Source organism: Panthera tigris, chromosome C1 (assembly GCF_018350195.1).
Source record: "Panthera tigris isolate Pti1 chromosome C1, P.tigris_Pti1_mat1.1, whole genome shotgun sequence".
NCBI lineage: Eukaryota > Metazoa > Chordata > Mammalia > Carnivora > Felidae > Panthera > Panthera tigris.
Window position 1 is genome coordinate 186,357,840 of NC_056667.1, and position 285,784 is coordinate 186,643,623.

General features: G+C 39.9%; 4 protein-coding genes, 6 non-coding genes and 2 pseudogenes across 12 annotated transcripts; 10 read left to right on the forward strand and 2 right to left on the reverse strand.

Annotated features, from left to right (window-relative positions):
* The first annotated feature begins 28,242 nt into the window (after window positions 1–28,242).
* KIAA2012 (KIAA2012 ortholog) lies at window positions 28,243–138,382 on the forward strand. Its single transcript, XM_042995081.1, has 25 exons — window positions 28,243–28,655; window positions 30,063–30,347; window positions 45,671–45,830; window positions 47,791–47,946; window positions 51,798–51,937; window positions 52,997–53,180; window positions 53,801–53,943; window positions 56,695–56,863; window positions 57,630–57,779; window positions 60,811–60,981; window positions 63,792–63,902; window positions 75,161–75,229; window positions 83,907–83,983; window positions 98,243–98,380; window positions 107,077–107,149; window positions 122,089–122,179; window positions 125,058–125,214; window positions 127,222–127,336; window positions 128,757–129,094; window positions 131,031–131,230; window positions 131,848–132,020; window positions 132,824–133,043; window positions 135,329–135,486; window positions 135,910–135,946; window positions 138,297–138,382. The coding sequence occupies exons 1-23, from the start codon at window positions 28,572–28,574 to the stop codon at window positions 135,465–135,467; spliced, it is 3,543 nt and encodes a 1,180-aa protein (XP_042851015.1). The 5' UTR covers window positions 28,243–28,571; the 3' UTR covers window positions 135,468–135,486; window positions 135,910–135,946; window positions 138,297–138,382.
* Window positions 105,314–105,420, forward strand: LOC122241669. Its single transcript, XR_006221908.1, has one exon. It is a non-coding gene; the product is annotated as a U6 spliceosomal RNA (small nuclear RNA).
* Window positions 138,065–166,484, reverse strand: SUMO1 (small ubiquitin like modifier 1). Its single transcript, XM_007089983.3, has 5 exons — window positions 166,329–166,484; window positions 152,109–152,183; window positions 148,110–148,187; window positions 145,505–145,576; window positions 138,065–138,919 (listed from the first exon to the last, which is right to left on the reverse strand). Exons 1-5 carry the CDS (start codon window positions 166,338–166,340, stop codon window positions 138,851–138,853), a joined length of 306 nt encoding a protein of 101 aa, XP_007090045.1. The 5' UTR covers window positions 166,341–166,484; the 3' UTR covers window positions 138,065–138,850.
* On the forward strand, window positions 156,847–157,449 carry LOC107180353 (60S ribosomal protein L21-like). The gene has a single exon (XM_042995080.1). It carries the CDS (start codon window positions 156,930–156,932, stop codon window positions 157,410–157,412), a length of 483 nt encoding a protein of 160 aa, XP_042851014.1. The 5' UTR covers window positions 156,847–156,929; the 3' UTR covers window positions 157,413–157,449.
* A 17,465-nt stretch (window positions 166,485–183,949) lies between the features above and the next one.
* On the reverse strand, window positions 183,950–184,100 carry LOC122241575 (annotated as a pseudogene).
* A 2,907-nt stretch (window positions 184,101–187,007) lies between these two features.
* Window positions 187,008–187,139, forward strand: LOC122241759. Its single transcript, XR_006221982.1, has one exon. It is a non-coding gene; the product is annotated as a small nucleolar RNA SNORA18 (small nucleolar RNA).
* Window positions 187,140–196,027: 8,888 nt separating this feature from the next.
* Window positions 196,028–229,841, forward strand: NOP58 (NOP58 ribonucleoprotein). 3 transcript variants are annotated; one of them, XM_007089981.3, is made up of 15 exons: window positions 196,028–196,275; window positions 203,952–204,028; window positions 206,286–206,338; window positions 210,972–211,093; window positions 213,291–213,427; window positions 217,061–217,125; window positions 218,345–218,479; window positions 219,555–219,700; window positions 220,630–220,756; window positions 222,134–222,297; window positions 223,821–223,955; window positions 224,148–224,209; window positions 225,909–226,042; window positions 228,866–229,038; window positions 229,467–229,841. In XM_007089981.3, exons 1-15 carry the CDS (start codon window positions 196,231–196,233, stop codon window positions 229,515–229,517), a joined length of 1,626 nt encoding a protein of 541 aa, XP_007090043.1. In that variant the 5' UTR covers window positions 196,028–196,230; the 3' UTR covers window positions 229,518–229,841. The 3 variants fall into 3 exon arrangements, with proteins under 3 accessions (XP_007090043.1, XP_042851016.1, XP_007090044.1); XM_042995082.1 differs by lacking the exon at window positions 218,345–218,479; XM_007089982.2 differs by lacking the exons at window positions 196,028–196,275; window positions 203,952–204,028; window positions 206,286–206,338 and adding an exon at window positions 206,570–206,660.
* On the forward strand, window positions 204,578–204,666 carry LOC122241767. Its single transcript, XR_006221990.1, has one exon. It is a non-coding gene; the product is annotated as a small nucleolar RNA SNORD70 (small nucleolar RNA).
* LOC122241768 lies at window positions 206,439–206,525 on the forward strand. Its single transcript, XR_006221991.1, has one exon. It is a non-coding gene; the product is annotated as a small nucleolar RNA SNORD70 (small nucleolar RNA).
* Window positions 219,756–219,837, forward strand: LOC122241775. The gene has a single exon (XR_006221998.1). It is a non-coding gene; the product is annotated as a small nucleolar RNA SNORD11B (small nucleolar RNA).
* On the forward strand, window positions 220,906–220,989 carry LOC122241774. Its single transcript, XR_006221997.1, has one exon. It is a non-coding gene; the product is annotated as a small nucleolar RNA SNORD11 (small nucleolar RNA).
* A 34,096-nt stretch (window positions 229,842–263,937) lies between the features above and the next one.
* On the forward strand, window positions 263,938–264,514 carry LOC122240971 (annotated as a pseudogene).
* The last annotated feature ends 21,270 nt before the right edge of the window (window positions 264,515–285,784 follow it).

A 285,784-nucleotide genomic window follows, 5' to 3' on the forward strand; every position in this document is an offset into this window, starting at 1 on the left:
AAACAATTTTTTAAGTGCTCTTGATAAAAAATAGTGATATTAGAAATTCTTTGGGGAGAACTATAAGAGGACAGCAGCTGTAGGTTTGAGCCCTGTAATTATACTGGGAAATTCTCTTCTAACTCTCCCATCTTTAATTTCACTGAAAAGGCAAATGGCTATTTATAGATGGTATATTTTTATATATGTATATGTGGGTGGTGAATAAGGTCTACAGGGCTCCAGGAAATCCTAGAGGAGACCACAAGCACACCAATGTGGACTTAATTCATAGGCCTATTCTCTTTTTCTCTTATTTCACCCTTAGTGGCATTAAACTGATTTCATAAAACTTGCTTCTTCAACTGTTTTCAATTTGTGACATTTTTTACATCTGAATCTGTATTCCTCACATTTCATACAAAAATAAACTAGTTAAAAGGGCACCATTAAAATGTCCAGTGTTTTGGGGCACCTGGGTGGCTCAGTCAGTTAAGTGTCCAACTTCAGCTCAGGTCATGATCTCACTGCTCGTGAGTTCGAGCCCCATGTCAGGCTCTGTGCTGACAGCTCACAGCTCGGAGCCTGGAGCCTGCTTCAGATTCTGTCTCCGTCTCTCTGCCCCTTCCCCACTCGCTCTCTGTCTCTTTCTCTCTCAAATATAAATAAAACATTAAAAAATAATAAAGCAAAATGTCCAGTCTTTGATAACCACACATTGTATCTCTTATTCTCTTTGGTTGGAAAAAAAAGCTCAGTCACTTGTGATTTTCTCAATCAGTACAAAAGTGGTAGAAAAAAGGAAGTTTGTCTAAGACAATGATGGTTTACTATAAGTGATCCAGTTCAAGAAGTACTGCTCAAGAAGTCACTATATAAAAGGTGCTCTGATGGGACTGGAGGGGGACTAGAGGGACACAGATAAAAGTAAGAAAGACAGTCTACCTGGAATAACTTGTGACATAATTCATGGTGAGTAGGGTGTTTCCCAAGGAGGAATAAGCAACTAATTACATTTCTAGACAGAACTTGGTAAGTGTCATTATAGAGGTTCAAGTGCTGTTTGGAATAATATTTACTTGACATATGGTGGCATTTACTACTTTTTAAAAGCTGCTTTCACATTCATTATTTGACTATCCTCATAATTACTATAAGAACCCTTCAATATATAATCATTCCTACCTTATTTTATTTTTTAATTGATGTTCAAAGTACTGTAGTTATATGACAGAGATGTTTTTACTTATTTATTATTTTTTTAAGTTTATTTATTTATTTTGAGAGAACATGCAAGCCAGGAAAGGGCAGAGAGAGAGGGAGAGAGAGAGAATCCCAAACAGGCTCTGCTCAGCATGGAGCCCAATGCAGGGCTCAATCTCACAAACCATGAGATCATGACGAGGGGCCAAATCAAGAGTCAGACGCTTAACCCACTGAGCCACTTAAGCACCCCTGAGATTTTTTTTTATTAAACTAATCTCTACACCCAATGTAGGGCTCGAACTCACAACCCCAAGATCAAGAGTCACATGCTTCACTGTCTGAGCCAGCCAGGAACCCCCATAATAATTCCTATTTTAAAGATGAAGAAGCTGAGGGGCTCAGTGAGGTGAAGTGACACCTGAGGAGAAAGGAATCATTCTCATGTGTGCTCAGATTCTGAACTCAGTGCACTTTCTATAATATGCCACACAACCTGTCCTGAAAAGTGCTATGGAAGTTCAGTGGTAGGAATGACCATTTAATTGCAGGGGCAGGAGGGTGTCCAGCAAGAATGCATTTCCCAAGAACCCAGATTATGTGATCCATAATTTGTGCACTCTTATATTGGTTTCTTCACCTCTGTGGGTCTTGCTTTCCTCATCTGGTGAGGGTAACTTGTGAGACAAAGGTCTTCCTCCAGCATCCTGTGATTCCAAGCAGCCGGGAGGAAGTATGAACTGGCCCACCCCTTTGTGGATCATCCATAGCTGGTTTGAAATCCCTGTTTTGTTTTGTTTTCTTGTGTTTTTTTCCTGTGGGCCAGTATGTCTTACTTTCTAGCCAACCAAGCCAGTGTGTGCTCTGTGAAGGAAAATGAGGATTACATTGACCTTCAAAAGCCCAACTCAAAAAGTAAAATCATTATTGTATTACTATATACTGAAGTCAAAATGTAAGTTTTGGAGTTGTCTAGTCTCTTGAACTGGCTACTGTGTCATTCCTTGCTCTTCTTCATTAGCAATTGCATTCTGCCATCTGATAATTCATCTTCCTCAATACCAAAGGGATGTTATTGCATGGAATCTTGGTTTCTCTCAAAGACCATGTCTTTATCACAACCAGGTTGGCTGCAGTCTTGTTATCCTGGAATTGCCGTTGCTGGGTGTTTCAGTGCCAAATCAACATTTTATGTGGCTGAAATAATAGGACAGAGGCTCTTGATTTGGATCAGTTACACTCAGCCAAAAACTTGAATGCTTCTCCAGGTCATTGTCCCTAAAGTCTTTTTCAGAAGACTTCAAACTAACAAAATTAAATGAAAGCTATTGTGAGGAATTCAAATGTACTTTAGCTGGGGAGTCTGCTTCACTCTGCAAAGTCCTTTTAGGGAGCTCAAGTCCACCTCTTTTGCATTTCACTTCCTTTAATGCTTCACACCTGCAAATCTCTTTATGTATCTTGACTCTGGCATCAGATTCAGCTTGGACCATCAGAAGTGATCTCTGAGAGATGGGCATTTCAGGAGCAAGAAAGGGCATTTAGGAAGCAGAAACAAAGGCAGGGGAAGATAAAGTTCCATACAGTCCATGATGAAAACAAGCTGCTCAAATGATCTTGGTGAGACAACAACCTAACACTACTCACCTTTGGAAAACTTGTTCCCCAAACTTCAGCTTGGCCTTGCAGAGGCCAATTCAATCAGAGGGAAAATCATCTTGGGGAGGGTATGACAGGACAGGGAGCAGGAAATATAGTACCAACAATGAAAGTTTGTATGGCATAACGTAGCCCCAATTATATTTTTTAATTTCCAAAGAAAAATAAATGGCATGTAGGATTTAGTTCCAGTTTCCAGATCTGGGATAGCTGGAAGGAGAGATGGGTGGCAGCTGGTCCCTGAGGTATAGCAGATGTAGGGAACAAGTCCTGGAGCTAAAATCATGAGTTTCTTCAGTGCCAGCAAATTGTTTCTTGAGGAACTAGGACGTGCCAGGTGCTGTGTTAGGCCTTGGGTATAGCACACTGACTTCTGGAAGGTGTTGTCCTTTGTTGAACCTTTGCCAGAGGTAAGCACACACTCCTGACCTCACTTATTTCCCACACCAGCCTCACAAATGGAGATTGAACCAAAACACCATCTTTTGTGTTACAGATTATCTTTCTCTCCATGATCCTAAAGTACTAACAACAAATGAGGAGCAGTATCTTTATTTTTACTTTTATTTTTTTGAGTAGCAGTATCTTGATCACATTCTGAAGATGGGAAATCAGTGAGGCTAAACACAGCCTGTTCAGTGTCATGAGTAATCACAGGCCAGGCCACACTGAAAGTTCCACCCAGGTCTCCCAAAGATTCTGACTCTGGCCATCTTTTCCACAAAGCAGTATGCTTTGAAGATGTGGTATGGCCAGCGGGAGAGAGACGTAAGAGGGAGAGGGGAGTGACAAGTGATTTGGACCAGCTTTGTGAAAGGGAGCGTGACTGTACAAATATGTTGCCAACAACAGTGAAGATTGGCCCTTCTTACTGTGTTAATGATCATTACCTTTATAACTGCTAACATTTATTAAGCATTGACATTATGCTAAGGTCTGAGTATGATATAGTATGGTGGTTTTAATCTACACAAAGTCTTAACCATAGTACTTGGCATCTAACAGAGGTCAGTACACGTCAGTACTATTGTTATTAATATATAATTATTTCATTTATTCTTCACAACAATCCTAGGAGGTAGGTATCATTATTCCTCATTTTACATACAAGGAAACTTGGGCTCTGAAAGGTGAGCCACAGACCAGCAAATTGGCTATAGCTTGTGCCCCTAATCACCATGCTATAAATATTTATTGAGGCCTTAATGTCTTCCATTCTCTATTATTCTTTTTAATTTAACCCAGAATTGAAGAAAGAATAAGTGAAGAAAATATTTCACATCAGGACTGGATGGAATTAAGGAGGGCATTTTCAGTGCTAGTCCCCAGAAAATTTGGGGGTTTTATTTTTGTTTTTTAAGTGAGAAGCAGAAGACTCATAAATGCTGTTTAAATTCTAGAAGGCTGGGTGCTCCCTGTTCTTGCATATGCTTCCACATTGGGGTTCAAGGGCCTGGCATCAAGAATGAGCCTGAGAAGTACTTCCCAGAAATCACCAGAAACCATTTGGAAGGTTGGACTAAGAGTCCCTCCAGAGATTTCCTCCATTGCTATGGCTTCTGCCCTTGCTCATTCTAGCCTGAGGATCAGGACACAGACTTAGTGAGAAGGTTTATGCTGCTTACAAACCAAGAGCCCACTGAACAAGAGCATGAGAACAACAAACCTTAGCAGCATGGAAACCCTCTTTCTAAAGGTCTATTGGAAGAATCACAAGAATCTTCACAGTATTATTATCATATATACCATAGCAGTATTATCATAATGAAATGATAAGATGATAGCTATCCTTTAATGAGTGCTTACAATGGGCAAGTTCTGTGTTAAGCCCTTACATCAACTCACTTAATCCATACATTATAAGGTGGAAATTACTCTCATTCTCATTTTACAGACTCTTAATATGGAATTCTGGAATCAACCTGAGCATTAGCATTGAACATGAGCTCAAAAGAGAGCGTGTTCAAGCACCCCACTCTAAATACCCTTTTATTATCCACACTTTACAGAAGGAACAACTGAGGCACAGAGAATTTAGATGGCCCTTAAGGTTATGGAATGGGGAATAATTTAGGTCTACCTCCCATTGGAGTGCTCTTTAACAAACAGGAAATGATTTTGGGGAAAGAGTGAAAACAATTCCAGAGAACACAGTTAAGTTTCTCTTCTTTCTACCACTGGCTCCAGGAACTGTGAATTTTGAAGGCAACACTCTTTTTGTTGTTGTTCTTTTAAAAAAACAAAAAGCAAACAAAAACCCTCAAGAGATAATTTCACAAGTTCCAACAACAACAGCAAATCCAGTGCGTTTGCAGAGAAAGAAGTGAAACATTGCCTCTCTCATGATGCGTTTTTGCAGGCTTGCAACATTTGCCAGCAAGATAACTGGATTTCCAAAAGAGGGAAGGGTCCAATCACAGGAGACTTTATAGCAGAAACAGGTAAATAAGCAACTCAAAAGGTTTTGCCAGTACAACTGTTTGCTAATCTGCTAATTAAGGCCTGTGAGTTAGATATGATGGGGATATAGAGTCCATTCTTTAGTTTATGGGCCTAGGTGAGCTTTACGTTGCTTAGAAATTATGGATTTCTTTCATAAAAGAAATGAAAGGTTGGTGGTGGTGGTGGCGGCTGCAGTGGTGTGTGTGTGTATGTGTGTATGCAGACTATTTTAAATAAAAGGGGTCTTGTGTGTATGAGACGGTTCAGACTGGTCTTTGATGATCTAAAGGAAGGCAGACTTAAGGAGAAAAAAACCTAAATGTTAAGGTGAGATCTTTTTTCATTTAATTTGTTTTTAGAAAACTGTATCTCACATGTACATCTCCCCTCTTTGTCTCTCTCTTTCTCTATCCTTCACGATTAACATTGAAATACCATAGTTATAGCTGCATATCCCATTGTTAACTTCTGGGTTTCATTCCATGAGGCTTGACATAGATGTCAAATGGATGCCACTTGACACCCTTGCACAAAGACACATACCAGCCTAAAAGGAAACTATGTAATTTTTAGCAGAATTCATTCTAAGGATGATTTGTTGCCATTTTCATCACCATTTGCACTTAGCATTTCCAAGGAATTAAATTTGTAAATAGCACACTTTTTTAGGGGAGAGTCAGTCAGTGCTGTAATACTTGGCCTGCAGTGCTCTCAGCTTCTAGCATAGCATGCATTTGCCAGTGCTCCCTGTAGCATTCCTGAAAAGCCAAATGGCTTGATAAAGTCAAAGGAACCCCAGAAAATGAGAACAAATGTTTCAAACCAAACCATCCTCTCAAGTCACAAGGAAGTTTCATTTTACTGTTAGTACAAGTGAGTGACAAAAAAGAAGGTTAAAAAATAAACTTTCAAGTTCTCCATTCAGGTCCTGCTTAGGGGATCTCCCCCTATAAAAGTGGATTCTTACTTTATTTAAGGTGGGAATCTATTTCACTGTAAGAGTTAAATGGAACAGCAAGGAAATTCCGTTAGTTCATCTCTGATGAGAGAAAGGCAACCGACAATTCCTCTATTCATTAAGTGGCTTTTGGTCCACAAGTTGTACAAAATGTTTACTTCAGATAACTTAAGTCTCCTTTCAGTTCACACCACCACTATTATATATTTATAACTGCTCCGTGTTTGTCTCTCAGGATTCCCCAAATCTGTCCAAGCAGTTCAAGTGGCTACCGAAAAAAATCTAAATGCAGTCTTTGCTGTCCAATCAGAATGCTGTCTCAACTGCCTTTTCTTATTTTTAAATTAAAAAAACACAATTTTCTGTTCGTCAGAACACACCAGGTTTGGGCTCTGCTTGTGAATGGAAATACTCAAGTTTTGGGGCACCTCGTTGGCTCAGTTGGTAGAGAATGCAACTTTTGATCTCAGGGTCTTGAGTTCAATCCCCACATTGGGCACAGACATTACCTTAAACAAACAAACAAACAAAAATAACTGCTCTTTAAATAAAAAAATAAATACTCAATAGTTTCTACCTCCAAGGCACTTACAGCGTGTATAGAGGTAAAATTATTGTGTCTCTTACCCTCCTGTCCTGGACACTTGATTTAAAAAATGAAAGAAAGAAAAAAATAATAAAAAAAAATAAAAAATAAAAAATAAAAAATGAAAGAAAGGGTTAGCCTTTTGCATAGTATCAGACTTCAAGAAAAATTAGAATGGAGCTAGCTAGCTTCATTCTCCTTGGGGACACTTCTTTTAACCCAGAGATCTTTCTTACCTGTCACTCTGAACCAAGAAAAAGGAAACACAAAGATGGAATGCATTTAAAAAAAAAAAAAAAAAAGGAGAAAGAAAAAAGAAAAAGATCAAAGGGAAAACCCAGCAAAGAAAGAGAGAGAGCAAGATACCAAGAGAAAATTCTGAACACAGCACTGCTTCTGAGCCCCTGACACCTTGATTCAGTCATTCCTTCTACAAATATTAGTTGACTTTCTATTGTTATTCTCATTTCCTGTATCCCAGAGTTATAATAAATGGTAACATTGAGGGTTTTGATGCACTAGGCACATATGTAGAGTGTACTAAGCACTGTGCACTTCTTATCTGATTCTCTCCAAACTCTCTGAGATAGATACTATTATTCCCATTTCCCTAAAGCTGAGCTATAGGGAAGTTAAGTAACTTGCCAAAGATCCCTTTATTTCTACACTGTATGCATTTTTCTCTTTCTGCTTTCTGCTTTTTTCCCCCCCAACCCTGAGTGCTGAATTGTGAGTATCCATAGAATCAACTGTTTCTTTGAAATATCACTAAAACTGTGATTAACTTCTCTTGGGATTGTGAAATACATTTATTCCAAGTCATGTGTTACTTATTAGCAGGGAATTAGACCCTGCTTTTCCATGATCTATGTTTAATGACTTCATCCCACACGAGAGGGTATCACAGGAGGATCATGGTCACCAGTGGGGAAGCTTATACACTTGAGGAGCCAAAGTGGGTTTGATTTAGCTCACCTCATTGTGTTCTTACATAAAAGGGGTTGCAGGGGAGCCCAATAAGAGCCCCCCACCGGGGCAAAGTGACTCAAGAATTACAATATCCAAGTCCAGATGACCCATTTAATGTACTCCTCAAGTGTTCGCCCTGTGTCCAGTCTCTAAACTCTCCCTGAAGATGAGAAATTTGAGAAATAACGACAGATTCTCTAAGAAGTTTGAGAGTTGTTTGGAAAAGATGAGTTAATTGCTCCCTCCAAGCATGAAAAAGTCACCACTGTTATTCTGGTTTGGGGAAATAACTTCAGCTCACTTGTTGAGTGCATAGTGCTAAAATGGTCAAGGGACACAAGAATGTCTCACAGCCAACCTAGGCTGTCACCTCCCAGCTTGAGATGTCCCTTTTCCCAACCAAGGCATCCTGGAATGTTTAAAAGTCCACCCACCAACACTGCTGTTAGAATAAGCAAAGCAGGCATCTCTCTATCAGAGAGCCAGTTACTGTAGCTCCCTCTATGGGACTTGCCTCATAGAACAGAGGGTGATTACAAGCGAAATCATGCTCCCCTGGAGTTGTCAGGCTTCCCCTACAGCCCAACAGGCTCTGGGCATTTAAGAAGCATCGTGGACCCCTAAGACAAGGTCAGTGGTTTGAGATCCAACAGCTGGTGCTATATATTTTCCTCAGCCAGCAACTGCAATTTATCCTTGGCTCTGTCCTCTCCCTTAACCCCTCTAGTTGGCCAATTAACTTGGATTCTAGTTCTTCCCCATGACTACCATTTCTTGCTTAGATCATGGTAATAGCCCCCTAACTGGTCTCCCTACCTGCATTTTGGTCCCTCCTCCAATTCATCTCCACCCTGTGCCAGAAGAAATCATGGTACATGTAACTATGACTGTCTCTTCCTCACTTAAGACCATAAGCAAAGCATGCAAGTCCTTCCATGATTTCTGCCTACCTCTTCAGCTCATCTCCCAACATTCCTGCTCTGCAGAGAGTACTCTGGTAATGTTGATCTGTTCACAGTTGCCCTACATACTCATGTCACAAATTCATTTTTTGAGGAAAGAGAGAATTTGTAGCTATTTTGACCACAGAAAGTTAATCAAGCTCTGTAGTGGATGAACTCCAGCTCTCTTGCTCCCTGCAAAAATAGACAGGAATGTGGGCTCAGAAGAAAATCAAAGTGAAGGCCTAGATACCTCCATAATCACCCTGGGACATTCCTACACCACCCTGGGACAACTAAAGGAATCCCAACAAGAAAGAACACTACTGGGGGAACCACCAAGGCTGACTGAGTCGGCTCAGTCAGTTGAGCGTCTGACTTTGGCTGAAGTCACGATCTCACGGTCAGTCAAGCCCCGTGTGGGGCTCTGTGCTGACAGCTCAGCACCTGGAGCCTGCTTCAGATTCTGTGTCTCCCTCTCTCTCTCTGCCCCTCCCCCAGTCATGCTCTGTCTCTCTCTCTGTCAAAAATAAACAACAACAACAAAAAAAAACATTTAAAAAAAAAAAAAGAAGGAAGATTACTGGACTAAATAAATAAATAAAAATAAAATAAAATAAAAAAAGAGCATTAAGTATTATTACACCTAGGCAGTGATTTTTCTTATATTTACCTTCTAGTGCCCAGCACAATATCTAGTACCTGGAGATGCTCAGTGTATTGTGTTGATAGTATCCATCCAAAGTTCATGTCCTTCCCAGAACCTCAGAATGCAAACTTATTTGGAAATAAGGTTATTGCAGATGTAGTTAATTAAGTTAAAATGAGGTCATATGAGAATAGGGTGGGCTTTTAATCCAATATGATTGTTGTCCTTACAAGAAGAGATAGAAAGACACTCCAGGAGAATGCCATGTGATGACAGAGGCAGAAATTGGCCTGGTGTGTCTACAAAGCAAGGAAATCCACAGATTGCTGGCAACCACCAGAAGCTAGAGGAGGCAAGGAAGTGTCTTCCACCAGAAACTTCAGAAAAAGCATGGTATTATTGGTACCTTTTTTAAAACTTCTAGCCTCCAGAACTGAGAGAGAATAAATTTCTGTTGTTTTAAGCCACCTTGTGTGTGGTAATTTGTTACACCAACCCTAGGAAAATAGTATACTCAGTGAATAAGTCTGTTGGATAAATAAATACAAGAATAAATGAATGGGTCACATCTGGAAAATTATTTGGAGCCAAATAATGTATTAGCACCCTTAGAGATATGATTTGTATGTTATCAGCCAAAATCTATTCCCATTGCCCCATGACCCTATAACTAGATTAGAGCTGAATGCATAGTTGGAACTCCAAAATACTAGTCTTTCTCTAGACTGGCTACAATACCTTGCTATAGCTAGAGAACAAAACTAAGAACCCAGAGTTCAAGGAATCACAGATCCTTTTGAAAATCTGATGGAAACTATGGGCTGAGTCCCCAGAAAAATGCAAGTGCATTCATATATGCCCAAGACTTCAGGCAATTTCCTCCTACCTCCCCAAACTCATTGAACCAAGATTTGAGAATTCCTAAATTAGAAGATACAGGTAGAATGTTTAGGAATTTTCACCAATTTTTTGGACACATGGAAAACAGAGAAAGGCAAGTTCCCTGTTTACGCCATGCCATGGGGTGTCTGGGTGGCTCAGTCGGTTAAGCGTCTGACTTCAGCTCAGGTCATGATTTCCCCATTTGTGGGTTCAAGCCCCACATTAGGCTCTGTGCTAACAGCTCAGAGCCTGGAGCCTGCTTCAGATTCTGTGTCTCCCACTCTCTCTGCCCCTCCCCCACTCATGCTCTGTCTCTCTCTCTCTCAAAAATGAATAAATGTTAAAAACAATCTAATAAATTAGGTCATGCCAAATCAAGAGGCTCCCATTACTTGGAATGGGTTCAGATGGCTCGTCTAAGAGTCATAATGGACCACAGGAGAGCAACCTGGCCTGGAAATGTAGGGACCTGAATTCCATTAATTTAATGGAATTCATTTAATTCTTTTATTCTTTCTGTCTTCCATTCACACCCATACCACTAAAATAAGGTTGCTTTTAGGGTCAAAGGACAGGTTAATGAGATAATGTTGGTAAAGCACTTTGCCCTCAGGAAAATGTTGCTTTGTAAACATGAGATATTATTAGACTTTATCAAACTTCAGCCCAGCCAGCAGTGGCCCAGACAGTGGTGAGTCCTCTTTTTTATTTACTGTTTGGCCAAATTGGGTTCTTTCTCTAAGGCAGACAGTGTATGAGGTCTCCTGATGGCTGGTATAGAGGACCCTGATAAGTGGACCCTATCACCTCCCCTTGAACAGTGCAAACAGATCATTTGACTACATTTGATCAAAGTCCCCATCCTTTACTAAAAGGCCCAAATCTCTTTGTGCATACATATTAAAGCAATAATCTTTAGGGAATTCTTCCTTTCCTGTGTGTGTTAATTTCAATGTGAATTATTCAAATATATCAACAAGAAAATAAATCTTATTTCATGTTTGGTGGTTGTGATTTTTTAATTACTTCTTAGGAATGATTTCATAGAACTTCCCCCTTTATTTCTGCTGTTCTTGGCCAATGTGAAAAAGGAGAAAAACATGATGATCACTGGTTTCAAAGACATTGGTTTTAGAACTTATTAAAAGTAACAAAAAGAAAAGAGTAATTTCTATAATTAGCAAATTGTAGTCAAACTTAAATGTTTCAGACTAACATTTTCTAGCCTCCCAAAAAAAAGGGGGGGGAAGAAGAAAAGAAAGGAATTGCTTGAGTTCTATGGAAATTTGTTTTAAAAAAATCTCAAGGGAGCTTTTTTCATCATCAGAATTGACAAGGACAGAATGAACTGAGAAAAACCTAAAATGACAGCAGTAATTTTCATCAACATGAAGATGACATAGAATCTTAACTCAGACCCTTAAGAAATCCCACTACAAAGGAAAAAGAGTTCTCCCACAATTACCCACTCCTCATGCACACATACTAAGGGTACCTGACAGATGACATTAGCCAGTGCTCTGCATTTGGTCAAATACCATTTCACCAAATTGCACCAGTCAGACTTATTAACCATAAGGATGAACTTGCAAAGAGATTGTTGAATCCTAATGATAGAGTATGAGAATCTTCTCTTCTTCCATTCCTCCTCCCTCTCCATCTCCCTCCCTCCTTCCTATTATGTACCAGGTACTGTGCTAAGTAAAGGTTAATGACGTACATTCTACTACCTATAAGATCAGTATTTAAATCATTTAGATTGCAGATCTTGCAACTTTTGGATAGATAGAGATTTACCTTGGGAAGAGGAAATTGTGTTTGGTGTGGCGGGGGACTGGGGGAGTGGAGGAGCAAGAGAAGGATAATTTCTAAGAATGGTTGCCTTTGGAAGGTCCTATTTGAGACACAAGTTTGAAAGGTGAAATTATTTTCTACTGCTAATATTCTCACCATTTTGCTTCCTCCCCTTTTCTCTCCAGTAAATCAAATATTTACCAGTTACTCAGCACTATCTTAAATGACCCCCCAACCTATGATACATGATCTATGTGTATCCGGGATACATGTATTTATATTACAGGCAGTAAAGGCATGGTAGTCTCCAAACTTTGCCTCTCAGAATACTGTGTCCTAAGAACATTTATGCCTCATCAAAAAGGAGGAAGAATGAATGAAAGAGAACCCCAGTAGGTTTTAGAAAAAGTATACATGAAAGTTGTTTAAATACATATTTAAATTTGCTAAAAATAGCTCTGATTGCAGGAGAAAATTAATTAAAGTAGACGAAAAGCTTCTAATCAGATTTATGCTATCTGATCCTGTAATTAGACCTGGCTTTTAGGCCATCCTAATAAGTTTATTTGAAAAGGAAGAGAGATCATTGTTTATTGGAATGGCAATAATTTGGGTTTCTTTAATTGACTCCTGGTGTGAATACGTTGATGCCTGCTGTTCTCTAAGAGGCAGCATGGAAAGTTTCCAGGAAAAGTTCACATTCCAGGGGCGGCTTTGGAATCTACTTTCCACTGCAACCCAAGTCTGCCATTGGGGCTTGAATTCGTCCCAACAAAATGCCAACTTTCAAAGGCAGCCTCACCAGGCAGCAATCATCATGGCTGTGCCAGGGGGCTGGATAAGGAGCCCAGTTTTGAGCTGGGCCATCAAGGTAATAGAGCGCATTTCCGAAATCTTACCTTCCCTATGTCCAAAGCACTAAAAAGCACAAAGGGTGTCAAAGGCTGTGACTTCAGGAGCCAACAGTCAGGATTTGTAGACAGCATTAACATTCTGACATTGTCAGCCACAAAAGAGCTGCAATGAAGGGGGAGAGAGGAGTACTAGATCTTTCTCCTCCCAGAGCTCCCAAATTCCCAAAAGCAGTTTTGTCAGTTGCCTGCTAGAAATGAGTACATTCCATAGGAAATTAATAAGGTGCAAAATAAAAATAATCCATGACTCATTTGAAAGCAGAATGCATTTTGAAGCCTCTCACTACTTTAAGTGCTAGTAAATCGATGTTTTCTTTATAGGGCGTTTTGGTCAGAAAGAAGGTAGAGACCCCTGGGTGGCTCTGTTGGTTAAGTGTCCGACTTTGGCTCAGGTCATGATCTCACAGCTCATGAGTTCAAGCCCCACATCGGGCTCTGTGCTGACAGCTCAGAGCCAGGAGCCTGCTTAGGATTCTGTGTCTCCCTTGCCTGCTTGTGCTCTGTCTCTCTCTCTCTCTCAAAAATAAATAAAGATTAGAAAAAAATTTTTTCAATAAAAATTTTTTTTAAAAAGAAAGAAGGTAGAGAAGAGAGGTCCTGAAAGAGGAAGAGGGGATTTCAAATCTTGGTTTGACCCTGAAGACCTAACAGATGACCAACTCTCTATACATGATCATAATGGCAACTCTCCTCCCTTCTTCTAAGAACATCCAGCATGCAACCCCACCATGTTGGTATAGCACTAATCATGGCCCTTTCCCTGACCCAGTCCCCGTGAACATAGTTAATCATTTGAAGGTAGGCATCTGATCCAAGCTGGGTCACATTGAGCTTTTCCCAAGGAATTAGAACTGGAGCTAAAGAAGAAGTCAGTCTCTCTCTGGGTCTCTGGGCTGTGGGATGTAAAGTCCAAGAGCCATTAAATGCCATCTCACTGGCTTCAGAAATGAAAGGCAGAGTAGCATACCAGTACCATTAAGGTCCCTGATTCTGCTTGTTCCTGAGATGTAGCTCAATGTCATCACCATCATACTAGTTAACCCTTTTGCTTAATCTAATTTGCATTGGGTTTCTGTCCTTTGTAACCAAAAGAGTCCTGACCAATAAAACACACCTTTCTGTTTAAAAAAACAAATGTTTAAAGAAATAATTAGAATAAGAAAATAATTAGGATGTCTTTCTAATAATCTTCTAGGTCTTCTTCCTCTTCTCCTCAGGATTTTCCTGATTTTTACTGCCTAAAATGTCTCTTATCTCGGAGAATATCTGATAGTGCCAACTTCTAAAGCATAGTGGTAACTGGGAAAGAGGTGGGAAATAAAGCAAATGAAAGAGTAGATCTGAAATGCATTGAGGACACCTACCTGGCACCTCCAGAAGGACTGGGTCCAAGTCCTCCAAGAAGCAGACACGAAGACAGGATTAGATATGCAAGAGATTTATTAGGAAAAACACCTGTGAGGGAAAATGGGGAGGGAGCCAGGAGAAATGTCAGACTGGGGACAGGTCTGACCTTGTGAAGGAGAGGGGTAAAGGAGGAAAGTTAAGATGGAAGTATCTTAGACTATTTTGCAGTTTTAAGAAATTCTTTTTTTTTTAATGTTTATTTATTTTTGAGAGAGAGAGAGTGGGGGGAAAGGGCAGAGAAAGCGAGGGGGGAGGACAGAGGATCTGAAGCAGGCTCTGTGCTAAGAGCAGAGAGCTCGATGCAGGACTCGAACTCACAAACTGTGAGATCATGACCTGACCCTAAGTTGGACACTTAACCAACTGAGCCACCCAGGCACCCCAGTCCTAAAATATTCTTTAAAGGTTTGGCAAGGCGGGGGCGTCTGGCTGGCTAAGTTGATAAAGCATGCGACTCTCGATCTAGAGATCATAAGTTCAAGCCCCATGTTGGGCATAGAGCCTATCTGGAAAAAAAAAAAAAAGTTCGGCAAGGCAGCCAGGGAGTCCTTGAGACAAAGTTACCCACCGGAGGAGTCTCCCATCTGCAGTGTCTCCCAAGAACAAGCCTGCCCGCTACAGTATTGCTGTCATACTCAGTCATCAGCTAGGAGCAGCCTGTGGGAAGCTTGGAAGCAGGACAACTGCAGTGATGGATTTCAGAGCAGGCAACTGGGGCCCTCAGTCAATTATGCTCTGCACAGTTGGAGATCTGAGAGGTACTTTTTCATGGTCACCATGGTCTGCCTCTTCTCTCCACAGGGCCTCATTCAGCACCTATTTCTTCAATATCCACTTGAATGCCACCCGCTCCTCTGCCCTGATTTATACAAGCAGAAGTATTCTATTCCTCTGGATTCCCACAGCATTTGCTCCATCCTTCTCTTACACAACCTAATACTTTCTACCTTCTGTTACTCTCTTGCAATACTTTCTATTTTATATTGTGAGTGATATATGCGGCCCACCCAGATACAACTAACCCCTGTAAGCCACTATTCTATTAGGGGACCAAAGTGGGAGTAGAGGCTGCTTACTTTATTTGCCTACTCTGGGCACTCTAATTTTGACCTGAATACTCAGAGTTTACCTCATTTAGGCAGTTGCTTTATTCCCTCTAGTCTCAGACTCGTATTTGTTCACATCTTAACATTTCTAAAATTGGGAGGCCACTTAGAACTTATGTTAAAAGAAATTTGCCACCTGCTGGCAGGAGAGTAAGTTGAGACAGAGCTGTTACTGTCTGCCCATGGGAGGACTTAGCACGGCATATTTACAATAAGTGAAGCAAATATTTATTGCTGAAGGCATGACTACACTTTCATGTTTTCTAGCAAAACAACAGCCAAGCACTCCAGAGGACCCTAGAAGAGGATTGCCGGTTTACACAATGGGCATAGTAATTACATACAATAAAAACTGACAGACATCTCAGGAGAAATAGCAGAATTTTTAAAGTTAAGTTGGTATGATTAACTCATTCATCACAAAATGATTCTCAGGCACCAAATATTTTTTAGAACCTTCTTTATAACTTTCACAAGAAGCTGTTTACCTTGTAGAAAGGGTTAATTTAATTAACAGTAGAACAAAATTATGAATTTAACTAAATAGGGAATACAAATGAAACCCTGGTATTCTACAATATAGCTAACAATTAGACTGCCTAAGCCTACATTTGCTAAGAAAGTCAAGATCACTAGGCCAGGTGATAAAAAGCAGAGGATCCTCATGATGCTATCTATGCACAACTGTCAATGGTCACAAAGGATTCAGAAGAATCCATAGGCTGAATCTGAAAGAGGTTTGTTCTTGGGGTGCCTGGCACAGTTGGTAAAGCATGTGACTCTGGTCTCAGGGTTGTGAGTTCAAGCCCCATGTTGGGTGTGGAGATTACTTAAAAGTAAAACTTTCAAGGGTGTCTGGATGGCTCAGCTGGTTAAGCTTCCAACTCTTAATTTCAGCTCAGGTCATGATCCCTGGGTTGTGGGATTGAGCCCTGCATCAGGCTCTACAATAAGCACGGGGTCTGCTTAAGACTCTCTCTCAGAGTGCGTAGGTGGCTCAGTCAGTTAAGCATCCAACTTTGGCTCAGGTCATGGTCTCATGGTTCATGGGTTCGAGCCCTGTGTCAGGCTCTGTGCTGGTCAGCTCAGAGCCTGGAGCCTGCTTCAGCTTCTGTGTGTGTCTCTCCCTCTGCCCTTCCCCCACTCGCACTCTGTCTCTCAAAAAAATGAATAAATGTAAAATAAAAATTTAAAAAAAGACTCTCTCTGGCTCTCTCTCTCTCCCTCTCCATCCCTCTCCCCTGCTCTGCTCTGTCTCTTTCTAAAAAAACTAAAAAACAAAACAAAACAAAAAAACACTTTAAGAAAAAAGTGAAGAAGTTTTTCTCAAACATTGAGTGAGGTACTGAAAAAGAATGTACAAATAAGTGTTATATTTATAGTAGTCTTTTCCCCCTTAAAACCTGTTATTATATTATCAGTGTATCTAAAAATGTATGGCATCTCGAACTTGAGGAACTAGGGTTACTATAATAACAATGGAATAGTTCTTCAACTTTTGACTTTAGGTTGATGCCAAAATGATTTGTTAAGAATGACTAAATGCAAACGCTGTAATAAGAATTCTGTACAGTTTAAATATTAAGTTGGCAAAGCTCAGTACCAATGGTCGTCAATTTGCTGGTTCAATTTACAATGGTTCAACTTCAATGTTTCAACTTTATGATGATGTGAAAACAAGGTACACTCAACAGAAAGTGTGCTTAAAATTTTTAATTTTGATCTTTTCCCAGGCTGGTGATATGCACTATGATATTCTCTCATGATGTCTGGGCAGCAGCGAGCTGTAGCTCCCCATCAGACCATGATCAGGAGGGTAAACAACTGATATGCCAACCACCATTCTCCACCCATACAACCATTCTGTTTTTTCACTTCCATTTCATTATTCAATAAAATTTCTTGAGATATTCAATGCTTTATTGTAAAATAGGCTTCGTGTTAGATGATTTTGCCCAGATTTAGGCTTATGTAAGTGTTCTGAGCATGTTTAAGGTAGGCTGGGCCAACTGGTGATGTTCAGTAGGTTAGATATGTTAGCTGCATTTTTAACTTATAAAATTTTCAACTTACAATGAGTCTATTGGGACTTAACCTCATCGTAAGTTGAGGAAGATCTGTATATGCATCACAATTCACTCTCCCTCCATTGCCTATGGGAGACATAACTAATCAGCCATGGAACTCCTTTTTGCTAGGCCACAACTCTGCAGAATTATTCTCAATCAAGTGTTCTAGGAAGCCACTACCAACTGATTGGATTTAGTACCGAATAAAAAACCTGTTTGCCATCCCTATGTTCTTATATGGAATTATCTCCAAAGAATATACAAGGGGTTCTGACACCAGTCTCCTCTCTCTCCACCCTGAGAGATTAGTGAAAGCTTACAATAGCATGGCCAAAGAACCATTTGCGGTTCAGCTTGGAATCTTCTTGCAGGTTCTAGAATCTATAGACCTAGTGTCCCACATTGTTTTAAGCCACCCCACCCTGTTACTAATCACAAAAAGTTGTGATTTTCTTCCTTAAAATATGCCCTACAATGCTTGCTGCCTGTTCTGCTAACTAATGAAAATGGCAGTGTGGTACTTCATAAAATTTAACACTCTCACCAAGTGTTCTGTGTCTTAATTCTCTTGGTCTTTAATCAGAGTGTGCGATCCTCTGTTAGGAAGGATAAGAATCACTTCCTGCTTAGAACTGAAGCTGAAAATGTATCCCTTATTTCAGGGTAGCTTGAAATTTTTTGTGTTATACCATCAAGCTCCCCCTGGGGAAAAGCAACTCAGGGTATTACTATTTAATCATGCCAAGCCCAGTAACATATAGGCTTATTGGAGCATGTCTTATTTTCTCTTGCTAGGCTGTGAGCCTCCTGAGCCCAGGGACTGTACTATTTATGTATCCCAATTATACCATCTTATATCAAAACATTCATATAGAAGGTGCTCAATAATTTTTTTCAGAAAGGGGCTCAAAGGGGAGAGAATTCTTTTACAGTACTGGGTTACATCTCCATTGTAATCTGTTGTGACTCTTGGATCTGAGGAAGGATTAAAAGAATTTTGTTTCTATAAATATTAACCTCCTCATCTCCATCCCCAAGAATCCCTGATATTCAAGGAATTCCTCAGCCTAAAAAATAAATAACCTTTCATTTGCTTCATCTATGGTTCTCAATGCTGGCTGAACATTAGACTCACCTGTAGAGCTCCTAAAAATCATAGTACCAGGGCCCTAGCTCAGAATAATTTAAGCAGATTCTGTGGGGGTGAGGGCACTGGCACATCATCTCTCCTAGTTTGTGCAACAGCCCCACAGGATAGGTGCTATTATTCCCATTTTCCAGGTGAGAAAACTGAGGGTCTGGGAGGGTAGGAATTTTCCCATTACACATCTAATAGGAGATAGAACAAGACTGGTCCCCAAATAGCTCCCAAATGTGTGATGTTTTTGATAAGTGCCCTCCTTAACATATTTTAACAACATGTGAGGTAGTGCCACTGAAAGCCCTTGCCCAGCTAAGCTGTGGACAAGCTGGCATCAGATACAGAGAGCCATTCATCCACACACAGCAGCAGGAGAGGACCTTCACTTGCCCAAGCAGAGCAGGCACAAACCTTAACTGTCTCTGAATTGTGAACTGTCCTGTTACATCTCAGCACCATGACCAGGATGACTGTTTTCTCTTGAGAAACCATAAAGTTAGGGCAGCACAAATACTAGGGCTGGATGGCCAGCCAAAAGTCAACATCTTTTGTAAATATTCTTGAAGTTTGAACATTTTTAGTTCCTGAATGATGCTGCTATGTATTTAGATTTCAGTGAGTGTAAGTGCATGGGATAAGGTTTGATTTTTAACAAGATAAGATGATTTAAATGGATTGATATGGGTAAACCAAAAGTGAGAACAGCTTGCCTTCTTTCTCATCCCTACTTCGGTACTTTCACTTGATATATTCCCTAGACAAAACAAGAAAACTCAAAGCAACTCTCAAGAAGACTAAAGAATTTCCTCTAAGAATGCCCATCTTTATTAAAGAATTTAATAAACTTTTTTCCCCCAAATGTTTCACAAATGGCTACTTTTTTCTGCTATTCTGAAGCTACTGAGACATCTTGGGGTGGGCAGAGTCGCCGCCAGACTCCCCGGGTTATAGTGGAGGCAAACTTCTTTCCCCAGCTTGTGGCTGACTGGGGACAAGCCTTCCACAATATGGATTTCGTTGTTTGAACTCCCTCAGCTCAGCAACGCCCCTTGTCAGAGCACAGAGCCTATAGTTATATCACAGATCAGCCCAGGAAACAGCTAGTCATGAATCACAGAGGCTCATGGATTTCTGCCGAACAAAGAACTTCAGCTCTGGGAAACTTTCTGGCTCAGACTTTCTCTCTCTCCCAGTGGTAAAGCAGGTAATTTCCAACCATCCTGTAGAAAACCAGTGCAAGGATCACACAAGGCAGGTGTATTCAACCCAGCCATGGCTTTATCTTCTCACAACCACAAATGCTATTTTTCATACCAGCTGCATCCCAAACCCTGAGTTAAGATGGTGATTAGTGGTGGTGGTGGGCGTCTCAGTAGGAGCTTTCTTAAGAAGAAAGGGCTTTGATTGAGCCAATGAAAGCTGTTGCCAGGGAACCAGATGCCATGAACAGGCCACTCCAGCAGCGCAAGAATACAAACCGGGAGTGCTGGACTGAGCATTAAGTGTACTTGGCAGCCGAGTCCTACAAGGCCTGTTAACCCTTTGTGCACCTATGTCTAGACAGTGAATCAGGAGAAGGATTATTGTAAAATCTTAAAAGCCACTCCTGCTCTCAGTATCTCCCATTGGAAGGCATTATTGCAAAGATGTCCTCCCTGCTTGACTAACAACTCCTCCGGGACACCTGCTTTAGAGTAGGTTGGCATCAGAGGTGGGCATGACCGAGGGCTGGCTATGAGCATGAGGTTCTACAGACGGCACTGCTCATATCTGACCACACTTGTTACATATGACACGATCCAACTTGTGATAGAGTTTTATCTGGTCTTTTGGCCCCTGGGGAAGGAATTCTGCTGCCTCAGGTGAGTCTGTTCTGTGAGATGAGAAGGAAATACTTCTCTTCTTCCTTAAATGTATACTTACAGAGTAAGCTGCTAGAAGCTGGCAGCCTCTTCCCCATTTTAAGCCTGTTGCTTGGAGGAGCGTGGGCACAGGCTGGCTCTCAGGAAAATGGGGGAGCAGGCAAAGCTGCTGTGGATGGATCTCCCAACCTACCTCCCAAGGGATGCTGTCCTCAGTCTTGCCCCACTTTTTCTCCCGTTTTCCCTCATTCTTCCCCCATCCATCCCAAATTCAGACATCCACTCTGGGTCCCATTCCTACACAGTGTGGTTAATTCAATCTCTACAGAGGGACTTGCATTTTAACTCCATTCTCAGGAAGACCTGACTTTCCCAAAGGAAACTATAAAAATTGAATAACAGGCAGGGAGGTCATCTGTGGGCTAGGGGCTCATGGGTTCACAAGATGACCTGTAGCAGTGCCTGGGCCTTGAGATGAAAGTTTTCCCGAACCCAGGCTCCCTGATGCCCTTTCCTCTTCCTCAGACTGTCAGTCCCAGCTTCCTGGGGCTGAGGGTGGGGACGATAAATCTGGACATCAAAACTTTACCACTGTGGGCAAATGGTGGGAAGAGAATTTGTGTATAGCTTGGGTTACACAATACATATGTCCCTGAAAAAAATATATGGTTTATACATCAAATTAATATTTCTCTAAAATTATTAGCAGATAGCTTACAATTTTTACTCTGTGGTGGTTAGAAAGTATAAAAATTATTCTCATCACAGAGTTTAGAGAGTGAGCTGGAAGCCAGGTGACTGAGTAGTGTCTGTGCAGCCCAACAACTTAGACTTATTGTCTACTCCACATGAGACTCCTTACCATGAGGAAATGACTTGCAGAACATCATTTTGTACAGTAAAACCTCACTACTATGTGCTAATGGTGGAGAGAGAATTCATGTGTATTCTAAATTATGGAATGGAATTTTTGTTAAACGATAATTTCTATGTATTGAGCACATACTATATGCCAGACACTGCACTCAGTGCCTTACATAAATCATCTATTTGTTAATTGAATAAACACCATCATAACAATACTTGATGAGAATCAAAAGAAGAAATTTTCCTACAACCATACTAATGACATTGATAAAATATTTTATCTTCTTATTCTAATGTTCAAATTATCAGAATTCATATAGTTTCGATGAATGGCATCTCCTCTGAGATTATCCCTTTAGAATTAAAATCACCGCTACTCTCATCACCCTCCACAGGTTGGTTCCTATGAAGGTTTGTTACTTTTGTCCCCAGTGACTGAGCTGCTAGCCAGAACAGTGATTGATTTTCCCCATGTTATGAAAGATCCAAAAATGTGTGATTTTTGTTTCATCTCCAACTTACTATCTCCCCACCATAAATTTAAAAGCTTCAATTACTGTGAGTGCTCCTACTAATAAAATGAAGCCCTGAGCAAAAGCATAGTTAAGTATTTTAGACTCTCAAAGCAAACCCTTTAGAAAGATCTAAAATAAATAGATCTTCAGTCCCCTTCCTTCTGAACTAGGCAGGCCATGGGGTCATAATTTATACATAAAGAGAGAAAGGAAGCAGGAAGTCATCAGTTTCTCCCTTGCTATGATTCTTGAATATTCTTTATTGCCTTTTGTATTTTCTTCTTTCAAACCTGGCCTGCACCACATGAGAAATTAGCCCCAGCCTCTGAGCAAGCCAAGTAACTTATCCTCAGCAGGTCTGTGCTTCTTCCAACAAACTTACAGGGCTGTATCTTACACACTGATTCTCTTCGTGCTCTTTTGGCGCTTGAATACCAAGTTTTTGTTGGTCAGTCTTTGTCCTATAGCTCTAAGCTTTGTACTCTAGGCAAACTATAGCCTATTAAAACAGGCTTTGACCTAATTATCTTATTTTGTGTGTCTTTCCTACTGGCCCAAAGATCATTGCACACCTCTCTGGGCATATGAAAAAGCAAGCAACAAATTTTATGCAGCTCCTACGATATGTAAGGGTGCTATGGAAAGTACTAACAACCATAAGACATAGTCCTTACCTTCCAAAGACTTACAATCTAGTTGAAAGTACAAAACACAAGCAAATGGAGACTTAACAATGCAAGGCGACGCTGATTGGCATCTACATAGCCTATATTTAAAAAAATCCTTTGTTTTCACTTTCTCTACAACTTGTCTTTGGTGCTTGTGGTAAATAACTATGGATGACTCTATCAACCTTCATTCTACTTTCCCTCTAGAACAAGAGGTCAAAAAGCTGAAAATGTGATTTCCAAGACTGTCCTGTAACTAGATTTTCAAGGTAAAGTGAGAAGAAGCAAGGTTGGGGAGATAGGAGTGTTTTGAGGCCTTCACAGAGCCAGACACAGATATGGTGTCCAGTCACCAGCTTTGTATCTGAAGAGGGCATTGTGGTGACCTCAGTCATAGCAGCTTCCTGACTGCTGGATTTTAACCATGATGTAGCTTCTCAGGAATAGTTGCTACTACTCTGTTGCAGAAATGGGATGAACAACAGGCTGAGATGAGGACTGAATTTGGACAAGATTCCACTTCACCTCTGGTTTGCTCTGTGGCTTTGTGCAAATCATTTAATCTCTCTGTGCACTGGTCTTTCCTCTTTGGGTAACAAGGGCAACATCAATGACTCTTCTTGTAGGCTGCCCCTGCAGGTGATTACAATTCCTGGAAAACACTATCATACTGCCCTTTAAAGGGGAATGAGGATCCTGACACTATCCCACAGGCCACTTTCCTAGAATGGCATCCACTTACCCTGAGCACTTTGGAGCAAGGACAAATTCCTGGATGCAGTGGGGACATGGCCATTGAATAACATCTCTTTTCTTTGTTTCATGTGGTTTCTATTTATTTACAGAGTGCCATGGTTATTCATGATGCTTTACAAACCATAAAAACAAGGTCTCCACCCTATAGAATTTACAGTGTAATTTAAACAGACATGCTGCATGGGCTGACAGGTCAGGCATGCCAGGAGATGGTGTTGGTGTTATATAACATGGGTGTGGAGGGTTTCTTCTTGAGTTATAAATACTTTCCAGTTACAAGGGCCTTTCATCTGAGATTCCCAAGCACTTTAGAATAGCAATAACCTCGATTGCTTTCTAAATGCACTTTCCATAAACTGCTGTGGGGACTGAGTAAATGCTTTTAAACATCTATTAATTGATCTGTACATCTGTTCATTGTCCATATTAAACAGCATGGATGTAAACATGACAGTTTAGGAGAAGTCTGCTTGGGGTTGTGGTCTGACTGCTCACAGATTACAACCCCAAAGAGGCCTGGAGCCTTGTCACAGTGTTGGGAGAGCCAGATGGGCACCTGGGTATTTTGCTCACTCAAACTAGGCTCAGCGAGGTCACTTCCTGGAGTTTGCCACATATGGGTGAATTAACAATTCAAAGTCAGTGGAAGAATTTCCACTGGAGAAACTTGGAGTCATTTCTTGGCTGACAGTAGTGGTTCTTATTTGGGTCCCAGATAATCTGTCCCTTCCCTCTTGTGCTCCTTACTCTCTTCCCTGAGCAATGGCATTTTCAAAACAGCAATATTTGTATTTTACTGCAGTTGATACAGAGTTTCACCCTCTGTGTTTCACTCAAAGTTCATTTAGCAAGTGATTAATCCTGACAATTTGACTACTTCATTCAAGTCCAAGAGAAAGTTGGCCTGGGCTACAAGGTCCTGCAAGTTCACCTGGAAGTTTATGAGATAAGCATCCCTCATCCTATCCACCCTTTATACTTTACTCAGAGTTATCTTTCTACAACCCAGATGGAATCCCATCACCCTTCTGCTGTAAAAAACCTACCCAAATGAAGTATGTCAATTATTTATCAATGAAAATGGACAAATAAATAAATTAAAAGAAAAAAAAAAGAAAAGAAATCAATTCTACTGGAATTCACCCACTTAAGCCTACAGTGAAAAGAACCATGTTTAGTCCCCACTACAAACAACACAGCATAGAAGTGGCTAAATAAAGGAATGTTTGAGACAACAAACTCTATAGTACTTTACACAGTCTTTTGTTAAAGAACAAGCAGAACTAGTGTCATACAGATTACTCTGAACTACTATGTTTTATGATATATTCCATGTAATTTAATTTTCAGCAGTGGATTGGGGCTGTTCCTTCCTTTGAAATTCAAAATAAATCTCATTATGAACCTGTGAGGAAAACAAACTTCAAGTCTGAAGTTCTATAAAAACATGAAGGTTAGGAAATGACATGTTTTAATGACCAAAATGTTTGAAATGATACTACTAAAAATAAGCAATCTAATTCTGAATCCTGTAACTTTCTATGTTTTGCTGATTTTACCTCAAAATCCTTCACATCAATTCTTTTTGTCCTTCTCCCACTCTTACATCTCATAAAATAATAAACAAACAAACCTGAAGAATAAAGCCCAAAGTGCCTTAGCAGGGCACATGTGGCCTCCATGACCTTAGTCTGCTGGCCTGTTTTTCCAGCTTCATCTCTGTCCACATGACCCGTGGCTTTGGCTACACCAAAGAAGTTGCCCCTTCTCCAGAGATCTCAAACTTTCCTGTCCATGCCTCCTGCAATATCCTCTTTCATCTTCCCTCCTTGCCATATACTGCTGTCCATTAAAGGCCACTTTTAATATCCCTCCTCTTTGTAGCCTTCTATATATATATATATATATATATATATATATTTTTTTTTTTTTTAAGCTTTATTTATTTATTTTGAGAGACACAGAGACAGTATGAGCACGGGAGCGGCAGAGAGAGAGGGAGAGAGAGAATCTCAAGCAGGCTCCACATTGCCAGCGCAGAGCCCAACGTGGGGCTCGAACTCATGAAACCATGAGATCATGACCTGAGCTGAAACTGAGAGTCAGACGCTTAACCAACTGAGGCACCTAGGCGCCCCTCTTCATAGCTTTCTATGAAGGCCCACCACACATCCCCTCCCCACCTCTTTTCCTGGAGCACCTACTTATCTCCATCTCCATGATCATATCTGTCACATCGCCTTTCAGGTGCTGGTTCATATATGCCTGTCTTTTCACCCTTCTGGGAGCTTCTTGAGGGCAGGGACCATATATAGTAATATATGTCAATTATATTATATATATAATTACATATTAATATATATATAATTAATATATCTTGCTCAGTAAAGTTTTGTTGAGGGTCCTTTTTGCACTTCAAAGGGGCAGAGAGGGAGTAACTGTAGCTTAAGACCCCTGTAAACGGGGGCGCTTGGGTGGCTCAGTCAGTTGAGCATCCAACTTCAGCTCAGGTCATGATCTCACGGTTCGTGAGTTCAAGCCCTGCTTGGAATTCTCTATCTCTCTGCCCCTTCCCCTACTTGGACTCTCTCTCAAAATAAATAAATAAACTTAAAAAAAAAAAAAAAGAGACCCTTGTAAACTATTTGGAACCCTCATTTTGTAGAATTTGTCTTACCTGATGTGGGGAGTTCACTCCAAAATAATTATGACCAATTGGTCTTCAGATTATAAAATGATAAATTCCATTTTTTGTTTTCTTTTCTTTTTTTAGATTTTAATTGTGGTAAAACAGACATAACATGAAATTTATCATTTTGATCATTTTTAAGTGTACCATTCAGCAACATTAAATACATCCATGTTGTTTTACAATTATCACCGCTACCTATCTCCAGACCTTTTTCATCTTCCCACACTGAAACTCTGTACCCATTAAACACTAACTTTCTATTCCTTCCTCCTACTTTCCCTGGAAAACACCATTCTACCTTTTGTCTCTATGAATTTGACTACTCTAAGTACCTCGTATAATTGTAATCATGTAATATTAGTCCCTTGATGACTGGCTTATTTCACTTAGCATAATATCTTCAAGTTTCTTCTGTACTATATCATGTGTCCAAATTTCTTTGCTTTTAAAGGCTGAACAATATTCCATTATATATGTCATATTTTGTTCATTCCTCTGTCGATGAATACTTGAATTGTTTCCATATTTTGGCTACTATGAGTAAGACTGCTATAAACATGGGTATTTAAATATCTATTTGAATTTCTGCTTTCATTTCTTTTGGATTATACAGCCAGAAGTAAAATTGCTAGATAATATGGTAATTCTGTGTTTAATTTTTTGAGGAATTGCCATACTATTTTCCACAGTGGCTGCACCATTTCACATTCTCACCAATAGTGCACAAGGGTCCCAATTTCTTCGTGTCCTCACTAACATATTTATTTTCTGTTCTGTTTTGTTTTTTAGCAATAGCCATTCTAATGTGTAGTGAAGTGGCATCCACTGTGGTTTTGACTATATTCAGTTTGGGGCCTCTGCATCCAGTGTCTTAATTTTCCATGATAAACGCAATCTAACCATATAGCATGACCTGTACTTCTTCCTCATGAGACTTGAGCCTGCCTCCTGGGAAAGTTGCCACTACAGAGGAAGATCTAAAAGGTAGCAGGGCCCATAAGGGCACCTGAGTGGCTCAATTGGTTAAATGTCCAACTCAGGTCATGATCTTCCAGTTCACAAGTTTGAGCCCTGCATCAGGTTCTGAGCTATGCTGACAGACAGCTCAGAGCCTGGATCCTGCTTCAGATTCTATGTCTCCCTCTCTCTCTGCCCCTTCCCTGCTCTCTCTCTCTGTCTCTCTGTCTCTCTCTCTCAAAAATAAATAAAACATTTTTAAAAAACCTTTTTTTTTTTTTTTTTTTAAAGGTAACGGGGCCTATAGCCTGTTGTACTTCTTCACACAGGTCAGCAGGGGGCACTCTCACAAGGCTGCCCTGGAGGTTCAGCTGACAAATGACAGGGCAGTTTGCTTTTCCAGGCCAAAGCAAGGTCCTAGATCACCAGCAAGAGTCCTTTGGTTTCTTGACGCTCTTCCCCCGTCCTGTCCTCATAGTGTCAGCATCAAGGAGAACCAAGCAGCCCAGACTATAGCCATGTTTCTCAAAGGAAGTGCTACTGGTATGCAGAGTGGGAAAATTCTGCATCATGTAGGACAATCCTACACACTGCAGAACATTTAGCATCTCAGGCCCCTGCCTGCTAAATGCCAGCAGTGGTTCCCAGTCATTGGTATAACCAAATGCCCCTCCCCCACCTACATCTCCCAAGTAACCCCCTCTGGAGATTGCAAGTTGCCCAAGTGAGATATGCAAAGGAATCTGGAGATTTCCGGTATCTGAACTCAAAGCAACAACTACCATAAAAAGGCTTCATGTCCAGTTGAGTAATGCTGGAGCTTAGCCAAGGAAAACGTCACAGGTTGCTTTAGGTGACCTAGATGACTCCCCTGAGTCTGTTAATGGTTAGTTGACAGTGTAAGGCTTGCATACCAGGAGAAAGGGAAAGACACTTTCTAAAAGCAAGATGAGTACTATAACCAAAAAAATATCCCAATATCGCCCCTACTCCTGCAATCAAGACTTGAAATCTGAGCCTAGTCCCTTAAACCTTCCCCTCCCCCCTCCCCCCCCCCCCCCCCCCCCCCCCCCACCTCAGTGTGTGAGCACTGCCCTCAGCAGTCTCTGCCTTGTCTAGGCTGGTTTAAGAGACTTCACTTCCCTGTGCTGCCATAGCAACCAGGAAACAACCTCTGCTCACAATGAGAAGGATGGTGCCATGGCCCAGATCTGTAGATGCACAAAGCCGGTAACAGAGCAACAGGACCAAGGGACAACAAGGGCACAGGCAAAGAGAAGAGAGAGGTTGCCCAGAGAGTAGACAATCCAGAGCTTGAAGAGTCTGAGTTTGCAGTTTATTTTTTTCTCCCGACAAAGACACACACTGTCTAAACTGTGTGGCTGGTTGTTATTAAGAAGCTGCTGTACGAAGGAAAAATGTATTTAATAAAAGGCCCAGTGTTTGTGGTCTTCTAGGGCTCACTGCTGAGCTCAGGAAATCTTGAGGTGTGACCAGTTTTCAGCCTTCAAAACCAAGATGAACTGCCCTTGAGAAGGGTGGTCAGGAGGGAAACATGTTCACGCTCTCTCTACTGAGCCGGGGACATGGGAAGTTGGTCCAGAATAAACAGAAGCTAGAAGTCTATTTTGAACCAGAGGTAAGTCTTACAGCTGAATAAAGGCATATTTTGGGGGCGGGAAAGGAATGCTCTATTTTTCCATTTGGGGCTGAGCCATGTGTGTTTTGGTTCCGTTTGTTAGTGAGGTGGTGGGGGTCACTGGTAGACTTCCCTTCCTTGGCAAAACTCAAGAAAATAAGAAAGTTTGCTTGCACATCAATATTGCCACTGGGACCATCTTCCTTCCCCTTGGACACTAACTTACAGTCTCATTTGCTTTAGACTGAAGGAGATTCCAGATTGTCTAGAATTCAGATGGTTTGGTTCAAGATCAGAATTTCCATGTGGGTTCTAGGCAAGTTGATGGCTGTTTGGTTTTGAGAAGTTGTCCTCTGTGATTGAAATGTTGCGTATGTTCATGCCATTTCAATGGCTTCCTTGAACTGTCTGAAATTCAACCCAGAGGACTCATACTTAACATAGGCCAAAAAAAATTTTTTTCTAAACAATAAAAATAAATCTCATTTTAGAAGATTTTAAAGAGGTGGCAAAATTCCCTTGTACTGGAATTTTATTTCATTGAATCCTGCCAGGAATAAGAAATCCAGTGGGGTTCTTTGAAAATTTTTGGATCATACAGAGATTTCCATTGTCTTGGTAGTTTGTCATGATATTTGACCTTTGCTATGTTAAAAGACATATAAAGTTTCAAAGGACCTCTGTAGCCAGCAGCATTCACTTACTTACAAGATATGCAACTACTTTATAGGGTCCTAAATAGCCAAATTAGGTAATGTTACATAGCATCTGGAATGTATAGAAATTCTCCCTGTGTACAGTCGAAGTGATGGTTGGAACGGTTTTCCCCTATTTAAACGGCCAGCTAGTCCAGCTCTAATTTCAAAGTTATCTGCTGCCCTTGATGATTCTGGCTACTTATTTGCATACTAGGAAATTTTAACTGGCCTGTAGCCTACACTCTACCCTATTTAAGACTCCAAGCATGAATGGCTCTCCTGAATGCTGCAGAGGGTAAAACAGAACAGAACTCTGCTCTGGGTTCTACTAATTCTGAGGTGTGGAGAATAAAACCAGTTGCTAAGAAGAGTGGTTGTGTTCTGTGACACCATGGAAGCATTCAGAGAAAATCAGTCACTAAAAAAATGTCGGGGTGCCTGGGTGGCTCAGTCAGTTGAGCGTCTGACTTCAGCTCAGATCATGATCTTGTGGTTTGTGAGTTTGAGCTCCAGAACTGGCTCGCTGCTGTCAGCACAGAGCCCACTTGGATCCTCTGTGCCCCCTTTCTTTGCCTCTCTCCTGCTTGCACTCTCTCAAAAAAAAACATTTTTTAAAAATAATTTAAAAAACTAAAAGATGTCAAATATCTTGCACAAGTAGTATTGCTACAAAGGGGCCTTGGATCAAGGTGGTTTCTTTCCATTGCAGGATTACTTGAACTGGAAGTCCCCAGAAGATTATGTCCTGGTCAGCAAACCGCAGGATGACGGCATTGCCAACCAGCACACCTGGAGCCTCTTTCTTCCTAAAACATTCAGTACTAGAAAAGGAGCCCTGATCCTCTACTCAGAAGGTTTAGCCTTATCAGCATGGACACCCGAAGGGAGGAGAAAAGGCCCCTACCGCTCCAAAGGCCACAGGAAGAGGCTGGGTTTTGAACTGCACACACTCCAGGACCTCAAAGAAGCCATCCTGGCATACGGAAGGGGACAGGTAGGCAGAACAGTCCTGGGTTTGGGGAAGATGCTGGCCTGTGGGTCTAGAAATCCAGTTGTAGCTTTGGCTATAATTTCCCAGACCCTAGAAAAGGTATAAAACACTTGGATCTCCATTTCTTCATCTCTATAATGGGATTGTACTCTTGGCCTCATCTGCCTCACTCAGTTGTCAAAAGGCTTAAATGAGATAATGTATGTGAAAAGGCTCTGAAAGGATAAAGGGCTATATTACCATCATTTTGTATTTTCCTTTCCGTTAGAGTAATACAAAGTCCTTTTCAGCTTCAGACAGATCCAGGCCAGCAGACATTTCATCAGAATCCTTGAAATCCTGTCTCATAGCCACAAGCATCATCATCATACCTCTGATGTTTTTGGCTTTGTGGAAATGAGAAGGAGAACATTTTAAATATTTACCTTGAGCCCTTCAGCATCTGCAGAAGTTAATGAGTTTTTCCATTCTGAATTTAATGTTAAGGGAAAATCCCTGTGCTCATTTTTCTGATTCATATGTTCTAACGTCTTATGAGATGTCCACATGGCCCCTGCTTTATATAACTGCATGCATCAGCCCTTTGGCAAGGCCATGTGAGAGTCTAGGAAGATGTATCACTTTATACAATTCTAGGTCATAGATGCTGGGTCACTCCCTAGTTGGTTTTTTTTTTTTTTTTTAAGTTTATTTTTTGAGAGAGAAAGAAAGTAAGAGATTGAGAGTTGGGGAGGGGCAGAGAGGGAGAGAGAATCCCAAGCAGGCTCTGTGCTGTCAGCACAGAACCAGACATGTGGCTTGAACTCACGAACCTCGAGATCCTGACCTGAGCGGAAATCAAGCCTTGGTCGCTTAACTGACTGAGCTACCCAGGCACCCCCACTCCCTAGCTTAAAAGTCTGCTGGCTTCTCATTCCCCACAGGATAAAGTCATTGGCTACCTATACCAGGCTCTTCACGCTGACTTTCTCTTCCATATCCAGCCACATCTACCCCTTGTTCTTACCACCACCTGAACTGTGAACCTGAGACCCTACCCATATGAATAGCTTACCATTCCCCAAATACTCTGTGCCCTTTCCTGACTCTATGCTTTTGTATCTGCTTCTCCTGCTCCTGCTTACCCTTCAAAATATGACTCAGATGTCATTTCCTCAGTGACGTTTTCTCCACTTCTCTAGGCAGAGATATCCCATTGCTCCCTCCTCTGTGAACATTCCCATACAATCATGCATTGCCATTTATCACTTTGTCCATCTGTCACCATCTCCTTGAGGGCAGGGACCATGTCTAAATCATTTCCTGAAAATAGTGAGTACCCATAAATGTTTGTGGAATGAATAAATCGATCATGTAGGATACTTCCAGTGTTTCTTACATCATCTCCCAGTATCAGTATTGGGCAACTTATCACCTACCCCACCCTAGGCAGAGCTTCCAAAAGGAAAGATTCCTCTGCTCCTTTCCTTCTTTCAAAATACAGAAAAGTATTGTATGAGAAGTATTTTATTTAATCTTCACAGTGACTCTGTGACATATGGTTTTTCTTGCCCCCTTTCATAAATGAGGGAACTGAGGGTCAGAGGAGTTAAGTGACCTGGCCAAGGTCTCAGAGCTAGTAAATGACAGAGCCAGAATTCAAACCTAGGATTGCTGACCCCTCCAGGGCAGGCATGCTTTGCACTTGTGCCCTATTGTCCATGGACTTGGAAGGGCCTCCAGATGTCACTGTGCCAGGACTTGGCCTGTTTGCCCTCACATTCATTCCTCACCTTTAACTTACTTTGCTCTACACAAAAGTAGGGTTGACCACAGACTATATATAATTCCACAAACATCTGTGTCAACTGGCTTCTAATTGAATTTGCCAGTGGGAGACACTGGAAGGAGACTGGAGAGAGAGAAGAGAAAAGCCAAGATATTTCTCCCCTTCCATTCTATCTGCAGGTGGTGAGGAACACTTGCATCACCTCTGTGGTCCAGCTCCCAACAGACAGGCCCAGTGTGACTCTTCACCAGGTTCCTCCAGCTGACCCTACCTGTTCCTCCCTCTGTCCTTGAGCCCAGGGATGGTGCTGGTTTCCTGATGTTACAAATCTCAGTGTTGCTTCACCATATTTCTGGCTTCTGAGCTCTCTAATCACCGGTGCAACCAAACTCCCTGAATTAAATTTTTGCTGTGTTTAAATACTTGAGTGGTTTCTGTTTTCCTGGTTGGACCCTGCTGTATAGGCCAACTTATTGTCAAGAGTAAGAATACCTTCCACAGCTTTCAGACACTTGTCAATATGGCTTAAATATTTCAGGCAGCAGGGATATTTTTACTCTGTAAAGTAGAAGAGTCTATTTGGGGATGGCTTCATTTGGGTTAGACTTGGGCTCAGTGAAAAAGGGAAGTTCCTGTCTTCCTGTGGTACCCACTTAACCAGATATATAACACACACCTGTAACGAAACAGAACACTGTATTCTACCACCAAATGGGTAGAAGAGAAATGGTGTGAAGAAATCAGAAAGAAAAGAACTAGTTACAGTGTAGAAATTTAAGATTAAAGGACATTGGGGCACCTGGGTGGCTCAGTCAGTTAAGCGTCTGACTTCGCTCAGGTCATGATTTCCCTATTTGTGGGTTCGAGCCCCGCATCAGGCTCTGTGCTGACAGCTCAGAGCCTGGAGCATGCTTTGGATTCTGTCTCCCTCTCTCTCTCTGCCTCTTCCCTGCTCATGCTCTGTCTCTCTCTCTCTCTCCCTCTCTCTCAAAAATAGATAAACATTAAAAAAAAAGATTAAAAGTCATTGTAGGTTGAAATAGGAGGAGCAACCTGAAGGGATTTGGGATTAAAGAAAATGAACAGCTTGGAAGAGGAGAGCTTTGTGAACTGTAGACCACCATCTGATTATGAAAACTACAGACTGGCAAGAAGCTTTTAAAATCTTAATATCCGGTGCTGGGAAGACTCTGGGGAAATAAGCCATCTCATACATTAGGAACACACATTCACAAGACTTTCTGAAGGGCATTTTGGCAAAAGCCTATATAATACTCTGATTTAGCATTCTACTTTTAGGAATTTGCCTTAGGAAATAATCAGAGATGTGCCCAAAGATTTATGCACAAGAATGTTTACTACAGGTTATTTATTACTATACAAAGCATTGAAAATAATAAACATCCAACAATGAAACATCAATTAAATAAATTATAGTACAGTCATATAATGGATTTGGGGTTGGGCAATAAAATCATGTAGTAGTCATGAAGAACATGAGAAAATATCCACAGTATGTTTTTAAGTCAGGTTACAAAGTAATATTCATATAATAAAAACACCAAAGTTCTTTAACATTTTTTGGGTATTTACTATGTTCCTGCCACTGCTTTAAGTACTTTTTGTATGTAACTCATGTATGCTTCCCATAAGTCCTGAGGGTAGGTACCATTATTATCCCATTTTAGAGGTGAGGAAATTAAAGCACAGAGAGTTTGAGTCATTCACTTAAGATTATACAGTCATGTAGATAATTGCACCAGAATTCAAGACTAGCAATAATAGAAAACATCATCTCTCTAATGTAATTCCAATTTTTAAAAATTAGTTATATAAGCAGAGGGATACATGTCAAATTTTAATGATGGGTGGTGGAATTAAAAGTCATATTTTTATTCATACATGCATTTTTACCAAACATTAATTTTTTAAGTCATGGAATTTTATGAAGTCATGGTATTTTAAAAATTAAATTTAAATCTATGGGTAATCTTTCATGTTTATGTGGATTCCCTGTACATATGTAATTAAATCAGATTTCCTCCTGTTAAAAAAATGAATAAAAAAAATTTTTTTGAGTAAAAATCTATGACTTTGAAGGAAGTAGACAGTGACAGAGAGTGAGGTTGACCCTCAAGAGCCAGATGAGATCAGGTAGGGAAATGAGGTAGGGAAATGAGATAGAAATAGTACTGTAATTTAGGCCCACCAATCACCACACTATCTGTTCCTCAGGGTCAGTATTTCCTTGTCAAAATAGTATATAGTTGAAGAGTTAAAAACACCACACTCAAAAGAACCAAAATGGGGGTGGGAGGGAAGGGGAGATAGTTGACAGAGTAGGACTGCTTACAGAAGGATCTATACTGGCTGAACTGTGAATCAGGAAACCTGCAAAATTCCAGCTCATTCAGACCTCATTCAGAGCCCATCACAGGGAGGTGCAATTAAGTTTTTAAAGCATCTCACATTATCTCCAGTTCCATATATGGACCTAATGACATTCAGTGGCAGTATGTCTGGGTTTTATAGCTCAACATACACTTATTCTTTAAATTTCTTTTTTTTTTTTTTTTGCTTTTTTTTTTGAGAGAGAGAGAGCACTTGTGGGGGAGGTTGAGAGGGAGAGAGAGAGAGAGAGAGAGAGAGAAAGAGAGAGAGAGAGAGGAGAGAGAGAGAGAGAGAGAGAGAGAGAGAGAGAGAGAGAGAGAGAATCTTAAGCAGGCTCCACACCCAGTGTAGAGCCCAATGCTGGGCTTGATCTCATGACCGTGAGACCATGACCTGAGCTGAAATCAAGAGTCTGATACTTAACCAACTGAGCCACTGAGGTGCCCCTTCTCTTTAATTTTCTTGATGGCCCAACTCTTAATGAGCAAAGATAAGTGCTAAATCAAGAGATTAGATGTCAGAGTTCTCACACTTCTAGATACACACAATATGTTGCTTTGTTTTTCAAAGAAAATATTGTAAAAACATTCCTAAAGTGATAATCATTTTTCCCAAGGGCTTTAATTCATTCAGCCTCTCAGTATTTAGAAATCAAATAGTGGGGCATCTGGATGGCTCAGATGGTTAAGCATCTGACTATTGGTATCAGCTCAGGTCATGATCTCATGATTTCATAAGTTGGAGCCCTGAGTCGGGCTCTCTCTCTCCCTCTCTCTCTGCCCTTCCTCTGTCTCTCTCAAAATAAATAAATAAAACTTAAAAAAAATTTTTTCAGAAATCATATAGCTATAAAACCTAAACAACCATAGTTTGGGGTAGTAGGGTAGTATCTAAATGATAGTAATAATGATGCTCTTGAAACATAGCAGAAGCAAAGCATAGAGAAAGTACTTCTCAAATCATCAGAAATATTAAATAATTTTCACATTATTTTAGTATTTCATATTTTTTAAATGTTTTTTTTAATTTTTATTTGGTTACAAAGAGTGTGTTTGTCTTTTTTTTTTTTTAACGTTTTAATTATTTTTGAGAGAGTGCAAATGGGGGAGGGGCAGAGAGAGAGGGGGACAGAGTATCCAAAGCAGTCTCTGCACTGATAGCAGTAAGCCTGATGTGGGGCTTAAACTCACAACCTGGAGATCAAGAGTCACATGCTCTACCAACAGAGTCAGCCAGGTGCCCCCAGTATTTCTTATTATATTTTTAGAATTTTGTAAATCTGGCGATATTTTTTAAATATCCAACAATGGAACATTGATTAAATAGTGTGTTAAAAATAATTTGTTTCAAAAGTTCAATTCACAGAGCATCCCATATCTCTGTCTCATTGAGGGATAAATAGGATTTAGATTACTATAGTTGATTTCAACCAAGGATATATTGCTTCTGCCATCTTCCTTATACATGAAGATATGTTTAAGAGTAACATCAAATTTGTTCCACTTTCAGTATATCCTTATGCATTCTACACTGCCTAATTTTTCTCCACATCTCAATACTGAATGCTCCTAACTCTTCATTTGGTGTTTTCAGCCAATGTCCAAGCCATGAAGGCATCTTCAGGCTACTATTTTTCAAGTAATATTGTGAGAAATATATTTTTCTGTTCTAAACATAATGATTCATCATACAAAATAGAAAAATATAGAAAAGTAGGAAGAATAATAAATTACTTTTTGAACCAAAGATCAGGAAGAAGAAGTTCCCTTTGCAATAACCTGCTACTTGTTCAATGGTGTTCCTAAAAAGTGATCAGAGCTCGAATGGTTATCAACAAACTGTCAAGTAGGCACCAAAAGCAGTGAAGGGGAGACAGAGTGATTTGACTGTACTCCTTCTGCAGAGTGTCCTCCATCTGAGCAGCTCCTGAGTAGTTGTACTTAGGAAAGATCAAGAGCAAATCATGGTTCAGCCATGATAATGAAGTCAAAGGTATTATCAATATCAATAACAGCCAGCACTTATTGAGTGCTTAATGTATGCCAGGCATTTTATCTACATAACCACACTCAATTTGCACAAGCCTATGATCTGGGTCTAGTTTTACCCCCTTTTTGTAGGAGGAAACACTGGGGCTTGAAGTTAATTAACTTGCCCGAAGAAGTTACACATCTAAGGGGTGGAGCTAGGCTTAGAACCGAAACAACAGATTCCAAAGCCTCACTCCTAACTCCCAGAGGGCCTCATTTTGAAGATTCCATATGCTCCAGAGAAAAGAATTATCTCTCTTGCTTTAACAGCCTTTTTAAAAAAGAGATCTGGCTCTTCCAGGGGTGCCTGGGTGGCTCAGTTGGTTAAGTATCTGTTGATTTCGGCTCAGGTCATGATCTCACAGTTCATGAGTTCCAGCCTTACATCAGGCTCTGCACTGACAGCACAGAGCCTGCCTGGGATTCTGTCTCTCCTCTGTCTCTGCCCCTACCCCGCTTGCTCACTCTCTCTCGCTCTCGCTCTCTCAAAATAAACAAAAATAAACTTAAAAAAAAAAAAGAGAGGGGCACCTGGATGGCTCAGTCGGTTAAGTATCCAACTTCTGCTCAGTCATGATATCCTGGTTCATGAGTTTAAGCCCCATGTGGGCTCTGTGCCGACAGCTCAGAGCCTGGAGCCTGCTTCAGATTCTGTCTCTCTCTCTCTCTCTCTCTCTCTCTCTGCCCCTATTCCATTCATGCTCTGTCTCTCTCTCTCTCAAAAACAAGTAAGCATTAAAACAAATTTTTTTAAAAAAGAGAGAGAGACCTGGGTCTTCCAAAACATGCCTTAAAACCATTTACAATTCTAGGAAAGCAAGTCAGATTTTCATCAAATTAATCCGGATTATAGGTAATATGTTCATAGTTAGCCATATATATGATCCAGTAGACTTCTATTTTTCTAGGCTTTATGTACTTCATCCACTGATTCCCATGTATACTAGATTGAGAATATTTATAATGGCCAACACATAACACTATTATATCCATCACTATTCTAAGTACTTTATGCTTACTATCTCATTTAATCCTCACAACAACTTTATGAGGGGTGTACTTTTTCATTGCTATAAAATAGGCATAACATAAAATTTACCATTCAATTTTAAATATACAGTTCAATGGCAGTAAGTACATTCACATCATTGTACAACCATTACTACCATCCATCTCCAAAACTTTGTTTTTAACATTTTATTTTTAAGTAATCTCTACACCCAACATGCACTCGAACTTACAACCTAGAGATCAACAATTGCATGCTCCACTGACTGAGCCAGCTGGCACCCCCAGAACTTTCTTTATCTTGCAAAACTGCACCCATTAAACAATAACTCCCTATTTCCCCCTCCCCACCAGCTACTGGCAACCATCATTCTACTTTTTGTCTCTATGAATTTGACTAAGTACCTCATCTGAATGGAATCATACAGTAGTTATGCTTTTAGTATTTTGTGACTGGCTTATTTCACTTAGCATAATGTCTTCAAGGTTCATTCACGTTGTAGCATGTATCAGAATTTCATTTTTTTAAAGCCGAATAATAGTCCTCTATGTATATGCCATGTTTTGTTTATCCATTCATCAGTTAATAGACATTTAGATTGCATCCATATTTGGGCTATTGTGAACAAGGTTGCTATACACATGGGTGTACAAATACCTATCTGTTTGGGGAGTCTGGCTGGCTCAGTTGGTGGAGCATGCAACTCTTGGTCTCAGGGTTGTAAGTTTGAGCCCTACATTGAATGTAGAGATTACTTAAAAATAAAATCTCAAAAAATATATATCTCTCAGTTCATGTCCCTGCTTTCAACTCCTTAGGGTATATACCCAGAAGTAGAATTGCTGGATCATATGGTAATTTTACTTTTAATTTTTTGAGGAATTGCCGTATTGTTTTCCATAGATACAGCTGCATCATTTTACATTCCCATCAGCCATGCACAAGTGTTCCAATTTCCTCACAACCTCACTGATACTTTTTATATTCTGGGTTGTTTTTTGTTTTGTTTTTTTTTTTTAATAAGAACCATCTTAACAGGTGTGAAGTGGCCTTTCATTGTGGTTTTGATTTGCATTTTCTTAATGATAAGACACATTAAGCATCTTTTCATGTCCTTATTGGCCACGGGTATATCTTCATTGGAGAACTGTCTATTCAAGTCCTTTGTCCATTCTTAAAATAAGGCTGTTTTGTTTTGTTTGTTTTTGAGTTGCAGGAGTTCTTTATATATTCTGAATATTAATCCCTTATCAGATATAGAATTTGCAAATAATTTCTCCCATTCTCTGGGTTGCCTTTTCACTCTGCTGATGGTATTCTTTGATGCACAAGTTGCATCATATTCAAGAAATTATTTCCAAATCTGATGTCATGAAACTTTTCTCCTGTGTTTTCTTTTAATGTTTATTTATTTTTGAGAGAGAGAGACAGAGAGAGACAGACAGAAACAGAGTGCAAACTGGGCAGGGACAGAGTGAGACACACACACACAGAATCCCAAGCAGGCTCCAGGCTCTGAGCTGTCAGCACAGAGCCCAACACGGGGCTCAAGCCCACAAACTGTGAGATCATGACCTGAGGCGAGGTTGACGCTTAACCGACTGAGCTACCCAGGCACCCCTCTCCTATGTTTTTTTCAAGAGTTTTATAATTTTAGCTTTTTTTTTTTTAATTTTTTTAACATTTATTTATTTTTGAGACAGAGAATCAGAGCATGAACAGGGGAGGGTCAGAGAGAGGGAGACACAGAATCCGAAGCAGGCTCCAGGCTCCAAGCTGTCAGCACAGAGCCCGACACGGGGCTCAAACTCACGGAGCGCGAGGTCATGACCTGAGCCGAAGTCGGTGGCTTAACCGACTGAGCCACCTAGGCGCCACCTATAATTTTAGCTTTTATACTCAGGTCTTTGAGTTAGTTTTTGTGGATCCTGTGAGGTAATGGTCCAACTTCATTTTTTTGCATGTAGGGTATATACTTTTATCATCCTCATTTGACAGTTTCTTAACTGAGGCAGAGATGGGTCAAGTAATTTCCCCAAAGTCACACAGCTAGTAATCCTGGTGGAACCAGGATTCAAATCCAAGCAGACTGAGCTCTTATAAGAACTAAAGCTTAATTTTTGCTGGTTTTGATTCTAGTTGTTGCACCTTTGCATTTGTGACATATGGCTGGTCAAATCTTTGATGCTAAATTGTTTGGCCAAGAATCAAGCCCTGTTACAACATTGCAACTTTGGAAAAATTCAGATGGCTTTACGATTCTCTTTTTAATGGCTTGATATCCAGGAACATATCATCACCAAAGACATATGGGAGAGAGATAGTATCATTTGCATAGAATCACAGAAATTAAACCTGCAGAGAAAACAACTGACTGAGAATGGTAGTGTTTACACAAAGCTGATTGAAGTCAGGCTGGAGGTGGAGAAGACTTCCCAGGCACAGCTGCAAGTGGCTGAACATCTCTCCCTTCCCATCCCACCCCGACTTCTACTCCAGTTGCATTTACCTGGCATCTCCAAGGCTGGCTCCAGTCACACCTGCACAGGTGCAACAACAGTGGGTGGTCACCCTCTGTTTTAAAGTTTGGCCTTTGGGGCACCTGGATAGCTCAGTGGTTTCAGAGCCTGACTTTGACTCAGGTCATGATCTCACCAATGATGAGTTCAAGCCCCACGTCAGGCTCTGTGCTAACGGTGTGGAGCCTGCTTTGGATGCTCTGTCTCCCTCTATGTCCCCCCGCCCCCGTTCTCACTTGCTCGCTCTCTCTCTCTCTCTAAAACAAATAGACATTTGGGTGCCTGGGTGGCTCAGTTTGGTTAAGTGTCTGACTTCAGCTTAGGTCATGATCTCACGGTTTTTGAGTTTGAGCCCCGCGTGGGGCTCTGTGCTGACAGCTCAGAGCCTGGAGCCCGCTTCAGATTCTGTGTCTCCCTCTAACTCTGCCCCTCCCTCACTCATGTTCACACACACTCTCTCTCTCTCTCTTAAAAGTAAATAAACATTAACATTTTTTTAATAAACAAACAAACAAATAAATAAATAAATAAATACTTTTGAAGTTTTATTTATTTTTTAACATCTTGACTAGTTATTAACTAGTCAGTGCCTAGAACAGTACCTGACATATGGCAGATGCTCAACAAATAGTTGTCAGATGAATATATTAGTTGCCAGGGTGTGTCAGGGAGAGGCCATAGCCTGTACCCAGTAAGGGTGGGCAATCTGGTCAAGGACCAGATTAGAGTGACCACAGTGGTATCTTGGAGGAGGGGGAATTTGAGCTGAGTCTTGTGGTAAAAATAAGTGTAGAGTAACTATCCAGTTATAGGTAAGTGAAGGCATAGAGGGAAGACAGTCAGGGAAATTAGACAGGAATGGCTCTTAGCTGGAAAAAGAGGGTGGAGTCAAGTTGTACAGGGCTTTGCCTGCCAGTCCTGGGATTTCTGGACTTTTCTCTTCATCCCTCTGTCGACTTCTGCACACAAAGACTGGCCACCATCTGTGGTAAGAAAGCAGCTGGCTGTCCAGGCCTTTCTTGCTTTCCTGGGGAACCTGGAACCCTGCCACCCCATATCTGCTGAGCAGGAACACAGCCTGCACCAGCTCCTTCCATTCTCTGCAAACCCTCACCTACCATCATTGGGTCCAGGGTGGACATGACAGCCAGTGCAGGGATGGGGACAGGTGCTGGGGTCCCCTTTTCTCCTCTGCACATGGAAGACCGGTGAGCACTGGGAACATGGCTGGCCAGAGAAAGTCCCTTGTTAGAGGAAGCACTCTAGTGGAGTGTAGATAACAGGCCACTCCGCAACTAATTACTCATTTCAGAAGAAACCAGAAGCTGGAGTTGATTGGCAAAGCCAAGGCAGACCTGAAAAGTTTGAAAACATCACAGCCAGCCTCCTGCTGTCACTCATTTCCCTGTTCCAGAAATTCCCTTCCCGGCTCCCTTCTGTCTCCTTTTAGGTTTTATAGTAACTTCTGGCAGTTAGAGGTCCAGAACAATGTTGGAGAAGGAACTGAGATTATACATATGAGAGGAGGGTGGGTGCAATAAAACAAATTAATTTTTAACATGTTTTCCATTTATTAATATAATCCAACCACTGCTGATTTTTTAAAGTATATTTATTCATCTTTGAGAGCAAGTGAGCAAGTGCATGTGAGTGGGGGAGGGCCAGAGAGGGATAGGGAGAGAGAGAGAGAGAAAGCAGGCTCCACACTGCCAGCACAGAGCCCAACACAGGGCTCAATCCCACAGACCTCGAGAACATGACCTGAGCTGAAACCAAGAGTAGGACGCTTAACTGACTGAGCCTCCCAGGCACCCCTATTTTAAAAAAGGAAGAAGAAAAAAACTAGCTGTAATCTTATGCCCAACATTCTATTACCACTGTTATTAGAATCTTAATATATTTTCTTCTAGTCTTTCCACCATGATTATATACTTTTAAAATATATTTTTATAAGATTATAATTGTACTTTACATTCTCCCTTGTATCTTGATTTTTTCTACTTAACATATTGTTTCACACCTTGGACTCCCATACCAAGTACTAACCAGGCCTGACTCTGCTTAGCTTCCGAAAGCAGATGAGATCGGATGCGTTCAGGGTGGTATGGCCATAGACTCCACACCTTGGAAATGAGTGAATAGATTCAACCCTGACTTGTCTTCTTGGTAGCCCTAAGCAAGCCCTGGGCCTCTCTCACTGCATCAGTTTATCCAATAAGATGTGAAATTTACCAACCAACTTCACAGGCATGATTTGAGAAACTATTAAGAAAAACCAGAAAACTATAAAAAATTTAAAGAAACTGTACTAGACAAAATTATGACTCTCAAAGTTGTTTATGTCTTAATCCCTGGAACATATGAATATATTAGGTTAAATGACAAAAGGAAATTAAGGTTGCAGATGGAATTAAGGTTGCTAATAAAATGGTCTTAAAACAAAGATATTATCCTGGATTATCAGGGCTGGCTCAGTATATGCACAAGGTGGAAGAAGGAATCAAAGGGAGAACCAGGAGAGAGCAGCATGAGAAGGACTTAGCCCAACTTTGTTAGCTTTGAAGATGGAAGAAGGGGTCACAAGCAAGGAGCCTCTAAAAACTGGAAAATGCCAAGAAACAGATTATCCACTAGAGCATCCACAGAAAATAGGGCCCTGTCAACACCTTGATGTTAGCCCAGTGAGATCTATTTTAAACTTCTGACTTCCTGAACTATAAGATCATAAATTTTTATTGTTTAAACCCACTAAGTATATGGTAATTTGTTAAAGCAGCAATAGGAAACTAATACAGAGGCAAGATCGGCTTTCAAACTACAGGCAAAAATGTATCTAAATACCCCAAATTCCAGGACAAAGGATTTTCTAACTCTTCTTGGCAACACCCTGACCCATTTAGCAAACTTCCCAGTAAAGCTCCAGAACCAAGCTGATAACTTCAAAAATACTTATGAAAGAGAAACAATAAGGGGCTCTTGTCCAGATCAACATGTGCATCATGCCATCTACATAGGGCCCACAGACTCTCAGAGGAGGCTCAGTCTTGTGGCAGAGAGAAGTCATTTGAAGCAAAGATTTACACGGAGGAAATGAAGTTCCAATTCACCCAGAAAGATCTAATGGCTCCATATTCCAGGGCTTACCACAGTGCCTGGCACAAAGATGGTGCTCAGTAAAGACGACTACATGACCAAATGAAAAAATGGAATGAGAGAGAACTTGAATCAGTTTGCCTCAGGACTGCCTGATCCTGGGCAGGGACAAGATGGAAGGCCAGTTTGCAGCCCTGCATGAAAATCCCGACATAATCATTGCCACCCCTGGGTGCTTGGTGTATGTGGCTATGGAGATGAACCTGAAGCTGCAGAGCGTGGAGTATGCAGCGTTCGATGAGGCAGACAGGCTCTTCGAGATGGGGTTTGCCAAGCAGCGGCAGGAAATCATCCGCTGCCTTCCTGGGGGCCACCAGACGGTCCTGTTCTCGGCCGTGCTGCCCAAACTGCTGGTGGGGTTTCCCCGGGCGGGCCTCACGGAGCCCGTGCTCATCCGGCTCAGTGTGGACGCCAAATTCAACGAGCAGCTCAAGACCTCCTTCTTCCTTGTGCGCAAGGACACCAGAGCCACCGTGCTGCTCCACCTGCTGCACACAGTCGTGAAGCCCCAGGACCAGACGGTGGTGCTTGTGGCCACGAAGCACCACATGAAGTACCTCAGCGAGCTGCTGAGGACCCAGGGGGTGAGTTGTGCCCACATCTACAGTGCCCAGGACCAGACGGCCCGCAAGATCAACCTCTCCAAGCTCACCCATGGCAAGTGCTCCATCCTTATCGTGATGGACCTGGCAGCCCATGGCCTGGACATTCCGCTGCTGGACAATGTCATCGACTACAGCTTCCCTGCCAAGGGCAAGGAAGGGCATTGCCCTCCCTATAATCCTTCTCTTTCTTATCCTCTGGAAAAAGCCTCAAGATGTATGTGGGACTGAATTTTTCAGGGTCTTTTTGCACTTGAAGTACCTGCCACATAAAATGTTCAGACATCAGAGACCAGTTGATGCTTTGTGTTTGGTTCCAAACATTCATTTAATTTACAAATTCCTAAAGAGGACAACCAATTGAGTAATTAGCCATGCTTTCTTTTCTCTGTTACTCAAATTATTTTGTTAGTTATCAATCTTATTTGTCCCTTTTTCTCCAGTGCCTGACATATTGTTTCATGCACTGTATGGGTGAATGAATGAATGAATGAATGTCCTGGATACCTGTTTCTCTCTTCCCAGCAGAGATATTCCTTTATCCTATGGCCTTTGGCTTCCCAGCTCTCTCTTTAGCTGAAGAAGAGTCTCTGGTGGTCTTGAATGCTCAGCTACAGCTGTGGGCTGTCTTTCTGTGGCATTTTGATCTCCTGAATACATCAGAACTGGAGCAAACCAGAGCAAGAACCCAAATCCTAAGGCCTTCCTCTCCACATCAGGCACGTTCTATATTTCCATCACATTTTTTTTCTTTTTTCCTACTTTTTAAAATTTAAACATAAGCCTTCTTTGATAAATTTTGGCAGGATACAGCAAAGTAGCTCAGGCCACTGGCTTACTGACCTCACCTGACAAAGGTGATTACCTGATGGGTGGGGAGAAATTGACCAGGAAGTGGCATGAGGGATCTTTCTGGGCTATATTTTTGTTTTGTGTGATGGTTACAGAGGTGTATACAATTGTCAGATTTTATTAAACTGAACATTTTAGCCCTGTGCATGTTATTGTATCTTAATTATGCCTGTTTTTAAAAAATTCTTTAAGAGAAGGACTCAAATCACAAACTGCTCATCAGTCAAGAATGTCATGATTGATTGGTGATGTCTATCACAGACAAGGGGGAGGAGGATAGATGTCAACACAAGTCCTCATGTTTGCTATTCTTGTGCTTAACTGATCATAGTTAGAGAGTTTCTGCATCATTTAAGTAGTTATAGTATTAACTCATCCACATTAAAGGATTATAATGAGGTGAAAGTTCTCTGTAGAATATATATCCCCGGCCAAGTGTAAGATGTTCTTATTCACATTTATTCCACATGATGTCTTACACAGTGGAACTGACTTTGGCAGGTAGGTTCCCAGAAAATTCTCCTGGGCTGAAATGAAATGCAGCAGAGCCAGATATTTTCAAAACGCAAGGCTTCCCGTTAACATGAACATAGTTTGTCTGTTCCATTATTCATATTACAAACATTAAATGCTGATGCTGACTTGTTGAGCTGACTTTCCCATTGCCCTACAGGGCCACTTTTTAAGGTGCTAAAATTCTTTCCACAGGCTGAACTAAGTAATGTGTTTTCTTTTGAAGCTCTTTATTCTTTTCTGATGCTTTGTCTCAAGATGGGGTCTGGAATTTCTCATTTCTCCTTCTCCTTCCAACTGAAAATCTACAGGGGCCTTTCAGAGCTTTGCTCTGTGGGCTCTTGGTTTATGTCTGTTGGCTGAGGCATCTGTGCCTTTAGGCACCTTCCAGGAGTCTCCCAGTGTACTGATGAGGATTGTGCTAACCAGCCTGTATCACTGGGAGGCTCAGGGCTCAGCAGCCATGCTATTTCCATGGTGTCCCCACAGAGGGAGCAGGACAGAACCTGGCAACCATACCTCCACTTCCGAAGCCAACCAGAGAGCCAGGCCCAACGGCAGATGCAGCCTGGATATTCAGCCAAGAGATACCTCCGAGGCCTCTTGCAGACATGGCCCCCTGACACAATGTACAGGCTCCAATGTGCAGGTCAGTGGGGCGGTGGGAGGACATACATCCTGAGCTGCCCTGCCTTCTGGTGTGAGAGTCTTTTTTCCATCAAGTCCTGAAACATCAGAATTTAGGTCCAATTTTGTGTTAAGGCAAAGGTGCTCAAGCTTGGGAGCTGAGAGCCTCTATCATACCTTTTACCTTTTGTCCTCCCCAACATTTGCAGAGGAACATACAGCCTGAAGTTTTGCCTTCTCTCTAGCTCCCCTTAGGACCTTCACACTGTACATCCTAAGCAGAATTTTCTTCCCAACCTTCTCTACTCAGAGACTTCAGATCCTCCAATCAATCCCTCTCTTTTACAAGATAAAGAAAAGAGGCCCAGGGGACAAAATAATTTGTCCAAAGTCATTCAGCCAAAAGCAGAGCTGGGACCAGAAGGCAGATCTCCTCATACCGCCAGCTCCACATTCACCCCAATATTCCCTAGTTCCCATTCTGAGGTGATCCCAGATCCTCCAGGAAGTAGAAATGTTAGGCTTCCTCCTCTTAAAGATGGCAGCTCTCCAGCATCATCCACTTAGGAGATGGACACCCTTCTGCTGAACAGAGACCCCAAATGCACTCTGTAAAGGCTTAAAAATGAAAACAGGAAACTACTGGGGATTCAAATTGCCAGAGATTTAGCAAATAAACAGAGACCCACACAGATAGACACACACACACAGAGTAAAACTTGCAACATTTGGTACATATTTCTGCTAAAAAAGTATTCATTGTTTATCTGAAACTCAATTTTAACTGGACATCCCATATTTTATTTGGCAAACCTACTGGGGATGAGAGGAGTGAGAAGTAGGATTTGCCAGTGCCCACTGCATGTTTGCCATTTCTTCAGCACAAACAGGACCACAAGAAGACTGACTTTCTTCTTACTTTATAGGTTTACCTTGGAAAAGGAGAGAAAACAACTATTTCCCCAATGAGTGATGACTTGAAGGAAGATGAGGTGTGGGCTTGTCCAGTAGGTTTTACCTTCATGGCAGGCCCAGCATTGCAGGCAGTTCCATTTATTTAACACTTGTGAGAAAGAGCCTCTTAACTAAAGATATGTTTATCTTTGGGTGGGGCAGAGGACAGAGCAGACCACTGCCCCAGAGCCTGGCCCCAACATCTTCAAGGACAATAACTCCTCTTAAGATAAGAAAATGTTTCCTCGAGTTGGGGGAACAATAGCAATACTGCGGTATGAGATCACTGGCCCAATGACCTTGGCTACCCCTTCCATCACATCTCAGAGCTCATTACCTTTATAATCCCAGTATGTTCTTTGGTCCCATATTTCTACCCCAATGATAACCCCTCCACACCCTTCAGACCCACATTTTCTACAAATGCTTCTCTGACAACTCTAGCCAATATTGAGCTCCTTATTTTCTGACCTTATATCACAGCAACATTTGGGGCCAAACAATTGAACGCAGAAGAGCTTCATCTCTCCAACAGACTATTAGTGCCTTTAAAAGAGGCCTATGTCTGGTTCTTCTGTGTCTATCCCACTGCCTAGCAGTGGTAGCCCCCAATAAATAATTGTAGAATGACTGAATGGAGAATCATGGGGCCTACGTAGCAAGTAGGATACATCCAGTAAAAACCATTAGATTCTCCCCCTGAAGCAGGAGAAGCCTTTTACCCAAACCCAAAGAAGCAGCCATGTTTCTTCCACCAGGGAGACCCAGTTCTTGGGAATGGTGAAGTGGAAGAAACACATATGTGGCACAGGACCAGAAGCATGAAAGACACTGAACAGAGAACCCTCTATGGGTTCTATCTGATTTTTAATCCCTCCCATCTACTAACTGTCTTCTCTAATGGGCAATGTCCAAGGCCAAGACTAGTGCAAGTGGGGAATTTTATAGTTATCTCCAAGACCTCTGGACCGGTGACCACTCTTTCTACCAATAACTCCTGGCCAATAACTCTTACCAATACTCTTCAGGATACATCAAGGATTCTGTGCTGCTCCAGGACAGTCAACTTAATGTACCAAAGAATCTCAGGCCACAACAGGATCTTTCAGGTGTACCCCCGAAATACCATCTCTTGCCTGTCTTCCCTTCATTTTGGATTCAACAAGGAAAATCTTTTGAACAAGGTACATGTTGATTTTATGACCAGATCTCAAATATTTGAATTTTTAACACTTTAAAATGGAGTTCACCAAAATAAGTTCTAGGGATCCTGGGTTTCATTGTATTTAGAGTCTAGACCAGCATTATCCAAACATACTTCCTGCAATGATAAATTGTTCTATAATACGTGCTATCCAATTAGCCATTAGCCACATGCAGCTATTGAACACTTGAAATGTAGGTAGTGTGACTGTGAAACTGAGGTTTAAAATTTTACCTCCTTACAACTAACATACATCTAAACAGCCACATGTGGCTATTGACTACTGTATTAAACAGTGCAAGTCTAGACTCTAGATTTTAGATGATTTCTTAAGCCTATTCTACTCTAATATTCTTTAATTCTATGGTTTTGTGGCAATGTTATAAGAAAAAATTCAGGCTTTGGAGCAATGCTGTCCTTTCTCTTACTAAATGTAAGATCTTGAGTAAGTCACTTAACCTCTTTGAACTTCTGTTTACTCGTCTCTGTAATGAACATGATGAGACTTGCCTCATTAGTGTACAAAAAATTATTGTGAATTGTCTGTAAGTTGTTCAGTACTATGAAAATTTTACTTATCAGTAATATTCTTGGGAACTTGCAGCATTAAGAGAGCCAGAAATTGCCTTTACTAAGGAGAAATAGGAAAAGATGACTGGGTAGCACTAATGGACAAAGAATAAGGCATTGTCTAATGCCAGGGTTTTTGAGAAAAGAGAAGGTAAGAACAAGAGACTAACATCATATGAAGCTAATTTTTCTGAAATGAAGAAGTACTTTTCCAGAAATTATGGTAGTGCCTACCTGAGCCCTGTTCTTGGAAAAAGATCTGGCCAGGACAAGTAGACTATCTGGTCTATCAAATGAATGGAGAAGAATGTGGCAGGTTCTCAGAGCCTGGTGCCATTAAACATTCCTGCCATACACCACCCTTAAGACTTGACTCTGGAACCATGGAATTTTGGTCATAACCTTGTCCACATGTAGCTCATCTATAGGAAATATGCTGGTCAGGCAATTATATTTCTCTTTGTAAATTAATACACTGGTTTATAGAGTCACTCTACACTTTGCTAATGTGGGTCAAAATCCAGACCAATTGATTCTGGGACACTGAAGAGATCAGGTTTCTGGGCCACCCATGTCCTGGGAATGGGTCCTTCCCCAGGTAGCACCCAATTTTGACATTGCCTTATGCACTCTGCAAAATCCTACTGTCTCCAGTTAATATCCTTAGACTTTGATGCCCTAGGGTCTATAAAAAAAATTTTTTTAACGTTTATTTATTTTTGAGACAGAGAGAGACAGAGCACGAACAGGGGAGGGCCAGAGAGAGAGGGACACACAGAATCTGAAACAGGCTCCAGGCTCTGAGCTGTGAGCACAGAGCCCGACGCGGGGCTCGAACCCACAGACCGTGAGATCATGACCTGAGCTGACATCGGATGCTTAACTGACCGAGCCACCCAGGCGCCCCCCTAGGGTCTATAAATACTGGACAGGGGACTGCAGTACTTTAATTCTGGGAGTGGATCAACACTACACACCTAAGGGATCAAGCAATTTCCTTAATTAATCCCATATGCCAAGGAGTTGTAATAAGCAGGAAGAAAACAGAGGACATATAGAATTATAATTAAACATGTGGCCATTAGCACCAGATCTCAAGCCATGTGACCTCTCTGGGCTTCAGTTTCCTCACTTATAAAATGGAGATGACCACACCCACCTTCACCTCATAGGGTTGGATGTTGGAGTTAAATGGCATAGAGTAGTATCTGGCACATAGTAAGTGCTCAATAAATGTTAGTTCTAGACCTCCCTGCCTTGTGTTTTCAAGCATAATTACTAACTAATTGCAATGCTCAAATGCTCAAAATCGCAAGGATCAAAAATCAATTTGTAAAGAAGTAAAAACAGCTCAGAGGCTGTAACTTGAATGCTGACTGTTTTATTGGTTTTAACTTCATCTCCCCTTGGCTTCCCTCTCTTTTCCACTTTATTTGGAAAAGTAGGAAAATCCCAGCTGCAAATCTAAGATTCTTCCAACAATGTGATATTGGTCACATCACTAATGCTCCCTGCATCCTTAGTTTGCTCATCCGTAAAATGGAGTAATGGTATTCCACCCTCTCTGTGTTGTTGTTAAAAATCACAAAAGAGGTAAAATAATAATAATAATAATAATAATAATAATAATAAGGCTAAGACCTCTAAATTGTTACCCAAATTCACATTATTTGGATAATCTGGATTCATATTTTGAGACAGAGAGACCAAGTTTTGTGGTCTTATTTCAACAACTGAAATTCCAATACCTTCCTTGCACACCTGTTTCTATTAAGCATAAGTAAATGAGCCAGAGATGATGTTTATTGAGAAAAATCTTGGTTTCCCTTGCATAGATTGAGTCATATATTCAACATCACCTAGAATACAGCCAAAGGGAAGGATGCTTCTCCATATCCCCCTACCTACAGTGCCCTCTGCCCCAGTTTAGACAGTTTACCATATAAGCGAGTGGCCACTTGGCCAGAGTTTCACTTCCCCTACTCTCAGAAATATATTTGGTTCCAGATGAATTGGACCAGGAAGAATGGACCTGAAGTCTGGCTTGGCTCCAAAGGATCATTCTAGAACACACAAGAAGGTCTTTAGTGCCACACTCTGTATGGACTTGAGGTCCTCTTGGGGGCAGACCTAATGTGGCCCTGGGCCTCCTCAGATTGAGAGGTCCCAGGGCTCATGAGGCTTCCTTGGGCCACTAAAACCTGAGCGGACCCCTCTAAACATGAGCCTGAGTCTGCCTCTGTTGCACCAACATTCTCAGCTTTGGCTCAGACCCCAGAGAAGCTCTCAGGAGCCAATGGTCAGAGGAAGGAGAGTTGGAGGGAGGGAGTAGCCTACTGAGTGGGCATTTGGTCTTTGACCCACTGACACTAAGGATGGGAATGATGTAAGGGAATGACAAGGGTTGGGGGTAAAGAGGGAAGGTTAAGGCTGGCTGGGAGCCTCCAGAAGTCTAGAGTTCCAACATATACAGGGCCCCTGAAAGGCTTCCAGAGCCCCTGGTTGAAAGTCAGCCCCACATTGTTCTATGCAGAGGCATGCCAAGAGTAGAGGTGTTGCTAAAACAGCTCCAACAAGGAAGGTTTGCCAGATCGTTTCAGCAATAAATCTACCTTGAGTAAGTGATGAAAATAGCTGCAGGACCCTTTACCCCATCGATGAAAGATTTGTTAACTATGCTGGAGTCATCTGTTGACTCAGATCCTTCCTGAGGGTTGCACAGACAGGGTAAGTTCAGAGAGCTGAGCAGCCGTCCATCACAGTGCATTCAGCAAAGGCTTTTCCACAAGTAAACAACCAGCAGACAGCCCAGGAAATCAAGTGCTTCAGACTGAACATCTCAATGACAACAGAGCAGGACTGCTGGTCAGCCCACCATAATCACACCACTGTTACCCTCCAGTCCCTCACACTTTGCAAAGGGCCAGCATGTTCATTCTTTGAGTGCCAGACAACTTTGTAAGGAAGCAAAGGCAAAAGAAATCAGTATCCCCATTTTACAGAGGAGGAAACTGAGTCCAAGAAATGAAGACTCAATCCTGAGCCTCCTGGATCCCAGTGAAGTTCTGTTCTATAGACCTGGCTATAAGCCAACCTCCATATAAGCACAAGCAGAAATGCAGAAACAAGAAAGGAAGGGGAACAAAGACCTTGATCAACACTTTTGCTCAGAGGAGCAAGAAGGGAGGCAGTTTGGAAGCAGCTAACAGTACCATGCCCATCTCTGGCTTTACACAGCTGATGCACTGTTCACCTTTGCAGGTCAGCAGGGCCTGGATGAAGGGGAAGCTGGGACTGGTGGACGCATGGACGAGGGCTATGTAGCCAAGAATCACAGCCAGGGGATTCACTTGCTGCCACTCAGGAAGCAGCCATGCCAGGAAGATGAAACCCAGGCAGAGGTACCATTTCTAATAGGCTCCCCTGTGTCATTGTTCTTCTTGACTCCAGAGGGGATACTCCCTCCCTTCACCATCCAGAGAAGGGAAGAGTACTTCAAGCCTATTGACTACGGTTTTCCAAAGGATCACATGTGGAACACTGCCAGCTGCTCAATGAAAAAAAGAATTTTGTGGGATTATACATTTGGGAAACGCTGCATACCATATCCTCCTCCCAGAGAGTCACAGGACACATTTGAATATAAACCATTTGGGGAAGTTCTATAGGTGAAGTAGCTGGTTTAACTTTAACACATGGTTTTCCAAATTTCTTTAACCACAGAGTCTCCCTACACTCTTTGCCCCATCTAGGCAACTGGAGTCTTCTAGACAAGAGCTCTTGGCCTTACAGTTGGAAAAGCCTTGGTTTGAATCCCGGATATGACTAGTTGTGGTGAGCCTGATAAAGAAACGTAACTGACTGAGCCTGAATTACTTATTTTGTAAAATGGAGCTGTTATCATACATACTCACTAGCTACCATGAGGATTAAATCCCTTAAAATGTAAAAATGCTTTCTAAACTCTAAGGTGTGTGTGTGTGTGTGTGTGCGCGCGCGCGCGTGTAAGATGACAGTGGTTCAGAGCAATATAGACAACACATGCTCCTATCTTCAAGCTCAGTTGACTTACAAGAAGGTCACTGTGAGCTGGAAAGGGGGAGAAGAGAGGTGCCACATGGCAGAAGGGCAAAGGGAGAGACCTTTTACAATGCATAGAGATAAGGATCATAGAGCTTCGTTTTTTAAATTTTTTTTCAGGAAAGCACTATATGAAAGAAAAAGAAAGTACTATATGTCAGGCATGGTTAAAGGTCATTCCTCCTCTATGAATAGTAAAATGTTTTATTATAACAAACAACATTAGAGATCTTGCTATTACAACCATGTTTTTCTTCCTAGGCTGCAAAGGAGATTTCTTCCTTGGAACTACAGTCTAGCGCAAGGTCTGACTGTTAAAGGAACCTGCTCTATTCCTTTACAAAGCCTGTTTACAGGAATGTGTATCTGTCATTCCCCAGGACACATCAATAGAGAATCACCCTCGTATACACACTTCAAAGGAGAGCCACAATGAAAAAATACAGCAAACCTCCAGAAGGGCCTTTGGGCATGCCTGCATCGATCATTCTTGGCTCCTGAGTGACAAATCCCACATTACATTCTATGGAGGGGCCTTCCCCAATAGAAAGGCAGATCTCAGCGGTAAGAAGCCAAACATCTTGCTTGTTAATATGGGTAACCCTAATCATGCAGAGTTCATTTAAGAACACTGAGGCATGCTGAGCATCACTCCCTCATGTCTTTTATCTTAGAAAGTAACAAAGTCCAGTCGAAGGTGGCAACAAGACTGACAACCCCCTTTTTTGCCTAGTACTCAAGCGCACGCATACTGCAATTAGACCGCCTGGGTTTAACCCCACTTTCCAGTTGTGATCTTAGGCAAGTTATTTGATCTTGCTGAGGCTCAGTTTCCTCACCTGTAGATTGGGGATAAGAATAATCCCTTCATAAGACTATTGTGGGGATTAAGTGAGTTATTGCACATAAAATACTTTGTATAATTCTTTTCCTATATTTAGTACTTAGTATGTGTTAACTGCTACTATTATTATCATTCTCTCCATCACCTGACTTGCCAGCAAGAACCCAACCCAGGTAATGAGATTAGGACTCCCTGAACCTGCCTCAGCCAAAGCCATGGCTGTCTCAGTGCCTGTCCTTGCCTCTATTCCTATTAACCCCAAAGTGATAGAAGTTGAAAGTCAACTGTCTGTCCACATACCTGCAACTAATAAGTTCTCATTCCCATCCTATTTCTACAGACAGACAAGAGAATATAAAACTCCACAAGGGCAGAAGCAGTCACTTGTTACAGGAGCCTCCTGCTGAAAGATGCCTTTTCCCTCCTATAGCACCTGCCACTGGCTCAGAGAAAAACACAGCTGGGGAAGTGAAGAAGAAAAAGGTTGTGTGTATGTGTGTGTGTGTGCATGTGCACATGTGCATGCATGCTTGCTCTTAAAAGATTAATCTCAATCTAGCAATGAGACAACTAAAAGGGATGTCTCAGAGAACTGGCCCTACTTGCTATTGAGCTCATCATGTGCAGCTAGAATAAAGCTGTAGTAATTTACTAAATGTTGAAAATGGTGCACTACAAGGAGTTTCAGCTGCCCCAGTTCTACCTTAAAGCATATGATATTACCGCACTCTGGTGGCAGCAGAGTCCTTTGTGCTATTAAGGGGTTGGGGGTTATCTGTAACGGACGGAATTTGAGCTTATAAGCAGTTGACCCACTTCAAACTCAAAATGCTAGAGATCTTGAATTTAGCAATGGATTTGCTTGAGGATCTGTCACCTTTGAAAATGTACAGTAAATATGGCAAGTTTATCAACCTTTTCAAAAGTCAAGTACACCATTTCCCCCGAGAATGTTCCTAGTTGTCTCTGGCATCATCCTGCCTTGCAATTCTATGTGGGTCTTCCATGGTTTGGAGGTACCTGTGCTGAGCAGGAACAAGTGGGGACTCTGGAATGCTCTGCCTGTAGCAGTTGCATGAACTCAAGCCCTCTGAGCTGCAGTGACCTCATCTGTGCACACAGATAATAATGCCCACCTCACAGGGCTGATGGAAGGATGAAATGAGTTGATGCATTTTTGTGAAAGTATCTTGTCTTGGATTGGGAACTATAGCAATGTTAGTTCATTGTGGGGACTCATGTCCTCTGAAGTGACACTGGAGGAGCCATGGGCATTCCAGGTGGTCTTGGTGTCGATGAGGGAGGTTATTTTCAGTCTGTTCAGGATTTTCTCAGATTTCCTGTATCTAACCTGATCTAAACCTTCCCATCCATACCAGAAAGGCCTCTGTCTTCCCCAGTTCCTTTTGAACCAGGGTAAACAGTAGGCCTGATCTGCCAGAGTCACTGCATGCCTAAGGAAAGCCCTTGATTTCATACCCCAGGTCAGCCCAGAACCAAGGCAGGCTCAGAAGACAGGAGTCCTTTCCTTCAACCCTTGTATATGGTTTAGCAGAGGAAGGCAGTATTTTCCACTATATTAAAACTCTATATAAAGTTTTAATTGGAATAAAGAAATTAAGGCTTGGCTTGTCAGCATACCTCACACAAATCATTTGGATTTCCACATAGATTTCTCAATGCAAACCTTGTCAAACAAAATGCACAAGGTCAGTATTCAGAAAAGGGCAGTTGGTGGGCAGCTGACACCTAGACAGTTAAGGTCTCTAGGAACATAAAGATCCTATGTGCATACACTTGGTTAATCATTTTCTTAATGTCTCAAAATTTTAAATATCATCCTGCATATACTTGGTTGAATTTCCTTCCTCATCCAACTCTAAACGTGTAGGGTGTTTGCGTGTGTTTCTGATCATTGTTTTCTCTTTGAACACACACACAAAATGAAAAACAGTTTTCTTTTTCCTCCTGTGAAATTGAACTCCTTGAAACCCAGAACACGTATACATTTCACAGAGCCAAATTCATATGTTAAAAGCTGCAAACTAAAAGGAGGAATTTTCAGCAACTTTTTAAAAAAAATTGTTAAATGTTTATTTATTTTTGAGAGAGAGAGAGAGAGAGAGACAGACAGAGTGTGAATGGAGGAGGGGCAGAGAGATGGAGACACAGAATTCAAAGGAGGCTCCAGGCTCCAAGCTGTCAGCACAGAGCCCACCACAGGGCTCGAACTCATGAACTGTGAGATCATGACCTGAGCTGAAGTCAGACACAACTGACTGAACTACCCAGGCTCCCCTCAGTAACTTTTGAGTAACTGGAAAGAGGAGACCCTAAGTACTACTACCCTCAATGTCTCATTCTCTCTCTCTCCCTGTCTCTCTTTCTCTCTGAACACACACACACACACACACACACACACACACACACACACACGTTGGGGTTTTTTGGACACAAAAAATTGGGCTAAAGTTACCACTGATTCTGTCACATGGTGATTCATTTTCAGCTATGTTTCTATTGCAGAAATGTGAAGATACCTAGATATTCTTCAAGTGGCAAGACTATACCTAATGAGAGAAGAGCCTACTCTCAAAGAAATATCCCATGAAAAATTCTAATCCCAAACATTATTGTAACTACGTGTAATTAGCTCATTCTATACTCACAGGTAGCAAGTATGATTACTCCCATTTTACAGAAAAAGAAATTGAGGCTTAAAGAGTTTACATAAAGTAAGCAAATACAAATGCATATTCCTACTTTCTGCTCTTTGTAACCTAAAATGTTGCACAGTCAGTGTTCTGTGCCTTGCTTTTTTCCCTTAGCAACACACACAGGGATTCCTCACTTTCCATACACAGAAATCTCAGCTATATCATTCCAACCCGGCTTAGTTTCCTCGGCTGCAAGACAAAGAAAGACTACATTTTGTCTTGAAGGCTGTCGAATTTATCATGTTTATACATCTCAGAGGAATCAAAGGATGGATTAAGGGAGGGGCATTTCCCAGTTCCCAAGAAGCAAAGCGGCACCACTCTGATCATACAGCCAGCTCCCCGGTTAGTCGGTTGGTCGGCTTTACTTCTCAGCCATGGGTACTGAAGCTACATCACACCCAGCAGCACCTGGTGCTAGAGATACAAGAAGATACAGTGTTGTTTGTCCTCTGCAAGCAGCAGTTTTTAAATACCTGCCATGTTGGGTTTCGTTTTGTTTTCAAATTTTCTCCAGGTGCCAAAGGCTTTGAAACTACCTCCCATCTCAGAAGAACCACCCAGAGTCCTGAACCCCCTGAGGAGTCCATTTAAAGCCAATGAACCTCCAGCAGAACTCTTTATCTTCCCAGTGGAGATTCATTTCCACACCCAACATCCCTCAAAAGAAAAGTCACACAGAAGAGGTAGATCACCTGTGTTTAGGTGTTCCTGAGGGAACTCAGGCAGGCACTTGGATGTGGGTCTCCCTAATGTAAATGTCTCCTAAATCATGGTTTACCCTCCTCAGAGTCATCATCTTCAGAGAACATTTTTTAAAGGAAGAAAAAGGGTAAAATCTAGAAGTCGATGCCTTCTGGTCATATTCACATGTCCCCATATGGTAGTAAAGATGGCCTCCTGCATGGGTTGGTTTTTTTTCTTTTTTTTAAGTTTATTTTTTTGAGAGAGAGAAAGAGAGTGAGAGAGTGCACACAAGGGGGAAGGGTCAGAGAGAGAGAGAGACAGAACCCCAAGCAGACACTGCACACTGTCAGCACGGAGCCAGACATGGGGCTCAAAACCACAAACCGCGATATTGTGACCTGAGCCAAAATCAAGAGTTGGATGCTTAACCAACTAAACCCTGGCCTCCTGCATTTTCATGCTAATCTCTTATCTGTTAACCCCACTAGAAAGGATATGCCCCTTAAAAGCTCTTGCAAAAGTACCAGAATTGCCTCTAATTGGCCAGGCTTGAGTTGCATGCCCAACCTAGACCCAATCATTGCAGCTAAGACAATGAAGTGTGCTCATTAGCCAGTCACACGCCCATCCCCAGAGTCAGGGAATGGACACAGCTCCACCCAAACCACATAGTGTGAGCAGGGGAGAGATGGGTCCCCAAAAAGAAGAGACAGTTGGCAAAAACCACAGACATCTACAAAACTTGGCTTTCTCCTTGTCTCCTAGGTGCTCCACACCCTGAGTCAGGACCAGAAACAGAAGAAAAGGTCAGGGCTTTCCGGAAACCTCCCATGAAGCATGCATCCCTAGAAAAGCCAAGGGAGTTAACAGTGCATCTCCCAGTGGACACGGGCAGGGACATGCTCTCACCTCAAGGTAGCTATTCATTCCCTCCAGTATCCCACAGGACTCTCACCCTGAAAGGAAACAAGGCAAGACACACAAGGAACCTCAGCCATGAAGAAGGAGGCTGGAAGGGAAGCTAGTTGCTCCCCTGCCACTCGAAAATGGCTTAGTTCAGGCAGCAGCTGTCTTCACCAAAGTGCTATCATAAGACCAACTTAGTGTCTAGTTCATGCAACTTACTCACTGAATCATCCCCCTACTAACAGTTTCTGGTTGCAGATGTAAAACAGCACCAGACTTACTAAAACTTTGCTGCATGCTTTATAGTTTATCTTATGTTTTTAGCCAATGAAATTCCATTTCTAATCAATTTAAGAATATTTATTTATTCATTAAAAGTCATAATATCAATAAAAGACTTCAATTTTTCAAGACATCACATGGACATTTGAAACTATACATATGAGTATACCTAAGGGAATCTTTTATGTGTTGATAGGTTGGAAGTAATGGGTCATATTTGGAAAGCCCCTCATTTTCACAAAACCGAACGTCCTTTCCAATGGGCAAGATGACTGTATGATAAATGTTGAGTGGTCTCTGACGAGTGCTAATGAAAAGTAAAAGGATGAGCATTCATATTTATGGAGTTCTTCCTCTGTGCCAGTTACCATCCTTAGTTTATCTCATTTACTCCTCACAACAACCTTACCCTCATTTCAGAGATCAGAAAACTGAAGGCCTGAGAGATAAGTAACTTGTTTGAGGTCACACAATTACAAGTGGCCTAGCTGGGATAGGAGCTCAGGCCTTCTGATGCCAGAATCTGTCTTCCTACCCATTACACTGTCTTTCAGAATAAACAATACAATGAGCAGGTCAGAACATTCTTGAGATGTTTCAATATTGAAAGCTTCCTTTGATTATTGGGGAAAGAGCTCATTTACTCTATCTCTTAAGTGAGAGTTAATCATCCTAAAGATTCTGAAGTTTCCTTAAAAAAAAAAAAATCTAGATGTGGGCAAGGGTTGTTCTGTGTGCAAACAGGTAGGAAAGCAGCTTTCCACCTGTGGGTCACAACGTCAGGTGCACAGTCTGAGCCACTGAGATCAGTGGCAATATTGGTAAATTTCATCTTTGATATTGCTCACCTCACACTGCTCTCCACTTGTTTTGAGCTGCCATGTTCACCAGGTATCTAGAGCTTGTGCATCGTCTGCCGCCCTACCAGAGGGAACCTGGTCTGAGAAGTCCCTGATACGTTGGTGTGAGTTAGTTCAGTATGTGACCCAACCTAGTGGTAGAAGCATAAAGAAGAGTCTAAAAAGGCAAGATTTCCATGACAATCTTTTTTACAAGGTTCCTAGGACAAGGGTGTTTAAAGCTGCTAAGCAGAACTGCCCCATTGCTAGAGGTTGCACATACCCATTTACTTGCTTAGCCCTGGATAATCTCACCTCTAGTATCATAAAAATAAAACAAGATTTTATATATGCATATACACCATATATTTTTTTTTGATGAACCACCTGAGATTAAATTGCAGACTTTGTATATTTCTTCCTTAGCAGCACATATTTCCTGAGAGCAATGAGTTTCTCATTCATAGACACAATGTAATTACCACACTCAAGAAAATTAACATTGATGCAATATTATTTTTTTTTGTTTTAATTTTTTTTTTTTAATGTTTACTCACCTTTGAGAGAGAGAGACAGACAGAGCACAAGCAGGGGAGGGGCAGAGAGACAGGGAGACACAGAATCAGAAGCAGGCTCCAGGCTCTGAGCTGTCAGCCCAGAGCCTGACACAGGGCTCAAACCCACAATCCATGAGATCATGACCTGAGCCGAAGTCAGGCTCTCAACTGACTGAGCCACCCAGGTGCCCCGCAACATTACTTTCTAATACATAGTCCATATTCAAATTTTCCTAATTATACCAGTAATGTTCCTTATAGTTTTTCCCCCCCCAAGCAATCCAGGACTCTACTCAGGATCATGTATTGTATTTAATTGTCCCATGTCTTTAGAATCTTGTTCTTCATGACATTTGACATTTTTGAAGAGGATAGACTAGTTGCTTTTCAGATTGCTCTCAATTTTGATTTGTCTGTTTCCTTGTGATTAGATTCAGATGCAACATTTTTGGCAAGAAGAGTATGTAAGTGACAATACATCCTTCCCAGCAATCACATCAAAAGACACAAAATATCCCTTCATATTTATTTCATTTGTTATAATTTGTTTTATTATAGGGGATGTTAAATTTCACTATTTAGTTAAAGGTGGTGTCTACTAGATTTCTCCATTATAAAGATACATTTTCCCTTTGTAATAAATAAGTAGCCTATGATACTTTGAAATTGTGTGTGAAGCCAGCTTTGAAACACAACAGCAACAGTGTTAAACGTGAAATAAAGACCACTCTCTGAGATTAAGACAAGGTCTCAATCACTTAGATTACTGGGTTTCACCCTTCCTAGAATAGTCCCTACTGATTTTGAAAAAGAGCTGGAGGAAGAGAACAGAAGTGAAGGGAATGATGTGCTTTGTGTAGCATTATCATCAATCCCATTACCCTCTATCATCTGGAAGGTGTTACTTTGTACTTTATAACCTTGAGGAACCAAGTGATCATTGGTTCTGCGTAGAAAAATTGCTTTGTGGTTGAAACTCTGTAATCAACAATCCCATGAGCCCCAAGATGGGGGCTTTCTAATTTGAGATTTTGGTCTAGAAGGTTCTCATAGCCTCTCTAGCCTTTTTTCTATCTCAGGAGCCTGTGAACAAGATGAGAACAATAACCACTGCTCGGGTCCTCCCAGTGCTTACAGGCTCCCCAACTGAAGGGCCACTGTTCTAGCTAGCCACTTTGGCCATGGGAGACACCTGGCCTCCACTCCTTAGCAGGGCTAGAAAAGAGGGACAAACTTAAGAACAACTGGAATAAACCAGCCTAAGCACAAGGAGCTATCAACCAAGTCAAAAAAAAAGGTTCTTTCTCCTTCTTGCCGATTCAGAAATTCTCACTTGTGCTTTTTCTCCTTTTGCTCTGGAAGGTGATGATGCCCCACCCCAAAATATGACCCCACCAATGTCCCTGATTAAAGGAATAAAAAGTCCAGAGAGCCAGAGGGGCCGGGACAGCCCCAGGACATCAGGCTGCAACAGCTCCACAGGCCCCATGGACGTGAGAAGGGCCAAGGGGACACTCCCAGCAGAAGGACAAGGTAATCACTTCTGGGGTATACAGATGCTCCCCACCCCCACCCCCACCCAGCTTGTCTGTGGCTCTTGGCTCATTTAAATCATCTGCCAGGGCCACACAGCAGCTGTGATGTAAGCTGTTTGAAAGCCACCCCATTGAAAAGAGGAAATGAGCAGTGTTTCCAACAATGTCTGGGATTAATGTTCACCATGCATATTCCTAAAGAGTCAGTACATGTTTTAAGGGTTTGCTGCACCAACATGCACTGCCAAGCTGTTCTGTGCTCTCCTCACTTCTGGCAGCAGTATGTAATGACACAGCTCCCTGTGCTCATCAGGGAGACACGCTACTGGATTTACCAGGATATTCAACACCCTCCCTGGGGCAAGGGAGCCTGGTGACATGACCCTGCCAACAGGAAGAGTCCCCTGAGAGAAGCTGCCCTCCAGCCTGAGGCCTGTTCACAGAGAAAGAAGGACCCTGGGTTTCTACTGAAGGGTGAGGCAGAGCAAATCCACATCCTCTATGACTTAGGCCCACTTAAAGTTCTTATCCTTAAGGGCTAACAGTCTAGGAGGAGACTAAGATGCTTATACAAGAGCAATAATGCAGAGACAGTGCAGCAATAGCTTCCACGGGGGGCTTTGATCTAAAAGCAGCTCATAAAGCAAAAATTGCCCAGAGTCCAAATTACCCGAGAGTCCCTTAGGGAGGTGCCATGCTGGACACTTTCTAGACCATTTTCTAGAAAGTGCAGCCCAGCCAGCTATTCCTCCTTCATGGGAGTGTTGGGCTGCTTTCTCTGGCTGAGCCCCAGATGAAGGAGATCAGTGTGTGTTTGGGTGCCAGACAATGTGAAGAAAGTATCTCTGTTAACAGCAGAATCACACTCAGGGCTGCAAGAAACTCACTCTCTGAGAGGCACATGGGAACTGAGAACCACAAAGACAGCAAGTATGGCATCTTTCATTTTCATCTCATGCCACTCAGGGACAGGATGCCTCACTGTTTAAGTCTCTGACTCCCTCCCTCCTTCCCCCAAGCATGTATAGTTGAAACCTTGTAAGCATAAATTAAATACATAGATCAGTAACTCCTTTATGTGTTTGCAGCTTCCCTAACACTGCAATGGTCAAAATCAAACTCCTCTCTTTCACTACCTCTCTATCTCTTTCTCCAAAGATGTCATTTTCACTTATAAACTATTTCTGTAAGGAATCTTTCTCCTACAACACTCTCCCCTTTTATACTTGCATGGCAGTGATCCTCTATTAAATTTGATACAAATGAACCAAACTTTGGGTACAGTCATGTCAGTAACAAGGGTGTTCTAGGAGGTTGCATAGCCCAAGACAAATCACAGCAAACACACACACACACACACACACACACACACACACACACACACACACACTTGGACATTTTTATAAAGGGAGTATCTGATTAGAATGGGGGCACCTGGGTGGCTCAGTTGGTTGAGTGTCAGATTTCAGTTCAGGTCAGGATCTCACAGTTTATGAGTTCAAGCCCAGCATCAGGCTCTGTGTTGACAGCTCACAGCCTGGAGTCTGCTTTGGATTCTGTGTCTCCCTCTCTCTCTGCCCCTCCCCTGCTCATTCTCTGTCTCTCCCTCCCTCTCAAAAACAAATAAACACTAAAAAAAAAAAAAAAAGAAAAAATGAATACCAGGGCCATGACTATGATAAGAATGCAGCCTAAAGCCCCAAGTGTGTTGGCTAAGTGTGTGTAAATGAATGTGTATATGAGAACACATGTGTGTATGAGGGTATGTGTATACTTATATGCCTACATGAGTGCTTGTGTGTATATATGTGTGTGTGTGATTATGCAGGCATGCATGCCTGAGGACAAGTGTGCATGTATTGATGTGTGTCCTTGTTCATGCACGGTACATGTGTACATGCGTGCACACATGCATGTGTGGTTGTGCATGCATGCGTGTGCACACTTGCTTTGCATATATATGTGTGTGCACACCTGTAATTAGATGTGTGTGCACATCTGTAAATGTGTGTGTTTCTGTGTGTGCATCTTATGCCTGTGTGTGTGTATGTGTGTGTCCTTGTAAGCATCCATGTGGCCAGTGGCCGGCTCTCCTCCTGACCCCTGTGCCACAGTGATAGGGAAGGGAAGGTTATAGAAACACCTTCAACTCTTCTAAGCAACAGAGGGAAATACAGCTTCCTTCTTCTCAGTGGCCTGAGGACCTGGAGTCACTGAGCAGTCCCAGCATTGATCCATAGGGTAGGCTGTACTGCAGAGCCCGGCAGAGAGACATGTGATGGAAAAGGGAAGCAGAGGCTGAAATCACATAGCCCTGTGCCCAGGGGCTGGGCTACACACCACCCTAGCCTTGCCAATATAGGGCTGCTTGAGCAAATCCACATCCTCTATGACTTAGGCCCACTTAAAGTTCTTATCCTTAAGGGCTAACAGTCTAGGAGGAGACTAAGATGCTTATACAAGAGCAATAATGCAGAGACAGTGCAGCAATAGCTTCCACGGGGAGCTTTGATCTAAAAGCAGCTCATAAAGCAAAAATTGCCCAGAGTCCAAATGTGAGACCCCTTTGCCAGAGTCTCACAAAGGCATGACATAGGCTAGTGGCAGTCCCACACTGACCTCCAGAAAGCAGGACGTAAATGCTGGCCCTGCTCTGCCAAATCCCAGGAGTAGGGCTGACCCTGCACTCTGGCAAGCACCTGAGCACACTAGCATCTGCCTGCTGGGGATTCGGGGAGCACAGTCCAGGTGAAGCCTGCCTCCCCTGCACTGGGGCTAACATTGTCCATGCTTGTGTTTATTTTCAAGAAGATTCCAAAGACCCCACACCGGGACACTTCTTGCTGGGTCCAGATGGAGAAAACATCTGCCTATCCCTCCCCAGGCCTACTGAAACCAAGGAGCCTCTTTCAAGTAAAGGTAAGATGCTACACCGCAGGCCAGCCTCACTTTTATATGGAAAGATTTTACCTGTAGCTTCCAAAACTTCCCAGCAGCAGAGACATCGTTAAAAACAGATGCAAGTCAGCCAGTTTCTCCCCTCTCACTGACACAGAGGTGCTTCTGTAGCTCAGACACAATAACCCAATGTTTGCATGACAAGTTTACTCTTGCTGGAGCATCTGGAGAGGGAAGTTCCTGTGGAATGGCTTGGAGGAGGTCTAATGTGCTGTGTTGATGCCTTGATGAGAATGATAAAGCCCTTTTGGTAATTGCCCAAACTAAACACTGCCTTTTCTCTTCTTTCCAGCCACCTTCCAGAGGTGGAGATGGTTAATTGGTAATCCAATCAGGTATCCTTGTTATGTGCGTTGGTTCATTGCTGCAAATCATTTGGCTTCTGACAGATATCAAAGCAGTTTCCAAAAACCCTCTGGCACATTACCTTTTTGGAGAAGAGATGCTGGCTCTGGGCAATAGCCATTTTGCAAAGGGAAAAAAAAAAATGAAGTCAGAGGGTGATGAGTATCAACCACCCAGGAACCATCATGATGTGTATGTGTGAGACGTATGCCCAGCAGGCCTCTTGATGAGGGAGATTAAAATCTGTACTCATTTGGTGAGTTATGTCACCACTGGCTTAATAAAAAGAGCATGGATTCAAAGCCAGGAGATTTGAGTAGCCCTGGCTTGTCCTCTGCCTCCATCTACATGTCAGATGACTTTGGGTCAGTCCCTCCCAGTGTTCAAGGTCCCTCATCCAAAATGAGAAGATCAACTCCTCTACCTCCAGCAGCTAGGAAGTTTCTTGACTATTGCTGCAGTTTACATATTGCATCTATTGCTTGGAAATAGATGATTAGTACATGGGTTTCCAGAAACTAGAATGCATTCAATTCCAAATTCAGTGTTAAAGAACTTTCATCACCACTTGGGTTATTGCATGATATAAGTATAAAAATAACTTGGATCTGTATTGGCAGAAGCAGCATTTGGACAGGTGGAGGCCACTGTCAGTGTGACACAGCTGGTACAACAACTGGAGAGCAAATATGATTCTGTTCACCTGCCACACATTTGTCCACTCCGTTCTAGGAGAAATAGCTCCCCTTTTGGTAAAGCAAAAGCCAGAAGCAGAAAAGGAAATATTTAGGCTTTAAGTTCGTTGTCACATTGTCAGTATGATGTTTCAGTCATTTTGGTATTCCCAGCACCTAACATCGTCCCTAACACATACATAGCAGGATCACAATCAATTTTCATTGAAAAGTCTTTCAATAATGTCCACACAAAAGGAGGAAAGAGATATGAAACTTATGCTGAATAAATGGAGACTTGTCTGCCATCTTGTGCTAGTTCCATGAACAATACATTTAATCCTCTCAAGCCTAAAGGCATTCACGGTAAGCTTGTTGAATGAATCAATCCATCAGTCAGTCAGTCACTGGCCTCTTGCCAGCCTTTCCTCCACATACAATTGGTGGACCTTTAGCCCTGATGGTGATTGGAATGTGTCCTGGAAGACAAGGCAGAACCTGAAACCCACATCTCCCTACGGGGGGCCCATAGAACAGGTCTAGCCTTTGGAGAGTCTCTGTGAATAGGAAAGATTTTGTTGCTGTTGTTTTGTTTCATTTCATTTTGAGAAGGAGTATACTAAAAAAAATGTCCAACTCTTGCAAAGGACTTGCTCCAATTACACCAAACTCTTTGTAGCTCAGTTTGTTCAGATCCATCTCTACCATCCTCCCCTCCCTATCCTTCCAGTCTCGTCTCCCATCACATTCAGGCCCACGCTTTCCTCATCTCTCCGATGGCCCAGACATTCAGGCTTCCTTCTCTTATGCCCCTCCCAGCCTTTGCCCAATTGTTCACAAATATTGAGAATTGTTTTAAGTTCCAGGCAAAGGCTCATCTTTTCTGGGACAGTTTTCTTAATAAATCCACCTCCTCTCTTATAACTGCCTCAGCCCATTCCTCTCTCTCAATCCCAGTTTTGTGATTATTGTTTTTAATATGCATCTGTTTTCTGTTTAGCTCCTCAAATATATTACATGAGTCCCAGAGAACCTCTTATCTTTATCACATGTCCAAGAAATACTTGCTGATTGATTTGAATACCCCAGGTACCACAAAGGAAAGTTCTTTGGGGATCACGTTGGGTTGTTGTTGTTGTTGTTGTTGTTGTTGTTGTTGTTAATTTTTTAAAAATCTTGAGTAAAGGAGACAATATGATCTGTCTGATCTTTCTGAGACTCTCAGACTCTGTCAACATCTATTTGGAAATACATTCTTAGGCAATTAGATCATGATATCTTGCTTTCAGAGAGCATAGAGAAATGGATATAAACCTTCAGAAGAAAAAAAAAAGATGTGAAGGCTAGAGATGGAATTTGACACTCTTGGTTATGTTGGGATATTGCAACACTTAGAAAATGCAAAGTCTTAAGAAAGGAAAAGTTCACTTGGAAGGATATAAGTCAAAGCAGTGGCTGTGCTCTCTGCATTGCTTATCCTTGAGTCAGATCCTTCACCTATGTTCCCAGTAATGGTGGCCACAAGAGAAGTTTTCTAAGTTTTTTCATTGCAAGAAGTTCAAGGATGTCTGTGCCAGTGATTCAGGTTGAGACTTCAGGTCCCATGTAAATTTAAATTTTATTTAATGTTTGTTTGTTTGTTTGTTTGTTTGTTTAGAGCGAGGAGGGGCAGAGAGAGGGAGGAAAAGAGAGAAACCCCAAGCAGGCTCCATGCTGTAAGCAAGAACCTGCCACAGGGCTCAATCTCACGAACCATGAGATCATGACCTGAGCTGAAATCAAGAGTCAGACACTTAACCAACTGAGCCACCCATATGCCCCCTTGTAAATTTAAATTCTTGATCTCTTTCAGAGTTTCCAGTTAGCACTTGTTCTTGTCCTAAATGGATTTTTACCCCAAATATGTTCTTTATGTTTTGGTCATTTATTTTATTATTTTTTTAATGTTTATTTATTTGTGTGTGTGTGTGTGTGTGTGTGTGTGTGTGTGTGTGTGTGAGAGAGAGAGAGAGAGAGAGAGACAGAGAGAGAGACAGAGAGAGAGAGAGAGAGAGCATGAGAAGGGGAGGGGCAGAGAGAGAGAGAGAGAGAGGGACATAGAGGATCCAAAGCAGGCTCTGCACTGTGAGTGCAGAGTCCAATTCAGGGCTCAAACTCCTGAACCACGAGATCATGACCTGAGCTGAAATTGAGAGTTGGCTGCTTAACTGACTGAGCAACCCAGGCACCCCTGTTTTGGTCATTTAATTAGCATCCTTCTTCTTACAACTTTTTCTTGGTTCTTGGTATGGTGGTTTTAAAATATGTCCACAAATTCTCTGACACTTGTTCCTCCAAAAGGGAGAAACTAATACTCCTTCCCTTGAGTATAGATGGGACATAGTGGCTCATTTCTAATAAATGTAGAATATGACAGAATTGACCCAGACTGAGCCTGGGTCATAAAAGGCACTGTGGCTTCCTCCTGGCTCTTTCTCTTGGATTCCTCACTCTGGGGAAAGCCAACCATCATGTCTGTCATGAGGCTACTCAAGCAACTTTGTGGAGAGGTCCATATGGCAAGGAAGTAACACCTCCTGCCAGCAGCTAGAATAAACTTTCCAGGCTTATGGGTAAACTAGCTTGAGAGGAGATGCTCCAGCCCCAGTGAAACCTTCAGATGACCACCCTGCCTGACATTGTGACTACAGCCTCACAAGAAACTCTGCACTAGAATCACACACCAAAGCCACTCCCAGATTCCCACAGAAACTGTGCAAGATATAATAAAGGTTTCTTGTTCTTAGGTCAGTAGATTTGGCGATAGTTTTAGCAATAGATCATATACTTCGTGTCACTTCCTGGTGATCTGCAATTTGGTAAACAGAAACATGTAGGGTCTGAAGAATATTCCAGCTGGTCTCAAAACACTGATTATTTAGAAGCAAACATACTAAACGGTTGACTTTTTCTTTGCTTTCCCCATTTGGCATCTGTGATAATGCTGGTTGTGGCAACCCATGGGTAAAAGAATACGATTTTCATTGAGTAGTCTTTCTCTTAACAACTGGTGCCTTGGACGCCTGGGTGGCTCAGTCGGTTAAAGCGTCCGACTTCAGCTCAGGTCACGATCTCGCGGTCCGTGAGTTCGAGCCCCGCGTCGGGCTCTGGGCTGACGGCTCAGAGCCTGGAGCCTGCTTCTGATTCTGTGTCTCCCTCTCTCTCTGCCCCTCCCCTGTTCATGCTGTGTCTCTCTCTGTCTCAAAAATAAATAAATGTTAAAAAAATAATTAAAAAAAAAAAAACTGGTGCCTTAAAGATGACAGGAGAGTTAAAGGAGGAAAAGTCCGTTGGGGTGCCTGGGTGGCTCAGTCAGTTGAGTGTCTGACTTTGTCTCAGGTCGTGATCTCACGGTTCAAGGATTTAAACTCTACATTGGGCTTTGCACTGACAGTGCAGAGTCTACTTCAGATTCTCTCTCTCTCTCTCTCTCTCTCTCTCTGCCCCTTCCCCCACCTCTCTCTAAAATAAATAAACATTGAATTAAAAAAAAAAAATAAAGGAGGAAAAGTCCTTTAGACAAAATAGTGTTCAGGGTAAAAAGAAAGAACTCCAGACTAAGGGTCCAAAGTCTTGGGGTTTATGCTCAGCTCTACCACCTGCAATTTCTGTGATCATGGCCAAGTAATTTCACTGCTGTGGACTTCAGCTTCCTCATATGGGAAAAGAGTAGATGGAATTAGATCCAATCCTCCCAGACTATGTCCCATAGAACTCCAATTCCTCAGAAGATTAACAGGCATTATGTAAAAAACAAAAGATTCTGAGGTCAAATAAGTGTGGAAACCAGTGAGCTAAATTAGCTAAGCAGATTTCTTACTGCAGGACTTCACAAGGCCTCTAATATGCTAACGTGAATTACTGCTCTTTCAGATGAGGATATGCATTGTTGCCCAAACTTATTTGACCACTTAATTATTTATTGTTTTCAGCAAAGCACATGTGGATCTAAGTCATTTTTGGAACACTTTGGAAAATGCTAAACTGATGCTTTCTAAGGTTCCTTCCAGCTATAACGTTGTATGTTACTAAATATGCCCTTTTCCCAAGGAGACTCTCTTGGTGGGGCATTTCTGCTGTCTAAATCCTGAAGCAGGATCTCAGCCATTCAATAATTCACAACTGTTCTTATTCTCATTTTCCAAACATCACTTCTAATCATAAGGTCCACAATCCATCCATCTGAGTGAGAAGTAGAGGAAAGTAAGAAGCAGCCAGTGTGCAAATTTTGGACTGATTGCAAATTTTGCCCAATCAGTGTTTGTTAATAACCCATAAGAAATAATGTTGCCAGTTCTAATAATCTCAGGTCAATTGAAATATAGGAAAATGTGACTGGATATGGTCACTTGGCACCTAGCACTGTCTTCCAGTGGGCCTTCCTGTATTGCAGAGGCAAGGATAAAAACACTTCCTGGATAACCTTTGCCATCAGGAGGCTACACGCAAATTGGGTTCTGCCAAAGAGCTGCTCTAGCAAGAGCCATGGAGGGCAGAAGCAAGGCAGAAGCTTTGGGCTACTTGTGCTGACAAGCAAGCTTATGAAGACTGAGGTAGTTGCTACAGCAACTTTATAAGCACCAAGTTCTGTATAGTAACTCCATTCCTTTTTAAAATACATGGTGGTTTCTGTTCTCCACTAAGCCCTGACCAACATACTCTCCTTACAGAAATTATGGGAGATTCCCATGAGGCTCAGCATGGAGCTAATTTGGGTCTGTCACATAGACCACACAGCAGGCTGTGATAGCTGTGCTTATTCCTGGACTTCATAGAGAAGTAGGGTTCTTTCCCTCATCACAGTGAGGCCAGCAAAGCCCCAGCAGCCCACACTGGAAGGTGTTCTGATAGCCACCAGCAGAGAGCCACTAAAAAAATACTAGGAAGCCTCCTTTCCTTTGACAAAAACCTCTCATGATTCCTATAAGCACAAAAATTCCCCTACCTCATATTTGGCTAAAAATGTGTCATCACCACTTTATGCCTCCCAAAGAAGAAAAATGTCAAAAATAATAGTTCTCTCTGAATCTGTTGGAAATTATTTTTTTAAGGAAAAAAATCAATAATGAAGTATTGAAGAATATTTAGTTCCTCTTTATTTTTTTGCATATGATGATACTTACATTTTTTAGAAAGCCCATGAAATTATGAATTCTACCTCCCTTACATTTGTTCTATTTCGGAGAACCCCAGAGTTAAGACGGAATGGAGGCATGACCTTCATCATCATTTAAGCAGAGGAAGCGCTTATCAAATAGACTTGCTGAGGACACTAGTAAATTATATGGATAACGGCAAAGCTGTCTGGTTGAAGTGGGGTTGGTCTATGTCCCCCCCAACTTCTCCACAGCTCAGCTAATTCTTCCCCTCCTAAGATTGTTCCTGGGTAGGGGGTCTATACAGAGCCACTAGAGGTATGAGACCACAGTTTGCAAACTCTCTCATTCTATAGATAAGGACACTGAGGCCCAGGAAAGTATGGTGATTTGCCCAAAGTCACACAGCTTCTATGTGGCAAATCTAAGGCTCAAATCCAGATCTTCCTGCACCCACTCAGGTCAAAGCTCTTCCTACTAAATCATATTTACCTCCAGTCCTTCTTGTCCAAGTTTCCAGGCTTCAACGACTAGCTGAATTCCCACCTTCTTTGTGACGGCTTACCTGATGTCATGCTAATTGCCGATTTCTTAGATTCCACTAATTCTTACTGCCTGGGCCTCTCACCAGGCACTTCATCACTTCCTTTACCATTTTTACTTTTTATCTTCTTTCCTCAAGATTTAAAACTCCTATGGGTTAATCCCCTTTATCTACTTCTGAATATCCCAGAAAATACCATGGGCACTCCTGGAATACTGCCCATAAATAATGGTTGAAACTGTGAGTAGCAGAGACTTTAATTGTTCACCAATATCCATTCTTTCATTATTCCTTTTATTAAAAGCATCCAGGGGCACCTGAGTGGCTCAGCCCGTTGAGCATCTGACTCTTCATCATGCCTCAGTTCATGATCTCACAGTTCATGGGCTCGAGCCCCTTGTCGGGATTTGTACTGACAGTGCAGAGCCTGCTTGGGATTCTCTCTCTCCCTCTCTCTCTGCTCCTCCCCCACTCACACACGTGTGTGTATGTGCATTCTTTCTCTCTCCCTCTCTCAAAATAAATAAATACACATTTAAAAGCATCCAAATTTAGCTGAATATATGGCTGCTGGCTAGAAATTACGTTTTTCCAGCCTCTCTTGCAACCAAGTATGGCCATGTGATTAAGTTGTGGTTAATGAAATGTGAATAGAAGTAACGTGTGCAACTTCCAGGTTATTTTCTTAAAAAGGACACTGCTTGCCTTCCTCTTTACCAAAGGAGGTTGGTCTTCTTTCCCCTTGGACTCGGCTGAGGTGGTAAAACAGCTCAACCAGGTAGAAGAGGGCAATAGTCGATGAGAAAATGGAGCCATAAGATATAAGAAACATCAGTGCTCAGATAACTTCATGAAGCAAAGCCACCCTGATCTGCCCACCTACCTCTCAACTCTTATCAGAAAGATAAATAAATGTTTATCTTTTAGAGTCTCTTGTCACAGCAGCTCACCATGTTCCTTAGCTAAAATAATGTGACTATAATAACATCTGCCATCCCAAACCATAAGAGACTCTTAAAAACAGAGAACAAACTGAGGGTTGCTGGAAGGGAGGTAGGCAGGGGGATGGGCTAAATGGGTGATGGGTATTAAGGAAGGCACTTGTGATGAGCACTGGGCATTATATGTAAGTGATGAATCACTAAATTCTACTCCTGAAATCATTATTACACTATATGTTAACTAACTTGGACTTAAATAAAAATTAAAAATAAAAAAAAGTTCATGCTACCCAAAAAAAGGATTATTCTCAAATGTGTTCCCAATTCCAGTCCTCAGAATGATACTGAAATACATGATAAAGTGTGTTTCCTTGTTAGCATAAAAAAATATCTGCCATCCCAGTTCCCACTTGGTAACATATTGCAGTACATCTTGTAAAGTATTAAGTAAACTTCTTATATAAAATATTATTGGACCTAAAAGAGAGAAGACCCATTACATGTGTGTTTAACTCCTATAATAAAATGTGAATGCCTATCATATGCAAGGGACAGAGAAAGAGGTTGATATTGAGTGCAAACATTCTCAGGCACTGTATCACCGGTGTCATCTCATTCCATCAGCCAGTAATCCCATGAAGTGAGTATTTTCATTCACATATCAGTGTGGGGAAACAAACACGGGAGCCTAACTCCCCTGTGCACTTTGATTTCACCCTGTAAGCAGTGAGCTTATTCATTCCCAGGCATCCCTATCCCAGAGCTTGCACTCTCTCATCCTGTTTCCAAGGCTCAGCATCTGTGGCTACTGCCCAGCAGGGCCTCACAGCCCATGTGAGGACAGACTCACAAGGAATGAACTCCACCACAAGACAGAATGGCAGGAGTGCTGCATTAGAGGCCTAACCAACACGATTCAGGGGTGCTCAAGGAAGGAGTGATCAATTCTAACCTAGAGCATCCAGGGGCTCCAGGGAGGGATTTTTGCAGAGAAATTCCATTTGCACTAACCTTTGAGAAATTAGTAAAAGTGGATAAACAGTGCAGAGAGAAAGACATGACCAGCTGAGGGACCAGCATGAACAAAGACAGGAAAGTAGAATATGTGTAGAAAATGACAAGCGGCCATGTGTATGGATTGTGAGGGGCTTTGCGGGAAGAGACGGGGCTGAAAGTCAGGCCAGGGCCAGAGCAGAGACCTTGTGTTCCAGGATAAAGCTATCGATGATGCTTTTTAGGCAACAAGGAATCACAGATGTTTGAGGAGGGGTGTCATGTAACCCAGTGCGTGTGCCAGCATGAAGGAACAGGCAAGAGAAAAGGCTGAGCGCTCAGGCTACTGCAGAGCCATCCAGGCAACAGCTGATGAGGGCCTGAACAGAAGGCAGTGCACAGACATGGGGGATGCTGCCTGGATGTGGGGACGTGCACCAGCTCTCTAACTCTGAGCAGCCAGTGACAAGCCTGATTACTAGAGTCTCTTTACAAAACTAGCTACAATCTTCATCTCCAATTTTCCACTCAAATTACCTTTTTTCTGTTTTCACTTTCAGTTAAGAGGGTTTCTTTGGAGGCTGTGGGTGGGGAGCGGGAGGGGGATGTATTACACTTAAGATAAAGCAACAGTTAAGGCCCTGGAGCCCATCACCCCCACAGCAGCACACACAGGGCCACAGCTCTCTCTTGAGTGGCATTCAGTTCCAGCCACGTCCCTCATTTTTAAAAAAATTTTTTTTTGATGTTTACATTTATTTTTGAAGGAAAGAGAGACAGAGCATGAGGGGGGAGGGGCAGAGAGAGAGGGAGATACAGAATCCGAAGCAGGATCCAGGCTCTGAGCTGTCAGCACAGAGCCCCACGCCCGGCTCAAACCTGTAAACCACGAGATCATGACCTGAGCGGAAGTCGGAGGCTTAACCGACTGAGCCACCCAGGTGCCCCTCCACTCCCCTCATTGTAAGTTACACTCCCCACCAACACACATACAAAATAAATTTCAGTGTCACACACCTCTCAGCTTGTCAGTGTGCAGTGTGCCTGTTTTCTGGCTTATGTGCTCTTGGGGAAATGGTTGAGCTTCCTAGCAGACAACAATGGTATACAGTAAGAGTCCTAAGGAAAACCCTCAGAGCAAATTTCTTGGGAGCTGTAAGGCAAAGGGTGAGGCGGTAAGCAGTGATGGAAAGTGTGTGTATAACCCTGTACCCTCTTACCCCCACACACAGCGAGGTTTCTCTTTCATGATTGTTTTAGCCTCTTTTTCCTTTCCAACCACCGACCACTCAATTCTTTGAGGGAAAATTAACATTCATTATGCAATTTATCTCTCTCCTTTTAATCCGGAGTGTCTGTCTCCAAGGTCCCTACTCAATAATTAATGTTTGTTCTCATTTCCCATTCTCCAGAGCATCTATTCTTGAACTGTAGGGTCAACAATTAACACTAATTATGGCTTTTCCTCTCTCCAGTGTTGGTTCTCAGAATCCCAAGTTGCCCTGCTCAGCCTAAGTTGTGTGTGTGTGTGCGGCTGTGTGTGTGTACTCGAGAGGTGGAAAAACACCAAGGAACAGGCTTTTCCAAGCCCACCACAGTTTAGCAAATCAATAAAAACAAACATTCTTTTTCGGCACCCTCTCTAGTTTATTATCAGCAATGAGACAAAGAAGCATAAATACATACATACATATATAAATATATTTGGAAATGAGTCTGGAGGGGGACGGTTAGAAGATTTCAAAATACTTTCCAGTTGGAATTTTCTAGGATTCCTTCTGACTTTTTCCTCCATATTGTTATCTCCTCAATATCACAAACCCACCCTGCCCCACCCCCCAAATTTCCCATTAAAAACTGTTCTTCCATTTCAGATCCACTTAGTTGACCCCTTTGCAATCCATTACCACCACCACCCCTTAATTTTCCTTCTCTGGTCTGTCATCCAAATTCTCCTCATCCATTAAAACAGCATTGCTTCAACGAGTTTTCATTTTGACTGACAAGGACAGCCAGAAGAATAATTTTTGCCCAAGGTAACTTTAAGAGATTGCAAAAAAAAAGAATCATGAGGGCTGTGCAAAAGCCTGTCTGTCTTCTTGGCTGGAATCAGATGGGTTAGAATCCCCCCCGACTCCCCTGGTCCAACCCTTGTATTTGCACTACAGCTGCAGGCTGGGGCTCCTCACGCTTGTCTGTCATCCCCCCATTGCTGCACGCTCTGGGGCCCCATAGCACATCTGCTGTTCAAATCTGGGCATCTCCTCACAGCATGTGTCAAGCATTAACTGTTTCATGCTCTTGCTCTATAAAAAGTTTTCCTCTCAGAATTTCAGCATCATGGTCCCTACAGGATTTCACTCTTAAACATCTTCAATAAAAGTATTATTTTCTTCAGCACTTTTTAAATCCCAGATCAACCTTCTCTCCATGATAGCACCAACAGATTTTTTTAAACCCTTCAGTTTATTATGATGAGGCTTAAGCATCAAAGCCTCCACTTGGTTTTCCCTTGTCTTGAGGTAAGAAAAATAGCTTTTTTCAAGACTTTTTCACACTCACAGGTAAAACCCTTATTGTTTTTCAGCCTATGAATCTATCAATTCAAATACCAGCCATGAAAAGGAGGGGTCTAGTATTCAACACCTCCTAAAAGGTAAGCTTTTCCTCTAAAAAGGTCACTTTTAGGGGCACCTGGGTGGCTGAGTTGGTTAAACATCCAACTTCAGCTCAGGTCATGATCTCACGGTTTGTGAGTTCAAGCCCCATATCAGGCTCTGTGCTGACAGCTCAGAGCCTGGAGCCAGCTTCAGATTCTGTGTCCCCTTTCTCTCTGCCCCACCTCTGCTCGCGCTCTGTCTCTCTTCTCTCTCTCAAAAATAAATAAACTTAAAAAAAAAAAGGTCAGGGAGCCTGGGTGGCTTAGTCGGTTAAGTGTCCAACTTCAGCTCAGGTCATGATCTCACGGTTCATGAGTTTGAGGCCCGCCTAAGGCTCTGTGCTGACAGCTCAGAGCCTGGAACCTGCTTTGGATTCTGTGTCTCCCTCTTTCTTTGCCCCTACCCCGCTCATGCTGTCTCTCTCTTTCTCTCAAAAATAAATAAATGTTAAAAACAATTTTTTAAAAAAGGTCACCTCTACTTCTCCTCTATGTCATTTGACTCCCATACATATTATTTGATACTGAGACCTCCAGAAACACACAATTTCTCCCCAAATATAGCAATAAGTAGGAAAGAGGATTCACTTCTTGGAGAGCCTGGGAAATGTGGTGTCCTCATGAGTTATGCATGGGCAGCACTGTGTGCTGTGGTCTGAGTGTAAATCCTAGGGGAGAAGAGAAGCTGAACCAAGTGCTTGTACTTGGTTGGCCCAGGAAGGGAAATCCGCAAGGATGCCCTGTGGGTTCTGCAGGTCACACACTGCACAATTCACATTATGATGAGGTAGACATTGCCCCTCGCATTGTGCTCAGCCTGCACAACTACAAATGAGGAAACTTTGAAAAATGCTCCCAGGCATGGTTTTGGTTTTTTTTTTTTTTTTTTTTTTTGGTTTTTTGTTTTTTTTTAAGAGAGAGAGAGGGTGCAAGTGAACGAGGGGCAGAGAGAGAGAGAACCCCAGGAGGGACAAAGAGAGAGAATCGGGGCTTAAGCATACAAACTGTGAGATCATGACTTAAGCCGAAGTCAGATGCTTAATGACTCAGCCACCTAGGCCCCCACTCAGGCATGTTTTCTAAATGGAGGACTGAAGCCAGCACTACCTCTTCCAAGCTTCCTTTCACACTTCACTCCCCCCCATGCAGAAAGAAGCCAAAACGAGAAGTGTAGGCTGACTTTGCAGTTCATCCTCCACCTACCACCATTGCTTCAGACCAGGGGTAAAGGATGATTATGTAGAGACCACCTCTCTCTCCCCAAAATTGTCTTTGATTAATAGAGAAATGTGTATGGTCTTCCTCACTGCTTATTTGGGGACAGGCAGCAATGAATCTCCAATGAAGGACCTGCTATAGTGACAGGAAGCAATGCCACGGATGGTGTGCTGGAGCCAGAGCTGGGGGGAGGGAATTGGTTTTGCCAGACACCACAAGACTAAAAGGAGAGAAGGCCCAATCATATGCTTGCCAATCCCAAAATCTGTAAGCAGAGAATACTTGAGAGCCTGGCTCTCTGCATTACCCCTCCTGCCATTCTCCTTGGATGGACATGCTGACCATGGTAGGAAGTTTCAGCGTCAGCTCTGTTCATTCTCACTTATTAGTTGGAACTGGGCCAGAGCAGCTCTTAATAGGAGCTCTCTGGTGAATGATGATGGTGATGGTGGAGATGATAGGTACCACTGTTGTCTCTCTTTGATATGCCAAGCATTGTGCTGAATGCTTTACATTCATTATTTCACTTCATCCTCACACCAATGATAGGAGGTAAATTCTATCATTATCTTCATTTTTCATCTAGGACAATGTGGCTCAGAGAGGTTAAGTGACTTGCCTAAGGTCACACACTAAATGGAGAAGCTGTGATTGGAAGCCAAGAACCCTTCCTTTTTTACCATGATGCAGGGGTAGTGGCGATATCAATCTAAATAGGCATGTTGCCATCTGACAGTATGGAGAGTTTAGGAAATTACTGACCTAACAACTCCTATAAATAAATGGTTTTTGTTACACATCCTTTTATTCCTCCAATTTCCCTTACTCAGCATCAGACACCCTTTTGTGGGTAACAGTGAAAATGATTTACAACTTTCAGAGACATGGGGAGGACAGAAGCTGAATAAAAGCAGGAATAGGTTGGGAGAACCAAACTCTTGAGACAGATTTTCAAGTAAGATAGGCCATTTACAGAGTAGCTCTCCAGACCAGAATCATTCTTCCTCATACGGCCAAAAATGTTATAATTTCATTTCACTCTACTATTGAAAATCTTACTAGGCTCACTTTGAATTCACAAGTATTCTCTTATAAGGTTGACACTTCTGAGAAGCTATCGTCATTTACACTTTAGTAAAAATTTATTTGATCAGATGGCTGTCCTCTTGTAACCTAGCTGAGAACAGCTGCTCTGAAGGACTAAAAATTCTGACAGGGGTTAAAACAGAGGTGGGTAATTTGAAGGTAAAGAGTGTTTTAAGAATTGAAACATTCCTAACTGGTGGGTTGCCCTGGAGAGCTTGGATGAACAGAAGGACATTAGCTATATGAGGAGAAGGCCCAAAAAGAAAAGTACAGAAAGGGAAATAGTAGAGTGCCAAAGACAAATTTAGACTATTTCAGAATTGCTCCATGGCAAGCTTTATATCCATGAAAGGGAAAGAAAACTTATTTCCTCTCTTCTCTACTCCTAGTAACTAAAAGACCTTAGGCTAATGCAAATCTCTTTCTTATTTCCAAGCTTTTGAACATGCTGTTGCCTCTGCCTGGAATACAATTCCTCATCTCCTCCTATCTCCTGTCACTTTTAAAAACTGTGGTAAAATACATACAACCTAAAATTTACCACCTTAATGATTTTTACATGTGCCATTCACATTGTTAAGTAGATTCACATTGTTGTGCAACCAATCTCCAGAACTCTTTTCTTCTTGCAAAACTGAAATGCTATACCCATTAAATAACAACTCTCCATTCCAATGGGACTGCAGATATAAGCACCTCTTTCAGGGCTTAGATGTAGGAACCATATTTGTTCCTTTGATTTGCTCAATGACCTTAACCAACAATTCTTGCATCTCTTTATGCGTGACATTCCCCATTTGCTTTTAAGTAAATGGATATAACACTACTTTGAAAATACTTGATACTCCCTGGAATTGAGTTCAAAGAGCAATTTAAGACATCTATTCATTGGAATCACCTGTAGATCTTTCACAACTTTTTTTTTTTCTTTTTGGTCATTTGGTTTTAATGAATATTTTCAGGAAAAAATGATATGATTCTAAAAAATTATGTAGATGGTGGAACTTGGGTATTTGTGGACTGGAAATTCAGTTTCAACTATTGCAAATGACTTCACAAATCAGGGACACATACACTATGTCATCTTACAGAGGCATGAAGTCAAATCATAGACATTTTGAAGCTGGAAAACAGAAGACCATCACTAAGCTAGTGAGTGAACCTAGCCCTCCTCTGAGTACCCACATCTCACTGCTGTGATCCATGTTTATTATAACACCTGCAATTACTCTTGAGAAGTTATTTTTCAAAAAGAACACTGATTTTTTCATATAAATATTTTTAATGGCCCGAAAAAGAAGGCCAGCTCCTTGGGCTGGTAATGAACGTAAGAGAAAGTAAAGTGGTTTAACATTTTGATGATTCTCTGCCAAGAAAACAGTTTTATAAATCACTCTAATGCTTTATTTATAGACTCATTAAGAGCTTGAAAAACTCCCCCTCATTTTTCATTTATACTTTAGTTTTATTGGGGATATGATATACACTAGGGGTATTCACAAAACTAAGGATTCTTGAAATTCATGGAATGTGTCCCTCCCAGGTAGCCAGAATCTGCTATTCACTTAGTGTATAATATGCACAAGGGATCAGGGCCTTGCTCAAGCAGTGAAGTGGTGCTTAGCACAATGCATTTTAAGGCTGGTGTGGATTTTAATGTGTGTGTGTGTGTGTGTGTGTGTGTGTGTGTGTGTGTGTGTGTATCAGTTATATTTCTCAACCTATAAAGTTTATAATATGTTTTCTTCTGTCAGAATGATCAAAAAATTGTAACTTTCCTTAACTAGTAATCCATAAATACTCTTTCCTGTTTCACCACTCTTCAGACATTTGTGCTATAAAGAAGCATGAGGCTTTTCTTTAGGATTTTTTGCCTCCTAGCTTCTCTCTTGCTTCTTTCAGTCATCTCCCTGTGGCCTATGGATTTTCGTTTGCTGTTTTCTTAGTTCTCTACAATTCCTTATTTGAAAAATAATGAAGACATGAGCATTGGACCATGTCCAACAGAAAGAATTAGTGAATCTGTTTTACAAAGCACATAAGCTTGCTTATTCATTTATTCATTCAACAAACACTAATCGATCATCTCCTAATGCCATATACTGTATTAGGCACAAGAATAGAATTGAGAGACAAGTCTATTCCTTAGTGTCATCCATAGTAGTAACGTGTGGTGAGAGCTATGAATACTCAGAGCTAACTCAGCCTGAAGCTTGAGAAGGCTTTTAGAGTAAGAGAGCACTTAAGCTGAGTTTCTAAGGATATACATAGGAACCAGCCAAGTGGAGAAGAGTTAAGGCTGCTCCAGGGAAAGGGACCACATTAAGGTTAGAGAACATGGTGACATGGGAGAAATGTAAGCAGCTTATAATGACTGGCCCTCAGGGTACATGTAGGGAAGGGAATGGGGAGAAATGCAGTTAGCTAGTGGGGTAGGCAGAAGCCAGATCATAAAAAGCCATAGCAGCAACTAAGAAATTTTCCCAAAGACTGTGAGATCCCATTTAAACAGGAATTGGTATAACCAGATTTTTATTTTAGAGAAACGACTCTTCCAGCTATCTAAAAAAACAATTGAAGGCGGAAGGGTTAGAGGCTAGACCAGATGTCTATTCTTGTTTGAGAGTGAGTGACCAAGAACAGTATCTTCTACAGAATTAAGATCACCACATGAACCGAAATGACCCCTTTGTGTGTAGCTCCACCTTTAGCCTTTTTTGTTAATTCCCTTCTTCCTCACAGTCTTCCACCACAGGTATCCTTATTAATCCTACGGTGTACCTTGACCGGAGGGTTTCTCATGTAGTTGATATTTTGTTGCCATACAACTTATATTTAAATCCCATCATCTAGCTTGTCTTCCATTTGGGGCGTGGTAAACTGCCATGTACCTTTCAACCTCTCCATAAAAAATAATTCATGAACTTTTGAGAGAAGTTGGTATTCCCAAAGCTAAAGCCAAACCCTTGAGACTGAGCTAGACTTGATCTAAGAAGAAAGAAGTAAGTAAAAGGACTGTTATTTCAACTTGGAAGAAAAATATTGCCCTTGCATTTACTAGGCATTTCCATATTTACATTCAGACTGACTTATATCTTCTAGATGAGTCTACTTGGCTCCTTTAATAGATCTCCCTGCGGTATGTCCTTAGCTTGGAGATTTTCTCAGGTCTTTAGTAACTGTTTGATATGCCCATCTCACCCTCCTCTTCATCCAAGAAGATTTAAAGTAAAAATGTGTAGCATAAATAACGTCTTAAATCTTATCCCAAGAATTTGATAGTGACAATACCAAGAGGCCATCTTGGGTCTTGGTTTCCTGCACTAAACAAGCAGATCAAGATTTATTATAGCATGTCCAACACTCCATAGGTCATAGACATCTTGAGTCATATCATATAAAATAAGTATTTTTAGATATCATTTTTAAGGAAAGGTCATAGCGCTATGTAAAGGAACCAGAATTACCCTTCCTTTTATGGTTTAATCTATACTGGGAAGATTTTTTTTAATTAATCTGGAATTTGCCTTTGCATTTTCCATCTTTGACCAAAAACACAAAACCATGAAGGTACAAAGGCTGACTTTTAAGACTTCTCCCACTGGCTTCGGCTGGGCTCAGCAGGTCCAAGTGCAAAGCTGTGAGAAGGCAAAAGTGCTTTCTGAGATCTGCTTGGCAGTGGATATATCCCCTCTCCAATGAGGAACCACTGCAAATTATGAAGAAAGTGTCATGGGAGCATACTAAGGATCAAAGAGTAATCATGCCTTAGAAATGGCATGTGTGAGAAAAGGCCCTACACATATTTGAAGAGGCTCCTACCAGCACCTCCAAAAGCTACTGCCCTTGTAACCACAGAATGTTTGGCCACGTGGAGTCTGCAAGTCTCTTGTTCTTTCCAAGCCCTGACACACAACCATGAAGGAGCCAGGTGGCCCGGTTTGCCTGATAAGATGACTTTTTGGTTTGGTCTCTATTCTGATACCAGATGAGGCCCACCAGAGTATCCCATACCAAGGAAAATAGGTTTTCTGAAACAATGGGAATAAATGATTATATTTCATTTTTATCAAAACAATGAATAATGATAACTTCAGTATTAAACATCATTAACATAAGTTTAAACAGAAGGAAATTTTAAGGCACCCTATTCCACGCTAGAATCAGATACTCTTTCCTGCTTTTGAGTGTTTGGTGAAGGATCCCATGATTTGAAGAAGGCAGAAGATTTTGGGATGAGACCCCATCTAGCAAGGGTCATCTCTGAAACTGCCTGATTATCTGGTGGGAATGCTATCTCCTTGCTAAAAGCCTGTGGTTAGATTAATGCTAGCAGTTGAAAATCTGCTCTGGCCTGATGGTGGGCAGCCAGAGAAGGAATGTGTTTTCTGTTTATCTCTTTAGTGGCAGAAATATTCATCACAGAAAGACTCCGAGCTCCCAGTTTCAGGCAGGCCTAGAAGTTGTGCAGTCTGTAGTCTGTGAATGTACACACCAGCTCAGAATGATGAGAAAGAGCCAGGCCTGTGTTCACAGCCAGTTGCCTGCATTGGTTGATGGGTCAGTCAGTTCCTTCAGCTTGATAACAGGGGTAGATCCTGCCTCATTGTTCAGAGAGGAAGTTTTACCACCCCCATTGCTTTATCTCCCAGGAATGTAGTTTGAGCTGTGTCTCCTCCTTGACAGCTTGGACCTCAGTAAATTATCAGGGTCTTGACCCAAGAGATGGAGAAGTCCTAAGCGATTTTTTTTAGTCTCCTATCTAAAAATGTGTTTACATTTCTTGAACTCTGGCTGACTGATTCATTCTCCTGGTGTTGCAAGAACTTTCTTTATGCATTAGAATTTATAAGTTTCATTTCTAAGAAGCCCAAAGTTCCTTCCAAGCCACAGTGAAGTGAACCTCATCTCAATGCAATTCTGCTGGGCTGGGTTTGTCCAGAGGATGGATCACAGCCAAGCAGCTGTGATGTGGCAAGCACAAGTCAGGCTAATGGAGGGAGTGTGATGTGGAGGGAAAAGTATTAGATGCTATGTTGGGAGATCTGGGTTCAGGTTCTGGTCTTAAACTGTTTCAAGGAACAGCCTTAAGCCAATCTCATGAAGCCACTCTCTGGACCTCAGTTCCCCCAGCTGTTTTAAAAAAGGAATGTTTTAAATCTGTCCTAAAGCCATTTCAAACCAGAAGAACAGGACAGCTGAAAAACAACAGAAAAGGAAAGGTTGGCCCACAAGGAATGAGTAGAGGTTTCAGGTCAAAGAGACAAAGATGCCACAGGCTCTTAAAAGTAACAAGCATGGAAATAAGTTTTTGTTGGACACTCAACCCACACTAGAGACTAAAACCCTTGTTAGTGGAGCCATGTGCTTAGCCAAATCTGTTCCCCAAATAAACATTCCTTTATAAATATTAAATTTACTTTCTTAGGGATAAAAAGAAAAGCAAAATAAATTCTATCCTTTTGCAGCACGGGGTTTGAGTCTTGGGCTCAAATCCTTACTCAAACCCTCACTAGTGGTACAACCTTAGGTAGATTAGTTTACCTTTCAAGCCTCAGCTTCCACACCTGTGGAAAGCAGTGATAACTCAACCATGGAGGAAAGCCACACAGATTAACATCGTCTTCGAGGCACCTGCTTTATGGAAAGTTCCATGATCTCCCACCAGCCCTACTTTGGCCTTTGCCTTTGTTTGCTTTATGTTTCCACTTCTTTTCTTTTTTTTACTTTTTTTAGTGTTTACTTATTTTTGATAGAGAGAGAGGGAGACCCAAAATCCAAAGCAGGCTCCAGGCTCTGAGCTGTCAGCATAGAGCACAATGCGGGGCTTGAACCCACGAACCAGGAGATAATGACCTGAGCTGAGGAAAGACACTTAACCAAATGAGCCACCCAGGCGCCCCTTTATGTTTCCACTTCTGTTGCCCCTCCACATTATGAGGGAAAAGGGAAATCTCTGATCCCTCTATCCAGAAGGTTGCAGAAGCATTTTCTTACTTCAGTGAAGTACAATCATACAAAATTTATATTCAACAGTATCAGCAGATTTTTTTCATCAATATTTCCTTTTTAATTTCAGCTGTATCTGAATTTTAGTAGCACAAAGAATTTACTTTTGTTCTTTTAAAAAGCAACCAAAACAAGAAAAATAGAAATTTGAGTGTAAGTTCTCAACACTATACTTAACATGGTATTTATACTGTGCTTATAGTGGGTCCGGGTGTCGTTTAGTGAGTAAATATGAATGCCATAGGTGTATGTGTGTTTATAACCCTATATACATGAACTAGGTGTGTTTGTATATAGTATATATAAAAATTAATGAGACCTAGATCTGACAGCTTTGATCCTTTTCTGATTTTCACCATAGCAAACAATGAATCCAGAACCTATCTTCACACAAATCTTAATGAAACCTCACCTTTGACCCAAAAGCCAGAGAAGCAGGTACAGTATTGACTCTGAATGAGCATGAGACTGGGAGGCTGGACTATTGGTTTCTTGCCTCAGCTTGCTGTGTGACCCTGGGTAAGAGGCTTCACTTCTCTGGGCCTCATTTGCCTCATCAGTAAAATGAGACAAATGGACTATAAAATCACAGAGGTTCCTTGGAATGTCTTAACTCAGCTTGGACTGTTTTGTGTGGCTCTTCGTGTGCCTGAATAAGTTGAATAGGCCTTTCCCTGACTTCTACAAAGCCAAAAAGGGAAGAGGGAAATACAGAAAGGCAATAGCCACTCAGACTCTGTACTAAAGGGCCCATTTTTTCCCATCCAATTCTCATTCCTAATGGGGAGGGGGGAAAAAATAACAATCAAGAAAAAAATGTAAGGCTACTGTGAAAAAAGGAGAAATAGGTTTCATCTGGATGGGTCAGAAACGTCTATTGGTGTTTCAAGGACATACATTCATAAGTATTTATCAGTTTGTTACTTCATTTGAAGCTTTGAGGCTGGACTGTCTTCAAATTCACTCTAGAGAGACAACTCAGGAGGAATTCCTGGAGCTATACCCAGGGTCTCAGAGAACCTGAGGCAGAAACAGCACAGTTCCAGGGCACGCTCAGGTCTCTCGACCTGCTGGGCCACAGCCTGGGCAGACAGAGGGGTGCATGATCTCTATTTCTCCCTTATCTCCAACTTCCTGCCACAGTCTGGCTTTCTCCTCTTTCCTCACATTTATTAAAAAACAATAATAATAAAAGTAGTTTTAGTTTCATGTGTGTGCCTAGCTGGGTTCTGAGAAAGGACCTGAACTCTCACTGTTAGAACCCCGGGCTGGGTCAGGCCTCCACTGAGGTAAAACACAGCTGAGCTGACCCTTCCTGCTACTGAGGAAACACTGAACCAACGTTTGCATTTTTTTTTTTTTTACATGCCTGCTTTGAAGACAGCCTTTATGAGGGATCTAGAAGGTTTTCTTTTTTAAGACAGTCTGTAACCAAGGAAAATATACCCTGCTATATTTTGATAATTCCACAATTCCAAAGGCCTTGCAGATGCCTCACTTACCCGAAACGCACTCCAAATTCACACAGCTCCCCTGGTTGTATTTCAGGAGACCTAATATCTCCAGCAATAAAACAGTGGCTCAGTCACGTCAGATGAAGCCCTACACTGAATTATTAGCCTTGCAGTCAGAAAGAGGAACACCAGGCCGAGGGTCTTAAACCCTAATCCTGGGTTTCCCCGGAGAAGCTGTGGCAAACCAGGTTACTGAGAACCTCGTGTGCCTTTTTTGTGAAAGGAGGGCCGTTCCTCCCAACGGAACAGGTTGGTTTGTTCAAGTCACAGTGGTCTTACTTCCTTTAGAAGTAGCCCCCAAGAGGAAAGCCATTCGAGGAAAAGCCTAGGGAGCCCCACCAGCCCCTAAACACAGAGAAAATAGCAGGGGGCGGGGGAGACTGAGGAAGGTGGAGGCTGCTCCCATGCCTCCCACCCCCTTACTTCTTGAGGCTAATGGCCCTTTATTAGATTAATCACTGACTTCAATTTTAACTACTTCCTCAACCTACTCCATGTAAATGACTAATTTCATGTTTACTATAAAGCATCTGGAAAGGATTTAGAAACAAATTTCTGCCCAGCAGATTTCAGTTACGTACCTTGATGGGCCGCTGGCAAATCCAGTGGATTCCTTGCAGGGTTGCCTTCCCACTCTGAAGCAGGCTAGGATAGCACACAAAATTGATCTTTATCAGCATCAGCAGTTTCTACTTTTCTTTCCTTCCCATTAATTTCTCACTGACTCGCCCTCTCCCTCCCCTCACTGGGGTCTGACCTTATTAGGAGTTCAGTCACATAAAGCACTTTTACTTTTTATCATTGAGCTAGCTGTGAGGAAAGAAAGAGAGAAAGAAAAAACCCAGAGGTGGAATATATGGGCATCCCCATGTCTCCACGAGAAGTCACAGACCTAGACGTGGAAAACAGTTTCTGACTCGTGGGTGAGAGGAAAAGCCAGCCGTGACCGGGTTCGTGGATTTAGCCCCTGGGCGCGGGAGGCTGCCTCCGGGCGCCCCCTAGCGGCTGCATTTGAAGCCTCGAAGGCTCGTGTGCGTCTGTTCCGTGGAACCGAGCGGGAAAGACTGGGGCTCCGGCCTCCCACACGCGGGGTGGCAAATTGCGCGACTAGGTCCTGAGCCGCCCCTTCCACAGCCGGCCAAGGATCAGGGCCTCGAGGCAAATCTACAAGTAGAAATCGGAGTAGCAACGACATCAACAACTTCCTGGGAGTTGGAGGAGGGGGTTAAGCGGAAAGAGGGGGAAGAAACGACAAGGGGGAAATGTGCAGATGAAAAGAGCAGTGAAAAAAGAAAAAGGAGACAAGCAGACATGTTTCAACTCCAAGCTCCCATTTCCTCTTTCAAATGAACGGCCTCCCCACTGTGAACAGAATCAAGTATTTATGAAGGCATTTTTTGCATATTAATGGCTGCACACGGAGCATTGCCAGTTCTGAAGTCCTAAAGGTATGATGCCCTTTTTTTAATGCAGGTCCTTCAAACTCCTCGCAGAATTTGGTATTCTCCTTCACATATATTTTCCTTTCTGCCTTGTGGCTCCTCCTCGGGTCTTTCATTTGATTAAGAGAAATGAGTTTCCACTACCGTCAGCGACCGAGCACTGCTCTTACCTCGGTGGCTGACATCAATCGCGAGAGAAGCTTCTCCTCTTCCCCAGGGCCTCTCTGTATAGAGGCTGCAGGTTGGGTGAGGTGACCAGCACCTAAAAAGAGTATTAAAATTGTAAATGAAAATACCAGCAGGAAACGTTAACATATCTATGCTGGAGGGGCAGAAAAAGCAAAACTGAAAAAAAGAAAAGTTTTTTAAAAATTGTGTTAACTACAACAGCATTGCTATCTATACTTGATAAAGATTACATTAAATGTTAAAAGGAAAACATTGAGAACCAGTTAGAAAAATAAGTAAAAGACATAAACAATTTATATCAAAAATAATAGCAATAGAAAACAAGTATGGAAGATACTTATCCTGAGTAGCAATTTAAATGCAGATTGAGGGAAACTGGAGGTACCATTTTATATTTGAGATGTATGCCTCCTCTCACTTTTTTTTTAATATTTTAAAGTTTATGTATTTATTTTGAGAGAGAGAGGAGAGAGAGAATCCCAAGCAGGCTCTGCGAAGCCCAACAGGGGACTCGATCTCACCAAATGTGAGATCATGACCTGAGCCAAAATCAAGTGTCAGAAGTTTAATAGACTGATCATCCTGGTGCCCCAAAGTTTTTTTTTAAGTTTGTTTGTTTTTTTGTTTGTTTGTTTGTTTGCTTTTAAGTAATCTCTACCCCCAAAGTGGGGCTCCAACTCAACTTCAAAATCAAGAGTCACATGCTCTTCCAACTGAGCCAGCCAGGTAGTCCATCCTCCCACTTTTTTTTTTTTTTTTAATGGCAACACCCAGTACTATGTTTTGGTAAAACTGGTACACTTATACACTTCTGGTGAGTTGCAATTTGGTTCAATCCAGTTGTAAAGCAAAATGGCAGGCAATATAACTTGTGAAGCATGATAAAATTTTGCTACTCATTTATTCAGTACTTCTGACTCCCAGGAATTTATCTGAAGGAAATAATTCAGCTGAAAAAAGGAGTGAAGATGTCCACTGCAGGATTATCTATAATAAGGAAAAATTGGAAACAGCCTCATAGTCCAACATCAAAGAAATGATTACATTAATTATGACATATCCCTCTCGGTGAAAGGTTTAATTCATTCATTAAAAATGATACTTGTTCATACTAGAAACTGTAATTTAATACTAACAGTTTAACACAAGGTTTCTCAACCTCCACCCCATCAACACTTTGGGCCAGATATTCTTTGTCACGGGGAGCTTTCCTATGGGTTGTAGGATGTTAAGCAGCATCCCTAGCCTTTACCCAGTGGATGCCAATAGCACAATCTCTCAGTTGTGACAACAAAAAATGTGTCCAGACCTTGCCAAAGTCCCCTGTAGGGGAAAATCACCCCTAGTTGAGAGCTATGGATTAAATTTTAAAAGTGGAAATCAATGTAATTATTAACTAGAACTGCAACCATGCAAAAAAATAGAAAATTTTCCTGGAGAAATTCAGTGCCATGCCTTTGGGAATGAGTAACAAAAAGTAGGGAGTAAAGCCTACTTCTCTGGACAGGGAGATGCAGACAGCTAATTCTCTTAGAAATCAGTGCTGGGCCCAATCTCAGTTATTAGCTTCAAAAATATCTCCAAGAAGGACGCCTAGTGACATCTTCAATCTGCAAGGAAAAGACTTGCAAATAATGCATGCAAAAAATTTCTGTCATGATAATTTGAAATTAGGGCCGTGTTGAGTTGAGGTTTTTTTAGTTTGTCTTATTTTTCACTATTATTCATTTTTCTTTCAAAATCCTCCCTGTAAGAAGGAAAAATGAATCAAGAAGAAAGCTAGTTTTATTCACATCTGGCTTTAAATGATCTAGGAGTCACAGTAAACAACAAGTATACAGAAAGCTAAACAAGAAGCAATATCATAGTGCCATTATTTTTTAACTACTGTTAAAATTATTTAGTTTTTACTAAATTGTTGGAGAGGGTCACCAGAATTCTTCTTCTAAGGATCTCAACCCCTTTTCACTGTTTTATCCCACTGACCCTAGACTTTGGGGGACAATGAATTTACCTCTTTTTCTGAAAAGTTTGGATCTCAAACTATGAAACTCTATTGTCCACACAGATCCATCTATGTAAGCTTGGAGCAAGAAGGGTCCTTGGCCCAGCGGTTTATAGAGCTATCAGGGCAGAGAGGTTGTCAGTAAAGAGTATCAAAGTACAAGCTCAAACCTTAATTAGATTTCCCAAGAATCATTGCATCTCTTTGTTTAAAATAAGAAAGAAACTACCTCACCAGTTTTCTCATTGTCAATTTTCTCCCTTTGTTAAGGAAAGCAAACATCCTTTCTTGCATGCTTTATCTTGGGTTTTGTTGCTTTGTGGGGATTAGAACTTTGGTAGTGTCCTAAAAATCCTGTTAAACTGGAATTATGTCCTTTTTTCCCATTTCTCATAGCCACTTCTATTTCAACCTGTATTATCTCTTAAGTTCAGGTTTCATGAATTTACAAGAGTATGAATTCATATTTGATCTTAGGTGTCCTAAATTTACTTCTTGGGGATTTCAAAGAGTAGCCTGTAATTCTAGCACACTAAGATTTAGGTTGAATAAACCTATGTTTACCCCATCTGTTTCCTTGGTGGTTTGACAGATGGTGTTCATATCCCCTTTCAGCCTTCCTCTTGCAGGACAAAACACACACATACACACACACACACACACACACACACACACACAGACACACACACAACCCACCTGTAGACACGCTAACTTTTTGTACAAACGGGTACAAAGATAACCTTTTGTTTTAATATCCTTCTGAGCCATATCCTGCTTTCTATTGAATTTTTTGGCTATTATCTAAAAGAACAAGATACTAATCTTTAAAGACAGATGCCCCCCACCCACCACTTCTGCCTTGTTCATCTGTGTATCCCTTGTGTTTAACACAGTTCTTGGCACATGGTAGCTACTGGGAAAAAACTGACCATCTTTAGTTGACATTAAGGACCATGTTCTGGGTAAAAAAGCCATAATCCTCCAAATAGGATTTGAAGAATTGCACTTGTTTTATTTCCAGTGATAATGATACGGAAGTTCAGCTGACATTTCTCTAACAACTCACACAATCTCCAGACACTTCCTGCTGTTGGTTGGCACAATTTGGTATTTCAATCTCTGGGTCACGTGCAGATTGAAGATGTCACCAGCCATCTCCTTCTTGGAGATCTTTTTGAGGCTGATAAGTAAGTTTGGGCCTAGCACTGATTTCTAAGAGAATTAGCTGTCCTCATCTCCCCATCCAGAGAAGTGGGCTTTGCTCCCTACCTTTTGTTACTCATTTCCAAACGCCTGGTACAGAATTTTTCCAGGTTCCATGCTGGTCCCCTCTCCCTCTTCTTTCCCTCCTCTCCTCCTTTCTCCCTCCCTGGATTTGTAAATAGTTTTGGTTGTGAAGCTTGATTCAAAGGTTTTTTGAAGATCTAAGCAAACTTCAACTTCTGGTTCAACCTCATCCACAGGATTATTTTGTCAGCCCCAAATTCCATTGACAATTTAAGGATAATTTACTGAGAGGGGTTTGTTTTTAATTACAAAACCAGGCTTTTATTACTTGAATTTTCACTGTGACTGTCATTTATTCCAGGACATCTGTATTTATTAATCTATTGGCTGCTAGTTCCAACTAGACACATGATATGTGCCTAGTTGATTTCTTTTCCTTTTTATTATGGAAAATTTCAAACACATGCAAAAGTAGAGGGGCTAGTATAATGAACCTCCATTATATTATAAGTATCTACAGTTATCTCCCCATTATCTTGAGAGGGTCTTTTTAGATGGTAATTACAGCCAATGTTTTTGAGGTTTACTATGTGCAGGGTTTAGGATTATCTCCTTTAATCCTTACAACATCCCTATGAGGTAGGTATGGGTATTATCCCCATTTTACAGATGAGGAAACAGATGTCACAACAGACAGAATCCCATTCAACATGTGACCTGCACTTGTAAAGAAGCCTGCTGGTTTGGGAATCCCACAAAGCTGCATTTAGATCCCTGCTTCTTGCATCCTGGCTGTGTGGTTTCAGGAAGGTATTTAACCTCTCAGAGGCTCAATTTCCTCATCAGTAAAGGATAAAAATATGTCCCTCATGGGGTCATGACAAGAATTAGATGAAACAACATATGGAAAGGGATTAACACAATGTTTGTCACTAAGTAATCCCATAATTTACAATAGTAATTATTATTCCATTGCCCTGCTCTCTGCTTGAAAGCCATTATAAAACAGAAGTTGGGGAGTTTATATATCTAAGGGGTCAGATGTGGAAAAGGAGAAGCTTGAAAAGCAGGAATAATTTAAAGCACTGTGAGCCAGTCTACCTAACCATTTTCCCCCACCCCCCATTACACCCAACCACCAAGCCCAAATATCCCCCCAACCAAGTATCCATGCTGTCTGGATTTTGTTTCACTGCTTACAGGTCTACCTATCAGAGATTCCTTTGGGTTTCTCATATCTCATTGTGATTTTTTTTTAATTGTTTCCTGTCTTGCACCCAAGGAAGCACAGCTGAAGGCCTGGGACAGGGGGGAGGCAGAGAATTTTGGCACCAGGAGCACTGGATCCAGCAGTGCTGCCCAGGAAAACTTAGAAGTCAGAGGACAGGAGGACCCAAAGGAAAGGAAGGGGCAGGAAAGAAAGAGAAAGGAGATTTTTGTTTCTCTTCTTCCAGTCCTCTGCCATCCCAGCACTACCAGGGCTACTTCAGCTTTTTAGTCCAGCTAAATTATGGGTTAGATAAACTTCAGTGGGCCAGTGTAGAAATCAAAGCAACATTGGCATCATTTCTTTTTCTAGTGAAAATCGGCTGATTTTAAATGACCTATTACAGTGGAATCAGTTTGCAAGTTGAGATTCCCTGTCTCTCGGTTGTCTGTCAGATTGGAAAAGTCACACCAGATCCAATGTAAAAAGGAAGTCACACAGTTTGGGGTTAAAGTGTTGGGTTAGAAGCAGGTAGGGACTCGTTCAGATTTCCCACTCTGCATCCCTCCACCTCCCGTCTCCCAGTCGAAAATAGGATGTCATCTCTCAATCACAGGCACAGTTACAGCCTGAAGACAGCCAGACACCCCCTCACAGAAAAAGCTAGTTTCTACCTCCCCTGGGGCAAAAGAGATCACTATTTTGGCTTAAAATTTTTCTCCTCCAGCTCCTGCTAAGCCAGATAAACAATGATTCTGTTGTGTCAACAAAGCACTTAATTAAACTGAAGACAATATCAATTAGAACTGATGGATAAGATTTACTTCCAGATAGTAAAAGCCCTGGAATTAAGGTGTCCTGGGTTTCATTATTCAAATGCTCCCTGAGTGGAACATTATTCAAATGCCCCATTTTATAGGTAGGGAAACTGAGGCATAGAAAGCTTAACGAAATGACAGAAGTCAATAAATGAGCTTCTCACAAAAGCTAAGACTGGAGATTGCAGTGTTTCTCTTCCTAATCTAAGTTTGCTAGCTATGAGGCTAATTTGTTAAACACTCAGGAGGATGTCAAATCCTTTTCATAGAGTTGAGGCATAAAAAAGTAGATAGAGACCAAAATTTGTGACAGGAGGAAAAATAAGAAGGCTCTTCTCTGGTTTCCAACCAAACTGTCTCTCTACCATGCCTCCTTGCACAGCCCTCCTAAAACTGTCCACTCAGCACATCTCACCAGCAGCAAATTGCCTTTAGAACACAAAACACAGGCCAGGATGTCAAGTGGCCAAGATGAACAGGATGAACCCAAGTGACAGGCACAGGGACCACAGGGCAGACTTGTGATGAGTGGAACCACACCATGGCTTGGGGTCCTTTCTCCTCAGAAAGAGCCTATGCAGGCAAATGGGGTTTTGAATTGAGATCCTGGTGTTCCGTTGGGCCTCCTAAAGACTAGAGGTCTTCTGTTTCTCCAGGCCGGGGAAACCTAGATTGAGACAAGTTCTCAGAGGAGGACCTAGGGTGGCTGGGGTGGCTGACCTTGCACAGGCAGGGTCTCCTCCCAGTTACCCTGAGTTGATAGTGTATACAAAGCCCCTGGGCCACTGAGATCCCACCCCAGGCAGCCCAGTCATAGGGAGCCCTATAGAGCTACATTCCCTTCTTAGCCCCCACTGTGTCCCCATTCCTACTGCATCCTTTTAGTTCCACAGGCTTCCATGGGCAAGAAATAATAGGGCCTGAGAAGGCCAAGTGCTGGGGAACTGGCCAGACCCTTCAGACCCCAGGCAAGAGTGACCCTTTCCAGGATTTGGTCCCCACCCCCCCAGCAGGGAGCATGGTGAGGGGGAAGTTCAGAATCCTAGTCCTCCTCACCCCTCCCCACCCCCAGTGACTAAATCTCTCAGATCTATTCATCCCCGCTGGGATTCAGAGTCCCCCAACCCCCAGGAAAGTGGAAGGACAGACTCTCAGCCAAGGAGGGGGGCCTGGTGGTCCAAAGGAGAGACTCGCTCTTTTCCTTTTGTTTGCTCACAGGAGGGGACAAATGCCCTGTGTGCACAGAGGTTTGATGTGACAACTTGATAGACCACATAAGGGTTTCAGCAAAGGCCTCCCGACCCTGCTCTCCATGCATTAAGATAATGATGGGGTGTGTGCCCCAGTACATTTCAGATCTTGGCTACAAAGGCCTTCCTTCCTTCTGTTTTCTTCCTCCAGCTCAGCTTGCCCACAGGTTCCCAGAGACTCTTGGCAGCTTTCTCTCAGGCAGAATGAAGTTGTGAGCTGCGTGGGAGGCAGTTAGACAGCGAGAGTGTTGCAGCCTTCTTAATGAGGGACAATAGCTCCTCTTGGAGCCATTAAGCCACAGCTACAGAGATGGGGAACCCCAATTAGAAAGGAGTGGGAGAAGTAAAGAGGAGGGTCTGAGAGACGCCTGCAGGACAGATCTATATCTTTGGGGCTCTGTGGGCCCCATGGGTAGAGATATAGCTGACTGGGTTTAGGATCTGCTTTCCTTCTTAAGGTTAAACAATCCAGTGACTACAGAGCCAACCCTCGGTGGTGACCCTTCAAAATACACAAATTGAAAAGAGGAGGCAAAATTACCAGAGAGAAGGGTTTTTCTTTAAGTTTGTGGCTCAGAGATTATAAGAGTAAGAAAGAAAGGAAATTATATTTATTTAATGGACATCCTCTGTAAGTTTTGCTACATTATGTATGTGAGCATATGGATATTTGTATTACAGCCGATAGCTCTCTTTTGTTCTGGCCTTCAACTGAATCACATTATGTTTACAGCAAGATAATAATCCTGGATTTTCCATGGCTCACTCTGTCAGAGTATAAGATTAGCTCTCGAATTCATTAACAGCCATCTCCTTTTAAATGTCAGATAACTTTTTAAATGCCAAGTACTTACGCAACACCTTCTGTGCAATTCAAATCAGCTTTACCAAATTAACTCATTAATCTTTATTGTTTCACTTACTGACGAGAAAGGCTTCCAGGTGTTTTTAGCAGAACATGAAAATATTAAGGTAGTTACAATACAATATAGGTGGGTTTTGATTTTCTGCTAAACATTGACCCTTCCACTGGTTTTGTAATCATTCCCAGCAAAGCATCCATGTAAAAGAAACATAAAAGCCTCAGACATCTCTCCTTTCTTCTAATTCCCCCATTTTCCTTCCCTTCTATTTTTCCTTGTGTTTTCTTCCCCTTTCTACCTCTTCAGATACCTTGACTCCTGTCTGCTATTTATCCTGCTGCCTTTGCTCTCAAAATAGCCCAAGAGCTGCAAGTGTCAATTATGATGGTTCTCCCACCCAGAAACAGAAGGGCGCCTTGCAGGATCAGGGATGGAGCTCAAAGGGCTGCTTAGAACAGGCCTAGAAATCAGGAATTTCACTGTCCTTTCATAGAACCCCTACCTGGTTTTACCTCTGAATAATCAGATACAGGCTGCACTGACTGCTAAAGATAGATCCTTCCAGAGTTGTCTTCTTCTTGTCCCCCAGTTTTCTGTTCAAGTCACCCTGGAAAGGTTTTCCCTCATCACCCAAAGGCAAGTCCCACCCCTCCCCATCAACTTCCATCTTATCCCATTTCACTGTCTTCATAGACTTATCTAAAATCATCCAGCTTGAGGGTCCTGGGTGGCTCAGTTGGTTGAGCGTCCGGCTTCAGGTCAGGTCATGATCTTGTGGTTCGTGAGTTCAAGGCCCGTATCAGACTTGCTGCTGTCAGTGCACAGCCCATTTCGGATCCTTTGTCCCCCTTTCTCTGCCCTTCCCTCACTCATTGTCTCTCTCTGTCTCTCTGTCTTTCTCTCAAAAATAAAAATAATTAAAAATAATAAAAACAAATAAAATAAAATAAAATCATCCAACTTATGTATGTGTTTGTTTGCCTGGCACATACAATATCACCAAATAAATATCAGTTTAATGAATAAATGAAAAACCATCCCAACACATGGCTTTGTCGCCTGATTTTAACTTTCTGACTTTTTCTCTTCTTCTCACCACCTCCCAGAATCCTCTTTATATATTCAATCTTTTCTTTCCTCCAAACCCCCAAACCCCCTTTCACTATCATTTATTTGTTAGAACAGTTGAATGTAATAAGCAAAAACAGTTCTTCACATTCCAGTGACTAGAGAGCCTTCACTGAAGACATTCCACCAAGCTAGAATTCATGGCCCCTAATGTTAAAGAGGTGAGCCATACAGTTGGGAGAATTGTTTTATCACAAAATTTATGGTCAGATAATTTGGAGGGCCTTTTCTCAAAGCCTCTCAACTGCCCACTCTTCAATCTGAGCTCCACATAAGGAGTTAAAATAAAGGGTCTGACTCTTGATTTCAGCTCAGGTCATGATCTCATGATCTCACGATTTGTGAGACTGAGCCCTGCATCAGGCTCTGCACTGACAGCATGGAGCCTGCTTGGGATTCTCTCTCTCCCTCTCTACCCCTTCCCTGCTTGCATGCATGCACGTGTGTATGCTCTTTCTCTCTCTCAAGATGAATAAATAAATAAACATTTAAAAAGAAAGATTTACAGGTCAGATGATTTGGAGGGACTTTTTTTTTATTTTGTTTATGTTTATTTTTGAGAGAGAGAGACAGAGCATGAATGGGGGAGGGGCAGAGAGGGAGACACAGAATATGAAGCAGGCTCCAGGCTCAGAGCTGTCAGCAAAGAGCCCAACATGGGGCTCAAACTCATGAACCACACCAACATGACCTGAGCTGAATGAAGTTGGACGCTCAACCAACTGAGCCACCCAGGTGCCCCTTGGAAGGACTTTTCTCAAAGCCTCTCAACTCCCCACTCTTCAACCTGAGCCCCACATAAGGAGTTAAAGTAATTCTAACCATTGGAACTCGCTGTGAGTATGCTTTTGTCTTCTGGGCTAACACAAAAACCTTCTCTGGAAGATAATGGAGAAGTTTCCCTCAAATCAGTATTGTCTGATTTCTATTATTCCACCCAGTGATTCATGCATGATTTTGGAAGCTAGAAAGCTTCAAATTTTTTGTGTGATTCTAGCTCAGACCAAATGTTTTCATTTGATCTAGAAACAGGGAGGGGCTATCTTACTCCAAGAAGCTAATCAGATATATGACTGAGATGACAAAAAATTGGATATGTAACTGTCCAGGAAAGTCTTTATCTCTAGCCATATTTCAAAACAAAGGAAATGGGTGGGGGCGTGCATCAAAATGATGGCTGCTTGTGGGGGCCCAACAGTTAATTCATCATTAATACTTTAAAGTAATATAAATGTTATAGGAGGGGGAGTTTATAATGGCCCAGAGAGACAGACATCTGAGATTTAGTCTACTAGAAAATATGGAAATGATCAAATCCACACCCAGGGTGATCTCATGGCACACTAGTGACCCCAGCAAGTCAGCCCTAAAGAATAACAAATAACTTTCTTCTTTGTGAAGGAGGAGCCAGTGCTATGCAGAGGATGGGCCTCTGGAGGTCAGCACGGACTTCCTGTTAACGATGTTCTCACTGGCTCTACCCATTGTAATTGAATTGAGCTATAACATGTAGCTTGCGCCCAATGTGATTGTTACTCTTTTGTTCAGCAAATGTGTATCAAGTATCTGTTTGTTTCCATACCCTGTGCTAGGCACTACTGTTACCTAGAAACAGCACAGTCATGGTTCTTGCCCTCATGGAGCTTGTAGTCTAGTGGGGAGGGGAGTTGGCTGCACAGCATGAGCATCATTGTGGGCAATGAGGGAAGTGCTCAGTGCTCTGGATGTCACGGAAGGTACATGGGACAAGCAAGCCAGACCGGAAGGATGAGGAGGAACCCAAAGGGAGGAATGCGTTCCCAGGAGGGGGAAGGACAGTCTCCAGGAACTGACCTTGGAAAGGTCAGTATTGATGGTAGTTGTTTGCACTTGCTATTCCCACAGTGAAGTAAACAGTTCCTGCAGAGAGCCCCACAGAACCTTCCCTGACCTTCTTCAGAGCTTTGCTCAAAAATCACTTTCTTATGGGGCCTTCCTGCTTAAAATTGCAGCCTACACTGCCATCCCAGCTACTCCTTACTCCCCTCTCTGTTTTATTCTTCTCCAAGTCACAAATCACTGGCAGACATAACTTATGTTCCACTTACTTGTTATCTCTTCCCTCTCAATGAAATCTATGTGCAGTTTTCATGGGGCTGGAGACTTGTTTGCTTCTTGCACTGCTGTATCTGCTCTACTGGGCATAGAAAAGGCACTCAATAAATATTTCTTGAATGACTGAATGAGGCAGGAGAGATAGTCCAGGGCCAGGCAAGAAGGGTCTTATAAGCTTTTTAAGTGGGTTGGCCTTCATGCTGAGGGCAAGGGCCTTTGAATGTTTTAAGCAGAGTGGTATGGTCCACTTTGCATCTTGGAAAGATCAACCAGGTTGCAGTATGGAGCATGGGCTGGAAAGTGACATCAGATCAAACTTTGTTGTGTTCTGAATCATGACATCATTTTCATGTTGTGGTAACAGGAGAGAGAACATGGCCCGAGACATTGGAGAGGCCCTAGTCCCCTGTATTAGCCCATTCTTCCTTCCTTGTTGCTAGATTTGTCCAAATCACTCCTCCTAACACATCAAATACATTTTAAGGTTGCAAATAAACTGGAGTATTGCTATAACTTTATCTGCAAGGTAGATTTGATAACCATTTGTGGAAGCTATATGGAGTCTGGGGCACACGGTAATTACCAGCTGCATAGCTTTGGGCTAATTACGTTAAATAACTCTCAGAGCCTGCAGTTCCTCATCTGTGAAATGGGAATACCAAGAACTGCCTCACAGGGTTGTTATGAGGATTCAATAAAATGATTACAATCCTGAAACACAGGAAGGTCCTTTTTTCCACTTTCCTATTACACTGACCCCAGGTATGAATTAATAACCAGTCTTGGATTATCCTCTCTATATATATGGGTCCCCTGTGTCTTCAATGATAAAAATAGGTGTTATGACTAGTGTTCCAACGATGAAAAATTACTTTCTATAAATATTTGGGGATTTAGACTAGCTCTTGTCGCACTGTAAATCATTCCTATGAAAGTTGGGCTTTCTGCTTCTCTTCACAGGGAGCCCAGCAGTCCTTGGAGGCAGCAGCTCAGAAGAGAGGAGAGCCTCAAAGTTGTATAAATAAAGGGCTGATATGTTCAAACAGAAAAGAATTTTACACACGCAAGCTGCACATCGACATGACGCCGTTCCTGAAGGTGATCTCACACTGAGAAGACGAGGAGTTTTATAGACACATACACAGGCATCCCAGTTAATACATTTCTGCATGGTACAAAAACAGCTTCAGAAGTCCCTCAGAGTTCCTGCTTTATCAGAAAGGACAGAAAATAGGCAGTTTGTAGCAGATGAAGGAAGAACAAATTAGGACGGTAATCACAGCCAGCCATCGGGGACAAATCAGTTGGGTGTCTGGTTTGGGTGGTGGGGGACAAAAAAAAGAGACGAGAAAGGACAACCTTGAACTACCTCATAAAACAAACAAATATAATTCATTTTATCTTGACAGTAGCTAAAATAATTGTTACTGTTTTATCACTGTAACTGAGTAGAGCTGGTATTCTGACTGGAGAAGACTTATTTTTGGTAACTATTTACAAGTCAACTGCATATCCTCTTTGGATGTCTGACCTTATTGTCTGTTCTCTGAGAGTTCATTATTCTCCTAAGCTCAGTTTCATATCTAGTTAAGGGTACTGAGAGTTGCTATGGTGGGGATGTCATTTGTCCACCTTTGCAATACTCTGTCCTGCCCCAGCATCTAACACAGTGCCTGGCACATGGAAGGTGCTCCCTAAATGCTCCATAAATTGACTGCCTTCTTATCCAACAGCCCTCTAGCTTAGGGTTCTCTTCTTACCCATTGTTTGCCCCCCTCAGAGCTAAATGGACTGGAAATAAATGATCAGGGAGTAAAAGAAACTGATCAGGAACAAAGCAAGCCTTGGCTTAGAAGGATCTCAGATCCTTTATACTACCCTAGAGAACAACATCCCAGGCCCTTGATAGTGATGAGGAAAGACAGAAACAGAGGAGAGGAAACCAAATATATGTAGGTTCGTGATGGTGGCACTATTCAATGCTATAGACTGTCAGAGACTTCAAGGGTCATGAGGGTCACCCTCATAACCTCAGCTAATCCAGAGTTCTCAGGTTACATCTTCTCTGGGCTACTCCAATCCCAGCCAGAACTGACAATGTGGGGCTTTGATGAAGAGTGATGTATTTGCCCCAAATCTGTCTCACTCTGTGGCTGGGCTCTGCTTTCTTCTGTTTCCTCTTAGATAGGCTCTTTCCCCATGTAGCAAGAGGACTATTGACTTCTCTTTCTAGATCATTCTGGAACTGAATCTTATTGACCCAAGTTGGGTCACATGCCCATGCCCAAATGAATCACTGTGGCCAGGAAATTGGAATACACTAACTGACTCAGCTTGAGGCTACAGGGACTAAAAGTGGGGAGAGGAAGAATGTTTCAAAAAAGAAAACAGGGTCCTTATAACCAGAATAAGGAAGAATGATTCTGGGCAGGAAAAAAAATGCTACAAGTATTCAAAACAATTACTTTGATTCATTTCTTATTATATTAGTTTCTAGGGCCACCAAACAAAGTACCACAGACTGGGTAGCTTAAACAATAGAATTTATTTTCTCACAGTTCTGGAAGCCAGAAGTCTGAGATCTAGGTGTTAGCAGGATTGGTTTCTTCTGAGACCTTCCTATTTGGTTTGTAGATGGTCATCTTTTCCCTGTGTCTTCACATGGCCCTCCCTCTGTGTGTGTGTCTGTGTCCTAATCACCTCTTCCTCTGAGGACACCAGTAATATTGGATTAGAGCCCACCCTAATGATGAATGCATCTCATTTTATGTTAAAAAAAAAATTTTAATGTTTATTTATTTTTAAGAGAGAGAGACAGAGTGTGAGCAGGGGAGGGGCAGAGAAAGAGGGAGACACAGAATCCAAAGCAGACTTCAGGCTCTGAGCTGTCAGCGCGGAGCCAAACGTGGGGCTCGAACCCACAAACCATGAGATCATGACCTGAGCCAAAGTCAGATGCTTAACCTACTGAGCAACCCAGGCATCCCTGTTTTTAAAGACCGTATCTCCAAATGCATTCACAGTCTGAGGTACTGATGGTGGACTTCAATATACAAATGTTGGAGGAACACAATAGAGCCCAAAACACCTACACTAATGAAACTATTCTTTTTTTCCTTAGCATCAGTTTAGTTCTCCCTTTAAGGCCTAAAGAATTCTGGTTGGTACTTTCCAGGATGAGGTATCATCAGTATCATCACTATTCATTCCATCTATAGTGAGCATCTACTGCTACTCTGTGCCTGACCCTTTCTGGGCATTTGGAATACATCAGCAAACAAAACAGACCGAGATCCTTGTCCTGCCCCAGGCAACACGTATAGTATGTTCAAAGGTGATAATTACTATGGAAATGAGATAAGTATATTTAGGGAACATCTGGTAACTGCAGAATTCAGAGTATAGAATTTATAATAATTGTTTTGTGTATTTAATGTCCACAGTGCTTTTGTGGTACACTTTTTGTTCAGTAATGTTGGTACCATGTTACCAAGGGAAGGGGATGATCATCCCTAAGGTCCACTTTCTGATCCACCCTTTTTAAGACTAACAGAAATTATAACTCAGTCTGCTTCTACAGGGGACTTATAGGGACTCACTAGGCTTTCTGACTCCCAAACTGTCCTTGCCCAAAAGAGCACACCCTTTCTTGCAAATGTTCAGTGTTAAAACTCTCCTTAGGTAGACTTTTTTTTTTTTTGACATGGTAGCTACTAGATTCTTAGGGGTTGCCTTCTAGAAAAGGACAAATCTCAGGGCTTGTATAGAAAAGGATGGTGAATTCAAACAGAAAGTTCTGTCCTCAGTATCTTGAGCTTTATAGAAACCAATTCATTCTACACATGTCATTTGTGTATTTCCTGTCAATCCACACGACATTTCATTCACTTTTCCTGGTGCCTGTAGGAAGCATTGCACATTTCAGGGGATAAGGGTGGGAGATAAAAATATCGAGGCTGAAAAGGGAAATGGAAAGAGATGCAAATAATCATAATTGCTAACATTACTGAGCACTTTCTCTGTGCCAGACTCTGTTCTAAGTTTTACATGCAAGAACTCATTTAATTCACAAAACGAATCTAGGAAATAAGTAACATTATCCCATTTTACAGGTAAGAAAACTAAGGCATTGAGAGGTTAAGTAACTTCCCAAATGTCATACAGTTGGTAAATGACAGGAACAAGATAAAGACAGCCCATCTCCAGAGCCCATGTTTTCAACCATCTGCCACAAAGCCTCACTGCAGACGCCAAATGAGTGACAGTCATTTCTGTGACTGTGCTTCCTTTTTAGTAAAATGGAAATCATAATACTGGGACCTCCATACCCATCTCTCAATGGTGAGGCAAGGGTCACATGAAACAATAATTTTGAAAGAATGTTCACACCTACAAGAGATTCAACTCATAAAGGAGAAATGAATAAACATTCATTGACTCCTGCTTAGGACCAGGGCCCTCACATATTGGAAATTTATTTAATATTCCTACCCCTTTCCTGGTGAGTGTATAGATTCCAGCTGTACAGATGAGGAAATTGGGGACTGATAAAATGAGACAATAATCAGTGACATGGCTGCCAGCAGAGAGAACTGGGATTCAAAGCCATAAAACCCACAATACGTGATGTTGATGAGGTCTATCTACTACATTCCTATGAAAATTTAATTATACATCTTTGTTTTGGCTTCAGAACCTAGGAGAGGAACAGAGATTTAATAATATATTTTAATCTTAACACAAGATACCTTATGATTTTCATAAATTGGTTTTCTTTATTAAAGAAAATGTGTGGGGTCTTTTTTTAAATTTTTTTTCTTTATTTAAAAAAAAATTTTTTTTAACGTCTATTTATTTTTGAGACAGAAAGAGACAGAGCATGAACGGGGAGGGTCAGAGAGAGGGAGACACAGAATCTGAAACAGGCTCCAGGCTCTGAGCTGTCAGCACAGAGCCCGACGCGGGGCTCGAACGGACCACGAGATCATGACCTGAGCCGAAGTCGGCTGCTTAACCGACTGAGCCACCCAGGTGCCCCTAAATTTTTTTCTTTAAATGTTTATTGGTTTATGAGAGAAAGAGACAGAGCATGAGTGGGGGAGGGGCAGAGAAAGAGGGAGACATAGAATCCAAAGCAGGCTCTGGGCCCTGAACTGTCAGCACAGAGCCTGACGTTGGCCTCAAACCCACAAGACGAGATCGAGATCGTAACCTGAGCTGAAGTCAGACATTTAACTAACTGAGGCACCCAGGCGCCCCCATGTGGGATCTTTTAATGCATAAGAAAAGTTGTACTGCCTTGAAGTTAAAACTCTTAAAGGAGATACTGATTTTCTTCCATTATTAAGGAGGTCATTTAGATGTATGTATTGTGGTATGTTACACAGACTTTCTAAATGTATTTTCCTAAACAGGCCTTTTAAGAACTCTGTATGTATTTATTATTACTCCATTTCAAAGGTGGAGAGAGTGAGTTTCAGTGATAGGTCATGCGGCTGGCTCCTGGCCCACAGGACCCCCACCTCTGACTCCAGCATCCCATGCTCCTCCAGTCCCCTGGCAGCTCCTCATGAAAGCCTGCTGTGAGCCTAGAAGTACCATGCTCAGACGGGGTGCTGTGCATGAGGGTAGTGGGCAAGACCAGAGGAAGATTCTCCAAGGAGAGATGAGAACTTCAGGTCACCTGGCCGAGCCCCTGTCAGTTGAAGCAATTGAGGCTCAGGGTTTAAGTAACTTGCATGATCTGTAAGGCATGATGTGTAGGAGTCAGGGCTTCCAGGGCAGGCAGTCCGACTCCAGGACCTGCACCCCAGCCACTCAGGCAGCTGTGTCTCATGTCTGGTTTCAGTGCTGCAGTTTGTGTTTACAAAGTGTTTGTTACTATCCCCACCCACCCACAGCCCTATAATACCATACTGCTGCCAGTGCTCTTTCTAAATACAGCTCAGTCATATCACCGGTTTGCTTGAAATTCCTTACCATGTCCCCATTGGCCTTCTGGTTAGATCCTGGCATCAAAGATGTATTTCTTTTATAAATAGGAAAATATAACAAATCAATTTTTTTTAACTCCATACTGCAACCGGCAAAACCTGGCCCCTGTCTAATTCACACTGTCCGTGCACTGCAGCCACCCCAAACTGCCCCCTGACCAGCACATGCCTCTTCCTCTGCCAGGAACTGCCCTACCTCCCTTTCTCTGCAAGACTTAGCACCATGTCCCCTGGTAAACAAACATTCCCCAGACTAATTTAGCTTCACCTTCTGTGAGGTCCTGCAGAAACCTGTCATAATCTGTCACAACATTTATCACCCAGCATTGTAATGCTGAGGTTTTATATCATTTCTCCACAAGCCAGCAAGCTGCTTGCGAATAGATCTTTCATCCTGGTGCCCCCAGTGCCTAGCACATGACCTGGCACACAACAGACACTCAATAAATGTTCATGGGCTGAAGGAACAGATGAAGAGCAAATGACTTGGCCAGAATAACTGAGCTAGGATTGAATTTTCAGTCCTTCAGCTTCTTTGGCACACTCACCAAGTGTCATTACACTTGTTTCAATGTTTCAATCATTCAGTTTAGTCATTGCACTTGTAGTTCATATTAAAAATGACAGATTGTGGGGTGCCTGGGTGGCTCAGTCCGGGAAGCATCCAACTCTTCCAGATGAGGTCACGATCTCACGGCTCCTGAAATGGAGCCCCGCGTCCAGCTGTACGCTCAGTGCGAAGCCTGCTTGGGATTCTCTCTTTCCCTCTCTCTCTACCACTACCCCCACCTCACCCTGTGCTGTCTCTCTCTCTCTCTCTCTCTCAAAATAAATAAACTTAAAAAAAAATGACAGGGGCACCTGGGTGTGTCAGTCGATTGGGTGTTTGACTTCAGCTCAGGTCATGATCTATGTCATGGTTCATGAGCCCCACATCAGGCTGGCTTCTGTCAGCACAGAACCCACTTCAGATCTTCTGTCCCCATTGCTCTCTGCCCCTCCCCCGCTCACATGGGCATGCGCACGTGCTCTCTTTCTCTCTCTCTCAAAAATGAATAAACATTTAGGGAAAAAATGACAGGTTGCATTTTGTTTAGTTTTAGGTGTTGTGTGTGTGTGTGTGTATTTAAGTGGGCTTCACACCCAGCATGGGGGCTCAAACTCATGAGCCTGAGATCAAGTACTGGGTTGGGATCAAGAGTTGGTGCTTAACTAACTGAGCCACCCAGGCACCCCTGTAAAGAGATTGTTTTTAACAGTTGTGTAGTATTCCATTGTATGAATTACCATAATGTATTTGACTAGTCCTCAATTGGTAGGACTTTTAGGTGGTTTCAGTCTGTTGCAGTGAATAACCTTAGGTATAAGTCCTTTCTCATGTGTGTTCATATATCTAAAACATGACAGGTTTTTTTTTTATAGTTTTCTAAGCAACAGACAGAATTTCAAATTAAGACTACTTCTTGGGGCACCTGGGTGGCTATCGGTTAAGCGTACAACTTCGGCTCAGGTCATGATCTCACGGTGTGTGAGTTCGAGCCCCGCGTCGGGCTTTGTGCTGACAGCTCAGAGCCTGGAGCCTGCTTCAGAAAAAAACAATTTTTAAATTAAAAAAAATTAAAAAGACTATTTCTTTTTCTAATAGGGATGTGCCAGAAGATTCTTTCAAAGTCCCTGACTCTCTCTGCCTCCATCTCCCCATCTGTAAAATGAGAAGAATATTTCTTGCCCCTGAAGGCTCATAGCTACATATTAAGACTGAAGGTTTATCCTTCTTGCCTTTGAAATTCTTCCAAAGGAGCAAGCTTGTTTCTCCCTTTTAATCCAGTTTCCTGTTAGATAAATAGGGCATGTCTTTCCGTTTATCTTTTTTCTACTCTTATAACTTAGCAGTTTACTATGACTGAGGTGGGTTTTCCTGCTGTAATTTTTCAAAAACCTTTCCATTTATTTAGGGATGATTTTTTTTTCTTTACTGCACCAAGGCCAAATCCTGTTTGTCTCCAAAATGAGAAATAACAAAAGAAAGAAAATTACTTTGCTCACTTTAGCAGCACATATACTAAAATTGGAGCAATACAGAGAAGATTAGTGTGGCCCCTGCATGAGGATGCTATGCACATTCCTGAGCATTCAATATTTTCTTGTATACCTGAAACTAATATAACACTATGTTGACTAACTGGAATTAAAATAAAAACTTAAGGGGAGCCCGGCTGGCTCAGTTGGAAGAGCATGAGACTCTTGATCTCAGAGTCGTGAGTTTGAGCCCCATGTTGAGTATAGAAATTACGAAAAAAAATAAACTTAAAAAAAATTTTTTAGAAACTTATCATAATAAAAGCAAAAAAGGAAGGAAGGAAGGAAGAGAAAGAAAGAAAATCACTTACCTGCTCTAGCTCTTTTATGTCAGAATCTCATTGGCTACAAACGGTAAGCTAACAAGTGAAAAATACACAGGGTAAAAAGCTATAGGGTGAGAAGAGAATGTCAAACAAATTAGATTAATTGTCTCTTTCCAGAGCAGCTTGGGTATTTGATAATTAAGTGGAAAAACTGATTGTCACTAAAGGTAGAGGAACTTTAGTCCTAGGAGAAACTTCCAGGGCTCTCCATATCCAATTCCTTCTTTGTAGCTGAAATGAAGCTAGGGATTCAGCAGAGATCCACGTGACAAAGACCAAGAGCTGACTTCATCAGATACATGTGGCTTTACTTAAGTCTTTGACTCTACCTGTCACATCACTTTGGCTACCAACGAGTTTCTCTTCTAATCTCTAGAGGAGATCAGTGACTCTCAATCCTGGCTACATGTTGGAATCACCCAAGAAACTTTAAAAATGCCCTAGTTCCAGGGGCGCCTGGGTGGCTCAGTCAGTTGAGTGTCCGACTTCAGCTCAGGTCATCATCTCACAATTCATGGGGTCAAGCCCTGTGCCAGGCTCTGTGCTGACAGCTCAGAGCCTGGAGCCTGCTTCAGATTCTGTCTCCCTCTCTCTCTGCCCCTTCCCTGCTCATGTTCTGTCTCTCTCTGTCTCTCAAAAATAAATGTTAAAAAAAAATTTTTTAAATACACTAGTTCCAGAAAGTCTGATTTTATTGTTTGGGGGTAAATATTAGATATCATACCTTTTAAATAATTCTAACTCATAGCCAGGGTTGTGAACCACTATTATGGAAATTTCTAGATGGTGGATTGCAAGCAATTTGTATGACTGAGAGAAAGAAGGAAGAGGGGATTCAATGTGATAAGAAACCTAATCCGTGGCAACCTTGGAAACTCCACAAAAGGCCAATCTGACCCTTTTGCTTCCTTGCCTTACACCTTCAGTCCTTTCCATTTGTTCGAGATAAGACCAAAGCCCTTAATCTGCCTTCAAGTCCTTGGGAGTCTGATTCAACCCACCCTTCCTATTCTTTCTGCCTCTGCTCTCATCACATCAGTCATCCATCAAGTCCCTGGAGGTACCTTGCTTCCTTCTCCAGTTGGTCTGTGCCTGTGGCATTCTTCTCCCCACCCCCTCCCCCCAGTTAACGCCAGGCATGGAACACTGTACATGTGGATGGGACAAGCCTCCCACAAGAGAAATACAACTAAGACCTCCATAATGCTCAACAGTGCAGCTAAGCCCACCTGGCTCTTTAGGGCTGTTCACACTGGTACTAGACTTCTTGGACACTGAAGTTAAAATAAGTTGACAAAGAAGGAGAAGAACTGGATTTCCAAAGGGCATAGACAATAGGAGTGTTTGCCTTTATTTTGTCTTATGTACTTTTTTTTATTGTGTATTAACCTAATAGGAAAATGGAGATGAAATGGACTATCATGAAGAACCAGGAGGACCCCTCAGAGAAAATCATCAAGACACCCAAGGTAGAGACAGCCAGGTTGGGTTTTAAATCTTATCACAACAATCATCTGATGAGGTTTGCATTGGTTCAAAGATGTTAATGGGGAATGACCCTTCCATTTCCTCTCAGCCTGGAAGTCAGAAAACAGACCAATGTGCTGAGTTCAGACTCTGATTGTTCTTACTTAATGCATCACAAACCAACTGATGACGATAACATGCTTTTATATTTTTGGACTTACTGAAAGGTTTCTTTCCTGCCAGAGGCCACAGATTGATGGAAGAGAGTGGAGACTCTGGGGTATCACAAAAAGGTCACATAGGCACTTCCACTTTTCTGTTCCTCCTGCCCACAGGGGCGTGGATATGCAGGTGCAGGAGCTGAGGCTCCCTGGCTAGAGGGTTAGTATTCCAACGATGGTGGGGGGCAGTATCTTTAGAGACACAGACCCTGCTGCCCACCACCCTGGGTGGTCAGGCTGTTTGAGTGTGGCTTCCTCCAAAAATCATGCTGCATTTAATAATGATGATTCTAGGAAACATTGGGCCCAGAACTGGGCTTTTTGGCATAGTTCATATTCCCAGACCCTGAGCTAGACTCTAATCTCTTCCCTGGGGGTACCTGTACATGCTGTGTGATACTGCAGTTGGGTAGGCCCAGGTACCAGAACTGTTCTTTATCCTCACTGCATCTTGCAGGAATGGAAATAGATAAGTGAGAGACACTTGTGTTCTCAAGGAGTGGATGCAGTGCCAGCCAGAAAGAATTGCTTATTGTTTGCTGTACAAAGGCATCCAGCAGAGAGAGCAAATAGGGGCCTGTGCTCTGCCCCCTAAGCCATGCACCCCAGGACTGGGGGTATCCATGCAGAGGGGGCTCCTTTCCCCCTTCTACCGGCCCTTCTACTGGGGTGGCTTTCTTGAATTCACATAAGGTGCTCTATATAGGCTAGCAACAGCAGCTCTGTTCAGCTGAGTGGAGAACGTGGGCGCTGCAGTTGGACTACTGCCTTAACCCCTCTGTGCCTCAGTGTCCTTAACTGAGGCTGAAAACAGTATTCCCCTCCTAAGGTTGCATGAGAAATAAATGAAATAATTCATATACAGTAACACTTTAACGAATACTGTATTATTATTTTTTTAAGTTTATTGATTTATTTTGAGAGAGAAAAACAGTCAGAAAGGGGCAGAGAGAGGGGGAGAGAGAGAGACTCCCAAGCAGGCTCTGCACTGTCAGTAGAGAGCTCAATGTGGGGCTTGAGCTCACGAATCTGAGATCATGACCTAAGCTGAAATCAAGAGTCAACCACTTAACCAACCGAGCCACCCAGGTACCCTAATACTGTATTATTCTTGACTTGGATATCATAATGATTAAATGTCTACCCTCTCAGGGTCACAGTTTTCCAGCCTTGAAATGACACCATGACTCTTCCTATCTCCTCTAGACCCCATGAGATGAGGAGACCATGAGAGCTCACTAGAAATAAAAGTGCAAAGTCATGGATTTGGAATTTCACCTTAAATTTGATATTTTTCTGTTTACATATTTTACTGTTTCTTTCATTTGATATTCTAAACAAAAATAATTTTATACTCATTTAAAAAGATTTCACTGCTGGGTATGTGGGTGGCCCAGTTGGTTAAGTATCTGACTTCAGCTCAGGTCATGATCTTCAGCTCAGGTTCATGAGTTTGAGCCCTGCTTCGGGTGAGCAAGAGCCCTGCTTCAGGTGAGCCCTGCCTCACTCCCTCTCCCCCTCTCTCTCTTGCTGCCCCTGGCTCACTTGTGCCCTTTCCATCTCAAAAATAGAATAATAAAATAAAAGATTTTCAGACAATAAAATATTATGATAGCCCAATCTCTGGGTTTGGTCAAGCTTTTAAGCAGAGTTCTTGCTAAAATAAGTCTCCTGCCCCCTCCATTTTCAAAGCTGAGTGACAGTAACCAGGGAAACAATGCTCCAGTCTTCAGACCTTCCATATCATAAGTCACATATGCAGAATGTGAACACTGAGAAGGCTCCAAGTGCAATGGGGGTTTTTGGCAGTGCAGAACATGGCCAAATCTAAGCAATGACCACGTCAGTCGAAACGGTTTTCCTTTCTCATGACAGAGGAACAGGCTTCGGCTGAGTTCCACAAAGGTTATCCAGACAGTCTTTAATGCAGTGAAATATCACTGCAGAAAATTAAAGAAGGCATTTGCCTGTCCTGAATGATAAATGCTAATGTTTAAAAAAAGATTTCAAATCTTTGTAGGAAGAAAAGAGAGCTTGCCAAGGAATTTTTTTTTTTAACTATTTAAGGATCGATTTTCCCCATATAGGCCTTACATCTAATTGCCAAGATTTTATTCTCTACTACTCTAAATTAAGTAGTGATCTTCATGTTTAAATTATGAGCAGTGAGCCAGTGCCATATCTACCAAGAATACCTTGCATCTTACACTTGGTGAAATTACTGCATGCAAGTTTTCACCAGACAAATCAAATTGGCAACCTCCAAATCAAATCGGGTTTGGAAAATTGCTCATGTTAAATACAAAACTTTCCTTTCCACCTCTTTTCCCCAACCCCTCAGTCCAAAAAAAGAATAAAATTTCAGGTCTTGTTTATTTCCTAGGCCAGTTGTTCTCAAACTTCAGTGTGCATCAGAACCCCCTGAAAGTCTGGTTAAAATAAATTTGGGGTCCTGCCCCTAGAGTTTCTAACTAGATCTGGGTTGAAGTCATCTGTAAAACGGAGGTGCCAATACTACTTACCTCATGAGATGGCTGTGAGATAAAGGAGTTAATACATGTAATGTGCTTATGAGAGTGCCTAGCACAGAGAAAGTGCTCACTATGGGTTAGCTATCAGTCTATTTCTTAAAAACCTTAATTTAGTAGCCGTAAGTCTTGTCTCCTTGTCAGGAGAGACTTGTTCTAAGTTGATAACATGATGATTACTTTCTAGGTCAATCTCAATGATGGGGGCTTGAACTTGGCAAGACTGGTTGAGTCCTTTGTGTAAGTCCTTCTTTTACTTAAGTCCACATGTGGACAGCAGACCCAGTCTGAACAAAGCAGCCTTGCCAGCCTCTGCCTTCTGTGAAAGGCTATGTGCAATAGTGATGTAACCCCTTACAATGTGGCAGAATTTGAGATACTCTTAGAAAGAGTGAGAGATTTGAGGAGGCCTGCATGAGATACAGGGGGTCCCTAATGAGTAGCCTGAAACAATGGGGGGAAAAGACAAAAGGCAGGTCTTACAGAAACCCTTAGAAACCAGTGAGCCATTTCTATTCTACTAGGGAAAAATAGGCCCGGAGCATTATTGCTTTATTGAAGAGATGGGTATGCAGTACTTAGGATATTGATGCAACTGTTCTAACAAAGACCAAGATAAAGTGACTTCAAATAAGATGGAAGGTTTATTTCTCTCTCTCGGAAAAGTCCAAGCTGGCAGACAAGAGGTAGGACAGCCCTCCCCCGGGTTCCTTCTCTCTGCCATCCCCTTTGCCATTACCCTTCTCTACATCTTAAAGCTGGCTCAGCATCTCCTCATCCTGAGGACAGGAGAGAAAACATCAGTGTTGGGCCCACAGCTGCCTTGTAGGAGCATAAATCCCATTGGTCCACTTAGCTGTAGGGAGGTTTGAAGGCCTTTCCTCAGGGGCAGTTCCTGGCTCCAGGAATAAACAGCTCCAGAAGGAGCAGATATAATGACTGCCCAACTTGTGCAATGAACTAAGGAGTAGCCAGTGTTGCAAAAAATTTCCCTTAAAGCTGTGGGAAAAATAGATCAGAAGTGTGTGCCCAGAAGTTGAGACAGTGCCCCTGCCCCAGAATCTACAACCTGGAAAGTGGCACCCCTGTACAGGGCTGCCACCTGAGGTCAGTCAAGACCCCTTGCTCCCCGATTTGCTCTATATGAAGCCTACACAGTCACTGCACACTGCCAGTACTGGGTTCAGAATTATCTGCTAGTTCCTAGCAGCCTAGATGACCTCCACACTCTGTTATTGCTCTATCTTTCCTTCTGAAAAGTATTTCAAAGTCCTCCTCCATGGCAAGCAGTTGTACATCCTTAAGAATGTTTCTAGATCAGGGCGCCTGGGTGGCTCAGTCAGTTGAGCGTCGACTTCGGCTCAGGTCATGATCTCATGGTTTGTGGGTTCAAGCCCCATGTCAGGCTCTGTGCCGACAGCTCAGAGCCGGGAGCCTGCTTCAGATTCTGTGTGTCCCTCTCTCTGTGCCTCTCCCCCACTTGTGCTCTCTATCTCTCTCTCAAAAATAAATAAAATGTAAAAAAAAAAAAAAAAAAAAAAAAAAAAAAAATGTTTCTGGCTCACTCCACTTAACCCAAAATGGAAACCCCGGGGAAGTCCCAAAATCCCAGAACACAGCTGTTGCCCCTTGATCCTGAAAATTCTCTTCACCTTCCAGGAAGTAAAATTTATTTCTAACTTGAGACCCAAATTCATCAAGACCAAAAAGCAGTTGAACCTACAGATAAAGACAACGTAAGAAAGGCAATTTATAGACCAATCTCACTTATGATCCAAGATGCAAGACTCCTAAATAAAATATAGCCAATCAAATCATTAAGCTTACATTTAAATATGTAATATTTTATATAAATATACAAATATACATATAGTGTGTGTGTGTGTGTGTGTGTGTGTGTGTGTGTGTATACATATACCATGACTGAATTTGGTTTATCCCAGGAATTCAAAGATGGTCTAACATGTGAGAGTCTGTTTATGTAATTCACGTCAAGAGGTTAAAGGAGAAAAACCTTAGGGTCATCCCAATAGATACAAAATGAAAAATAACTTTATGATATCCACCCATTCATAATTTAAAATTATCAAACTGGGAACAGAGGAAGACTTCCTGATTTTAATAAAGAGTGTCTATCAAAAATCTGAAGTACGCATCACACTTTAATGGTAGAACTTTAAAAGCATCCTCTTTAGAGAAAGAACTAGGATAAGGACGCCCTCTGTCATTGCTTCTATTTCAACATTGTAGTAGCACAGTAGGGAAACCAAAAGAAAGGAAAAGGAAAAGGACAGAAAGGAGGAAATGACACTGTCATTATTCCCAGACAATAGCATTATATGGAAAATCCAAGGGCCTCTACAGACAAGCTATTAAAAGACAAAAAGTCAGCAAGATTACTAAATATAGATCAAAACATAAAAATCAATTGTGGAAAAAAAGAAAGTGTCAAAACATAAAGTACAATTTATAATGCAATTGTAAGATAATTGTTATTATGAAAACCCCCAAACATACACAAAGATCAGCATAGGAATTCCACATATCCATATCCTGGCCAATACTGTTCACCCACATCCCTGACTCCTTCCTCCCTCTCTTCCATATTATTTTGAAACAAATTTTCCAGCCTCATGTCATTTTATGTATACACACTTGAGTATCTATCTCTAAAAAACAAGAAAAGACACTTTGGGGCACTTGGGTAGCTCAGTCAGTTGAGCGTCTGTCTCAATTTCGGCTCAGGTCATGATCTCATGGTTCATGAGTTAGAACTCCATGTGGGGCTCTGTGCTCACTGCTTGGAGCCTGCTTGGGATTCTCTCTCTCCCTCTCTCTCTGCTCCTCCCCTGCTCATACTCTCTTTCTCTCAAAATAAATAAATACCCTTAAAAAAAAAGACATTTGACATAACCGTAATACTACTATTGCACCTAAAAATTAGAACTATTCTTTAATATAATTGAATATTCAGTTTTTTTAATGCTGTAACTGTCTCCCAATTATTATAATTGTTTCAGAGTTTGTTTGTTTGTGATTGGTTGGTGTGGCCTTCAAGTCTCCTTTAATTTATTGGCTCCCTTTCATTTCTTTTCTTAACTCTCTTAGTTTATTTTTAGGAAATTGAGTCACTTGCCCTATAGAGTTTCCCACAATCTAGATTTTGCTGATTGCTTCCTCATGGTGTAGTTTTACGTGCTTCTCTGTCTTCTATACTCCCTGTAAGTTAGTACTTGGATCTAGAGATTGATCAGATTCAGGTTTGGTTTTTCCTTTTGGAAGACCATTTCATGGAGGGCATTGAGCTCTTCCACCAGGAGACATCGTGTCACTTCATGGTGCCCATGGCTTCAGATACATTCATTCATTACAAGCTGCAAAATAGTGATACTGAAATTCTATCATTCTTTTTCCACTTATTACTTGGAAAACTTCTACCAAAAATAAAACCAAAACAACTTTTCCTCTTCTATTAGTTATCCACTGGTACAGTTTATACAGGAAGGTAGGATAAATGTAATTTTTAAATATATATCTGTATAGATAGAGGTACATATATCCTACAAATAAATGTAAAAAAAGATATGTGAGACTTTCTTGAAGAAATTACAAAATCTTGTTAAATAAAAATAGACTGAAATAAATATAACATTCTATATAATGTTGTATGTAATGTTTATAAACAGGAAGGTTGAAAATTCTCCCTAACTTAATCTATAAATTCAATGCAGTTACAATTTTTTTTTAAATCCCCAATCAGGTTTTGGTGGAACATGATAAGTTGATCCCAAAATTCATAAAGGGGCCAAAAATAACCAATAGAATTTTGAAGAAAAACAAAGAGGCCAAATACTAAAATATCAAAAATATTAAATATCAAAAATCACTTTAAGGCCATATGATATTGGCTTAGGGACAGACAGAATAGAGAATCCAGAAATAAATGCACCCATATATGGAAACAACATATGGCAAAAGTGTAAAGAATGAGCTATTTCTCAGTATATAACTTTGAGATAAATGGTTATCCAATTTTTAAATCTTCATCTCACATCAGGTGTGTTTCTTGAAAAAGCAAAAAAATTTTTTTTAATATTTTCTTTTTAAGTTATCTCTATACCCAACTTGGGGCCTGAACTCACAACCCCAAGATCAAGAGTCTCATGCTCTTCTGACTTAACCAGCCAGGCTTTTTTCTGAAAAAGCAAAAATTTTAAACTTTTTAGAAGAAATATAGAAGAATATCTTTATGAATTTGAGAAAGGAAAAAATTTCCTACCCCTGAATCAAAACATAAGCCATAAAGAAAATTACTGACAAATCAGGTTATATTAAAATGTAAAGTTTTTGACAAGACAGCAAAAACAAAGTTAAAAGACAAATCACAGGGGTGCCTGGCTGGCTTAATTGGCAGAGCAAGCAACTCTTGCTCTTGGGGTTGTAAGTTTGAGCCCCATGTTGGGTATAGAGATTATTTTTTAAAAATAATAAAATCTTTTGGGGCACCTGGGTGGCTCAGTCGGTTATGCGTCCAACTTCGGCTCAGGTCATGATCTCACGGTTCATGGGTTCAAGCCCCACATCAGACTCTGTGCTGACAGCTCAGAGCCTGGAGCCTCCTTCAGATTCTGTGTTCCCCCCCTTTCTCTCTCTGCCCCACCCCTTTTGTGCTCTGTCTCTCTTTGTCTTTCAAAAATGAATAAACATTTAAAAATAACATAAAATAATAATAATTTTTAAAAATCTTTTAAAAAGAAAAAAAAGACAAATCACAGACTATAAGACAATATCTTATAGCGCATAAAACCAATAAAATATTGGTATCCAAAATGTGGCAAGAACCGCTGCAAATAGAGAAGGAAAAGACAATCAACCCCAATGAAAATGGCTGAGATATGACTAGGCAATTAACAGATGAGGAAGCCTAAATAAATGGTCATGTGAAGAAGTCAACTTGCTGCTAATCAGGAAAATTGAAATTACAACAAAAAGAGATACCATTTCAGGTATATATCAGATTAACAAAAATTTAAAAGTCTGCAAACACCCATTTTTGATGAGGATACAGAGTTTTAGAAATTCAGAGCAATTTGGAAATATCCAATAAATTGAAGATACACATACCCTGCAACTCAACAATTTTATTCCCATGTATACCTCAGAGAAACTCTTTTATATATGAAAAGTGACTCACTCAAGAAGGTTCATTACAGCATTGTAATCACAAAAAGTTGGAAATAATCAAAACAGCCATTGGCAACAAAATGGATAACTAAATTGTGGTATGTTTATACAATGGAATAGTGTCAATAACTTAAAATAAATGAATGGAAACTACATGTATCATCATGAATTAATCACTAAAATGTTAAACAAAATAAGTTGTAAAATATATAATGATTTAATGTATAAAATAGTATATGTTGTTTTTTAAGTTTTATTTATTTTGAGAGAGAGAGAGCACAAGTGGGGTAGGGGCAGAGAGGGAGGGAGAGAGAGAATCCCAAGCAGGTTCCGAGCTGCCAGCACAGAACCTGATATGGGGCGCATACCCATGAAGCTGTGAGATCCTGACCTGAGCTGAAACCCAGAGTCAGACATTTAACTGACTGAGCTACCCAGGTGCCCCTGTTATTTATAAGTGTATTTATATGTGGCAAAGATATAAACATATGCCTGAGGACACTGTAGGAAAAGAAAAACTGTTCCTTGACCCTCTTAGGGTCTCCTGGCTGGGCCTAAAAAATTAAACTGACACAGATTTAAGAGGAGAAAAGCACACAAATTTATTTAATATAAATTTTATGTGACATAGGAGACTTCATAAGGAAATGGGGACCCAAAGAAATGGTTAAGCCTGAGTGTGTGTGTGTGTGTGTGTGTTTTGTTTTTTTTAAGATTTTTTAGTTTTTAAGTTATCTCCACACCCAACATGGGGCTTGAACTCACAACCCCAAGATCAAGAGTTGCATGTTCCACAGACTGAGCCAACAGGCACCCCAAGCCTGAGTGTTTTTATACGAGGTTTGATGAAGAGTGGAAAGTTGTGGGATAATGTGATATTACTTAAAGGGAATGGGCTAAGGAAGGATAATAATTTGGGAGAAACTGAGCAAGGCCTGTTTGTTTGGATTCCTCTTGAAGTTTCTCCATCTTCAGAGATAAGGATGCCTCTTTCCTCTAGGTGGCACTTCTGGTGGGCACCTCTCAAATGAGGCTCTTAGAAGGGGGTGCTTCAGGGGGAGAAAGGGGTGGTGGTCAGAGAATCCTTCCTTCACCTGCCGTTTTTCAAATTCCTTCAGCTTGAAATATTTAATATGTGAAGGTGCCATATTTGGAGTAGTGTGTTCAATGGACAAATACCAAATTTAAGAAAACGGTTACCACTGGGAGAGAGTGACAGAAATGAGATCAAATGTTATACAATGAAGTCTTGGACTGTATCTGAAATGTTTTATTTCTTTAGAAAAAAATGTGAATCAGATATGGCAAAATGTTAAGATTTCACAAAGCTAGGTGGTACTCATATATAGTATTTTTTCTATACTCTGCATTCTTAAAATATTTTACAGATTTTTTTAAAGCAGTTAAAAGTTGTAAATTATTATTCAAAGCACTGGCTTAGTTTATCCCAATATTTCCTAAATATCAGATTATTTTATTGGGGAGTGAGGGGAGCTCGTTTCTATGATCCACCTCCCAGAATTTTCAATTCTCGTCAATACGGTGAAATTACACTAATGTAGAAACTCAGCTTTTGGTCAATACAAATGCGCCCTCTGCTGGTCCTGTGGTGCCCTGTCCCAGAGTTCAAAACAGCTATAATGAACCATGAATGTCCAGTGAAACAGCTTTTACAGCCATGTTAGGGAATGAAACTCCCACAGAATTTCTTTTATCACGAAGATACTTAATTCACCTCCAACTCTCTGTAACATTACATATGATCCAAAACAAAATAAATTCCAAGTAACCACCCCAATCAACCTTCCCAGTTTCCCCAACCACCCTGTACATTAACAATTTTGTCCCCACTGCTATTTCTGGAGGTTGATGTGTGAGATGCTATCCTTAAAGTTTGGGAATGGCAGAAGAAAACCCAAACTACAAAGGTGCTCTGGCTGAGAAGGAGTGGGGGTGTCATGGACAACTTTGAATGCTGAAAAATGGATTAACTATCATATTAAGGAGATGATTGATGGTAGGATGACAGGTGAATTTTTTCTTTTCCAATCTTTCTTTAAAGTTATAACCCCTTTACATAAAGAAAAATGAGGAAAAATAAATGAATTCATGCAGGAATCTACTGCTCAAAGAGAAATAGGGATTGAACATTAGAGTCTACCTTTTGAAAAGTTTTTATTTTGTGTTAATATCCATCTTCCCCAATAAAATTTAAGCTCCCTGAGACCAGGGGCAGGTAGGGGGGTGTCTGTCCAACTCCCCACTCTATTTCCAGCATCTAACACAATTCCCAGCATGTAGTCAATATTTAATAAGCATGTGATAAATGAAGAAATAGATGACCATTTTTCTCAGAGTGTTAAATCAGTACAAATTTTGGGGGGAATGATCTGGCAGTCAACATTATGCCTTAAAGACTGTATATCCTTTAATAATCATAGATGTGAACAAAGAGTAGGTCTTTTAATAATCAAAACATTCCTTTCAATGAAATGTTATGCAAAGTTCTTTATAATTATAAAAACTTTGAAACAATCTGAATTTTACAAGTTACATGTCTGGTTAAGGTATGGTACATCTGTACAATGAAATGCTATGCTGTTTATTATGATAATTTTTAAGAATATTTATATGGGAAATTCTAATAACATAAAAGTAAATTAAAATTATACATATATTTAATTTTATTAAAATGAGTGTATATGTAGATGGATTAATTTTTTTTAATGTTTATTTATTCTTGAGATAGAGAGAGACACAGAATGTGAGCAGGGGAGGGGCAGAGAGAGAGGGAGACAAAGAATCTGAAGCCAGCTCCAGGCTCCAAGCTGTCAGCGCAGAGCCCAATGCGGAGCTCGAACCCACAAACCGTGAGATCACAACCTGAGCCAAAGTCAGCCGCCCAACTGACTGAGCCACCCAGGCACCCCAGATAGATAGATTATATATGCATGAAAGTGTATACGCCAAAATATTTGCATTAATTGTATGTGAGTAGAGTGATCATGGGTGAGGTGTTTTGGTTCTTGTTTGTTTTTACCAAGTGCCAACACTGTTTAGGCACTTTATTTGTATTAACATTTTTTCTTAAGTTTTTTTTAAGCAGATTTATTGAGGGATAATTGATATACGATAAATTACACTTATTTAAATTTTATGATTAGATAAGTTTTTTAAAGTGTTAAATAATACTTTTTTTTTCCTGTAAAGATTTTAATGCAGTCAACTTTCCTTTTTCTTAGGCTTTAATGATGTGTAATTATTTGGTAAGGTATAAAATTATTCAGCCAATAGATTTTCTTTCATTGAAATACTAAATATTGCTATGATTTGGGGGTGGTTCCTAGTTTTATTGAGATATAATTGACAAATAGCATTGTATTAGTTTAAGGTGTACAACATGATTTATGTGTATGTTGCAAAATGATTACCACAGTAACTTCAATTCACATCCATCACCACACACAGTTACAATTGTTTATTCTTATGATGAGAACTTTTAAGATCCACTAGGTAAGTTTTGACATATGTATATACCCATGAAACCATCATTATAGTCCAGATAAAACATTCATCTTTCCCATACGTTTCCTCATGCCTCCTCCAACTCCAGCCTCCCTTGTCCCCAGCCTCCCAGTGTCCCCCATTGATATGCTTTCTGTCACTATAGATTAGTTTGCATTTTTAGAATTTTCTATAAATGAAGTCATACTATATATACCTTTTTTGGGTCTGGTTTCTTTCATTCCATGTAATTCTTTTGAGATTCATCCATAGTGCTGAGTTAATTAATGCTTCATTTCTACTTACTGCTAAGTAATATTGCTTTGTATGTATACACCAGTTTGCTTATCCATTCACCTGTTGATGAACATTTGGGCTGTTTCAAGTTTTTGACTATCACCAATAAAGCTGCTATGAACATTTGTGTACAAGTCCTTATATGGACATATGCTTTCATTCCTCTTTTTTTTTTAAGTTTGCTTATTTATTTAAGGAACCTCTACACCAATCATGGGGCTCAAACTCACAACCCCGAGATCAAGAGTCACATACTCTTCCAACTGAGCCAGCCAGGTGCCCCTCATTCCTCGTGAGTAGGATACCCAGGAGTGTAATGGTTGGATGATATATATATAACATTTAATTTTTTAAGAAACTGGCAAACTGGGGTACCTTGGTGGCTCAGTAGGCTAAGTGCCCAACTCCTGATTTTTGGCTCAGGTTATGATCTCATGGCTCATGGGATTGAGCCCCATGTCAGGCTCTGTGCTGGCAGTACAGAACCTGCTTGGGATTCTCTCTCTCCCTCTAACTCTTTACCCCTCCCCCAGTCACACTCTCTTTCAAAATAAATAAATAAACATTAAAAAGAAAAAAGAAACTGCCAAACTACTTTCCTAAGTCACTGTTCCATCTTACATTCCAACTAGCAGTAAATGAGAGTTCTAGTTCCTTTGCCTCTTTGTCAATACTAAGTAGAGTCAGTCATTTTAGTCATTCTAATAATTATGTGTTGATTGTGAGTTATTTTTTCTTCCTTGTGCTTCTGTTTTTCAAATTTTCTGCAATGAAATATATCTTTCATAATAAAAATATTGTTTAAAGTGAAATAAAAGGTAGCCTAGTCCAATATGAAGTCTTAGTCTGAGGACTCTTCTCATTTTAAAGGAGTTACCCAGGGGTGCCTAGGTGGCTCAGTCGATTGAGTGTCTGACTCTTGATTTAGGCTCAGGTCATGATCCCAGGGTCATGAGCTTGAGCCCAGTGTCAAGCTCCATGCTGAGCATGGAGCCTGCTTGGGATTCTCTCTCTCTCTCTCTCTCTCTCTCTCTCTCTCTCTCTCTCTTTCTCTCTCTCTCTCTTTCTCTCTCTCTCTCTCTCTCTTTCTCTCTCTCTCTCTTTCTCTCTTTCTCTTCTCTCTCTTTCTCTTCTCTCTCTATCTCTCTCTTTCTCTCTTTCTCTCTCTCTCTCTCTCTCTCTCTCTCTCTCTCTCTCTCGCCCCCCCCCCAAAATAAAAAATAAAGAGCTACCCAGTTTGGTCTTGAGAGAGTCCAGCAAAGAGTGATAGCTGTGTAGCCTGAGTAAGCCTTCCTTATAGGGTAACATTTGTTTTTCATTTTTTTATTTTAATTAAAATTTTTAAAATTGAGAGAAAATAGATATGTAGCATTATATTAGTTTCAGGTATACAACATAATAATTTGATATTTGTATACACCACAAAGTGATCACAATAAGTCTAGTTATCAACAATCATCATACAGTTACAAAAAATTTTTTTCCTTGTGATGAGAACTTTTAAGATTTACTCTTTGCAACTTTCAAATGTGCTAAATATTATTGACTATAGTCACCATGCTTTACATTATGTCCCCATGACTTATTTATATTGTATATCTAAGGTTTTTTTAAGTTTATTTATTTTGAGAGAAAGAGAGACAGAAATAGAGAGCAAGCAGGGGAAGGCAGAGAGAGAGGGAATGAGAGAGAATCCCAAGTAGGCTCTACACTGTCAATGCGTAGAGCTCAACGCAGTGCTTGAACCCATGAACCATATCATGACCTGAGCCAAAATCTGGAGTCCTGATGCTCAAATGACTGAGCCACCCAAGCGCCCCTATATATATAAGTTTTTACTGCTTGATCCCCTTCACCTATTTCTCTCAGTTCCCAACCCTCTTCCCTGCTGGCAACCACGAATCTGTTCCCTGTATCTATGAGTTTTGTTTTGTTTGTTCGTTTAGGTTTTTTTTTTTTTTAGATTCCACATATAAATGAAATCAGGCAGTATTTGTTTTTCTCTGACTTATTTCATTTAGCATAATACCCTCAAGGGCCATCGATGTAGTTTCAAATGGTAGGATTTCCTTCTTTTTTATGGCTTTTTTTGTATATATACCACATCTTCTTTATCCATTCATCCATCAATGGACACTTAGATCGTTTCCATATTTGGCTATTGTAAATAAGGCTGCAATGAATGTAGGGCATATATCTTTTTGAATTAATGTTTTCATTTTCTTTGGATAAATACTCAGAAGTTAAGTTGTATGTAGTTGAAGAAGCTACATACTGTTTCCCATAGAAGCTGCACTAATTTACATTCCTACCAACAGAGCACAAGGGTTCCTTTTTCCCCACATCCTTGTCAGTACTTATTTCTTGTCTTTTTGATACTAACCATTCTAACAGGTAGGAGGTGATATCTCACTGAATAGCATTTCCCTCATAATTAGTGATGTTGAACATCTTTTCATGTGCCTGTTAGCCATCTGTATGTCTTCTTTGGAAAATGTCTGTTTAGATTATCTGCCTATTTTTTAATTGGATTGTTTGGTTTTTTTGCTATTGAGTTGTAATGTTTGGGGTTTTTTAAGCAATTTCATTTTCAATGTTATAATCACACTAGGATTTTAAGAAAAAATTTAAACACATATAAACTTCCTAATCTATTATTTTCTTTTTGTTTTCTCTTCCAGCCCTTATTCATTTACATACATATTTTATAGAGTTCTACCACAATATTCTATATTTTACATTTTTACTTCTTTATGTCATGTTTTCCATGTTGCTTATCTTTTAAACCATAATTTTAAATGTCAAATTAATGCATCATAAATTGCTTCCCCAATCTCCCATTGTTGGGTTGTTTCTAATTTTTCATTATTAATAACAAAGTTATAAAAACTTTGTACAAAAAGCTTGTTCTTTTGAATTATTTCTTCATGATAAATATCCAGGAGTAAGATTCCTGATCAAAGACTAGAACATTTTTCTGGTTCTTGGTACATACTGTCGTAGCACTTTTCCAAAGGGTCTACTAATTTTAATGTCACTTGCCTTGTGCCAGCACTGGTTTGTGCAGGATTTGCTAATTTTCTAGGCATAACATACTTTATTGTGCTAATTTGCATGTCATTGACTACTAACCAGGTAGACATTTTCCCATGTCTGGGATTGTTGTCTATTGTCTTTGGCTGTTAAGGATCCTCTTTGTCTTCACAGACCAGGAGCTGAGGAATATGAACCTTGACCCTCCTAGTGCTTCCCTGGATAATCACATCCAGACCTTCGAGTCAGATACTGTCCAAAAGACGTAAGTGTTCGAAGCTGTAATGATATGGACTGCTCTACTTTTATTTCACTTTTTTCTTTTTTCTTTTTAAAGTAATCTCAACGCCCAATATGGGGCTCAAACTCATGACCCTGAAATCAAGAGTTGCCTGCTTTACTGACTGAGCCAGCCAGAGACCCCTCATTTTTGTTTTTAATTAATTTCATTTCTGTTTTTTCTAACCATGAAGATTCTCAGGCTAACTGCATTCCCTAACAGCCAGAATTGTTGTCTAAGAAACGGATTCTTGGGGAGAATTATATTGTGACATGTTTCCTACATAAGCCATATTCTTTGGCTGGGTGGGTGAAAAGTGAAGTTTAACAGTGCGGAAACAGCTTTCTCCATTTGTCTACATAACTGGGATGGATCTACAGACATGCCTAGTAAGGTGATTTCTGTCAATTCAACTTGGTTTCTCCTCTACACATTCACTCCGCTTTGGGTAAAATAAATAATAGTTAAAAATACTAAAACTAATTGCTAACATGTAGTAAGTGCTTCCTATGTGCTCACTATGTCCTTCCAATGAGCTCACTAACCAGCAGCTCGGCCAGTCAGCTCCAGTCACTTCACCTAAACCTCATTTGGCAGTGGCAGCTGGAACTATAGCCTATTGTGACCTCCCATGAGCATCAGTGACTTGACAACCTGACCTCACCTGCCTCTTGATGTAGGTGTCCCCTCCTGAGTCAAAAAGGATTTATGATCCCTAGGAACAAAGAAAGAAAGGCACTTGATGGGGGGAGGCAGCTATCTGAAAAATTCCAGTTTTCAACTTTTATACCTCAGTTTCTTCCACAATGGATTTAAATGGCTTACAACAACCTCATCAGCAAAAAAAAAAAAAAAAAAACAAAAAACAAAAAACAAAAACAAAACAAAAAAAAAGCCAAAGTGAGATAACCAAAAAGAAAAAAAATCTTTAATCCAGAGGAAAAGAAAAAAGAATATCAACACCCAACAAAAGTAATTAGAGTCATTGTGACTAAAGATCAGACTTCCAGATTTGATACAGAGATTCCTGAATGTAAAAACAAAAAAAGAAGGAGGAGGAGGAGGAGAAGTAGTAGTAGTAGTAGTAGTAACACAGGTTTGTGGTTCTCATTTGCAGCATACCTGTTCCTCAAAGGAAATAAAGATTTTCCTAGCACTAAATTCTAAAGGATACACCTTCTGTGGGTTTTTATAGAGTGACATTGAATGATTTAAAGACCCATGTGTTTACAGGAAATTCCATTTACCTCATGCAACAAATATTTCTCAAGTTTCTATAGTAAGACCCTGTACTAGCACAGCACAATGAACAAAATATTGATTTGGCTAAAAAATAAAATGCCCAGAACCAGGCTTGGCACACAGTAGCTGCTGCTGCAGCTGTTACTGAAACCACATAGCTATTTCTTAGTGACCTTTTTACCCAGAGGACATAAGTCAGTTATCCTCAAGGCAGATAGTCAGTGACTGCAATTCTACAAGGGATCACACAAACACAGCACATGACCTTTTGGTGGCTAGATTTGACCAAGAATAGAATTAAAAAAAAAAAAAAGAATGGAATTCAGAGGGCATAAAAGAATGGATGGATAGTTGCATGTTCCTAAGACTATTTTTTAATCAAATTTTATGTATGTATGTATTTATTTATTTTTCAGGAATAGAATTTAGTGATTCATCATTTATATATAACAACCAATGCTCATCCCAACCAGTGTCCTCCTTAATGCCCCTTGCCCTTCCCCCAACCGACACCCCACCAACAACCATAAGTTTGTTCTGTGTATTTGGGAGTCTCTCATGGTTTGTTTCCCTCTCTGTTTTTATATTATCTTCCCTTCCCTTATGTTTATCTATTTTGTATCTTAAATTCCACATATGAATGAAATCATATGATATTTGTCTTTCTCTGACTTATTTTGCTTAGCATAATACACTCTAGTTCCATCCACATTGTTGCAAATGGCAAGATTTCATTCTTTTTGATTGCCAAGTAGTTTTCCATTGTGTATGTATGTATGTATATACATATACATCTGTATATACACGACATCTTCTTTATCCATTCATCAGTCAATGGACATTTGTGCTCTTCCCATACTTTGACTATTGTCAATAGTGCTACTATAAACACTGGGGTGCGTGTGCCTCTTTGAATCACCATTTTTGTATCCTTTGGATAAATACCTAGTAGTACAATTGCTGGGTAGTAGGGTAGTTCTATTTTTAATTTTTTTGAGGGACATCCATACTGTTTTCCAAAGTGGCTGCACCAGTTTGCATTGCCACCAGCAGTGCAAAAGTGTTCCCCTTTCTCTGCATCCTCACCAACATCTGTTGCCTAAGTTGCTAATTTTAGCCATTCTGACAGGTTTCAGGTGCTATCTCATAGTGGTTTTGATTTGTGTTTCCCTGATGATGAATGATGTTTAACATTTTTTCATGTGTCTGTTAGCCATTTGGATGTCTTTTTTTTGAAAAGTGTCTGTTCATGCCTAAGACTCTTTCTTAAAGGTCATGTATTTTTCAGCTAAGCCTTTGATAGAAGAAATTTCAGTTAGATAACCCTATGTCATTCAATTAAAGGCATAGATATGCAACCACAGGGAGACAAACTATTTCTTCTGCTCCCTAAATTGAGGATTAAGCTGGAGAGAACCCCAAAAATGAAGACTCAAATTTCTAATCTCCCTTACTCAGGGATGTGTTGAGAAAAAGAGGGTTGACCAAGTGTGTAAAATGCTCAACACAGTGCCACAGAAACAATGTTTGTTCACTTTTCCTTTTCCTTGTCCACTAGTTTTGTGGGGTTTGTTTTGTTTTGTTTTTTAGTTTGGTCCTGTTGTTTTGCTCTTTCTTAAAGTGGCAGAGATTATGATGTACATCATCTACAAAGAAGACTCCCAGGACATGAGTCCCTAGAGAGGTTGGGTCCTAAAGACACATCTCTTCTTCCAAGAGGAAGAGAAGAGAAAACTGAACCAAGATCATTCAACCACCAGGCACTAGCCAACATAAATGTAAGTGTAAACACCTAGCAGCTTGGTCCAAAAGCCCTGCCTGGATGTTGCTCTCATTAGGGGTATCATGGACAGTTGTATGTATTGCTTAGTATATACACAAGGGTACCTACAATGGGGGCAAGTGAGAGCTGAAATCCATTCTGTGGTTAACAAACCATGCCCTGAACCCCAGCATTGGGCTGCATCCTTCTGAAGGGTGGGGTGCCCATTTCTAATTTTACAAAGGTGCTAATAGAAAACTTCAGGTTTCCTACACACACCACTTCTGACACCAGATGTATGGAGTCTTTTTCCACATCGATCAATTCTCCAGCTCAAAGGACACCAATTGGGTATCCAGTCCTTTTTTTGCATGGGGGAAGGGATGTCTGTCCTACAATTCAATTCTGACACTACCTGGAGTTAGCACAGACCCCACAGGTTAAGGGTAAGCTCAGTCCTACAAGACTGCTCCAACTTCAGACACTAGTCACAAGTCCCAGGTTGTCACCTGTACTTCTGACCAACAAGCTATAAATAGAGGGTTCCCACAACCCCTTCTTCAGCTTTGACAATTTGTTAGAATGGCTCACAAAACTCAGAAAAACATTTACTTACTATAATTGATTTATTACAAAAGATATTTTTTTAAACACTTTTAAGTAATTTCTACACCCAACTTGGGGCTTGAACTTACAACCCCAAGATCAAGAGTTGCACGTTCCACTGACTAAACCAGGCAGATGCCTCTCACAAAGGGTATTTTAAAGGATACAAAGGAACAACCAGATGAAGAGATACATAGGGCAAGGTCCCAAAAGCAGGCGCTTCACTCTCCATGGAGTTTGAAGTGTGCCACTCTCCTAGCATGTGGATGTGTTCACCAACTCAGAAGCCATCCAAACTCCTTTGCTTCAGGTTTTCATGGAGGCTTCATTACATAGCCATTGACTGATAAAAGCATTGGCAGATGGTACTTAACTCAACCTCTAGTCTTTTCTCCCTCCTCTGAGGTTGGGAATGTTGAGCTGAAAGCTCCAAACCTCTAATAACATGGTTGGTTCCCCTAGCAACCAGCAACCCCCCACCTTAGGTGCTTTCCAAAATCATCTCATTAATACAATCTCAGGTGTGGTTGAAAGGGGTTTGTTAGTGGGGCGCCTGGGTGGCTTGGTCGGTTAAGCATCCGACTTCGGCTCAGGTCATGATCTTACGGTCTGTGAATTCGAGCCCCGCGTCGGGCTCTGTGCTGACAGCTCAGAGCTTGGAGCCTGTTTCAGATTCTGTGTCTCCCTCTCTCTCTGCCCCTCCCCTGTTCATGTTCTGTCTCTCTCTGTCCCCAAAATAAATAAACATTAAAAAAAATTTTTTTTTAAAAAAGGGGTTTGTTAGTGAATAACAAAAGCCACTCTTTTCACATTTATGCTCCAGAAATTACAATGGTCTTAGGAATTCTGTGCCAGGGACTGGGGATGAAGACAAATATATATTTCTTATGTCAAAATATCACAGGTACTAAGGTACCCATTCTGCCATCCTCTCTTTGGAGGAATCTCCATTGTTATCCCAGCCCATAGGGAAAGGTAAAGACTGACATGGCTGTGGTCATCTGCTTGAGAAACTTCTGGAAAGTTAGCAAATGATGCAAGAGTGAATAAAGCTGGCTTTGATTTAAACTAGTTAAACATTAATTGTAGCAATAGCAATCTATCAAAGTTGAAAAGTGCTTCACTTTGATCCACCTCTGTAGATCGTGATTTAGCATCCAAGAAGGGGACAATCATAAAGTGTATTCTGTTCCTCTTTCCTCCTATGACATTATACCTAGCAGTTTTAAATGAAAGGCTGAACCTTAGGATCTCCTCACCAGCTCCATTCTAAGACTTGCTCTCCAGCTTCACGTGGAACCCAGAAATTCCATTCTAAGCCATTCTGTCTTGTTCAACATAATCACCCTTTGGTGGGTTTTTTGTTTGTTTGTTTCCTACTCATATCATGGTCCTTTCCTTAATTTTTCACCTTTAGGAGATGGAGTTGATTGGCAAAGACAAGAGAAAGAAAAGAACCAAGACAGACAAGTCCAAGGCACCCCAAGGGGAGAGAGAAGGAAAGGTCCACAGGAAAGCAGAGGCTTCTGTTGGTAAGGGAGTGTGCTCTTGAGGAATGACCCGGGAAAAACACCTAATGGGAGCTGAGAGGTGTCACAGAGAATCATCATGAATCTAATGAGACAAACTACCTAATTTTGAGTCTTTTTTTTTAATATATGAAATTTATTGTCAAATTGGTTTCCATACAACACCCAGTGCTCATCCCAAAAGATGCCTTCTTCAATGCCCATCACCTACCCTCTCCTCCCTCCCACCCCCCATCAACCCTCAGTTTGTTCTCAGTTTTTAAGAGTCTCTTATGCTTTGGCTCTCCTGTCTTTTTGACTACCTTGGCCAAGACAGTATTGCAGACTTTCTTCATGTGAGTATCTTAGGAGATAGAGAAGAGGAGAGAGGAAACCAGGGTTACCCAGAGACCTGTGATCAAGAGAGGAAATAACAATAGCACCTATTTACTGAATACCCACTGTACTAAGAGTGCTGCATATATGACATTATGAAATCCTTAAAACATCTCCATAAAGTAAGTGCTATTACTATATCATGTAGTGGTTGAGGCTTGACAGAGATTGAGTGGCTTGCATAACACCAAACAGATCAAACAGTAAAGTGGTGGATCCAAATACATGCTCTTGCCATGGTCTGTATGAACTAATAACTGTACCATAATTTGAGAATTGGGCAGTGAAAGCATTGGGAAGGGGAAGGATAAAACAAGCTCTGAATTATTACCCCAGTTACCATTTTTCTTCTTGGTTCCCTGTGTTGCACCTTACTAGAAATTTATATTCCCATGCTTCTGAAAACTTTCTTTAGCCTAAAATTTACACCTGTTCTTTCCTGGCCACATGATTCAGAAGACAAATCAAAGGTTGTCAGAAAGGATGACACTGGATCATCTCCTAGGCTCAATCTATTTTTGAGATTTACTTTTTAAAGTCTTGCTGACTTTACATAGTTGTAGCCCATAACTTGGTTTGCATTGGCAGGACTGGGAAAAAGAAATACTTGCAGTCCCCAGAGGTGAATTGAGGAAGAGTTCTTAGAGTATGGAAGGCTTAAGCTTTGCCAGGTTACAAAGCTACAACCTCAAGCCAGACTCTTGAGACAGGACTTTCCATCTGTATCTGTAGTTTTTCCTCTGGAGAGTCTTGCCTCTACCATAGGTCAGGGTGAAACAACTTTTTTAGTAACAAGACTATTGAATTACAGTTGATCCACATAGGATAAGGCAGTTTCTCAAAGGGTGGTCTGTGCACTACCCTTCTCAAAACACTTGGAGTGCTTGTGAAAATGCAGGTTCCTACAGAGTCCGACTCTAGGAGTGGGGCTTAGTAATCTGCACCCCAGGTAATTCCATTGCACACTAAAGTCTAAAAGCTACTGAAAAGGATACAGAGATCACATTTACTTAGCTACACTTCTGTCTCCCCAATTATTCTCCTCCAGGAAAGTCAAAGGAATCAAAGACTGAAAAGAAATCAGGGCTAATTCCCAAAGAAAGGAATCCAAGAACCAAAAGGAAAAGGATACGGAAGGAAAGGAATCTGGAAATAGCAGCAGAACTGAGTGGGCCTGATATTATTAACTCTAAGGAAATAGAAGACACTTCAGATAGAGGTTTCTCTCCTTCTAGTTCTCTTGTAGAGGACCCTTGGCTTTCCGCCAAGTATGATGCTCCGGAGAGCCAAGTGTCTATAGATGGAAGATCATCACCCATGCAGACTATACCTGTCACTAGAAATACGGAATCTAAAGAAGAAAGAAGCTATGATGACCCTTACAAGGTGAGGTCCAATATTCTCAGCTTGGCCAGAGAGATTTCTGTTCTCACTCGTACAACTGCAGATGTGGGAAAAACAGCCCCAAATCATATTGCAGTTGTTGAAACAGCAGTACTACATAATGGTTTTATTTGTTCTACTTTGATACCTTCTGACCCTTTAAGAAGCCAGAGCTGATCCAAGACACAATTTGTCAAAGCCCCTCTGAAATGATGCATTCTGTGAGGCCCCCAAACTGCCACAGCATATACTCATCCCTTAAAGAGCAGGAAGTTGGCACAGGCCTCACAGTCACAGGGAAAGGTGGGTTCGGGCCATCAGAGCCAAGTACACGCATATCCCTGACTTGGCCTGGAACTAAATCTTTGCCTGCCTCCCAAAGGCTATGGAAATTTCTCCTTTCCTGATTTGCTTTTCTGTGGCACACAGCTGTGCCACAGGCAGTTTATACACACATGTCTGTCTTTACAAGGTGCTTTGGCATATAAAAGTAATTTTGTCCCAGGAGCCTTGATTCTAATGTAAGGTATTTAAGAGAAAAACTGAGTCAGTGTAAGGAATATTACCCTTGAAAATCCCTGCAATGAATCAAAAATAATACCATACAGATACATCTCTCAATAAGATCAACCCAACCAATTTTTCCTCTGCTCTTGGGATAAATCACAGTTTTTCCCACTGAGATGAAGGTGCCAAACTGCATTTAGAGGTCTTGTTGTAGGGGGGAAGAGAGTATCTTTAGACACTACAATTATACCCACAGCTAAACCACTATGGTTGAACTCACATAAGTTACATGTGTGTATGGTACAACTCTGCTGAATCTCATTTAATCTTTACAGCCACACTTGTGAGCCAGATGTAGTTATCCCCATTTCAGAGACCTAGAAACTGAGGCTTGGAGATAAGAGACCATTTCCAGAAGCCACACAACCATAAAATGATAGAGCCAAGACTTAAACCCAGGTCCTTTGGCTCTAAAATCAGCGTTCTTGTCAGTTTTAAATCATTATATTTTTCTTTATTTTATAATCCATGGTCTTCCAAAAAGGATTTCAGAAAGATCTTGACTTTATAGTTCCCAATATTCCCAGCTGCCTGGACTATGGAATTCTGCTCTACACCACAGATGAAAATTTTAAGCTGTGGGTAGAACATTCCTGAGCCTGCCAGAGAATCAGAATTTCTTAGCTTTATCGTTAATCCATAGTACTGTTCTGCCTCTGCACAGGCTAAAAAGCCAGGAAGTTTCACCCCAAGTTGGATACACCGAGCTCCCATAGAAGAGTTGCATTCAAAATTGCCCTTATGGCTTCTGACTGTGGCAGGGACGATAGGGAGAAAAAGAAAGCTAAAACACTCTTCACATAAACCGAGGGAACCTTTCACTGAGAAAGTGGGTTTGCATGGGATTAAATGTAAGTCTAACACATTTATATCTAAAACCGTCCCTGGTAAGATAGCCTTTATCTAGAACCTGTGGGTCCCAGGCCTGGCTTCACTAGGATCACCTGAGAAGCTTTTTAAAACCAAGGCCTCCCACCTAGATATTCCCATTGAATTGGTGGGTGGGGCCTTGGCCTCAAGTAATTTTTAAAAGCTCCTTACGTGTCTATAAAGTGCAGCTAGCGTTGAACTCCAGACATACGATGTGTCAGACATTATTTTGGCACTTTCACTAATTCAATTAATCCCAGTAACAGCCCCAAGAAGAAGACAATGTCAGGGAAATTAAGTTGTGACCTCCAAATCCTGAAGCAAGTAAGAAACTTGGACCCAGGCCAGTCAGACCCCAGAGCCCAAGCCAGAGGCTGCGGTCTGTGGGGAAAGCACTCAATGACTCCATCTCTGATGAGAGACAACGTACCCGGTGGGGTGGAGGAGGGCTCACCCTTGAGACACGCTCTCCCTTTCACTAAAGAGCACTCTGGTTCCACAGACCCTCCTCGCCAAGAGAGAGCAAGAAGCTTCCAGGGACAGGCTGCGAGCAGAGAGGGCTGAGATAAGACGCCTGGAGGTGGAGAGGAAGAGAAGGGAGCAGGAAGAGCAGAGGCAGCTCTTGCAGGAGCAGCTGGAGAGGGCAGAGAAGATGAAGGAGGAGCTGGAGCTGGAGCAACGTGCCCGTGCGGAGGAGATCCGGTGGGTGGAGCAGCGGGAGGCTGTGGCCACCCCAGGAGGCAGCAGGAAGAGGCCGGGGTTAACCTCCACCAGGGACAGAGTTGGTTCTGAGGCTAATGCCCGGTAGTAAAACAGCACATCTCATTTTCCTCTGTCGTCAGTTATCCTAGGAACAACCTGGCCCAAAGATCAGGTGTGGTGTCCTGACCATTAGAGTCTTCCTGGGAGGGCTTGGTGACGCAGCCCAGCAAACGTTTGTTGAGCCCCTACGACTGTCTGCCTTGCGCTAGATTCTCTCAGAGGCATTGACTCATCTAATTTAATATTCTTCTGTGAGACTGGAGTTTCAAGACTCATCTTGTAAGAATGGAAAATGAAGCTCTGGGAACTTAAGTCCCCTACCCCCAGAGCACAGGGCTGTCTGGTGAAACTTCAGGCTTCTGGTTCCGGGCTGGTTGTGCTCTTGCTTCTGCTCTTTACTCAGGCTTCCCTTAGAAACCCCACTGTCCTCTGAATGCGATGCTCCGTGTGGCCTGTAGCTGCAGGGCCTCCACCAGGGGCACTGCCTGCCAGCTAGTCTCGCAAGGTTGCCCCCGTGCTTTCCGCCATTTCCCTGACCATCTTGTGGGTTTTCTCAGGCTGAGGAAACAGAGACTCGAAGAAGAACGGCAGCGGCAGGAGGAGGAGGAGAGGAAGCAGCAGCTTCAGTTGCAAGTGGCCCAGGAGAGACTCCGGCAGCAACAGGACAAGTTCCGGAGGAAACTGCAAGAACTGCAGAGAAAAAAGCAGCAGGAGGAAGCCGAGAGGGCTGGTGAGGGACGTTCTGGAGGAATCTGCATCTCCTGTCTATCTGGGGCAGAAGTATTTTTATCCCACTGTGGGTGTTCACTTGAATCTCCCCAGAGTTATTCCTATCTAGGCCTAGTGTGTGAAGCACTCTAAATGTATAAGCTATTTTTTTTTCAAAGTGATTAATATGTGTGACTGCAGTGAGTTGAGCTAGAAGATCAAACTAAGACAGACTCACTTGTGGAAATGACTCTTGGGTCCCGCTCCCAATTCAGTCATCTCCCAAACTGGGATTCTGCCCCTCCCATTGCCCTTTCAGCATTGCTCAGGAGGTGCCTAAATTGGAGACATAGCCCTGCCCCTTGCTTCTTTCCCTAGCAGATAGAAACAAAACATCCGGATAGCTTCAGGGCAGGCTTTCAGGTGCTTAAATGTAGAATCTCTACTGCCTCACTTTTGAGGAAGTAGAAGGAACGTCAGTAGAGGACACTCTTTATAGGCTGGTCAGTCCAGCTGAGTAAGCACCCGGATTCTCCAGACCCCGATCTGACGCCCTTCTCCAATGATCTGCATACCACCTGTGAGCACCCCAGGCTCTGGAAAATTCTCCCCTAAGGTTTTGTACTAATTGCACAGTGTAGGTGCTTGACACTTAAGGACTCTTAAATTTATAATTTAACCCCAATATGATCCCCACAGAGGATCTGGCAGCCTGCTGGCAGGTAGGCAGCACAATCTCACGGGGAGTCCCTGGGAATCAGTGAGAGAACTGTTTTCTCCAGTAATGAGACCCCTGATGAGCCTACCCCCTTTTCTATTCTGCAGAGGCTGAGAAGCAAAGGCAGAGGGAATTGGAAATACAGTTAGCAGAAGAACAAAAACGCCTGATGGAAATGGCTGAAGAAGAACGCCTAGAATACCAGCGGAGGAAACAGGAAGCAGAAGAGAAGGCTCAGCAGGAAGCAGAGGAGAGAAGGCAAAGGGAAGAGGAAGCAGCAAGGCTGGCCCTGGAGGAAGCTATGAAACAGGTGCAGGAACAAGCCAGGTAGGGGCTATTTGGGCAACAGTTGCCATAAGGGGATTGTTTCAAGGTCTTGATTCCCTGGTGCTAGTACTACACTTGCACTGCCTTTGGACAAGTGAAGTTCTCCCACTTTCCATAAGCATGTTTTGGAAGAGCTAAAAAACAAAAGGCTCTTTTGCTGCAAATGTCACAGAATTGCTTCATGGCTTATATAACTTGTATTGAAGCTGAGAGTTTAGATTTCATCTATCTCAGCCCTCTGGTTTACAGATGAGAAAACTGAGTCCCGAAGAAGGGAAGGATCTTGATCAAGGCCCAATAGTGTTAGAGGCAGTACCAGGACCACATCTTAGACCCCTGATTCTGAACCACTGTCCTTGGTATTTTTTGGTTACCTATTGTAACCACTGGGAATTCAGGAGTGAGCAAGACAGATGTCTCTTCTCCCATGGCATTTATATTCTAGTGCTGGGGCAGGGAGACAAATAAATAAAAATAAAGATTTTTTTTAGCCAGTAACAGATGCTATACAGAAAACATTTTAAACATGTGATAGGATTGCAGGAGGCTTAGGTTAGATTGGTCAGCCAGGGCAAAACTTCTCAGAAAAAGTGGATATAAGGTGAGACCTGAATGACAAGGAGTTAGCCACATAAACATCTGGAAGAAAAATATTCTACAGGCAAACAGTAAGCGCAAAGGTTCAAAGGAAGGAGACTGGCATGTTGGAAGAATAAAAGAAAGTCAGTATGGCTGGAATGAAGTGAACAAGGCACAAAGAATACTTTCAGATGAGGTCATATTAGTAAGCTAAGACCAGATCTCATGAGAGCCTTGTTAGGAGAAATAGCACAGAATTAGTTAGTTCTCAAAGGCCAATGACATTTTCCCCCTTTTCTCTAAAAATAGTAATGATCATTTCATCATCTTTGATAATAGAATTTCTTGAGAAATGTGGTTTCAACTTTTTTTTAAGAAAGAACTTTTTTGTTTACTTTTTTAAAATATTAGAGAGAGGGCATGTGTACAAGGGGGGTTAGGGGCAGAGAGAGAGGGAGAGAGAGAATCCCAAGCAGGCTCTGCACTGTCAGCACAGAGCCCAACACATGGCTGATCTCATGAGCTGTGAAATCATGACCTGAGCTGAAATCAAGAAGTGGACGTTTAACCAACTGAGCCACCCAGGCGCCCCTCAACTGACTTTTTAAATTTTTTTTTTTAACGTTTTATTAATTTTTGGGACAGAGAGAGACAGAGCATGAACGGGGGAGGGGCAGAGAGAGAGGGAGACACAGAATCAGAAGCAGGCTCCAGGCTCTGAGCCATCAGCCCAGAGCCCGACGCGGGGCTTGAACTCACCGACCGCGAGATCATGACCTGAGCTGAATTCAGACGCCCAACTGACTGAGCCACCCAGGCGCCCCTCAACTGACTCTTTAAAAACTAGGTCTTCTATAGTTGCTTTCTCTTGTATTTCTACTCCTTAGTGAAAGCAACAAATAGACATCCCCCTTTAGAACTATCAAAATTGAAGGGCAAAGAAGCACAACACAGAAAACCATGTGAGTCCAATCTTGACTGTAAACAGTTTACTCCCTGGAATGTATTTTCTACAACTTAAGCTGAATGTAAACTCTTTAAGGGACCAAAAAGAGAAGGCAGCCAGAACAATTCTATTTTGAGGTTTTCCACCTAACCTGAGTTGTTCCTCTCCTGGACTTTACTCAGATGTTTTTTTGTTGTTTTCCAGCTGTTGTGTGAACTACAAAACAGATCGTTAGAGAAGTCTTGATTCAATTTCAAAATTATGTATTCCATGTATCACAGCAGCAGGACTGGGTTCTTAAGTATTGAGACCAAAAGCAAGCGAAACAATGTTGTAAGGCTAGTCCAAGTAGCTGAAAGCAGGAAACCTAGTGACTAAAGTGGTGTGTGAGGGGTAGAGTCTCACTCCACCAAGGGTTAGAACTTGATCCCAGCTGGCTTTACTTCATCTTCACTTCTGTGACTTTGGCCCAGGTACTTTTAACTTCTCTGGTCTGTTTCATCTCTAAAGCAAGGGAGTTCCTTCCAACAAGACAAGTTTAAGAACTTTGAGTTTGCCCTTTCCTTTAACTTTCCCAGAAGGTTCATGAAACTCTAAACCTCATGTGTAAAGTTACTAAATGAATAGAGTATAATCTTCCACTAAAATGAAAGATCAGTAGTCTGATGGTTGCTCAAATCAAAAGTTTTTCTACTGGCTTATAGGGACTATTTCTAAGATGTTTAATCATACTGGGATTGTGGGTGGGTTGTCTCCCTAGGCAAAAAGCTGCTTTGAAGAAACATCTTCAGTTCCACCAAGAACTCTCTAAGGAAGCCAGTGGCCTACAGTGGACACAGAACATTTCCAGATCATGGGTGTTCTCTTACTTCCAATTCCTACAAATACCCAAACCTTAAGGCTAGAAGAAACTTAAAAGTAAGTTGGGAGGTGGTGACAGAAAAAGAGAAACTTCTGTAATGAAGTTGCATTTCATTTGGTTCACCTCAACCCACACCTAGCTTCACTCTAGGACCTCCATTCCCACCACCCTTCCCCACCACACATAATTAAAGTCTTCACTCACCTAAATCCATTATGTTCTGTAGAACCCCATAAATCCAGAAACTTTAGTGCCTAAAACTGCCCAATAATTTCATTTGTTTGAATTTCAGCAAATTCAGTTTAATTTCAGTTAGTAAAACACTAACATCATCTTAGGATAGTCAAAGTATTTGATTTCACAATGTGTCTGAAAGAGTTGATAAAATGGAAATTCCATAATGCAAATAATTCTGAATAGGTTAAGGAGTTAATTCATATATACATACTCTTTATAAGGCAAAATCACATCTATTTCAGGCTAAACATCTAAAATATGCTGCCTGTTGAAAACAAGGTAAGCACTTGATAAATGTTCATCATTTGAGTAAAATTAGCTGTTTTGTGAGGGTATTCTCACTTCCTCAAAGTATAGATTCTAGAGCTGCACTGGTTTGTAAGTAGCCACATGTAACTATTTCAATGTTAAAACATTCAATTTTCCATTCACAATAGCCACATTTCAAGTGCTCAATAGCCACATGTAGCTACTGGCTACCTTACTGGACAGTACAGATGTAGAACATTTCCATCATCATAGAAAGTTCTACGGGACAGCACCATTCTAGACTCTTGATAATTAACAAATCTTGAGGGTCTGTTTCTGTGCCTTTAAGATCCAACCACTCACATAATTTCCCCATTTTTAAAATCATATTGACACTATTAAGGAATAGACTTAATTTTTAACATCTCTTTAAATATCAGTAAGTAGTATCTGTCATAGAATTATCATCAAAAGGTATGAAAGATCATTACAAGATCTATAAAAGGATGTTAGAGCAAGCAGTATCTGAACCAGAATTTTCCCACAATTTCCTTTGGCCCTACTCTGTATCTGTCTGCAACTGAAAAAGTATTTACAGATGATTCCCTCAAATTTCTCACCAATGCTTGTAAAGTATTTACTCACTATAGGAACTGTATTTCTACAATCCTGATGTCAAGCTTAATTTCAAGTCTGTATTGCTGACTTGCTGTATTGCTTTATGTAAAAAATAAATTAAATGGCCAAAACACTATCAATCATAGTAATTTTAAGTATGTCACAAAATTTCTCAAAATTGTCCATCCTACTTGCACATTCATTCATTCATTCGAGTCATTCAGTAATACTTAAGCAGATGAGAAAGGAGCATGTCAAATAATACAAGAACAGAAGAAAGAACACTCAAGGAAAACATCCTTGTGGGGGAAATTCCCATTACTGACTTTATTTTCTACCTTCTTTTACAAATTGAGGATGTTGCAGTCAAGCACCAGGTAGAGCAGCTACACTAAATGTTATTCAAAGTCCCTTCCAAATCTGATATTCTATTAAACTGTCGCTATGAAAGTCCTATTTTATCAGCACTACTACACCAGATAAGCACATATCAGTAAGTTAACCATAGCAGAATGCAATGCATTTTAGAAGAATCTGATAAACTAAAAATAAGATTATTTCCCCAGTACCTAAGCTCCACCACCTAAATGCTGAGAACCTTCAGAGATGCAAACAAAATTAAGACACCAAACTATATACTTACACATTCTGGATAGCTCAAATAGCCTTATCAAGTTTGTTACTCAGGGCTGACAGAAATATGCAATTCAATGAGGATTTTCCAGAAATGGGCCTAATTCCTAGTCACTATTTAAATGCCAGGTGACAGTCTAAAGGCTCTATTTTACCTAGACTATATACGTATAACACAAGTAATTTTTCAGCTAGGGTCAGACTTAGGAATTTTAAGGCAAGCCAACTATTTCTCAACAGGTGACTTGAGTAGGGTTATATAAGCTGTAACAATTTTTATAAAATGTACTAGAGACAGGTTTCACCTGTTCTTCTAAAGTACTCAGATGACTATTCTATCTAGGATGACATGAAATTAAATTATGTGTATGCATACATATACTAAATTCTGTGATTCATTAGAGTTAAAAGGTTATGCTCTCTAATAGGAACTAATTTGGTACTTTAGTTTTACAGAGATTAAATATTTAAGATATAAAGAAATAAAAGGAAAATATAAACAAAGTATACCAAACTTTAACTAAGCAGAGAACATTTTGTAAATTGTTAAAGGAAAAACTTAAAATTATCAATATAAATCAATTAATAATTTTTGGCATGCCCATTTATCCAATATGATTGGGTAACTAGATCATATATATGCACCATACAAGAATACCAAGTTTTTAAAAAAAACAGAACACTGAGTATTTAAGAAGGTAGTGTGGCCTTAATTAAATCCTTGATTCAAAGGCACTTCAGTAACTTTCAGTGCTTCAAAGTCATGATCATCATCACTGTACAGTACTGAAAAATTTATTTGTACCACGTACAAACAATAATTTCCAGTATTATGCAAAAAAGACCTTATGTTTTAAGCATTTTCTTTTTTCTTTCTATACAATTAAAAATAAAATGAACATTAGTACGGTTTTTACAAATATTTTGTTTATTTTAATGAAGCTGGTACAGACAATGTCCATTTAAAACCCATATCCCAGGCCAAAAAGTACAAATAAAATCAAAAAGAGCAGTGTTCTGTTGAATACACTTCTGCATGAATAACTTTATTAACTGCTAATGAAAATTAGAACTTTTCTGGGATCTTCTGACAAGACTTTTCTTTTATCTTAAAATGCTTTCTCTTCAGTGAAGCCATCTTTGGAGTTAGTCATTACTCTCACGATCTCTGTCATCTCGACTCCAGCCTGCTATTTCTCTTCTTTTGGTCCAGACCCTCAAATTTTAAAAGAAGCTTCAAGTTAAGGAAAAGTCATTTTTCCACAGTTCAGTTCTCTGAAAAACTTCCATCTCCCACTGAAAGTCATAGTCCAGGAGTGAAGCAATCACATACTAGAACTTCAGGGCCAAATGGAAAGTCATTATGAACACTCGCATTGGTCGATCTTATTTATCACAAGCCTGAAAATGCACAGTCCTGGAAAAGGTGGTGGCCTCTCTGTGCACACATGTAATTTTTTTAAAAAGGAGAGGGTGATATGAAGGGGGCTGAGGTTTGATCACCAAAAATCAGCACAATGAAAACAAGTGATAATGAATAATGGGCACTAGAATTCAAATTACCAGATGTTTTAAAGAGATGGGGTGCCAGTTTTCATTTTCGTTTTGAACACCACATTACAAAAGAACTATTTTTAAAAATAAAAAAGGATTGAGGGTAAAGAAAAAAAATAAAAAGAATATCTAAATCGTTGAATGACCCCCTGTTTGTTCCTGATAAACTTCAATCACATCTTCTTCCTCCATTCCCAGCTGTAAAAGAGGGGGAAAAATATGTTAGAATACAAAAGCACTATTTTTTAACTGGCGGCAATTATGTGGCCACTGTTTTACTGTTTTAAAGTGCAAAAAAATGCTGAAGTGATCCACAGTTACCCTGTTCTAAGATTAAGAATCTGGGTTTCCTTTTTTTTTTTTTTTTTAATGTTTATTCATTTTTGAGAGAGAGAGAGAGAGAGAGAGAGAGAGAGAGAAGGTGGGGGAGGGACAGAGAGAGGGGGAGACACAGAATCCGAAGCAGGCTCCAGGCTCTGAGCTGTCAGCACAGAGCCTGACACGGAGCTTGAACCCACAAACCATGAGATCATTACCTAAGCTGAAGTCAGAAGCTTAACCAACTGAGCCACCCAGGCACCCCAAATCTGGGTTTCCTTTAATATAAAGAACATAGAGGTATATCTGTCCTCCTGATTCTATGAAGTCATTCATCTGACCCAGCTGAGCCAAATTCACCTCCTAATTTACTTAGCATATAAAGTGTGTTTTTTAAAAGTACCTCAAAAAGAGCTTCAAATCTAATGAAACATGTATTTAAGTTTAAGCAACAGTTTGATAGTGTGTATTTTCTAAAACATCATTTTTTACTTCTAGATGTAATTACCTTATAGAATCTCTTTCATTTATTTCAAAAAAACCTGATCTCACTTTGAAATATATGTGGTTTTAGTTAGAAAAATACTACATAAAGATTCATTTCTAAGTAGTTTGCTTTGTCATCTACAATTCCTTCTGGCATATAACTATTAGTTTTTGGTAGTGACCACTCTCAATATAGAAACGTTATCCATACATCTACTGTTACTTGATAACTCCAATTTTATACGCTAGATTTGTCAGCCTAGCCCTTCTCAATTCTTAAAGAAAAAAAAGGGAATCCTTCAAAATGCCTTTTACAGAACACTAATAAGCAAAGTAGAGGCAATTATTGTGTGGTTGTTTGTTTTTAATGTGTTTATAAGCACTGAAATATTCTGGAATTTTTTCATAAAGACATTAACATGGTTGCCTCTGAGAAATGGGAATGTAGAGATATTCAGAGATATTCAGAGTGGTAATTACTTCCCACTTTATATACTTCGGTATTTTGTTTTATTACTTTTAACTATGATTATTCTTTATTTTAAAAAAGAGTACATAAAGGGGCATGGTGTCATATAGAAACCTAAGTATGACCCTCAGTGAGGGTAAAGGACCATGAATCTGTTGATTCTGTTGTGCCATCAGGGTTCAGAAGCACTGTAACAGGCACACTGAAAACAAAAACTAGCCATTGTTTCCACTAAACTACAGTGGATCACAAAAGCAAATGAAAAATAAAGGAAAGTCTAAGATCAGTGAGAAAAGTTATAGGTGACATTTTTGGTGCAGAATTACAAAATATGAAAAGATACTCTAAGAAATCTAAAAATAAAACAGACATGGGGGCACCTGAATGGTTCAGTCGGTTGAGTGTCCAACTTGATTTCGGCTCAGGTCATGATCTCACAGTTCCTCCATTCAAGCCCTGCACAGGGCTCTGTGCTGAGAGCAAAACATGCTTGTGATTCTCTCTGCCCCTCCCCCACTCTCTTTCTCTCTCAAAATAAATAAACTTAAAAAAAAACTAGACATGGATTTAGGACTTTTTAAGTGATTCAGGCTGGCTCTAGTGTTATGGATATCTTGGTTGTGGTCTATTTATGAATGTTAAAATAATTATTAAAGATGCTGGGGCGCCTGGGTGGTTCAGCTGGGTAAGCCTCTGACTTCAGCTCAGGTCATGATCTTGCAGTTTATGGGTTCAAGCCCTGCGTCAGGCTCTGTGCTGACAGCTCAGACCCTGTAGCCTGCTTCGGATTCTGTGTCTCCCTCTCTCTCTACCCGTCCCCTGTTCACTGTCTCTCTCTCAAAAATAAATAAACACTAAAAAAAAAAGATGCTATTAAAACAATTTTATTTATTATTTAAAGATTTTTTAAAGTAATCTCCACACCCAAAGTGGGGCTCGAACCACAACCCCAAGATCAAGAGTTGCATGCCACTGACTGAGCCAGTCAAGTGCCCCAAACTAAATTTTAATTGCACATATAGCCCGATAAATAACAGCAAGGAATAAAATGCCAAACATTACAAGATGCCTTTAAGTCAGGAAGGTAGCAAATATCCTTCATCTATGGAAAATAGGAAGCAATCAGCTTCAAGAAGTTAGGGGATTACTCCCTAAATACCTATTGTCTCACTCTGCCCCATTATGCTTCTGAAAAGATAATCTCATAATAATAGCGAGGAATGAGTCACTAAAATGTAGTAAATATCTACTGTGTTGAAGAGATTATGTCAAATTAGGACAGGGAAAATACAAGATGAGTATTTTATATCTTATTGTGCCAGACATTAAGAAAGTACTCAAGGGGCACCTGGCTGGTTCAGTCGGTGGAGCATGAGACTCAATTGCAGGATTGTGAATTCAAGCCCCACATTAGGTGCAGAAATTACTTTAAAAAGAAAATCTTAAAAAAAAAAAAAAAAAAAAAAAAGAAAAAGGAAGAAAGAAGGTACTCAATAAAGTAGGTAGATATTAAACCAGGAAAAAGTTTGATGACAAAGAGGATATTCATGTAGTTTCAAAGTATGTCCCCACAAATTACAACAGGAAAAGTAACAACTACATTGTAAAGAAAAACAAAACAGTTAAACTGAGTGATAAAAAAAAACATTATCAATAAGGGACTTCATGTATTCCAAATGCTATACCCTAAGAAAGACACATCACCATTTACGTAGTATTCCAGCCCAAAATACATAACTTAAATGTTAGTCATAAGGAAACCAGTCCAAATTGAGGGACTTTCTAGAAAATAACTGGTTTGTATCTTTTTAACAATGTAAACGTCATGAAAGACAAAGATAGATTGAGGAACTGTTCCAAATTAAAGATGATTCAAGAGACACCTAAATAAAATATCTTGATACTGAACTGGATCCTGTGATAGAGAAAATTTGTTATAGAAGACATAATTGGGACAAATGACAAAATCAGGTTGTAAAGTATTCTAACAGTTGTAAGTGTCCTGAATTTGATTAAGAGTACTGTGGTTATGTAAAGGAGTATACTTGTTCTTAAGAACTACACACTAAAATATTAAGTAGTAAATGACCATGGTGTATGCAACCTAACTCCCACATGGTTCTGGTAATAAATACACACACATATACATGGGCGAGAGAAATAATTAAGTAAAGGTAGAAAATGTTAAAAATAAGCCAATCTAGGTGGAAGCAAGTATAATTTTTAGTACTATTCTTGCAAGTTCTCTGTAAGATGAAAATCATTTCAAAATAATAACTTGAAAAAAGATGGAGACATGTTAAAAAGAATACAGACACCAACTTGAAGGGGCCCACAATGGCTGCTATCTAAAGAATATTCTCAGAGTTTCAATATCTCCCCACAAATTACTTACTAATTAAAAAGGAAAATGGTAGGGGTGCCTATGTGGCTCAGTTGGTTGGGTGTCTGACTCTTGATTTCGGCTCAAGTCATGATCCCAGGGTTGTGGGATTGAGCCCCACACCGGGCTCTGCACTGAGCGTGGGGCCTGCTTAAGATTCTTTCTCCCTCTTCCCCTCTTCCCTGCTCATACTCTCTCAAGAAAAACTTAAATTTAAAAAATACAAAAAATAAGATAAGAAGGAAAGTGGTAACTTTACAATGAACAAATCTGGCAGTTACCACCTTAACTAAAGTTGACCAAAGTTAATGTTACCGTAACAGGACAAATGGACATCACCTACCTCCTGATGTGATTGATACACTCAGAAGTACATAATAGCTTCACTCTGTGCTGCTCCTACCAAAAATGCAAAACTGCATCTAATCATGAAGAAACATCAGACAAACCAAAATTGAAGGACATTCTAAAACATGGCCTGAACTCTAAAAAATGTCTGTCTGAGGGGCATCTGGGTGGCTCAGTCGGTTAAGCATCCAACTTCGGCTCAGGTCAGGATCTCACAGTTTGTGAGTTTGAGCCCCTTGTCAGGTTGTGCTGACAGCTCAGAGCCTGGAGCATGCTCCAGATTCTGTGTTTCCCTCTCTCTCTCTGCCCCTCCCCCACTCACACTCTCACTGTCTCTCGAAAATAAACATTAAAAAAAAATTAATAAAATAAAAAATGTCCATCTGATGAAAAAGAGGGTAATAACTAGTTAGAATATACTAATCCCCTAATAAGGGATCCTAGGTCAAGTTTTTTTTAAAAAGGCTATAAAGGACCTCACTGGGATAAATGGCAAAATCTGACTATTCTGATTGCATACTTGATAACAGTATTGTATCAATGTCAAATCTCCCATATTTGATCATTTAACTGTGGCTCTTAGGAGGGAACACTAAAATATTCAGGAGTAAAGGGTCATGATATCTACAAAATTAATCTCAAATAATCCATCAATGATAATATGTAATATAGAGAAACTGATCAAGCAAATGCATCACAGTATTAATAATTGATGAATCTAATGAGAAGGTTATACGGGAGAATATTATACTAGTCTTATAACAATTCCAAGTTTGAAATATTTTCAAAATAAAAAACTAATAGGGGCATCTAGGTGGCTCAGTCAGTTCAGCGTCAAACTCTTGATTTCAGCTCAGGTCATTATCTCAGGGCCATGGGATCAAGCCCCACGTCAAGCTCCGTGATGAGCATGGAACCTGGTTGAGACTCTCTCTCCCTCTCTTCTCCTCTCTCTCCCCCTCCCTCTACTCCACTCACACTCTAAAATTAAAAAAAAAAAAAAATTAGTAATAACCATATATTGTTCCCACTATCAGAAATATCAGAAATGTTATTTTGTATTTGGAGGGGGAAATCTGTATAAATGTAAATAGATGTTGGGAATGAAAGCTGGTGCAGCCACTCTGGAAAGCAGTATGGAGGTTCGTCAAAAAACTAAAAATAGAACTACCCTATGACCCAGCAATTGCACTACTAGGCATTTATCCACGGGATACAGGTGTGGTGTTTCGAAGGGACACATGCACCCCCATGTTTATAGCAGCACTATGGACAATAGCCAAAGTATGGAAAGAGCCCAAATGGCCACTGATGGATGAATGGACAAAGAAGATGTGGTATACATATACAATGGAGTATTACTCAGCCATCAAAAAGAATGAAATCTTGCCATTTGCAACTACATGGATGGAACTGGAGGGTATTATGCTAAGTGAAATTAGAGAAAGACAAAAATCATATGACTTCACTCATATGAGGACTTTAGGAGACAAAACAGATGAACAGAAGGGAAGGGAAATAAAAATAATATAAAAACAGGGAGGGGGACAAAACATAAGAAACTCATAAATATGGAGAACAAACTGAGGGTTACTGGAGGGGTTTGTGGGAGGGGGGATGGGCTAAATGGGTAAGGGGCATTAAGGAATCTACTCCTGAAATCATTGTTGCACTATATACTAATTTGGATGTAAATTTAAAAAAATAAAAAATTAAATTAAAAAAAATAATAAATAAATAAATGGATGTGCACATTCACAATCTCTCTCATACTTTATTATTTTCAGATGCTTCTAAGGGAAGGGGGGTATATAAAAAAGAAAAGAGACCATACAATGAAACAAACGAATACACAGAAGCATTAAAAACATAAATCAAGATGACAGAGCCAAATATATTAATATACACTAAGCTTTTGTATTAAGTTCTCAAAATGGGCCAAAGATCAAAGATCAAACTTGAACCATTAAGGTCACCAGCACCATGAAAGTGTACCAGAAATCTACCAAATTTGAGGAACACCTATTCCTCTTCAAAACAATGTACGTGCCTTATGATGATTTCAGTACTCAATTCCCACTTGCCACCTCTTTTTTTTCTAAACATTTTTTTTTTTTAATTTATCTATTTTGAGAGAGAGAGCATGCAAGCATGGGGTGGGGGGGGGGGGTGGGGGGGTGGTGAGGAGACAGACTCCCAAGCAGGTTCCACACTGTCAGTGCAGAGTTCGATGTGAGGCTCCAACTCACAAACCATTAGATCATGACCTGAGCTGATCAAGAGTTGGACGCTTTTAGCTGACTGGGCCACCCAGGCACCCCTCACCTCTTTTTTTTTTTTTTTTTTTTTAAGATTTTGTTTTTAAGTAATCTCTATACCCAATGTAGAGCTCGAATCTTGCATGCTGTACTGACTAAGCCACCCAGGCGCCCCTCCACCTCTCTTTTTATTGGCAATTTTTAAGGCAATATATGGGAAGTTCAACCCAAAAGACTATCTTTCTCTCTGACAAATCATATACCACTTAAATCAGAAAATATTCAAGAAAGGATAGTTTAATACCAGTGAACCAATGATTCAATGCAGAATTTAACATTTTGGGGGAACACCTGGGTGACTCAGTCAATTGAGCATCTGACTCTTCATCTCAGCTCAGGTCTTGATATCAGGGTTTTGAGTTCAAGACTCACACGGCTCCACACTGGGTGTGGAGCCTGCTTAAAAAAAAAAAAGGAAAGAATTTAACATTTTTTTCACCCAAAGAAGAAATTATACTCACTTCTTTTGGAGTGTGATTATCAGCAATTCTCTGACCTTCAAAGAGAAACCTGAGTGAATTCATTGGAACTCCCTAAAAAGGTAAAAACAAAAAAACAAAAACAAAAACAAAACCATATATATATATATATATATACACACACACACAACACACACACAAATCTTAAAAGAGATAGTAGGAACTTTGATGCACAAAAAGCAAACATGAGAGCTTCAACAGAATACACTGAACGTAAAGCATATCTATCCTATCATAATTACCATTTATTGAGTACCACCTATTTGCTGGGCCCTCCCTATACCAAGTATTTCACATACATAATCATGTTCATCACAACAATCCTGGAAGGTAGGTATTATCACCTTATATTCACTTTATAGGTAGGGAATCTAAGGCATGGTAAGGTCATACAGGCCAGATACCAATTTAAGGCCCATCTGTTCTTAAACCTGTGCTCTTAACCACTATTCTATAGTTTCCTCTAAAACCTGTATGCTAACATAAAAGATAAAATCAGAAATTGGATAAGCACTCTCACTAGTTTCCACCTATACAATCAAAATTAGTTTTAAGCAGATTAAATCACATATATATGGTAAAGCACAGTAGCTAGCCAAGTAAGCTACAGTAAACCTGTGATGACACAGACAGCACTATAACTATCAACTATTCAACAAAAAGAGCTAAAAGCAAAGAAATGACTCATTTAAAGAAAAACTGCTTCACTAGTAAGTATAAATCAAGAATCATTTTAGTCTAAAAATAGAAAAATTAAAACTATCTTCCAAGCAGTATATACATAAATATATGAGACCCTGCAAACTTATCCTTCATTTGATTTTAAATTCTTTCTAGGCTTATATAAAATAATAAACATAACTGACAAGGGCAAAATATTCTTTGTTTTAATTACAGAATCTTTTAAAAAACATTATCTTGTGCTGAAGTCAAAAAGAAACCAGTCTATAACATCAAAATTGAAAAATGACTCAATAATTACTTTATATACTTTTCAATCTCTATTGCATGTTACATACTTCAGAAAAATTAAGTTTCCTGTTCCTTGTATATCAGTAAATACAAGAAAAAATTATCAAGCCTCTTTGCACGAAGCATAAAAACTTTTCTGAAGACTGTAAAGTATACTCTGAAGCATAAATAGGAAAGTTAAACCCCCAAACCCACCATCTTCAATCTTGGATCAAAGTTTAGCTTTCACTTTAGCACTGTGATTTACCTCTTTACTTTGCATTGTTCTTCCTCAGTAACCAACTCCATCATCTATAGATGGGGTGAAAAGACTAGCTGTTGTGAGGATTAAAAGGCAATGTCTTTAAGGACCAAGCATAGTGCACTTAACATATGTTCTTTCCCCTGTGAACATCTCCATTTTAGCTCCCAGCAATATTATTAAAATGTGAACTAGCTGAGCGCCAATTAATCAGATTTTAGTGAGTTTAACCACTAACATCAAAAACAAAGAAATATTTGTTTTACTCACCCTAACACCTAAGTGATCTCTTTTCTTCTGGCAAAATGATTTTTATGTTGGTTACAAATTTGAACTATAAAAAGCAAGGTTTCTAAACATAAAACCTATAATACCTAAGTTAATATCATGTAATATAATTATTAAAATCTTGGTTGTCTCCTATAAATACTAATTACAATTACATTTTCTATATTATTGATAATAATGATTAACATTCATTGGGCATTTTTAAGCATGTTAACAGCTTTATGTAGGTTATCTTCATGAGATAGGTACTACTATAATGTTCCCATTCTACTGAGGGAGAAACAAGGCACATAACTTGTCTAAGATCCCACAGTCAGACAGTAGTAGAGCCTGAATTTGAATCCAGGCAGGTTAAAGAATTATTGATTTAATAATCGAGCTCATGAAGGCCAGGATCTGAGAATTTATATTAATAAATAAGCCTTCTTTATGATTTAAAAACATTTTTTAATGTTTATTTATTTTTTGAGATAGAGCATGAGCAGGGGAAGAGAGACGAGACACAGAATCTAAAGCAGGTTCCAAGCTCTGAGTTGTGAGCACAGAGCCCAACGCAGGGCTCAAACTCACGAACCATGAGATCATGATCTGAGCTGATGTTGGACGCTTAACCAACTGAGCCACCCAGGTGCCCCTGATTTTTTTACAGGAGAGAAAATTCCTTCATGTTGAAAATACATAATGTAATTAGCAGTAACCTGTAGTACTATATATAAAGATAATAAACTAATAATACTAGTACTTACATTTAACATATGGCTACCTTGGTTAAAAACAAGGAAATTTCATAGTGATCACCAAAAATTACTTGCCTTTACTGTTACATACACTGGTAAGCCATTAAAATAGAAATATTCATATAGCTATTATTACAACTCCGAATCACTTTTCAAAACAGTTCCACAAACCTTATGAATTTAAATTCTGAAATGGGCCACAATGGGGAAAAAGGCAATTAAGGTATAGTTTTTTCCTTTGGCTGCTAATGGTGAAAATAATAAAAGATCATTTTTCTTTTAACAACCTTTCTTACAAGAAAAATTAATGACATATAAAACATTGTATCTTATATCATTACATACAAACCTGTCTTTGACAGTATGATTCTTTGAGTTTCTTGAGATGTGTTGTCATTTTCACTTTGAAGTGAATCTCACTGCTATCCTAAGGAGATGAAAGAACAATAATTATCCCTTTGTGTAAACTATTTGCTTTGCTTGAAAAAAATTATTTAATTATACATATAGTACAAATAGAAACATAAACCCTGTCACTTTCCCACCGAAATACTCTTTTTAAAATACATGAATATATATATATACGTGTATATATATATGTATATATATATATATATATGTATATATATATACATACATACATATTCTTTTTAACATTCCTAACAGGGTTTATTAGAATACTCTAAGCATCCTCAAAGTTACTTAATGTCCATTTCAAAAGAAATTTACAGTCTGTCCTGGATGTTAAAATTAGCAGTATAAATAAAAACATGTATATCAAAGAATGTATTCCTTCATAGTTACATGTCTATTCTATTTTCAAAATAAAGAGAAGTTAAACTATCACAAACACCCAAAAGCAACTCAAAACAAAAAGTACCCCCCCAACAACTGAAGCACTGTTGAAGGTGGTCAAACCTATAAGAGAAGCATATACCATAAAATAACAGACAAGAAATTCATTTCTGTCACAAAGTCACCCCAGAGTCTGGTTTCTCTCACATAAGTAACATGAATAAGAACCTGAGTGAGTCAAAGTAATTTATGGCACCAGGTTCTTTTCTTCTACCCAGACTGCCAAACAAACCATCAGGCAACCATCCAAAAAAAAAAACAAAACAAAACAAAAAACAAACAAACAAAAAAACCCAATACTGGGGGGTGCTTAGGTGGCTCAGTTGTTGAGCATCTGATTCATCATTTAGGCTCAGGTCATGATCTCAGGGTCATGGATTTCGCTTAGCGTAATACCCTCCAGTTCCACCCATGTAGTTGCAAATGACAAGATTTCATTCTTTTTGATTGCAGAGTAATACTCCATTGTGTATGTATGCCCATCTTTATCCATTCATCCTCGATGGGCATTTGGGCTCTTGCCATACTTAGGCTAATGTCGATAGCACTGCTATGAACATTGGGGTGCATGTGCCCCTTCAAAACAGCACACCTGTATCCCTTGGATAAATACCTAGTAGTGCAATTGCAGGGTCGTAGAGTAGTTCTATTTTTAATTTTTTGAGGAACCTCCATACTGTTTTTCAGAGTGGCTACACCAGTTTGCATTCCCATAAATCAATAATTCTTAAAAGTGTAATTCATGGCATAGAACATATAGATCAATGTTAGAATAAACTGACAGCCCAAAAATAAAGCTACATATATCTATAGTCAAATGATTTTTTGCAAGGATGCCAACCAACTCAATGGGAAAACGATCGACTTTTCAAACAGTAGTTTGGGACAAATGGATAGCCACATGCAAAAAAAAAAAAAAAAAAAAAGTTAGAATCTACCTCAAACTAACACAAAAAGTACTCAAAATCATCAAAAACTTAATGTTAAGAACTAAAACCATAAAAATTTTAGAAAAATCTACAGATATAAATCTCTGTGACCCTGGATTAGGCAACAGTTTCTTAGATACAACTCCAAAATCACAGCAAGAAAAGAAAAAATAAATTCAATTAATCAAAATTAAAAACTGTTGGGGCGCTTGGGTGGCTCAGTCTGATGAGCATCTGACTTCGGTTCAGGTCATGATCTCACAGTCTGTGAGTTTGAGTCCCACGGTGGGCTCTGGGCTGACAGCTCAGAGCCTGGAACCTGCTTCGGATTCTGTGTCCCTCTCTCGCTCTGCCCCTCTCTCGCTCTGCCCCTCCCTCGCTCATGCTCTGTCTCTCACTCAAGCATAAAAAATTTAAAAAATTTTTCTAAAAATGGAAAAAAGATCTGAATAGACATTTCTTCAAAGAGGATGTACAAATGGCCAATAAGAACATGAAAAGATGCTGAACATCATTAGCCATCAGGGAACTACAAAACAAAAGCACAATGAGGGGCGCCTGGCTGTCAGAAGAGCATGCAACTCTTGTTCTCGGGGTCGTGAGTTCGAACCCCATGTTGGGTATTGAGATTACCTACCTACATACATACATACATAGTGCCACACCACTTCACACACACCTGGATGACTATAATTAAAAAAAGATAAGAGCAAGCATTGACCAGAATATGGAGAAAGCAGACCTTCACACAATGCTGTTGCTGGGAATGTAAAATGGTAAAGCCACTGCTGAAGACAGTTTGGCAATTCCTCAAAAAGTTAAATAAAGTCTGGAATATTAGACCCAGTAATTCCACACCTAGATACATACCCAAGAGAGTCAAACACATCCCTCCACACAAAAACTTATACATGGATGTTCAGAGCAAAATTATTCAGAATAACCAAAATGAGGAAATAAAACAGCCCAAATGTCCCTTAACAAATGAATGGATAACAAACTGGTATATTCATACAAAGAAATATTATTCAGCAATAAAAAGGAATAAAACACTGATTCATGCTGCAACTTGGATGAACTTTGAAAATATATTAAATGAAAGAAACCAGTCACAAAAGGCCACATATCATGTGATTCCATTTATATGAAATGTCCAAAACAGGCAAATCCATAAAAACAAAAAATAGATCAGTGGTTGCTAGAGGCTGGCAGGGGAGAGGATAGGGAATAGTGCTAATGAGTAGAGTATGTCTTTTGGGGATGATGAAAATGTTCTGGAACTAAATAGTGGTAATGGTGCACAGCATATCCTTGTGGAATATATAAAGGCCACTGAATCATACATGTAAAAATGGCGAGTACTGGTATGCCCAGCTGGCTCAGTTGGTAGAGCATACAACTCTTGATCTTGGGGTTGTAGGTTCAAGCCCCACATCGGGTGGAGATTACCTAAAAAAATAAAATCTTAAAAAATAATAAAATAAATGGTGATTTTTATGGTACACAAATTAAATATTAATTAAAAATTTTTTAAATAAGGGACACCTGGGTGGCTCAGTCAGTTAAGCATCCAACTGTTGATCTCCACTCAGATCATGAACTCACATCAGGCTCTGCACTGCCAGACTGAGCCTGCTTGGGATTTTGTCTCTCCCTCACTCTGCCCCTTCCTCACTTGTGCACTCGTGCTCTCTCTCTCTCAAAACAGATTAACTTTAAAAAAAATTCATAAAAATTATCAGTTAAGATAATCACAGAAAATGGGGAAAGGATATGAACAAAGAATATAAACATAGTAGGTCAGTAGTAGCCTAATGCTACATCACAATGCCTACATCACTTACCTCACTTCATCTCATCTTGTAGGCATTTTATCATCTCATATCATCACAAGGGTGAATATAGTACAGTAAGATATTTTGAGAGAGAGATCACATTCACATGACTTATTACAATATACAGTTATAATTGTTCTATTTTATTATTACTGTTGCTAATCTCTTACTGAGCCTAATTTACAAATTAAACTTTACCAGAGGTGTGGATGTACAGGAAAAAACATAGTACAAATAGAACTATCCACGGTTTCAAGGATTCAATGAAGGTCTTGGAAAATACTGCCGCAGGTAAGGGGGAACTACTATATGAAGATTCATTCCTCCAACAATTTTCGACTAACCTTAATTATCAGTTAACATCTCAAGAAAGGTCAATAAAGATACAGTCTGGGGAAAAGATATGCCAGGAAAGAGAAAGGGGTCAGTAAAAGGACTAGTGAGAGGCCCTTTTACGGATGGCCCTAGCTTTATCACTCAATAGTATTTACTATATTTGCCACTGAAGCATGCTAACCAAGAAAAGTTTTTTATTTGGAGAAATTAAGATAATCTAAATCTGCCTAGCAGATCAATAGAACAGTATGAGCCTCTTCTACCTCCCACAACAGATGCATGTATAGTAAATGAAAATGCCATTTTTAAATAATTTGCCTTACTGAAATCATTTTTTATGTATCAGAAATTACTTACTTTAGAGAGTTAAAGGAGAAAAATAATGAAACTCACCTGTCCAATGACTTTGAGTTTAATGTATTCTCCTTCCTTCTTATCCCCCAAGTCCTCAGTTGAAGGTTTTGCCTCCTGAAAGAAAAGTATATTCAAAGATAAAGTTCCTATATGCTATTGTAATTACTTACTTATGAATACCCATTACTTTCACTGAGTATAAAATCTGTACTTGAGAATAAAAACAGCATTTATTTTCTCCGCCACACCAATTAAGCAAAAAACCTAACTCAATTACTGTTTCAAATACCAGTGTTCCAGAAGTCAAAATACAGGTCTCTTATTTGACAATAAATTTCATATAACAATAAAAAAAAGATTAAAAAATTTGACAATAAATTTCATATAATAAAAAAAGATAAAAAAAAATAGAGGTCTCTTATTGTGATATCTATAGTGATACGTCTAAGACCCCACCATGCATAGGAATCACCTGAGGGACTTTTTAAACAACTGCTGGGCCCCACTCCCAGCTTTTTATTCAGTAGGTGAGGGATAGGGCTGTAACTACATTTCTAACAAGTTACCACTTGGTGCTAATTCTGCTGGGCAGAGGACAACCTACCCTACAGTCAACTCCTATTAGAAGTTCATTCTCCATCAACCAAACATTCTGAACCCAAGATTCTCTTTTCAGAGCCTATCAGAGAAGTTAACTATTCCAATTGCAAAACTATACTAAAAAACATAAATTAATCATATTAGTATAAGCAAGGTCTATTTAGAAAGGAAAATCAAACAGCATATTGGTCTAATGTACTCTAGGATCAAAACAAATCAATTTTATATCTATTATTTTAGACTATCTGAAGCAGTCTATCCAATTTTAAAACATTAGGCTTGGCTGAAAAAGCTTAGGGTAGTAAGTGGAATAAGAAAAAAGTATAGAGTAGGTAGGAAAAAGAAAGAGGAGACAAAATTTGAAGAGAGTAAAGAGGGTTATAAAATAATTTCTAATTAAGGGATATTGAAAAGAAAATGAAGTTAACAGAATAAACTAGTTAAAACAATTTCATCATGAAGTATCTAAGAAAAGCCATTTTACTAAAGGAGGTAGCTTGGAAAATTTCACTAAATAGTACATTAAAAGTAGCTTTCCTGGGGCACCTGGGTGGCTCAGTCGGTTAAGTGTCCGACTTCGGCTCAGGTCATGATCTCACGGTTTGTGAGTTCGAGCCCCGCATCAGGCTCTTTGCTGACAGCTTGGAGCCTGGAGCCTGCTTCGAATTCTGGTACCTCCCTCTCTCTCTGCCCCTCCCCTGCTCATACTCTGTCTGTCTCTCAAAAATAAATGTTTAAAAAAATTTTTTTTCTAAACAAAAAAAAAAGTAGCTTTCCTGTTTACCTTAGTTTGGCCACCAAATCAGCCACTTATTTACACATATGCTCTTCTGTTAAATATATAACAATTTCTGTTAATCCACACTTGATAAGAATATAACCAACCATATTATATTGTACAAGTAAAATAACAGGGCCATATTACCTGTGTACCTCATGCCAGAAACTTAAAACTAAAACTCTTCAACATTCAAAATTTAACAGAACATTTTAAACTAGAAGTAGCTTTTAACTTTAAGATACAGGCTAGAGTCCAAGGAAATGCTTAGACAACAGAATTGACTTCGTTAGTGTAAGTCCTTGCCTGTTTTTCATTCTGCAGTGCTTTCAACATTTGCTGACTACTGCATATTATGGCAACAGACAAAATGAACCTTCTTTAGTGAGACAGTCTTTCACCTGAAAACTAGAAGACTGTCTTCAAATACAGTCACATCACCACATTTCTATGAATTTATATTCATAGTTAACAGCTGCTTCTTCTTTAAGTATCTAGAGAGGGTTAGGACAGCTTATTCCACACAGTGAAGAGCAATGAAGCGGAGTTCTCTTTAACTGGGAGGAAAAGGGGTGTTAGGAAGCGTTGTTTGAATTAATACAAAGGAGCATCGCCACTCCCAGCAGCAATCCATCAGTACAATGGGAGTGATTTTGCTCCAGTTTTCTTAGCTAAGATGGCTACAGAGGCTACTCAAGGAAAGACAAAAGAGTTCTTTCCCCTCCTCCAATCCCTCCTCCACATTGTTTTTCTCAACTACAGCTTCTCTAATTGGATAACTACTCCTATCAAAAAGCATTAATAGCTCCCAGTTCTTTAAGGCCTAGAACCAAACTCCACACCTCCAAATTCAGTTTCCATTACCATACTCAATTCTCATTTTTCTACCACTTTCTTTACAAACCTGAGGATATGGTTAAATTGGACTATTTGCTGTTTCCTGAAAAGTCTATCAGCATTCTTCCACCTTCAACCCCTGTTTCCACTACCTAGAATATACCTCCTCCCCTCAACTTTTCCTGAAATCACCTCAAAGAAATCCATCCCACATGTCATTTGAAGTCCAGTATTAAAAAACTCTGGGGGTGCCTGGGTGGCTCAGTTGGTTAAGCGTCCAACTTCAGCTCAGGTCATGATCTCATGGTTTGTGAGTTCAAGCCCCGCAATGGGCTCTGTGCTGACAGCTCGGAGCCTGGAGCCTGCTTTGTCTCCCTCTCTCTCTGCTTCTCCCCTGCTCGTGCTCTGTCTCTCAAAAACAAATAAATACATTTTTAAAAACTCTAACAGGGCGCCTCGGTGGCTCAGTAGGTTGATCATCTGACTCTTGATTTCGGCTCAGGTCATGATCCCAGGGTCATGGGATCGAGCTCTGTGTCAGGCTCTGCACTGAGTAGGGAGCCTACTGGAAGTTCTCTCTTCCCCCAGCTCCCAATCTCTCTCTAAAATAAAAAATAAATAAAACAAAATTCTTCCAGGAGATTAAAAAAGCAAAACAAAACAAAAACTCTTCCAGGAGCCACAGCACCCCCCTAACCTTCCAACTAGGATTAATATTTTCCTTTATGTTCCTATCTGGAATTTATTCTTACCTTTCATGGCATTTATTTTCACTTTTAAAATACTCCTTTCTCTAAACACCTGGGTGTCTCAGTTGGTTAAGTGTCCAATTTCAGCTCAGGTCATGATCTCACAGTTCGTGAGTTCAAGCCCTGCGTCAGGCTCTGTGCTGACAGCTTGGAGCCTGGAGTCTGCTTCGGATTCTGTGTCTCCCTCTCTCTGCCCCTCCTGTGTTCACGCTCTGTCTCTCTCTCAAAAATAAACAAACATTTAAAAAAATTAAAAATAAAATACTCCCTTCTTGACTATCTTCTCTAGTTGTTGTCCTCATCTTTTTCTTTAAGCTTCTTACAAGAATAGTCAGCATTAACTGTCTCCACTTTCACCCTTGAACTCACAAAATCTGGTTTATATTTCACCATTCCACTTGATAATGCTCTCATCAAGGTTACTAGTTCAACTCCTTATTGCTGAATTTATTGGACAATTTCAAATCTCATTTTTAACAGTAACAGAATAGACACTTAATGATTTCTTCCCTGAAAACTCTCGACCTTTGGCCTCCAAGATTCCATTCTCTCCTTATCTTGGCTATTTCCTTAAATGCTGGGAGTCTCCTCTGGATTCCAGGTCCTCAATCTTCTGCCTTCTCTCTTGGGTGACCCATGATTCCAACTACCTCTCAGATCCTAATGACTCACAGTCATCCTCTCCAACCTGACTTTTCTGAGTTTTTCATTCATTTATCCAAATGCTTGAGTATCTCCACTTTAGATGTCCCATGGGTACCCAAATGTAAGTACCTAAAACTGAATGCATTATTTCCAACTCCTCTGTAAATTTTAACTCCTCTTCCTGAAAACCACATTAAAAAAACAAAACAAAACAAATTTCCTCCTGGACTCTCAATTACAAAAAACGGTTACCATACACTCAACTGTCCAAAACAGAAACTCAGGTGTCATCTTTAGCTAGACTTCCTCTCTTAAATCTCACACTTAATCATCCATCCTTCTGACAATGTTATTATCCCTTAGTGGCTCTCAAGTTTATTCTTCTCTCCATTCCACTGCCTTATTTCAGGTATTCATTGTTGTTCCTTAATATTACTGCAACAGATCTCCCCAGTCTTGCTCCCTTCAATTCTCCAACTACCACCAGAGCCACCTCTCTAAAATGCAATACTATCTGCCCATAATCTTCAGGCAGAATCTTAAATTCAAACTTCTTAGCTGACATACACTGGTACTTCATGTACTGGTCCCAGCTAGCAATCCAGCCTTAATCTCCTATCTCTCTTGCTAATAATATCCTTTGCTCCAGCCATATTGATCTACAATCCCTTACACATATCACCTCTACCTTATCTTCATCATATCTATACCTGTTAATCACCTCTGCTTAGAAGCCCTTTCTTACCCTATTTTCCTTTCACTCAGGCATCACTTCCTACAAACTGATTTCTCTAATCACCCTCTTAAACATCCCCATGCTTACTTTTATCTATTATAACCACATGTTGGCCTATTTGTATCTTCTACCAGATTGAGTTCCTCACTGGCTTACTTTATTTCTGATCATGCACAGTGGCTGGTTCTTTGAAGATATTCAATATTCTTGTTAAATAAGTTAATGTTTTCTGTGACAGTTTTGTATGTCTTGACTTCCCTACAAGTTTACAAGGAGAGGACCCAAGTTTTTTCATCTTTATAATTTCTGTAATGCCAGGCAAATACTAGGCTACTTAATGCTGTTGAATCAAAGAGACAACATTATTTTCTGTATCACCCCACAAAATCTTACTAAATCCTTTCAGTTTTTTATAGTCACAGTTGGAAATACAAGATAATTCACTTCAACTGCATAAGAACATGTGAACAGCCTTCCTTTCGGCCGGAACCGCCATCTTCCAGTAATTCACCAAAATGACCAACACAAACGGAAAGAGGAGAGGTACTCGCTATATGTTCTCTAGGCCTTTTAGAAAACATGGAGTTGTTCCTTTGGCAACATACATGCAAATCTACAAGAAAGGTGATATTGTGGACATCAAGGGAATGGGCACTGTTCAAAAAGGAATGCCCCACAAATGTTACCATAGCAAAACCGGAAGAGTCTACAGTGTTACCCAGCATGCTGTTGGCATTGTTGTAAACAAACAAGTTAAGGGCAAGATTCTTGCTAAGAGAATTAATGTACGTATCGAGCACATTAAGCACTCAAAGAGCCGAGACAGCTTCCTGAAGCGTGTGAAGGAAAATGATCAGAAAAACAAGGAAGCCAAGGAGAAAGGTACTTGGGTTCAACTGAAGCGCCAGCCTGCCCCACAAAGAGAAGCACACTTTGTGAGAACCAATGGAAAGGAGCCTGAGCTATTGGAACCCATTCCCTATGAATTCATGGTGTGATAAATGTAAAAAAAATAAAAGACATCAAGACTGTAAAAAAAAAAAAAAAAAAAGAACACGTGAACAATCAGGATATGAAATTTCCAAAAATAAGTTACCACTTTCCCTAGTCACTACATTTTGGTGATCTCTTCCCAACTCTGAAGCACTATGGCAATATCATCTATACCACTTGTTTAATAGCCTCATGCTTGCTTAATGCAGTCATCCAGCTTTTCATATACTATCTTTTTTTCTTTTGACAAACTAGTCTGAAAAATGAGAAGATCTTGGCCAAAAAAGGCCAATGATCATTTCCAGTGATCTCAGTGTCTTTTGTATGTCTTCTTTCCTTCTGTCCCCTGTGAAAAAGCAGCCAATACAGAATGGTATGGCACACTAGCTACAAAACAGTGAAAGCATTCAGCACTGGCTCTGGGACACTAGGTCATCAGAGAAAAGAGACTCCCAGAGAGGGCTGGTTGATTCGGCTGGAAAGGATACACAGCCCTAGAACAGAAGAAACAGGTAAATGGAAAGAAAAGTAAATATACGTACAAGATCAAAGAAAGGAACTAAAAACCTCTAAATTTTCAGGTTTGTGTCATCCAGAGCCTGAATCATGGTAACTGGAATGATAAAGGAATTTACCACGTTACAGGCACTATCAACTTTTCTTTCCAAGCCATAGAGGGAATAGCTTGTAAATAGAAGATGGTTGGATTTGGAAAGAGAATTAGGCTGGAAAGAATGAAAAACACAACAAATGTACAAAATCCATTTACAAACGTACAAAATTCATGAGAATTTTACTGTGCCATTTCAAAGTCGAAAGAACAAGAACTCTGCTTAGGGGCACTGGCAATCTGTATGTTTACAATTTAATCACATGAAAGGACATCACACTTAACTACCTCCCATCTGTCAATGACCCTTCCAGCTACACAAGAGTTGTTCATTCTTCTGAAAGGAGGTGGGGAGATTCTGGGGAAACCCCAAAACAAAGAATATATTTACTCTTATTTGAGGACATTAACAAATCTGCTCATTTTTTAAGGTGTGATAACTATTATCACATATCAGATACATACTGAAATATTTATGATGAAATTATACACCTGGGATTGTCTTCAGACTATGAAGGAGTAGATTAGAGCAATGTAATGTAGATGAAATAAAATAGGCCAGGAGATGGGTATATGGATATAATTACATACATATTAAAGTTTTCCATAAAACCTTTCACAGAAAATGCAATCACTCAAAGTATCAAAAAATCTGTTAACCACAGGTCTGACTAGAATTCTTCAGTTTATTTCATTTTATTTCCTAACGAAAAAAATTCAACATAGCTCAAGTTGTAAATTCTCTTACACCCATTATTAAAAGATATAAAACCCAAAATACAATAACATCAGCCCCCTCCTATTTCAATGGATTTACCACAATTCTAAAAACACAAAATAAACATACATTTTCAGATTCATGCTGTGTGTTCAAACTTAAGACACAGTACTGGAAATCTGGAATGGAACCAACCAGACCTAGCTCCATAACCTCAACATTTAAGTCAAGCTGTCCGGACACTGGATCTTCTGCAAATTTACATTCAACTCTAGAACGGTGGTTAAACACTAGATGTGCAACTTACCAAGAACTAAAAATTGTAATTGAAAATCACATTGGTTGTGCAAACCACTCTTTGAGCCTAGACTACGGACCTACACAAAGCTTGGAACAAACTGGCTTGACTGTATACAAAAGTACCAGCAAACACATTTAGAGGTTGGCAGACATTGTTAATTACCTATCCAATATCCCTTTTCTCCATTTTCCTTACAAAGGGAAGCCTAGGTATGCCCAGCCAAAAAGCATATTTCTCAGCTTCTATTACGGCCACATGACACAGTGCCAGCCAATGAGATAAAAAACACTGACAGATTTGTTGTTGGCGCATACTTTTTCCCTTTGCTCCATCTCTTTCTCCTACCTGGAACAAATACACAAAGTAACTTCTCTGTGCCCACAGGAGACAGGCATGAGGGTGAAAACATCTGTTATGGATGGGGGAGAAAAGAGTACGAAGGCATTGTGGAGCTGCCTTACCAGCCCTGAACTACTTAGGTCTAGACTTCCTTTTTTTTTTTTTTTTTTTTTTTTTTGAGAGACAGAATGTGTGAGTGGGGGAGAGGTAAGGGGCAGAGGGAAAGAGAGGATCCTAAACAGGCTCCACACTCAGCACAGAGCCCAACGTGGGGCTCAATCCCACGACCCTGAAATCGTGACCTGAGCTGAAATCAAGAGTCACTTAACCAACTGAGCCACCCAGGCTCCCCCAGACTTCTCATTTCATGAGAAAAATAAACACATACTTGTTTAACCTACTATATAACACGTTTTCTGTTACTCGGCCCAAAAGAAATCCAAACTGACAAAGGAGGTACTGTAAATAGGTATCATTTGTCTTATGTTAAAAACAGAACCTAGGGTACCTGAATGGCTCAGCTGGTTAAGCAACTGACTTTGGCTCAGGTCATGATCCCACAGTTCATGAGTTCAAGCCCCGCATCAGGCTTTCCGCTGTCAGTGCAGAGCCCACTTCAGATCCTCTGTCGCCCTCTCTCTCTGCCCCTCCCCTGCTTGTGTGAACGCGTTCTTTCTCTCTCAAAATTTAAATAAACATTAAAAGAAAAAAAAACAGAACCTAGAAAACTACCTCCTTGTGCATCAAAAGCAGGGTGGAGAACTGTGGTACAGTCACACAATGGAATATAATTAGCAATGCAATTTAAGAACACAATAATAGGGACGAATCTAACAATGCTGAGCAAAAGACAGTCGAATACAGAAGTATATACCATATGACTCCATTTACATAACATTATAATGTCTAAAAACAAGCAAAACTAATCTAATTAGTAGTCAGGGCAGAGGATCTTAATCTGAGTACTGGCTGCATGAATGTGATCAGTTTGTCAAAATTCAGCAAGCTATGCATTTATGTGCACTTTTTGATACATATATCAATCTTTGGTAAAATCTTGAAAAATAACTGTGCCTAGATATTGAAAACAGAGTCCAGCAAACAGAACTCCACTTTTCCTACAGATTCTCACTAGCTCAGTAAAAGCAACTGACCAAAAGAATGATCAAAATAAAAAAGTATAATAAATATAACACATCTTTAAATACTAAGTTATGTTGCAGGAATATCCACAATTTAAACTGTAAAAGTAAGGGGCACTTGGATGGCTTAGTCAGAAGAGCATTCAACTCTTGACCTTGGGGTCATGAGTTCGAGCCCCACATTGGGTATAGGCATTACTTAAAATAGACTTTTTAAAAATGTTTTAACTGTAAAAGTAAGGTGCTCAATAGATGTGAGAATGTACCCATGACTTTTTAAAGATTTTTTTTAAATGTTTATTTTTTTGAGAGAGAGACAGAGCATGAGCGGGGAGGGCAGAGAGAGAGGGAGACACAGAAGCCAAAGAAGGCTCCAGGCTCTGAGCTGTTAACACGGAGTCCAATGCAGGGCTCAAACTCACCAAATGCAAGATCATGACCTGATCCGAAGCCGGACGCTTAACTGACTGAGCTACCCAGTAGCCCCATACTCATGACTTTTTTAAAGAAGCAGAATATCAAAAATTATCTACTTCCCAAAAACCACAATTTCAGAAAATTCTAAAATGGGATACTAAACCTATCTTAGAGAAAATTATCCACAATAATTCTAATGTTCTGGAAGAAACAAATGATTAGATCTTAGAAATAAAGTTTCCAGGTCTATTGTTAGTAGAAGTAAAGATCAAGAAGTAATGTAAAATCACCATGAAAAGAAAACTACTCCATGACAACCAACTCTTCCTCAATAACAAAACATCACGGAGGCTAAAAGAAGAGGAGGAAGATACCAGTTGCTTCAAGTTTCTGAGGCAACCCTCCAATTCTAGGGCTTAGAATGGTGCCTAGAACATTCAATAAATAACTTGTTTAAATGAATGAATCTGACCAGTCATTCCTTCAAAAAAACTAAGTATCCAGTCACTGTGCTGGGCACTTCAAGAAAAAAGGATGAATAAAAAAGCCTGATTCCTGACCTTCAAAAGCATTCTAATGGAGAAGAACACTTAAGTAAATAATTTTAACACTATATATAAAAACTATAGTCGAGGGGCACCTGGGTGACTCAGTCAGTTAGGCGTCCAACTCTTGATTTTGGTTCAGGTCATGATCTCATGCATGGTTCATGGGATCAAGCCCCACATTGGGTTCTGCACTCAACACAGTGCCTGCCTGGGATTCTCTTTTTCCCTCTCTGTCCTTCTCCCACTTGTGCTCACTCTCTCTCTGAAATGAACATTTTTTTAAAAAAAGCTATAACAGAGACATTCTCAGCTTTGCTGGCAGTATCACAGTCAATGAGGTTTATCTGGGATGCAATTATTGCTAATATAAAAGACATTCTAAATGCTAAGGGGGCTAAAAGGTATGAAGACCTATTTGACAATGGCTTTATAGTTTTGAATTTGAACTACTCATCTACCTTCACGAGTACTACAACCATTACAATCATACTCTGTTTTCAAAATACTATTAAATATTGTTTAGGTAACATTTTATTTGCAATGTTTTATTAATAACTTTTATGTTTGCAACATCCACTAACAGCACCTCATGTATCTATCAGGGAGAAAATAGAATATATCTATCAATCCTCTCCCGGGGCATGCAATGCTTACTGTATGTATCACTACATGCTTAAGTTATAGTTACAGTTTTTAACATATAAATAGTAGTATACATAATTATTAATTTTAATATATACCCAATTCATCATATTCTCCTACTATCGCAAGCTAACAGTAAGATAAGTAAACATCAACAACAGGAAGATACAAAGAATATTGCAGGGAATAATGCAATCCTGACAGAAGAAATACAATTAATGTCGCAGATTAAAGATACCTATGAATTCTTTGTTACTCTTCCCATTGAGAAATGAAGTCTAAATGCCTTTCCCTTGTTGACTACAGCTAATATTGTACTGCATATTTGAAAATTGCTAAGAGATTTAATTCTCATCACAAGAAAAAAAAATTGTAACTGTGTGGTGATGGATGTTAATTAGACTTATGATCATGATTTCACATTACATACATCAAATATCAAATCATTATGTTGTATACCTGAAACTAACATATTACAGGTCAATTAGATCCCCCAAATAAATAAATAAATAAATAAATGCCTTTCCCTTGAATTTGGTTTGGCCTTAGTGATCTGCCTGACCAACAGACTACAGAAGTGACTTCCAAGGCTAGGTCCTAGGAAGCTTGAGGTTTCCAGCCAGGGTTCTCTGGGAACATTTACACTCTTATGAGCCCTGAGCTGCCATAGCTCAATATTCTGGGGTTCCTATGCTGAGCAAAACACATGGTGAAACCACTAAGAGAGGCCTTGTGACTTTATGAAGAGCCCATCCATTCCAGCGCCCAACCATGTAATCCCAGTTGAGGCCCTACACAACAAGGAGCAATGGTTAAGTCCAGCCCACAGGGCTGCCCAATTGCAGATATATGAGCAAAGTAGAAAACTTATTTTAAGCCTCTAAGTTTTGAGGTAGTTTGTAAGGTACCAACAGATAACCAGAACTACATAATGCTTCCAAATCCTTGACTAAAAGGAAAATAAAAGAAAATCATTCAGTTTCTCTCTGAGGTGGGGGTGGGGAGAGTGAACGTGCTTACTTACAATAGTTAGCATTTGAAGTAAATCAGTCATCTAATTATTACAAATTAATAGACCTGAATTAAAGAGCTGAAGTCCATGCTGCCTTTGATGATTTGGGCATGGCGGGAACACTATAAACTTGAATAAAGGGAAGAAAAAAGGGAAAATATTTGTACAAATTACCCACACCAATTTTGATAGCAAGCTTCTGGTTCTATGTAAGTGCTTAGATTTGCTTGAGATCAGGCAAAGGAGAGCACCCAATGAGATCTACTATCGGTTAAAGGATTGTCTTTATCCTTTTTGAGAGATCATGTACCTCTGATGAAAGCTATAAGCCTTTTCTCCCTAAAAAAATACACACATACCAGGGCACCTGGGAGGCTCAGTCGGTTAGCCATCCAACTCTTGATTTCAGCTCAGGTCATGATCTCATGGTTTGTGAGTTCAAGCCCCACGTAGAGCTCTGTGCTAACAGTGTGGAGTCTGCTTGGGATTCTCTCTCTCCCTCTCTTTCTGTCCCTCCCCCGCTTGTGCTCACACACTTGCTCTCAAAATAAATTAAAAGAAAAATACACATGTAAAAATAACAAAACGCCCCATACAATTTCAATGATTTTCAGCCTTTAGGGCCCATGAACTTTAGGTTTAGAACCTCTTGTAGACGATTATTCAGCAATGGTTCACAAATCCACTAGATAATGCTGGCAATTGTTAAAATTACAGGAAAGGTATTTTACTCAAATTCACAAAATAATTTTTCACTCATCAACAGAAAACCCAGCAATTCAAGTCTTGTGTGATTTTAACGTCCACCTGTATTTTAACCTAAAATTGTTACTCAGCTGCAATGTCTTAGCACCAGATAACAAATTTCTGAGACGTGCCTCAGAAAATGCATCCTCCTTAAAGAGCCTGGTTTAAGTTAAGATTGTCTCTTGGGGACAGTGGGTCAGTCTCGTGCTGCTGATATTGCACAGTAATAACTTGAGATTCTTATTCTTGCTCATAAGCCTCTTAAGGGTAAGAGTTCAGCTTCATACCTCTTTAAATCCTTAGCACCCAACACTGAAACTGTACTGGGTCTTGATTATTAATAATGATGCTAGTTAAACAGAATGGAGGAACAGTTCTCAAACTTTTTGGTCTCAGGACTCTTATACTCTTAAAAAGTTATTTGGAACTCCATAAAGCTTTTGTTAGGTTAGTTATATTTATTCGGGTTTACAGTTAGACATTGAAACTGAGAAATGTTTTAATTATCCGTTTAAAAAGCCCCACTATATATTAACAAATAATATATTTTTATTGAAAATAAAATGAGAAGAACAGCAGTTTTTTCTAGTGAGAAGAACAGCACTATTTTGCATTTTTGCAAATCTCTTTAACGTCTGGCTTAACAGCAGCTAGATTTTCACATCTGCTTCTACATTTCAATCTGTTGTGATATCACAGGCCACGTTAGTGTTTAAAAAACGCCACTGAAAACACAGGAAAGGATCAGAGTGAAAAAGACAAATAATGTCCTAGTATTATCATGAATAGTTTTGGCCTCAAAGACCTTCTGAAACAGAATCTAAAGAACTTCTGGCCACCTGTTAGTGTACTAGGTCCTTTATTTCTTCTTTCATGTCTCTCTCAATGACTGGAATTCAATGACTGGAGCAATAAATTCTGTAATTTAGTTTATAATTCTTTCTGTACATTGCTCTTTCATCAGACTATAGTAAATTTCAACATGCTTCCTAGCATCAAAATAAAAAAGGCTGATGAAACTAAGCATTTACACCTGTTCTTTCCTCCCTGGTAACCAAGTAAACAACTATCCAGGGAGATACTTATAATGCCACTTATAATTCCCATACCAACTTGGGAATTAGTCTAGATTGTTAAGAGCCATCCAAAATTAATCTAGATTATGATTAAGCTTTAAAAATACCAACGTACATTTTGCACAATAGTACAAATCCACAAAAGCCTCACTTGCTTTCACAAACTGGTACAAAACTGAACCGGGTTAAAAGCCAGGGAAACAAGTGTGTTAAATTTAAAAGTGCAAGTACATTATGGAGTTAAATGAAAAATAACTTTTCTAGATAAATATCATTAAACAAGTGAAAGATCCAAAGAGACTTTAAAAAGTCACAGTCATCTGAGCAAACAAAACGAAGTCCAGACACAAACGTTATGAATTAAAAACTAGCCATAAACATGGTTAACTGAAAAAGGATGAGGAAGAAAAACTTACCAAGCAAAACTGAACACTCCTGATCGAGTGCAAATCCCAAGTAAATTTTTTATATTAACACTGAGATGGAGCACTTTGCCATAATAGGCAGCTTTCTGTGAATGTTATGCAACTGCTCTACATTGAGTTTTCCTATCCTTTCCTTCAAAAGTATCAGTCAGCTTCAAGTCAATGCCCAGATGAAATGTTGCCCTAGCAGTTTCTTTCTACTTTGTTTCTTGGTTATTCTGAGTGCTCTCTTACAACTGGAGAGTTTCTGAACCAATCCCGAGTAAGAAATGGGAAAGTACAAGAAAAGAGGCGACAGCTCTGCACCAACACACTGCAAAAGACTCAGCAGAGCAGCGGCGGCCCTACCCAAGCTGCAATCCGAACAGAAAGCAGAGCTTTTTAGGTTCCCAGCAACACCAGACGTCTCCCGCCCCCACGTCCCCACTCCTGGACAACCTAAACACCGAGAACCAAAAAGTGGAGTCCACCCGCTTTTCAGGGCCACAGAGCCTCCCGGGCTGGGATGGTCTCCCGTTACATAACTGGGGCCTAGGGCCCTGCTTCTACAGTCAGTCCCCAGGACAGGGAGACAGACATGTTCCCCAGGGACCCTCTCAGGGAAGCTGAAGCTGGGCTCTGCACCTGGCCGACCCCGGAAAAAGAAGGGGGAACGACTCGAGGGAGGCCGCGATCACAGACGCTGGGGCGGGGGGGGGGGGGAGGGGGGGTAATGAGCAGGCCGGGAGAGGAGCAAGGGCGGCTCCCGGAGGCCCGCTGCAGGCCCCAGCGACTCCAACACTAGTCCACTCCCCTCCCTCTCCGGCCGAGTCCCCACCGGCCGCCCCCTCCCCCATTCCGTGCTCCCCTCCCCCGCGCCTCCATCCCCGGCCCCAGCCGAGAGGCAGGCGCACCAGCCGAGTAAGGACTCGGCCACTGCTATCAGACCGCTCCCAGTCCGGTACCTGGTCAGACATGGTGACGGTGGCTTCACCCAGGGTCTCCGCACAGCAGCGGCCTCGGGTAGGCAGAACCTCGCTCCGGGGTTTACAAATCCGTCTCTTTTCCCCACAGCACAACACCGCGGCTGGAGGGACTTCCGCTACGCGTCGCGTCACTTCCGCTACGCGTTGGGAGGAGGGATCTGGAAAAGAGGAAAGGCGAGGCGGGAAAACGGGTGGGGGAAGCTGCCGGGAGGCGGGAGGCCGGAGAGCTGCTTTATTGGTGGTAGCGCGAGTGAATTAACACCAGTCTCCCCAGCTCTACTGACGACCCTTCGCCTCCGTCCGGAGCCTGTACTCCAGGGGAGAAGTTCCCGGTCCCCAGTCTCACTGTTTGGAACCGTACTGACAGCCCGCACTCCCACCCCTCCGACACCTTGCACGTTTTGGAAAGCTGAGCCAAGATATTTCTATTGTCCCTTCCTGGCTTTGGTCGTCAACTTCCCTAAATAAATTCTATTGAATACCAGTACTTCTTACCTTAGAGATAACTTGTGGTTAATCAGCCACCTGGCCTGACACATGACCTTGATTTTTCAAAAAGCAAAACAAAACAAAACGATCCCATTGGACACAATCTTGATGGCTACTGATGAAAGAGATTCTTGGGAAAGTTCTAAACTGGTAGGGTGGAGGAGGTAATTCCAACTCTAGAATTGGTTGCTCTGAGCTAAAAAATGATTCTTACATAATTTCATCTTTATTTTTTTTAATTTTTTTTTTTTTTACATTTATTTATTTTTGAGACAGAGAGGGACAGAGCATGAACGGGGGAGGGTCAGAGAGAGAGAGGGAGACACAGAATCTGAAACAGGCTCCAGGCTCTGAGCTGTCAGCACAGAGCCCGATGCAGGGCTTGAACTCACGGACCATGAGATCATGACCTGAGCCGAAGTCGGTCGCCCAACTGACTGAGCCACCCAGGCGCCCCATAATTTCATCTTTAAAATACAGTGGCCCTACTGGCATAGGGTAGAAGATAAGGATCTAGGTAAATGAAATAAAATTGAGAATCTGGAATTAAATCAAACCCTCATACATTGATTAATTTTTGACAAGAATACCAAGACAATTTAATGGTAAAAGAAGTCTTTCAACAAATGTTACTGGGACAACTGGATATCCACATGGAAAAGAGTGAATTTGGATCACTACCTCACAACATATGAAAAATTAAATGGATCAGAGGCCTATATGTAAGAGCCAAAACTTAAAACTCTTAGGAGAAAACAGGCATAAATCTTCTAGACCTTTGATTAGGCAATGGATTCTTAGATATGACACCAAAAATGGAAGCAACCAAACAAAAATAAATAAAACTTCATCAAAATTAAAAACTGTCTTTCGTGTTGAAAAAATCTGAAGAATGAATAAAATATTTGCAAATAATATATCTGATAAGGACCTCATATTCAGAATACATAAAGAACTATTACAATTCAATCATAAAAAGATAAATAATATAATTTTTTTAAATGTTTATTTTTGACAGAGAGTGTGAGCAGGGGAGGGGCAAAGAGAGAGGGAGACAGAGAGACCCAAGCAAGCTCTGAACTGTGAGTGAAGGGCCCAATGTAGGGCTCAAACTCATGACCATGAGATCATGACCTGAGCTGAAATCAAGAGTCAGATGCTTAACCACCCGGGCACCCCAATAATACAATGAAACAATTTTTAAATGGACAAAAGATCTGACTAGACATTGCTCCTAATGAGATATGCAAATAGAGAAATGGACATGGAAAGATATTCAACATCATTAACCATCAGAGAAATGCATATTAAAACTGCAGTGAAGTACCATTTCGTGCCCACTAGAATGTCTATAATCAAAAAGACAGATGATGATAAGTATTAACAAAGATATGGAGAAATTGGAACATATACACCATGTGGAAATATAAAATGCTTTGGAAAATATTCTGGCAATTCCTCAAATTGTTAAAGTTATCATGACCTATCAATTCTATTAGATATATACCCAAGAGAATTGACATGTCCATACAAAAAAACAGTTACACAAATATTGACAGCAACATCATTCATAATAGCAAAAAAGTGGAAATAATCCAAATGCCAACAGCTAACTAATGGGTAAACAAAAACGGTATACATTTAAAATGGAATACTACTAGGTCATGAAAATGAACTACTCATACAATGTGGAGGACCCTTGAAAACATGCTAAGTGAAGGGAAAGAGCCACAAAGAATGATTCTTTTTTTTTTTTAACTTATTTTGACAGAGAGAGAGATAGAGAGTGAGCAGGGGAGGGGCAGAGAGAGAGGACAGAGAATGAACTTTTTGTTCTCTATTACATAAAAAATCCATTGCTCTATCTTACACTTTGTATAGATATTTTACTCATGCATAATTTTGTAACATCATGGATTGCTCATTTAAAAAACATTGATTCAGGGGCGCCTGGATGGCGCAGTCGGTTAAGCGTCCGACTTCAGCCAGGTCACGATCTCGCGGTCCGTGAGTTTGAGCCCCGCGTCAGGCTCTGGGCTGATGGCTCAGAGCCTGGAGCCTGCTTCCGATTCTGTGTCTCCCTCTCTCTCTGCCCCTCCCCCGTTCATGCTCTGTCTCTCTCTGTCCCAAAAATAAATAAAAAAAAATAAAATAAATAAATAAATAAATAAAAAACATTGATTCAATGAATCATATAGATTTCCTAAATGTTGACACATTTCATTATGAAATATTTTAAAATCATATTCACTATTGTCACAGATTCATCAAAAAACATCTTCAATAATATTATTTTTAGACTCATCAGAAAAAACTTGTATTCATCACTGTCAAATTCACAATGATGAATACTAGTTTTCCAAAATGCTAATTTTTTTAAGTTTATTTATTTATTTGTTTGTTTGTTTGTTTGTTTTGAGAGAGAGAGTGCATGCATGTGTGCTGCACACAAGTTGGGGAGGGGCAGAAAGAAAGCGAGACAGAATCCCAAGCAGGCTCTGGGCTGATAGTGCGTAGTCTGATGCAGGGCTTGATCTCATGAATCATGCGACCATGACCTGAGCCAAAATCAAGAGCCAGACACTTAACCAACTGAGCCACCCAGGTGTCCCTCAAAATGCTAATTTTTATGTAAAAGCTCAACTTCTGTCATTGACAACAAATATTGGCAGTAGTTTTCTTTGCTAGGCTCTTTTGTTCATTTTTTGAGAAACTAGCTGCTCTAAGTCTGAATAATGATTGTTGACCTGCCATATTCTGTCACTTAAAAACAGTGTTTCTTTTTTTAAAGTGGCTAAATCAGCTTATACCTCAATCTTTTGTGTGATTTTCCTAGAGATAGCCATCTCATGGAGAAGAAATGGCTGTACTTCTTCATATAGAATATTTAAAAATGTTATTTGAGCATTGAAATTTAACAAAATTAATGTTTCTGTCTTACTGCTGCTAGGAGAAACTGCCACAAACGTCATGGCTTAAAACAACACAGTTTATTTTCTTACAGTTCTGGGAGTCAAAAGTCAAGGTGTTGCAGGGCATGTTCCTTCTGGAGCATCTAGGGAAGAATTCCTTTTCTTACCTATTTTAGCTTCTGGATGCCACCTTCGTTTTTTGGTTTGTGGTCCCTTTCTTCATCTCCATGCATGCTAGCCCCCCTCCATGCAACTAGCCCCCCTTACTCACCCTCCTGACCCCTTCCTCCTCACCTCTCCCTCTTCTTTTCCTCAGCTTCTGTCTGTGATCACACCTGCTTCTCTGACTCTGACCCTTCTGTCTCCCTCCTGTAAGAACTCTTGTCATTCCATTGAACTATCTAGGTAATCCAGGATAACCACCTCATCTCAAGATTCTTTTTTTTTTTTTAACGTTTATTTATTTTTGAGACAGAGAGAGACAGAGCATGAATGGGGGAGGGTCAGAGAGAGAGGGAGACACAGAATCTGAAACAGGCTCCAGGCTCTGAGTGGTCAGCACAGAGCCCGACGCGGGGCTCGAACTCATGGACCGTGAGATCATGACCTGAGCCAAAGTCAGACGCTCAACTGACTGAGCCACCCAGGCGCCCCTCATCTCAAGATTCTTAATCACACCTGCAAAATCCTTTTTGCCATGTAAGGTAACATATTCACAGATTTCAGGGATCAAGAAGTGGACATCTTTAGGGGGCCATTGTTCAGCCTACCACAATTAATTTTTTACTCTTTCAAGAACATTCTTAGGTGAAACTAGGTTTTTGTTTTCAAGTGCATCACAGTGAGGAATACAATGAATGCTAGTATAGTTGGCATCACCGTCTTGATTCATGCTAAAAGGCCAGCAGTTTTACAAACTACTGCTTTTGCACTCTCAGTGCTAATGTCCACACAGTGAAAAAAGCAAATAATGTCTAAATATTATTACAAAAATAGTTTTGAACTTGAAGACCCCCTTAAAAGGTCTCAGGTCCTCCAGTATTCCACAGACTATATTTTTTTTAATTTTTTTAACATTTATTTATTTTTGAGACAGAGAGAGACAGAGCATGAACAGGGGAGGGTCAGAGAGAGGGAGACACAGAATCTGAAACAGGCTCCAGGCTCTGAGCTGTCAGCACAGAGCCCGACGCGGGGCTCGAACTCACGGACCACGAGATCATGACCTGAGCCGAAGTCGGCCGCTTAACCGACTGAGCCACCCAGGCGCCCCCCACAGACCATATTTTAAGCTAGAGGAAGTAAAATGAGATCTTTTTCCTGGCCGAGACAAGTGGGAAGAGGGAAAGAGGCAAGCATGACAAGTTCTGTATGATAGGACCACAGTTTGGGAGGTAGGAGCTAGAAAGAAAACTCCAGAAAGGAAAGTAAGGGACCGTTCACTGAAAATCTAGTAAATCATATTAGGAAATGTGGTCTTAATCCTGAAAGGCCTGAGGTTGGAAGTGGAGGGAGGAGGAGTAAGGGGGGGCATAATGTGTTTTTAACCAGGGGAAGAAATTATACCAGATTCCAGTGGGGAAAAGCAAGACAACCAAGGGAAATAAGGTAGAAAGCTGCAGCAGTAATCCAAAAGAAAAAAGAGAATTACAGGGAATTAGAACAATGGTAGTAGAAATGGAAATGAAGATGATACAATCATCAGGTTTGGATATTTATTAGATTCTAACTTGGGTAACCTGATATGGTGATATCATTTAAGATTTGATAGAGGGGCACCTGGGTGGCTCAGTTGGTTAAGCGTCCGACTTCGGCTCAGGTCACGATCTCGCAGTCCGTGAGTTCGAGCCCCGCGTCGGGCTCTGGGCTGATGGCTCAGAGCCTGGAGCCTGCTTCCGATTCTGTGTCTCCCTCTCTCTCTGCCCCTCCCCCGTTCATGATCTGTCTCTCTCTGTCCCAAAAATAAAATAAAAATTAAAAAAAAAAAAGATTTGATAGAAAACCTTGGAGAAGAAGAGCAGATTTGCAAAGAAAAAAAAAAAGATAAGTTTTAGATGTAAGTGTGCAGTACCAGACTTATTCAAGGCAAGATGTCCAAGAGGCAATTGATATGATCTGGAGCACTGAGAGAAGTCTGGGTTGAACATAAGAGCTTTGGAAATCAGGGGCATATAAATGTTGTTGATGTTAATTATTAACACTTACTGAGTGGCAGATGTTCTTCCAAGTACTACACATTTATTATTTCACTTAATCCTATAAAGTAATAAAACTATCCTCATTTTATAGATGAGAAAACAGAGACAAGAGAGATTGAATTCACCCAAGTGATGGAGTCAGTATTTGAGCACAGGAGATCTTGGATCCAGTTCCTTCAGTGATATATAGCAGGTAAAGAGGGCAGGAGAAATGCTCCTTGCAGGATACCCATCAAAATCACCTGTGAGGGTTTTCAAATTTAAGTAAACCTCTGAAATTTAGATGAATGTCCTCAAGAGTTTATTCCTCTTTTTTTCCCTCCTCGCTCCTCGCCTCCAGAATCACAGCCACAGTGAACCACAGTTATTGCCAGAAGTGTCTTACATTCCTTAGGTGTGTTATGTCAATAAGAGAGTGGTCTGAATTTAGAATCTCAGAAGTGGAGAAAGTCTTGGTGACAACAAGGACTAGGGTGTGGACTTGGAAGTACATGGCTCAAGTGCCCTAAGAAATGAAGAGACAGAGGAATAGAAGACTAGGGTGTTGGTAGGTTATCACATAGAAATTCAGTTCACTCGAAAGAAAGAAAGAAAGAAAGAAAGAAAGAAAGAAAGAAAGAAAGAAAGAAAGAAAGAAAGAAAGAAAGAAAGAAAGAAAGAAAGAAAGAAAAAGAAAGAGAAAGAAAGAAAGAACGAAAGAAAGAAAGAAATTGAAATCACTCTCGGTGACTACAGGGCCTGGAGTGTAAGGAAGCCAATGAACAAGTGAATAAGTTTGGTGATAGTAGTAAAGAGGAAGAACAATTGTTTGTTTGTTTGTTTGTTTGAAATGTTTATTTATTTATTTTTGAGAGACAGAGAGCTCTTGAGCTGGGGAGGGACAGAGAGAGAGTGAGACAGAAAACCCAAGCAGCCTTGTGCTGTCAGTACAAAACGTGCCTGATGCAGGGCTTGAACCTATCAATTGTGAGATCATGACCTGAGCTGAAGTCAGATGCTCATCCAACTGAGCTACACAGGCACCCCAGAAGGACAAATTTTTAAACTAAATGGAAGAATGGTGTTCTCAAAGTAATATTGGAGGGACTAAGAAACACCAAGAACTTGGACCAATTTTCTATCATTTCTCAAACAAGATTCTTGGAGAAATTAAAATTAAACATTACCTGCACATCTGCTATGTACCTATGCTTTGGTATTAACAGCTCTTTATCTCTCCTCTCCTTCCCTTCCCCCACAAAGATTCACAACAGGTTTTTCCTGCACTAACATGGCACTATGGGTAAAACAAATTCCACAGTTGTATTAATTGATGAACAAACTAGCCAAGAATAAATTCCTGAGTTCAGGGATAAACAACCTCTTTGCTGTCTGAAGGAGTATTTATTTATTTATTTATTTATTGAATGGCCTCAGATGCTATTCAAAAGCAAAGTAACAAAAAGTGCAAACATTTCCCATCCCTCGGAAGATCATCCAAAAAACTTAAAAAAACTTCAACTATCACAATTTTAAAAATAATTTCCCTATTATAATATCAGTTCTCAAGAAGAGGCCTTTTAAATTAAACTTACAGGTGCAATTAACATATTGTCTTCTGGGGCACCTGGGTGGCACTCAGTCGGTTAGGTGCCTGGCTCTTGATTTCAGCTCAGGTTATGATCTCATGGTTCTTGGGATCAAGCCCCCAGTGGAACTCTCACGGATCCTTCTTGGGATTCTCACTCTCCCTCTCTCTCTCTGCCCCTCCCCCACTAGCATTCTCCCTCTCTGTCTCTCTCTCTCTCTCTCCCCCTCCCTGTCTGTCTCTCAAAAATAAATAAAGTTAAAAAAAATATATTGTCTTCTATGAACAGAACTGTCCATATAATTAGACATTAGTGTCGCTTGCAACTCTGCACTCATATTTTCTCACGGGGGAAAGAAATCAGAAGATACAGAAGTTTAGAAGAAGGAGGAGGGGGGAGGGGGAAGGGAATGAGAAGGAAAGGGGAAGGGAAAAAAGAAGGAAGAGGAGGAGGACAAGGTGAAGAAGAAGAAGAGGAGGAGGGGTGCCTAGGTGGCTTAAGTTAAGTGACTGACTCTTGATTTCAGCTAAGGTCATGATCTCAAGGTTGGTGAGATGGAGCCCAGCATCAAGCTCCATGCTGTCAGCACACTGTCAGCACAGAGCCAGATTGGGATTCTCTTTCTCCCTCTCTCTCTGCCCCTTCCCTGCTCTCACTCACACATGCTCTCTCTCGAAATAAATAAATAAACTTTAAAAAAGAAAAAGAAGAAGGGCACCTGGGTGGCTCAGTCGGTTAAGTATCTGACTTCGGCTCAGATCATGATTTTAAGGTCCATGAGTTCGAGCCCCGCTCCCAGCTCTGACAGCTCAGAGCCTGGAGCCTGCTTGGGATTCTGTGTCTCCCTCTCTCTCTGCCCCTCCCCTGCTCTCTCTTTCTCTCAAAGTAAATAAACTTTAAAAAAGTAAATTTTAAATAATTTTAATATTAATAATATATTCTGAAGCTATTATGTATCAAGTATAGAATAAAGCATATAAATATTGTAAGCCTCTAGAATAAATAGGATGCCCTCCATTTTATTCCTGATATTGCTTGTTTGTACCTTCTCTATTTTTTCCCAGTCTCATCAAGGGTGCATTAGTTTTATTAGTCATTTCCAAAAAAAAAAAAAACAGAAACAAAACAACTTTTGCTTTCATGATTCTCTATATTGTAAATTTATTGCTTTTTAAATTCTGCTTTTATGCCACTTTCTTCTGCTTTTTTTTTTTTTTTTTGCATTTAATTTGGTCTTTTTCTAGCATTATCAGATTAATAGTGAGATCACTGATTTTTAACCTTTCTTTTTTTCTAATAAGTGTATGTATTTTTAAAGGTAAATATTTCAGGGAAGGAGCAAAAAATAAAGGTAAATATTTCACTCTAAACACAGCCTCAGCCTCATCCCATAAAATTTGACATATTGCATTAATATTTTCATTATTATTTAATTTAAAAATTCTACTGTTCACTGTAATTTCTCCTTTAACTCATGGATTATTTTAAAAGTTTATTCCTTTGGGAATCCTGGGTGGCTCAGTCTGTTGAACAACCAACTCTTGATTTCAGCTTGGATCATGATCCCAGGGTCATGGGATTGAGCCCCTCGTTGGGCTCTGTGCTCTTCTCAATTGGAAGTAGTTACCTTGAGGGAACTGAAAACTAGAAAGTACAGCAGGGAACTTGTTGATTTTCATAGCAAGCCTTGTAGAAACTATTTGACTCTAAAGTCTGAGGGGTGCCTGGGTGGCTCAGTGGTTGAGCATCTGACTTTGGCTCAGGTCATGATCTTGTGGTCTATGAGTTCAAGCCCTGCATTGGGCTCTTTGCTGACAGCTCAGAGCCTGGAGCCTGCTTTGGATTCTGTGTCTCCCTCTTTCTCTGCACCTCCCCTATTTATGCTCTGTCTCTCTCTCTCTTAAAAATAAATAGGCATCTAAAAAATTTTTAAAAATAAAATCTGTGCAGGGGCGCCTGGGTGGCTCAGTCGGTTAAGCGGCCGACTTCGGCTCAGGTCATGATCTCGCGGTCTGTGAGTTCGAGCCCCGCGTCGGGCTCTGTGCTGACAGCTCAGAGCCTGGAGCCTGTTTCAGATTCTGTGTCTCCCTCTCTCTGACCCTCCCCCATTCATGCTCTGTCTCTCTCTGTCTCAAAAATAAATAAACGTTAAAAAATTAAAAAAAAAATAATGACTAACTTTAAAAAAAAAAAATAAATAAATAAATAAATAAAATAAAATAAAATCTGTGCATGTACAACTGGAAAATATTTAACATTAAAAATATATAATTGGAAATAAAAAAAGATTCTCTCTCTCCCTCTGCCCTCTCCCCCACTCACATGCATTCTCTCTCTAAATTAAAAATAAAAAATAAATAAAAGTTTATTACTTAATTTCAAAATGTATGATAATTTTCAACATGTCTTTTTATTATAAATGTCTCACTTAATTTCACAGTGGTCAGAAAACATACTTTATATGATTTCAATCCTTAATGATTTGCTGAGAATAGCATATGGTCAATTCGGTAAGTGATGCACATGTACTTGGTGGGGGGGGGATGTATATTCTTCAGTTGAACTCCATGTTTTATCTGTCTAGTCCAAAGCTCTGTTCAGCTTCTCCATCTCTCAGCCGCTGCTTTCTGCTCAGTTTCTTATCCTCTTAGCCATCACCTTTGGGTCAGCAAATTCCACAATGTGAAAAATGGCACCGAAGTAGGGCTTACATCTCTAGACTTCTCTCTGCCACCTTTTCCCTAAAAATCCTCATTGCTTTGGTAAGTCTCAGATGCTTTCAAATAAATGTTTTTTTTTTCTTTTTCTCCATCTTTTCTAGTAGGTCTCAACAGGTAAGTTAGTTCAAAGCAAGCTAGTCTCCCTCTGCCAGAAGTAGAAGTTCCCAAAAGACTTAGGTTCTTGAAAGAGGTACACTGCTTCAAAGAAACCACAATTCTAGATTGAAAAAGTCAGCAAATCTTGGGGCCCCAGCACTTTGTAAGCAGAAAGTAGGCTAGCAAAGCTGAGCAAAACATCCCTAAAAAAGTATGCTTTACAATGTCCACTGTTCACATATGACCAAGGAGAGTAACAAAAAGAACCTTCCAGAAGGGCAGCAGCAAGAGACCTGGAGAACAATGGACAAAGGAGTCCCTCCCAAAGACCAGGATTAGGCCTAAACAAGACCACATTCCTCACCACAAGGATAAAACATCTTCGGACAAGTGACTACTCTGTGCCTTCCATTCTTCCCCTCTCTAAATGGGGACTTTATTATAGTTGGCATGTCAGTTGGCATACTGAGTATGTGGATGCAGATAACTTGCCTCTTTAGTTCACAGGTCTCTAGATAACAAGAGACCCACACCTGGACTAATGGGATGTTCTCACTGCTTCCCTGACTGCAGACTACTGCTTGATGCTGTGACTAGATGACACTGTTGGTTTGTCTCTCTAGGAGGATGCCGAGTGTATTTTACCTGCAAGAAGGAGAGTGAGCCAAGTATTTTATGACCAGAAGGGCAGACTCTGGTATATATGAGTGCTGCTTACCAAAGATATTCGACCCTCAACCTTCCAAGCACACAATAGGATTACCAGCTTCCCTGTGGTTGAATGAGGTCCTATGACTAGTATTGGCCAGTGAGTCGTGAATGGAAGTGACAAATATCATTTACAGGAGAACATGTAACGGAATATGTAATTTGACAGTGTGAAACAGCCCCAAAATCTGTCTTCCTCTAGTACACAGTTTAGCACCTTTAGAGATAGTGACTGCTAGCCTAAGACTGTTAGCCTAAGAGCAAGAGCCTGAGTGACCATGATGAATACAGCCCCTTCCTTTGCCAACACACAGTACACATGTAGTGTGAGAAAGAAATAAACCATTATTATTTTAATTCATTGACTTTTGGAACTTTTAACGTTTATTTATTTTTGAGACACAGAGACAGAGCACCAGCGGGGGAGGGGCAGAGAGAGAAGGAGACACAGACTCTGAAGCAGGCTCCGGGCTCTGAGCTGTCAGTGCAGAGCCTGACTTGGGGTTCAGACTCACAGACTGTGAGATCATGACCTGAACTGAAGTCAGATGCTTAACTGACTGAGTCACCCAGGCACCCCATGGAACTTCTGGTTACCACAGCATAATCTGTCCTATCCTGACTAACACGCAGTTTTAAAAGTTCCTACTACATTTTGATTATAGACAATGATTGCCCCCTCACCCTACATCTATACAAAAAGTGCCACTCATATGCTTCTTTGCAAGAAAAAAAAACTGTTTTAATAAATTAAAAGAGGAAATCAAAACCATAATGAAATACTACCTCATACCCTATAGACAGTTTTGTGGGGTTTTTTAATGGAAAATAGCAAGTGTTGTCAAGGATGCAGAGAAATTGAAACTCTCAAATGTAGCTGCTGGGGATATAAATGGTGCAGATGCTATGAAAACAGGTTGACAGTTTCTCACAAAGTTAAACACAGAATTGTTTTTTCTTATTTTTTAAATTAAAAAACTTATTTATTTTTGAGGGGGAGCATGAGGGGGGGGGCAGAGAGGGAGACACAGAATATGAAGCAGTTGCCAGGGTCTGAGCTGTCAGCATACAGCCCAACTCGGGGCTTGAAACCATGAGCCATGAGATCATAACCTGAGCTAAAGTTGGACGCTCAACTGACTGAGCCACCCAGGCAGCCCAGTATAGTCTTATTTTTCTGTAAAGAAACATATAAATGTGCACACATAAGAAAAACTCTGACAGTGTATTCACTGAAGAATTACAAGTAACTGTTTCTTAACAGCAAAATCATTTATGTATTACTTCATCCAGTAAATGTTTATAGAACACCTATTATATAGCAGGCACTGTGCAGATAAACATAGAATTAAATATGACTCAGGAATGTCATGTATATACTACGTATGTATCCAAAAGAAGTGAAAACATATGTCTACACAGAAACTTGTACATAAATGTTTGTAGCAGCATTATTCATAATAGCCAAAAAGTAGAAACAATTCAAATGTCCTTAGCCAATGAAAGTAACATGATTGCTGAATCAGGAATTTGCAATTTCCCAAGCCCCCTTTATTATATTTATGGTAGTGACTTGACCATCATTGATTTGATAAGGTATTCTTGTTTGTTTTGTTTTGCTTTGTTTTGTTTTAATTTTTAATTTTTTTAATTTATTTTTTAATTTACATCCACATTAGTTAGTATATAGTGCAACAATTATGATTTCAGGAGTAGATTCCTTAGTGCCTCTTACCCATTTAACCTATCCCCTCTCCCACAACCCTTCCAGCAACCCTCTGTTCTCCATATTTAAGACTCTCTTATGTTTTGTTCCCCTCCCTGTTTTTATATTATTTTTGTTTCCCTTCCCTTATGTTCATCTGTTTGGTCTCTTAAAGTCCTCATATGAGTGAAGTCATATGATATTTGTCTTTCTATGACCAATTTCACTTAGCATAATACCTTCCAGTTCCATCCAGGGAGTTGCAAATGGCAAGATTTCATTCTTTTTGATTGTTGAGTAATACTCCATTGTATATATACCACATCTTCTTTATCCATTCATCCATCAATGGCCATTTGGGCTCTTTCCATACTTTGGCTATTGTTGATAGTGCTGCTATAAACATGGGGGTGCATGTGCCCCTTCAAAACATCACACCTGTATCTCTTAGATAAATACCTAGTTGTGCAATTGCTGGATCGTAGGGTAGTTCTATTTTTAATTTTTTGAGGAAACTCCATACTGTTTTTCAGAATGGTTGCACCAGTTTGCATTCCCACCAGTTGATAAGGTATTTATTATTATTATTTTACTGTTTATTTTGAGACAGAGAGAGGCAGAGTGCAAGTGGGGGAAGGCCAGAGAGAGGGAGACACAGAATCTGAAGCAGGATCCAGGCTCTGAGCTGTCAGCACAGAGCCTGATGTGGGGCTGGAACTGAAGAATCACGAGATCATGACCTGAGCTGAAGTTGAACACGTAACTGACTGAACCAGCCAGGCGCCTCGATAAGGTATTTTTAAAGGAGACATTTTGGGATAAAACAAAACTATCATTTAAAAAACACAGTAGTAGAGGAATGAATGTTAGCCTTTGCAATGGTACAAGGGTTGATAATGTTTCCTAAGTATCAGTTTAGTCTTCATTGGTTCCCTTGCTCAAACACTGAAGGAGTTGTGAGCTTTCTTTGTTCTCAAATAAGTCTAACCAAGTGTGATGTTTTCAGAGCTGATTGTTTTTATCCTAATCCCTTTCCTATGAAAAGAAGGATAGCATCTCTAATAATAACAAAAGAAATACACATTAAAATGAGATACAGGGGTGACTGGATGGCTCAGTTAGTGGAGCATGCAACTCTTGATCTTGGGGTTGTGATTTTGAGCCCCACGATGGGTGTAAAGATTACTTAAAAATCTTTTTAAAAATGAGATACAAGCGCCTGGGTGGCTCAGCCAATGATCAGGTCATGATCTCATAGTTCATGGGTTCAAGCCCTGCATCAGGCTCTCTACTGTCAGTGCAGAGCCCAATTCAGATCCTCTGTCTGTCTCTCTCTCTCTCTCTGCCCCTCCCCCACTCATCCTCTCTCTCTCTCTGTCTCTCACTTTCTCTTTCTCTCTCTCAGAAATAAATAAACATTAAAAAAATGAGATAGAATATTTTACCTACCTGTTTTGCAAAGATAGATAATGCCTATTATTGTCATGGGTTGTTAAGATGAATACTCTGAATCATGGATAGAAGGAGTGTAAATGATACAGTTTTATTGGAGGACAAATTGAGAATATCAAAATTTTATATATGCAGAAATTTGACATGACATTCCTGTTCTAGGAATGTATCCTTTAGTAGTGCTGACACAATTGTTCATAGCACATATATTCAAGAATGTTCTCTACAGCATTGTTGGTAAGAGCTGAAAAACTGTATACAATTTCCTGTCTATCAGTGGGGAATTAGATACATAAATTATACTACATACGTGGAATAGAATCCTATGCAATCACTTGTTAAAATGAGACGAATCTACCAGCAGCATTTTTCACAGAAGTGGAACAAACAATCCCAAAATTTGTATGGAATTACAAAAGACCCTGAATAGCCAAAGCAATCTTGAAAAACAAAACTGGAGGTATCCCAATTCCAGACTTCAGGTTATATTACAAAGCTGTAGTAATCAAAACAGTATGGTACTGTCACATAAATAGAGACATAGAGCAATGGAACAGAATAGAAAAACCAGAAATAAACCCACAATTACATGGTATTCATCAAAGGAGGAAAAAAACATACAAAGGGAAAAAGACAGTCTCTTCAACAAATGGTGTTGCGAAAAAGAATGAAGTTGAACCACTTTCTGACACCATAACACAAAAATAAACTCAAAATGGATTAAAGACCTAAATGTGAGACCTGAAACCATAAAAATCCTAGAAAAGAGCACAGGCAGTAATTTCTCTGACATTGGCCGTAGCAACATTTTTCTAGATATGTCTCCTGGGACAATGGAAATAAAAGCAAAAATAAACTTGGGACTACATCAAAATAAAAAGCTTCTTGGAGCACCAGTCTGGCTTAGTTGGTAGAGCATGTGACTCTTGATCTTAGGGTTGTGAGTTTGAGCCCGCATTGGGTGTAGAGATTACTTAGAAAGAAAAAAGCTTCTGCACAGCAAAGGACACAATCAACGAAACTGAAAGGCAGCCTACTGAATGGGAGAAGATATTTGCAAATGACATATCCAGTAAAGGGGTAGTACCCAAAATATATAAAGACCTTATACAACTTGACACCCAAAAAACAAATAATCCATTTTAAAAATGGGTAGAAGACATGAACAAACATTTCTCCAAAGAAGACATACAGATGGCCAACAGATACATCAAAAGATGCTCAACAACACTTATCATCAGGAAAATGCAAATCAAAACTACAATGAGATATCACCTCACACTGTTCAGAATGGCTAAAATCAACAGCACAAGAAACAAGTGTTGGCGAGGATGTGGAGAAAAAGGAACTCTCATGCATTGTTAGTGGGAATGCAAAATGGTGCAGACACTGTGGAAAATAGTATGAAAATTTCTCACAAAATTAAAAATAGAACTACCTTATGATCCAGTCATCACACTACTGGGTGTTTACCCCTCAAAATAAACAAATAAATAAAACCACTAACTCAAAGGGATACATGCACCCCTATGTTTATTGCAGCATTATTTACAGTAGCCAAATTATGGAAGCAGCCCAAGTCTCCATCCATAGATAAATGGATAAGAAGATGTGGTATATATACCCAATGAAATATTATTCAGCCATAAGAAGGAATGAAATCTTACCATTTGCAACAACATGGATGGAGCTAGAGAGTATAATGCTAAGAGAAATAAGTCAGAGAAAGACAAATACCACATGATTTCACTCATATGTGGAATTTAAGAAACAAAACAAATGAGCAAAGGAAAAGAGAGAGAGTCTTAACTATAGAGAACAAACTGAAGGGGTGAGGGGATTGGTGAAATAGGTGATGGGAATTAAAGAGTACACTTATCAGGATGAGCACTGGGTAATGTATAGAATTGTTGAATCACTATATTGCACACCTGGAACTAATATAACACTGTATATTCACTATACTGGAATTAAAATTTTAAACTTAATAATTAATTAGTTAATTAAATAAGATTAATCTGTAGATACTGACTTGGAAGAATGCCTGAGCTATATTTGATGGGGGAAATTCTATGATTCATATTTCTGTGGGGGAAGAAAACGGCTACTAAAGTAGTTCTATTACTATTACTATTACTATTACTATTACTATTACTATTAATAGCAAACACCATTTGTAAGATACTTCCTTAAGCATACTACATTATTTCATTTAATCTTCACAAGGACCCTGTGTGATAAGTGTATAATAACACCATTTGTAAGTGAGCAAAATGGGGAATAGTTTAAGTAAGTAACTTGTGCAAGAGCTCATAAACTAAAAGCTAGAATTTGAACCCAGGCAGTCTTGCTCTAGAGTCCATTATCTTAATCCACTAGGTCAAGTTATCTGATATATATACAGATGTGTGTGTGTGTGTGTGTGTGTGTGTGTGTATACATACATATATGTATATGTAGATATATATATATATATATCTACATATACATATATATATATATACATATACATACATACAAAACTTACAATCATATACATCAAACTCTTAACAATGGTTATTTCTGGATGAAGGATTACAGGGACTTCCAAATTCTAAGTTAATTTTTTGAGGTAATATTTAGATTGTTTGTTATACTGTTAATATACTACTTTTGTAGACAAATAATTATTTAGTTCCTGCCATGAGCCAGGCACTAATCTAGGTACTGGGGAAAGCAATATTTTAGTAATAAGGTAACTAGCTACTAACAAATAACTCAATTATTTCAATATTTTAACAAAATTAAACTATTTTTCATTCATATCACAGCCTGAATTGAGTGTTCAGCAGGCAGCTCTTCATATTTTGATTCAAGGATTCTGTCTCCTATCAACTCATGGTGGCACCATCTTCTGAGGCAGGTATATGCAAACATTTTCTTTTTTTTTTTTTTTAATCTTCACTTATTTTTGAGAGAGAGACAGAGTGTGAGCAGGGGAGGAGCAGAGAGAGAGGGAGACACAGAATCTGAAGCAGGCTCCAGGCCCTGAGCTGTCAGCACAGAGCCTGAAGCGGGGCTCGAACTCACGAACTGTGAGATCATGCCCTGAGCCGAGGTCAGACGCTCAACCGACTGAGCCACTCAGGCACCCCGCAAACATTTTCTATAAAAGATAGTAATATTTTAGGTTTTTTGGAACATACTGTCACCGTTCTGCAATTGTGGCATGAAAGCAGCATAAAAAATAAACAAATAAATGGACATGGCTATGTTCCAATAAACCTTTATTTACAAACACTGTGGCGGGCTGGATTTCACCCATGGGTGACCATTTACTAGTCCCTGTTCCAAGGTCTTCTCAGAGATGTGGACTGGATCCTCTCTGCATTCAAAAGGTCAAAAGAAATAATAAGGCAGGCAAGAAATGGGACATGACTTCTACCCATATCTTCTTGGCCAGAATCAAGACTCATGGCCCCAACCAAGTAAGCCTGGAATATGTCATTTTCTTGTGACTTAATGAAAGGAAAAGAGATTTGTGACCATCTAGGCAGCCTGTGGCAGAGTCAGCTCTTTTTGTCACCAAATATTTTTCCTTTGTATAGATAATACTCTCCCCATCCCCAAAGAGGACAGCCCAAAGTTCCACCCAGTAAATATATTCAGCTCAAAGTGCAAGCTCTCCAGGTAATGTCCAGTTTTCTCTATCAGGTTCAGATATGGCTCTTTATGGACTGGTGACCTATGAACTAAAAAGACAAATAATCTGCCCAGACACACCCATGCCCATTGATAATGCAACAAAGACAGGAAAATTGAAACACTCTCATTCAGAGCAAGGAAGAATTAAACGCACAGTTCTCACTGGATCACATCGTTTTGATACTACACTTGATCTTAGCCAAAAGGCCAAGAAGCGATAGGATCACATCATTTTGAAATCCCATTGGGTAAATATTGTAAAGTTCTTTTTCTGTGGGGGTGAGTCAACACCTCTGATGGTTCTGATAGCTCATAACAGTCTGTTACTCCATAAGGATGCCCTTACTCCACTCAAGCTCCAATATCCTGTACTGGGCAACCATCTGAATGAATGTCTTCCTCCTCCTATCCAAGTTCTAACATCCATTGGTAGGTCTCCCCACCAAAGGACACCCTTCTTACCCCAGTCAGCCTCTGACCCCTCTGTCCAGGTGACACCATGTTGTCACTTAGCTTCTCAGCTCCACCTAATGACTTTGGGATGGAATAGTTCAGGAAGGGAAAGTCAAAGAAAGAAAGAAAGAAAGAAAGAAAGAAAGAAAGAAAGAAAGAAAGAAAGAAAGAAAGAAAGAAAGAAAGAAAAGGAAATGAAGGGGAAAGAAAAAGAGGCAAAGGAAAAGCTCATAGCCTTCCTTAACTAATTTCTTCTTATTTTTTTTAAAGATTTATTTATTTTTGAGAGAAAGAACACAAGCAGGGAAGGGGCAGAGGTGGCAGCGGGTAGGGAAGAAGATCCAAAGCAGGCTCTGAGCTGACTGACAGCAGCAAGCCCATTACAGGGCTGGAACTCATGAACTATGAGATCATGACCTGAGCCAAAGTCAGACGTTCAACCGACTGAGACACCCTGCTGCCCCTAATTTCTTATAAGTGAGGTATAGAAGCAGAAGTTTTACCTGTGAGTTTCCAAATTTTAGATTCTATTCCCTTCTATTTCTTCTAACAAACCCATGAGGGAATTCTTTCCTGATCTCATCCCTTTCTTATACTATCTTGCCACACACTGTTAAAAATAACCTCTATTAAGTTTCTATTTTCCATTCCCCCAGGAGTCAGTAGACACATAGTCTGCTGCTCAAGTCATCTCAGGCAATAATTCTGCCAAATGTTTTGCCACTGCATCTCATGACTAACCATCTTTTCATCGACAGATACTGGGTTCATTGTAGCCCACCATCCACTTGCCATGTAAATGCCACATAGGTTTGTTTGTTTGTTGGTTTGTTTGTTGGTTTGTTTTTTACAGTTGCGTTCCACTTTCAGCAGTGGACAAAACACATAAAGGCTCTACTTTTGCTGAGCTTACATCTGTAATATTCTTCTAACTCCTCATATGGTTTTGTTTTAGGAAGGGCATGATTACTTTAAAATGTACTCGAGATTTGTTTTAGTCAGGTATCGTAAGACATGGAGACACAGAAACTGGCATAAAGGAAGAAGTTTTTATACTCATGGATCCCTAGAAGCAGGAGGCATGGCACACCACACAAGACCACACACGGCAAGCACCATGAAGTAGACAGAGTGAGGGGAAAGTGTAGGCTAAAGCTTTTCTTTGGGTTTTCATGGGGAGGAAGGGGTGAGGCAGGATAAGCAAACTAAGCAGGTTTAGGATTGGATAGTTTGATTTCCCTGGACTCCCAGCTATAAGAATGGTTCCCTGGTGCCCAGTACCTGGCCCAAGAGTGATTTAGGGTGGGAGGTTAGTGTCCTCAATTGCAGGAACCTGGTAAAAGGAGGGGTGGACTCAGGATTGGTTGGTTTGCTTATCAAAGGCTTATTCTCAGGCAAGTTCTTTACTACCTCTGGGAGGGGCAGTTTCTCTCTGGGTCCCTAAGGTCCTAAGATGCCAAAGCATCATAAAATACAAAACATTTTAAAAGGTGAGGGAAAGTTCTCTTCACTTGGATCACTCTCTATAGGTTTCTCATCTATTTAGCAGGACTCAAATTGTATCTTCTTTAGCCACCTTTTCACATCCCCAAATATACATCACCCAGATGCAAAAAGCATCAAGATTTGGCACACTTCCTTCCTCTCTGTCGTCTTCTTTCTCTCCTGAATTCTCTTAGGGCAAACTCCAGACATGTCATTTCATCTCTACATACTTTAGAATGCTTTCCTTGACAGTTGATTGAGTGTCTGACTCTTCATTTTGGCTCAGGTCATGATCTCACAGTCATGAGATGAAGCCCCCTGTAGGGCTCAGTGCAGAGTATGGAACCTGCTTGGGATTCTCTCTGTCTCCTTCTCCCTCTGTCCTTCTGCCACTCATTCTTTCTCTCTCTCTTTCAAAATAAAATAAACTTTTAAAAAATGGGGGGGCTCTGGGTGGTTCAGAATGCATTCCTTAAAAAAACGGCTGTTTTTCTTAAATTACCATATTATTTCCAGGTACCTAGAAATAAAATCACTCATCTTTTTGAAAAAAAAGGAACTGATTCAAAAAAAATTTTTTTTAATGTTTATTTATTTATTTTTGAGGGGGAGAGGGAATGAGAGAGAGGGGAGAAAGATTCCCAAGCAGACTCCACACTGCCAGTGCAGAACCTTACACAGGTCTTGAACTCACGAACCGTGAGATTCTGACCTGAGCCAAAACTAAGAGTCAGACACTTAACTGACTGAGCCACCCAGGCCCCCCAAGAATAACTGATTTTTTTTAAGAGTAACTGATTTTTTGAGAGTTATGGTGCCTCTCTGTGATAGGCAGAATAATGCCCCCACCAAAAAATGCCCATTTCTAGTCCTAGAACCTGTGAATGTTACCATACATAGCAAAAGGAATTTGCAAATGCAATTAAGTTAAGAATCTTGAGATGGGAGGGGCACCTGGGTGGCTCAGTCAGTTGGGCGTCCGACTTCAGCTCAGGTCATGATCTCGCGGTCTGTGGGTTCAAGCCCCGCGTCGGGCTCTGTGCTGACAGCTCAGAGCCTGGAGCCTGTTTCAGATTCTGTGCCTCCCTCTTTCTCTGACCCTCCCCTGTTCATGCTCTCTCTCTGTCTCAAAAATAAATAAATGTTTAAAAAACATTAAAAAAAAAAAAAAAGAATCTTGAGATGGGAATTGAGGTCTATCCCAACCAGGCTTTTTCTGTAGACCTACATTGTTGGAAACACCTCATAGAGTACATATGTGGTTTCCTTTATTCACATTTCTTATATGTTAGATCTGTGGGAAAGAATTATAAGACATCTATCTGCTAAAACTTGTGAGAGACCTAATCGTATTTTTTTTTTTAATTTTAGGTATTGGCATATCTCAACAATCTGTACAGTTCTAGGGTGTGGTAGTTTAGGAGTGAATATGATTTGAACTCATTCACATTCAGAGGGTATTTGAAATTGAGAACCAGGCAGATCCATCGACTGTGATCCTGAACGTGGCCCTAAAGAAATTGGATCACCAAAGGTTACAGGTGGAGAATTTTAAAAGTCTGTCCATGTTCAAGTGGAGATCAAAAAAGTCCAACTGAAAGAACTCTGGACTGACAGTGACAAGTGTGGATTGAACAACAGTTCTTTTTTTTTTTTTTTAACTTTATTTATTTTAGAGAGAGAGAGATGGGGAGGGAGCAGAGGATCTAAAGCGGGCCCCTGCACTGACAGAAAAGAGCCTGATGCAGGGCTCAAACTCACAAACCATGAGATTATGCCCGCAGCCAAAGTTGGACACACAACCAACTGAGCCACCCAGGCACCCCCAAAAAGTTCTTTTCAAAAGGAATTTTTTGAAGATTATGATTCTGACTTTGGAGGAACTATGGTGATTGGCAGTGGCAGCAATCACATGTAAAATTCCTTAAATAAAAAGTTATTGGCTTAAATAAAAAAAGAATCTTGAGATAGGGAGGTTATTCTTAATTATTCAGATGCACCCAATATTATCATAAGAGTCCTTATAATTAAAAGAAGGAGGCAAGATAGAGTCTGAGGAGGACATGTAACAACTGAAGCCGAGCCATGAATGTGGGAAACCTTCAGAAGTTGGAAAAGGCAAAAAAGTTTCTCTCCTGGAGCCTACAAGCTCTAGATGTCTTGCTGACACACTGATTTTAGCCCCATGAAGCCCATTTTTTACCTACCACTATCAGACAACAAATTTGTGTTGTTTTAAGCCACTAAATTTGTGGTAATTTGTTACAACAATAGGAAACTAATGCACTGTCTTTGTATGTGAACATGAGCATGTTTCTAGCCAACCTAAAAAGTACACAATTACTGAATCCTACTCCTACCAAAAATTGATATCATTTTGATTATATATATATATATATATGTATATGTAATATATATATGTATATATATGTAATCTCTATACCCAACAGAGGGCTTGAACTCATAACCCCAAGATCAGGAGTCACATGCTCTACCAACTGAGCCAGCCAGGCACTCTGAGCTTTTCTTTTTTATTTAGCAGCTCTTCTCAGATTTTGAGCTTGAGAGACAAGAGAATTTTCATAGTAGTGATAAAATAATTAAATATCTGGAGAATGCCAAATATATTTAATTATGATTAACATCATCTCCATTTACCAGGTGAAAGTGAACCTCTTTGTGGTTTGTCTAGGAAACTCCAAATAAAGTTTAGGTGTATAACAGTTTTACTATTTTGAATTTGAAGTTTGAATGTGAGGACGATATTTTTAAAATTTATCGGAGAAAAAATTTTTAATTTTTTTAAAAGTTTATTTATTTATTTATTTTGAGAAAGTGCGAGCAGGGGAGAGGCAGAGAGAGGAGGGGGAAAGAGAATTCTATGCAGGTTCCACGCTGTCAGTACAAAGCCCAATGCAGGGCTCGAACCCATGAACCATGACCTCAGCCGAAGTCAGACACTTAACTGACTGAGCCACCCAGACGCCCCCAAAATTGTAATCTTTTAAAGAGTTATCAGAGCAGACAAGATATGAATACAAGTCATACAAGTATTAATCTCTGTAAGTCAATCAAAATAAGAGTTTTGTTAAACTTTAGATAAGTTATAATCTATCTTTTTTTTTTTTTTGGAAATATGCAAAGTAGGCTGCATGTTTACTCAGAAAATATTTCACACAATAGAAGAATCTTATTTGAATTTTGGGCAAGCTAGGAATTTCTGAAGAATTTTATAACTGGATCTCCCCTTATGTCATTATGCACTGTTATGTAATACTTGTGCAGATAATAGACCAATCTAGGGGCACAACTTTAAGATTTATTAACACCTTGTCCATATATAGAGCTTTTCTCTCCAATGTGGCTTAGTTCATTTGTATATTTCCATAAGACTTTCCTATTTCCCTTTGAGAAAGGAGAGAGAAAAAGTCATGCCTCCAGAACCCTTATACTTCTCAAGAGATCATGAAGCTCCAGACAAGTTAGAAACAACAGGTCCTACTCTATTTAGATTTCCGTTCTACCACACATTCAGGCTCATTCATATATGTGTTACATAAACCAAGTGAATCATTTTAAAGTTCTCTTGTCTTTTTACTAAATCCATATGCCTGGAGTTAGCCAAACTGTAAGGTTTAGAGCCAACTATCATGTTTAGGGAGCACACACTTTCCACAAGACTGCCCTTACTCTGACACTAAATGCAAATTTTAGAGAGTTTCCAAAACCACCCTCAGGTTTGGTAATACTAGAAGGACTCACAGAACTTACTAAAAGCTGTTTTATACTCATGGTTACAATTTTTTTTTAATTTTTTTATTTTTAACGTTTATTTTTGAGACAGAGAGAGACACAGCATGAACGGGGGAGGGGCAGAGAGAGAAGGAGACACAGAATGGGAAGCAGGCTCCAGGCTCTGAGCCATCAGCCCAGAGCCCCACGCGGGGCTCGAACTCGCGGACCGTGAGATCGTGACCTGAGCTGAAGTCGGACGCTTAACCGACTGAGCCACCCAGGCGCCCCTCATGGTTACAATTTTTAAAAATTTTTTAATTTTTAAGTTATCCCCACACACAAAGTGGGGCTCAAACTCACAACCCCAAGATCAAGAGTTTCATGCTCCACAGAGTGAGCCAGCCAGGGCCCCTCCGCCCGCCCCCCCCCCACCCCCCACCCCCGCCATGATTACTATTTCTTAAAGGGAAAGGATACATATCAAAATCAGCTCATGAAAGGAGCACATAAAAGGCAAAAATCTGGGAGCACTTCAAACATAAAACTTTCAATGTCCTTTCTCATGCAGTTGACACATTGTTACTCTCCCAGTGTTGATGTTTGACAATATTCATAGAGGACTACCAACCAGGGAAGCTCATTTGAGCTTCCAGGTACAGAGTTTTTATAAAGACTTCATCACATAGGCATGATTGATTGATTGCCCATTGGGTTGAACGCAGTCTCCAAGGTTAGTTACATTATTGGTCACATGGCCACCCCCCACCCTAAACAAAGACACTCCTATTGAGTATACACAAAACGTATATTAAAAGGAAATTACTCAGTTTGGTTACCAAGGTTCTGTTAACAGAGGAAAAAAAAAACCAAACAGCGATTTTCTCACAGGTGTATCTCGTCTGTAAAGCTTTTCCCTTATCTTCAGGTATTAGCATTGCAAAAGGCAGGGATAGAGTTGTTTGTGTTTGAGAGTATAAGTTACACAAAGTCTCAAAATTTCACTTAATCCCGGATCTAGAACTGAAACCTGGTTTCGTTGTGTTTTGTTTTTGTTTCCTTGGGGCACAAAGTTGTGTTTGTATGTTTGTTTCCTATCTGTAGGATGTGATATGTATGTTTACCCTTAGTGGAAGCAAGTGGTGTGAATTTTGTCCCACATTTCTTTAGTTTCCTTCTTGATATCTCCCTCCTATGGTCTATTTGAATTATTGTCTTAATTTAATTTAATTACGTGCCATTTACTGAGCACTTAGAATAAGTCAAACAAAGATACTATCTTGTTTAATAGTCACAATAACTCTTTGAGGTAGATGTTACTTCTATTTTACATACTAGAAAAGTGCCAAAGAACTTAAATCATTTACCCGAGGACTTAAGATCCATTAAATAGTAGGAGATGAAGCTGAGATTTGAACTCCTGCTACATTGTTTGGTTTTTTAATGTTTATTTTTAAGAGAGAGAGAGCACGGGGGAGGGGCAGAGAGAGAGGGAGACACAGAATGTGGAGCAGGTTTCAGGCTCTGAGCTGTCAGCAGAAAGCCTGACACAGGGCTCAAACTCCTGAACCATGAGACCATGACCTGAGCCGAAGTCCGTCGCTTAACGGACTGAGCCACCCAGGTGCCCCTCTGCTACATTGTAATTGTGTTTGTACTAGTAGGCTTTCCCCATCAATCAGCAGCAGTTTCAGGGCACAGATTATGTATTGTACGTCTTTGAATGACCAGAACAAAGTATAGCGTCTAGTATGTTGTAGGCATATAAATGAATGAGCTATCTTTTATAATTTTATAATTGTTAAACATGCATAGATCTTATTTTTTGAAAAAGTAAGTCCCCTGAGGGCAAGGAACGTTGAAGTTGGATCAGAGGTGCTGATGTCAAAACTAGAGACCAGCTAATAGTCTGTTCAGGCCCATACCATGATGTAGTTCAGTATCTGGACCTTAGTTTTACAAGTAAGAAACTCAATTTTGACCATGAATCCAGAGTTAATAACTTTAGAGGGAATTGCTCATTTTGTACAAGCTCACAAGAAAATGATGAAAGAGTGTAAGTATAATTTAACTGGTCAGAGATGAGATTTTCTTGGGCTGTTTTGAAGAGCTGGCTCCCCAAAACATATCACCTCTGTGTTTTCTGGGTAGACTGCCCTCTCTGGAGGCTATTCAAACTGTTATGTCTCAATGTTCAGGAAAAAATTTTTTAATGTTCAGGGAACTTTTCAACTAAAATAGGCACTCAATTGAAACAGATGCTCTTGATTTACACAGGGTCTAGAGTATGTAGGGTAAATAAGGGAAAGACATTAATATTTTCATTCAGGGGGTGCCTGGCTGGCTCAGTCAGTAAAGCGTGCAACTCTTGATCTCAGGGTTGTGAGTTTGAGACTGGATGTACAGATTACTTAAAAATAAAATCTTAAGAAAAAAAAAGATTTCAGAGGCACTTGCATGGCTCAGTCCAACTTCAGCTCAGGCCATGATCTCACGGTTCATGAGTTAGAGCCCTGTGTCGGGCTCTGTGCTGTCAGCTCGGAGCCTGGAGCCTGCTTCAGATTCTGCGTCTCCCTCTCCCTCTCTGCTCCTCCCCCACTCACTCTCTGTAGCTCTCTCTCTCAAAAATAAATAAACATTTAAAAAAAATTTTTTTTAAGATTTCATTCAGGTACTGATCGGAGACACTGATCTGATGGCAGGAAGTCCTCAGAAAACGACAGATTGAAGAGAGCAACAATAGGCTCATGAGAGGAAACCATCCTGTATTTAGTTGCATGAGCCAGACTGAGAAGTAAAACATGGCTGTTAGAACAGAAGTTTGAGCCTGTTTCCAACCTATGTCCTAACTACCTCTCTTTCCTCCAAGTACCTGTGGTCTCTGGAAGGAGAGGACTTTTGCAAAAAGAAAAATATGTCTCACCGAAGAACAGGTTAGGAAGCACAAAAGCTGCTTCCTTCCTACCTGGAGAAGAACAAGAACCCCTGATGGTGGTAGTCTGCAGAAAATGGGCAATGGTGTGGACATCGCCTGTGTTCAAAAATGTGGCAGCAGTTAACAGCAGAAAGATGGCAATACTAGCAGACACCAGGGAGTCTGCAAGGGAATACAAAGCGACAGGCAGCAGCTCAATTCTATAATAGAAACAGTCTCTATGGCCCATCCTCTGGGGATTCCTAAAGGATACAGTGAGGGAGATTGTGTTATCTTGGGTTCTTAACTTCTCTGAAAAGGCAAATGGGGGTAATAATAAGAGTACCTATTGGGGTACCTGGGTGGTTCAGTCAGTTGAGCATCCTACTCTTAATTTTGGTTCAGGTCATGATCCCAGGATCATGAGATCAAGTCTCACATTGGGCTCCATGCTGAGTGTGGAGCATGCTTAAAATTCTCTCTCTCAGGGAGCTCAGTGGCTCAGTTGGTTAAGTGTCCGACTTCAGTTCAGGTCATGATCTCATGGTTCACGGGTTCAAGCCCTGCATCGGGCTCTGTGCTGACAGCTCAGAGCCTGGAGCCTGCTTCATATTCTGTGTCTCCCTGTCTCTGCCCCTCCTCCGCTCACGCTCTATCTCTCTACAAAAATAAATAGACATAAAAAAAAAAAAAGATTCTCTCTCCCTCTGCCTCTCTCCCCTGTTTGTGCATGCACGTGCACACTTGCTCTTCCTCTCTCTAAAAAAAAAAACAAACAAAAGAGTTGACTTAAAAAAAAGAGTACCTATTGTCTAAATTTGTTTAAGGATTATATCATATGATGCATATTATGAGCACTGAAAAAAAATACTAATTGTTACACTGATAAAAATGTTAATTCATTATTTTAAAATGGGGTCATTTATAGTCACTCCAATACCCGTCATACTGTTCTGAGAACATACCAGGCACACTCCTGCTTGGTGTCTTTGAATAAACTGTTCTCTTTGCCTGAAATACTTTTCCTCTAGATATCACGATGGTTGGCTCCCTAAAGTCATTTTTTTAATTGTTAGTGTTTTGCCATATTTGCTTTCTTTCTTTTTTAAGTTTACTTATTTGTTTTGAGAGAGAGAGAGTGAGTGCATGTGCACAGGAGGGGCACTATCATCACAGAGCCTGATGAGGGGCTTGAACTCACAAACCGTGAGATCATGACCCAAGCCAAAACTACGAGTTGGACACTTAACTGACTGAGTCCCTAAAGTAATTTATTCAAATGTCACTTAAATGAGGCCTTTCCTTACCATCCTGGAATATCTTATTCCCCTGTCCTGCTTTATTTTTCTCTGTAGTATCTAGTACTCTCTAATATACTAGATATTTACTTATTTAGTTTCCCCTTACCAGAATATACGTTTCATGAAGTGTGGAGGTTTTTCCATGTTTTATTCATTGGTATGTCTTAGTGCCTATAATAAAGCCTGACAGAGAGTAAACATTCATAGTTGTTGACTACATAAAAGATGTTTACTACTTGAACTACATGAAAGATCCAAAACATCTCCTTCTATTTATTACAAGGCACATCAAAGGTCTCGTAACAGAAGGATCTCTTTTGCTATTATCAGTCCATCCCCAAAAGTACATGAAGCCTCTACTAGCACCTAGAAATAATTTAATCTCGTTATTCATTCCAGTCGTTCATGCACCCATCACTATTCGTACTTATGGAGTCCCTACCATGTGCCAGATACTCACTTGGTACTGGGCATCCAGCAATGAACCTTCATGGAGATTATATTCCAGCTGGGACAGGGATAGGGCTGGAGGGTGGGGAGTGAACAAAAGAACCATGTTTCTTACCTTTGTCCTTTTACCATGTTAAACCACTAATAAAGTAATAAATCCCTCTTCTGGGTTATCTATATTCTCCCATATTCTCCTCCTTATACTTCTTGGTGCTATCTCCCCTTGATCTAGTACTTTGTTTAATTTAATAAAGTATTGAATCTCTTACTTTTCTCTTGCAATAGGGAATTTTTCGGAGAATTACTTTATTTGGCCAAGATCCAAATCCAAATCCAGAGTCAGCTCTGAACCCCTGACTAATGCATCACTGGGCTGATTATATAAATGGCAATGTGCAAAGACAACTTTTTGGAGAAGCACAGTAAAAAGGTTTCTTATTGAATAAGTGGTTTCATTTCTCTTTGAGCAAAAGATGCAAACTTTAGATGCAAGAAAAAGAATTTTACTTCCTGCAAACATTCATTCATTAAATGGTTAAGAATTATTTAATGAGAGCCTACTTCGTGACTAGTACAACATGATGCCCTATACAGATATAATTAAGTGTAAGATACAGAATGCTCCTTCTAGCAGATAACTCTTCAGTTAAAACTAGACAGGGGCACCTGACTGGCTGTGTCCGTAGAGCATGACACTTTTACCCTGGGGGTTGTAAGTTTGAGCCTCAAGTTGGATGTAGCGATTACTTAAAAAAAAAAAAAAAAAATCTTCAAAAAAAAAAAAAACTAGATAAAAAAAGATGATATGTATTGTGAAATTATATAACACCACAAACAGACACGGTGCTTCCACTTCATCCAGCCACTCCATTCACCCTTCCTTTCCTAATCAAGCCATATTAGTATCTCTTTCCTCCCTGATCACACCGAATCCTATGGCTATAATCAACCATGCTCTTGTCTGTATTCCCTCCCCCCATCACTTGATTCCCCCCAGCCCCCATTCCCACCCCCACGCCACCCTCGACCCCCGCCACTTTCATCTTTCCTGTTATTCAGTCCAGGATTTGATCCCAGGTTGCAGAGCTGCTTGAAAAAAAATCAAGTTACTTGGTGTTCCAAAACTTTCATCAGGTTGCAACTTAATGCTTTCACGCAATCCGCGTATAAAGCCTGGGAAGTGAGGAAGGAAATTTCACTCCTATTGAAAGCCAGACTTGTGGAATAATTGAGGTATTAGAAATCAGTCACTCAAACTGAAAAGTCCCAGAAAAGCAAATTACACTAAGACAAGGACATAAAGTCTAAATGCATACCCTAGAATCATTGCAGCAAAAATGGGAGAGGCGTACGTATGTATGAAAGACATCTATGCTAAAAATCAATTTGCAAGAGAGAAGAGAACGGCCAGGAATGCTCGCAAATACAGCGACAGTCATGGATGGTGTCACCCTGAGAAGTTCACTTCAAGGCAGGGCTATCCAGGGAGCAAAGTTAAAGGGCTAGCATTTCCCAGATTCCAGATGCCTGGGGTAAACAGACGAGACTGCTGCGCATTTCCCTTAAAGTAAAATATATCCTAGGTGGGAATTTCAAAAATAATAAAAAGGGAAGTTTTTCCCCTTTTGGATTTCCCTGCAGTCCAGCCACTTAAAAGCTCGCTTTAGTCCCTAAGAAATCTCGCAACAACACGGTCTTTTTTTTTTTTTTTTTCTCTCCCCCCTCTCCCCCCCCAACTCCGTTGGCGGGAACATATCGGAAGCAACGGCACGCTCTCCGTCGGAAGTGACGCAATATCCCAGAATCCTTGGAGAAGGAGGGGCGCTTTCAGGCGTTCTTTGCGCAGTGTGGTGTGGAATCTTTAGGCAACGTGGTGTGGTTCTTTGCAAGGAGGCGTGCGGCTTTGTGCTTGGCCCGCTGCGGCCTTGCGGACCTTTCGGGCCGAAAGTTTGATTTCTTTTCACTGATAACAGAGCTCGCGGCGGGCCACGCAGGGCCCTAACCCGGCCTCACCATGTTGGTGCTATTTGAAACGTCTGTCGGCTACGCCATCTTTAAGGTAGGTTGGTGATTGAGCCATTGGAGGGGGGAGGCTGGTGTTGGGCCGGCGAGGACAGGGAAAGACGTAAGAAGAAGACAGCACTGCTCAGGATCGCGTGGGAGCCGTTTGTGTCCTCCTGCCTTGAAAGGTGGGGGAAGGCTTTGGGCCTGGGAGGCATGTTTCAGTGAACACGTGGCCCCGCCGTTTGGGGCGCAGGGATCTGTGTTAGAGCATTTAGCTTGGTGAGAGAGGTGAGCGGGAGCTGTATTAGAATTTCACAGGTAAAGGTGAGGAGTTTGGGGTTTATTCTTAGTGGTTTTGAGCAATGATTGAGAGGTTTTAAGCAGAGGAATGACTTGATCTAAACTTGTCTTAATGAAGTTGCTTTGCTGTGTGAAGAATAGATTATAGGAGGCAAGAAAGAAAGGAAGAATATTTTTGCATCAATGTAGACAAGATGAAATTGCTTGGATTAAGGTTGCTACGGAGGGAAATAAATACCAGGAGAAAATTTGAAGGTAGAACTGGTGGGTTTGGCTAATGAAGTGAGTGGGCTGTGATGGTAGCGAAGAGAAGAAAAAAACAAGATGGTTGGGTTTTTTTTGGAGACGGGAGGATACTAAAAAGGTCCAGTTTGGGCTGTGAAACTTGCGGTGTCTGTTAAATCGTCATTTTTTAAGTTTAATACCTAAGGGAGAGATCTGGGCCGATGGTAATCAATTTGAGATTTGGTTGTCTTAATAAAGTTTGAAATTTGAAGTTTATCAGCACGGAGCTGATTGAGAAATGGGACATTCGTGTAGTAGGATGCTATAGAGTTGTTAGAAAGAATGAGAAACTGAGTGCTATCCATGTGCTAGCCAGTCTTCTGAGTTCTACAAATGTAGCATCGAAAAACAAAATTTTCATATATGTGCTGTTAAGGCAAAAATGGATAAAATATGTATAGTAAGATTCTAGCTATGAATCAAAAAACTGGTATGAGTGCGGAAAATCTGCAATCAGTTTTCCAAAATATTGGTTTAGAGAAAACTTTAAGGTTTTCTTCAGACTTTTGAAAATACAGTTCCATTTGCACTTGGTACATTACTTATTATTTTTTAAGAGATAAAATGGTAAAAGCCAAAAGCTAGCTTTGCTTATTTTTTCTCATTGGAGTTGTCTGTAATTGCAATATTAGAAATTTTAAGGGACTTGGGAAAGCTTTGGAACGTGGAGTATGTCTATTTTACGTTTTCCCAGCTTCTTGGCACTCTTTTCTAAATTCTTAAATAGAATTCTGCACATGTGCCCAAATTTTCTTAGCCAGCATGGTCTGTCATATTTTGAATTTGTGTATATGGATGAATTTCATCTAAATTGGAGTCATTGTGTACTGTCCACTGGATGCTGATAGAGAGAGGGGCAACTCTGCAGTCCACTGTGTGCCTCTGATTGGTAGGAAGGAATTGACTTAGCAATTGTAGTGACCTGGGTCATAAAACACTTAACCATGTTTCTTAATAAATTACTGGTTTCTATTAATGAAGAGTGTTCTCCACAAAAATAAGTCTTGAGTATTCTGTCAGTTTCTAATGCTATCTATCTGCAAGTCACTGTTCAAATTGTGGTTTATGGTTCCATGTAATAGATAAATAACTAAAGGCTTGAGTATATTGAAATAATGATTTTACTTCCAAATATTTGCGATTAATAGCAGTTACTGATTGTTAATAAAACAGTCATACAAAATGTTCTGGAATTAATAGTGGTTGCACAGTTTTGGGAAAATATGCTAAAAAGTAAGTCGTACACTTGAGAAGGGTGAATATTACAGTATATAAATTATATATTAAAGTGCATATGTAGTACAAAATCATTAGCTCCCTTTTCATGATCTTTCAGAACACTGGGGTATAAAACTATATTGGTTTGCATGAAATTCGTGCTTTAATATGAATGCTTTTGTTGTTGTTTTGGTGTTTTGTTTGAGTTTGAGAGAGAGAAGGCACACACAAGGGTGGGGTGAAAATCTAAAGCAGGCTCCGTGCTCAGCAGCAGAGTCCGATGCTGGGCTGGATGTCACCACTCTGGGATGGTGACCTGAGCCAAAATCAAGTGGACATTCAACCGACTGAGCCACCCAGGAGCCCCAAGAAATTTTTAAAACTTTTTAAACCTCAGGTCATAGTAAGGAATACATTTATTCTGTTGTGTATATAGCATATATACGCTGTGTATGAAGCCATATATACAGAGTGATTCACAAAGAACTAAATACTTTCTAAAAAAATTACTGTGTTAACATGGTAATATGTGAATACAAAGACAATACTGAAAGAACTGTTGTTATTTTTAGAATATTGTAAAAACTCAACCTGTGTTCCTTGTCGTGTGGCAGGCACACATAGCAAGATTAAAGGCATCTTTTGGTTTTAATAATCACATTGTAGAGTGCATCCCTCTGTTTGTGTTCTTTTATTTCCTCAAGGCCATGAGGAAGAGATTTTTTTTTTAGGTGTATACCACAGGTCATGTATAATATGATTAGTGAGCAGTATGGTTTTCCAGCTGCATTTATTGAGTATAGCTTACATACTGTATAACTCACTTATTGTAAATGGTGCAGTTTGATACATTTTAGTAGAATTTATACAGCTGTGCAAGTTACAATCCAGTGTAGAGTACTTCCTCTTAAAAAATAAAGCTCTGCCCATTTGCAAGTCAGTCATACCGAGCTCTAGGCAACCACTGTCTGTATAATTTTGTCATTTCTAGATATTTCATGTAAGTGAAGTAATAGTTTTTTTGTGTCTGGCTTTTTCACTTCCGCTTTTGAAGCTAATCCATGTTGCATGTATCAATTTGTTCCTTTTTGAATAATTCACACTTGAAACTATTCCAAGTCATCCTGTGTAACAACTCACACAGTTTCATAGAACAATACTTAACCATTTTGTTTGTGAAATAAAACTTTAAAAGTTAGCATTGAGGGGAGCCTGGGTGGCTCAGTCAGTTAAGCATCCCAGCTTGGCTCAGGTCATGATTTCGTGGTTTGTGAGTTCAAGCCCTGCCTTGAGCTGTATGCTGACTGCTCAGTCTGGAGCCTGCTTCAGATTGTGTGTGTCCCCCCCCCCCCCCCTCCCCCATTCCTCCCTTGCTCGCTTGCTCACTCGGTCTCTTTCTCAAAAGTAAATAAAGATTAAAAAAAATTTTTTTAGGTTAGCATTGAATGTTTATTCTTTTAAATTTATTTATGTTGTGAGAGCGCACGTGGACACACCCATGAGAGTGGGGGAAGGGCAGAGAGAGAATCCCAAGCAGGTTCTGCACCAGTGCAGGGCTCAAACTCATTGAGATCATGACCTGAGCCCAAGTCGGGCCACCCAGGCACTCCAGCATTGAATATTTAAATAAAACATAGGGAGTCTCAAAATAACCAATTAAAAAGTGAAAATTAGGGACAGTCACTTTTGATAATAATGTGCCCTTTCCTGCTTATAAATTTCATGCCTGTGTGGAATAGAGGAGGATACCCTAGGACTATCTGGCATGCTGTGGGATGCGTTTGTTTTTACTTTTTATTGTGAAAGTTTTCAAGGAGACAAGTAGAAGATTATAAAGACTCCATGTACCCCATTACTCAGCTTCAGCAGGCCCATTTTGTGTCCTCTCTCATTCCCCTCCCCACATTGTTTTGAAGCAAATCCTGGATATTTAGGGTTTTTTTTTTAAGTTTATTTTATTTTATTTTGAGAGACAGAGCACAAGCAGGGGAGGGGCAGAGAGAGGGAGAGACAGAATCCCAAGCAGGCTGTAGGCTCCAAACTGTCAGCACAGAGCTTGACGAGGGGCTCGAACTCACGGACCGTGAGATCATGACCTTAGTCGAGATGCTTAACTGACTGCACCACCCAGGAGCCCCATGGATATTTAGTTTGATCTGTAAGTAAGTGTGTCTCATGCTGTGAAGGCAGGCGCACAAATGAATTGTGTCTTTCCACAGTATCAGCTTTTTTCAGTGTTAGAGCAAGGTTAGTATAATTATAACTCAGGTTCAGGATTCCAGACTCAACATTTCACTACCTGTTTAACTTGACTTCTTACACATTACAGAAAGCAAAGCACAAGACAGGTTACACAACAAATAAGGTAGAACGGGGGAAAGGAAGTCTTTGATTGCACAGTTGAGATGTGGCCTTGGTTTGGTCCAGGTCAGCTCACAGAACTTACTGCTTATTATAGTCAAGCAGTGGAAGATCTCTATTTTGTTCAGAGATCAGTCAGGCAGGGTCTTGGACAGCAGCTACCTTTTTGATGTGGTCAGATGTGAAAGGGTCAGTGTTAAGAAAGTTTTGACAGTTTACTGCAGAAATCTTCCATTTTAAAAAGGACTTAATAAGTCCTGATTGACAAACCTCTTATGTTTCTATTGGTTATCTTTTCTGAGTATGTCTCAGCTGGTGCTGGTTTCGGCAGTATGGGGTCTTAAGTGGAATGCCCTTGGTTGCTTGTGACATAAGTTACTGCTTGACCTGAGAGACCATCTTGCTCTCTACAGTATGTGTAAGATATAAAGACCAGTTTTAAAACTAAGAACAATAATAGCCTGCTAAATTTTTTTTAATGTTTATTTATTTTTGAGAGAGAGAGACTGAGCACAAGTGGGGGAGGGGGAGAAAGAGAGGAAGACACAGAATCTGAAGCAGGCTCCAGGCTCTGAGCTGTCAGCAGAGAGCCTGATGCAGGGCTCAAACTGACAAACTACAAGATCATGACCCAAGCTGAAGTCGATTGAGCCACCCAGGCTCCCCAGCCTGCTAAATGTTTTAATGGTAATAACTACACACCGTTTCTACTTGGAAATGGAAATTATTGTATCATAATCCAAAATGATAAAACTTGAAATGGACTTTGTATGCAAATGTTTTCAGATTTCTCTGTCTGAAAATGACTAAAATTTGAGACACATTTTACAGAAAATGTAGCAGTTATCTCTTTGTTCAGACTGTCTTTATTAGTACTGTTCTCTTCAGTAAGTTGTAGCACAATTGGAAACATTTAGTAACAAGGTTTTGTTTGTAACAGTCTTTGGAGACCTTTGAGTAGTCATGAATGTTTTCATTACATTTCCCTTGTTACTTTTAGAATGCTGATAATATCTCTTAACTATGCCAGTTGTTACCCAAACGTTATCTTGCTTTTCAACTAGGAAAAAATGTAGATTTTACTCATGAGTCATGTCCCCTGTTTGATACATATCCTCTCGGCAGTTCATGAACTTTTTGGGTATGGTTTAGCTGCATTCTCTAAAACTATTTCCAAAAGTTAGAACTATTCTATGAACTTACTTAATCAAAAAGTAACAGTTAATGTTTCAGTGCATTCATGAGATTTGTTGGAAGTTCTGGTGATACACAAAATAGAACTGTTAGAGGTGCCTGGGTGGCTCAGGTATCAAGCCCAGCATTGGACTTGCTCGCTTGCTCTCTGTCTCTCTAAAAAAAAAAAAAAAAAAAGAAACTGTTAGTGGCTTGTAATTTTTGTAAAGATTTCATTTTTAAGTAAACTCTGTGCCCAACGTGGGACTCGAACTTACAACCCCAAGATCAAGAGTCACATACTCTCTTGACCGAGCTAGCCAGACACCCCAGCTTGTAATTTTTTAATACAAACACTATGTTTTGTGATCATGTAGTGCTCTTACTCTGGTCTTTTAAGTTTTTTCATTTTGATTTGTTTTGACTGACTTCTCAAGTTCTGTGAATATATGTAATTTGGCTGTGTGAGATTAAATTTAAAGAACACAACAAATTCTCTCTCCCTCTCCTTCTCCCCACCCCTTCTTTTTTAAGGAAGGGGGGCAGAGGGTGATGGGTGGGGCAGGGAATCCCAAGCCCGGCCCCACACCCAGCATGGAGCACAACGCAGGGCTTGATCCCACAACCCTAGGATCATGACCTGAGCCCAGATCAAGAGGCAGATGCCCAACTGACTGAGCTACCCAGGCAACCCCACAACAAATCCTCCTTAAAATCATCTTGCCATACTTGTCTGACAGAAATTAAATGCAACTTGAAGTATTGTAATTATGTTTTATCACAAAAATATACACTAGATGTAACTGGGCAATAAATCTTACTGTGTAAATATTCTGTGATAATGGATTTGATAAAATGTTTATCAGTAAGGTATAGTTTTAAATTTATCAGTTGAGTATTTTTCCCACAAGAAGACATAATATCTGTATTATATTTCACCAAATTTAATATGCTATTATTTTGCACTGCTAATTAAATTTATCTCCCATCAATTGTAAGGCATGTCAGTTTCAAGGATGTTAAATACGGAGGAAATGGTTTTTAGGATTGAGTCTACCCTGTGTTATGCTTGGTCAGTTGACTTATCCCATCAAGAATTAGTGAGAGTGTGGGAAATGTTTTATTAACTCTTTTTGTTTGTTTGTTTGTTTTTAATGTTTTTATTTTTGAGAGACAGAGAGTGTGAGCAGGGGAGGGGCAGAGAGAGAGGGAGACACAGAATCTGAAACAGGCTCCAGGCTCTGAGTTGCCAGCACAGAGCCCAACGCAGGGCTCAAATTCACCTGCAAGATCATGACCCGAGCCGAAGTCGGACGCTTAACTGACTGAGCCACCCAGGCGCCCCTTTTAACTCTTGATTTAAATGAAACTAATAGACTCTCTTGAAGGCAATTTGGTAGCATCTGTCAAATATAAAATATGCATTTCCTATATGATCAATTAACCGCACGTCTAGTAAAGTATGTCTTATAGAAATACAACATGTGTACATACAAAACTGTTTTCTGAAGGAGAATAAGGAAAATTTAGAAAGACCTTAAACTTCTATAAGAGCATAAGATGGTGGTATTTTCATACAGTCTAATTCTACGTTGTCAAAACCTATAATTGTGTCCGTGTTATGCTAAATGGTATATAGTGTGATTCTGAAAAGTATGCATAAATAAAATGTTGAGAAGACCGTCAAAAAGCCTTAAATATGTATGCCTAATTGTTAATGACTGTTTCATAGATTTAAAGTGCCCCTTTTTTTCCCTTTTCATTTTAAGTTTTCTTGTAACAGGATGTATCTTAAAATTGATAGTATCTCAGTTTTAGAGAAATCCTTAGTACTTTGATGTTAGGGTGATCATAAGCAGTAAATAAAATTTATTCTTTATTCTAGAAAGTAGGGAAATAAAGTCTTTTGTTGTTCTATAAACATATGCTGGGGCGCCTGTGTGGCTCAGTCGGTTAAGCGTCCGACTTTAGCTCAGGTCATGATCTCACGGTTTGTAAGTCCAAGCCCCGTGTCGGGTACTGTGCTGTCAGCCCAGAGCCTGGAGCCTGGTTCAGATTCTGTCGCTCGCCCCTCCCCCACTCACGCTCTGTCTCTCTCTCTCTCTCTTTTCGAAAATGAATAAATATTTTTAAAAAATTAAAAAACATGTTTTGTGAAGGTGTTAGTGACTCCTTCAAAATGGGAAGTTTTAAACAAAGTCATCAACTGAATTCCATCCAGTTATTAAATGGGGTACTTGAGCTGCTAATTTGATCACGCATTTATGGTGGGTAAAAAAATGGTGTTATTTCAATGAGAACATAGCTTTCACCACTCTCATTTTACATGTACAGTTGTACTTGAAGAGTGTAGTTATATATGTCTAAGCTATGCCATTTAAATATTTGTTACAGGTTTTGAATGAGAAGAAACTTCAAGAGGTTGATAGTTTATGGAAAGAATTTGAAACTCCAGAGAAAGCAAATAAAATGTAAGTCATCTTGAAACTAAGAAATTAGTTAACATTTAGGTGTGTTTTTTGTAAGTAATCTCTACACTCAACGCAGGGCTTGAACTCATGACCCCGAGATCCAAGAGTTGCATGCTCTATCAGCTGAGTTAACCAGGGGGCCCAAGTAATAGAATTGCTGAATAAATTGTAGTATATCTATAGATCCTTTGGTGACCTGGGGAGAGGACTGTGGTATACCAAGAAAATCATGCTTCTCAGTGATATATATGTGATCCCATTGTTTCAAGGTTCTCTTAGATCTGTGTATGCGTTTATGCAGGCATAGACACCAACAGATGCCACTTCAAAAGGGTGGAAATGGGGATGGGGTGAGGCACAATAAGTTGAAATTACTATTTTTTCCTAAAATCTTTGTATTGTTAAATGTATTTAAGGGATCACCAGGGTTTTTGTTCCCTGGCAGATAAGAAAACCTTCCTTAATTAAGACAATACTATTTTAGGGACAATAGAAGACTAGTTTTTCTTTTTAAAGGGCTGTATGCTTCATTTGGCTGAGTTAACATGATTCATTGTTGTCAATGATGTATTCTTGTTGGAACTGAATATAACTGATCTAACTCAAATATTCGTCACTACCACTGAGACAACAATGAATTATGAATTAACTGTATATTTTTGTTGAATATAAAATGATGTTACCTTCCACATAAGTGTGTTGGGGAGGAGGAGAGTAAAATAAGGGTAACAGGAGTCAGATTTGACCATTAGCTATTTGTTGTTGTTGTTGTTTATAGAAGAGTTTATTAAACAGCAGGAGCTTAAGTCTCATTTATCTTCTAAAAAGAAATACACCTGAATTATTTGTCACATTTCTTACTGACAGTGTATTAATGAAAATCATAGACAAAATAGATTAATTTTATATCACTGTCTTCATAATTGATAGAATGATTAGATAAAAACAATAATGAATACATTGATGTAATTGATAAACCTCACAAAATTCCGTATCATACATTATTTTCAATTTCCGATGGAATGCTTTTTAAGATAAACCATATGCTGGGTAATAAAATATGGTTCAGTAAATTTCAAAAGCTTGAAATCTCACAGGGCATATATTATAATGTCAACAGAAATATATTACAAGCTAATAGTAAATTGGTTTTAAGAATACAAATATTTGGAAATAAAGCAACATAGTTCTTTTTTTTTATTTAATTTTTTATTTTTTAAAATTCACATCCAAATTAGTTAGCATATAGTGCAACAATGATTTCAGGAGTAGATTCCTTAATGTCCCTTACCCATTTAGCTCATCCCCCCCCAACCTCTCTAGTAACCCTCAGTTTGTTCTCCATATTTTTAGTCTCTACTGTTTTGTCACCCTCCCTGTTTTTATGTTATTTTTGTTTCCCTTCCCTTAGGTTCATCTGTTTTGTCTCTTAAAGTCCTCATATGTGTGAAGTCATATGATTTTTGTCTTTCTCTAATACTTAGCATAATACCCTCCAGTTCCATCCATGTAATTGCAAATGGCAAGATTTCATTCTTTTTGATGGCTGAGTAATACTCCCATTGTATATGTATACCACATCTTTGTCCATTCATCCATCGATGGACATTTGGGCTCTTTCCATACTTTGGCTATTGTTGATAGTGCTGCTATAAACATGGGGGTGCATGTGTCCCTTCGAAACACCACACCTGTATCCCATGGATAAATGCCTAGTAGTGCAATTGCTGAGTCGTAGGGTAGTTCTATTTTTAATTTTTTGAGGAACCTCCATACTGTTTTCCAGAATGGCTGCACCAGCTTGCATTCCCAGACCATTAGCTATTTTTTAATGACATTTGTACTAGATGGACAAATCAGTGTTGTGAGATTCCTGACCTGAGAGGTACTCTTAATTCCTTTTCTAAGGTCTCCTATTCCATATAGTAAAAGGCATCTGTGTCCAGATTTAAGCAACAGAGGTTATGTTCAGGCTTCAACATCTTTCCTGTGGTTGAGATGTGGTACCAAACCTCTTAGCTATTTTTCCTTCAAACCCTACAATCTTCTCTTAGTCCAGACATTACTGACCTAGTATTTGGAGAAACTAGTTGTTTTAATATGAATTTATCTAACTTTGCACCCTCATGCCCAGTAACAGGAAAATTTATTTTGTTGGTGTATGCTTTGAAAACAGTCCAGAACCTCTTTCCTAAATATATGGCTTTTGAAGAATCAATTTGCCCTCATAACTTTTCTTTTTTTTTTTTCCTTCTAGAGTAAAGCTTAAACATTTTGAGAAATTTCAGGATACAGCAGAAGCATTAGCAGGTAAAGTGAAAGACTAGCTTTTTTTGGTTTTATTTATAATCTTGTCAATGTATTATTCTTATCAAAAGATTATGTGCTTCAGTTGCCTGAGTTAACCTTATTCAATGTTGTCAATGATGCATTCTTTTTGGAACTGAATTTAAGTGATCTAACTCTAATTCGTCACTACCACTGAGACAACATTGAGTTAGCTTTTTTCACCATAGGGCTTGTTCCCCCCCATGTGATGAGTGTGAGAAGTGGTTAAGTTGATCTCCCTGTGGAAACCAACAGCATAATGCTGAAGCACAATTCAGTAAAAGCTGTTCTACAAGGGACCAAGGTAATGTAGTCAAGTGCACAGCCCTCTGATGATTTTAATTCAAGGGTAAAGTTGAGAATAGCCAGGATTCACAGTTGAAATAATAATAAAGCAGCTTTTGGGGATTTTTTTTAGTATGAAACCTACACAGAGCCTTAAGAGTTAATCTGAAGGGAACATGAAGAATGGATGGCTCATATCCTTCAACCAGTCCTCATAATGGGAGAACAGACATAAAGTAATAAGGTGTATCATCTAGGTTTGGCTTTAATAAGCAGTTGGTCTTAACAAGCTTGTTCCCCCCTGCCCATAGTGTTAGGGAAAATAAGAAGACTGGATATAAAATTCTAATCATGGATTTTTCAGTTGCTTAAGTTCTATATATTAAGTCAGCCAACTGCTTGTTGGTATAACCTGAAAATGTAGACTATAAAGAATATGGCTTATAATTAGGCAAGAATATCATAGACCCAAATAATATTGTTCATCAGCCACAAAAGAGGAGTATAATTCTCTTGTTAAAATTAGGAATCTAACTAAACATGCTAGAATATTAATAGACCGCCCCAACATTGGCAGAGGGGTAGCTGAAGAAAGACCCAATAAGACCAATTTTTTAATTTTTAAAAAGAGTTCTAGGGCTGCTGCATCAGTAAGTCAGTAATTAAAGCCTCATAGAGCTATTAAAGCACAACAATGATAATTTTTTTAATTTTAGTTTTTGTTCTTATTTTTTTTAGTAATCTCTATACCCAACTTGGGGTTTGAAGTCATGGCCCCAAGATCACAAGTTGCATGTTCTTTCAACTGAGCCAGCCAGGTGCCTCCCTGCCTAGAGAATTTTTTAAAAGATCAGTTTATCACAGCTTTAAAATTATATGGGTAGAGTTTTGCTAAAACTCTATAGAAAAAGATTGTGTTCATTATTTTCCAACTCAGGTAGGGTGTGCAATATTCACATAGACTGATTTGAACAGCTCCTGCTGAAGCTATAAAGTGCAGTGGCCCTGATCCCAAGTGACTTCTTTTGAATTCCCTTTTGCATATTACTTCTTTAATCTTTTTTGGGCTATTTCTGACCAGTCCATATTAAATGGTCTACTTCTACCCAGACATGAAGCAGATTTTTACTATTTTAATTTTTCTTTATGTTTATCTTTGAGATCGAGAGAAATAGCATGAGTCGGGGAGGGGCAGAGAGAGAGGGAGACACAGAATCTGAAGCAGGCTCCAGGCTTTGAGCTGTCAGCACAGAGCCCGACATGGGGCTTGAACCCACGAGCTGTGAGATCATGACCTGAGCCAAAGGCAGACACTCAACCAGCTGAGCCACCCAGGTGCCCCCAGATTTTTACTATTAATAGCTAATATGTTGATCATGTAGTGTGTGTCAGATTTTGTACTCATCATTTCAAAATTGTTGTTTAATCCTTGAAACAGTCCTGTGGGATACATATTAATAACTATTTTACAGAAAAACTGAGGCTTAAGAGGTATCTCATTTCCCTACTGAGCTTTTGGTATACCTTAAAATACTGTAAAATAAATGGCTAAAATGCCATACTAGCTAAGAATTTAAAGTCAGCCCCCCTCCCCCATCTTCCTTCCAGGAAGGCAGAGACTATATTGTTCTTCGCTGTGAAATTGCTAGATTCTAGCATATAAATATTTTGGATAAAGGGATGAAAGTAGTGAGCTCTGTCAGGAATCTGCCTTTTCTCATCTATTTTTACCAGAAACTCAACATCACCTTATTAAGAGAGTAGTCTTTCCTGGAAATTAACTTCCCACTCCCTGTAAAAAGCAATTATAGTATGACAAAACCAAAACTGAGTGGTTATAGATATGGTAGTGTACATTTAAAACTCCGTAGCCCAAGAAACAGTCTGATCTGTTGTGATGTCAAGAATTTATATGAGGTGGGGGTGGGGAGCTGGCTGGCTCAGCTGGTAGAGCATGAGACTCTTGATCTCAGGGTCATGAGTTCAAGCCTCGCATTGGATGTGGAGCCTACTTAAAGTCTTTAGGGTGCTTGGCTGGCTCAGTTGGAGGGGCAGTGTGACTCTTGATCTCAGGGTCATGAGTTCAAGCCCCACACTGGGTGTAGAGATTACTTAAATAAGTAAATAAACTTTTTTTTTTAAATAAAAGATTGAATTAAAAAAAAAGAATTTATATTGGTCCTAGAAATTCAAATATGCTGTTGGTATGGAGAGCTTTATCTTTACTCTCGGTCTGATTTTCAAGTTGCAAGTCTTCCAAATGCCACAGAAAAATTTGGCACCAGCCTACATTTGGATGAAGTGGGAAAATTACTGGGAAGTGGCCAGTGAAGTAGAATAAAGACTCTGTGTCCTCTATTTTTTTTTTTTAATTTTTTTTTTAATGTTTATTTATTTTTGAGACAGAGGGAGACAGTGCGAGTGGGAGAGGGGCAGAGAGAGAGGGAGACACAGAATCTGAAACAGGCTCCAGGCTCTTGAGCTGTCAGCACAGAGCCCGACGCAGGGCTCGAACCCACGAACCATGAGATCATGACATGAGCTGAAGTCGGACACTTAACCGACTGAGCCACCCAGGTGCCCCAAGACTCAGTGTCCTCTTAACTTCATCACCATCTCTGTTTCCCATGTTTTATTTATTTATTTTTTAAGTCTATTTATTTATTTTGAGAGGGAGAGAGAGCAGGGATTCCATGAAGTCTCTGCAATGTCAGGCAGGAACCTGACTCGGGGCTCAATCCCACGAACTGTCAGATCATGACCTGAGCTGAAATCAAGAGTTGGATGCTTAACCAGCTGAGCCACCCACGTGCCCCTGTTTGCCATCTTTTAAAAATACATATTACAGGGGCAGCCCAGATCGAGCTCTCCATCAGGGTTCTCACTGATAGTACACAGCGTGCTTGGGATTCTCTCTCCCTCTCTCCTCCTCCCTACACTCTCTCCCTTGGTCTCAAAAATAAACTTAACAAAAAAATACATATTATGAAGAGTAATTAACAGGTTTTCTCATAATAAAGGGAAGATCAATCTAAGCATTAGATCTAGAGTAGAAATTTTTGCTTATAAGAAAAGAATTTTTAAAGGAAAACTCCAGGTTAAAATGTAAAAGATGGGGTGCCTGGGCGGCTCAGTAGGTTGAACATGTGACTTCAGCTCAGGTCATGATCTCACCGTTTGTGAGTTCAAGCCCTGCATTGGGCTCCCTGCTGTCAGCTGGGAGCCCGCTTCAGATCTTCTGTCCCCTTCTCTCTCTCTCTCTCTCTCAAGAATAAAAATAAATATTTTTTTTAAATGTAAAAATGATGGTATGCAAGATTGAGAACAGAAGCTGGAAGTTGAAATTTTTTAATTATAAAAGGAAGTAAGATAACTCCTATTAGAAAGGCAGATCATAAGGAGTCAGTATTGTACAGTATGGTTGGAACCTAACAAAAATAGCTTGAGTCTCAACTTCTTAGAGTGTCTCAACCTCTGTAAGAGCTTTATGGTAGCCAGATGATTTTTGTCCTCACCTTTCATTTTCCCAGACAACAGGTGAAATGGACTTGTAATTCAAATGGATGGAGATGTGGTCATGAAAGAGCAGGTACCTGGCTGATAAAGCATAAATTGCCTGGCCTTAGAAATTGTGACAGAATTCCTTCCTGCCAGGAGTACTTTAAATTCAGCCAGAACCAGCACAGATAACAGGAGGTGTCAGTCCATGTGGGTCCAGAAGATCTAAGTGTAAGCCTAAAGAATAGTGAGACTTAATAAATTAGCAGATTTAGAACCTTCCACAAATGAAAGCAGTCTCAGATTGAAGAGGCTGTCTTTAGTGGGGAATTCCCCATCACTGGAGGTTTACAAGCAGAGGCCTGATGACATATCTGAATCAGGATTAGCAAAAGCCCTCCACTCAGACATCCTTACCCCGCAGCAGGACCTTCCAAATGAATATACTCCTTTTACAGGCCAGTTTGTTTATAATGATATAGGAGAGGGAATTTACTTTTGATTCCAGAATAGATTGTTTCTAACGTTTTATGATTTTAGCTCTGAGTTCAAGAGTAGATTTCCTATTACATAGGGAAAGGAATGTTGGTTCTGCTTTAATTCCCAATTCTAGAGCTGAAATGGGGGTGGGAAGATCAGATGAAATTCAAATGTGTAACTCCTTCAGTGTTTTTTACATTTATCATTTCATTTTAGAAGTAATGTTAAATTCACCCTTTTTGAAAGGTAAAAGGAAATGTTTATTTTGCTTTATCTTTTAAGTTTAAATGAGAGCTTAAGTTCTTAAAATTAGAAACTTGAGAATTCTTTGGTTTTTCTTTTTCCTCAAAAGCATTTACAGCTCTGATGGAGGGCAAAATCAATAAGCAGCTGAAGAAAGTTCTGAAGAAAATAGTAAAAGAAGCTCATGAACCCTTGGCCGTAGCTGATGCTAAACTAGGAGGGGTCATAAAGGTAATTTTTTTTTCATGCCTGCTAATCAGAGTTCACCATACAGCTTAGCAACTACAAAGACTTGGCTTTGCATTGAGTTGTTTAAGTTCTCATACTTGATCTTTTCTCCTTTACCTATAGAATAATTGATTTCCAAGATATACTAAGCATATAAAAGTAATGCCTGGTCATTGTAGAAAATATTGATACCCCTAAAATGATTAAAAAAAAAAAATAGCTTTAATCTTGCTGCCCAGAGATAATCTGTTAACACTGTATCCTGCCATGTCTTTGTTCAGCCACATTTCTTTTTCTTTCAACAGAAATGGAAACATGACATTTCTTTTGAGTGTGTGTGTTTATTAGAAAACTTTAGCAGGGGGTAGAGTTTCTAGAGATTGGTAGAAATAGTGGAAAAATGGGCTCCCAAGAACGAAAAGAAGAGTTTGAGAGCCGGTTGCGATAGTTTGATCTTCAGTGGTTATTGTAGATCTTACAGTGACAGATTAATTATTGTGTTTGTGAATATACCTCTGTTTTTTGGGTTTTTTTTTTTTAAGTTTATTTAAGTAATCTCTACTTTCAACATGGAACTTGAACTCACGACCCTGAGATCAAGACCCTCTGTGCTCCTTCCAACTGAGCCAGCCAGGTGTTCCATACCTCTAATTCTTAAAGTAAGGTTTATATTATGTTGTAGGGTTTTGTGTTTTTTTGTTTTTTTACTGTTTTATTTATTTTTGAGAGAGTGCACGTGTGCGAGTTGGGGAGGGGCAAAGAGAGAGGGACAGAAGATCCTAAGTGGACTCTGCGCTTACAGCAGCAAGCCCGATACGGGGCTCGAACCCATGAACCATGAGATCATGACCTGAGCCAGAAGTCAGATGCTGACTGAGTCACCCAGGCACCCCGTGTTAAATAGGTCTTTTTAGGTAAGAAAATGCTAAGTAGATTTGAGGGGGTTTTTTGGCCAGGATTGTGAATTTAAGAAGTTCAATTAAATGAATTTCTAACACTGTCTGGTAAGTAATGAAGTTTTCTGTGATGATGTCAATCTCTATCTTCATTCTTTGGTGTGCCCACAAGTGTTTGTAGTTTTCTGTTGAAAACATTAGATTTTAGCATAGTACAGAAGAAATTGTTGAATGGTGGGATTATGGGCATTTTTATTTTTTTCTTTTCAGTTTCTCTGTTTTAAAAACTTACACTGAAGATCACTCATACATACCAAATATTTGTTTCTTAAACATGATGTAATACATCTAATTTTGCATGCATGTCATTATTTGCATTGGATAAACTAGCACAATACAATGAATTATTGAATTGAATACCAAATACAATGCAAAGTGAAAAGAAATGAATGGGTGCAGAACAAAATTTATTAATGTGTGGAGGGTGTGTGTGTAAAAATATTGTATAGTAAACCCTTGAACAACTTATGTGTTGGGGTGCCACCCCTTCCCCCCCCCACACACGCACACACAGTCAGAAATCTGTGTATAACTTTTGACTCCGCCAAAATTTTACTACTAAAAGCCTACTGTTGATCAGAAGTCTTACCAATGACATACATAGTTTATTAACCCATATTCTGTATGTCAACACGTATTAGATACTGTATTCTTACAATAAAGTAAGCTAGAGGAAAGAATGTTACTAAGAAAATCGGGAGCGCCTGGCTGGCTCAGTAGGTGGAGCATGCAACTCTTGATCTTGGGATTGTGAGTTTGAGACCCATGTTGGGTATAGAGATTACTTAAATAAAATATTTTTTACAAAGAGCAGAATCATAAGGAAGAGAAAGTACATTTATAGTACTGGACCATGTCAAAAAAGTCTGGGGGCCCTAGGTGACTTAGTTGGTTAAGCATCCAACTTCGGCTCAGGTCATGATCTCTCGGTCTGTGAGTTTGAGCCCAGCCTGATGAGTTCCAGCCCTCTGTTGGTCCTTGTGCTGACAGCTAGAGCCTGGAGCCTACTTCAAATTCTGTGTCTCCCTCTCTCTCTACCCTTCCCCTGCTCACATACTCTCTTTTTCAAAAATAAATATTAAAAAAAATTCTTTAAATCTGCATTTAGTGTTCTCCCCACACACTAGAAACTGCTTTTTAAGAAACTGAGAAATATATATTTAAATCTGTTCTATTTTAATAATTAAATGGTTTTAGGAAAAGTTCTATTTCATTGATACAGATAGATATTCTTATTCTTACAGGAAAAGCTGAATCTCAGTTGTATCCATAGTCCTGTTGTTAATGAACTTATGAGAGGAATTCGTTCCCAGATGGATGGATTAATCCCTGGAGTAGAACCACGTGAAATGGCAGCTATGTGTCTTGGATTGGCACACAGGTGAGATTTACTGGAAAACAAAGTCCGCTTATTTCTGTTTAATAAGCAATTATGTTGCACTGGTTTAACCATATTGTAAATACTAATTTAATTCTCATAATAATTTTATGAGGAAGGTAGTAGTAGTAGTATCCTCGTTTTATAGATGAATCTGATGCCCAAAGTCAGTTATCTGGTAAGTGACAAAGCCAGGGCTGGAAACCAGGCAGTCCTCATCATAAGCATTCTCTGTCTTATGAGCATTGGGTCCCACAATACTTGGGCTTTCTCTTTTTTCTTTTCTCTGATATCTGCTGAATCATTTGCTATCCCTCCGTCTTCATCTTCCTGAACTTTCTTACCTGCTATGGTCTGCTGTGTATCTATGTTGCTTATTTTACTGATTTTCATTGAATTTTTATAATAAGGCAAAGAGAAGCACATTGTTCTATCATGTTTAACCAGAGGTCCATTAGAACAGGCATTTCTGCTTTACTGTGGTATGTTTTCCCGAAAACCTCGGCATATTGTGAAATTGTACTAAACTATCAGGATTTTTCGGTGAAGAATAGATAGGATTAAAGATAGACTACTCAAAATCTATGCAACTTTATAACCAGAGCACTATCAAAAATAGCCCTGTAATCCTGGCTGGCTCAGTTGGTTAAGTGTCCTTTTGGCTCAGGTCACGATCTCACAGTTTTATGAGTTCAAGCCCAGCGTCGGGCTCTGGGCTGATGGCTTGGAGCCTGGAGCCTGCTTCGGATTCTGTGTCTGTCTGTCTCCTCTCTCTGCCCCTCCCCCATTAGTGCTGTCTCAAAATAAACTTTAAAAAAAAGCTCTATATGTTAATACAGTTAAAAAGACATGTTAAATTTATATAAAAGGAATAATACTATAAACGGAGATCTGTACCTTTGAACAAAACATAGCATAAATCAATGAAAGGGTTAAAGCTACTGAGTTACAGAGATGAACATAAAAGTCAAGAAGAACTTTGTAACAAGCATTTTTTTTTGAGAGTGAGGTTGTGGGGAGGGGTAGAGGGAGAAAGAATCTGGAGCCAGCTTCACTTACTGTGGCGTGCGAGTGGCTGTATCTCAGGACTTACTGTGATATCGCTACCTGAGCTGAAGTCAGGAATCAAGATGCTCAACTGACTGAGCCACCAAGGCACCCCTATGTAATAAGCATTTTTAAAAGAACATTACTAGCTAAACTGAGTCAAGATACAAGCTTTTGATTAGTTGGCATTGTATAACAGTAGTGGTTCTCAATCAGGGGCAATTAAATATCCCGTAGAGGAAATTTGGTAGTGTCTAGAGATATTTTTGGTTGTGACATACGGGTTCAGGTCTAACATAATGGGTAGAGGCCAGGGATATTGCTAAACATCCACTCTACACAGAATAGGCCCCTACAGCAAAGAATTATCTGGCCCGCATTGTTAACAGTGCCAGGATTAAGAAACCCTTATGGCAATCCTATCAAAATAACACCAGCATTCTTCACAGAGCTAGAACAAACAATCCTGAAATTTGTATGGAACCAGAAAAGACCCCGAATAGCCAAAGCAGTCTTGAAAAAGAAAACCAAAGCTGGAGGCATCACAATCCCATACTTCAAACTGTATTACAAAGCTGTAATCATCAAGACAGTATGGTACTGACACAAAAACAGACACTCAGATCAATGGAACAGAATAGAGAGCCCAGAAATGGACACACAAACGTATGGCCAGCTAATCTTTGACAAAGCACGAAACAATATCTAATGGAATAAAGACAGTTTCTTCAGCAAGTGGTGCTGGGAAAACTGGACAGCGACATGCAGAAAAATGAACCTGGACCACTTTCCTACACCATACACAAAAATAAACTCAAAATGGATGAAAGACCTAAATGTAAGACAGGAAGCCATCAAAATCCTCAAAGAGAAAGCAGGCAAAAACCTCTTCGGTCTTGGTCACAGCAACTTCATGCTGAACACGTCTCTGGAGGCAAGGGAAACAAAAGCAAAAATGAACTATTGGGACCTCATCAAAATAAAAAGCTTCTGCACAGCGGAGTAAACCGCAAAACTAAAAGGCACCCGACAGAATGGGAGAAGATACTTGTAACGATATATCAGATAAAGGGTTAGTATCCAAAATCTATAAAGAATATATCAAACTCAACACCCAAAAAGCAAATAATCCAGTGAAGAAATGGGCAAGAGACATGAATAGACACTTCTCCAAAGAAGACATCCAGATGGCCAACCAACACGTGAAAACATGCTCAACATCACTCATCATCAGGGAAGTACAAATCAAAACCACAATGAAATACCACCTGACACCTGTCAGAATAGCTAACAATAACAACTCAGGCAACAACAGATGTTGGTGAGGATGTGGAAAAAGAAGAACCCTTGTATACTGCTGGTGGGAATGCAAACCGGTACAGCCACTCTGGAAAGTAGTATGAAGATTTTTTTAAAAATTGAAAATAGAACTACCCTATGACCCAGCAATTGTGCTACTAGGTATTTATCCGGGGGATACAGGTGTGCTATTTTGAAGGGACATGTGCACCCCAATGTTTATAGTAGCTCTATCCACAATAGCCAAAGTATGGAAAGAGCCCAGATGTCCATTGATGGATGTGTGTGTGTGTGTGTGTGTGTGTGTGTGTACACACACAATGGAATTTTACTCCGCAATCAAAAAGAATGAGATCTTGTCATTTGCAACTATGGATGAAACTAGAGGGTATTAAGCTAAATGAAATTAGAGAAAGACAAACATATGACTTCACTCTTATGAGGACTTCAAGATACAAAACATGAACATAAGGGAGGGAAAGCAAAAATAATATAAAAACAGGGAGGGAGACAAAACATAAGAATAAATAAATATAAGTAAAATTAAAAAAAATCCTTATGTACAATTCTGTTCCTCCATGGCTTTCTGTTTTCAGGTGTTAACAGTGCTGTACTTTTACTTACCTACTGGTATAAAGCATTGGTACCTTGTAAAAATCATGTATGAGCCAATATGACTTGCATTGCACAGCATCATCCTTTTTGTCTGTCATAAATTAATTCATGTTTCTGAAATATAGGTTATAGGACAGATGTATTTTCTTTTTAAATGTGTATTTCCACGTTGCTCTTGAGTAGCTCAGTTAAGTGAGTCTGTTAAGTGACTTCGGCTCAGGTCATGATCTCACGCACTGTTGGCGCATGCTCTTTCTCTCTCTGTCTCTCTCTGTCTCTCTCTCAAAAATAAATAAACATTAAAAAATTTAAATGTGTATTTCCTGGTTTTGCATAATTATATTTTGTTTGTTTTATTTGTTTTGAGAGATCATGAGTGGGGCAGGGGTAGAGAGAGAATCCCAAACAGGCTCTGCACTGACCTGGGGCTCGAACCCAGGAACCATGAGATCACAATCTGAGCCGAAACCAAGAGTTGGATGCTTAAACTGACTGAGACACCCAGGCGCCCCTGATTTTGCATATTGTATTCTTGTTCAACTGATTTTCTCATGCTGGGAAAATTAAAATAATGCAGCTCCAAGAAGAGGGGATTGGTTTTAAACAATTTTTTAAGCTGTTAGTTCTTTTCATAGATGCTGTCAGTAATTTCTTATTTTTCCCTTTTATCCCCAGCTTGTCCCGATATAGATTGAAATTCAGTGCTGATAAAGTGGATACCATGATTGTTCAGGCAATTTGTAAGTATAATCCATGGGAGGCCTAATCCTCATGACTTTTTCCTCCTGTTAAAACTGTATTTTTTGGGGCGCCTGGGTGGCGCAGTCGGTTAAGCGTCCGACTTCAGCCAGGTCACGATCTCGCGGTCCGTGAGTTCGAGCCCCGCGTCAGGCTCTGGGCTGATGGCTCGGAGCCTGGAGCCTGTTTCCGATTCTGTGTCTCCCTCTCTCTCTGCCCCTCCCCCGTTCATGCTCTGTCTCTCTGTCCCAAAAATAAATAAAAACGTTGGAAAAAAAAAAAATTAAAAAAAAAAAAAACCAAAAAACAAAACTGTATTTTTTGTAATGTTAGCACTTGAGGAAGGGAAAGGAGTTCAGTTAGAATTTTTAGTAATGAAGTAGAGAAACTAGAAAATGCAGAATTGAGAAGGAAAACCACCCATAATTTAACTAGGTAGAAATAACGTGAATTAACACTAGTGATGTTAACAGATGTGTGTTTTTCCATGAAGTAAATGACTAAGTAGAATCTATTGCATTGTGCTTTTTTCACTTGGCTTTGTAATAGGTCGTTTTCCTAAGTCATTAAATGAATTTTGAAAACATCAGATTCTTAACTGTTGTTTCTAGTTTTAAAAATCCCTTTAAATGGCAATTGCATTTCTGGGTATATACTCCAAAGAATTGAAAGCAGATACTCACAGGTATATATACATCTGTGTTCACAGTAGCGTTATTCACAATAGCCAAAAGATGGAAACAACCCATATACCCATTAACAGATGAATGGGTAAACAAAATGGAATACATACACACAATGGATTATTATTTATCTTTAAGAAGGAATGAAGTTCTAATACATGTTACAACATGTTATATGAGTTTTGAAAACCTGCTAGGAGAAATAAACCACACAAAAAAACATTACTATTGTGTGGTTCCACTTATGAGGTACCTAAAACAGGCAAGTTCATAGAGAATGGAAGTAGAAGAGATAACCAGGAGATGGGAGGAAGAGAGGATGGGGTGTTATTTATTGGGTGCAGAGTTTCCATTTGGTATGATGAAAGAGTTCTAGAAATGGATAGTGGGCGACTGTTGCTCAACATTGTGAATGTACTTGATGCCACTGAAACCTACACTTGAAAATGGTTAAAATAGTAAATTTTATGTATATTTTACCACAGTTTTTCAAAGCCTTTTTAAAAGTTCTTTTCTTTTCCATCTTAATCTCCTGCAGCCTTGTTAGATGATCTAGATAAAGAACTAAACAACTACATTATGCGGTGTAGAGAATGGTATGGCTGGCATTTTCCTGAATTAGGAAAAATTATTTCAGATAATTTGACATACTGCAAGTGTTTACAGAAAGTTGGTGAGTAACTTTATCTTTTAAGGCATTGAAAATAATTATTTGCATCCAAAAACATGAGTTTATAGTAATGCTTTTTCCTTGAGCTTCCCAGAGTTCCTTATGACTTTTATGTGTTTGGGAGTGTAGTGATCTTAGTGTCTGTCAGAATTCAGATACAGTTATCTGTGATTTTGATGGCCTGTACAACAGAGCATCGTTCTCTAATTTGGTTTTTCTCTTTCTTTCTTTCTTTCTTTCTTTCTTTCTTTCTTTCTTTCGTTTTTCTTTTTTTAAGTTCATTTATTTATTTTGAGAGCGAGAACACAAGCGAGCACAACCTGGGGAGGGGCAGAGAGATGGGGAATGAGAGAGAATTCCAAGCAGGCTCCACACTTACAGCACAGAGCCCAGTGCAGGGCTCAAACCCACAAACTGTAAAATCATGACCTGACACAAACTGTAAGATCATGACCTGAGCCAAAATCAAGAGTCAGGTACTCAACCGACTGAGCCACCCAGATGCCCCTGTAATTTGGTTTTTCTGAAAATGGCATCTTCAGGTGAATATATCTCATAGTGAATTTGCCATTAATACGAATAACTGTAGACTTCGAATATCGTGCATTATATTAATAATAAAACTAGTACACTGTCTATGCTGTTACTGCTATATTCTATATTAATAGTACAGTAATATTAGTAGAGGGGCTTGGGCATTGTTGATAAATAGGACTTACCAGGTTCATGTTATATTACCATATTACCACCGCAAGAATTCATGGCGCTGGCTTTAATGAAACTTTGGCTACAAATTGTCACAATATTATCAGTCCTATTTCATGGGGTATTTTGTTTTTATCTAATTCATATTTTTTTTTTGAAGAGAAATGTGGGGAGAGATTTTAAGCTCTAAAATTAAGCCTTTACATAAGAAAAATATCCAGGTCAGACTTGTTTGCTTTTTGTTTTGTTTAGGCACCCTTTTCATTGGCTTATTTCTACCTTTTGTTTTGTTTTGTTTTGTTTTGTTACTATTTGGGTTTTATATAATTTGTTGAAGAGTGATTCTTCCTCATCCTCTGCAAACATTCCATAGGCGACAGGAAGAATTATGCCTCAGCTAAACTTTCTGAATTACTGCCAGAGGAAGTTGAAGCAGAAGTGAAAGCAGCTGCAGAAATATCAATGGGAACAGAGGTTTCAGAAGAAGATATTTGCAATATTCTACATCTCTGCACTCAGGTAAACTATACATGGAGAAACTAGTTGTGTTGGAACCAGCTATGTAATAATTTTCTGATGGCAATGATGATTTTTAAATTTACTAATCACCTGACAAACATGAGGGTGTTCAGTCACTACCTCATCTGATGCCATCTTGATTTATATACTTAGTGGGGAAAATAATACTGAAGTAAAGTTAATAGAACACTAATTTATCTGTATTGTTAGCATTGTCTGGATAATGAATTATAAATCCATTAAGAAGACAGAATTACAGTTTGAATTATTTAATTCCAGCCTCTGTGTTTGTAGCCTGGAGCCCCTTTTTGCCCATTTGGAGATAGTTAAACAAGAATCACAAAGAAGGGCACTTGGCTGGCTTAGTTGATAGAGCATGTGACTTTTAATCTCAGGGTTTAAAGTCTAGCCCCATGTTGGGTACAGAGATTACTTAAAAACAAAGTCTTTAAAAACAAAACAAAAAAAAAGTACCAAAGAGGATGACACAATGTCTAGCCCTTGGAGTTTTTGTTTGTTTTTGTTTTTGTTTTTGTTTTTAATGTTTGTTTTTGAGAGAGAGCATGAACAGGGAAGAGGCAGAAAGAGAGGGGGACAGAGGATCTGAAGCAGGCTTTGCTCTGTCAGCGCAGAGCCCGATGCAGGGCTTGAACTCCCAAACCGTGAGATCATGACCTGAGGCAAAGCTGAGCACTTAACCAAATTAATAGTTGACTAACATTTTTAGGCAGCGTATTAGGTTGTTTACATTTATTATCTCATAAAATATGTATTAAAATGAGAAACTGAAGTAAGGAGTGGTTCGTTTTCCCAGGATTGCACAGCTGTTCTGTGATAATTTAGGAAGGACTGTAATGTTTCAGATGGTGGTTTTTATATAATTTTTACTCACATCATTTATGACATATCCACTTTGTTCTTTATACTAGGTAATTGAAATCTCAGAGTATAGAACCCAGCTCTATGAATATCTACAAAATCGAATGATGGCCATTGCACCGAATGTTACAGTCATGGTTGGGGAATTAGTGGGAGCACGGCTCATTGCTCATGCAGGTGATGATTTTAATGTGACTGGTAAATAGGAATATTTAGAGTTATTTTCTACTAGGATTATTTTTTACTCTTCAAATTACATTTATTAGAAATTTTTGGTTAAAAAATAGAAGTAGATAGTATATTGGGGAGAACCAAGGACCAAGTAAGTGTTCAATGATGATTCTAATTTGTATGCCTGATTTCCTTTTGGATAATGAAGGCATCTTTAGTCACTACCTCTTCTGAGACACTTATGGTCCATTTTCAGAAGTTTGTTACCATTATTTAGAATACTCAGATGAAGTGCAGGAGGATGAAATCAGTTAATATTTCCTGATACTAAAAACTCATCAGATTAAAATAGGAATAGTTATCACAAGGGTTGATATATATATGCTTGATTGAGAATTTGGTTCACTATTAAATATGCTATTTTAAAATACGCTATTTTAATATATTTGACGTGCAAAATATTTTTAATATATAATCTATCATAAAACTTCAAACATGTATATAGTGATTTTACAAAGAAGGTATGCTACAAAATACTATAAAATTGAATAGTTGCAAATAGAGTGAATTACTAGCTCTTTACATTATTGGAGTATAATCCATCACAGAAGACCTTAACATATCATCTGTCACCATGTCTAAACTAGAATAGCTCCTGTAACTGCATCATTAAATAGACAAATATGCCATTCAGATACCTTCAGCTGCAAGGTTGGGATCATCTGGCAGGTTTTGTTGTCTACATATGAAATTTCATAGGCTTAGCTAACCTTTTGTTGTAAGAGGTATAGGGATTAACAGAAGTACGTTTTTAATTTTAAATATGTATTGTGTGGTTGAGCATTAATGTTGGGGGTGTGTTCTTACAAAATCTGTGTAATAAATTTAACAAACTAGCACCTTTTAGTACCCGATTATACTTATATAAGTGTATCTCCATATCTTAAACAACAGAGGTAACATGTGAGAAGATTATCACATAGTTCTACTACTGAGATGTCCTGAGAGTTTCCATTTATTTGTATATTTTTTTCATCTCTAAAAGTAGAATATTTGATGTCCAAAATCATCCCCAAAACTATCCATCCATCCACATGGAATGTGGAATAGTAATACCATCTCTCAGGCAAATAAGTATAATTGAACTTATAGTCTTAACCTTCAGTTACCATAAGCATTCATTACAAACTTCTGCCCATGGTGCTACATGGATGAATCACAAATGCTGAAGCTTTTTAGGGAATCCCAGACTATATAGAATCTGAATTATTTTTATTTACTGTAGTGGCTGTAAATACTTAGACTATATGTCTTGTGTTTAATACATGGAACTTTCAAATACTTGGAATTGCATTCCTTGTAACTACCTCTTTTCTTTTGAAGGTTCTCTTTTGAATTTGGCCAAACACGCAGCTTCTACAGTTCAGATTCTTGGAGCAGAAAAGGCACTCTTCAGAGCCCTCAAGTCTAGACGAGATACTCCAAAGTATGGACTCATTTATCATGCTTCACTTGTAGGCCAAACAAGTCCCAAACACAAAGGAAAGGTGAGTTACAGTTCTCCTGAGGTGGGTCGTTTTTCTTTTTTTTCCTCTAAATAACCCATATCCTACTCTGTAATATGCAATAAATCTTTCTACTATTTCTTTTCATTAAATAGAGAATGGTGAATTCTTGAGCTTTTTAAAAAGCACTTCTATGCACTGAAAGTGTACTCAGGGCTCCTGGCTGACTTAGTCAGTAGAGCATGGACCTCTTGATTGTGGGGCCATGAGTTCCAAGCCCCTTGTTGGGTGTAGAGTTTACTTTAAAAAACAAAAAAAACAAAAAAAAAAAAACTACCTATGAGAAAGGTTTTACAGATGAGAAAGCTGAATATTAAACCAACTAAGTACTTTCAAGGTTTTTGGTAGGATATGTAATTTAATAGAAACTGAAATTTTATAAAATTCAGAGCAGATAGAAGAAGGAGGTTGGTAAAGTGTTAATTAGCCTAAAAAGGGGGCTACGCGTTTTCTGGATGACCTCTTGATATAGAACTAAGGTCACTGAGTAGAAATTAAAAGAAGACATTAGAAGAGCAGTTTGAGCTCATTTTATTTTTTTGTCTTATTTTTTATATATGTAATTTACTGTCAAATTGGTTTCCATACAACACCCAGTGCTCATCCCAACAAGTGCCCTCCTCAATGCCCATCACCCACTTTCCCCTCTCCCCTACACCCCATCAACCCTCAGTTCTCAGTATTTAAGAGTCTCTTATGGTTTGTCTCCTTCCCTCTCTAACTTTTTTTCCCCCTATCCCCACCCCTCCCTGGTCTTCTGTTGAGTTTCTCAGGATCCACATATGAGTGAAAACATACGGTATCTATCTTTCTCTGCCTGACTTATTTCACTTAGCATAACACTCTCCAGTTCCATCCACATTGCTACAAATGGCCAGATTTCATTCTTTTTCATTGCCAAGTAGTATTCCATTGTATATATAAACCACATCTTCTTTATCCATTCATCAGTTGGTGTAGATGGACATTTAGGCTCTTTCCATAATTTGGCTGTTGTTGAAAGTGCTGCTATAAACATTGGGGTACAAGTGCCCCTGTGCATCAGCACTCCTGTATCCCTTGGGTAAATTCCTAGCAGCGCTATTGCTGGGTCATAGGGTAGATCTATTTTTAATTTTTTGAGGAACCTCCACACTGTTTTCCAGAGTGGCTGCATCAGTTTGCATTCCCACCAACAGTGCAAGAGGGTTCCCGTTTCTCCACATCCTCTCCAGCTTGAGCTCATTTTAGATATGAACTACAAGATACTTTTTTCCACCAAAACGAATGTAGTTGTGTATATAACCAGTTACCCATTATATTGTGGCAGAGATTCAGATATAAGATAGGTTTCTTGAGTTGTATGATTTTATAATACTTTTGTAATTCCTGATTTGGAAAAATCCTAGAGTGAATGATTGAGTTCATGACTTGCTCTAGTTTTCTCATAGATAACTTACTGAGGATTTTTATATCTCAACTTGGAATATAGTTTGAATGCCTCTAACTTCAAGTTCTCTTTTTAGATTTCTCGAATGCTGGCAGCCAAAACTGTTTTGGCTATCCGGTATGATGCTTTTGGTGAAGATTCCAGTTCTGCAATGGGAATTGAGAACAGAGCCAAATTAGAGGCCAGGTTGAGGTCCTTGGAAGATAGAGGGGTAAGAACCACATCCTGCCTATTATTGCAGAAGTGTTAGCTATCAAAAATTAATAAACTTCAAGTGTATGTACTTAATTATTTCACCTAAGCACCTTTATTTATGAAACATTTCAGCATACCTAACAACATTTTTTGTTTCTACTGTTAACAATTTCCCTTATATTTACCAAAAATTGATATCTTTTCTTAGATAAGGAAAATAAGTGGAACAGGAAAAGCATTAGCAAAAACAGAAAAATACGAACATAAAAGGTGAGTACGTTTGGGGGAGGATGGATGAACAGTTTCTGCTTATTTAAATTATAATTTTTGACAGCACTTTTTTATTATAAATGTAAACACCTCAATGTCTCTAATTGTTTCTTTGCTCCTTACAGTTTTCCATATTTACTTTTTTTTTTTTTAACTTTATATTATTCTTGAGAGAGAGAGTTGGGAAGGGGGAGAGGGAGAGAGAATCCCAAGCAGGTTCCATGCTGCCCAATGCAGGGCTCAATCCCGTGAACCTGTGCGATGATGACCTGAGCCGAAATCAAGAGTCGAATGCTTAACTGAGCCACCCAGTCACCCCCCAATTTTTAATCATATACATATTTTTACATTGTTGTACTAAGTACACATATAGCATACTTGTTTTGGCTTTCTATACCCAACGTGGGCTCATACTCAAGACTGTGAGATCCAGATTTGCATACTCCTTCGACTGATCAGCCAGGCACCTCTTGGCTTTTTTTCTTCTTAATATTTAACTTGTTCATTTTCAGATGTAAAGACAGAAAAGTCTAAAACTAGCTAAGAGGCATAGTAAAGTATTCAGACCACCATGAAATTAACAAAAGATACGTGTAGGGAGAGGTATTTTGCTTGTTATTTGAGGTAGTGTTCAACACTGGTAAGGTTGTGATGATGGAAGTAAAGAATGGTACAACTTTTCTGGGAAGCAGTTTGACAGTATGTATCAGGAGCCTTTAAAATGTTTCTCGTCATTAACCCATAAATTCCATTAGGACTCTTGTAACCCTTCTAAGAATTTTAATAGTAAAATTTTAAACTCTAAGTGGGCAAGGAGAACAAAATACCATAACATCTTACCAGATATATTCCTATGTCTGTAAGTGTACACATTTAGAAAAATTGTTTTCCTTTATTCTGTTCAAGGTCTAATTTGATGTGTTTAGTTGATAAGTGTGGATCTTTGTTCTTTAAATTCTAAATGTTTTTAATCTATAAAAATTAAACAGCCACAAGTCTACAATTTAAAAAATGAAACATTCGTTAGCTTGTTTTGAACAATTTTTTAATATTCCCATACCTTGGGACTTTAAACACATGATCTTAGGACTTTAAACACATGGTCTTAAAGCACCAATTATGAGGTTTAGTTCTTAGGCACTTAGTACTTCAGTTTTTTCTTTCTGCTACATTAGAGCGAAAGCAAATGTTGCCTTATTTAGGGAATGTTTATCCATATGTATCCCTGCTTGTTCTACCTTTTGGGATTTTGTGATGAAGTCTTTTGTATTAACTTGATTAGGTTTTTTGTGGGTTTTCTGTTTTGTTGTTGTTGTTTTCATTGAATTGCCCTATGTTCTAAAACTTGAATTGCTTCAATTTTTACTTTCTAGAAGTCATTTGGTATAAAGAGATTTTTTTTCCATCTTTCCCCATACTGATTGAATGTTTTTCTGTACCATAGTCACTACATTGATTACTAAACCAAAATTCATTTTAGTTCCCCACTTCTCTTGAAGTCTGATTGATCTGCTTGGAAAATAGTAAAACCTCTTTACCTTTTGGGAACTATTAGTTTTCATAAACTGCCCCACAGCCACTAAAGTAAAACAGCATTGTATGCTTATGTAAGTATTATCTACTAGTATTTCCTTTAAATCTGTTTAGAATTATTTCATACAAGTATTTGTAGAAATTTTCTATAATTTGGCTCTTTCAGTGAAGTGAAGACATATGATCCTTCTGGTGACTCCACACTCCCAACCTGTTCTAAGAAACGCAAGATAGAACAGGTAGATAAAGAGGATGAAATTATTGAAAAGAAGGCAAAAAAAGCCAAGGTTAAAATTAAAGGTCAGTTTAAATTTTTTGAATGTTCTTTATATATATATATATTTTTTAATGTTTATTTATTTTTGAGAGAGAGCGCACATGTGAGTGGGGAAGGGGCAGAGTGACAGGGAGACACAGAATCTGAAGCAGGCTCTAGGCTCTTGAGCTGTCAGCACAGCTCAACACAGAACTCAAACCCATGGACCATGAGATCATGACCTGAGCCGAAATTGGACGCTTACCGACTGAGCCACCCGGGCATCCCTATATTATTTTTTAAGACAGACAGACTTCAGAAATCTTGGGAAAGTACATGCCACTGAACTTTATTGTAAAATCACCCATATTGAAAGCTAATGGTGTTTTAATAAGCTGCCATGTTCTCTGGGAATAGTTCAGGTACTGTTAGATATATCAGACTTCATAGAGGAATGTGAGAAGCATTTCTTTCAATATGTGGAATCCTGTATTATGCTAAGTGTACCAAACTTTAGTTAACTACCATGTGAGCTATTTTGAGAATAGCTTAAAACATAAAAAAATGCTTATGGTTTCTACGTTATTCAAGTATTTTTGTTATATAGTTAAGGGTAGAATTCACAGCAGTGGTTTTCTTCATTGTTTCTGTTACATAGAACGGACTATAGTAATAACATTGGGTAGCCTGCCGTTACAGTAATATTTAATAGGTGCTCTCCAGTGAACTAGGCTGTCTCGCAAAGTTGATAAGACAGTAATTCTGTTTACTAGCAGTACTTGTGTTGAATGCCTACAGACTAGTCCAACAAGAGTATCATGCATTAAAATAATGACTGATTTAATTTTTGGTTTCTAAATAGCTTAGTGGTCAAAAGTATACTATCAGCAAATGGGAATTCCTACCCTAGCTGAAGAGAACATAAACAAGTTATTCAGCTTCTACACTTCTGTTTACTTATTGAACAGTAAGGTGATCCCTAGGTCCCTTAATTAGCATTTGAAACACCAGACTCCAGGATTGTATCTTCACTTATATATCCATCCAGTAAGCTTTTTAAACTTGAACTTTCGTGGATCCTTGTTACTCTCAGTCTGTTGCTCTCCAATTTATTTTTCTTATAAATAGCAATTCTGGTTGCTTTGGCCTTTAACTTTCACTCTTCGAAAACCTACTCTGGCAACAAATCCTTTTTTTTTTTTTTTTTAGAACTTATATTTTTGAGTAATCTCTACACCCAGTATGGCGCTCATACTTAAAACCCCGAGATCAAGAGTTGCATGCTCTGTCGACAGCCACACACCCCTATTTTGGCAACAAATCCTTTCAATTCAGTTCTACTTTGAAAATATATCCAGGGGCACCTGGGTGGCTCAGTCGGTTAGCTGTCTGACTTCAGCTCAGGTCATGATCTCACGGTTTGTGAGTTCGAGCCCTGCGTCGGGCTCTGTGCTGACAGCTCAGAGCCTGGAGCCTACTTCAGATTCTGTGTCTCCCCCTCTCTCTACCCCTCCCCTGTTCAAGCTCTATGTCTCTCTGTCTCTCAATAATAAATAAACGTTAAAAAAAAAAAATGTAAAGGGGCGCCTGGGTGGCTCAGTCGGTTGAGCGTCCGACTTCAGCTCAGGTCATTATCTCGCTGTCTGTGAGTTCAAGCCCTGCATCGGGCTCTGTGCTGACAGCTCAGAGCCTGGAGCCTGCTTCGGATTCTGTGTCTGCCTCTCTCTCTGCCCCTCCCCCACTCATGCTCTGTCTCAGAAATAAATAAACATTAAAATATATATATATATATATATATATATATATATATATATATATCCAGAGTCTAACCACTTGTCATATCCACCACTGCTGTTCTTAATGTAGCAGCCACCGTGACACCCATTAGCTCTGATTCAGTCCTACTCCTTGCTCACTCTGCTGCAGCCACACTGACCTCCTCCTTATTCCTTAAACCTGCCAACTCCCCTTCTCTCCCAAAATAACCTTAGCATTTGCTATTCTCTATACCTGGAAAAATTTTCCTCAGGATAATATTTTTCCATCATTCACTCACTCCCTTGCTTCTTCCAGGTGTTTGTCTGACTGCCCTGTCTAAACTATCCATACGCATTGTCTTCTTCAATGTTCCCCTTCCTGCTTTATTTTTACCTTTAGCACTGATTACTGTGTAAAATATTGTATAGTTGTATCATTTTGGGTTTTTTTCTCTACTAAAATAAAAGATATATAAGGACAAGGAGTTTGTCTGTTTTATGCCTTGTTGTATCTCAAATCGTAGAATACAACCTGGTATTTAGTAGGTGCTAAATGAATTTTTGGTGAATGACTTGTTTTTTTCCCTTAAAGGTGAATGAGTTTCTAATGATAGCTACCTATTATTGAGTCCTCATTCTAATGCCCCAAGTATTATATGTTATCTCATTGAGTCCTAGTTGTCATCCAGTGAGGTAGACATCACTAAATTTTACAGATGAGTAATATGAGTTTACAGAAGTCAAATGACTTACTCTCCAGGTCCCACCAGGTTGAATAAACCCAAGTGTCCTAACTCTGGAGCATAAACTCTTAATCATTTCTAATATAATTGACAGTTTGCAAAAATAGTTTCAATGTGTTTTATTCCTAATTTCTATACATAGCTACCTGATCTCATGAGAAATTTCTTTGAGCTTTATATCATTTAAGTTAGAGTTAATGGACTAGACAGGAGTTCCAAGGACCTTTCCACTTATAGAATTTTATAATAAACATTGGCTAGTTAACCAGAATGATGGGGGAAAAAAGTGAGATTCTAAAAGTTTGGGGTGGGGGAAGTGAGGTCTGACACAATGTTAATTGTTGTGTCTTTATACTTACCCATTCAGTTGAAGAAACCACAACAGTAGCAGCCGAAGAAGAGGAAGAAGAGGAAGAAGGAGTACTAGTGGTGGAAGAACAGGAGACATCTGTGAAGAAGAAGAAGAAAAAGGACAAAAAGAAACATATTAAGGAGGAACCACTTTCGGAGGAAGAACCGTGCACTAGCACAGCAATTCCTGTATGTTTGTTTTTAATTGCCAACATTTTGTTGGTATGGACAGGGTCTCTGTATTTTATTCTATTCTCTTTATCAGAAATGAGCAAGCAGTTATGGTTTTCAATGATGAAATAGTAAAAATAAAAATGATATTTTTACAAAGAGCCATTTCCTAAACGTAGAATCTTACTGCAAAATAGGTTTGCCTTGAGAAAGAAAGAATATGATTTGCTGCAGATCACTTTTGGTTTTTATATTTTTTGGGTTTTTTGTTTTTATATTTTTGCTAACGATCACTTTCATAGAGGTGGTTTTTATATTTTTAGGTTTTAATCTTTAACCCAAATTTATTTTTAAGGAAAATAGATCTCCTTTGTTCTTATAGGAAAAGTTATTGTTACCCATACATTTACAGCTCTTTCAAAAGCCTTCTTGTTGGTTATTTTCAGAGTCCAGAGAAAAAGAAGAAAAAGAAAAAAAAGAGAGATAATGAGGACTAATTGAAGGGAACCATCTTTGAATCACCTGGATACATCACACTTCAGTCAGGAATATATCAGAGATGCTCTCCAATTGAGAGAACGTTGGATGAAACAAAGTGATTGATCATCTATAGCTTTCCAAACCTATTTGTGTCTTGACACCAATTCTGATAATTTGATTATGTTATCATTTCTTAGAGTCTTTGTTATACAAATAAAAATATTTTCTTTGTATTTTGAGGCAGTTCTGTGATCTCTGTATTTTAGGTAGACAGCCTTGGCCCTTTATTCTATCTAGCATTTGATGGTTATTGCTTTGATAATTAAAGCTGAGAAGTGAGAGTTGTGACTTGTTAATTTGAAACTTAGCCTTTTGGGAGGTCATGTAGATGGACCAATTTGAGAGCCTCACACTAATGTTTCTTTTTTCCTTTTTGGACTCTTTTTCTCCTATTTTTCCGCCTCTGTATTTATTTAAATAAAGCTGTGTTTTGTGTTCAGAATTTTTAAATTAAGTGAGCACAACTTTTCTGTATCTCTTCAGAAAGAAAAAATTGTGTTCCTAAACTTTATTTACTTCAGAGTTCTGAATGGATCAACAAAGTAATTATCATAGATGCAATTTTTTTCTAAAGTGACAATTTTAAAAGGATAATACAAAGTAATTTTATAGTAAAGAATGGGGGAATAACAAGAAAACAAGACCAAAAATAAAATGTCCATGGGTATAAACCAAGATACAGAACACCAAAGAACAGTCTTTTTTTTTTTTTTTTATTAGAGAAACAGTTTATTTTTAGTTTTTTAATTTTATTTAAATCCAAGTTAGTGTAACATACAGTGTGAGAATGTTTTCAGGAGTAGAAGTTAGTGGTTCATCATTTAAATATATCACTTAGTGCTTATCCCAACAAGTGCCCTCTGGGCAGTCTTTGTTTCTAAAATGCAGTATTTAGTACGTGGACAACAGCCTGATTGACAGCTCTATAATCATGGCAGCCACAAGTTTCATAAGACTGTTAGGTCTTGCATCCCTGTGTTTGTCACGGGCATGATGCTAAAGCCTGGTTCAATAAGCATCCAACAGGTGGAGGAGCCGAAATGATTATAACTTTGCGTTCCACCTCTGCTTTTCATGTAACTGGGAGCAAATCCACAGCCCCTCAACTTTAGTTTCTCACTTGGAAATTAGAGATGATGGTCAGCTTTACCTCTCCACCAACATTGGTTTGTAGAAAATTAGAGAAATTTTCAGAGATGTAAGTACAATTAGATATTTAGAGTATATGCTACATGAAGTACAGGTAGCCATCCCTAGATACAATTGTATAATAAAGCTGATTATTTTGCTTCTAAGAGAATGTTATCATTTTGTATGGTTCATTAGTACCCCAGACACATTCTTGATATGGAACATAACAGATTTTTAACAGCTTTTGATGAAAGTTGCCCTGCAAAGGGCTTTATGGTCAAAAGCTTTTTATCTGAAACAAGATAGACCTTGAGAATGCTAATTAATAAACTTAAAAACCTCGTTGAATCACAGAGCCATCAGCTTTGTTAAGCACTAAAGTCTTAACTGCTTGAAACACTAACCAGAAGGTAGATTCTGGTTCTTTGTGCTAAAATGATGTGCTTGTTCTATTGAAGAGCCTTGGGATCTTAGCCGGAAATCTAAATGTGAAATGGGAAGCACAGGTGAATTTTATATACCTAATTTTGATAGAAAACTTGAATTTCTGTGAGTGGGCCACATAAACTGTTTTAACTCTTAATGATTCGAGCACCTGGCTGTCTTCAATTGATAGAGCATGGGGCTTTTGAGGTGTCATAAGGTCAAGCCCACATTGGGCATATACTTAAAAAATCAAAATTTCCTGATTCTCAAAAAAAAAAAAAAAAGATCTAGTCCACATTTTTCCCTTCAAAAATGTAAATATAGGGCACCTGGGTGACTCAGTTAAGCATCCAACTTTGACTCAGGTCATGATGCAGTTTGTGAGTTCAAGCACCATGTTGGGCTCTCTGCTGTCAGTGCAGGGCCCACTTCAAATCCTCAGTCTCTCTCTCTGTCCCTCCCCTGCTCATGCACTCTCAAAAATAAAAAAAGTAAATTTATATTTTTTGGCTGAAAGTATTTCTATATGTATCTACTATTTTCTGGGTCTTCAGTGTGCTTATCAAGATTTTGGATAAGCTGTATTCAATCCAGACTCCAAGCTCAGATCACTTTTCTGCAGTTCTTTATTCATTTGTTGCTTTTCTAAGGCCATTTTTTAAAACTTGGCTCAGGCCCATCCTCTATCCCAGCTGTACCACTTAGAATAATGGGCATTAGGGCCAAGTACCTAAAACTTCGAACGTGCATAAAAATCACCTGGGGATCTTGATAAACTAGATCTGAGTCAGTAGATCTGAATTGGAGCCTAAGATTCTTCATTTTTAGTTAGCTCTTAGGTGATTCTTGTTGGAGGCCACATTTAGGATATATAGTAAGGTACTCAGGCAAATTACTTAAACTCTCAGATTTGTCTGAAACTGGGTTGCTCTAAGAATAAGGTGAGAATTTTTAAAGGAGTTTTTAAAGCCATTAATTTCCTTTTGCATACCTTGAATATCTTCACTCCCCAGTTGTAGACCTTCCCTGTGTGTTCTTACCTGTCCGGGTTTCTGCAATATAGTAGGGCCTTAGTGTTTGTGTAGTGATGAGGGTATGACCTGTGGATGAATTAAGTTTTTCATAACTGTTATATTCAGAAGAAAGCAAAATTAAGAATGCTGGGGTCCCTGGCTAACTCAATCATTAGAGTTATGTGACTCTTGATCTCAAGGTTGTGAGTTTGAGTCTCACGCTGGGTGTAGAATTTACCTTAAAAAAAAATTAACAATGCCACTTTTGATGTTTTTTTTTTTTTCTCCCTCCTCATGAGCTTTTTTCTTTAAAAAAAAAAAAAATGTTTATTTTGAGAAAGAGTATGCGAGCAAGGGAAAGGCAGAGAAAGGGAGAGAGAATCCCAAACAGACTCTGCCGTCACCGCAGAGCCCAGCGCAGGGCTCGAACCCACGAACTGTGAGATCATGACCTGAACGGAAATCAAGTTGGATGCTTAACCGACTGAGTCATCCAGGCACCTCTATCATTTCTTTATATATTTTGGATAGTAACCCTTAATCAGATACATCATTTGCAAATATCTTCTATTCAGTAGGTTACCTTTTAGTTGTTTGTTGTGCAGAAACCTTATTTTGATGTAATTCCAATAGTTAATTTTTGCATTTGTTTCTCTTAAGTTGCTTTGGCCATTGTCAAAGAAGTTACTGCCTGTGTTCTCTTCTAGAATTTTTATGGTTTCAGATCTCACATTTAGGTCATTTAATCCATTTTGAATTTATTTTTGTGTATGGTGTAAGAAAGTAGTCTAGTTTTCCCAACACCATTTGTTGAAGAGACTTTTTCTCATTGGATATTCTTTCTTGCTTTGTCAAAGATTAATTGGCCCTATAGTTGTGGGTTTTTTCTGGGTTTTCTGTTCTGTTCCATTGATCTGTATGTCTGCTTTTGTGCTAGTACCACACTGTTTCAATTACTACAGCTTTGTAATATAACTTAAAACCCAGAATTGTGATGCCTGCAGCCTTGCTTTTCTTTTTCAGAATTGGTTTGGCTATTCAGGGTCTTTTGTGGTTAATACAAATTTTAGAATTATTCTAGTTCTGTGAAAAATGCTGTTGGTATTTTGATAGGAATTGTATTAAATTTTGATAGGAACTGCATTAAATGAGTAGATTGCTTTGGGTAGTACAGACATCTTAACAATATTTGTTCTTCCATTCCATGAGCATGGAATGTGGAATGTCTTTCCATTTCTTTTTGTCATCTTCAGTTTCTTTCATCAGTGTTTTATAGTTTTCAAAGTACAAGTCTTTCACCTCTTTGATTAGATTTATTCCTGGGTATCTTACTGTTTTTGATGCAATTGTGAATGGGATTGTTTACTTAATTTCTCTTTCTGTTGCTTCGCTGTTGGTGTATAGAAATGTAACCGATGTTTTCACATTGACTTTTCTATCCTGCAACTTTACTGAGTTTATCAGTTCTAGTGGGTTTTTTGTTGGAGTCTCTTGGACTTTTTAAAAAAATTTTTTTATTTAAAAAAATTTGTTTAATGTTTATTTCTGAGAGACAGAGAGCATCAGTGGGGGAGGGGCAGAGAGAGAGGGAGACACAGAATCAGAAGCAGGCTCCAGGCTCTGAGCTGTCAGCACAGAGCTCGACATGGGGCTCGAACCCACAGACCTGAGCAGAAGTTGGACGCTCAACCGACTGAGCCACCCAGGTGCCTCATCGGATTTTCTATATATAGTATCGTGTCATCTGCAAATAGTGAAAGGTATACTTCCTCTTTACCAATTTGGATGTCTTTTATTTCTTTTTGTTGTCCGATTGCTGTGGCTAGGACTTCCCAGCACTGTGTTAAATAAAAGTGGTTAGAGTGAACATCCTTTTCTTCTTCTTGACCTTAGGGGAAAAGCTCTCAGTTTTTTCCCATTAAGGATGATGTTAGCTGTGAGTTTTTAGTTGGACTTCATTATGTTGATGTATGTTCCCTCTAAACCTACTTTGTTGAGGGCTTTTGTCATGAATGGATGTTGTACTTTGTCAAATGCTTTTTCTTTTTTCTTTTTATTTTTTTTTTTGCATCTGTTAAAATCATATGGTTCTTATCCTTTCTCTTTTGATGTGATGAATCACGTTGATTTGCAAATATTGAACCACCCCTGCAACCCAGGAATGAATCCCACTTGATGGTGGCAAATGATTTTTTTTTAATGTATTGTTTGATTTGGTTTGCTAGTATTTTTGTTGAGGATTTTTGCATTTATGTTCATGAGAGGTATTGGCCTGTAGTCTCTTTTTGTGGTGTCTTCATCTGATTTTGGTATCAGAGTAATGATGGCTTCATGTATGAATTTGAAAGTTTTCCTTCCTTTTCTATTTTCTGTAATAGTTTGTGAATAGGTATTAACTCTTTTTATTCTTTCAATGTTTCTTTATTTTTGAGAGAAAGAGCACAAGCGGGGGAGGGGCATAGAGAGAGGGAGACACTGAATGCTAAGCAGGCTCCAGCTCCAGGCTGTCAGCACAGAGCCCGATGCAGGGCACAAGGAACTTGAGATCATGACCTGAACTGAAGTTGGACGCTTAACCAACTGAGCCACGCAGGCACCCCGGTATTAACTCTTTAAATGTTTGGTAGAATTCACCTGCAAAGCCATCTGGTCCTGGACTTAATTTGTTGGGAGATTTTTTTTATTACTGATTCAATTTCTTTGCTGCTTATGGGTCTGTTCAAATTTTCTATTTCTTCCTGTTTCAGTTTTGGTAGTTTATATGTTTCTAGGAATTTATCCATTCTAGATTGTGCAGTTTGTTGGCATATAGTTTTTCATAGTCTCTTATAATTGTTTGTATTTCTGTGGTGTTGATTGTTATTTCTCCTTTCTTATTTATGATTTTATTTATTTGAGTCCTTTCTTTTTCTTGGAAAGTCTGGCTAAAGGTTTATCACTTTTATTGATTTTTTTCTTCAAAGAAATAGCTCCTAGTTTTATTGATCTGTTCTATTGTTTTTTTAGTTTTTCTATCATTTATTTCTGCTCTAATCATTATTTCCTTCCTTCTGCTGGTTTTAGTTTTGTTTATTCTTTTTCAAGTTGTTTTAGGTGTAAGGTTAAGTTGTTTAAGGTTTTTCTTGCTTCTTGATGTATGGCTGAATTGCCATAAACTTTACTTTTAAAACTGCTCTTGCTGTGTCCCAAAGGTTTTAGACCATTGTGTTTTCATCTTTGTTTCCATGTACTTCTTTATTTCTTTCCTTATTTCCTGGTTGAACATTCATTATTTAGTAGCATGTTATTTAACCTCCATGCATTTGTGGTCTTTCTAGATTTTTCTTGTGGTTAGGTTATATACAGTTTCATAGCGTGTGGTCAGAAAGATGCATAGTATGGACTTCCATCTTCTTTAATTTGTTGGGGCTTGTTTTGTGATTTTTTTCTTTCTTTATGAAAATGCTTTAAGAAGACCACTAAATCTAAGAGCCTAAGTGATAAACTCATGTTTTTTGGGCCTTGAGCTCAGTTTTCTATTATGTCCTATGGCCATTAACTGTAAACTTTATTGCTTTCAAAAGTCAACATTTGTTGACTTTTTCAAATACAACTTTATAGATTATTTTTTAATAATTTTTCCATTAAAAACATTTCTTGTAGCAAATGTCAAATGGTGATTCTTCTCAAGTATTTATAGTTGTTCTGGGTTTGGTTTTAAGGAGAAATTAGAAGTAATGAGAAGTGGTTTTCAAAACTTGTGGGAATTACAGATACCTGGAGGACTTTTTAATTTTTTTAAATTTATTTTGAGAGAATATTTTTTTCTCTTTAAGTTTATTTATTTATTTTGAGAGAGAGCACACAGGGAGGGGAGGGGCAGGGAGAGAGAATTCCAAGCAAGCTCTGCACTGATGGTGCAGAGCCGGATGCATGGCTCAATCCCAGGAACCATGAGATCATGACCTGAGTCAAAATCTATAGTCAGAAGCTTAACCGACTGAGCTACCCAGGTGCCCCGAGAACTTTTAAAAAGGTACATTGCTGATTTGGTAGATCTAGGATATAGGGCTCAAGAATATGCACTTTGGGGGCACCTGGGTGGCTCAGGTGGCTGAACATCTTACTTTGGCTCCTGTCATGATCTCACAGGTTGTGAGTTCAAGCCCTGCATTGGACTCACTGCTGTCACTGTCAGCTCTGAGCCAACTTCGGATCCTTTGTCCCTCCCCTCCTTCTCAAAATAAAAATTTTAAAACATTTTTTAAAAAAAGAGAAGGGGTGCCTGGGTGGCCTAGTCAGTTAAATGTCTTGACTTTGGCTCAAGCCCAGCATCAGGCTCTGTGCTGACAGCTCAGAGGCTGGGGCCTGCTTCAGATCTTGTGTTACCCTCTCTCTCTGCCCCACTTGTGCTCTGTCTCTCAAAAATAAATAAAAACATTTTTTTTTTAATATGCACTTTGGAGGCTCCTGGGTGGCTCAGTCGGATAAGCATCTGACTCGATTTCAGCTCAGGTCATGATGTCATAATTCATGAGATCAAGGCCCCCAGTCAGGGTCTGTGCTGACATTGTGGAGCCTGCTTGGGATTCTCTCTCTCTGCCCCTCCCCTGCTTGCTCGCTCACTTTCTTGCTTTCTCTCTCTCTCTCTCTCTCTCTGTCTCTCAAAATAAATAAACTTTAAAAAAAATAAGGAATATGCACTTTGACAAGCTGATGATGTTTATACATTGACCACTATACTAGGAGGATTCCCTTATATTGCAAACTAATACCTACTTTGATGGCCAAGAACTCAAGCCTGTGCCTCTTATTAAAATGAGCACCACTGCAATCCTGTCATTGGGCAGCAGTTGTGCTATTTCACTAGTTAATTTTGAGGAAGCTCCTGGGGCTGGGGACTTAATGTGTACAGTGCTTTTCCCACATAAAGGAGGCAAACTTTGGTTGGGTACAAGAAATAAAATTATCAGCCTTCTTTCCTGTCTTAAGAGTTTGATTTTGAAGGAATCTAATTGTTGATTTTATAAGTGTTCTGTACATATTTACTATAAAAGTGAAAAAACAGCCTATGTTTTAAGTTTGTGAGAATAAAACAGATTTAAAGCAGTACAGGGACGCCTGGGTGGCTCAGTCAGTTAAGCCTCCAACTTTGGCTTGGGTCATGATCTCACGGTTTGTGGGTTCGAGCCCCAAGTGGAGCCTGCTTGGGATTCTCCCTCTCTCTCTTTGCTTCCCTCTCTCTCTGCCTCTCCCCCACTTGCACTCATGTGCTCTCTCTCTCTCTCTCTCTCTCTCTCTCAAATAAGTAAACTTAAAGCAACACACACAGAGGAAAAAGCACACAAAAGCATCTCTGAAAGAAACATCAATGAGATAAATTTATGGACTAACCCCATATATGCAAGTGGCTGAGATTTCTCGGTCTTCCTTTGGTTGATTATAACCTTAAAAAGAATACAAAATCAACGTTCATACTAGCATCATTATTTTATCATCTCCAAGTGTCTACTATTTAGTATTTTTCTTTGGAGTAGTTCTAGATTTTGGTTTTGTTTTTTCTGGCTGTTTCATTACAAAGCTGCAATGAATGTCTTTATACATGTGTCTTTATGTACTTGTGTTTCCTTAGGATAAATTTCTAGATGTAGAATTACTATATCAAAGATATACAAGTGTAAAATGGTATCCAGTTTGTGGGGCTGACTGGCTCCATAGAGTATGTAGCTGATGATCTCAGGGTTGTGAGTTACAAGCCCCATGTTGGGTGTGGAGCCTACTTAAAACAAAAATGACTTAAAACATAGTGCCAGTTTGCCTTCAAAATATTCCAGTAAATTTATACTCCAACCAATAGTGTTAAGAGAAAGCCTTTTCAGGAACTGTCTCATAATTGTCTATTAGCATCTGCCCTAACCCCTTACTCGCTAACATAGTTTTTTACATAGTTAACTTTTAAAAAATACTAACATGAGGGGCTCCTGAGTGTCTCAGTCATTTAAGTATTCAACTTTGGCTTGGTCATGATCTCACAGTTTGTGGATTCAAGCCCCGCATCAGGCCCTGCTTTTACGGTGTGCAGAGCCTGCTTCGGATCCTCTGTCTCTCTGACCCTTCCCCACTGGCACTCTCTCAAAAATAAACATTTAAAAAATATATTAACTTGAATTAAGTGGTTTAAAGTCAGGTAATTTTCCCTTTCTACCTCTTAAAATTCTGTAGTGAAGATGTACAAGAGGATTTATCAGTACAGAACTGAAATCACATTCAAGGTTTATACACTCCCACCCAATCTTGTGCTATTAACCCAAAATGGGAATTTGTGTGGATAGAAAATTAACCCCTTCTTCAGAACACTGTACCACTAGGTGCCAGAAAATTGGCCTATGATTTAATGACTAGAACATGAATGCCCACCACCGACCCCAGATTTATGTAAAGAATAACTTGCACAGTTGTAAGCACAGCCCTGCACTGCTTCTGTGGTTCTTAATTACAGACTTTTTTTTTTTTTTTAAGATTTTATTAAGTAATCTCTATACCCAACATGGTAAACCTGCATCCCTGAGATCAAGAGTTGGGGTGTTTGGGTGGTTCAGTCAGTTAAGCATCTATCTCTTGATTTCTGCTCAGGTCATTATCTGATAGGTTTGTGAGTTCAAGCCCCACATCAGGTTCCTCGAGCTGTGGAGCCTGCTTGGGACTCTGCCTCTCCCCCATTCGCATGTGCATGTGCTCTCTCTCTCTCAAAATAAATAAATAAACATTAAAAAAAAAAAAAAAAGTCACACTCTACCCACTGAGCCAGGCTGGTGGCCCTTAATTCTGGTCTTTTATCATTTGTTGGAAAGTATAAAGTAGTAGGCTTAAAATAATTAACATTCACTGAGCACTTACCATGTGTCAGGTGCTACTGACTTCTAGTCTAACAACCCTTTCTAACAAATACTATTATTATGCCCACTTCACATATGAGGAAGCTGATGCATAGAGAGCTTAAGGAAAGGAACTTAGTCAATTCCACTTGAGTCGTTAGGAATGCCTCTTAATTTCTAATGCCTCTAAAGCTCTGTGATTCTGAAAAGCACAAGCTACTCTATGTTGGAACACTTCCTAAATAGCCTGATGATAATTCAAATCTTGTTGAAATATCTGGCAGGTATATAGATTTTCATCATTTTCTCTTTTTTTTCTGTATGCTTGAAAATGATCATAATTAAAAATCTTATTCTTTTTTTTTTTAACGTTTATTTATTTTTGAGACAGAGACAGAGCATGAACGGGGGGAGGGTCAGAGAGAGAGGGAGACACAGAATCAGAAGTAGCTCCAGGTTCTGAGCTGTCAGCACAGAGCCTGACACAGGGCTTGAACTCATGGACCGCGAGATCACGACCTGAGCCGAAGTCGGACGCTTAACCAACTGAGCCACCCAGGCGCCCAAAAAATCTTATTCTTTAAAGCAGTAGCATTCTATTTATTTTTGCTTTAATTCTAAGTAACTCTGAAAACTTTATTTTTATTTTTATTTTTTTAAGTTTATTGAGAGAGCAAATTGGGGAGGGGTGAGAGAGAGGGAGACAGAATCCCAAGCAGGCTCTGTGCTGTCAGCACAGAGTCCAATACAGGGCTCAAACTCATAACCCGAGCCGAAATCAAGAGTCCGACGCTTAACCAACTGAACCACTCAGGTGCCCCTAAGACAACAAAAACTTGTAAATTAGAACTTTACAACATTCTTGGTCAACACACATTTGCAGACACCCACTGTGGGCCAGGTGCTTGTTCGATAGAACTCAAGGAAGCAGAAGATGCAGCTGCTCTGCCCTCACAGTTCACAAAGTGAACCTCAAACGTTAGACCCTCCTGCTGAAGTCAGGTTATCATTTAAGTCCTTTCTTGCTTAAGTAAGGGGGAGCTCAGGGAAGCAACAAATAGAGTGAGAACGTGAGAAATGATGAAGACAAAAGCTGCAAAGTGGAATTTGAGTTTATGGAAGAGAAATCCCTCTCCCTCTGCTAGCTACACACTGAAGAAAGTAGAAAACAGAAATAACAGCAGCCAAGACCTATCCCTTGGCAGGTAATCGAGTTTTAAGTACAGCTGCATCCCTTTGTACCCCATATCTCCACCCTAAAATCACTTCCCAAGATCTTTTGAGCTCTGGCAGGTTGGTACCTGGAGAGCTGTGCTATGCTATAGAAGTGCACAGAAGCCATATGTGAGTCCTTGGGACCTCAAAACTGCTTTCCTAACCTTAGCCAAGAAGCAGAGAAGGCCTTGGTTTCTCGCAGAGGTGGATGTACCTGACTCCAGGAAAAGAATTGGTCAGACAACAAATGCATCTATTTATAACCTATAATCTGCTGGGCCAGCAACATGCTAATAACCAGCTGGATATGATGGAGAGGCCACAAGCCAACTGTCAGAATAGGAAGATCCTTGCACTAGTGGTCAGAGAAAAGGATATACATGAAAGGGCTGCATGAGCCAAAAAGCACTATAAAAAAAGTCCTTGCTGTTATGAGCTGGTTTCACTACTCACTACTTCATGTCCTTGGGCATGCCCTCTCTGAGCCTCCATGTCTTCACCTATAAACTGAGCCTGAGTGGCTCAGTTAAGCGTCTGACTCTTGGTTCATGGGTTTGTGAGTTCCAGTGCCTCCTCAGCATCCTCATGCACTGTCCTCACACTGACAGTGCAAATCCAGTCACACTTGGAATTCTCTTTCTCTCTCTGCCTCTCCTGTGCACGCTCTCTCTCAAAATAAATAAATCAGTGTAAACAAAATGAAATGGAAATAATTCTCTATCTTACAGAGTACTTGGAAGCTGAGGTAATTTATGCAAAAATTCCTTATAAACTGAACAAATATATTATTACTCAGAATCTGTTCTACTTAAAAACAAGAAGATCCAACAGCTAAGTATTCCAGAGAAGTCAGGAGGAGGGATTAGGGAAACTTCCCTGAAAGCCACTTAGCCAACCATTTACTGGACCCATTTTCTGTTAGTTCTGGGCACACAGCTAGACTATATTCCTCAGCTTTACCTGCAGTTAGATGTGGCCATGTAACTGAGTTCTAGCCAGTGGAATGGTAGTGATGTGCTGACGTACATCTCTTGAAGGCCTGCTCTGTAAAAATCCCCACTGCACCCAATGCCCTATCCCTGCTGCTACTGGCTCCATGCAGACAAATGGTAACTTTGGAGGCCTGGTGCTGAGATACAGAAGCTACAAGGTAAAAGAAGCTTGGGGCCCTGAGTCACCACCAGTGGCTTGGAGGCCAGCTACCCACTGAACTTTATAGTGGAAGAAATAAACTTACTACATTTGGGCCATTAAATTAGCTTGAACCATATGAACTTGCCAATATTTGACTTTATGAAGTAAAAAAAATAGGGATGTCTGACTGGCTCAGTTGGTAGAGCATATGACTCCTGATCTTGGGTTTTAAGTTCAAGCCCCACGTTGGATGTAGAGTTTATTTTATTTTATTTTATTTTATTTATTTATTTATTTATTTATTTATTTAATGTTTATTTATTTTTGAGAGACAGAGTGTGAGCAGGGGAGGGGCAGAGAGACAGAGAAAGACACAGAATCTGAAGAGGCTCTAGGCTCTGAGCTGTCAGCACAGAGCCCGACGCGGGGCTCGAACTCACAGGCTGTGAGATCATGACCTGAGCCGAAGTCGGACACTTAACCGACTGAGCCACCCAAGTGCCCCAGAGTTTATTTTAAATAAGCCCTATATTGGGTGTAGAGTTTCCTTTAAATACATACATACATACATACATACATACATATATAAATTTTTTTAAACTAATTTCATATGATTCTCCCTAATCATTTGATTTGCTTTAGCAGCTAGTGTAACAATACACCATTTTAAAGGAAGTCTTTTTGACAGCCACATTTTCAAAGGTGAGAAGGAAAATTATTATTATTGAGCTCATGGAGCAAAGATTATAAACTGCTTGCCTTTGATCCAGCTTTGGATGCAAAAATACATGATTTGCTCCACAAAATGTTGGCCCACATAGTTTTCAAAGGTTGAATTCAGAGCCAAATCATGCAGAAGTCAAAAATGTATTTTCTATGTCATTTTGTTTTTTGACCTTCAGAATCAATGTAGCAAAAAACAAAACAAAACAAAACAAAAAAACCTAAAACCAAAAATTAAGGAAGACAAAAGGACAAAATCTCTTCAATAAACAAAGAATTGAACTATTTAGATCTTAAAAGAAAGACAGAAAAATTTATAATTAAGAGGTGAGGAAGGGAGCCTGGCTGGTTCATTGGTGGAACATGTGACTCATCATCTCGGGGTCATGTGTTCAAGCTCCACGTTGGGCATAGAGCTTACTTTAAAAAAAAAAAAAAAAAGGGAAGGAGGGGTGCCTGAATGGCTCAGTTGATAAGCGTCCAACTCCTGGTTTCAGCTCAGGTCATGATCTCACAGCTGGACTTTGAGCCCCGCATCAGGCTCTGTGCTGGCAGTGCAGAACCTGCTTGGGATTCTCTCTCTCTCCCTCTCTCTGCCCCTCCCTTCCTCTTGCTCTCTCTGTCTCTCTCAAAAATAAACATTTTTTTAAAAAGAGGTAAGGAATTTTTTCTAAAGTATATGAAATTCAGGGGTGCCTGGCTGGCTCAGTCAGTAGAGCATGCAGGTCTTGATCTCAGGGTCCTGAGTTCAGGCCCTACATTGGGCATAGAAATTACTTAATAAAAAAATTATATGGAATTCAGAAAACATAAAGGAAATGATTGACAAAAATGACCATGTAGAAACTTGTATGGCAAAAATAGTGTAAAATAGTCAAAATGTGACAAAGAGATGGTTTCTTTAATATATAAAGAGGTTGAATTAATAAGAAAAAGATAGAAGAAAAGACTGGGGCGCCTGGGTAGTTCAGTTGGTTGAGCGACCCACTCTTGACTTCAGCTCAGGTCATGATCTCACAGTCGTGAGATGAGCCTTGAGTCAGGCTGTGCACTGATCATGGAGCCTGCTTGGGATTCTCTCTCTCTCTCCCTCTGCCCCTCCCCTCTGTTCACGCTCTGTCTCTTTCTAAAAAAGAAAAAAGAAAATACAAATAATATGTAATCTTACAAAAAGAGTGTACAAGGGGGGCACCTGAGTGGCTCAGTTAAGCGTCCGACTTCAGCTCAGGTCTTGATCTCACAATTTGTGTGCTGACAGCTCAGAGCCCAGAGCCTGCTTCAGATTCTGTGTCTCCCTCTCTCTCTCTCTGTGCCTCTCCCCTGCTTGTGCATTCTCTCTCTCTCTCTCTCTCTCAAAAATAAATAAATATTAAAAATAAATCAAAACTAAAACAAATAAAGAGTGTACAAGAAACACCTGGCTGGCTCAGTCAGTGGAGCATGTGACTCTTGATCTCAGGGTTGTTAGTTTGAGCCCCACATTAGGTGTAGAGATTACTTAAAAAAATAAACACACTTAAAAAAATTGAAATAAAAATGTAAAATAATTGAACCTGTAGTCAAAAAGTATCACAATGTGGGGCACCTGGGTGGCTCAGTCAGTTAAGCATCCAACTCATGGTTGGACAGTGCAGAGCCTACTTGGAATTCTCTCTCTCCCTCTCTCTCTGCCCCTTCCCTGTTCACTCTGTCAAAATAAATAAATAAACTTTAAAAAATTTTTAATTAAAAATAAAACTGTCATGATGTATGTTTTATCTGAAGCTATGACACTGGCTATTTGGTTTTTTGTTTATTGATTTGGTTTTTTTCTCTGCAGAGATCATGAGGGGGTACATATTTTTGATAGTATTGTGGTTTCATCAGTGTAATCAGCAAGACTGTTCCAGTAAAGAACAAAGTGGAAAGTGGGAGGATAAATGAACAAATTATTTGAGATTCATCATTTCCCCACACTTGCCCTTACTTAATCCCCAATTACCAGCCTTTATACTTGAGGCTGAGAAATCACTCCATGATTTTGAAGGTTTTGAAGGTCTCATCCCCATTTTGTAGAACTGGAATCATAGAAGAGTTAAAGTAGGAGAATTATAACTCCAGCTTCTACCTGTTTAATGTATTTGAGAAACATGTTTGTGAAATGCTAGATTGAGGACCAAAGGGTTGTAAATATAAGTTAATCCAAAGATCTGATTTCATCTTAAATGATCTATAATAATTTGGAAGAGCACAAATAGATATTAAGATTTTGCTTCATTTTCTCCTTGTTCTAGATGTGCTTTTCTCTTTCCCATAGTCTTCCGTGGAGGCTTCCTCCATCTCTCATCAATTCTTCTCAAATCACAAATGTTTTCCCAGTCTGTGAAATCTAGTGACTGGCTGGCCAGAGCATTACGGCAATTGTGTTCTTCTGAAGGAAATCCTTTTTTTAACTGCCAGGAATTTCAGGCTCCAAACTTGGGGGGGCGGGGGTGGGGGGGGAGATTTTTTGGCATAATGCCGGGTAATTGCCTTCTTTCCCTTTAGCCAACTGAAGGCGACTGGCTGGAGCCCAAGGGTAAAACCACAGTCTCCCATGGCTGCAAGGGACAGACTTTCAGGGATCCTGGGAGATTGAGACTGGTCATTTCTCCTTCTATACAGACAAGACCTCTTTCAAACCACAGCCTGGCAGAACTTTAATGCTTTCCAAGGAGAAATCATACGACTCTATTCATCACAACAGCATTAAAAACAATACAATAAAGCATTGTTTTTCGTCTAAAACAGAGATTGGCAAACTTTTTCTGCTAAGGACCAGTAAATATTTTAGGCTTCACAGACTATATGCTTTCTATTGCAACTACAGCAAAAATAGCTGTAGACAATACCTGAGCAAATGAGCATGCTTTCCAACAAAACTTTGCAGGCACTTACCTGAAACTAATGTAACCACATTAGTGTATCAACTACAATAAAACAAAAACAAACAAACAAACAAACAAACAAAAAACGGGTGTCTGAGTGGCTCAGCAGTTAAGCGTCTGACTTTGGCTCAGGTCATGATCTTACAGTTTGTGGGTTCAAGCCCTGCCTCAGACTCTACGCTGACAGCTGAGTCTGGAGCCTGCTTCCAATCTGTTTCCCTCTCTCTCTGCCCCTCCCCCACTCCCATTATGTCTCTGTCTTTCAAAAATGAATAAAGGTTAAAAATAAATAAATAAACAAACAAAACTTTGTGGACACTGAAATTTGAATTTCATTTAATTTTCACATCACATAAAATAATTCTTTTTCCCCCCAGCCATTTACAAATGAAAATTTTTTAGCTCATGGTCTATATAAAAACAAGCCTATAGTTTATTGACCCTTGATCTAAATTACTGGTTTTAAACTGCTTTGGCAAGTCCTCTGAGGGGAAAAAGAGTTGGTTGGACTTGGCAATTCGAATTCAGGCTTTCATTATTGTAGCCATCCCCCTTTTTCCTGTTTTATAATTGGGGCTCCCAGGTTTGAGGGATTGTTTGTTTGTTTGTTTGTTTGTTTGTTTTGGGAGTTCTTAACTTTTTTTTGATTGAAGTATAGTTGACATACAATATTATATTTGTTTCAGGTATAAAACATAGTGATATGACATTTACATACATTATGAATGATCACCACAGGAAGTCTAGTTACCATCTGTCACCACAGAAAGTTATTACAATATTGCTGACTATTCCCTACATTGTACTTACATCCCTGTGACTTATTTATTTTATAACTGTAAGTTTGTACCTTCCCAGGTTTTGTTTTATATATGGAGAAGTTTCCATAAAAAAACCAGAATCTCCTTTTTGCAATTTCAGTCCATTTTCTTTTGGTCTTCCCTCTGTGAAGATAGAAAATAGTAGCTAGCTTACTTTAAGGGCCTTTCAAAAAATGATCAACAGGGGTGCCTGGGTGGCTCAGTTGATTAAGCATCCAGCTTCAGCTCAGGTCATGATCTTGCAGTCTGTGAGTTCAAGCCCGCGTCAGGCTCTGTGCTGATGGCTCAGAGCCTGGAGCCTGCTTTGGATTCTGTGTCTCCCTCTCTCTCTGCCCCTCCTCCACTCACACTCTGTTTCTCTCTCTCAAAAGCAAACATTAAAAAATTAAAAAAAAAGAGAGATCAACAATTCAATCTTAAATAAGTCTTGTTCTTTCATCTGCCTTGTAAGTCAGTCACATTTTGCCAATGCTTTAGTTTGTATTTGAGATCTTTCTTTTTAAAAAAAAATTTTTTTTAAACATTTATTTATTTTTGAGAGAGAGAGAGACAGAGCATGAGTGGGGGAGGGGCAGGGAGAGAGAGGGAGACACAGAATCTGAAGCAGTCTCCAGGCTCCGAGCTGTCAGCCCCCAATGGGGGCTCAAACTCACAAACTGTGAGATCATGGCCCGAGCCAAAGTCGGTCATCCAACCAACTGAGCCATCCAAGAACCCCTGTGTTTGTGATCTTTCTCTCCAAGTTCTCAAAATCCCTCAGAATTCCACAGACTGAAATAATATCTCACAGGGAAGAGCACCTTGCTGTGCATCCCCGCATCTTTTCTCTATTAGTCAGGGTGTCCAACAGCACCCTGGCTGGAGGGAGAGCCCCCATTGTGCTTAGAAGAAAGAAACAAGTGGCAAGGCTAAGAAGACTGCTTGGGCTTGGAGTCTGGTCTGAGATCTAAGAGAGGTTTTTTGTTGTTGTTTTTTTTATTTTTTATTTTTTTAAAGTTTATTTATCCTGAGTGAGACAGAGATGTGAGTAGGGGAGGGGCAGAGAGAGGAGACAGAATCCCAAGCAGCTCTGCACTGCCAACACAGAGCCTGATGCAGGACTCCAACTCATGGAACTGTGAAATCATGTCCTGAGCCAAAACCAAGAGTCAAATGTTTAACTGACTGAGCCACCTAGGTGCCCCTAAGAGAGTACTTATGTGGGAAAAAAAGGTCAGAATCCAGGAAAATTTTGAATAGACAAGAAACAAAGTGGGCAGTAAATGAGAACAAGCAATTTAAGATAGGTGCCATGAGTAACACAGGGGCGCTTCAATATCATCTCCTATGCTGGATGTTTGTATGTATGTATGTATGTATGGAATAAATTCTACCCCTAATGTGGGGCTCAAACTCATGACCCAGAGATCAAGAAGCACATACCCTACTGACTGAGGCAGCCAGGAACCCCTCCTATGCCTCTTTTATACAAAAATAATGCATGTTCATCACAGAAAAAAAAAATTATATACTGGGGCACCTGGCTGGCTCAGTCAGTGGAGCATGCAACTCTTGATCACGAGGTTGTAAGTTCAGGCCCCACATTGGGTGTAGAGATTACTTAAAGATAAAATTTATAAATGAATGAATGAATGAATGATTACTTAAAGATAAAATATATAAATGAATGAATGAATAAAATCTTTTGAAAAATTATATACCAGGGGCACCTGGGTGGCTCAGTCGGTTGGGCACCTGACTCTTGATTTCGGCTCAGGTCATGACCTTGAGGTTCATGGGTTTGAGTCCTGCATCAGGCTCTGCACTGACGGTGGGGAGCCTGCTTTGGGGTTCTCTCTCTCTCCGTCTTTCTCTGCCCATTCCCCAACTTGTGCACTCTCTGTCTCTCTCAAAATAAATAAATAAACAAAAAATTATATACTAGGGGCTCCTGGGTGGCTCAGTCCGTTGACTGTCTGACTTTAGCTCAGGTCATGATCTTGCAGTCAGTGAGTTCAAGTCCAGCATCAGGCTCTGTGCTGACAGCTCAGAGCCTGGAGCCTGCTTCAGATTCTGTGTCTACTTCTCTTTTTGCCCCTCCCCTGCCCATGCTGTCTCTCTAAAAAGAAATAAACATTAAAAAAATGAAAAAAATTATATACTAAAGAATTAAAATCACCCATAATTCTGTCACTCAGAGATAATAACTGTGAACAATTTGGTGTGTGTCTTCCCAGAATTTTTTCTATGACCATACATATTTATAAATTTTAAATTCTCAGTTGTGTCATTTGAATGTCTCATGAGCAATTCAGATTCACTGTGTGCCATAAAAGTTTCTTCATCTCTAAACCTGTTTTACTGATACCCACTGCCCATTTCAAAACTTTGAAGTTCCTGGTCCTGGTTCTCCCTCACCACCATCCCATGGATCATTAACTCTCCCGGTTAGCTCTTCTTTTCCAAAAGTCAGAATAGTCACACTTTTACCTGTTCTTTCTAAAACATAAATCTGATTTTTTATTCTTAATATAAAACATTTTTATTTCAAAAGAGAGTCTTTATATTTGCATAACTAAAAAACAGACTCCCTGGTGTAGAGTGGGCAGTACCTCTGCCAACTAATATCCTGTTATCTACTGGACATTTGAAAATTATCCATTGTCAGGGATACCAGTAAAAGCTGGTGCAAAATAAATTCATTAATTAATTAAAATAAAAGCTGATGCAAAGCCATCGTTGGTCCCTACAAAGTCAGGCATCAGTACCTGAAAGGTGAGTTCTAGAGACAGAAGAGGTACCTTTGGATCCTAGCTCTAAAATGAGTTGGTGGAGCACCTGGGTGCCTCAGTGGGTTAAGCGTCCGACTCTTGATCTCAGCTCAGGTCTTGATGTCAAGATTGTAAGTTCAAGCCCCATGTTGGGCTCCATGCTAGACATGGAGCCTACTTATAAGTAAGTAAATAAGTATATAAATAAATAAAGTTGGTTTTATTATATTTATTACATTATGGGGGCTCCTGGTGGGCCCAGTTGGTAGAGTATGCAACTCTTGATCTCAAGGTTGTAAGTTTGAGCCCCACGTTGGGTATAGAGATTACTTAAAAATAAAATATTTAAAGTGAGTTGATTATGGAAGTGGAGGTGTCTGATGCTGAGTAAACCTGGTAATTCAGAATCTAAGGACTATTTGGAAGTGGGTAATTAATCTCAATTAACAGGAGTGCCTTCTCCTTAGGGTCTGAGAAACTCTGGAGAGAGGAGGTATCCACAGATGGCAGGTATGCTCTCATAGTCTGCCATATTAATAACAGATAACATTTACTGAGCACTTACTGTGTACCAGGCACTGCGCTAAGAGCTTTGTTTTCATGTTCTCTTATTCCTCACCCCAGCACTCTGAATGAGACATGTTTATCAGAAGAGGAAAGAGAGGCTTAGATGCTATGTTAAATAATTGGTCCAAGGCTAGAAAGTGCAAGAGCTGAGATTGGAGCCCTGGCTAAGTGACTTCAGAGTCCTGACTTTTATGTCATTTGGCTGCTGCTGTCCATACTCAGGACTCCACAGTGAGGACTAGTGTCAGACAGAAGAGGAGGTTACCCAGGAGGACAACCCCTATGGTCTAGTAGAAGCTAGGGCCAGGGTATAAACCCGGACTCTGAAGGGAGTGAAATTCCTCAGGCCAAACTGTTATCCCAAAGCTTCTGTGTTTGAGCAAAGGCCTGAAACAGAGAGACATCCACAGTAAAACAAGCCTGTTTAGGCTGTTGAAGAGACTCTGGGTGGGGAATTAGCTACCCTGGAGAATGAGGCCAGAAATCTGCCATTATCCAGTCTGCTGTGTCCACTGCTGTCAGTGCAAATTCTTTACCTGCTGCTCATCCAATTTAACAATCCATAGACAGAGTTAACAGAAACCTTTGGGATTCCAAAAAACACTTGTCACATTGTAGCTCTCACTTCAACAATATATGGCCCTTGCAAGTACTAGACACCTGAAGATCAGCTGTACATTCACTAGCAAGTATTGCTTGAGTACTAGCTTTGTTTTAGGCACTGTGTCAGATGCTAGGGATATGGCAGTGAACAAGAAAAACGGTCTCAGGGCACCTGGCTGGCTCTGTCAGTAGAGCATACGACTCTTGATGTCGGGTTTGTGAGTTCAAGCCCCATGTTGGGTGCAGATCCAATAAGTAAATAAGTAAGTAAGTAAGTAAGTAAATAAATAAATAAATAAATAGAAAGAAAATCTAAAAAAAAAAAAGAAAAAAGATAAACTGTCTCTGTATTCATGGAGCATAGGGCAGAAAGCAGGTGACAGGTGGGTAATTTGTAACAAGATGTGAGGAATGATGTGATGAGACAGTACAGTACTCTAGGAAAATACAGAGCAAAGAGATTTTCCAGCTTCGAGGTTAAGGAATGTCTCCTTGAGGAAATAACTTTTAAGGTGAGACCTGAAGAAATAGGTGTTACCCAAGTGAAACGTGAGCCACCTAGGCAGAGGTAAGGTAGCCTAGTGGAAGGAGATGGAGAAGCTGCCAGAGAAGAGTGAGGTCAGCAGTTGGAAAGGGAAGTGGAGTTCAGGGAGGGGCTTTGGTTGTTGTTGATATGTTTATTTTGCAAGATAGGAGAGGTTTTACAAGATGGAAGAGAAAAAAAATGAGCGTAAAAATATAAACAATTGGTGGATTTGTGTAAAGGGTAAAGGGTAAATGGGAAAAGTTACCCCCTCCAAAGACAAGTGAGCAAATCATGTTAATTCCCTGCTTGTAACTAAGTCTCTAATGACTCCCCCTGACCTGGAAATCAAAATTCATTAGGACTTCCATGGTTTCTGAGATGTGGGCCCTGCTTATCTGTCTGGCCTTATCTCCTTTCATTCTGTTCATCACAGCCTTCCAGCCACATGGATCCTGGAGCACTTTAAGCTCATTCCTGCCTCAGGGCCTTAGGACTTCCAGTTACCTTTGTCTGAAATACTCTTCCTCCAACTCAGAACAGCACGGATTTCTCATTCAGGTTGTAGTACATAGATTTCTTCCTCTAAGAAGCTTTCCCCAACCACATTTCTAACATTTTCTCATCCGTCTACCCCAGACTTTTCAGTATCTCAGTTATGTCTGCCTCCTCCAGGAGACTGAAAATCCCCAGAGAGCAGGATCTACTTTGTCTTGAGCATCACCCCACCTCCTGCACCCAATTCAGAAGAAAAGGATCTACTCAATAAATAGTTTTTGAATGAATAAATTAACAAATGAGGAAGGAGATTGTTGCCAGAGAGCACATTAGTGAAGGAAGTGGAACAGTGTTGATGATGAGGTTTGGGTGTAAAAGTGGGTGTGAATCCTTCAGTGCATTGGAGGCAGCTCACTGAATAAATGATGAATGAAGAAAGTAGATATCTATGGAGCACAGAACAATAATGTTGCATAGGAGGAAAAGACAGTTCCTATTGTTTCCCTATTTCCTTCCCGTCTTTGGAAGCTGGAAAAGGAGCTGCCATGGATTAAGGCATTTGCTTCTACTCGTCATTTGAATCTTTACTGCACTCCTGTGGTATAGAAGCTGGAAAGTAGCCCAAGGGAGTCAAAATCTTGACTTTGATTTATAAACATGTTTAAAAAAAAGAAAGAAAGAAAGAAAAAGAAATTGTGGTTATGACCTACCCATAGTCAAGAAATCTCTTTGACTTCCATGGGTTTGGTATTAATGGAAGCCTTTTATCTCCAGAACTTTGTACTTGTGCTGCCAAGCGGAGGAGGGGAAAATGCAGAAAGCTCTGTCTGCATAATCACCCCCCTGCTGGCCCTCCCCAAATTCAGAGCTTGCTTGAAGGCTCACCCCCCGCCCCCCCTGGTTCTCAGAGGCCCCAGGCTAGCATGAGAAATCAGTGGGAAAATGTTCCTTTAGATGTCAAAGCCACAGCTTCTACCAGAAAACTGGGGACAGATGAATAAAGCCCCAGGCAAGGACAGGCAGGTCCTTATGTTGCTTATGTGAACATTCTAAAAATTTCCTCATAAATGCTGAGCCTGGAGTTCTTAGACAAAATGCTAATAAGTTCTGCCCTAAAACACATTTATAAAATTAAAGGCACTTCACCCTCTCCCTCATGGCCTCCGTCTTTTGACAGGGCCACTTTCAAGGGGGAAATAAGCTTATTTTAAAGTGTATTTTGCAATCCATGGCTCCCTCCAAAGAATTATCTTTTCTCCCATTTTCTATAAGAATTTTAATTTATTTTAATTTATCTTATTTTTTTTAAATGTTTACTTTATTTTTGAGAGAGAGAGATAAAGAGAGAGAGAATGAGAGGGGGTAGGGCAGAGAGAGAGGGAGACAAAGGATCCAAAGCAGGCTCTGTGCTGTCAGTGCAGAGCTCAATGTGGGCTCCAACTCAAGAATCCTGAGATCACAACCTGAGCCGAAGTCGATGCTTAACCGACTGAGCCACTCAGATACCCTAAGAATTTTTAAATAAAAGTTTTAATTTTGGAATAATTTTAGACTTAGAGAAAAGTTGCACGGTTAGTACAGAGTGCCCATAAAATCCTCTTCAGTTTCCTCTATTGTTAACATCTTTTCTTAATTACTACAGTACATTTGTCACAACTAAGGAATCAATATTGGCCCATTACTGTTAATTGAACTCCACACTTTATTTGGATTTCATTAGTTTTTTTCCCTGATGTCCTTTTTCCATTCCAGATTCCATCCACAATATCATAGTATGCATCTTTTGGCTCCTCTGGGCTGTGACAGTTTCTCAGATTGTCCTATGTATGTATGTATGTATGTATGTATGTATGTATTTATTTAGTAAGCACTGTACCTGACTCGGGGCTGAAACTCACGAACCATGAGATTTTGACCTGAGCCAAAATCAAGAGTTGACGCTTAATCTTAACTGACTGAACCACCTAGGCACCCAGAGCATGCAACTTTTGATCTCTAGGTCAGGAATCTGAGCCCCACGTTGTGGGTAGAGGCCATCCTCCCCAGAAAAGCCAGTGGAGGAGGAATGGGGTAGGACAAGGCGTGGAGATCAAGCTCACCTCCTGGAAGAGGGAGCATTTACATATATTAAATGGAATTCTTTTGTCAGGAAGATTTGTTTCTTTTTCCCCATTTATTTATTCATTAATTCATTTTTATCTAAAAGACTCATACGAATTTTTACTTTGAGTTGTAAACCAACATGTATTAACTTTATTACACAAATTGTTCTCATTTTGGCCATCTGGAGTTCTTTCAGGTTGGTCTTTGTGTCCCTTTGACATGTTCCTGTCTTATAAAAATTTTTAAATTTATTTATTTATTTTGAGAGAGAGAGAACAAGCAGGGGAGAGGGGTAGAGGGAAGGAGAGACAGAATCCCAAGCAGGCTCCATGCTATCAGCTCAGAGCCCAATACCAGGCTAGAATGACCTGAGCCAAGATCAAGAGTCGGCCACCTAACTAACTAAGCCACCCAGGTGCCCCTGTCCTTATAAAACTTTTAAAATATACAAATGAAAGCTGATCACTTATATTTTGAGGCAGTTTTTTCTTAACATTACATACAAGGTCTTGGCAATCGCCTAGTGACTCTAGAAGACATTTCACTTTATTTTTTTTTTAATTTTTTTTTTAACGTTTATTTATTTTTGAGACAGAGAGAGACAGAGCATGAACGGGGGAGGGGCAGAGAGGGAGGGAGACACAGAACCGGAAGCAGGCTCCAGGCTCTGAGCCATCAGCCCAGAGCCCTACGCGGGGCTCGAACTCACGGACCGCGAGATCGTGACCTGAGCTGAAGTTGGATGCTTAACCGACTGATCCACCCAGGCGCCCTGAGATTTCACTTTAAAAGGTAATGTTTTCCTAAACTGATTGTGCTGATATTATGAGTCATGGTTTAACTACTTTGATTTGTTTTTTTTTTCCCCTTGTTAAAAAATTTTACACTAGTAATCTGAGTTCATTGTAGAAAAATTGGAAAATTCAGATAAGAAACAGAAGAAATTAGCCATTATCTCATTATATCTTGCTGTACTTTCTTCCTTCCCAGGATGTGTATGTATTCATGTGCATATACCTCCAACCAGTATATTAACATCTTTCTTACATCATTAGATACATTTAATGGATATTTAACTTGTTTTCTACTTCTTTGCTATTATAAAATCCTTGTATATATTTTATTTTTATTTTTTACTTTTATTTTTTTTTTTAAATCAGAAAACATTTGCTTTTACTTGGAATACAAAGAAAAATTCATTTTTCACTTCTTGCTTTACTAAGGTAGCAAGTGGGAAATGGTCACTTGATGGGGCACCTGGCCGACTGGGTTCTTCTCTACCTAGCCCAAGCCAGAATTCATTTGCCAGTCTCCAATACAGTTGGGTGGCCATGTGACTGTGTTCTGGCCAACAAAATGTGAGCAGGACTGAAAGGCACCACTTCTAGGTCCATAAAAACCTCACAAGCACACTCCTCACTCTTTGGCTATCCATTTTCCTGCTGAATGGAGAGGACTTTGAAGACAAAGAAAAGGGCGGAGCCACAAGATGGAAAAAGCCAGTGTTCTTGAATCATTATATGGGGCAGAGCCCCTTCCCCTCCTTGTCCTACCTCCTCCTTCCCCTCTTTTTCCTTCCCCTCTCTTTTCCTTCTGATTCTTCCTTTCTTTTTTCCTTCTTCTCTCCAGCCCCTCCACCAACCCATATTGGACTGTAAACAAGAGAAACAAACTTTTATTATGTCAAACCACTAGACTCTCAGGGTTCATTTATTATGACAGCTGAATTGTTTCTCTATGCAATACACAATGAACACCTGTTGGGATGAGCACTGGGTGTTGTATGGAAACCAATTTGACAATAAATTTCATATTTAAAAAAAAAGAAATATACCTTTTGGGATATTTCCTTAACTGAGATGTCCTACTCTGAGAACATTTTCTCCTTCTGCACAAATGGGAGTGAGCCTGCATAGTTAAGAAATAACCAAACAGAACTCTGGCCTTTGCACTGAGCTATCGGGAGCTAATTGCTAGGCTATCTTTACAATAAACTACCCTCTGGGAAGGTTTCTCCTGCTTGCAGTAGAAAGAACATTGGCTAAGATGCTATGTATATTTTTAAATATTTTGCATAAAATGAGGCAATGAAGTCTAGAGGGGAAAAGTGCCACACTGTCAGATCTGTGTTCTAGACCTCTTCAGCCACATCTGTGTCCTTAAACTTTCTTTCTTTTTTTTAAGTGTTTATTTATTTTTGAGAGAGAGAGAGCAGGGGAGGGGAGAGAGAGAGGGAGACAGGATCCAAAGCAGACTCCATGACCACAGACAACCCGATACAGGCCTTGAACTCATAAACCATGAGATCATGACCTGAGCCGAAGTCAGCCTCTTAACTGACTGAGCCCCCATGTCCTTAAGCTTTCAACATGTCCTAAGTTCTCTAGACCTCAGTTTTGTTATCTGTAAAATGTATGGTGGGACTAGACAGCTTTAATATTCTTTGGTTCTATTTCTTTCTTTTCTTTTTTTCTTTTTTTTTTTTTTAATGTTTATTTACTTTTGAGAGACAGAGAGAGAGCAGGGAGGTGCAGAGGGGCGGGGGGATAAAGGATCTGAAGCAGGCTCAGTGCTGACAGCAAAGAGCCAATGCAGGGCTCAAACTCATGAACTGTGAGATTATGATCTGAGCTAAAATCAGATGTTCAACCGAGTGAGCCACTCAGGTGCCCCACCTTTGATTCTATTTCATGTGGTTCTCACACAAACTACATGAAGCAAGGCAGGTAAAAGAGAAAGGTTTAAATATTCATCTAAAGTTTTGGGTCCTAAATATCCTAACTTTTCCCCAGAGAAGACCCAAAGGATACCAAACAGAGGTGTCATTTTATAGAGACAGTCCTCAGAAATGTGATTTGAAGAGCACCAGATATCCTTTTTTTTTTTTAATGTTTATTTATTTTTGACACAGAAGAGACACTAGCATGAGCCAGGGAGGAACAGAGAGAGGGGGGGACACAGAATCCAAAGCAGGTTCCAGGCTCTGAACTGTCAGCACAGAGCCCAATGCAGGACTCAAACTCACAGACTGCAAGATCATGACCTGAGCGGAAGTCAGATGCTCAACCGACTGAGCCACCCAGGCGCCCCCAGATATCCTTTTTTATCTGAAAGTATCTCTTTTACCTGCCTCACACCTCTGCACTAAACTTGACTGCAAGCTCCTTTCCTTGTATCTGCCTTTCCTTGTATCTTTCCTTTTCTTGTTATGCCTGCCCCTCAAAGTCTTACCTGCTAACACCTCTACTCTTCACCTCTAAGAACACCAGTGCAGCTGTTTCATATACAAATGTTTCCATCATAACATATGTGCTAACCCTTAAAGTGACAAGCATAATGGAAGCATGTGCAAAGGGTGATGGGATTCACAGGAGGGAGTAGCAACTCTTTAAGGAAAATTTGGAAAGGTTTCACTAGGAAGCTTGCAGGATTCTATCCATCCATTTGGTGGATGGATAGAATTTTGCCTGGTAAACACAAAGGTTTTTCCAGGTGAAGAGAATAGCATGCACTTTTTTAAAAATTAAGTTTATTCATTTATTCTGAGAGAGAGAGAGAGAGAGAGAGAGAGAGAATGTGACTGGGGGAGAGGGAGAGAGAGAATCCCAAGCAGGGTCCATGTTGTCAGCACAGAGCCCAACTTGGGGCTTGAACTCACAAACCGTGAGATCATGACCTGAACCGAAATCAAGGGTCAGATGCTCAGCTGACAGAGCCACCCAGGCACCCCAGCATGCACTTTAATTATAAGATACTTCTTTTGAAATAGAAATACACCACTAGAGATAACACATTAGAGATAACACTATCATCCTACTCTAAGTTAGTCTATTGACTTATTTTCCCAATTATTTGAAGGTTCCAGGGTAACATAAGAATTCTGGGTTCCTGGAAAAATGGGAAAAAAGATTAGAACTAGAAGTGTTCAGATCATTTTTGCAATCATTAATTTATTTAACTCTGACTGAGGTAGTGAGGAATAAGGACACTAAGGCTCAGAAAGAGTGTTTTGATCACTAGCTGAAGGATCACTTTCCTAACTAGCAGAGCTGGACTAGAATCCAGGCATCTTCACTATGTCTAGCATGCTTTTCATTGCACTTCTGGGACAAATATGGCCCTCAGGGCGACATGATGAGAGACCTTCAAAAGAATCCACAGGAAGGGATATATTCAATAATAGCAAGTTCAAGGCAAACATTGTGAAAAATTATAGTGTTCTGAAAAACAAAGGCTGAAACCATGTAATGTTGGATGATTGTTTTTGAATTCCCTTGATTCCCCATCAAGTTGGGTCCTGCACAGACATCAAATTCACTCTTTGTTTATTACTTGGCTTGAGTTACTAAAGTCAGTTGATCACATGCTATGGGATGTAGCCCAAACACCTGAGGGCTGATTTCTTCCCACCTCTGCTTTGTGATGAAAATTTCTCAAGTAAGTAGGTGTTATTTGCCAAGAGAGAACTTTACTTTAAAATGCTTAACAGGAAGCAAAGAGTCCTGGTTTCTTTTTCTTAAGAAACTTTTGAGTAAATAAGTGGGAAAATTTACTTGAAACGTTTTTTTGTTGTTTTTTTTTTTATAACTCATTTGGGATTAACTTACTATTTAAGCATGTGATACTTCCTTTTACCATAGCTTTTTTTTTTTTTTTTTTTTTTTTTTTTTGAGAGAGAGAGAGAGAGTGCATGAGTGGGGAAGAGGGTCAGAGGGAGAGAGAGAATCTGCGTGGAGCCTGATGTGGGACTAGATCTCATGACCCTGGGATCATGACCTGAGACAAAACCAAGAGTCAGACACTCAACCAACTGAGCCACCCAGGTGCCCCCATAGCTTTTTCTAAGCTAAATTATTTGAAGGTGAGCTAGGGTACTTCCCTCAGTAATATAGTTCTACAAAATGTACACATACAGAATATTTAAAGGGTCCTTGAAAGAATGAAGAATGTATGAGAATACTTCCTGGTGTAGTACATATGAAGAACAGCTTAGCTGGGTATAGGATTCTTGGATCAGAATCATTTTCCCTCCTCACATTTGTGGCTAATTTTTCCTGTCTTCTAGTACTTGGTGTTAAAGAGAAGTATGATAAAATTTGATTCATTTTTTTTTGAGGTAGATTTTTTAATAAAATGTCTCGATTTTTGTCAGATTTGTTTTTTCTATTCTTAAAATTGTATTAAATTCTGATTACAAAACCAAGACTGGAGATTTCAGAAAATTTGGAAAGTAAAGAAAATTTAAAGAAGAAAATAAAAAAATAAATGACACGACTACCTCAAGAGAACTATTGCTAATATTTTTTGATATGTTCCCTTCTCATCTGTATTTTCCCTTCTAAGGGGTACCTAGGTGGCACATTCTGTTGAGCATCTGACTCTTGATTTCAGCTCAGGTCATGATCTCATTGTCTGTGAGATATAGCCCCACGCTGGGCTGCACCCTGACAGTTTGGAGCCAGCTTGGGATCCTCTCTCCCCCACTATCTCCCAAAATAAATAAACATTTAAAAATAAATAAATAAATTACACTAAAAGTAAGGTAAGATAATAATATATGGTTGACCTTTGAGCAACACAGGTTTGAACTGTGCAGATGCCCTTGTACATGGATTTTTTTTTATAAATACAGTACAGTACTGTAAATGTATTTTCTCTTCCTTATGATTTTTTAAACATTTTCCTTTCTCTTACTTTATTGTAAGAATACAGTATAGAATACATATACCATGCAAAATATGTGTTAATCCACTATTTGTGTTATCAGTAAGGCTTCCAGTGAACAGTAAGCTATCAGTAAAGTTTTGGGGGAGTTAAGAGTTACATGCAAATTTTTGAGCAAGGTTGGTACCCCTAATCCTTGTGTTGTTCAAGAGTCAGCTGAACTTATAATTTTACATACAGTAGAGAAACTTTTAAAATTATGTGAATTTGTAAACAATTCTAGGATATTTAATTGAAAGACAATGGTTCTTAAGACTTACACCCATGGAAACTCATTGAGAATGTGATAAAATATGAACCCTCCAGACAATGCAGTATACATATACTTCCAATATTCTGTACAGAATTTCAAAGAGTTCATGAAGTTCCTCTATATATTACAAATTAAGACACCTTGATAATAATGTCTAATAGACCAACATTTATTAAGTAATCTTTATATGCTAGACACTCTTCCAAATGTTTTATACATATTAACTAATTTAGAGTTTGTTATAACCCCATGAGGAAGGCAATATTATTATTCCTACTTTTCATATAAGGAACTCAAGGCATAGACAGATTAGTTAACTGGCTCAAGGTTACACAATTAGAAAGTGGCAGAGCTGAGATTTTAATCCAGGTAATTTTGGGGTGCCTGGGTGGCTTAGTCGGTTAGGTGTCCGACTTTGGCTCAGGTCATGATCTCACAGCTCCTGAGTTCGAGCCCCAGGTTGGGCTCTGTGCTGACAGCTTGGAGACTGGAGCCTGCTTGGGATTCTGTCTCCCTCTCTCTCTGCCCATCCCCCGCTTGTGCTCAGTCTCTCTGTCTCTCAAAAATGAATAAATGTAAAAAAAAAAAAATTTTTTTTAAAAATCCAGGTAATTTAACTTTAGAGCCCACACGCTTAACAATGAATCTGTTATTAATCTATGTTGTCTCAACAGATTTGTGAAAGTACATTTGAAACAACTTTTAAATTCAGTTGAGAAAGCTCAACACCATGCCGTTACACATTGAAGCTGACCAGGACATCTAGGAATCTGGATTTAATAGTGGCCACAAGGTTAAGGACCATTGTTCTGTACTATGTAGCAACCTTCTGCCTGACTCTGCCAGGTTACTGTTGAATCTGTTTCTGAAGTTTGAAGATGTTCGTTCATGTTGATTTTCTGGCTAGTTAAAAAGTTTGTTTCTCTTTACACCATCTTGGAACCTATGGAGGCCTGCTGGGAACAGGACTCCTAAAAAAACAAATATGTTTGGAAAGCTGTGGTCCAAGGCCATTTTTGCTGGCTATAAATGGGGTCTCTGGAACCAGAGGGAGCACATAGCTCCTCTTGAAACTGAATATGTTTATGCTCAAGATGAAACTGAATTCTATCTAGACAAGAGATACGCTTATGTGTACAAAGCAAAGGATAGATAATACAGTGACTCCTGGTGGCAAACCAAACAAAACCACAGTGATCTGGGAAAAAGTAATTTGTGCTCGCGGAAACAGTGGCATGGTTCTTGTATTCCAAAGCAACCTTCCTGCTAAAGCCATTGGCTACAGAATCTGTGTGATGCTGTACCCCTCAAGGATTTAAATGTACTAAAAAGTAAATAAATAAGGTGTAGACTTAAAAAAAAATTTTTTTTAATGTTTATTTATTTTTCGAGAGAGAGACAGAGTGTGAGCAGGCAGGGGCAGAGAGAGAGAGGGAGACACAGAAGTCGAAGCAGGCTCCAGGCTCTGAGCTGTCAGCACAGAGCCTGACACAGGGCTCGAACCCACAGGCCGTGAGATCATGACCTGAGCTGAAGTCAGACGCTTAACTGACTGAGCCACCCAGGCACCCCTGTAGATTTTTTTTTTTAAGTTTATGGCTTTGAAGACAAAGTACAATGAAGTAGAAGATTGAATTAACTTTTAGTTTTTGATACTATTGGGTAGAAAGCTACATTATTAATGGTAATATGGGAAGACTTACACTAATTGAGCAAATAAACATACATGGTAGAGCAGTTTGCAAAGAAAGGGAAATACTTGTCACAAAAAGGTATTGTCAGCTAACTCCAGCTAACCCTAGCAGATGAATATCCAAATGCTAATTTTGACTATGACACTAAGATACTACTCATATAATGTATTATAGTGTTTAATGCAAGTATCCTAGAATGAGTTCTACATGCATGGTCTACATTTTGTATTAGAACATATAATAGAGAGTAATTCTCAGAATTATAATTTTGGCCAGGGAAGTTAAAGTTAAATTGATGATTAATTCATTTTTGTAAAACATTAAGAGATGTTTTACAAAATAAGATATAGAATTTGCTTGCTAGTCAAAGTGTCTCACTTTTGGACTTCATGCCATACTACCAGGCATAAATAAGCAGGAATTAATAGGGTACTAATAGGCATGAATGAAAGTTGCAGTCATTTGGCACATAGACATAAAATGGGAGGAAAGTTTTCAAGGTAGTGATGGTAAACCAAGTGCTACAACATCTGATTCACAATCTGGTTTCTGGATGTGGGCATAACACTAAGTTACACTTATACTTGAAACTAATAATTCCCTATAGGTAGCAATCAAATATTACGGTGTTTGGCATCTTTTATGCCTAATTAGACAGAGAAGGCAAGTATTCAGAGAGTCTGAAAATTCTATATCTTTTTGCATCCTGTTTCTAGACCACAAGACTGAAGTCAGTAAATAAAGTGCCTTTGAGAGGGATTTGTTGATAATACTGCCATAGCAAAAGTCCTTAAAAAAAAATCATGGGAGGGTTGCCTGGGTGGCTCAGTCAGTTGAGCATCTGACTCTTGATTTTGGCTCAGGCCATGATCCCAAGGTCATAGGATCGAGCTCCACGTCTCCTCCATGCTGAGCATGGAACCTGCTTGGGACTCTCTCTCTCTCTCTCTCTCTCTCTCTTTCTGCCCCTCTCCCCTGTTAGCACTCTCTCACTCTCTCTGAAAAGAAAGAAAGAAGAAAGAAAGAAAGAAAGCCAGTAAAGCCAAAATAACCTTGAAAAAGAACAAAGGGGTAGGAATCACACTTCTTGATTTCAAAACATACTACAAAGTGACAGTGAATTGGGGTGCCTGTGTGGCTCATTTGGGTGAGTGTCCAACTCTTGATTTCAGCTCAGTTCATGATCCCAGGGTGATGGGATCAAGCCCCATGTCAGGCTCCACACTGAGTGTGGATCCTACTTGGAACTCAGGGCACCTGGCTTGTTCAGTTGGTAAGCATGTGACTCTTGCCATCATGAATTTGAGCCCCACTTTTGGCATAGAGATTACTTTAAAAAAAAACTCAAAGAAAAATTAAAACAAAACAAACAAAAATGATGACTGGGCAACATCAAAAGACAAAATGACAGAAAATAAATCAGGGAAAAAATATTTTCAAAATGTATTTAGAAAAAAAAGACTAGAAAGACTAAAGACTAAAAAGACTACTTTACAAAGATATTATAAATTTCAAGAAAAAAACAATGTTGAGAAGAAATTGCCAAAGAGCAAGAAAGAACATGCAATTCTCAAAAGGAATAATACCAGTAGTTAATTAAGAGGAAGAAATGCCTATATCATTTAAAGAAATCCAAATTAGGGGTACCTGTCTGGCTCAGTCGGTGGAGCATGGGATTCTCGATCTCAGCATTGTAAGTTCAAGCATCACACTGGATGTAGAGATTACTTAAAAATAAAATCTTTAAAAATGAAAAAGAAATGCAAGATAAAAAAATAAAGAGATGCTGGTTAAAACCAAAACAACCTATTATTTTTACCTTTTTACCTATTATTATTACAATTATTTTTTTTACCTGTTTTTACCTATTATTTTATCCACTTCCAAAGCTCTTAAAAATTCATAATACCGAGGGTTGGTCAGAGTGTTAGGGACCAAGCATTTATTTAAAAAGATTTTGTTTATTTATTTATTTGAGAGAGAGAGAGAGAGAGAAAGCGGGGAAAGGGCAGAGAGACAGAGAGAAGCCCAAGTAGGCTCCACACTCTAGTGTGAAGCCTGAACCCATGAACCTCGAGATCGTGACCTGAGCTGAAGTCAGATGCTTAACCGACTGAGTCACCCAGGCACCCCAGGGAATAGGCATTTTTTTTTTAATGTTAATTTGTTCTTGAGACAGAGAGACAGAGTGTGAGCAAGGGAGGAGCAGAGAGAGAGGGAGACACGGAATCCGAAGCAGGCTCCAGGCTCTGAGCTGTCAGCATAGAGCCTGACATGGGGCTCGAACTCATGAACCGTGAGATCATGACCTGAGCCGAAGTCAGACACTCAACCGACTGAACCACCCAGGCACCCCGGAGTAGGCATTTTTTTATGGGAGTAGAAATTAGAACAAATATTCTTCAGGGCAAAATGCCTTTAGTTATATAAAAAAAAAAGTGCATCCTACACTTTCACCCAGTTATTCTCTTTTAGAAATTTAACACAGCAATTCTAACACAAATAGGCACAGATGTATATAACACAGATGCTCACTAGAAAATTAGAAACTAATGTCCTTCAAAGGATGATTGGGGTTATGATCTATTCATTAAAGGAGATTATGCAGCCACTGAAAAAAGATAGTTCTATATGGGAGGATAAATTAATTGGGAAAACTAAAAAGCAAGTTGCAGGAGGAACTGGGACTAGGTGAGACAAGGCCTAGGCCTCAAGCAGAACACCTAAGGAGATGCTCTTAGAGTAGTAGGAGTGCAGGGCTGGACCCTGAGAGTGAGTGCCTACTTCAATTTTATATCCTAGTCTTTCTCTTCTCTTGCCTTATTCTAGTCTCAGCCCTGCACTACAGACTGCATAATATAGTCCTGTATCTGTTAATAACAATAATTGTGTATATAAATGAATATTTATAATTGTGTGTATTTGGTACAAACTTTTTAGAGGGCATATGTATGTGTGTGTTTTATTTTATTTATTATTATTTAAAATTTTTTTTCTTTAATGTTTATTTTTGAGACAGAGAGAGAAAGGGAGACAGACCGTGAGCAGGGGAGGGGCAGAGAGAGAGGGAGACACAGAATCTGAAGCAGGCTCCAGGCTCTGAGCTGTCAGTACAGAGCCTGAAGTGGGGGTCCAACCCACGAACCGTGAGATCATGACCTGAGCTGAAGTCAGATGTTTAACTGACTGAGCCACTCAGGCGCCCTCATTTATTTTTTAAAGTAATCTCTAGCCCAACATGGGGCTGGAACTCAGGACCCGGAGATCAAGATTTGCATCCTTTCCTGACCAAGCCAGCCGGGGGCCCCTATATATAAGTGTGTATATACACAGTATATATATTAGTGTGTGTGTGCATGTGTGTGATAGTTAAAGGGAAAAAACATTGAAGAATATATATCAAACTATTACCAGTGTTTTTTCTGGGGCATGGGATTTTGGGAGATTTTCACTTTCTCAATCACATACTTCTGAAATCTTGTGTTAAAAAAACAATTAACAGCTTTTGGCTTTTTTGGCTCAGAGGAGGCGAAGGTGCAACTGTCTTTGGTCATCCTGAATCCAGGTTCATCCATCACCAGCTGTCTCTACCATGCTGCCTGAGTTTGACCCCAACGAAATCAAAGTTGTATATCTGAGGTGCACTGATGGTGAAGTAGGTGCCACGTCTGCCCTGGCCCTGAAGGTCGGCCCGCTGGATCCGTCTCCAAAAAAAGGTTGGTGATGACATCGCCAAGGCAACTGGTGATTGGATGGGTCTGAGGATTACAGTGAAAGTGACCATTCAGAACTGACAGGCCCAGACTGAAGTGCTACCTTCTGCCTCTGCCCTGATTATCAAAGCCTTCAACATTGCCCCACAGATGCAGCACCGATATTTAGTCAGACAACTCTCTGGAAACATTAAAGAAATCCTGGGGACTGTCCAGTCTGTGGGCTGCAGTGTTGATGGCCGCCACCTTCATGACATCATAGATGACATCAATAATGGTACAGAGGAATGTCCAGCTAGTTAGGAACTACAGAGGAAAATTTTTGTTTTTAATTTTTTAAGTGTTTATTTTTGAGAGAGAGAGCGTCAAAATGCAAGCAAGGGAGAGGCAGAGAGGGAGACACAGAATCTGAAGCAGGCTCCAGGCTCTGAGCTGTCAGCACAGAGCCCTACGCGGGGCTCAAACCCACGAACTGTGAGATCATGACCTCAGCCGAAGTTAGACATGTTTAACCGACTGAGCCACCCAAGTGCCCCAAGGAAAATATTTCAATATAAGATCATTTGACAACTAACCAACCAACCAACAAACAAACAACAGCAATCAATTAACAATTGCATATTTTTGGTTACAGAAAAAGCAAGGAGGATTTTCAAAAATAATAGGGTAATCACATAGAGTTCCATGTGCTATATGTGTTTGAATACTGAATTGAGCATTTTGTGTATCTGTGGTTGGTATCACATCGCTACTACGTGAAAAATGAAATAATGAAAAAATGAATGAGTATCATATGTTTTTGAAACATGTATTTAGAAAGTTGTATGGGGCACCTGGGTGGCTCAGTCAGTTAAGCGTCCAACTTCAGCTCAGGTCATGATCTCACAGTCTGTGAGTTTGAGCCCCGTGACTGGCTCTGTGCTGACAGCTCAGAGCCTGGAGCCTGCTTCAGATTCTGTGTCTCCCTCTCTCTCTGCCCCTCCCCTGCTCATGCTCTGTCTGTCTCTGTCTCAAAAATAAATAAAAACTTAAAAAAAAAAAAAAGAAAGAAAGAAAGAAAGAAAGTTGTATGACAGGGACCCCTGGATGGCTCAGTTGGGAGAGCATGTGATTCTTAATGTCGGGTCGTGAGTTTGAGACCCATGTTGGGTGTAAAGATTACTTAAAAATAAACTTAAAAAAAAGTGTCAGCATTCCCTCTGCTAAATTACATTCTTGGCAAGTAGAAATTCAAGTTACACAAGCAAGAGCCAATTTTAGCTTCTATGTGAATAGTGTCTTCCCATGCATGCCGTACCCTTCTCTCTAGATAAAGATCAGATTAGGTGTCTTTCATATGGGAATTTCAAAGCAGTTTAAAGATATTAATTAGCTCTCACAACTCTGAGGTGGGTGTATATTATCATGTCTGTTTTCCATATGATAAGACTGATAGACTGTATGATTTCCCAGTATTCCATACCTCATATTGTTAGTGAAACTGAGAAAGCCATTACTTAATTGGCCATTTTTTATTTCTTGAGAAGAAATAAAGCAATTTGGGGGTGGATAAGTCAAACCAAAATAGCTATTTATGCACCAAACATTTTTAAGACACATAGGTATTTTTATTTTTATATTTTTTAAACAATCTGGAGCATTTAAATTTATATTCCAATAGTTGGTTGGAATAATATTTTCTAAATTAACATTTCTACTTTAAAATATATAGACAGCCAGAGGTAAAGCTTTGTTGATCAGAGATCTGTTTTGGGTATTTTGTCAATTATAAGAAATGTACTTACAGATGAAGTAATGTGGTTTAGTGACTTGGAGATCTACTTTTATTTTTTATTTTATTTTTTTTTTAAATTTTTTTTTCAACATTTATTTATTTTTGGGACAGAGAGAGACAGAGCATGAACGGGGGAGGGGCAGAGAGAGAGGGAGACACAGAATCGGAAACAGGCTCCAGGCTCTGAGCCATCAGCCCAGAGCCTGACGCGGGGCTCGAACTCACGTACTGCGAGATCGTGACCTGGCTGAAGTCGGACGCCCAACCGACTGCGCCACCCAGGCGCCCCGGAGATCTACTTTTAAAGATCCTGGCCTGGCACACTGAAAGGGTACAATGAATTCTTGGAAAAGGGAGGATTAAAATACACTTCACTTGTGCCACTCCTATGCTAACAACTTTATTCACACTATCTCATTTAATCCACAACATTGTACTTCTCATTTTACAGGTAGGGAGAGAGCCTGATTGTGAGACTTACCTAACATGAGTCATGTTAAAGAAGATAAGGCAGGCAGGATTCCAAAAGTCAAGTCAATAATGCCAATTTGAAAAAAAAAAAAAAAAAATGCCTATTTGATCCTGCCATCTTCTCCTTTTTGTTTTTTATTCCCCCACTTGAATGAGGTGCACGATTTTAACCTGCCATTTTGAACTCTGTATTTATGAATATACCCATTTAAACAATAGTTGTAATCTATTTAATTCTTGGTCAAATTTTTATGCAGTAATAGTGAAACTATTTCCAATTTTTTTTCTATTCTCATTTTTTATTTTACTGAAATGATTATGTCCAGGAGCAACTTTTTCCATGCACATTTTACATTGAGATTCATTTCAGTCATCAGCTTTTTATTCTCATCAAAATCTGTCCATTTAAACTACTGCTATAGTGACCTTTCTTTTGTAGCTATTATTTCCATGAAACTTTATTTTTCCCTCTCATCCAAAGTATTTATTAGGTTAAAGAGGTAGGGTCGAACCATCCCTTTTTGCCTGGGATACAGGAATTCAATATAGGTCATTTCTTATGATAGTAATGATGAGACAAGTATTACCTGCTCCAGCCACCTCATCAGAGGGAGGCTCAAATGCAAAAATAGATGTGAAAGTGCTTTGTAATGTGTTAAAGTTAAGTAAATGTCACTTTTATTATTGTTAAAACAAGTCATATAATTCATCTCCTGGAACTGTTCTAGAAGGCACACACCTTCCTATTCCTTGCTGTAATGTTATTTGCAAAATTGCTTTCAGACTTCAGCTGATTTTCTAAGTATATCCCAGTGAGCTAGTGACTTCACTCACTGTTCTCTTGTCGTTTGTTTTCCATTCTGACCTCATTAATTTTTCTTTCTCTAGCCCTTGTACTGAAATCCTCTGTGATGTAGAAACCAGCTTTGGTATTGTAATGGATTTGTACCATTGGTTATCAGTTTCATCATCCTGGTTGCTGTAATTGTTGCATGGAATTGAATGATAGTGTTACTGGCTAGCAGTTGTTTGAGAAAAATTAAAACAAACCTGTGACCAAATAGATGATATCTCAGCAGAGGTTGCAGGTACACTGTTATTATAAGAAATTCTCCTCTTATAACACCTCTGTCTCTTGCCTAATATACTACTTGCTTGTACAAGAGTTTTGAAGGAAGTAGAAAGGCTGCTGTTAATCTAAGCAAAGCTTAAAAATTTATTTACTTTAAGGTGTAAAGTTTATAGGTTCAGGGTTTTTCCCCTTTCTATATCATAAAACAGCTTAACATTTCACCATTGTTTTCAACAAACCACATTATTTATAAATATACTGATAATATTAGGTAAAAATCCATGAGAAGTGATCCAATTTCAACATATTGATTTTATCCTGCTCCTAGTGTTAGTATAAGGACTAAGAGATTTTTTCCTTTAAGAATCTGCTGCATTTCTTGTGTATAGTTTTATTCTTAAAAGGTATCCTGCAGAAGAAGTAAAAGTTTGAGCGTTAGCAATGTAATTGTTACTGGCAAAATGCCTTTCAGTTCCTTTTTTTTTTTTTAAACCAGTTTTATTGAGATATAATTCACAATACAATTCATCCATTCAAAGTGGACGATTCAATTTTTTTTAGTGTATTCATAGAGTTGGGCAACTATCACAATCCATTTTGAGACATTTTCATCACCCTAGCAGGAAACTCCTTACCTAGTACTTGTCTGTTCACATTTATTCCCAACTCCCCTTTCCCTCCAACCCCAGGCAACCACTAATCCACCTTCTGTCTTTAGATTTGCCTGTTCTGGACATTTCATATAAATGGAATCATACAATATGTGGTCTTCTGTGACTGGCTTCTTTCACTCAACATATTGATTTCAAGGTTCATTCATGTTGTAGCATGTATTAGTACTTAATTACTTTTTATGGGTAGATAATATTACATTGCATGGATATGTCATATTTATTTACCCATTTATCAGTTAATGGACATTTGAGTTGTTTCCTCTTTATGGTTATTATGAACAATGCTGCTGTGAATGTTTGTGTAGAGGTTTTCTCATTTCTCTTGGGTATATACCTAGGATTGGAATTATTGGATCATATGGTAAGTCAATGCTTAACTTTTGAAGAACTGCCAAACCTGTTTTCGAAAGTAAATGCACCATTTTATATTCTCATCAGCAATATCTCAGGGTTCCAATTTTTTCACATCCTTTCTGACACTTTTATCTATCTTTTTTATCTTAGCCACCTTAGTGAGTGTGAAGTGGTACCTCACTTAGGTTTTGATTCGCATTTCCCTAATGGTTAATGATAATGAACATCTTTTCCTATTGTTATTGGTAATTTGTATATCTTCTTTGGAGAAATGTGTATTTAGAGCCCTTGCCATTCCTAAGTTGGGTTTTCACTTTTAGTTTAGGAAATTCCTTTCATATCTTAAATTTCTTTGAAAATTTCTCCTGATGTTTTCTCTGCTACTTAAAAAATATGTTTGGGGGGCGCCTGGGTGGCTCAGTCAGTTAAGCGGCCAACTTCAGCTCGGGTCATGATCTCCCGGTCGGTGAGTTCAAGCCCCGCGTCAGGCACTGTGCTGACAGCTCAGAGCCTGGAGCCTGTTTCAGATTCTGTGTCTCCCTCTCTCTGACCCTCCCCCATTCATGCTCTGTCTCTCTCTGTCTCAAAAATAAATAAGCGTTAAAAAAAATTAAAAAATAAATAAATAAAAAATATGTTTGGGACTACTAGGTGGCTCAGTTGGTTAAGTGTCCAGCTCTTGATTTCCCCTCAGGTCATGATCTCATGGCTGTGAGATGGAGCCCTGTGCTGGGCTCCATGCAGGGCATTAAGCCTGTTTAAGATTCTCTCTTCCTTTCCCTCTGCCCCTCCCCCATTTGCTCAGTCTCTCTTTGTCTCTCTCTCAAAAAGAGTGTGCTTTATGTCCATTCATTTATTTATTCAAATAAGTTCTGCATTTATTGAGGACCTAATATGTGTCAGATTTATACTAAATCCTGAGTCTAAAGTCCCAGGCCTTGGGTGGGTGTCTCAGTTGGTTAAGTGTCCAACTTCGGCTCAGGTCATGATCTTGCAGTTTGTGGGTTCAAGCCCTGCATTGGGCTCTGTACTGATAGCTCAGAGCCCGAAGCCTGCTTCAGATTCTGTGTCTCCATCTTTCTCTGTCCCCTCCCTACTCATGCACAGTCTCTTTCTGTCTCTGAAAAATGAATAAACATTTAAAAAAAAAAAAAATCCCAGGCCTTAAGGAATTCATAATCTCCTGGCTTCCTAAAGAGATAATATGCAATACAATGGTGTAAATGCTATGTAGACCTCAACAGTAAAACCCTTGCAGGGATATAAATAAGAAGGTTTTAGGTAATACTACCGATGAAATATAATGGAGATCATGCTTTTTGCAATGAAAAAAGTCAAAGCATACAAATTATACATCTTATCAGTCAATATACTACTGAAATGCTGATTATGCCAAGTGTGGAGATAGCTGAGTGAGAGAAGCAGGCATGGAGCAGAACTTGCAAGGCAGAGGAGTGCCTGGGTGGCTCAGTCAGTTAAGCATCTAACTTCAGCTCAGGTAATGATCTCATGGTCCATGAGTTCAAGCTCTATGTTGGGCTCTGTGCTGACAGCTCAGAGTCTGAAGCCTGCTTCAAATTCTATGCCTCCCTCTTTCTCTGCCCCTCACCCACTCATGTACTCATGCTCTCTCTCTCTCAAAAATAAACATTAAAAAAAAAAAAAGTGGATCACTTTCCACCTTTAAAAAAAATTAAAAAAAAAAAGAACTTGCAGGGCAGAGCACAAGCCTCTTTGGCAATACAATTGATAATATTTGAGCATATCATTCAGAAATTACAGGTTATAGAAAATATCACTGCCTTTCCAAGTAATAATAAAGGCACTGATCTCAAAAGCCATCTTGCATGTCAGCCAGATCTGCATGGTTCAAGAACACATAAGACACATAAAATAGGAGCTGGCTCAGTCAGTAGACCATGCTAATCTTGATATCAGGGTTGTGAGTTCAAGTCCCACATTGGGCATGGAGCCTACTTGATTAAAATAATAATAATAATAAGTGAAACAGATAAAAACACATAACACATAAAAGAAAATCAGCATTGGACTACACAAGAAAATAAATCAAAACAGAAAACATGACTTAGCCATTTGTAGCTAAGGGTTTTCACAAGTTGTATAAAGAAGAGGAGATAGAAATAAATATCAGAATCTTCTGCATTTCATTTGTGGTTTGTTGCACATAGACGTACTTATGTTGACTGTGTATGGGAGCTCTTTTATACCATGCATTTTAGCCACTTGGTAAGTTGTTTCGCTGTCTTCATGATCCCTTGCTCAGAGAAAGCACTCCCATCCCAGCTAAATATGTGGATCTGGTGGAACCCAGCAAGGATAATTAAAATTCTAGTGCCAGAATGGTTTATTTACATTATTTCTATTTATATCCCATCAAGGGCTTGAGGAAGCTTACATAGATGATGTAACATAATAAAATAGAAAAAAATTAAAATAAGAAAGATTGTCATAATCTAACCAGTAATAAACCAGAGTACTAAATATAATATTAGCATATCCAGAATATTTAAATAAATATTAGGATATGATGCTGATGATAAAGTGTCATATGTAAAATAATTTGTTTTATGATAATGTTCAGAGAGTTTGCTTAATTTTTTTTCATTTCCTTACCATGAGTATAATATTTACTCTGGATACCAAAGACTACTTGTTTTGTTTTGTTTTTTTACTTTTCTTTGTCTAGAACTACTATTTAAATAATATTTTTTCTAATTAAAAAAATAATACATTGTAGGAGGTCAAAATGTATCAAAAAGTATAAGGAAGAAAATAAAATAAAAAATCACCCATAATCTCCTCCCTTCCCAAATCAAAACCAGCAACAATAAAAACAGAAGAGGAATGTTATACTACTCCAGAGTGTGAACAAAGCTTTTTGTGAACTCAGAGGACAAGGCAGGTAAATGATGATCTGGGGATTGGAGAATGCTTAACTCTCCAATTATGCTATGTGTGTGAGTTTTTTTTTTTTTAAGCTTATTTATTTATTTTGAGTGAGCCGGGAAGAGGGGCCGAGGGAGAGGAGAGAGAGAATCCCAAGCAGGCTCTGCACTGTCAGCGTATAGCCTGACCTGGGGCTCAGATTCACAAAGCATGAGATCAGGACCTGAGCCAAAACCAAGTCAGATGCTTACCTGACTGAGTCACCCAGGTGCCCCTGAAGAAAGAATAGAAGGTGCCTGGAGCAGGGACAAGGAAAGGCATTGAAGGTAGAGGGGAAAATCTGTAGGAAATGACAGAGCCAGGGGCACCTGACTGTCCCAGTCAGTAGGGCATCTGACTCTTGATTTCAAGGTTGAGTTCAAGCCCCATGTTGGGCGTGGAGCCTACTTTAAAAAAAAAAACAAAATAAATAAAAGTAAAATCTTAAAAAAAGAAAAAGACAAGAAAATGAGAGAGACGCTTCTCCCTTTTCCTTTTCATTAGAAAGAAGGTAAGTTTGGGAAAAGGCCCGTATATTCAGTGAACTGTAAGAGGTTTAAGAGGGGCAAAAAAAAGAGAGATAAAGCTTGTGAAGGAAAGATGGTGAAGGCCTTTGTTCATAAAGCTAAGAAGTTAGGGGGCACCTGGATGGCTCAGTCAGTTAAGTGTCCGACTTCATTCAGCTCAGGTCATGATCTCGCGGTTCACGGGTTTGATCCCCACATTAGGCTCTCTGCTGACAGCTCAGAGCCTGGAGCCTGCTTCAGAATCTGCCCCTCCCTGTCCTTCTGCCCCTCCCCTACTGTCTCTCTCTCTCTCAAAAATAAATAAGCATTTAAAAAAAAAAGAAAGAAAGAAAGCTAAGAAGTTAGGCTTTGTACCATAAGGATTGTCCTTAGCTATACTGAAATAGGGGAGGTAATGGATAACTGGAAATGTGATGTTGGTCATTAAACTTTTTTAATGGCAAAATTGGCAAAGATGAAGTCAAGCTTTCGCTTTTTGCAGATGACATGATATTATACATGGAAAATCCGATAGACTCCACCAAAAGTCTGCTAGAACTGATACATGAATTCAGCAAAGTTGCAGGATACAAAATCAATGTGCAGAAATCAGTTGCATTCCTATACACTAACAATGAAGCAACAGAAAGACAAATGAAGAAACTGATCCCATTCACAATTGCACCAAGAACCATAAAATACCTAGGAATAAATCTAACCAAAGATGTAAAAGATCTGTATGCTGAAAACTATAGAAAGCTTATGCAGGTAATTGAAGAAGATATAAAGAAATGGAAAGACATTCCATGCTCATGGATTGGAAGAATAAATATTGTCAAAATGTCAATACTACCCAAAGCTATCTACACATTCAATGCAATCCCAATCAAAATTGCACCAGCATTCTTCTCGAAACTAGAACAAGCAATCCTAAAATTCATATGGAACCACAAAAGGCCCCGAATAGCCAAAGTAATTTTGAAGAAGAAGACCAAAGCAGGAGGCATCACAATCCCAGAATTTAGCCTCTACTACAAAGCTGTCATCATCAAGACAGCATGGTATTGGCATAAAAACAGACACATAGACCAATGGAATAGAATAGAAACCCCAGAACTAGACCCACAAACGTATGGCCAACTCATCTTTGACAAAGCAGGAAAGAACATCCAATGGAAAAAAGACAGTCTCTTTAACAAATGGTGCTGGGAGAACTGGATAGCAACATGCAGAAGGCTGAAACTAGACCACTTTCTCACACCATTCACAAAAATAAACTCAAAATGGATAAAGGACCTGAATGTGAGACAGGAAACCATCAAAACCTTAGAGGAGAAAGCAGGAAAAGACCTCTCTGACCTCAGCCGTAGCAATCTCTTACTCGGCACATCCCCAAAGGCAAGGGAATTAAAAGCAAAAGTGAATTACTGGGACCTTATGAAGATAAAAAGCTTCTGCACAGCAAAGGAAACAACCAACAAAACTAAAAGGCAGCCAACGGAATGGGAAAAGATATTTGCAAATGACACATCGGACAAAGGGCTAGTATCCAAAATCTATAAAGAGCTCATCAAACTCCACACCCGAAAAACAAATAACCCAGTGAAGAAATGGGCAGAAAACATGAATAGACACTTCTCTAAAGAAGACATCCGGATGGCCAACAGGCACATGAAAAGATGCTCAACGTCGCTCCTTATCAGGGAAATACAAATCAAAACCACACTCAGATACCACCTCACGCCAGTCAGAGTGGCCAAAATGAAGAAATCAGGAGACTATAGATGCTGGAGAGGATGTGGAGAAACAGGAACCCTCTTGCACTGTTGGTGGGAATGCAAATTGGTGCAGCCGCTCTGGAAAGCAGTGTGGAGGTTCCTCAGAAAATTAAAAATAGACCTACCCTATGACCCAGCAATAGCACTGCTAGGAATTTATCCAAGGGATACAGGAGTACTGATGCATAGGGGCACCTGTACCCCAATGTTTATAGCGGCACTCTCAACAATAGCCAAATTATGGAAAGAGCCTAAATGTCCATCAACTGATGAATGGATAAAGAAATTGTGGTTTATATACACAATGGAATACTACGTGGCAATGAGAAAAAATGAAATATGGCCTTTTGTAGCAACATGGATGGAACTGGAGAGTGTGATGCTAAGTGAAATAAGCCATACAGAGAAAGACAGATACCATATGGTTTCACTCTTATGTGGATCCTGAGAAACATAACAGAAACCCATGGGGGAGGGGAAGGAAAGAAAAAAAAAAAAAAAAAAAAAAAAAGAGGTTAGAGTGGGAGAGAGCCAAAGCATAAGAGACTGTTAAAAACTGAGAACAAACTGAGGGTTGATGGGGGGTGGGAGGGAGGGCAGGGTGGGAGGGAGGGCAGGGTGGGTGATGGGTATTGAGGAGGGCACCTTTTGGGATGAGCACTGGGTGTTGTATGGAAACCAATTTGACAGTAAATTTCATATATTAAAAAATAAAAAAAAATATTTTATTATATTATATTTTATTTATTTATTTATAGATTTTATTTTTTAAATGTTTAAAAAAATTTTTTAATGTTTATTTATTCTTGAGAGAGAGAGAGAGAGTGCAAGTGAGGAAGGGGCAGAGAGAGGAGACAGAATCTGAAGCAGGTTCCAGGCTCTGAGCTGTCAGCACAGAGTGCGACACAGGGCTCGAACTCATGAACTGTGAAATCAGGACCTGAGCCAAAGTCTGACACTTAACCACTGAGCCATCCAAGTGCCCCCTAGATTTCATTTTTCAGTAATCTCTACAGCCAGCGTGGAGCTCCAACTCACAACCCTGAGACCAAGAGTTGCATGCTCCACCAAATGAGCCAGGCTCCCCTGGTCATGAAACTTTTAACTAGAAAATTGTTACTTGGCCTAATCACCCCATCATATTGTCCTCTATTTCCCTATTTTTCTATTACTAAAGTCTTGTGGCCAAGATAAAACAATCCTTATAGGGAGATGTAGGAAGGCAAGACAATGGCAAACATTTCTTACAGATGTTCTACATAAAAACTTGGCAAACAGAATGCATATGAGTAATCCTTAACTGTGAAACCATTCTGGTAATAGTCTGTGTTTGGTATATTTTCTTAAAGGCACTTATTTTTGGAAATTTGGAAAGATTATTCAGTAATATTTGAAAGAGGAAAACCCCCCACAAGTCTGATAGTTCTCCTTTTTTATTCTGTGCTTTAAGAAGAATAAATGTGTACAGCCTATTTTTGGATAATAGCAGATACACACTGAGAAAATTGATTAATATGAGAATCATATAATGGAAAACAATCCCCCCTCAACCTCCAAGAGCAATGAGTTAGCCAGTAGTAGGCAATGATGGTTCTGAAGTAAAAGAAAAAACAGATATGCTCTGGGATGAACAGCTATAACCAGTCCTCTTTTGAATTGTTATTTGTATAACTGAAGCTTGGATTTCTCTCCATAAAAAAAGAGTAGGTGGTCATCTTGCTTTTTGAACATTTAGACAAAGATTTTATCCTAAATTTTATTGTATGATTTGATTTCCTAGCACAAAAGAGATGTTGAAATTGGCCTTTTTGTTGAAGGGAAAGGGAACCCTTTTAAGTGGAGGAAGTTCAAAGTTTAAAGCATGATTAGTTTTGTGTTTGGAAAATAAAATCATTACATTTTAGGTCTAAATATCTAATCAGTTCTAACCAGAGAAAATTCTAGATTAAGGAAGAAAAAGTAAGTTTTGATGTAGATATTTCTGTGTTCTAGAGTCCTCTAAAAAGGATGAATAAATATTTATCTTGGGGGAAGGTTGTGAGGATGAGTATTACAGTAGCTTCAGCTACTCTTGAAGTTATTTGTGTAATTTCTACAAGAAGATGGTCTAGTGCAGTTATGTGGAGGTCATTATGAAAGGGCAGATAAATATTTATTAAAAGCCAGAAAAATGAAAATGCAAGGCCATAAGCCAGTCTTACTTCAGTACATTTCAAATGCTTATGCAACAGCCTCAGCATCCAAGTGAGAAAAATGTTGACATGCTTAATAAGTGGAAAAAGTATTGAAAAAGTTTTAGTGGTGCCTGGGTGGCTCAGTTGGTTAAGCATCTGACTCTTGATTTTGGCTCAGGTCATGATCTCACGGTTGTGAGTTTTAGCTCTACATTGGGCTCTCTGCTGTCAGCACGGATCCTCTATTCTCTTTTCTCTGCCCTTCCCCTGCTCAGTCTCTCTCCCTCTGTCTCTCTCAAAAATAAATAAACTTTAAAAAAGCAAATATATCAAACATTTGTAGAAAGTACAGTAAAAAAATATATTCTATTATGCCTTTTTTTCTAATCCTTGAGATACAAATAAGCCTATGTAGGATCAAATTTTTTTCCTTGTTTTGTGTCCTCAGTTGGCTGACTTTTCATTTCAGTGACTACTAAACATTTTCTAGGTATGCAGCAGCATATGATTTAGTCACTGTTCTCTGATATTATAAGTCTTTCTGGAGAAATAAGATTTTTACACATTACAGGGCACCTGCCTGGCTCTACCAGTTGGTAGAGCATGCAATCCTTGATCTTAGGGCTATGAATTCAGGGTCCACATTGGGCACAGAGTTTACTTAAGGAAAAAAAAAAGATTTTCACAATTAAGTAATTGTATGTGAAATAATTAAAGAGAAATAACTTTGCTTTTCCTCTTCTTAATTTATTATTTTTTTTTTAAGTAGGCTCCACGCCTAGCATAAAGCCCAATTCAGGGTTTGAGCTCACCACCCTGAGATCAAGACCTGAGCTGAGATCAAGAATCTGATGCTTAACCGACTAAGCCATCCAGGCACTCCATAATCTGTGCTTTTATCACTTCTTTGACAACATTGCATAACTACGTTATGTTCATATTCTGAAATAGAGAACTTTTAAAACTTAATACTGGGGGCACCTGGGTGGCTCAGTCGGTTAAGCGTTCAATTTCGGCTCAGGTCATGATCTTACAGTTCATGGGTTTGTGCCCCACGTCGGGCTCTGTGCTGACAGTTCAGAGCCTGGAGCCTGCTTAGGATTCTGTGTCTCCCTCTTTCTCTGCCCCTCCCCTGCTCCCACTCTGTCTCTCTCTTTCTCTCTCTCTCAAAAACAAACATTAAAAAATTTTTAAAAAGTTAATACTGATATAGCATTTGTACAACTCCAAAAAGGATTCAGTAAATGCTTGTTGATTAGTAGCTTTCACAAGTCATAGTACTTCTGAATAAATTGTAAGGGGTGATTCAGACCTTTCTGAGGATTATAAAGGTTAAATTATATACTTTGATCACATATTAGGAAATAAGTAGAAAAATCACTTGCTTCTACATTCTGACTATGAATAGTGGGAATCACATACATTAAGAAGAAAAGTGAATGGAGTGCCAGACTGGCTCAGTCGATGGAGCATGAGACTCTTGATCTTGGGGTTGTGAGTTCAAGTCCCACATTTGGTGTGGAGATTACTTAACAGATAAAATCTTTTTTTCAAGTGTTTTATTTAATTTTGAGGGAGTGCAAGTAGGGAAGGGGCAGAGAGAGGAGGACAGAGAGTCTGAAGTGGGCTCTGCACTGACAGTGTGGAGCCTGGAGCCTGTTCCCCTTTCCGCCCCTTCCTTGCTTGTTCTCTTTCTCTCTCTCTTTCTCTCAAAAATAAATAAGTGTTTAAAAAAAGCAAAATAAAATCTTTAAAAAAAGAAAGAGAAAAATTAAAAAAATAAAAATGTAAAAAACTGATTTTTTGCTATGAAATTGTATGAACTGAGAACTCAAAATTATACAAATAGCTTCAGCCGAGGAGGGGGCAGAGGGAAAGAGAGAGAGAGAGAGAGAGAGAGAGAGAGAGAGAGAGAGAGAATGTTAAGTAGCCTCCATGCTCAGTGTGGAACCTGACTTGGGGCTCAATCCTACGACCCTGGGATCACAACCTGAGCTGAAATCAAGAGTCAATCACTTGACTGACTGAACCACCCAGGTGCCCCGAGATTATCCCCCTTTTTAATCTAGTAGAGGAGAAAACAAAAGCAAGGAATCAAAATGCAGCCTGATAAGCACAATATTAGAAGCTTATAAAAAGCATATAGAAATAATGCTAAGAAGGGGTGCCTGGCTGACTCAGTTGGTAGAGCCTGTGACTCTTGATCTGGGGGTTGTGAGCTCAAGCCCCATGTTGGGCCTAGAGCTTACTTAAAAAAAAAAAAAGTAATGCAAAGAGGGAATAATTAATTCTGTTTGGGGTTTGGGGTCAGGGGAATCTTCTTAGAGGTGGTACTGTTTGAGCTGAGTGTTATATGGTGAACAAAAATTAAGGAGACAGCCATAAGGGAAAGGATATTCCTGGCAGATAAAATAGCAAGCACAAAGGCATGTATATTTGAGGAACTGTAAATTCTTTGGTATCACAGGGCTTTGCAAGAGCAGAGACTGTTTTGCTTATTGTATCCACAGTAGCCTAATACAGAGCCTGGACTACAATGAACAATAAATATTTGCTGAACAGAAGAATAAAAGAGATGGGGCCTTGTGTCATTCTGAGGAGTTTAATTTAATCTTATAGCTCCCATAGGCTGAAGCTGACTGGAAGCCAGTGGGCAAGGGAGTCTTGGAAATTTAGTTTGTAGGAGTCAGTCCCTGAACAAAGAAGAAAAGGGAAGGAAATGGAACTGAGAGCAAATAGTCAAATGAGCCACACCCTTCTTATGACCTAACAGCTCTGTATCAAGTGGAACATGCCTGCCTCTCCCATGCTCCAATAAACTGGCCTCCTTTTCTTGTTTTCTTTTTTTTCTTTCCTGTTTCAATTGGAAAACAATATACTTTTTAATTATTTTTTTATTTGGATATAGTTGATGCACAATGTTACATTTGTTTCACATGTAAAAACTGACCTTCTTTTTATTTCTCAAATATACCAAGATTGTTCTAACCAGTTTAAGGCCTTTGCTTATTTCCTAAGACGAAAATAGTCTTCTACCAGATCTCTGCCTAGCAGAGATCAATACCTCAGGGGTCAAGTGATACCTCCCTAAACAGGACTTCCTGAAAAATCCTTTTAAGATAGAACAGCTGTTCCTCTCATATTGTCTCCCCTTTCTAAAAGGTAATGTGGTGAAATAACCTAAGGTCATCTCCAATTATCTACACCCTTGTAAAATCCTTTCCCCTTGAGTGTGAGTAGAACGTGTGGCTTACTTCTAAATGACTGAATATGGAAAAGGTGATGGGATGCCACTCCTATGATTATGTTATATAAGATTCTGTCTTAACACAGTGGAATAAGAGAAACTCTCTGTTGACTTTGACTAAATAAGTTATGTTGTGAGAACACCTATGGAGAAGGCTACACGGCAAGGAACTTTAGGGGCCTCTAGGGAGCTGAGAGTAGCCCCTGGCACCTGAATAAGATTAAAAGAAGATTCTTCCTTAGTCAACCCTCCAGATGAGAATAGCAACTGGCTGATGTCAACCTTGATTACAACTTTGGGAGGCCCTGAGCAGAGGACTCTGCTAAATCAAGGCTGGACTCTAGATGCATAGAGATTGTGAGATAATAAATATGTGTGGTTTTGAGCTGCTAAGTTTGTGGTAATTTGTTAAACAGCATTAGAAAATGAATACAGGTTGGAGCACCTGGGTGGCTCAGTCAGTTGAGTGTCTGACTTGATTTCGGCTCAGGTCATGATCCCAGGGTTGTGGGATTGAGCCCTGCATCAGGCTCCATGCTGAGCGTGGAGGCTGCTTAAGATTCTCTCTCTCTCTCTCTCTCTCTCTCTCTCTCTCTCTCTCCCTCTGCTCCTCTCCCCTGCTTGTGCTCACACTAAAAAAGAAAAAGAAACAAAAAAGAAAAGAAAAAATTTGAATACAGATAAATACCATGAGAGGATGAGAGGAAGGAACTTGGCTCTCTTGTTCTTGCTATATCACTATACCTAGAATAGTGATTGGCACATAGTTTAATAAACATTTGTTGGTTATATAAATGAATAAAAAGAAGGTGGATGAATGTATGAATTTCAGCTGGATGGGAGAGAGGATAGGACTGAATCCTTGGAACATGGCTAGTGACCATCAGCTAAGGAATACTATTTTCAGAGATGGGGTTGGGGGGGATCCATCAAGCAGGTATATATATGGTTCAAAGACTTCAGGGGGCAGTGATAGGTGATATACTGTTTTAAGATTTCCTTTACTATATTATAGAGTTGACCCTTGAACAATATGGATTTGAACTATGCAAATCCACTTACACATGAATTACTTTTGATAACTATAGTATAGTACTATAAATGTATTTTCTCTTCTTTATAATTTTCTTTTTTTAAAAAATATTTTATTTTTTAAGTAATCTCTACACCCAACGTGGAGCTCAAATTCACAACTCCAAGATCAAGAGTCATATGCTCTACTGACTGTACTGACTGAGCCAGCCAGGTGCCCAGTTTTGTTTTTGTGGTTTTCTTTTTTTTTTTTTTTTCATGTTTTTAAATTTTATTTTTGAGTGAGAGAGAGAGCTCATGCATGTGCACACAAGTGGGGGAGGAGCAGAGAGAGAGGGAGACACAGAATCTGAAGCAGGCTCCAAGCTCTGAGCTGTCATCACAGAGCCCCACCTGGGGCTTGAACTCCTGAACTGCAGATCATGACCTGAGCTGAAGTTGAACACTTAACCAACTGAGCCACCCAGACACCCCTGTTTTTGTGTTTTTTAAAGTAAGTTCTATGCCCAATGTGGGACTGGAACTCATGACCTAGAGATCAAGAGTCATGGGGGCAGTCTACTAACTGAGCAGTCAGGTGCCCCATCTTCCTTATTATTTTCTTCTTCTTTCTTTGTTTTGAATTTTATTTGTTTATTTTGAGAGAGAGAGAGAGAGCATGAATAGGGGAGAACAGAGAGAGAGAGAGAGAGAGAGAGAGAGAGAGAGATTCGAAGCAGGCTCTGAGCTGTCAGGGCAGAGCCCCACATGGGGCTTGATCCCATAAACTGTGAGATCATGACCCGAGCTGAAATCAAGAGTCGGACACTTAACTGACTGAGCCACCCAGGCACCGCCCCCCCCCCCCATGATTTCTTTAACAACATTTTCTTTTCTCTAGCTTACTTTATTGTGATAGTGTATATAATACATATATCATACCAAATATGTGCTAATCAACTGTTTATGGTGTTTATAAGGCTTCCAGTCAACAGTAGGCTACTAGTAATTAAGTTTTGGGGGAGTTGAAAGTTACATGTAACAAAAAAGTTATATGCACATTTTCAACTGCCTGGAGGTTGGCACCCCTAAACCCTGCATTGTTCAAGGCTTACTATAATTTTCCTCCTCCATCTCCTCCTCCATCTTCTTCCAATGTGTAAACCTTAGTAGAAAATTTAACCATATTTTGGGGTAGCTTTGAGAATAAATAAAGGATCTTTTTGTTTGGTGGAAAGCAGAGCTCAGTGTCTAGCACCACCAAGGAAAAGCTCTGATGAGGCATTAAGGAATCTACTCCCCAAATCATTGTTGCACTATATGCCAACTAACTTGGATGTAAATTTAAAAAATAAATTAAAAAAAAAAAAAAAAGATGTCAGTAGAAAAGTCCAGAGCAAATGAGGTAAACTTGTGGAAAATATAGTCTTCCTCTGGGATTATTTATTTATTTATTTATTTTTAAAGGAAGGATTTCTTCTTCTTCTTCTTTTTAATGTTTAGTCATTTATTGAGAGAGAGAAAGAGCATGCATGTGGGGCAGAGAGAGAGAGAGAGAGAGAGAGAGAAACAGAGGCTCCAAAGTGGGCTCTGGGCTGACAGCAGAGAGCCTGACGCAGAGCTCAGACTCACAAACCATGAAATCATGACCTGAGTCAAAGTTCGATGTTTAACCAACTGAGCCACCAAGGTGCCCCCCCCCCCCCCTCCAGGATCTTTTAATGCTTGGGGAGAAACTGGGTTTTCTTGCTGTCAGTCACTCAGAATGGGAAGTTCAGATGATTTTATTTCGTTCTAAATGGAAGGAAAGGGAAGGGTGATTCCAGATACTAGGCTAACTAAAATTTCAAAAGTTAGACAAAAGGAGAAGGAAAGAAATGGGACAATAGATCTAGGTTCCAAAAGCAAAGCTGCTTTATTATTATTATTATTATTATTATTATTATTATTTTATTTTTAAATTTTTTTATTATTTAAGCTTTTCTTGTTTTAGAAAGAGAGAAATTTAAGGTTACTTTTAGGTCCAGAGAATGTCAAGTTGGAGGTGTGGGTTTGTTAGTCTCCAACCTCATTTTCCTTGTACGCCACACCTGGGTTTTCCCCTCTCCCCACAACTACACCTTAATGTTCCAAAAGGAACATTATGCCATGTCCCACTCCTCATTTTAGTCCTAAAGATTAAGTCCTAAATTTTCTAAACTGTTTTAAGTTGCTTTTCATTATTTTGACCCTGAAGTGTGTCCCAGAGCTAACTTCTGGGTATCTGTATTATTTTTTTTTCTAGAGTTGAGAGTTTTTATTGTATTTTTCTTTGACAACATCCTTTATAATGGTAAAGCTTTTTCTTTTTTTTAAAAATTTTTTTTTAATGTTTATTTATTTTTGAGACAGAGAGAGACAGAGCATGAATGGGGGAGGGTCACAGAGAGAGGGAGACACAGAATCTGAAACAGGCTCCAGGCTCTGAGCTGTCAGCACAGAGCCCGACGCGGGGCTCGAACCCATGGACTGTGAGATCATGACCTGAGCTGAAGTCGGACGCTTAACCGACCGAGCCACCCAGGCGCCCCAATGATAAAGCTTTTTCTTAGAAGTATTCAGTATCTGGGCACTTGGGTGGTTTGGTCTCTTGAATGTCCAACTTTAGCTCTGGTCGTGATCTGAGTTCAAGCCCCATGTAGGGCTCACTGCCATCAGTGTAGAGCCCACTTCAGATCCTCTGTCCCCCTCTTTTTGCCCCTCTCCTGCTTGCACTCTCTCTCACAAAAATAAGTAAACATTGAAAATAAAAGAAGTACTCAGTATCTCTGAGCTCGGGTAACTCCTATTTGTCCTTATTCATATAACAGGTATTCTGCCTTGGTCCTTATTCAAATGCTTGTTCTAATAATCTGCTTAGTCCTCTACATCTCTCTCTCTCTTTTTTTTTTTTTAATTTATTTTTATTTTTTTTAATTAAAAAAAAATTTTTTTTTTTAACGTTTATTTATTTTTGAGACAGAGAGAGACAGAGCATGAATGGGGGAGGGTCAGAGAGAGGGAGACACAGAATCCGAAACAGGCTCCAGGCTCTGAGCCGTCAACACAGAGCCCGACGTGGGGCTCGAACTCACGGACCGCAAGATCATGACCTGAGCCGAAGTCAGACCCTCGACCGACTGAGCCACCCAGGCGCCCCCTTCTACATCTCTCTTAAGACCAGGGCTTTGCTTTTACAAATCTTCCACCTCAGAGGAAAGCTATAATCCATGACGGGCCATAATACATAGTGAAGATCCATCAGTCTTATAGACACTATTGTTCCCTTGGATTTCTCTGTTGGCTCCCTTCATTTCTGATTTCTTACCCCAGAATTTTTCTCATATGTTAGAAGACTCTCCTCTATCCTGCTTGGGCTTTGGTGACTAGAGTACTGTTGAATATTTTCCCCTCGCACACACCATTGTAGTATTAAGGTTGTTCACAAAGTTTTATGTACCTCTTTTAGTAACATTGTATAGTATTACATTTCCCTGCAGTACTAGCAATTAAATTTTATGATGCCTACTGTAGCAATCTTTTTTTTTTTCTAAGTAGGCTCTATGCTCAATGTGGGGCTTAAATTCAAGGCCCCAATATCCAGAGTCACATGCTCTACCCACTGAGCCAGCCAGGTGCTCCCCTAATGTAGGAATCTAGAATATATCTCAGTGAAGCCTCCAATAGTCTGGTGACCTCAGTGACTAAAATCAGCAGAATCCATGTAGTGGATGTTGTACTGAGCTCCCCAGATCCACCCTTTAGGACTGAAGGCACAACCTCTCCCAACTGCTGCACATGCTGGTGGCTGACAACTTTCAGCTGGGGACCTCTCTGAGGGTTGCTCTTGACTTAAGAGAGCTCCTGTCATCCCTTCCCTGGGTGCAGCCCATATCCAATGACAGGTTGATAGGAGGGTATAAGACCTAGCCTCCTGTCTCAATTTAGGACAATGTTAAAGGGCCATCCCAACTCCAGGGCTCCCTGCAGAACTGGCTGAGGCCTCAGTTGCAGTTGTGTTGCAGTTCAAGCTTTCCCCTTCCAGAGACTTTGTGACCCTTGGTCTCCAGAGATTGTTCTTGAGAGAACTACCCAATAACCTCCTGCATTCAAATCTCATGGTTTCCCGGTGAATCCTACTTGTAACAGGCTTCCTGATGACTTGTATCAAACATGTAACATGTATGAGAAATAAACCCTTGTTTCTATAAGCTGCTGAGATGTTTGCTACAAACTAGCCTATCCTGGTTTACAGATACCAAACCTTGGCTGCCCTGCCAATCCTTTGTTTTCACTAGAGCTTGACTTGTATTGTCTGTCTTGTCTTTGTGGACGGATTGATGGCCACGTTCTAGTTCTTCTCTGATGGTTTTTCTCATAGTGAGTGAACAGCCATGTCCCAACTGAGATATTACAAGGAGCAACACAAAAGGGAAGAGGGTTGCCTATCTAGTTGTCTACTAATTATTCCTACCAGGTCAGTGGCATATATTTTTTTCACATGAACTTCCTAGGACCCTTTCTTCTTTTTTATATATTTTACCACACATTTATAATATGTATAAGGGTACTTAATTTTTTTAAATGTTTATTCATTTTTGAGACAGAGGTGGGGGGAGGTGCAGAGAAAGAGGAGGATGTAAGATCTGAACCCAGCTCCATGGTGACAGCAGAGAGCCCAATGCGGGGTTGGAACTCACAAACTGTGAGATCATGACCTGAGTCAAAGTCCCATGCTCAACCGACTGAGCCACTCAGACACGCTGGTACTTAATGTTTCCTAGGAAAAATTTTATGCAAATAAAAATAGAATAACCAAGTAGTTGATCCCACTTTGAGAAAGAATAGTATACTACTAATTAATAAACTTTCTGCACTTCTAACTTACTAAAATCCAATTTCTTTGAGTGCTAGTTCTTATTTCTTGAAAGTCAAACAGTAAAACAATACCAGTTTCTTATTTTAGGCCTTTGGGGCAAAACAAAATATAGTAATAAAGCTAATGAATTAAAGCATATGCTCCTCCTAATTTATTTTTTTTTCTTTTTAAGGGATCTTACTATAAGAAAAATTTCTTTCTGCCTGAAGGGTAAACAGTATAAAAATATTTCCACTAAAAAGTCTGAGAATCCTGGGTTGCTATTATCAAAACCCATAATTATACTAGATATTTAGTATGATAACAGCAACTAGTTTAAGGAATGTGGAGGTTTATTCACATCAAGTTCAGATAAAGAGATAAAAGGGGACTTGAGCAAGCAAAGAGTATAACTTCAGGAGTCTATCTATGAATGTGTCTTTGGAACTGCCCTTATCCACAATGAAAGACCAGCAAAGCCAGCTTTCAGAATAGCCCTTCTGCTTGGTAGAAGGAAAGCTAGACTTCACTTCTAAGATCGCCCACCCACGCAAATTTTTCCACCTCGCAGCTAAGAATTAAACACAGACTTCCGATCATGGCGCCACGCACGTCACTTTCTCACTTTTCCCCCAGCAAAATCCCACCCAAGTCGACCTGATCCCGCAGGAGGTGTGTAAAGGCTGCAGG

Bases quoted from the DNA above. Each gene is read 5' to 3' on its own strand.
- KIAA2012 (XM_042995081.1), top strand. From the start codon at position 28,572: ATGTTCACGCTCTCTCTACTGAGCCGGGGACATGGGAAGTTGGTCCAG. The intron at 47,947-51,797 runs GTACATGTTGAT...TCACCTTTGCAG, and splicing joins AGGAAAATCTTTTGAACAAG to GTCAGCAGGGCCTGGATGAA. The intron at 131,231-131,847 runs GTGGGTGGAGCA...GGGTTTTCTCAG, and splicing joins GCCCGTGCGGAGGAGATCCG to GCTGAGGAAACAGAGACTCG.
- LOC107180353 (XM_042995080.1), top strand. From the start codon at position 156,930: ATGACCAACACAAACGGAAAGAGGAGAGGTACTCGCTATATGTTCTCT.
- SUMO1 (XM_007089983.3), bottom strand. The intron at 148,188-152,108 runs GTGAGTTTCATT...TCATCTCCTTAG, and splicing joins AACTCAAAGTCATTGGACAG to GATAGCAGTGAGATTCACTT. The intron at 138,920-145,504 runs GTGAGTATAATT...CCTCTTTTACAG, and splicing joins ATAATCACACTCCAAAAGAA to CTGGGAATGGAGGAAGAAGA.
- NOP58 (XM_007089981.3), top strand. From the start codon at position 196,231: ATGTTGGTGCTATTTGAAACGTCTGTCGGCTACGCCATCTTTAAG. The intron at 220,757-222,133 runs GTGATGATTTTA...TTTCTTTTGAAG, and splicing joins ACGGCTCATTGCTCATGCAG to GTTCTCTTTTGAATTTGGCC. The intron at 229,039-229,466 runs GTATGTTTGTTT...GGTTATTTTCAG, and splicing joins GCACTAGCACAGCAATTCCT to AGTCCAGAGAAAAAGAAGAA.